Here is a 288,358-nt window from a genome sequence, read left to right as displayed (position 1 = left end):
CTCGATAGTGAAGACTGATGCAAGGTACATGTTCAATTCACCTGCCATCTCCTTGTTTCCATTATCAATTCTCCAGATTCACTTTATTTTGGAGCAACGCTCACTTTCTATTTTCAAAAATATTTATGGAAACCCCCAGTATGGTTATATACATATGGCTAGCTTTCACTCGCATACTAATTATCCTCTCTGTGTTAATCTTAAGTCACCATTTGTTGTTCCTTATATTCTGTCCAATCTTTTGACATTCCACCTGTCTTTGCTGGGTTATATATCTTGGTTTTAAGTTTGACATGTTTCCATCTCCTGGACTTTTTCTTACTCATTATAATGTATCTAGTCTGTGCCTTCTGACATATCGCCTTAAATATCTGCCACTACATCTCTTTGACCTATCACTGAATATAATTCGTGAATTCACTTTAGCCAATTCTGCTTTCATGGGGCAGCGCGGTAGCACAAGTGGCTAGCACCGTGGCTTCACAGCACCAGGGTCCCAGGTTCGATTTCCCGCTGGGTCACTGTCCGTGTGGAGTTTGCACATTCTCCCCGTGTCTACGTGCGTTTCGCCCGCACAACCCAAAGATGTGCAGGCCAGGTGGATTGGCCACGCTAAATTGCCCCTTAATTGGAAAAAATGAATTGGGTACTCTAAAGTTATTTTTAAAAAAGCCAACAAATCTCTGCTTTCCTGCCCTCACAAATGTCCTTATTTAAATTGAAAAAACATAGTATTTTACCCACTTCGCCCTCCCTCATAGTGAATGTGAATTTCAATCCTATAATGTTCACTGGTCCGGAGTGCTGCCTCTGCTATGAGATCATTAACTAACCCTATTTTGTTGCACAATAACAGGCCTGGTATAGCTTGCCCTTGGATCTTTTCCCCAGGACATTCAGACATAAATTGTCTGGAAAACATGATATGAGCTCCTCACCGAGACTATCTTTGTCAATTTGACTTTTCCAGTCAATATGTAGATTGGAATCTCCCATGAGTACCGTTGTGCATTGGCGAGTTTCGGAGCGTCATGCTTGATCGTTGAAACGGCATGATGCATCGCTGATTGTTTGACTGAACGTTTAAGGGAGGGTGTCAGTCAAAAACCTATCTTTTCTAGGACGGTGCCAATGTCATTTGAACTATTTAAGTTTATCCACGCAAATAAGTTGTGGAAAGGCCTTGGGATATGGGCTGGATTCTCAAAAAATGGGGCTATGTCCGGCGTAAAGACGCTGGCGTTCCACTCTTGACTTTCCTTCACAAAGTCAAGAGCGATTCTGCGACCCTTAGTGTCCAAAATTGCCCTTAATGTTGGGTGGGGTTACTGGGTTATGGGGATAGGGTGGAGGTGTTGACCTTCGGTAGGGTACTCTTTCCAAGAGCCGGTGCAGACACGACGGGCCGAATGGTCTCCTTCTGCACTCTAAATTCTATGATAATTCTACGCCCTGCATGGGGCCAGCAGGCCCCCCGTGGAGCTGCTCCTAGATCTGGCTGAGGAAATGGCTCTCGCACGTCTGGTCGGGTGTCAGCGCGTGTGCACGGCGGTGGCCTGCAGCCATGGTGGACTCGGACCGTGGACCGACATCGACAATGTAGCCCCCCCCCTCTGCGCGATGGCGCACGCCCGCGGATCGGAGCCGGCCAATCGCTGCCACCCAAGGTTCTCGACCGGCGATACATGGTTAGAACCACCCCGTCGGGAACTCGGCCAGTTTTTCCCAGAGGATTAACGGGGGTAGGCCCTGTTGTTGCCCCCCCAAGCCGCGCCCCGTGACCCGTGTGTGGGTGACTAGAAATGATCAGGGTGGCAGGATGAACCAGTGTTCATGAAATCAAAATGGCATCAAGCACATTAGGACAGCGCCATATCATCCGCCGTCCAACGCTTTGGGAGGTAGTGAGAAATGCAGACCTTCAAAAACTGCATCTGGTAGCATCGTGAGAAACAAGGTAGGCACTATTCCTATTTGATTCCAGAACCACTCCCCATAACACGACAGGAGTCACCCTGGCAGATCTTTGATGGGACAATGTCTGTGCCGCAAGCTATGATCGTTGTTTCCAGATTAGGCAGGGAAGGTGGAGTCGCAACAGGAAAATCCAATTAGAAGTCGCTATGCCGGAAGATCTGAGAGGGTGTTCCGGGCTGGGGGCACAATCTGTCTCCAGAATTTCAGAGATGGCGCCAGGAATGACATCTAAAAACAAACGTGGCCTGTATTCGACAAAGTTGAAATCCCAAGATAAAGTTCTAAAAGAGCACCTGGACCACCTCAGAGGGAGGGAGCCTGCCCCATTGAGAGTCCATCTCCGACCCCAAAGGGGTCCCTGGCACAGGGCTACCAGCAGTAGAGGATACTCTGCCGATCACCACCAATTGTTGGGACTTGGTTCAAAATGGAGGCCAAGGAATTGGGGGTTCCAGTTAGGGAGTTAGTCGGCAGTTAGCAGGGACGTACTTTTGAGGCAGCATAAGGCTCTGGTCAGGGCCCATTTGGAGTATTGTGAGCAGTTGTGTGCCCCGTATCTAAGGAAGGATGTGCTGGCCTTGGAAACGGTCCGGAGGATGTTCACAAGAATGATCCCTGGAATGAAGAGCTTGTGGTATGAGGAACGGTTGAGGACTCTGTGTCTGTATTCGTTGGGGTTTAGAGGGATGAACGGGAATCGGATTGAAACTTACAGGATACTGCGAGGCCTGGATAGAGTGGACGTGGAGAGGATGTTTCCACTTGTAGAAAAAACTAAAATCCGAGTGCACAGCCCCAGCCCTATGATTCTTTAAATCACAGATGAGGAGGAATTTCTTCAGCCAGTGGGTGGTGAATCTGTGAAACTCTTTGCCGCAGAAGGCTGTGGAGGCTAAATCACTGAGTGTCTTTAAGACAGAGATAGATAGGTTCTAGATTAATTCGGGGATCAGAGGTTATGGGAAGAAGGTAAGAGAATGGGCACGAGAAACATATCAGCCATGATTGAATGGCAGAGAAAGCTCAATGGGCCGAATGGACTAATCATGCTCCTCTGTTCCCTCGATTGCCAATACCGAAGCAGCACCACCATCGATAACCCTTACGTGCTCCCTGTGGAAGTGAAGATCGCCGATCCACTTCACCCCTTCCGATCCGACTCCATCTGCCACAGACTTGATGCCCAGTTTGAAGAGACTTGCGTTCCGTGAAAGCATTGATGATGGAACGGACTTGAGGGGGCGGGGGAAGTATGTCATCAAGACCACGAACGCCACAGGGATGATTGTCAGACATCCCCGTGGGATTTGTGGAATGCGAGTTCCCTTATTGAGCGGACGGATGCTTCCCCAATAGGAACTATTCTTCAGGAACTTCAGTCCTGAAGCCCAGGCCTGGAGTGGCATTCGAGCAAGACTCCCGTCTGGGGCTCAGGCATTGTGCACCATGGCTGTGCCTATTCTAGTTGTCTTAATAAGCTTGAGTTCGCACGAAGCTTGGCCTTGGCAGAGTTACCACACACTGCTATCTCTGTGAGAGAAGCCACAACATGTAGTGCTGGACGAAGTAATCGAGCTGGTGCTGGCCAGTGAGCAAGAGTCAGTGTGGGTAGTGTCGCCCAATATTCCCAATCCCAAATTGTTGCAGCACTTTACACTGGGAACCAGATCTAGGAAACAGCTTCAGGCCAGTCGCTGTTTTCAGAAATTGTAGACAGATTGAATGTAATTGTTCTATTCTCTGCTCCAATTGGATCTGCTGAATAAAGATGTCAAATTAGAGATATCTATGGTGTCATGTGAGAGTACCTTTAAGAAATGGGAGTTTATAAATGGGTGTGTATATAAGTATCTGTAATGAGAGCACCTATAATAAATGGGACCATCGCTGTCCAATATGGAAAACAGCTGCTGAAATAAGGTGCAAATCTAGGGGATTCTCCATCCCCCCAGCCACGGGTTTCTCAGCTGCGCGCCATTCGCTGGTGTTGGGAATTTCTGTTCCCGCCGCTTGTCAGTGGGATTTCCCATTGACGTCACCCCCACGCCACAGGGAATCCCGTGGGCGGGATGCACTGCCAGCGGGAAAGGAGAATCCCGACTGCCGGAGAATCCCAGCCAGCCGCTCGAGTCCATGTGGCCCTTCTGCAGAACTGAAAAGGGGAGAGTCACGTGAACAATTCTCCAATTGGAGAGGGAAGTGAAGCCGAATGGAAGGTCAGGGACGTTGCAGCTGAGGAGGGATTGAGAAAGAGGCCTTGGGAATTGGACACAAGGGGTGTTCCTGATGCCTTGAAGGACTGAAGAGTGTTAATAGTGGCACAATGGGAAGAGAGGAGAGTCTGGTACTGGGAGGGCAAAGGCCAGAACTCAGTGGGAGCAAAGCAGAACAACAAGGGACAGGTGGTCCAAGGGGGATGAGTGGAGTTTTGTTGGGGTAATCCAAAGGGACATCAAGACAAAGCACAAAGGTGTGTGTGGAGCGGGGGGGGGGGGTGGGGGGAGACACTCTCATGTTGTTCAATTCAAATGTTGAGTCCAGAAGATTGAATCGGAAGATGGTAAAATATGTCTAGGTCACTGCACTTAACTGAGAACTGCGATTAATGCAGTGCTACCTACTCTACAACATGACTACATATAGATGTTAAATAACATCCTGCCTGCTGTGCTCTTTTGGAGAGCAGTCTCTCTTGGTCAATTTCATTGATGAAATAGAGAGCGCAGAGGAAAGGAACAGGCTGTGAATTTCTCAAGCAAAATCAAACTAAAGTGGAAGTTATAATTTCGAGTCTAAAGAGAGGGGAGATAAACCTATATTCATCTAGCAGCCCAAGCACCATCTGTGAAAATTGCACCGCAGGGACTGCAGGGAGTGTTGGATGTTGGGAATAACATTGTCGTTCAAATGAATCATGTTCCCTTTCTGTTACTTTATTGAAGCTGTTTTATGATTTGTGCTTCTGTGGGCGCGGGCAGTCTCGATAGATTTTGACATCGATAGTGCGTCCTATTGTATTGTTAAGGAAATGTTGAATTCTGTGGAATGTTTATTGGGATTGGAGAATTTTGTGTGAATGAATGCAGGTGCAGCGTGTAGATTGTCCCTCGGGTCATTTCCTGATTGGAAACTCCAATGTTGGGAAAGTCATTGAGTGAAAGTTGTTTGACGTCACCTGTTTGTTCAGTGACTGTAAATAAGCCAAGCCAGCGTGGGACCCGATTTACTGACCTGTTACATTTCCTCTCCAATAAATAAAAGGACATTTTCGTAATGTGCCATATGGAGAATTGCTCCCGGCATCCAAACAGAACATCACATTCGGGATTCCTGGAAGACAGTGAAAAGAAAACATGTCTCTTGGGTTTCTGCTAAAACTCAAGATCTTATGGGCACTTTATGACATACAGAAGATTTACTATCCGATTTTAGCTGTGGTTGGTGTCCCTAGTAAGTTACCAGTCAGGGCCAGTTATCCAAGCACTTGAGTATTAAATATATATGGTATCTTATTGCACGGGCCTAGCTCGTTATTTTATCATTTTTCACCAGTTAAAATATTGGCAATTCAACTTGTACCCTTGTCTATAATATCCAGTTGGATGCACAGGCGCTGTAAACCAGGGGAAATATACGATTTTATCCTTGCTTCCTTCTTATCTGCTCTTTCCTCTCTTTCGTTCTCTCTGTTCTTCTTTCCTACATTCATTCTCACTTTCTGTCGATCTCACCCGCTTCCTTTCTATCTCTCTTTCTATTTGTGCTTTTTGTGTGCACTCGCTAGCGCCCCATGGACCAATAATAAGCATTTGTGTTTATTGGCAACAAATAAATATTGCTTCGCCGTTGGTGATAGTTGCTAATTGAGTGGAAACAATCTATTTGGAGATCAAGCTTATTTGAAACTGCAGTACAAGGCTTGTACGTGCACTGGTACATTATAATGTCAGATAATGTGATATATGCCCTGTAAATACTGAGCCAGAGAAACGGGATGAGAAGTTGTTACCCTTTTAGTCCACAGGTTGGAGTTGGCGAATTCCTTGCACGATTTCAGCACTTCCAGGCTTTCTGTTATAACTTCCTGAGGAACCGCTCGCTTTTTCTTTACGGATAGTAGGGAATTCTACGGTGGAACTGCAGCTTATGAAGATGTTTAGAATTCGGTACATTGTAGGTTTTAACTTCCATTAATTGGTTTAGTCATGACCTTTAAAGTTGCTTGCAGATGTTGAATGAGAACGTGAACTTTGAGATATTGTGCAGCAGTGCTTAATACCTTGATGAAATGGCCATCGTCAATCAGAAAATCAACTGGCTGACTCTCACAGTCGTTAAGCATCGTTTATGATCCATTTCAGTCACTCGCAAGATAATTTCACCTCCCAGCTCGGCACTTCAATGCACGTACGCCTCAACAACTAGTGCAGTGAAATTGAAACTCGGAATAGTCCCTCATTTTTATCTTTCTCCGGATTATATGTAATGTGATCAATGTCAATTCAGGAGGCGAATGGAAAAGTGGACATTTTCAGAGTGGCTGGGCTCTGACGGTGTGGAAGTGAAGTTATAACTATACCCTCTGTTCATTCGACCTAATTCAGTTTTCTCTCAAAGCAAGAATTAGTATGGAAGGGGGTACTGCACAGAATCACCAGAGTTACACCGTGGCTCAAATGATTAAATTGTGAAGACAGGTTCCATGCACGAGTGTTAAGTTCCCAACAATATTGAAAATGTAAATATTATCAGTTGTTTGAAATCAGTTGTTTGAATGCACATGAATTATTTCTTCTGCCAAACATACCTGAAGAATCAAAACTGCGGCTGCGTGGTGTTGGGGTTCAGGGAATCACTTCTTACAGCTAGAAGTTTGGACCCATCTGCCCTCATAATCCTTTAGCGACTAGGTGGATAGACAATTTAAAAAAGGGTATTTGATGAGCGTGACTTTTAAGGATGCAAAGCACCTAAATTGAGTTAAGTTACAAATCAGACAAATTCGATTTGATCATTGGAGAATTTCCAAGGTGTTGAAAGGCCAAACACTGCCCGTAAATAAATGGCTTTCCAAAATCCTGAGTGACTGCTTAGGTATTAATTCACAATTAATTTTCATGCTTTAACTCTGTTTCATTTGATTTTGTTGAATCAATTATTCGTTCATTCATTGCTGGTCACGGAATAAACTTCCTACCTAGAATGGTCTGTTTCCAAAAACAAAACTCAATTCAAACGCTTGGTACAAACTCAAACTCCCTATTTTTTCATCACTTACAGCTTAGTGGAATAAAATGTTCATATGCACATTCTACAATGTGTTCTTTTCATCATATATGATCATCTGATGTATGTTAAAATGCTCCCTATTTTCCCCTTGCTTACAGTTAATGCAGTGACGATTTTGATCCTGTCCCGGGGAAAATGTGGTCTCTCCAAATGTGTCACTGGATATCTGGTCGCCATGGCAGCGGCAGATTTACTGGTCATAATATTCGATCTGATACTGAGGCAGATTCCCATTGTTTATCGATCACAATTTGCTTTTCTGTTGTATGTCAGAGTGTGTAACATCCACGCCGTTCTGCTTTATGCTGTCACAGACTGTTCTGTCTGGTTTACTGTCGCTTTCACCTTTGATCGATGTGTAGCCATTTGCTGTCAGAAGCTAAAGACCAAATATTGCACTGAGAAAACAGCAGCTGTGGTTCTCGGGACAGTGACGCTCCTCAGCTGTTTGAAGAACATGTTCTGGTATTTTATGTGTACAAGTACATATTGGCTTTCAAACAGTCCCTGGTTTTGCCTGGTGAAGGTCTACATATCCCGTTCACTCACCTGGACCGTGGTTGAATTAGTGCATCATATCTTAAATCCTTTTATTCCATTTCTTTTAATTCTAATCTTCAATGCATTGACGGTAAGAAATATTTTAATGGCCAACAGAGCCCGCCGGAGGCTCAGGGGTCGGAGCAGTGGGGACAGTTCCAAGGACCCAGAACTGGGAAATAGACAGAAATCGATGATTGTGCTATTCATTATATCAGGCAATTTCATGTTGTTATGGGCGGTGTTTATGGTATGTTCTGTATGGAGACGATTGGATTACTTGGGATACCCAGTTTCTCTGCCCACACTTGTACCTGAAATCGGTTTCATGCTCCAACTCCTGAGCTGCTGCACCAGCACGTTTATCTACGCAGTTACTCAGAGCAAATTCAGAGCGGAATTGAGCAACGGAGTGAAATATCCAATCGTCATAATGATTAAACTAATTCGATGACAAGACTTCTTAATTTCTAAAATTAATGTGCATATAAGTAGTCCAGAGCAGGTTTAAGTAAAACAATTTGAAGGATAAAGAGATGGTTTGAGCATCGATTAGCATCTCACAAACTCAGAAGTGTTTTCCAAACTCAGAAATATTAAAAGGCAAAAGGAAGAACGTTCGAGCAAGCCATATTCTTTGCATGTTGAGGACTGGTTAGGTGCGAATGAGCATTTTGCAACTGTCTTTGATGAATAGGGCTTTTTTCAGATAAGGTTACAGAAAATGAAGCATGAGAGAAATTGAACAGGATGCTTCGAAAGTAAAAGTAAAATACTGCATGTACTGGAAAGCTGAAACAAAGGACGAAAGTACTGAGCAAACTCAACAAGCCTGGCAGCATCTGTGGAGGGAGACACAAAGTTTTCATTTTGCATCAAATATGACTCCTTTTTCGTCCGAAGGAGAGATCACCAAACGTTCAAATTCGTTTTTCTTCTCTCCAGAAATACAACAAGAGCTACTGAGCTTTTCCAGAAGTTTCTATTTTAGATAGTGTGCTTGGTACGTTTCAAATGCTCACCTATTCTTCAACGTTTCAATGTTTTGAGAGTTCTCGTCTCTCCCGCCCTTTCAGGCCGTGAGCTCCAGACTCCCTCGTCCTATGGGTGAAAAGGCTGTTCCTCGAATCCCCGTTTAACCTCGTGTTCATTACCTTAAATCTATGCCCATTGGTTACTAACCATCCACTACCCCATCCCCCACCTCCACACCCACTCAGCCTTCAAGGGCAGCACGGTAGCATAGTGGTTAGCACAGTTGCTTCACATCTCCATGGTCCCAGGTTGGATTCCCGGCTTGGGTCGCTGTCTGTGCCGAGTCTGCTCGTTCTCCCCATCTCTGTGTGCGTTTCCTCCGGCTTCTCCAGTTTCCTGCCATCGTCCAAAGATGTGCAGGTTAGGTGGGTTGGACATGTCAAATTGTCCTTCGTGTCCAAAAAAAAAGGTTGGATGGGGTTACTTGGTTACAGGGATAGATTGATGGTGTGGGCTTGGTTAGGGTGCTCTTTCCAAGGGTCGGTGCAGACTCAATGGGTCGAATGGTCTCCTTCTGCACTGTAAATTATATGAGATTCTATAAAATTTAAGCAATATCCTGGTGAATTTGCTCTGTACCCTCTCCTGTGCAATCACATTCTTTCTATAGTGCGGTCACCAGACCTGCACGCACTCCTCTAGTTGAGGCCGAACCAGCGTTCTGCACAGCTCCATCAAAACCTCCCTGCTCTTAAGTATAAAGGTTATCAATACAAAACTTCTGCCTTCTCTTTTTCTGAACGCGTTGGGTGGTTCTTGGATAGAATAGAACGTGAACCGTGAATCGGTGTTCACTTCGTTTCTGCATGGTGGCGTTCTCCATCCTATATCAACCGATTATCATGGCAGCAAGCATGGCAAAACAATGGAAACCTTTGCCACACCTCTGGTAAATATCAACGCTCACGCGTCACTTTTATCCATAAAAACCCGTGAGGCTTGCAAAGACCTAGTTGGTTATTTTCACTGGCATTGACTCCCAGAGCCTCTAAACAATAATATATAGGCTTTCTATCCATTCATCCATGCTAAGTGCAGACTCCCTGACACCATGTCTGACCTGGCCATCCCAATGTTAAATCAGATTGAACGTAACCAATCTAAACATTTTCACATCTGCCAGAACCATGGGTGCAGAATGAACGTACTGTGAGACATCCATGTCGCCATTGATCATCTCAAATTCTGCTCCTCGAAGCTGATTTGACAGAAATACATACTCAGTCCTTACTGAGTCAACATAAACGAAATAAAAGATGGTAACGGAAGCTCGAAACTTTATACTCAAGAATCTACATTTGTGAGTTGAACGTTTTTCAACACAAGGAGCATATTGCACGTATGGGAAACAATTGGAGTAGTCCTTGACTTTGGGGTATTGTTAAGGGGACACTTTAATTGCCAATTTCTCCTTACAAGTATTAAGTTACCGTTGAAGGATCACAATGTTTGCATGGTATCATTGCAACGTCAGTCTATTCAAGAATGTTTTCAGATTGGATGGTTCCTGATGTCTGTTTGAGGTGCATAGATATGCAATTCATTTTCTATGTGCAAAATATATTGAATTTCTGCACTTTCAAAGAGTTTCATGCTGTAAGTGTAACCTTTGGTTATTAGTTACTACTAAAGCTACCTGTCCACAATGCAACACACAGCGTGTTATCATTGTTTCAATAACTGAAACACTATTTAAAGAAGCGACGATTATTACAAATTATTTCTGGTAGCGTAATGGGTAGAGAAGAGAGCTAGCTCCCCCCATATCTGCGTGGTTTTCACCCTTTTGTTTTGGTACAATTTTTCGGCTCGGGAGGTGGTGGGGGTCTAAAACATTTTTAAAAAAAGAACCCAAAAGATGTGCAGGTTAGGTGGTTCGGCCACGCTAAATTGCCACTTAATTGGGAAAAACAAATCAGAGCACGAGCAATCCAGCAACTTGAGTACAATTGCTCCAAGTGTGGAACAGCCTCTCCATCAGGCTGAGTATGAAACTACCAGATAGTTGTAGAAACACACCTGGCACACGACTACACTTTTAGGAAGAACATTTTCCATACTTATCTGCTTTTTCTCAAATGTGACTTCAGCCAGGGAGAGTGTGCTTGAACTCTCCCTGCCCTCAACATTTGCATAGGAAGTTACTCAGTTGCTTCAAACCACTTTGAAAGGGTCCAATATACAATGTCACTGTCGCGACACCGTGTGAACTGCAGGAGTTCAATATTCCACCATATTTTTCAAGGGGAATTCTGTATCTCACGAATACTGGCCTTGCAAATGACTAACGTTACAGAGTGTCCTTTTGAGTGCATAGTCTTTGTATAAACCACCATCTTGCAATTGTTTTACTGGCATCACTTGAGGGTTCTGAGCATGTGAGAGCTTTGGGACGCCTTTTCAATCTACACAAAGTGACTTGTAAGCAAGACCAGTTTCATGCACCCCCTATGTTCATCGTTATTACTGTTATGATTAAAGTTTATTGACACAAAGAGGTTTCTTCTTTCAAAACAAGACATTCGACTCCCTTCTTTATGGCATCGGGTTACCACCACAACTAACAGGTCCTATGCACTAATCAAAATAAAATGCAACTAATGATGTTCTGCACCTGGTTACGGCAGTTTCGACTGAAGTATAGAGCGCACGAGGAACGGTGGGATCTCAGGCTCACAGTTAATGACTGAATTCATCAATTGCAAAGCATTCAGGGCTTTGTATTGTTGGGTTGGACATCTTGTACGGAGCACTGCCAAGGCAAAGGAATATATAATGACTGGAAGGCCCTTAGGGATACATAGGTTCAGAGGGACCTTGGGATGCATGTCCATCAATCCTTGAAGATATCACACAGGTGATGAAGTAAGTATACGGGATACGACAGTAATGTGGGGATTGTTTAAGGAGCACTTGTTGCGAGGAAGGAATGGTAAGGCGAAGGAGCTTTGGATGACAAGAGAAGTGGAGATTCTAGTCAAGAGGAAGAAGGAAGCTTATGGAAGGTTGAGGAAGCAAGCACCTGGCATGGCTCTAGAGGGTTACAAGGTAGCCAGGAAGCGAGAGCGAGAAGCGGGCATGGAAAAGCACTGGTTGGAAGGATTAGGGAAAGCTCCAAGGCATTCTACACTTACGTGAGAAATAAGAGGATGATCACAGTGAGAGTAGGGCCGATTAGGGATAGTGTAGGGAACTTGTGCCGAGAGTCTGAAGAGATGGGAGAGGCCCTAAATGAGTGTTTTGCTTCAGTATTCACTAGTGAGAGGGACCTTGTTTCTCATGAGAACAGCGTGAACCAGATTAATAGTCTCGAACAGGTTGATAGTAAGAAGGAGGATGTGCTGGAAATTTTGAAAAGCATCAGGATAGATAATTCCCCTGGGCCAGACAGGATGTAGCCAAGGTTACTACGGGAAGCGAGGGAGGAGATTGCTGCGCCGTTGGCGATGATCTTTGCGTCCTCACTCTCCATTGGAATAGTACCGGATAATTAGAGGGAGGCGAATGTTCTCTGTTCAAGAAAGAGAATGGAGAAATCCCTGGGAATTACAGATCAGTCAGTCTTACGTCTGTCATGAGCAAAATATTGGAAAGGATTCTGAGAGATAGAATTCATGATTATTTCAAAAACATAGTTTGATTTAAGATAGTCAGCATTGCTTTGTGAGGGGCAGCACATGCCTCACAAGCCTCATTGAATTCTTTGAGGATGTGGCGAGACACATTGATGAAGGTCGGGCAGTGGATGTGGTGGACATGGATTTCAGTAAGGCATTTGATAAGGTTCCCCATGGTAGGCTCATTCAGAAAGTCAGGAGGCATGGGGTACAGGGAAATTTGGCTGTCTGGATACAGAATTCGCTGGCAGAAAGAAGACAGCGAGTGGCAGTGGATGGAAATTATTGCGCATGGAGGTCGGTGACCTGTGGTGTCCCGCAGGGATCGGTTCTGGAACCTCTTCTCTTTGTGCTTTTTATAAATGACTTGGATGAGGAAGTGGAAGGGTGAGTTAGTAAGTTTGCCGATGACACGAAGGTTGGTGAAGTTGTACATCGTGTCGAGGGCTGCTGCAGGTTACAACAGGATATTGACAGGAAGCACACAACCAGCTGATCGGCCATGGGGGGGGGGGGGTGGTGACACACACACTGCTGATCCGCCATGGGGGGGGGGGGCACACACTCCCAGCTGACCGTCCGTGAGGGGAGTCACACACACCCAGCTGATCGACCATGGGGGGAGGCACCACCCTGCTTATCGAACATGGTGATCACGTTTTGGTGTGCGATGTGAGCGCGGTTCGCGCTCGGAGGCAGCGGTGCTGCCATGTCATAGAGAGTCATAGAGGTTTTAAAACAGGTAAGAGGCCAGTCTGCCCATGCCTGCCATCAACAACCTATGGATTCTAATCCGATTTAACCACGATTGGCCTGTAGTCTTGTGTGATTTGAGGTGCTCATCAAAATGCTTCTTAAGTATTGTTAAGGTCCTTCCTCTATCATCCTTTTTAGCAGTGGGTTCTAGATTACAACCACCCTTTGGGAGAAAACGTGTTCCCCTCACTGCTCCTCCAAACCTCCTCCCCAGTACCTCAAATCTATGCCCCATGTTAATTAATCCCACAGTCTAGGGGCAAAGTTCATTCCAATCTATACTATCTGCGCCACTCATACTTTTAAACACGTCAATCAGCTCCCCCCTCAGCCTACTCTGCTCCAAGGAAAACAACCCCGGCCTAACCAGCCTCTGTTCACGACTAAAACACTCCACCCCAGGCAGCACCCCGGTGAGTCTCTCTGCACTGTCTTCTGAAATCACTCCCTTCCCATAGTGGTGACCAGAACTGCACACAGCACTCCAGCTGTGGTCTAACCAGCAGTTTAGACAGCTCCATCATAACCTCCCTGCCCTTATATTATAAGCCCCGGTTAATAAAGGCGAGTGCACAGAACATAGAACAGTACAGCACAACACACGCCCTTCGGCCCACACCGTTGTTATCCTAATCTAAGATCAACCTAACCTACACCCCTTCAATTTACTGCTGTCCATGTGCCTGTCCAAGAGTCGCTTAAATGTCTCGAATGACTAACTCCACCACCTCCGTTGGCAGTGCATTCCACGCACCCACCACTCTGCGTGTAAAGAACCGATCTCTGACATCTACCCTATACCTTCCTCCAATCACCTGAAAATTATGTCTGCTCGTGACAGCCATTTCCGCCCTGGGGAAAAGTGTCTGGCTATCCACTCTATCCAATCTTCGCATCACCTTGTACACCTCTATCAAGTCACCTCTCTTCCTTCTTCATCCAGTGTAAAAAGCCTGAGCTCCCTCAACCTCTTTTCATAAGACATGCCCTCCAGTCCAGGCAGCATCTTGGTAAATTTCTCCTGCACCCTCTCCAAAGCATCCTTCCTATAATGAAGCGACTAGAACAGGACGCAATATTTCAAGTGTGGTCTAACCCGGATTTTATAAAGCTGCAGCAAAACCTCGCAGCTCTTAAACTCAATCCCCCTGTTAATGAAAGCCAACGCACCATACGCCTTCTAAACAACCCTATCAACCTGGGTGGCAACTTTGAGAGATCTATGTACGTGGACCCCAAGAGCCCTCTGTTCCTCCACACTTCCAAGAATCCTGCTTTTCACCCTGTATTCAGCATTTAAATTCGACCTTCCAAAATGAATCACTTCACATTTATCTGGGTTGCACTCCATCTGCCACTTCTCAGCCCAGCTCTGAATTCTGCAATGAACACACACACACACATTCACACATACTGCTAAACACAAATACATAGAGCCATGAACACACATACATATGTACTGATGAACACATGCATCCACAAATATACACCCATAAACACACATATGTACCCATGAACAAACACAAATATACCCATTAACACATACACACACATACACCTATGAACACACACATATAAACCCATGAACACACGCACATACAAATACTCATGAACTCACACATAGATACCCATCAACACAGACACATGCATATAGATGAACATGCATACAAATATATTCCCATGAATACACACAGATATGCCATGAACACACACATATCTATGAACACACACATATACCCATGCACACACATGTACCCATGAACACACACATATACCCATGAACACACACATATACCAATGAACACACATGTACTCCCATTAACACACAGATACATATTGACGAACACACGCACATATACACTTGTGAAAGCAAACACATATGCACATGAACACAGACACACACACACCACGAACACACATACCATTATGCACCATGAACACACACATGCACCCATGAACACACACATATAACAATGAACACACACATATACCCATGAACACACACATATACCCATGAACACACACATATACCCATGCACACACATGTACCCATGAACACACACATATACCCATGAACACACACATATACCCATGAACACACACATATAACCATGAACACACACATATACGCATGAACACACACATATACACATGGACACACACACATACCCATGAACACACACATATACCCATGAACACACACATATACCCATGAACATACACATATACCCATAAACACCCACATATACCCATGGACACACACATATACCCATGAACACACACATAAACCCATGAACACACACATGTACCCATGGACACACACATATACCCATGAACATAGAACATAGAACAATACAGCGCAGTACAGGCCCTTCGGCCCACGATGTTGCACCGGAACAAAAAGCCATCTAACCTACACTATACCATTATCATCCATATGTTTATCCAATAAACTTTTAAATGCCCTCAATGTTGGCGAGTTCACTACTGTAGCAGGTAGGGCATTCCACGGCCTCACTACTCTTTGAGTAAAGAACCTACCTCTGACTTCTGTCCTATATCTATTACCCCTCAGTTTAAAGTTATGTCCCCTCGTGCCAGCCATATCCATCCGCGGGAGAAGGCTCTCACTGTCCACCCTATCCAACCCCCTGATCATTTTGTATGCCTCTATTAAGTCTCCTCTTAACCTTCTTCTCGCCAACGAAAACAACCTCAAGTCCATCAGCCTTTCCTCATAAGATTTTCCCTCCATACCAGGCAACATCCAGGTAAATCTCCTCTGCACCCGCTCCAAAGCCTCCACGTCCTTCCTATAATGCGGTGACCAGAACTGTACGCAATACTCCAAATGCGGCCGTACCAGAGTTCTGTACAGCTGCAACATGACCTCCTGACTCCGGAACTCAATCCCTCTACCAATAAAGGCCAACACTCCATAGGCCTTCTTCACCACCCTATCAACCTGGGTGGTAACTTTCAGGGATCTATGTACATGGACACCTAGATCCCTCTGCTCATCCACACTTCCAAGAACTTTACCATTAGCCAAATATTCCGCATTCCTGTTATTCCTAACACACACATATACCCATGAACACACAACACTGTTCTATGCTCTATTATGGACGATAAGGGAATAGTGTAAATGGGCTTTCGAGTGGTTTCACAGGTCGGCGCAACATCGAGGGCTGAAGGGCCTGTACTGCACTGTAATGTTCTATGTTCTATACCCATAAACACACACATATACCCATGGAACCACACATATAAAGATGATCACACACTTGCATAGTGATGAACACACACAGATACCCAGTAACACACAAACACACATACATCCGTGAACACCTGTACACATATACCCATGAACACACAAACAGATATGGGCGACATGGCGGCACAGTGGTTAGCACTGCTGCCTCACAGCGCCAGGGACCCGGGATCAATTCCGGCCTCAGGTGACTGTCTGTGTGGAGTTTGCAAGTTCTCCCCATGTCTGCGTGGGTTTCCTCCGGGTGCTCCTGTTTCCTCCCACATGTGCACATTAGATGGATAGGCCGTGCTAAATTGCCCCTCAGTGTCCAAAGGATTTGGCGTTTTTGCGGGGGATGGGGCAGTAAACGGGCCTCAGTAGGTTGCACTTTCACAGGGTCGGCGCAGACTAGATGGACCGAATGGCCTCCTTCTGCACTGTAGGGATTCTATAAACACCCACACATACACCCATGCACACATTGAAATAGACGTTCTCTTACACGTTTCAAAGTGCAGAGTGCTCCCCATTACACCATGGAACCGACACCAGGCAACTGGAAGTCAGCAGCCGACCAGAGGCTGCTCTCCCCTTTTGAGCGAGACCTGACTGGCGGGCGTTTCACCTGTGGGTCACCACTGCTCAGACGAGGAGTTCAGGTTGAGAAAGCGGGGATAATCGCAGCTGGTACTGGAATTGAACCCACGTTCGCTAACCTCGCTTTGCATCATGGACCAGCTGTCCAGCCAGTTGAGCAATAGCTTGTGCAACATTACTGAGTTGCTTGTTGGAACCATTTCAAGCAGGCAGTTGAATTCCACCGACATTGCCTTGGGGTAAGAGCCACACACAAACCAGACTGGGTGAAGACGACATATTTAATTTTGTAAATAATATTACAGAACAAGTATAGATTTTTTTAACAACAGTCCGCTGCTTATACAGTCATTATAACCAGAGTTGTAGTTCAGCTGCATTGTTTCAACTGATGTAAATTGCCCAACAGCCAGCGACCATTTACACTTCCATCTCCAAATCTTCATTCCAGGTCAGCACGGGAGCACAAGTGGATAGCACTGTGGCTTCACAGCGCCAGCGTCCCAGGATCGATTCCCCGCTGGGTCACTGTCTGTGCGGAGTCTACACGTCCTCCCCGTGTGTGTGTGGGTTTCCTCCGGGTGCTCCGGTTTCCTCCGGGTGCTCCGGTTTCCTCCCACAGTCCAAAGACGTGCAGGTTACGTGGATTGGCCATGATAAACTGCCCTGAGTGACCAAGAAGGTTAGATGGGGTTATTGGGTTACGGGGATAGGGGGGTAGTGAGGGCTTAAGTGGGTTGGTGAAGAATCGATGGGCCGAATGGTCTCCTTCTGCACTGTGTGTTCTATGTTCTAATCCCATGGACTACGAATCGAGTAACATTACCAATCCATTCAATCCTATGGAAATTCGTTCAGGAGGCATTTCTAAGGCGTCAATTTGGACGCTTCTGAATGGGCAGGCGGTGGCCTAATCGTATTATCACTCGACTAATAATCTTCGGTTAATGCTCTGAGTGTCCTGTTCGAGTCCCACGCGGTGCTGATATAATCTGAATTAGTTTAAAAGTTGTCGGTGCAGCCGCAGTTTTGTTAAGGAGGGAATTCCAGGATTTTGAACTAGAGGCTGATAAGTCAGGATGGTGAGTGGCCTGGAGTGGAGGTTGCAGGTCGTGGTGTTCCCCATACCCATGCTGCCGTTGTCCTCCCAGTGGTAGATCCCCGCTGTGGAGAAGGCGCGTCGGTGTTCAAGCAGGTGAATGTACGCAATGCCAATCAAACGGGTTGCTTTGCCCTGGATGGTGTCGAACATCCCGAGTGTCGATGGAGCTGCACTCATCCAGGTAAGTGGTGAATATTCCATCAAATCCCTGGCAATCCAAGAATACAGGATGGATGAGGTTCCAGAAGTGAATTGCAGAGTTTACAGACCAGGTAATTGAAGGGCCCACTCACGAATTGAGGAGAAAGGAAAATCGGGGAAATTTGTGAACCTGATAGGTTATTTAAATGACATGGTGGTTGTACAGTCGATTTAAGGAGCTGGATTCCCATTCCTGATGTGTTTAATTAACTGAATTTCAATTCAAAGCTAATATGCTGTGTATTAGAACTCATAACTCCAGGTCGTTTAGCTCGTGTCCCAGACTACTAACCTACTGATACATGGTGCCAGCCTCTGAAACTTGTGCATGAGATGTTTTCAAGGAAAAATTGAGTAGCAATTGGAGCAACTGAAGACAGCAGGAAAGGTAGATAAGGTGGTTAAGAAGATATTAAGAAACATGCCTTTTTAGCCGATGCACCAATAGAAGGGTTATGCTGGAGATGTATAAAACGCTCCTTAGGCCATAGCTAGAGTAATGTTGCAGTTCTGGTCACCACACTATCGGAAGGATGGGATTGGATTTGAGAGAGTACAAAAGAGATACACCAGAATGTTGCCTAGACTGGAGCGTTTCAGCTATGAAGAGAGGCTGCTTAAGCTGGTGTTGTTTTCCTTGGGAGCAGAGAAGGATGAGGAGGGACCTTATTGAGCTGTACAAAATTCTGAGCGTCCTAGATAGGGTAGATAGAAAGGATTTCTCCTTAGAGGAGGGATCGATAACCTACGGGCATGGATTTAAGTTAAGGGGCAGGAGGTTTCGAGGGATGGGAGGAAACATTTTTTCAACCTGGGCGGAGTGGGAATCTGGAACGCACTGCCCAAACGGGTGGGTTAGGCGCAAACCCTCGCAACATTTAAAAAGTATTGAGATGAGCACCTGAAATGTCACCGCAAACAAGGCTACTCACCAAATGATGGACAATGGGATTGGAATAGATAGGTGCCTGCTGGCGGGCACGGACACGGTGGGCAGAAGGGTTTCTTTCTGTGCTGTAAAACTCTGAGTCATATGCAATATGTCGACATACAATGGCTTAGCGAGCGGATTGTTTGAGGACGCGGCCGCCAATGATGGAAGCAAGAAAATCCAGGATGCATAAGATGCCTCGCGGTGCAGGAGATGAGGGATGTCGGGAGATGAGTGGCCAGGGGAGATTAAAAAGCTAGGATGGCAACCTCAAAATCGAAGCGTTGTTAGCCAAGGCAATATTATGGGCTGATATTTGAACCACACTTGTTGCATCCATGTCGGGTTTTGAAAGGGCATTACTTGAATTGAGGATGAAAGAATGAAGTTGCCTTCATTTGGAACTGTTTGAAATATCACAATATGCATTAATGCCAAGGAGACATCACTAAATGTGTTTAGTGTTGCAATGTAGAAAACCACAGCAGTATATATGCATGACATTTCATGAACTCAAATAAGGTAAACTGATTTAGGAGAAGAAAATAGTGTGTTAGTCACGACACCAGGCGTGTGCCAGATCAGTGATGATGCAATGGAATTCTGGTACATTATGGACAAATAGTGGAATGTGGCCTTGGGTTGACTATGATTCATATCCGGGCTGTATCTGAATCTTTTCTTGCTGGGGTGTCATTGCGAAACATTGGGTCCTTCTTTGCTATCTACATCGGCCATTTCAAAACCCACTTGCTGAGGTTTGCAGTTCCACTGGTTCACACTGGCAAAGATTAAAACTGCTGCTGGGGCTCCATACAAAGATTGACCCGCATCTATGGGTCACGGCGGTCTGAGTGGCAATGTCGTAGAAGGAGCTGTATTCTCAGAGAATATTATTTAAGTATCTGAGGATTTGCCAACGTAACTGACCGCTGCCATTGACAGCGGGCATTCGAACTCCTTATCATAGAATGAAATAACACTTATTGATCAAACTGCCACGGATGGTTGGGCATTGGGTACCAACATTAAAACAATCTTTTAGCTATGTTCTGGGGCTGAGATGATTGGCTTCCAATAAACATAACTATCGCTCCCTGTGTTCGCTGCGATAGTGGGCAATTTCAATTACTCCCATATTAACTGGGATAGTATTAGTGTGTCAGGCAGAAAGGGGATTCAATTCATCCAGGATCATTTATCCAGCCAGTTCCTTGCATGCCCAAGAAAGATTTCTTGACTTTGAGGAAACCGAGATGGGCGGGTGGAAGGGTGGAAATAGCTACAGTATTGGTAAATCAGTGCCAAAGTCGCAGAGGGTGATAGTGTAGACCTCCAACAAACAAAACAACGATTCAGAACAATTAAATTGCCTTAAACAGGAGATTGGAGTTAAGAAATCCAAAGCTTCACGAATGCCCGGAAATTTAAAAGTATGGTTAAAGAAAAAGAAGGAAGCTATGAGAGAATGGGGCGGCAAAGTGGCCCAGTTGTTAGCACTGCTGCCTCACAGAGCCAGGGACACGTGTTCAATTCCGGCCCTGGGTTACTGCCTGTGGAGTTTGCACATTCTTTTCGTGGCACGTTGGTTTCCTCCTGGTGATCCGGTTTCCTCCCACAGTCCAAGGATGTGCATGTTTGTTGGATCGGCCATGCTAAACTCCCCCGTAGTGTTCAAAGATGTGCAGGTTAGGTGGAGTGGCCATGCTAAATTGCCCCTGGGTGGGGTTGCGGGGATAGGATGGGGGATTGGACCTGAGTGGGGTGCTCTGTCAGGGGGCCGGTGCATACCCGATGGGCCGGGTGGCTTCCTTTTGCACTGTAGGGATTCTATGTGAGATAGGGAGGACTGAATGCTTCAAAATACCTAGAGGGGTAGAGCAAGCGTTCGGGGTGACGTAAACAGGAAAATATTAGTAAAGTAAAGTGAACACATTGTTGGTATGTATCGTCAAGCAAAACTCAATGTTTATTTTTTAGTATAAATACATAAAGTGCAAAAGCATAGGTTAGAGAAAGAATAGGCCATGCAAAGGACCGTAAGGGTAATCTGGGTGGAGGTGGATCCAATCTTTGCGTGGTGCTCCAGGGACAGCTTCCTTCATTTGCAAAAAGGAGTGAAGACATAGACATATTGCAATCAAAGGGCAGAAATGTGAAATAGGTAATGGCATCCCCATTTGATTACAGGAAGCATTAAATGGCGTAGCGCGTGGACGCAATGTATTTTGGGTTGTATAAGGGGAGCAAAATAAGAAAGATCAAACGATCTGACTATCATTTTTCCAACGCTCTCTGTTTGCTTGTACAGTGCCAGACGTTTGGATGCCACCCAACCTTGTCCCGTTATCCACAAATGGAGGAATGGATAGATCCGGCGCGTACAAAACAGTCAGTTTAACTTCAATGATAGGCAAATTATTGGGCAAATGACAGGATAAATCCTGCTTTCCAAAATCAGATTAATAAAGGCAGTCATAATTAGTTAAGGGAACGTCCTGCCTGACTAATATGATTGAAGGAGGTAACAAGGCGAGGATTGTGCATTGATGCAGTCAAGGTGGTTTTCACAATGCTTTTGTCCAGCACCCAGTTGAAAAAAATGAAAATCGCTTATTGTCACAAGTAGGCTTCAAATGAAGTTACTGTGAAAAGCCCCTAGTCGCCACATTCCGGCGTCTGTTCGGGGAAGCTGTTACGGGAATTGAATCGTGCTGCTGACCTGCCTTCGGTCTGCTTTCAAAGCCAGCGATTTAGCCCTCTGCTAAACAGCCCCAGGTGGGAGATTGATCAAGAAAGCAAAAGTCCAGGGAATCCAGGGCAAAGTGGTGAATTGGATCCAGAATTGGCGGGGAGGAGGGACACAGAGAGCAAAGCAGGTTTTCGTGACCGGAAGGCCGGTTCCAATTGGATTCTGCAGTGATCAGTGCATTTCTTCCTTGCTTCTTTTTGGTGCATGACAATGACTTGGTCTTGAATGTAAGGGATATTATATTAATAGGACTGAAACAACACACTGCAAAAACTAGCACCTGCTTGATAATGAAGAAAAGAGCTGAAAACCCAGAATAGAATTCAGTCCAGAGAAGTGTGAGATAACGCACAACAAGATGTATAACAAGACCAGTGAATGAGCAATAAAGGTAGGGTAACAAGACATGGAGACGAACAGAGGAACGTTGGAATTCATTTCCACGGATTCCTGACGATGGCAAAACAAGATAGACAATGTGGCCAAAAAAGCATTCAGGATGCCAGCCATTTCCATTGGAGGCATAGAGCAGAAAACAAAGAACAAAAGAACAAAGAAACGTACAGAACAGGAACAGGCCCTTCGGCCCTCCAAGCCTGCACCGACCATGCTGCCTGTCTAACCTAAAGCCTGCTACACTTTCTGGGTCCATACCCCTCTATTCACATCCTATTCATGTATTTGTCAAGACGCCCCTTAAACGGCACTATCGTACCTGCTTCCATCATCTCCTTGGGCAGTGAGTTGCAGACATCCACTACCCTCTGTGTAAAAAACGCACACCTCCTCTAAACTTTGCCCCTCGCACCTTAAACCTATGTCCCCGAGTAATTGAATCTCCCACTCTGGGGAAAAGCTTCTGACGATCCACTCTGTCCATGCCCCTCATAATTTTCAAGACTTCTATCTGGTCGCCCCACAACCTCCATCGTTCCAGTGAGAACAAACCGAGTTTATCCAACCTTTCCTCATAGCTCATGTCCTCCATACTAGTCACAGCCCTCCATTCAGAAACGCATCCTTCCACTGCCACCCTCTGTCTTCTATGACTGAGTAAGCTCTGTATCCATCTTGCCACCTGACCTCTGATCCCGCGCAAATTCACCTTTTGTACAAGTCTGCCATGGGGGACTTTGTTGAAGCCTTACTGAAGTCCATGTAGACAACATCCACTGCCCTACCTTCATCAATCATCTTCGTCACTTCCTCAAAAAACTCGATCAAGGTAATTCCAAATGACCTCCCCTTCACAAAACCATTCTGCCTCTCGCTAATACGCCCAATTATTTCCAAATGGGAGTAAATCCTGTCTCAAAGAATCTTCTCCAATCATTTCCCAACCATCGATGTAGGGCTCACCGGCCTATACTTTCCTGGATTATTCTTGCTACCCTTCATAAAGAAAGGAATAACATTAACTATTCTCTACTCTTCTAGGAGCTCACCTGTCGCCAATGAGGATACAAAGATTTGTTGATCATATAATTTACAGTGCAGATGAAGGCCATTCGGCCCATCGAGTCTGCACCGGCCCTTGGAAAGAGCACCCTACGTAAGCCCACACCCACACCCTATCCCCACACCTCCACCCTCTCCCCGTAACCCCTCCTTAACTTTTTGGGGCACTTAAGGGCAATTTAGCAGAGCCAATCCATCTAACCCTGCACATCTTTGGATGTGGCAGGAACCTGGAGCACCCTGTGGACACCCTGAGGAATGTACAGACTCCACACAGACAGTCACCCAAGCCGGGAATCGAACCTGGGACCCTGGCGCTGTGAAGTGCTTACCACTATGCCACCGTGCTGCCCATTTCTGTCAAGGCCCCGGCAATTTTTCCTTTGCCTCCATCAGTACACTGTTATAGATTCCATCTGGCCCTGGTCACCGATCTACCTTAATGTTTTTCAAGACGCCCACACCTCCTCCGTTTTGATTTCAATGTGACCCAAACTTTCTACACACCCTTTCCCAGACTCATCCTGCAACAAGTCCTTCTCTTATTGAATGGGGTTGGCGCATTTATTTAAAGCAAAGCAAAACCTAGATTTGAATGTGCAAATTACCAGAAGTCCAGATAGAGTGGATAAGAATGTCCTATAGCCCCTAGTTGAGGGCCCGCAAACCGGTAGTAAAATATCGACTCAGAGGTAGAGGGTTTTGAGATGATTGGAAGGGCAATTCTTTAACCAAGAGGGTTGTGTCGATCCGGAATGTATTACCACAAAGTGGGGTAAGGCAGGGAACCTCAATCCATTTCTACAGTACTTAGATCTGAACTTGAGATGGAGAAACTTACAAGGCTGTTTGCAAGTGCTGGACGGTAGGAAGAGTCAGGGTGGCTGCTCCTCGATTTGCAAAAGCTCGATGAATTGATTGACCTCCAAGAATGATGATTCCACCATTCTGCATTCCTGCAATCGGAGAGTTTCTCAAAGGCTCCGAGTTAATTCCGCTTTTCTCAGCTTTGTTGATGGAACAGCTGCTGGCTTGTGGCTGTTTAGAGTGTTGCTGCTGTTGACACAGAAGGACTCATAGTTTGCAGTTTACAGTCGCCATATATGTTATAACTACATCTTATATTTCACGATGGCATTAACAGACATGGTGAAGCATGTTCTCAGTGTGAAGCTGGGACTTGATCGCCACAGTGGGCTAAGCAACTGGCTTGTAATGCAAAACAAGGCCAGCAACGCTGGTTGAATTCTCGTACCAGCCTCCCCGAACAGGAGCCGGCATGTGGCTTTTCACAGCAACTTCATTGAAGTCTACTTGTGATAATAAACTTTTATTATTATTTACTGCTGTCCATGTGCCTGTCCAAGAGTCGCTTAAATGTCCCTAATGACTCTGACTCCATCACCTCTGCTGGCAGTGCATTCCACGCACCCAACACTCTCTGTCTAAAGAACCTACCTCTGACATCTCCCCTATACCTTCCTCCAATCACCTTAAAATTAGGTGATTTTTCTGGGTTGTGGGCAGGTATTTCCACTGCTGTTCAACTACATGCTAAAACCACAAATGTAGAGAACGCGCTTAGCAGTTCAGTTGTTGCCAATACATGGCCAGAAGGTTCGGAAATATGGCATTAAAACATTCCGAGCGGACCAGATTGCAAAGTAATTCAGAAAAGATTAAGAAATAAAACAGCAAGACACAGAAGCACAGAATAATGTTAGAAAGCGTGATTTCTTATCATCTAACTAATTTGACCATCATGGAAAGGGGATATTTCACTCCATTCGCCAACTCTCCTCTGAATTTCCTCTGTGTCACTGCATAGATAAAAGTGTTTGTGCAGCAACTGAGAAGCTGCAGCATTAAGCCTATTTCCCGCACAAATGTGGGCAATGAAACGGAATATTCCAAGTAATCTAATCGTTTCAGTATCGAACAAACTGTAAACACCACCCACAGCAGTATGAAATTTCCCGATATAACAAACAACAAAATCATGGATTTCCTTCGGTTGCCCATCTCTGGGTCACTGGGAGCTTCCCCGTTGCTTCGGCGCTGGAGTCGCCTGCGGGCTCTGCTGCTCACCAATACCTGCCTGACCGTCAATGCATTGAGCAGTAGAATCAAAATAAATGGAATCAAAGGCGTTACAATGTAATGAATTAATTCAACTATGGCCCAGATCAGTGATAGGGATACACTGAGGGCCACGCGACAAAACCAAGAACTGTTCGAGAGCCAATATTCACTTGTATACATAAAATACCAGAAAATGTTCTTCAAAAGGCTCAACACTGTCACAATTCCGAGGACCATTGCGGCAATTCTTTCAGTGCAATATTTCGATTTTAGCTTCTGGCAAGAAATGGCTACATATCGATCAAAGGTGAAAGTGACCGTGAACCATACGGAACAGTCAGTGACAGCATAAAGCAGTATTGCGTGGATATTGCACAAAGGAATTGTTCGCACAAAGTTAAATTGTTCCCAATACACAATAGGAATTTGCCTCAATATCAGATCGACGATGACAACGAACAAATCCGCTGCTGCCATGGCCACCAGGTAGCAAGTAACGCATTTAGAGAGACCACACTTTCCCCGGCATAGAATGGCAATCGTTACCACGTTAACTGTAAATAAGAGCAAAATATGAAAATTAATCAGCTGACACACAACAGAAGTTTAAAGATCTGTCTGGGCATAGGAGTAGGTTGCATAACAGGGATATTTTAAAATATTAAGGTGTTGATGAATATCGTTGCACCTGATGCTCTTGTCCTTCGTGCTAGGGGAGGTCATGGATTGCACGGTGTTGTCGGAGGAGCCTTGGTGATTTGTTTCACTGAACTGTTGTAGCTGGTACATATTACTGCTACTGTGAATCAGATATGGAGGAGGGATGGTATGTTTATGTAAATGCATTTGGAGTTGCTGAAGTAGGCTAGGTTGCCCTTGGTATCGGTGGGCTTCTTTAGTACAGCTGGAGTCTCACGCAGTTAATAAATGAAGAGTATTCCAAAGGGCATCTATCATGACTTTGGATGATAGAAAGTGTTTTAGAAAGTCAGGAGGTGATGTTTTGTCTACTGTATACGTACTTTGCATGTTTCCTTGGCCGCAGAAAAATACTTTTCACTGTGCTTCAACACATGTGACAATAAATCATATCAAATCAAAATCAAATCAAATCAACTCGTAAAGATTCCACTGAAATATTGTTTAAACAGATTGTCAATTAACATGTTGTTTCTGGATGTTATCGTTCAAATAATATGCCATGCCTCTTTGTCCTCTTGCTCTGCTTAAGATAGTAAGAAGGTTTACAACACCAGGTTAAAGTCCAACAGGTTTGTTTCGATGTCACGAGCTTTCCGAGCGCTGCTCCTTCCTCAAGTGAACACCTGAGGAAGGTGCAGCGCTCCTAAAGCTGGTGACATCGAAACAAACCTGTTGGACTTTAACCTGGTGTTGTAAAATTTCTTACTGTGCTCACCCCAGTCCAACGCCGGCATCTCCACATCATCTGCTTAAGATGCAATAGTTTATCTATCCTAGGTTATTGAATAGGTATTTCATGCTCCAATGTTCTACTCCTGTTTTGGACAGAATATACATAAAGCCGCTGTATACCGGGAATGTACCGGGTGTCCAGCGGCCAATGAACATAGGAGCATATGTTGATTAGATAAACCAAAATAGGACATATATATTATCCTATATATCATATACCTATCCACCCATTCGAATTGTCTATCTCTATATAACTGCCCGTCCGTCGCTCCATTCATTCATCTGTCCATCCATTCATCCATCCATCCATCTGTCTGTCTATCTGTATCGATCTATGTCACTATCTATCAATTCAGCTGTCATTCTGCTCTGCCAGAAAGAAACGAAGAAAGAAAGAAAGAGAGAAAGAAAGAGCGACTGAAAATGCAAAAAAAGGATGAAAGCAAAGAGCGAGGGAGCAGTAAATAAATAAAGACAGAAAGAAGTTTTTGTATCGAACTGTGCTAACTGTTGTGATATGAGAAACATAATTAAAGAAAGAACATCACACGCAACCTAAAATAAGACGTATTGTTAATTTGAGATTATTGATCTAATTGCTGCAGGTTTTTACATACCCGGAACACCAACTGCAGCTAAGACGGGAAAGTAAATCTTCTGAATATCGGCAATTGCCCATAGAATCTTGAGCTTGGTCAAAAAACTGAGAGACATTATCCTCACTTCGATGAGAGTAGATGGTTCAAAATGTCTCCATGACGTTGCGAACGATTCTCACTGATACATTTACAAGATTTGTCCTAATTATAGGAGAGCGGATTCAACCAGTTGGAAAATCATATCCCAAGCTGCCTCAGCTTAATTGCAATCAGAAACCAAACAGAGAGAGAGAGAAAGAAAGAAAGAAACAAAGGAAGAAAGAAAGGAAGGAAGGAAGAAAGGAAGGAACGAGGCAAGGAAGGAGAAAACACAGGAAGATAGGAAGGAAGGAGGAAAGGAATGAAGAAAGGAATGAAGAAAGGAAGAAAGAAAGGAAGAAAGAAAGGAAGGAGAAAAGGAAGGAGAAAAGGAAGGAGAAAAGGAAGAAAGGGAGGAAGGAAGGAGAAAAGGAAGGAGAACAGGAAGGAAGAAAGGAAGAAAGAAAGGAAGAAAGAAAGGAAGAAAGAAAGAAAGGAAGGAAGGAATAAAGGAAGGAGAAAAGGAAGGAAGAAAGAAAGAAAGAAAAGAAGAAAGAAAGAAAAGAAGAAAGGAAGAAAGGAAGGAAGGAAGAAAGAAAGGAAGGAGAAAACGAATGAGAAAAGGAAGGAGGAAAGGAAGGAAGAAAGGAAGGAAGAAAGGAAGGAAGAAAGGAATGAAGAGAGAAAGGTAGAAAGAAAGGAAGAAAGAGAGGAAGAAAGAAAGGAACAAAGAAAGAAAGGAAGGAAGAAAGGAAGGAAGAAAGGAAGGAAGGAAGGAAGGAGAAAAGAAAGTAGAAAAGGAAGGAGAAAAGGAAGGAAGAAATGAAGAAAGAAAGGAAGGACGGAGAAAAGGAAGGAGAAAAGGATGGAAGAAAAAAAGAAAGCAGGAAAGGAAGAAAGGAAGGAGAAAAGGAAGGAAGGAAGAAAGGAAGAAAGAAAGAAAGGAAGAAAGAAAGGAAAGAGAAAAGGAAGGAAGAAAGGAAGGAAGGTAGAAAGGAAGGAAGAAAGGAAGGAAGAAAGGAAGAAATGAAGTAAGAATTAAAGGAAGGAAGAAAGGAAAGAAGGAAGAAAGAAAGAAAAGAAGGAAGGAAGAACCGAAGGAAGAAAGAAAGGAAGAAAGAAAGGAAGGAGAAAAGGAAGGAAGGTATAAAGGAAGGAAGGAAGGAAGAAGGGAAGGAAGGAAGAAGGGAAGGACGGAAGAAAGGAAGGACGGAAGGAAGGAAGGAAGGAAGAAAGGAAGGAAGGAAGAAGGGAAGGAAGAAAGGAAGGAAGAAAGGAAGGAAGGAAAGAAAGAAAGAAAGAAGGAAGGAAAGAAGGAAAGCAGGAAAAAAAGAAAGAAAGAAAGTTGCTTCTTGAATTTGTCCAGTGTACATTAAAATTCTATCGTTCGTTGAGACCTGCTCTGTATTTTCTCTTGTTTTGAATCGATGTTAATAACTTCCATACGAGTCATGTAAAAAACTGAACATCGCCCAAAACTGAAGGTTGTTCAACACGCCATGCTTGATGTGCAGGGCTTTTAAAAAAATATATATATTTTTTATTATAGTTTTGCAAAGTTTTTCATAATAAATAGTAATAACACAGCAAAATAGAGTGAAGATTAACATAGTGCAAAAAGAGGATATACAATAGCAATTGACTAGACGTGATCCCACGTGCCTCAGTCTTCCCACACCCTCCCAACGGAGCACTGACCCCCACTCCCCTACGGGTCGCTGCTGCTGCTGACGTTTTAATTTCCCAGAGAAGCCATCGGACGGTATTATTCCCCCGCTCAACAGCAGCAGCTCTGTACACTTGGCAAAATTATTTACACACATAAGTAGGCATCTGTTCGTGTTGTTGTCGTCCCTTGCTTCTTCCAGATGGAGTTCGCTGCCTTTGTCATCTCGTTCCGCTTCTGCGGCCCTCCCGTCTTCCCCGTTTTCTCTGTTCCTTTGGACGTTAAGTTTGTCAACGTTTTCCTGCCTCCCCCCTCCCTGGCTCTCCTCTATTGTTCCCTGTCTCTTCCCTCTACCCACCCCCCTCTCCCCGCTCCTGCCACCCCCCCCCCCCCACCCCGTGGCTCGCCTTTCCTTCCTCTTAGATTCAGCTGTTCCCCCCTCCCCCTCTCCCGGTCTATCTCTCCCTCTCATGCTTTGGCTACTCTCCCCTGTTTCTTGGCTACCTGGCTATTCTTCTGCTTGTTTGCTGGCCACCAACAGGTCTCGGAACAATTGGGCGACTGGCTCCCACGTTCTGTGGAAGCCCTCGTCTGACCCTCGGATGGCGAATTTGATTTTCTCCATTTGGAGAGATTCTGAGACGTCGGACAGCCAGTCCGCAGCTTTGGGTGGTGCTGCTGACCGCCAGCCGAACAGGATTCCACGGCGGGCGATCAGGGAGGCAAAGGCAAGGGCGTCCGCCCTCCTCCCCAGGAATAGATCTGACTGGTCTGAAACCGCGAAGACCACCACTTGAATGAAAAAATGAAAATCGCATATTGTCACAAGCAGGCTTCAATGAAGTTAATGTGAAAAGCCCCTAGTCGCCACATTGCGGCGCCTGTTCGGGGAGGCTGGTACGGGAATTGAACAGTGCTGCTGGTCTGCTTTAAAAGCCAGCGATTTAGCCCAGTGAGCTACACTTTCGGGCATGGCCCCACCCTGACCCCCACCACCTTGGACATTGCCTCGATTAAGGCTGTCCAGTACTCCACAAGCCTGGGGCAGGACCATAACATGTGGCCGTGGTTGGCTGGGCCTCCTTGGCACCGCTCACATCTGTCCTCCACCTCCGGGAAGAACCCACTCATACGGGTTCTTGTTAAGTGGGCTCTATGTACCACTTTTTGTCAGCCTTCCGCACGTGGACGTGGACTTGATCCTATGCAGTGCTTCGCTCCAGAGTCCCCACTCTATTTCGATCCACAGGACCACCTCCCCCTTCATTCTTGTTGCGTCCAGTATGGTGTCCGCCCTCTACCAGTCGGTCATACATGTCACTGCAGTTTCCTTTATCTAGTATGCTTGCGTCCAGTAACTCTTCCAGTAATGTCTGTCGTGGTGGTTGTGGGTATGTCTCTGTCTCCTTTCGTAAGGAATATTTTTAACCTGCAGGTACCTTAGCTCGTTCCCCCTGGCTAGCTGGAATTTCTCTGTCAGTTCGCCCAGTGTTGCGATCCTGCCGTCCGTGTATAGGTCCCTGACTGCCAGTGTCCTTCTGTCCTGTCCCCACCTTTTGAAGGTGGCGTCAGTCAGCGCTGACGTGAACCTACGGTTGTGCCAGATGGGAGCTTTACCCGACATTCTGGTCAATCCAAATCGTTGCCGTAGTTGCCTGGAGCTGTGAAGCAATTGTGCTATCCACAATGCTACCGTGCTGCCCACGTGTATCCCTTTCCAGTCATGGGCTAGTTGGATTCCCTAATAGCGGAATTTGAGTCGGGCTTGTTTAAGCGGCAGTCCCGTTAGGGCTGCCCCACCTACTTGTGGGTGTACCGGGAAGATCTCGCTTTTGCTCATGTTGAGTTTGTAGCCCGAGAAGGCGCCAAACTCTTTCAGGAGCGCGATGATTCCGTCCCTGCTGCTCGGTGGATCCGAAATGTGGAGGAGCAGTTCATCTGCATAGAGTGAGACTCTGTGCACTCTGCCTCCCCTTCAGATCCCCCTCCTGCTTTCTGCTGCTCTGAGCGTGATTGCGAGTGGTTCGATCGCTAGCGCGAACAGCAGCGGAGACAGTGGGCATCCTTGTCTGGTGCCCCTGTGCAGCTGGAATTATCGGGAGTTGGTATTGTTGGTCCGTACGCTCGAAATGGGGGCGTTGTATAGGAGCTTTACCCAGGAGGTGAACCCTGTTCCAAGCCCGAACCGCTCCAGTACCTCCAAGAGGTATTTCCATTCAAATCTGTCGAAGGCCTTTTCTGCATCTAGGGAGACGATAACCTCTGGTGTTCTCTTCCTGGAGGGGGTCATTATCACGTTCAGCGGGCGCCTGATGTTCGAGGTAAGCTGCCTACCTTTGACAAAGATTGATGAGCAGGGATGATGAGTAAATCGAGTCGAGACTGTAATTTTTCAATTTCAGTTTCAACAATATTAAGCATGTGGTCGTTGATTGAACACAAATTGTCCACATGCACTCCAATCCATTTTTGGAAGCATTCTGAAATTCCGCGTGCAATTTTAACATAACGTGGGCGTTTTCTTGCCTAACTGCTAGGTTGTTCCCACAAGTGAAAGACAGACCTAGATCGTTCCTCGGCGAGAAAAGACAACTTTGTGCGTGTGGGGTTATGGGTGAAGAATGGAGATTGGCACCAAGTGAATTGCTGATTTGGGGGCCGATGCAGAGAAGTTGAGTCGTCTGGATTCCTTCTGCCCTTTAAATATTCAGTCAAATCCCTTATGTATTATTCTCTGTTGCATTGCACCGAGGCACAACTTCAAGATCCCGGTAAATCGCTATTTTAATGACAATCATGAAATTCAAACTTAGAAAGCACTTCCTTTGTATCAGCTTCACAGTGATGGGAGACACTTAATAGCCAGACAAAAATCTAAAATTAATCAATGTGAGGAATTGACATGATTTGATAGAAATAAATTCATGATTTTGGAGGTAATTATGATACTGTGGACGCATGAAGCGCCAAAAAGGTTGGCTCACACACCTCAAGATATTAAAAGGGGCGTCTGAGCAATATTTAGATAATCTTGTAATAATATATCTCGGTTTGGAAACTGCAGATTGTACAGGATTATTGATACAGCCATTTTATCATTTAGGAAACATAGAAGTCGTAATTAGTATGCTGTAGGCTCAACAGTCCAAGATATGTCGTGGAGAAGTTAATATAGTTTGTTTTAAAGGGCAGAGTAACTGAGGTCTTGGGTAATCAAATGAGCCACTTGGAGAGAGTTGGATGCGATGTACATTTTCCTCCCGCTTTCACACCTCTCTTTCTGGTGCCTGTTGACGGTCCATTCTTAGCCCCTTACAAATCCTCGCCCAAGCATAGGCTTTAACGTGCACCCTGGCAGCTCTCGGCCACAACACATTACGACGTGTCTCAACTCCTCCACTGTTGGTGATTATCAGGTGAAGTATCTGATATGCAACATTGTCTGAGCATAACTGCCCTTCTATTGCATTTTGGGATGATTGAGTCAATTGTCTTTATGCCCCATTCTGAACTTCATTCCATACAATCCATAGAATCCAAAGAATACGTCCAGTGCATAAAGAGGCCATTCGGCCCATCGAGTCTCCACCAATCCCCTGAAAGAGCAACCTACCTGGGCCCAATACCCACCGGAAACCCCGCCCAACCTCGGGACATTTAGGGACAATTTAGAATGGCCAATCCACCGATCTGACTCTATTCCTTTCCCAAGTAATGACCTGGCACTTAACCAGAATATTCACAACCTTCGAATCAGATTTTACCCCAAACTCAGTTTTAATCATGATTAGGAACACTGGATCACAGAAGCAGAAGTAGGCCATTCGTCCCCTCGAGACTGCACCGCTATTTAAATACATTATGGTCGATTTTCTTTTTCAACGCCATACACCCACACAATCCTGTTAGCCCTCAATGTCGTTGATCTCTATAAGTCTCTATTAGGGGTTGATTTAGTACAGGGCGAAAGAGCTGGCCTTTGAAGCAGACCACGGCAGGCCAGCTGCACGGTTCAATTCCCGTACCAGCATCCCCGAACAGGCACCGGAATGTGGCGACTAGGGGCTTTCACAGTAACTTCATTTGAAGCCTACTTGTGACAATAAGCGATTGACGTGGCTGGTATAGCACACTGGGCTAAATCGCTGGCTTTTAAAGCAAACCAAGCAGGCCAGCAGCGCGGTTCAAATCCCGTCCCAGCCTCTGCTTTGACATGCTCAGTGACTGACCTTCTGCAGCTTTCCTGGGGGAGCGCATTCCAAAGATTCACCAGTATCTGACGGAAGAAATTCCTCCTCATCTCGGTGCTAAATGGCTTGCCCCTTATCCTGTAACTATGCCCCCCCCCCCCCACAGGGCTTGGCGTCCCACCCCAACAATCTACCCCCTCGAGCTCTTTATGCATTCGGACACTTCAAAAATATCTCCTCTCGTTCTTCAAAACGTTAAGGAATACAGGTGCAATCTGTCATGTGGGAGTACCTTTAAGAAATGGGTGTTGAGAAATGTACCTTTAAGAAATGGGTGTTTATCAGTGATGTCAGAGTGTGGGTGGAGCTGGGCTGCCTGTCAGCTTTTTACTTTCGTTTTAGGCTGTTTGCTGCAGGGTGTGTTTTAGTTTCGTTTTCCGTGTTGGAGCTGAAGCCAGACAGAGCGGGTGTACTGTTGATCTCTCTGCCATGAAAAGACTATCTCTTGACCATTTGGTGAATTCAGAATTATAAATGTTCTCAGTAGTGAATGTCAACCTCATGTGCTTCTGTTAAAAGGTGTTCCTTTTGTCTTCTGGGTGTTGTTTGGAACGTTATTAAGGATTACTTAGTGTTGTATTCTTTGGGCGTTGTATTTGAATTGATGGTAGCTAAGATGTTCACTGTATGTTTTAAAAAGTTTAACTTGAGTTCATAGGATAAACATTGTTTTAATTTAAAAGTATTGTAAAGCTCTGTTTGCACCATACATGTGGAGTGGGCCGTGTGCTCCCCATAACCACAATCTATTAAAAGTCGTAGGTCAGGTGAACTCCATGATACACTTTGGGGTTCTCTAAACCCTGGGCCATAACAAATCTGACATAGCTTTCCTCTATAAAAGGGCTAAATGTGAATGTAATTAACCATAGGCCTAGATGGCAAAAGGCTGCTTTCCCCTTTAAGGGGGAGAAGTAACTTTTCATAGATTATCATAGAATTCACAGTGCAGAAGGAGGCTTTTCGGCCAATCGAGTCTGCACCTGATGATCACCATACCTTAGATTGTCAATAACATAATACTATTGTCAATAACATCAAACCGCCAGGTGCCACTCCTTATTCAGCTCACCTGCTGGTGAAACAGTCATCAACTCTTTACCCGCAGACTGGATTGTTTCAGTGCGCCTCCTGGTTAGGGCCTCACATTCTACCTTTCGTGACTCTGAGGCTATCAAGAATTGTGCAGTCCATTCCATTACAAGCAGCCCGCCTTGTACATTCTTTGTCCCAGATCGGCTCCTTGTCAAGAAATTCTTTTTGTCGCTCTTAATTTCCAATCTTTCCATTGTTCGGCCTCTCTCTCTTCAATAATCACAAGTGTTGAATAGAGTATGGCGGCAAACTGGTTAAGACAACTCCCGCCAGTTCTTGTTGAAACACTTGACACATACGAGATTCTACTGTCGTGTGACCAACGTCTTCATATTCGAGGACCACCTTGGAATGTAAAATCACCTCAGCTTCTGTTTTCCATCGCCAATCTTTCCATTTTGTTTTACTCCACCATCAATCGCGAGTGTAAATAATTCGTAGATTTCTTTGTCATTAAGGTTACCCTTCCCTCAGGTTTTATTCTGTTATCTTTCAAATCTGCCATTATCATACATCTTCAAAAATTAATTAACATTTCATCCCTCTGTCCTTGTAAATTCTCACAGCAACTGTACCCCCGCCACCCACCAATTTCCTCTCCGACGTCAATGGACCTTTCTGTACCTCTGAAATTCGTGCTAATTGTCCTGGAGTTGCGTGTTTGAATATCTGCAAACTGGGATCCATCTGACACGGTAACACAATAGCTCTCCTTTTTTATCAAAGTCACAAATGTCACCATTTCTGATTGTGACAGCAGTAATCTATCCAATCCCTCCATTCTCGGCCTATCCATAGCCTATGACTCAACGGGTGACCCCTTATTTTTAAGTAGTGACCCCCAGTTCTAGATTGTCCCACAAGTGGAAACACCCTCTCCCCATCCACCCTATCATGACCCCGCGGGGTCTTAGAAGTTGCAATCAAGTCCTTTAACATCCAACAGATACAAGCCTGGTCTGCCCAACCTTTTCTCATTAGGCAACCCAGGTATCAGTCCGGGAAGGCTTCTCTTAACTGCTTCCAACGCATTTACATCCTTCCTTGAATAAACTGATCGATATTGTACATGATATCCAGATGTGGCTTCACTGTGCTCTGTATAACTAGAGCATAATCTCCCTACTTTTGTGTTCAATTCGCCTCGCAATAAAAGATAACACTACATTAGCTTTCCAAATTTCCTTCTGTATCTTTTGTGATTCATGCACTAAGATACCACTGCATCTCAGAGCTCTGTAATCTTTCACCGTTTAGATAATATGCTTCATCATACCAATATGGCCATTTTCATTGAACTGCATTTGCCAAATCTTTGCCCACTGACTTAATCTATCTATAACTAGTTGGAGCCGTCTTATGCCTTCTTCACAACTCATGTATCTTTGTGTCATCAACAAATTTGGTAACCATCCCATCCATCCCTTCTTCGAATTCTTTTCTATAAGTTGTAAAAGGTGGAGGTCCCAGCCCTGGTCACTGTGGCTGACCACCCGTTTGATCTTTCCAACCTAAAAAAGACCCATTAAGTCTACTCTCTGCTTCCGGTTGGGCACCCAATCTTCGATCAGTTCTAATCTGTTACCCCCTTTATCATGAGCTTTAATTCTCCACAATATTCCTTGATGTGGCATTTTCTCAAAGTACTTCTGGAAATCTAAGTCCAGAGAGTCCACCGGTTCCCCTTGATCCCGTTGCTTCCTCAAGTAACTAAAATAAGTTGGATATGCAGGATTTCATCAAACCATGCTGAACCTGCCTGATTACCCTGAACGTCTGGTAGATCTGCTTTAATAATACCTCCTAACATTTTCCCTGTGACAGATGTTAAGCTAACTGGCTGGTAATTTCCCACTTTGTCTTCCCCCCCTTTTTCAATATTGGAGCTCCATTTGCAATCTTCCAAGCTGATGGAACATTTCCAGAAAATAGATAGATTTGGGAAATTTAAACCAATGACCACTTACATCACCAGCCATTTGTTACAAGACCCCATGATGAATTCCATCGGGACCCGATCATTTGACAATCTGCAGTTCCAGAAATATCACCCCATCAGCCTCACTTGTCTGGTGATTGTACTTTTACTGCGTTCCACCGTTGCTTCCATTTCCTGATTTGTAACTGCTTCCGCTGTGCTGCTTATATCCTCTATAGTGAAGACTGATGCAAGGCACCTGTTCAATTCACCTGCCATCTCCTTGTTTCCATTATCAGTTCTCCAGATTCACCTGATTTTGGAGCAACGCTCACTTTCTATTTTCAAAGATATTTATGGAAACTCCCAGTATGGTTGTATACTTATGGCGAGCTTTCACTCGCACACTAATTATCCTCTCTGTGTTAATCTTAAGTCACCATTTGTTGTTCCTTATATTCTGTCCAATCTTTTGACATTCCACCTGCCTTTGCTGGGTTATATATCTTTGCTTTAAGTTTGACACTATCTTCAACCTTATAGCTGATCACGGATGGTGTTTCCATCCCCTGGTCTTTTTCTTACTCATTATAATGTATCTAGCCTGTGCCATCTGACATATCGCCTTCAATATCTGCCGCTACATCTCTTTGACCTATCACTGAATATAATTGGCAATTCACTTTTGCCAATTCTGCTTTCATGAGGCAACACGGTAGCACAAGTTGTTCGCACCGTGGCTTCACAGCACAGGGTCCCAAGTTCGATTCCCCGTTGGGTCACTGTCTGAGTGAGTCTGCACGTTCTCCCCGTGTCTGCATGGGTTTTCTCCGGGTGCTCCGGTTTCATCCCACAGTCCAAAGATGTGCAGGTTAGGTGGATTGGCCATGCTAAATTGCCCTGAGTGTCCAAAAAATGGCGAGAAAGGGTGATTGGGTTACGGGGATAGGGTGAAAGTGAGGGCTTAAATGGGTCTGTGCAGACTCGATGGCCCGAATGGCCTCCTTCTGCACTGTATGTTCTATGTGCTGCCTCACGGCGCAGAGGTCCCAGGTTCGATCCCGGCTCTGGGTCACTGTCCGTGTGGAGTTTGCACATTCTCCCCGTGTCTGCGTGGGTTTCGCCCCCACAACCCAAAGATGTGCAGGCTAGGTGGATTGGCCACGCTAAATTGCCCCTTAATTGGAAAAATGAATTGGGTACTCTAAAGTTATTTTTTTAAAAGCCAAAAAATCTCTGCTTTCCTGCCCTCACACATGTCCTCATTTAAATTGAAAAAAAACATAGTCTTTTACCCACTTCTCCCTCCCTCACAGTGAATGTGAATTTCAATCCTATAATGTTCACTGGTCCGGAGTGCTGCCTCTGCTATGAGATCATTAACTAACCCTATTTTGTTGCACAATAACAGGCCTGGTATAGCTTGCCCTTGGATCTTTTCCCCAGGACATTCTGCTCTCAGAAATTGTCTAGAAAACATGATATGAGCTCCTCACCGAGACTATCTTTGTCAATTTGAATTTTCCAGTCAATATGTAGATTGGAATCTCCAGGAGTACCGTTGTGCATTGGCGAGTTTCGGCACGTCATGCTTGATCGTTGAAACGGCATGTTGCATCACTGATTGTGAGAGTGAACGTTTACGGGAGGGTGTCAGTCAGAAAGTCTGCCTTTTCCAGGACGGTGCCAATGTCATTGGAACTGTTTAAGTTTATCCAGGCAAATAAATGGTGGAAAGGCTTTGGGATATGGGCTGGATTCTCCAAAAATGGGGCTATGTCCGGCGTAAAGACGCTGGCCTTTCACTCTTGACTTACCTTCACAAAGTCAAGAGCGATTCTGCGACCCTTAGTGTCCAAAAGTGGCCTTAATGTTGGGTGGGGTTACTGGGTTATGGGGATAGGGTGGAGGTGTTGACCTTGGGTAGGGTGCTCTTTCCAAGGGCCGGTGCAGACACGACGGGCCGAATGGCCTCCTTCTGCACTGTAAATTCTATGATAATTCTATGCCCTGCATGGCGCCAGCAGGCCCCCCGGGGAGCTGCTCCTAGATCTGGCTGAGGAAATGGCTCTCGCACGTCTGGTCGGGTGTCAGCGCGTGTGCACGGCGGTGGCCTGAAGCCGTGGTGGTCTCAGACCGCGGATCGACATCGACGATGTAGCCCCCCCCCCCCCCCGCCCCGCTCCGCGCGATGGCGCACGCCCGCGGATCGGAGCCGGCCAATCGCTGACACACAAAGTTCTCGACCGGCGATACATGGTTCGAACCACGCCGTCAGGAACTCTGCCAGTTTTGCACAGAGGATCAACGGGGGTGGCTCTGTTATTGCCTCCCCACCCCAAGCCGCGCCCCGTGACCCGTGTGTGGGTGATTAGAAATGATCAGGGTGGCAAGATGAACCAGTGTTCATGAAATCAAAATGGCATCAAGCACATTAGGACAGCGCCATATCATCCGCCGTCCAACGCTTTGGGAGGTAGTGAGAAATGCAGACCTTCAAAAACTGCATCTGGTAGCATCGTGAGAAACAAGGTAGGCACTATTCCTATTTGATTCCAGAACGACTCCCCATAACATGACAGGAGTCACCCTGGCAGATCTTTGATGGGACAATGTCTGTGCACCAAGCTATGATCGTTGTTTCCAGATTAGGCAGGGAAGGTGGAGTCGCAACAGGAAAATCCAATTAGAAGTCGCTATGCCGGAGGATCTGAGAGGGTGTTCCGGGCTGGGGGCACAATCTGTCTCCAGAATTTCAGAGATGGCGCCAGGAATGACATCAAAAAACAAACGTGGCCTGTATTCGACAAAGTTGAAATCCGAAGACAAAGTTCTAAAAGAGCACCTGGATCACCTCAGAGGGGGGGGGGGGGAGCCTGCTCCATTGAGAGTCCATCTCCGACCCCAAAGGGGTCCCTGGCACACGGCTACCAGCAGTAGAGGATCCTATGCCGATCTCCACCAATTGTTAGGACTTGGTTCAAAATGAAGGCCAAGGAATTGGGGGTTCCAGTTAGGGAGTTCGTCGGCAGTTAGGAATAAAAATGCAATGAATGCAGTAATGTCGAGAGGGTGAGAGCACAAAAGCAGGGACGTACGTCTGAGGCAGCATAAGGCTCTGGTCAGGGCCCATTTGAAGTATTGTGAGCAATTGTGTGCCCCGTATCTAAGGAAGGATGTGCTGGCCTTGGAAACGGTCCGGAGGATGTTCACATAAATGATCCCTGGAATGAAGAGCTTGTGGCATGAGGAACGGTTGAGGACTCTGGGTCTGTACTCGTTAGAGTTTAGAGGGATGAGCGGGCATCGTATTGAAACTTATGGTATACTGCGAGGCCTGGATAGACGTGGAGAGGATGTTTCCACTTGTAGGAAAAACTAAAATCCGAGGGCACAGCCCCAGCTCTATGATTCTTTAAAACACAGATGAGGAGGAATTTCTTCAGCCAGTGGGTGGTGAATCTGTGGAACTCTTTGCCGCAGAAGACTGTGGAGGTCAAATCACTGAGTGTCTTTCAGACAGAGATAGATAGGTTCTGGATTAATTCGGGGATCAGAGGTTATGGGGAGAAGGTAGGAGAATGGGCATGAGAAACATATCAGCCATGATTGAATGGCGGAGAAAGCTCAATGGGCCGAATGGCCTAATCATGCTCCTGTGTTCCCTCGATTGCCATAACCGAAGCAGCACCACCATCGATAACCCTTACGTGCTCCCTGTGGAAGTGAAGATCGCCGATCCACTTCACCCCTTCCATTCCGACTCCGTCTGCCACAGACTTGATGCCCAGTTTGAAGAGACTTCCGTTCCGTGAAAGCATTGATGATGGAACGGACTTGAGGGGGCGGGGGAAGTATGTCATAAAGACCACGAACGCCACAGGGATGATTGTCAGACATCCCCGTGGGATTTGTGGAATGCGAGTTCCCTTATTGAGCGGACGGATGCTTCCCCAATAGGAACTATTCTTCAGGAACTTCAGTCCTGAAGCCCAGGCCTGGAGTGGCATTCGAGCAAGACTCCCGTCTGGGGCTCAGGCATTGTGCACCATGGCTGTGCCTATTCTAGTTGTCTTAATAAGCTTGAGTTTGCACGAAGCTTGGCCTTGGCAGAGTTACCACACACTGCTATCTCTGTGAGAGAAGCCACAACATGTAGTGCTGGACGAAGTAATCGAGCTGGTGCTGGCCAGTGAGCAAGAGTCAGTGTGGGTAGTGTAGCCCAATATTCCCAATCCCAAATTGTTGCAGCACTTTACACTGGGAACCAGATCTAGGAAACAGCTTCAGGCCAGTCGCTGTTTTCAGAAATTGTAGACAGATTGAATGTAATTGTTCTATTCTCTGCTCCAATTGGATCTGCTGAATAAAGATGTCAAATTAGAGATATCTATGGTGTCATGTGAGAGTACCTTTAAGAAATGGGAGTTTATAAATGGGTGTGTATATAAGTATCTGTAATGAGAGCACCTATAATAAATGGGACCATCGCTGTCCAATATGGAAAACAGCTGCTGAAATAAGGTGCAAATCTAGGGGATTCTCCATCCCCCCAGCCACGGGTTTCTCAGCTGCGCGCCATTCGCTGGTGTTGGGAATTTCTGTTCCCGCCGCTTGTCAGTGGGATTTCCCATTGACGTCACCCCCACGCCACAGGGAATCCCGTGGGCGGGATGCACTGCCAGCGGGAAAGGAGAATCCCGACTGCCGGAGAATCCCAGCCAGCCGCTCGAGTCCATGTGGCCCTTCTGCAGAACTGAAAAGGGGAGAGTCACGTGAAGAATTCTCCAATTGGAGAGGGAAGTGAAGCCGAATGGAAGGTCAGGGACGTTGCAGCTGAGGAGGGATTGAGAAAGAGCCCATGGGCATTGGACACAAGGGGTGTTCCTGATGCCTTGAAGGACTGAAGAGTGTTAATAGTGGCACAATGGGAAGAGAGGAGAGTCTGGTACTGGGAGGGCAAAGGCCAGAACTCAGTGGGAGCAAAGCAGAACAACAAGGGACAGGTGGTCCAAGGGGGATGAGTGGAGTTTTGTTGGGGTAATCCAAAGGGACATCAAGACAAAGCACAAAGGTGTGTGTGGAGCGGGGGGGGGGGAGGGGGGAGACACTCTCATGTTGTTCAATTCAAATGTTGAGTCCAGAAGATTGAATCGGAAGATGGTAAAATATGTCTAGGTCACTGCACTTAACTGAGAACTGCGATTAATGCAATGCTACCTACTCTACAACATGACTACATATAGATGTTAAATAACATCCTGCCTGCTGTGCTCTTTTGGAGAGCAGTCTCTCTTGGTCAATTTAATTGATGAAATAGAGAGCGCAGAGGAAAGGAACAGGCTGTGAATTTCTCAAGCAAAATCAAACTAAAGTGGAAGTTATAATTTCGAGTCTAAAGAGAGGGGAGATAAACCTATATTCATCTAGCAGCCCAAGCACCATCTGTGAAAATTGCACCGCAGGGACTGCAGGGAGTGTTGGATGTTGGGAATAACATTGTCGTTCAAATGAATCATGTTCCCTTTCTGTTACTTTATTGAAGCTGTTTTATGATTTGTGCTTCTGTGGGCGCGGGCAGTCTCGATAGATTTTGACATCGATAGTGCGTCCTCTTGTATTGTTAAGGAAATGTTGAATTCTGTGGAATGTTTATTGGGATTGGAGAATTTTGTGTGAATGAATGCAGGTGCAGCGTGTAGATTGTCCCTCGGGTCATTTCCTGATTGGAAACTCCAATGTTGGGAAAGTCATTGAGTGAAAGTTGTTTGACGTCACCTGTTTGTTCAGTGACTGTAAATAAGCCAAGCCAGCGTGGGACCCGATTTACTGACCTGTTACATTTCCTCTCCAATAAATAAAAGGACATTTTCGTAATGTGCCATATGGAGAATTGCTCCCGGCATCCAAACAGAACATCACATTCGGGATTCCTGGAAGACAGTGAAAAGAAAACATGTCTCTTGGGTTTCTGCTAAAACTCAAGATCTTATGGGCACTTTATGACATACAGAAGATTTACTATCCGATTTTAGCTGTGGTTGGTGTCCCTAGTAAGTTACCAGTCAGGGCCAGTTATCCAAGCACTTGAGTATTAAATATATATGGTATCTTATTGCACGGGCCTAGCTCGTTATTTTATCATTTTTCACCAGTTAAAATATTGGCAATTCAACTTGTACCCTTGTCTATAATATCCAGTTGGATGCACAGGCGCTGTAAACCAGGGGAAATATACGATTTTATCCTTGCTTCCTTCTTATCTGCTCTTTCCTCTCTTTCGTTCTCTCTGTTCTTCTTTCCTACATTCATTCTCACTTTCTGTCGATCTCACCCGCTTCCTTTCTATCTCTCTTTCTATTTGTGCTTTTTGTGTGCACTCGCTAGCGCCCCATGGACCAATAATAAGCATTTGTGTTTATTGGCAACAAATAAATATTGCTTCGCCGTTGGTGATAGTTGCTAATTGAGTGGAAACAATCTATTTGGAGATCAAGCTTATTTGAAACTGCAGTACAAGGCTTGTACGTGCACTGGTACATTATAATGTCAGATAATGTGATATATGCCCTGTAAATACTGAGCCAGAGAAACGGGATGAGAAGTTGTTACCCTTTTAGTCCACAGGTTGGAGTTGGCGAATTCCTTGCACGATTTCAGCACTTCCAGGCTTTCTGTTATAACTTCCTGAGGAACCGCTCGCTTTTTCTTTACGGATAGTAGGGAATTCTACGGTGGAACTGCAGCTTATGAAGATGTTTAGAATTCGGTACATTGTAGGTTTTAACTTCCATTAATTGGTTTAGTCATGACCTTTAAAGTTGCTTGCAGATGTTGAATGAGAACGTGAACTTTGAGATATTGTGCAGCAGTGCTTAATACCTTGATGAAATGGCCATCGTCAATCAGAAAATCAACTGGCTGACTCTCACAGTCGTTAAGCATCGTTTATGATCCATTTCAGTCACTCGCAAGATAATTTCACCTCCCAGCTCGGCACTTCAATGCACGTACGCCTCAACAACTAGTGCAGTGAAATTGAAACTCGGAATAGTCCCTCATTTTTATCTTTCTCCGGATTATATGTAATGTGATCAATGTCAATTCAGGAGGCGAATGGAAAAGTGGACATTTTCAGAGTGGCTGGGCTCTGACGGTGTGGAAGTGAAGTTATAACTATACCCTCTGTTCATTCGACCTAATTCAGTTTTCTCTCAAAGCAAGAATTAGTATGGAAGGGGGTACTGCACAGAATCACCAGAGTTACACCGTGGCTCAAATGATTAAATTGTGAAGACAGGTTCCATGCACGAGTGTTAAGTTCCCAACAATATTGAAAATGTAAATATTATCAGTTGTTTGAAATCAGTTGTTTGAATGCACATGAATTATTTCTTCTGCCAAACATACCTGAAGAATCAAAACTGCGGCTGCGTGGTGTTGGGGTTCAGGGAATCACTTCTTACAGCTAGAAGTTTGGACCCATCTGCCCTCATAATCCTTTAGCGACTAGGTGGATAGACAATTTAAAAAAGGGTATTTGATGAGCGTGACTTTTAAGGATGCAAAGCACCTAAATTGAGTTAAGTTACAAATCAGACAAATTCGATTTGATCATTGGAGAATTTCCAAGGTGTTGAAAGGCCAAACACTGCCCGTAAATAAATGGCTTTCCAAAATCCTGAGTGACTGCTTAGGTATTAATTCACAATTAATTTTCATGCTTTAACTCTGTTTCATTTGATTTTGTTGAATCAATTATTCGTTCATTCATTGCTGGTCACGGAATAAACTTCCTACCTAGAATGGTCTGTTTCCAAAAACAAAACTCAATTCAAACGCTTGGTACAAACTCAAACTCCCTATTTTTTCATCACTTACAGCTTAGTGGAATAAGATGTTCATATGCACATTCTACAATGTGTTCTTTTCATCATATCTGATCATCTGATGTATGATAAAATCCTCCCTATTTTCCCCTTGCTTACAGTTAATGCAGTGACGATTTTGATCCTGTCCCGGGGAAAATGTGGTCTCTCCAAATGTGTCACTGGATATCTGGTCGCCATGGCAGCGGCAGATTTACTGGTCATAATATTCGATCTGATACTGAGGCAGATTCCCATTGTTTATCGATCACAATTTGCTTTTCTGTTGTATGTCAGAGTGTGTAACATCCACGCCGTTCTGCTTTATGCTGTCACAGACTGTTCTGTCTGGTTTACTGTCGCTTTCACCTTTGATCGATGTGTAGCCATTTGCTGTCAGAAGCTAAAGACCAAATATTGCACTGAGAAAACAGCAGCTGTGGTTCTCGGGACAGTGACGCTCCTCAGCTGTTTGAAGAACATGTTCTGGTATTTTATGTATACAAGTACATATTGGCTTTCAAACAGTCCCTGGTTTTGCCTGGTGAAGGTCTACATATCCCGTTCACTCACCTGGACCGTGGTTGAATTAGTGCCATCATATCTTAAATCCTTTTATTCCATTTCTTTTAATTCTAATCTTCAATGCATTGACGGTAAGAAATATTTTAATGGCCAACAGAGCCCGCCGGAGGCTCAGGGGTCGGAGCAGTGGGGACAGTTCCAAGGACCCAGAACTGGGAAATAGACAGAAATCGATGATTGTGCTATTCATTATATCAGGCAATTTCATGTTGTTATGGGCCGTGTTTATGGTATGTTCTGTATGGAGACGATTGGATTACTTGGGATACCCAGTTTCTCTGCCCACACTTGTACCTGAAATCGGTTTCATGCTCCAACTCCTGAGCTGCTGCACCAGCACGTTTATCTACGCAGTTACTCAGAGCAAATTCAGAGCGGAATTGAGCAACGGAGTGAAATATCCAATCGTCATAATGATTAAACTAATTCGATGACAAGACTTCCTAATTTCTAAAATTAATGTGCATATAAGTAGTCCAGAGCAGGTTTAAGTAAAACAATTTGAAGGATAAAGAGATGGTTTGAGCATCGATTAGCATCTCACAAACTCAGAAGTGTTTTCCAAACTCAGAAATATTAAAAGGCAAAAGGAAGAACGTTCGAGCAAGCCATATTCTTTGCATGTTGAGGACTGGTTAGGTGCGAATGAGCATTTTGCAACTGTCTTTGATGAATAGGGCTTTTTTCAGATAAGGTTACAGAAAATGAAGCATGAGAGAAATTGAACAGGATGCTTCGAAAGTAAAAGTAAAATACTGCATGTACTGGAAAGCTGAAACAAAGGACGAAAGTACTGAGCAAACTCAACAAGCCTGGCAGCATCTGTGGAGGGAGACACAAAGTTTTCATTTTGCATCAAATATGACTCCTTTTTCGTCCGAAGGAGAGATCACCAAACGTTCAAATTCGTTTTTCTTCTCTCCAGAAATACAACAAGAGCTACTGAGCTTTTCCAGAAGTTTCTATTTTAGATAGTGTGCTTGGTACGTTTCAAATGCTCACCTATTCTTCAACGTTTCAATGTTTTGAGAGTTCTCGTCTCTCCCGCCCTTTCAGGCCGTGAGCTCCAGACTCCCTCGTCCTATGGGTGAAAAGGCTGTTCCTCGAATCCCCGTTTAACCTCGTGTTCATTACCTTAAATCTATGCCCATTGGTTACTAACCATCCACTACCCCATCCCCCACCTCCACACCCACTCAGCCTTCAAGGGCAGCACGGTAGCATAGTGGTTAGCACAGTTGCTTCACATCTCCATGGTCCCAGGTTGGATTCCCGGCTTGGGTCGCTGTCTGTGCCGAGTCTGCTCGTTCTCCCCATCTCTGTGTGCGTTTCCTCCGGCTTCTCCAGTTTCCTGCCATCGTCCAAAGATGTGCAGGTTAGGTGGGTTGGACATGTCAAATTGTCCTTCGTGTCCAAAAAAAAAGGTTGGATGGGGTTACTTGGTTACAGGGATAGATTGATGGTGTGGGCTTGGTTAGGGTGCTCTTTCCAAGGGTCGGTGCAGACTCAATGGGTCGAATGGTCTCCTTCTGCACTGTAAATTATATGAGATTCTATAAAATTTAAGCAATATCCTGGTGAATTTGCTCTGTACCCTCTCCTGTGCAATCACATTCTTTCTATAGTGCGGTCACCAGACCTGCACGCACTCCTCTAGTTGAGGCCGAACCAGCGTTCTGCACAGCTCCATCAAAACCTCCCTGCTCTTAAGTATAAAGGTTATCAATACAAAACTTCTGCCTTCTCTTTTTCTGAACGCGTTGGGTGGTTCTTGGATAGAATAGAACGTGAACCGTGAATCGGTGTTCACTTCGTTTCTGCATGGTGGCGTTCTCCATCCTATATCAACCGATTATCATGGCAGCAAGCATGGCAAAACAATGGAAACCTTTGCCACACCTCTGGTAAATATCAACGCTCACGCGTCACTTTTATCCATAAAAACCCGTGAGGCTTGCAAAGACCTAGTTGGTTATTTTCACTGGCATTGACTCCCAGAGCCTCTAAACAATAATATATAGGCTTTCTATCCATTCATCCATGCTAAGTGCAGACTCCCTGACACCATGTCTGACCTGGCCATCCCAATGTTAAATCAGATTGAACGTAACCAATCTAAACATTTTCACATCTGCCAGAACCATGGGTGCAGAATGAACGTACTGTGAGACATCCATGTCGCCATTGATCATCTCAAATTCTGCTCCTCGAAGCTGATTTGACAGAAATACATACTCAGTCCTTACTGAGTCAACATAAACGAAATAAAAGATGGTAACGGAAGCTCGAAACTTTATACTCAAGAATCTACATTTGTGAGTTGAACGTTTTTCAACACAAGGAGCATATTGCACGTATGGGAAACAATTGGAGTAGTCCTTGACTTTGGGGTATTGTTAAGGGGACACTTTAATTGCCAATTTCTCCTTACAAGTATTAAGTTACCGTTGAAGGATCACAATGTTTGCATGGTATCATTGCAACGTCAGTCTATTCAAGAATGTTTTCAGATTGGATGGTTCCTGATGTCTGTTTGAGGTGCATAGATATGCAATTCATTTTCTATGTGCAAAATATATTGAATTTCTGCACTTTCAAAGAGTTTCATGCTGTAAGTGTAACCTTTGGTTATTAGTTACTACTAAAGCTACCTGTCCACAATGCAACACACAGCGTGTTATCATTGTTTCAATAACTGAAACACTATTTAAAGAAGCGACGATTATTACAAATTATTTCTGGTAGCGTAATGGGTAGAGAAGAGAGCTAGCTCCCCCCATATCTGCGTGGTTTTCACCCTTTTGTTTTGGTACAATTTTTCGGCTCGGGAGGTGGTGGGGGTCTAAAACATTTTTAAAAAAAGAACCCAAAAGATGTGCAGGTTAGGTGGTTCGGCCACGCTAAATTGCCACTTAATTGGGAAAAACAAATCAGAGCACGAGCAATCCAGCAACTTGAGTACAATTGCTCCAAGTGTGGAACAGCCTCTCCATCAGGCTGAGTATGAAACTACCAGATAGTTGTAGAAACACACCTGGCACACGACTACACTTTTAGGAAGAACATTTTCCATACTTATCTGCTTTTTCTCAAATGTGACTTCAGCCAGGGAGAGTGTGCTTGAACTCTCCCTGCCCTCAACATTTGCATAGGAAGTTACTCAGTTGCTTCAAACCACTTTGAAAGGGTCCAATATACAATGTCACTGTCGCGACACCGTGTGAACTGCAGGAGTTCAATATTCCACCATATTTTTCAAGGGGAATTCTGTATCTCACGAATACTGGCCTTGCAAATGACTAACGTTACAGAGTGTCCTTTTGAGTGCATAGTCTTTGTATAAACCACCATCTTGCAATTGTTTTACTGGCATCACTTGAGGGTTCTGAGCATGTGAGAGCTTTGGGACGCCTTTTCAATCTGCACAAAGTGACTTGTAAGCAAGACCTGTTTCATGCACCCCCTATGTTCATCGTTATTACTGTTATGATTAAAGTTTATTGACACAAAGAGGTTTCTTCTTTCAAAACAAGACATTCGACTCCCTTCTTTATGGCATCGGGTTACCACCACAACTAACAGGTCCTATGCACTAATCAAAATAAAATGCAACTAATGATGTTCTGCACCTGGTTACGGCAGTTTCGACTGAAGTATAGAGCGCACGAGGAACGGTGGGATCTCACGCTCACAGTTAATGACTGAATTCATCAATTGCAAAGCACTCAGGGCTTTGTATTGTTGGGTTGGACATCTTGTACGGAGCACTGCCAAGGCAAAGGAATATATAATGACTGGAAGGCCCTTAGGGATACATAGGTTCAGAGGGACCTTGGGATGCATGTCCATCAATCCTTGAAGATATCACACAGGTGATGAAGTAAGTATACGGGATACGACAGTAATGTGGGGATTGTTTAAGGAGCACTTGCTGCGAGGAAGGAATGGTAAGGCGAAAGAGCCTTGGATGACAAGAGAAGTGGAGCTTCTTGTCAAGAGGAAGAAGGAAGCTTATGGAAGGTTGAGGAAGCAAGCACCTGGCATGGCTCTAGAGCGTTACAAGGTAGCCAGGAAGGGAGAGCGAGAAGCGGGCATGGAAAAGCACTGGTTGGAAGGATTAGGGAAAGCTCCAAGGCATTCTACACTTACGTGAGAAATAAGAGGATGATCACAGTGAGAGTAGGGCCGATCAGGGATCGTGTAGGGAACTTGTGCCGAGAGTCTGAAGAGATGGGAGAGGCCCTAAATGAGTGTTTTGCTTCAGTATTCACTAGTGAGAGGGACCTTGTTTCTCATGAGAACAGCGTGAACCAGATTAATAGTCTCGAACAGGTTGATAGTAAGAAGGAGGATGTGCTGGAAATTTTGAAAAGCATCAGGATAGATAATTCCCCTAGGCCAGACAGGATGTAGCCAAGGTTACTACGGGAAGCGAGGGAGGAGATTGCTGCGCCGTTGGCGATGATCTTTGCGTCCTCACTCTCCATTGGAATAGTACCGGATAATTAGAGGGAGGCGAATGTTCTCTGTTCAAGAAAGAGAATGGAGAAATCCCTGGGAATTACAGATCAGTCAGTCTTACGTCTGTCATGAGCAAAATATTGGAAAGGATTCTGAGAGATAGAATTCATGATTATTTCAAAAACATAGTTTGATTTAAGATAGTCAGCATTGCTTTGTGAGGGGCAGCACATGCCTCACAAGCCTCATTGAATTCTTTGAGGATGTGGCGAGACACATTGATGAAGGTCGGGCAGTGGATGTGGTGGACATGGATTTCAGTAAGGCATTTGATAAGGTTCCCCATGGTAGGCTCATTCAGAAAGTCAGGAGGCATGGGGTACAGGGAAATTTGGCTGTCTGGATACAGAATTCGCTGGCAGAAAGAAGACAGCGAGTGGCAGTGGATGGAAATTATTGCGCATGGAGGTCGGTGACCTGTGGTGTCCCGCAGGGATCGGTTCTGGAACCTCTGCTCTTTGTGCTTTTTATAAATGACTTGGATGAGGAAGTGGAAGGGTGAGTTAGTAAGTTTGCCGATGACACGAAGGTTGGTGAAGTTGTACATCGTGTCGAGGGCTGCTGCAGGTTACAACAGGATATTGACAGGAAGCACACAACCAGCTGATCGGCCATGGGGGGGGGGGGGGTGGTGACACACACACTGCTGATCCGCCATGGGGGGGGGGGGGCACACACTCCCAGCTGACCGTCCGTGAGGGGAGTCACACACACCCAGCTGATCGACCATGGGGGGAGGCACACCCTGCTTATCGAACATGGTGATCACGTTTTGGTGTGCGATGTGAGCGCGGTTCGCGCTCGGAGGCAGCGGTGCTGCCATGTCATAGAGAGTCATAGAGGTTTTAAGACAGGAAAGAGGCCAGTCTGCCCATGCCTGCCATCAACAACCTATGGATTCTAATCCGATTTAACCACGATTGGCCTGTAGTCTTGTGTGATTTGAGGTGCTCATCAAAATGCTTCTTAAGTATTGTTAAGGTCCTTCCTCTATCATCCTTTTTAGCAGTGGTTTCTAGATTACAACCACCCTTTGGGAGAAAACGTGTTCCCCTCACTGCTCCTCCAAACCTCCTCCCCAGTACCTCAAATCTATGCCCCATGTTAATTAATCCCACAGTCTAGGGGCAAAGTTCATTCCAATCTATACTATCTGCGCCACTCATACCTTTAAACCCGTCAATCAGCTCCCCCCTCAGCCTTCTCTGCTCCAAGGAAAACAACCCCGGCCTAACCAGCCTCTGTTCACGGCTAAAACACTCCACCCCAGGCAGCACCCCGGTGAGTCTCTCTGCACTGTCTTCTGAAATCACTCCCTTCCCATAGTGGTGACCAGAACTGCACACAGCACTCCAGCTGTGGTCTAACCAGCAGTTTAGACAGCTCCATCATAACCTCCCTGCCCTTATATTATAAGCCCCGGTTAATAAAGGCGAGTGCACAGAACATAGAACAGTACAGCACAACACACGCCCTTCGGCCCACACCGTTGTTATCCTAATCTAAGATCAACCTAACCTACACCCCTTCAATTCACTGCTGTCCATGTGCCTGTCCAAGAGTCGCTTAAATGTCTCGAATGACTAACTCCACCACCTCCGTTGGCAGTGCATTCCACGCACCCACCACTCTGCGTGTAAAGAACCGACCTCTGACATCTACCCTATACCTTCCTCCAATCACCTTAAAATTATGGCTCCTCGTGACAGCCATTTCCGCCCTGGGGAAAAGTGTCTGGCTATCCACTCTATCCAATCTTCGCATCACCTTGTACACCTCTATCAAGTCACCTCTCTTCCTTCTTCATCCAGTGTAAAAAGCCTGAGCTCCCTCAACCTCTTTTCATAAGACATGCCCTCCAGTCCAGGCAGCATCTTGGTAAATTTCTCCTGCACCCTCTCCAAAGCATCCTTCCTATAATGAGGCGACCAGAACAGGACGCAATATTCCAATTGTGGTCTAACCAGGGTTTTATAAAGCTGCAGCAAAACCTCGCAGCTCTTGAACTCAATCCCCCTGTTAATGAAAGCCAACGCACCATAGGCCTTCTAAACAACCCTATCAACCTGGGTGGCAACTTTGAGAGATCTATGTACGTGGACCCCAAGAGCCCTCTGTTCCTCCACACTTCCAAGAATCCTGCTTTTCACCCTGTATTCAGCATTTAAATTCGACCTTCCAAAATGAATCACTTCACATTTATCTGGGTTGCACTCCATCTGCCACTTCTCAGCCCAGCTCTGAATTCTGCAATGAACACACACACACATTCACGCATACTGCTAAACACAAATACATAGACCCATGAACACACATACATATGTACTGATGAACACATGCATCCACAAATATACACCCATAAACACACATATGTACCCATGAACAAACACAAAGATACCCATTAACATATACACACACATACACCTATGAACACACACATATAAACCCATGAACACACGCACATACAAATACTCATGAACTCACACATAGATACCCATCAACACAGACACAAACATATAGATGAACATGCATACAAATATATTCCCATGAATACACACAGATATGCCATGAACACACACATATCTATGAACACACACATATACCCATGCACACACATGTACCCATGAACACACACATATACCCATAAACACACACATATACCAATGAACACACACGTACTCCCATTAACACACAGATACATATTGACGAACACACGCACATATACACTTGTGAAAGCAAACACATATGCACATGAACACAGACACACACACACCACGAACACACACACCATTATGCACCATGAACACACACATGTACCCATGAACACACACATATAACAATGAACACACACATATACCCATGAACACACACATATACCCATGAACACACACATATACCCATGCACACACATGTACCCATGAACACACACATATACCCATGAACACACACATATACCCATGAACACACACATATAACCATGAACACACACATATACCCATGAACACACACATATACACATGGACACACACATATACCCATGAACACACACATATACCCATGAACACACACATATACCCATGAACATACACATATACCCATAAACACCCACATATACCCATGGACACACACATATACCCATGAACACACACATAAACCCATGAACACACACATGTACCCATGGACACACACATATACCCATGAACATAGAACATAGAACAATACAGCGCAGTACAGGCCCTTAGGCCCACGATGTTGCACCGAAACAAAAAGCCATCTAACCTACACTATACCATTATCATCCATATGTTTATCCAATAAACTTTTAAATGCCCTCAATGTTGGCGAGTTCACTACTGTAGCAGGTAGGGCATTCCACGGCCTCACTACTCTTTGCGTAAAGAACCTACCTCTGACCTCTGTCCTATATCTATTACCCCTCAGTTTAAAGTTATGTCCCCTCGTGCCAGCCATATCCATCCGCGGGAGAAGGCTCTCACTGTCCACCCTATCCAACCCCCTGATCATTTTGTATGCCTCTATTAAGTCTCCTCTTAATCTTCTTCTCGCCAACGAAAACAACCTCAAGTCCATCAGCCTTTCCTCATAAGATTTTCCCTCCATACCAGGCAACATCCAGGTAAATCTCCTCTGCACCCGCTCCAAAGCCTCCACGTCCTTCCTATAATGCGGTGACCAGAACTGTACGCAATACTCCAAATGCGGCCGTACCAGAGTTCTGTACAGCTGCAACATGACCTCCTGACTCCGGAACTCAATCCCTCTACCAATAAAGGCCAACACTCCATAGGCCTTCTTCACCACCCTATCAACCTGGGTGGTAACTTTCAGGGATCTATGTACATGGACACCTAGATCCCTCTGCTCATCCACACTTCCAAGAACTTTACCATTAGCCAAATATTCCGCATTCCTGTTATTCCTAACACACACATATACCCATGAACACACAACACTGTTCTATGCTCTATTATGGACGATAAGGGAATAGTGTAAATGGGCTTTAGAGTGGTTTCACAGGTCGGCGCAACATCGAGGGCTGAAGGGCCTGTACTGCACTGTAATGTTCTATGTTCTATACCCATAAACACACACATATACCCATGGAACCACACATATAAAGATGATCACACACTTGCATAGTGATGAACACACACAGATACCCAGTAACACACAAACACACATACATCCGTGAACACCTGTACACATATACCCATGAACACACAAACAGATATGGGCGACATGGCGGCACAGTGGTTAGCACTGCTGCCTCACAGCGCCAGGGACCCGGGATCAATTCCGGCCTCAGGTGACTGTCTGTGTGGAGTTTGCAAATTCTCCCCATGTCTGCGTGGGTTTCCTCCGGGTGCTCCTGTTTCCTCCCACATGTGCACATTAGATGGATTGGCCGTGCTAAATTGCCCCTCAGTGTCCAAAGGATTTGGCGTTTTTGCGGGGGATGGGGCAGTAAACGGGCCTGAGTAGGTTGCACTTTCACAGGGTCGGCGCAGTCTAGATGGACCGAATGGCCTCCTTCTGCACTGTAGGGATTCTATAAACACCCACACATACACCCATGCACACATTGAAATAGACGTTCTCTTACACGTTTCAAAGTGCAGAGTGCTCCCCATTACACCATGGAACCGACACCAGGCAACTGGAAGTCAGCAGCCTACCAGAGGCTGCTCTCCCCTTTTGAGCGAGAGCTGACTGGCGGGCGTTTAACCTGTGGGTCACCACTGCTCAGACGAGGAGGTCAGGTTGAGAAAGCGGGGATAATCGCAGCTGGTACTGGAATTGAACCCACGTTGGCTAACCTCGCTTTGCATCATGGACCAGCTGTCCAGCCAGTTGAGCAACATCTTGTGCAACATTACAGAGTTGCTTGTTGGAACCATTTCAAGCAGGCAGTTGAATTCCAATAGACATTGCCTTGGGGTAGGAGCCACACACAAGCCAGACTGGGTGAAGACGACATATTTAATTTTCTAAATAATATTACAGAACAAGTATAGTTTTTTTTAACAACAGTCCACTGCTTATACAGTCATTATAACCAGAGTTCTAGATCAGCTACATTGTTTCAACTGATGTAAATTCCCCAACAGCCAGCGACCATTTACACTTCCATCTCCAATTCTTCATTGCAGGGCAGCACGGGAGCACAAGTGGTTAGCACTGTGGCTTCACAGCGCCAGCGTCCCAGGTTCGATTCCCCGCTGGGTCACTGTCTGTGCGGAGTCTACACGTTTCCTCCGGGTCCTCCGGTTTCCTCCCACAGTCTAAAGACGTGCAGGTTATGTGGATTGGACATGATATATTGCCCTGAGTGACCAAGAAGGTTAGATGGGGTTATTGGGTTACGGGGATTGGGGGGAAGTGAAGGCTTAAGTGGGTTGGTGAAATCTCGATGGGCCGAGTGGCCTCCTTCTGCACTGTGTGCTCTATGTTCTTACCCCATGGATTACGAATCGAGTGACATTACCAATCCTTTGCAATCCTATAGAAATTCGTTCACGAGGCATTTCTAAGGAGTCAATATGGACGCTTCTGAATGGGCAGGCGATGGCCTAATCGTATTATCACTCGACTAATAATCTGCGGTCAATGCTTTGAGTGTCCTGTTCGAGTCCCGCGTGGTGATGATATAATCTGAATAAGTTTAAAAGGAGTCGGTTCAGCCGCAGCTTTGTTCAGGAGGGACTTCCAGGATTTTGAACCAGCGGCAGAGGGAACGGCTGATAAATGGTTAAGTCAGGATGGTGAGTGGCCTGGAGTGGAGGTTGCAGGTCGTGGTGTTCCCCATACCCATGCTGCCGTTGTCCTCCCAGTGGTAGAGGCCCGTTGTGGAGAAGGCGCGTCGGTGTTCAAGCAGGTGAATGTACGCAATGCCAATCAAATGGGTTGCTTTGCCCTGGATGGTGTCGAACTTCCCGAGTGTCGATGGAGCTGCACTCATCCAGGTAAGTGGTGAATATTCCATCAAATCCCTGGCAATCCAAGAATACAGGATAGATGAGGTTCCAGAAGTGAATTGCAGAGTTTACAGACCATGTAATTGAAGGGCCCACTCACGAATTGAGGAGAAAGGAAAATCGGGGAAATCTATGAACCTGATAGGTTATTTAAATGACATGATGGTTGTACAGTCGAATTAAGGAGCTGGATTCCATTCCTGATGTGTTTAATTAACTGAATTTCAATTCAAAGCTAATAGTCTGTGTATTAGAACTCATAACTCCGGTCGTTTAGCTCGTGTCCCAGACTACTAACCTACTGATACATGGTGCCAGCCTCTGAAACTTGTGCATGAGATGTTTTCAAGGAAAAATTGAGTAGCAATTGGAGCAACTGAAGACAGCAGGAAAGGTAGATAAGGTGGTTAAGAAGATATTAAGAAACATGCCTTTTTAGCCGATGCACAGAATAGAAGGGCAGGGCGGTTATGCTGGAGCTGTATAAAACGCTCCTTAGGCCATAGCTAGAGTAATGTTGCAGTTCTGGTCACCACACTATCGGAAGGATGGGATTGGATTTGAGAGGGTACAGGAGAGATACACCAGAATGTTGCCTAGACTGGAGCGTTTCAGCTATGAAGAGGGGCTGCTTAAGCTGGTGTTGTTTTCCTTGGGAGCAGAGAAGGATGAGGAGGGACCTTATTGAGCTGTACAAAATTCTGAGCGTCCTAGATAGGGTAGATAGAAAGGATTTCTCCTTAGAGGAGGGATCGATAACCTACGGGCATGGATTTAAGTTAAGGGACAGGAGGTTTCGAGGGATGGGAGGGAACATTTTTTCAACCTGGGCGGAGTAGGAATCTGGAATGCACTGCCCAAACGGGTGGGTTAGGCGCAAACCCTCGCAACATTCAAAAAGTATTGAGATGAGCACCTGAAATGTCACCGCAAAAAGGCTACTCACCAAATGATGGACAATGGGATTGGAATAGAGAGGTGCCTGCTGGCGGGCGCGGACACGATGGGCCGAAGGGTTTCTTTCTGTGCTGTAAAACTCTGAGTCATATGCAATATGTCGACATACAATGGCTTAGCGAGCGGATTGTTTGAGGACGCGGCCGCCAATGATGGAAGCAAGAAAATCCAGGATGCATAAGATGCCTCGCGGTGCAGGAGATGAGGGATGTCGGGAGATGAGTGGCCAGGGGAGATTAAAAAGCTAGGATGGCAACCTCAAAAGCGAAGCGTTGTTAGCCAAGGCAATATTATGGGCTGATATTTGAACCACACTTGTTGCATCCATGTAGGGTTTTGAAAGGGCATTACTTGAATTGAGGATGAAAGAATGAAGTTGCCTTCATTTGGAACTGTTTGAAATATCACAATATGCATTAATGCCAAGGAGACATCACTAAATGTGTTTAGTGTTGTAATGTAGAAAACCACAGCAGTATATATGCATGACATTTCATGAACTCAAATAAGGTAAACTGATTTAGGAGAAGAAAATAATGTGTTAGTCACGACACCAGGCGTGTGCCAGATCAGTGATGATGCAATGGAATTCTGGTACATTATGGACAAATAGTGGAATGTGGCCTTGGGTTGACTATGATTCATATCCGGGCTGTATCTGAATCATTTCTTGCTGGGGTGTCATTGTGAAACATTGGGTCCTTCTTTGCTATCTACATCGGCCATTTCAAAACCCAATTGCTGAGGTTTGCAGTTGCACTGGTTCACACTGGCAAAGATTAAAACTGCTGCTGGGGCTCCATCCAAAGATTGACCCGATCTATGGGTCACGGCGGTCTGAGTGGCAATGTCGTAGAAGGAGCTGTATTCCCAGAGAATATTATTTAAGTATCTGAGGATTTGCCAACGTAACTGACCACTGCCATTGACAGCGGGCATTCGAACTCCTTATCATAGAATGAAATAACACTTATTGATCAAACTGCCAAGGATGGTTGGGCATTGGGTAGCAACATTAAAACAATCTTGTTGCTATGTTCTGGGCCTGAGATGATTGGCTTCCAATAAACATAACTATCGCTCCCTGTGTTCGCTGCGATAGTGGGCAATTTTAATTACTCCCATATTAACTGGGATAGTATTCGTGTGTTAGGCAGAAAGGGGATTCAATTCATCCAGGATTATTTTTCCAGCCAGTTCCTTGCACGCCCAAGAAAGATTTCTTGACTTTGAGGAAACGGAGATGGGCGGGTGGAAGGGTGGAAATAGCTACAGCATTGGTAAATCAGTGGCAAAGTCGCAGAGGGTGATAGTGTAGACCTCCAACAAACAAAACAACGGTTCAGAACAATTAAATTGCCTTAAAAAGAGGAGGTTGGAGTTAAGAAATCCAAAGCTTCACGAATGCCCGGAAATTTAAAAGTATGGTTAAAGAAAAAGAAGGAAGCTATGAGCGAATGGGGCGGCAAAGTGGCCCAGTTGTTAGCACTGCTGCCTCACAGAGCCAGGGACACGGGTTCAATTCCGGCCCTGGGTGACTGCCTGTGGAGTTTGCACATTCTTTTCGTGGCTGCGCGGGTGTCCTGTGGGTGATCCGGTTTCCTCCCACAGTCCAAAGATGTGCAGGTTAGGTGGAGTGGCCATGCTAAATTGCCCCTGGGTGGGGTTGCGGGGATAGGGTGGGGGATTGGACCTGGGTGGGGTGCTCTGTCAGGGGGCCGGTGCATACCCGATGGGCCGGGTGGCTTCCTTTTGCACTACAGGGATTCTATGTGAGATAGGGAGGACTGAACGCTTCAAAATACCTAGAGGGGGTGAGCAAGAGTTGGGGGTGAAATTATGAGGAAAATATTAGGAAAATAAAGTGAATATATTATTGGTATGTATCGTCAAGCAAAACGCAATGTTAATTTTTTAATATAAATACATAAAGTGCAAAAGCATAGGTTAAAGAAAGAATAGGACATGCAGACAGTAGGTGGAGGTGGATCCAATCTTTGCGTGGTGCTCAATGGATAGCTTCCCCCATTTGCAAAAAGGACTGAAGACATACATATATTGTAATCAAAGGGCAGAAATGTGGAATAAGTAATGGCATCACCATTTGATTACAGGAAGCATTAAATAGCGTAGCACGTGGACGCAATGTATTTTGGGTTGTATAAGGGAAGCAAAATAAGAAATAGCAAACGATCTGACTATCATTTTTCCAACGCTCTCTGCTTGCTTGTACAGTGGCAGACGTTTGGATGCCACCTAACCTTGTCCCGTTATCCACAAATGGAGGAAAGGATAGATCCAGCGAATACAAACCAGTCAGTTTAACTTCAATGATAGGCAAATTATTGGGCGAATGACAGGATAAATCCTGCTTTCCAAAAACAGATTAATAAAGGCAGTCATCATTAGTTAAGGGAACGTCCTGCCTGACTAATATGATCGAAGGAGGTAACAAGGCGAGGATTGTGCATTTGATGCAGACAAGGTGGATTTTCGCAATGCTTTTGACCAGCACCCAGTTGAAAAAAATGAAAGACGCTTATTGTCACAAGTAGGCTTCAAATGAAGTTACAGTGAAAAGCCGCTAGTCGCCACATTCCGGCGCCTGTTCGGGGAGGCTGTTACGGGAATTGAACCGTGCTGCTGGCCTGCCTTGGGTGTGCTTTCAAAGCCAGCGATTTAGCCCTGTGCTGAACAGCCCCAGGTGGGATGTTGATCAAGGAAGCAAAAGGCCAGGGAATCCATGGCAAAGTGGTGAATTGGATCCAGAATTGGCGGGGAGGCGGGACACAGAGAGCAAAGCAGGTTTTCGTGACCGGAAGGCCGGTTCCAATTGGATTCTGCAGTGATCAGTGCATTTCTTCCTTGCTTTTTTTTGGTGCATGACAATGACTTGGTCTTGAATGTAAGGGATATTATATTAATAGGACTGAAACAAAACACTGCAAAAACTAGCACCTGCTTGATAATGAAGAAAAGAGCTGAAAACCCATAATAGAATTCAGTCCAGAGATGTGTGAGATAACGCACAACAAGATGTATCACAAGACCAGTGAATGAGCAATAAAGGTAGGGTAACAAGACATGGAGCTGAACAGATGAACGTTGGAATTAGTTGCCACGGACTCCTGACGATGGCAAAACAAGATCGACAATGTGGCCAAAAAAGCATTCAGGATGCCAGCCATTTCCATTGGAGGCAAAGAGCATAAAACAAAGAACAAAAGAACAAAGAAAAGTACAGAACAGGAACAGGCCCTTCGGCCCTCCAAGCCTGCACCGACCATGCTGTCCGTCTAACCTAAAGCCTGCTACACTTTCTGGGTCCATACCCCTCTATTCCCATCCTATTCATTTATTTGTCAAGACGCCCCTTAAACGGCACTATCGTACCTGCTTCCATCATCTCCTTGGGCAGTGAGTTGCAGACATCCACTACCCTCTGTGTAAAAAACGCACACCTACTCTAAACTTTGCCCCACGCACCTTAAACATATCTCCCCGAGTAATTGAATCTCCCACTCTGGGGAAAAGCTTCTGACGATCCACTCTGTCCATGCCCCTCATAATTTTCAAGAATTCAATCGGGTTGCCCCTCAACCTCCATCGTTCCAGTGAGAACAAACCGAGTTTATCCAACCTCTCCTCATAGCTCATGCCCTCCATACTAGTCACAGTCCTCCATTCAGAAACGCATCCTTCCACTGCCACCCTCTGTCTTCTATGACTGAGTAAGCTCTGTATCCATCTTGCCACCTGACCTCTGATCCCGCGCAACTTCACCTTTTGTACAAGCCTGCCATGGGGGACTTTGTCAAAAGCCTTACTGAAGTCCATGTAGACAACATCCACTGCCCTACCTTCATCAATCATCTTCGTCACTTCCTCAAAAAACTCGATCAAGGTAATTCGACACGACCTCCCCTTCACAAAACCATGCTGCCTCTCGCTAATACGCCCACTTATTTCCAAATGGGAGTAAATCCTTTCTCAAAGAATCTTCTCCAATCATTTCCCAACCATCGATGTAGGGCTCACCGGCCTATACTTTCCTGGATTATCCTTGCTACCCTTCTTCAAGAAAGGAATATCATTAGCTATTCTCCACTCTTCTAGGACCTCACCTGTCGCCAATGAGGATACAAAGATTTGTTGATCATATAATTTCCAGTGCAGATGAAGGCCATTCGGCCCATCGAGTCTGCACCGACCCTTGGAAAGAGCACCCTACGTAAGCCCACACCCACACCCTATCCCCACTCCTCCACCCTCTCCCCGTAACTCCTCCTTACCTTTTTGGGACACTTAAGGGCAATTTAGCATAGCCAGTCCATCTCACCCTGCACATCTTTGGATGTGGGAGGAAACTGGAGCACCCTGAGGAAACCCTGAGGAATATGCAGACTCCGCACAGACAGTCACCCAAGCCGGGAATCGAACCTGGGACCCTGGCGCTGTGAATTGCTAACCACTATGCCACCGTGCTGCCCATTTCTGTCAAGGCCCCGGCAATTTCTTCCTTTGCCTCCATCAGTATACTGTTATAGATTCCATCTGGCCCTGGGGACCTATCTACCTTAATGTTTTTCAAGACGCTCACACCTCCTCCGTTTTGATCTCAATGTGACCCAGACTTTCTACACACCCTTCCCCAGACTCATCCTGCAACAAGTCCTTCTCTTATTGAATGGGGTTGGCGCATTTATTTAAAGCAAAGCAAAAATTAGATATGAATGTGCAAATTACCAGAAGCCCAGATAGAGTGGATAGGAATGTCCTACATCCCCTAGTTGAGGGGCCCGCAAACAGGCAATACAATATCGACTCAGAGGTAGAGGGTTTTGAGATGATTGGAAGGACACTTCTTTAACCAAGAGGGTAGTGTCGATCCGGAATGTATTACCGCAAAGTGGGGTAAGGCAGGGAACCTCAGTCCATTTCAACAGTACTTAGATCTGAACTTGAGATGGGAAACTTACAAGGCTGTGGACAAGTGCTGGACGGTAGGAAGAGTCAGGGTGGCTGCTCCTTGATTTGCAAAAGCTCGATGAATTGAATGACCTCCAAGAATGATGATTCCACCATTCTGCATTCCTGCAATCGGAGAGTTTCTCAACGGCTCCAATTTAATTCCGCTTTTCTCAGCTTTGTTGATGGAACAGCTGCTGGCTTTTTTTTTTAGAAAATACAGCACAGAACAGGCCCTTCGGCCCACGATGTTGTGCCGAACCTTTGTCCTAGATTAATCATAGATTATCATTGAATTTACAGTGCAGAAGGAGGCCATTCGGCCCTTTGAGTCTGCACCAGCTCTTGGAAAGAGCACCCTACCCAAACTCAACACCTCCACCCAACACCAAGGGCAATTTGGACATTAAGGGCAATTTATCATTGGCCAATTCACCTAACCCGCACATCTTTGGACTGTGGGAGGAAACCGGAGCACCCGGAGGAAACCCACGCAGACACGGGGAGGACGTGCAGACTCCGCACAGACAATGACCCAAGCCGGAATCGAACCTGGGACCATGGATCTGTGAAGCAATTGTGCTATTCACAATGCTACCGTGCTGCCCTTAAGAACAAATAAATCTACACTATATCATTTTACCGTAATCCATGTAGCTATCCAACAGCTGCTTGAAGGTCCCTAATGTTTCCGACTCAACTACTTCCACAGGCAGTGCATTCCATGCCCCCACTACTCTCAGGGTAAAGAACCTACCTCTGATATCCCTCCTATATCTTCCACCTTTCACCTTAAATTTATGTCCCCTTGTAATGGTGTGTTCCACCTGGGGAAAAAGTCTCTGACTGTCTACTCTATCTATTCCCCTGATCATCTTATAAACCTCTATCAAGTCGCCCCTCATCCTTCTCCGCTCTAATGAGAAAAGGCCTAGCACCCTCAACCTTTCCTCGTAAGACCTACTCTCCATTCCAGGCAACATCCTGGTAAATCTTCTTTGCACCTTTTCCAGAGCTTCCACATCCTTCCTAAACTGAGGCGACCAGAACTGTACACAGTACTCCAAATGTGGCCTTACAGTGATGTGGCTGTTGACACAGAAGGACTCATAGTTTGCAGTTTGCAGTCGCCATATATGTTATAATCATAGAATTTAGATCATAGAATTTACAGTGCAGAAGGAGGCCATTCGACCCATCGAGTCTGCACCGGCTCTTGGAAAGAGCACCCTACCCAAGGTCAACACCTCCACCCTATCCCCATAACCCATAAACCAATAACCCCACCCAACACTAACGGCAATTTTGGACATGAAGGGTAATTTATCATGGCCAATCCACCTAACCTGCACATCTTTTGCCTGTGGGAGGAAACCGGAGCACCCGGAGGAAATCCACGCACACACGGGGAGGCTGTGCAGACTCCGCACAGACAGTGACCCAAGCCGGAATCGAACCTGGGACCCTGGAGCTGTGAAGCAATTGTGCTATCCACAATGCTACCGTGCTGCCCTTTCACTGCATATTATATTTTACGATGGCATTAACATACACGATGAAGCATGTTCTCAGTGTGAAGATGGGACTTGATCGCCTCAGTGGGCTAAGCAACTGGCTTGTAATGCAAAACAAGGTCAGCAACGCTGGTTCAATTCTCGTACCAGCCTCCCCGACCAGGCGCCGGAATGTGGCTTTTCACAGTAACTTCATTGAAGCCTACTTGTGACAATAAGGTTTTATTATTATTTACTGCTGTTCATGTGCCTGCCCAAGAGTCGCTTCAATGACCCTAATGACTCTGACTCCACCACCTCCGCTGGCAGTGCATTCCACGCACCCACCACTCTCTGTGTAAAGAACCTCCCTCTGACATCTCCCCTATACCTTCCTCCAATCACCTTAAAATTAGGTGATTTTTCTAGGTTGTGGAGAGGAATTTCCACTGCTGTTCAACTACATGCGAAAACTACAAATGTAGAGAACGCGCTTAGCAGTTCAGTTGTTGCCAATACATGGCCAGAAGGTTCAGAAATATGGCATTAAAACATTCCGAGCGGACCAGATTGCAAAGTAATTCAGAAAAGATTAAGAAATAAAACAGCAAGACACAGAAGCACCGAATAATGTTAGAAAACGTGATTTCTTATCATCTAACTGATTTGACCATCATGGAAAGGGGATATTTCACTCCATTCGCCACCTCTCCTCTGAATTTCCTCTGTGTCACTGCATAGATAAAAGTGTTTGTGCAGCAACTGAGAAGCTGCAGCATTAAGCCTATTTCCCGCACAAATGTGGGCAATGGAACGGAATAGTGCAAGTAATCTAATCGTTTCAGTATCGAACAAACTGTAAACACCACCCACAGCAGTATGAAATTTCCCGATATAACAAACAACAAAATCATGGATTTCCTTCGGCTGCCCATCTCTGGGTCACTGGAAGCTTCCCCGTTGCTTCGGCGCTGGAGTCGCCTGCGGGCTCTGCTGCTCACCAATACATGCCTGACCGTCAATACATTGAGCAGTAGAATCAAAATAAATGGAATCAAAGGCGTTACAATGTAATGAATTAATTCAACTATGGCCCAGATCAGTGACTGGGATACACTGAGGCCCACGTGACAAAATCAAGAACTGTTCGAGAGCCAATATTTCCTTGTATACATGAAATACCAGGAAATGTTCTTCAAAAGGCTCAACACTGTCACAATTCCGAGGACCATTGCGGCAATTCTTTCAGTGCAATATTTCGGTTTTAGCTTCTGGCAAGAAATGGCGACAAATCGATCAAAGGTGAAAGTGACCGTGCACCATACGGAACAGTCAGTGACAGCATAAAGCAGTACAGCGTGGATATTGCACAAAGGAATTGTTCGCACAAAGTTAAATTGTTCCCGATAAACAATAGGAATGTGCCTCAATATCAGATCGACGATGACAACGAACAAATCCGCTGCTGCCATGGCCACCAGGTAGCAAGTAACGCATTTAGAGAGACCACACTTTCCCCGGCATAGAATGGCAATCGTTACCACGTTAACTGTAAATAAGAGCAAAATATGAAAATTATTCAGCTGACACACAACAGAAGTTTAAAGATCTGTCTGTGCAAAGGAGTAGGTTGCATAACAGGGATATTTTAAAATATTAAGGTGTTGATGAATATCGTTGCACCTGATACTGTCCATCGAGCTAGGGGTGGTCATGGATTGCACGGTGATGTCGGAGGAGCCTTGGTGATTTGTTTCACTGAACTGTTGTAGATGGTGCATATTACTGCTACTGTGAATCAGATATGGAGGAGGGTTGGTATGTTTATGTAAATGCTTTGGAGTTGCTGAAGTAGGCTAGCTTGCCCTTGGTATCGTCGGGCCTCTTTAGTACAGCTGGAGTCTCACGCAGTTAATAAATGAAGAGTATTCCAAAGGGCATCTACCATGACTTTGGATGATAGAAAGTGTTTTAGAAAGTCAGGAGGTGATGTTTTGTCTACTGTATACGTACTTTGTATGTTTCCTTGGCCACATAAAAATACTTTTCACTGTGCTTCAGCACATGTGACAATAAAGTTTCGGTTGGGGCGATGGATAGTTACAAGGTAGCGAGGAAGGATCTAAAGAGAGAGCTAAGACGAGCAAGGAGGGGACATGAGAAGTATTTGGCAGGAAGGATCAAGGAAAACCCAAAAGCTTTCTATAGGTATGTCAGGAATAAGCGAATGACTAGGGAAAGAGTAGGACCAGTCAAGGACAGGGATGGGAAATTGTGTGTGGAGTCTGAAGAGATAGGCGAGATACTAAATGAATATTTTTCGTCAGTATTCACTCAGGAAAAAGATAATGTTGTGGAGGAGAATGCTGAGCCCCAGACTAATAGAATATATGGCATTGAGGTACATAGGGAAGAGGTGTTGGCAATTCTGGACAGGGTGAAAATAGATAAGTCCCCGGGACCTGATGGGATTTATCCTAGGATTCTATGGGAGGCCAGGGAAGAGATTGCTGGACCTTTGGCTTTGATTTTTATGTCATCATTGGCTACAGGAATAGTGCCAGAGGACTGGAGGACAGCAAATGTGGTCCCTTTGTTCAAAAAGGGGAGCAGAGACAACCCCGGCAACTATAGACCGGTGAGCCTCACGTCTGTAGTGGGTAAAGTCTTGGAGGGGATTATAAGGGACAAGATTTATAATCATCTAGATAGGAATAATATGATCAGGGATAGTCAGCATGGCTTTGTGAAGGGTAGGTCATGCCTCACAAACCTTATTGAGTTCTTTGAGAAGGTGACTGAACAGGTAGACGAGGGTAGAGCAGTTGATGTGGTGTATATGGATTTCAGCAAAGCGTTCGATAAGGTTCCCCATGGTAGGCTATTGCAAAAAATACGGAGGCTGGGGATTGAGGGTGATTTAGAGATGTGGATCAGAAATGGGCTAGCTGAAAGAAGACAGAGGGTGGTGGTTGATGGGAAATGTTCAGAATGGAGTACAGTCACAAGTGGAGTACCACAAGGATCTGTTCTGGGGCCGTTGCTGTTTGTCATTTTTATCAATGACCTAGAGGAAGGCGCAGAAGGGTGGGTGAGTAAATTTGCAGACGATACTAAAGTCGGTGGTGTTGTCGATAGTGTGGAAGGATGTAGCAGGTTACAGAGGGATATAGATAAGCTGCAGAGCTGGGCTGAGAGGTGGCAAATGGAGTTTAATGTAGAGAAGTGTGAGGTGATTCACTTTGGAAGGAATAACAGGAATGCGGAATATTTGGCTAATGGTAAAGTTCTTGAAAGTGTGGAGGAGCAGAGGGATCTAGGTGTCCATGTACATAGATCCCTGAAAGTTGCCACCCAGGTTGATAGGGTTGTGAAGAAGGCCTATGGAGTGTTGGCCTTTATTTGTAGAGGGATTGAGTTCCGGAGTCGGGAGGTCATGTTGCAGCTGTACAGAACTCTGGTCCGGCCGCATTTGGAGTATTGCGTACAGTTCTGGTCACCGCATTATAGGAAGGACGTGGAGGCTTTGGAGCGGGTGCAGAGGAGATTTACCAGGATGTTGCCTGGTATGGAGGGAAAGTCTTATGAGGAAAGGCTGATGGACTTGAGGTTGTTTTCGTTGGAGAGAAGAAGGTTAAGAGGAGACTTAATAGAGGCATACAAAATGATCAGGGGGTTGGATAGGGTGGACAGTGAGAGCCTTCTCCCGCGGATGGATATGGCTGGCACGAGGGGACATAACTTTAAACTGAGGGGTAATAGATATAGGACAGAGGTCAGAGGTAGGTTCTTTACGCAAAGAGTAGTGAGGCCGTGGAATGCCCTACCTGCTACAGTAGTGAACTCGCCAACATTGAGGGCATTTAAAAGTTTATTGGATAAACATATGGATGATAATGGCATAGTGTAGGTTAGATGGCTTTTGTTTCGGTGCAACATCGTGGGCCGAAGGGCCTGTACTGCGCTGTATTGTTCTATGTTCTATGTTCTATGTTCTAAATCAAATCAAATCAAAATCAAATCAAATCAACTCGTAAAGTTTCCACTGAAATATTGTTTAAACAGATTGTCAATTAACATGTTGTTTCTGGATGTTATCGTTCAAAGAATATGCCATGCCTCTTTGTCCTCTTGCTCTGCTTAAGATGCAATAGTTTATCATGTCCTAGGTTATTGAATAGATATTTCATGCTCCAATGTTCTACTCCTGTTTTGAACAGAATATACATAAAGCCGCTGTATACCGGGAATGTAACGGGTGTCCAGCGGCCAATGAACATAGGAGCATATGTTCATTAGATAAACCAAAATAGGACATATGTATTATCCTATATATCATATACCTATCCACCCATCCGAATTGTCTATCTCTATATAACTGCCCGTCCGTCGCTCCATTCATTCATCTGTTCATCCATCTGTCTGTCTATCTGTATCGATCTATGTCACTATCTATCAATTCAGCTGTCATTCTGCTCTGCCAGAAATAAACGAAGAAAGAAAGAAAGAGAGAAAGAAAGAGCGACTGAAAATGCAAAAAATGGATGAAAGCAAAGAGCGAGGGAGCAGTAAATAAATAAAGACAGAAAGAGGTTTGTGTATCGAACTGTGCTAACTGTTGTGATATGAGAAACATAATTAAAGAAAGAACATCACACGCAACCTAAAATAAGACGTATTGTTAATTTGAGATTATTGATCTAATTGCTGCAGGTTTTTACATACCCGGAACACCAACTGCAGCTAAGACGGGAAAGTAAATCTTCTGAATATCGGCAATTGCCCATAGAATCTTGAGCTTGGTCAAAAAACTGAGAGACATTATCCTCACTTCGATGAGAGTAGATGGTTCAAAATGTCTCCATGACGTTGCGAACGATTCTCACTGATACATTTACAAGATTTGTCCTAATTATAGGAGAGCGGATTCAACCAGTTGGAAAATCATATCCCAAGCTGCCTCGGCTTAATTGCAATCAGAAACCAAACAGAGAGAGAGAGAGAAAGAAAGAAAGAAAGGAAGGAAGAAAGAAAGGAAGGAACGAGAAAAGGAAGGAGAAAAGGAAGGATGAAAGAAAGGAAGGAAAAAAGGAATGAAGAAAGGAATAAAGAAAGGAAGGAGAAAAGGAAGGAGAAAAGGAAGGAGAAAAGGAAGAAAGGAGAAAAGGAAGGAGAAAAGGAAGGAGAAAAGGAAGGAAGAAAGGAGGAAGAAAGGAAGAAAGAAAGGAAGGAAGAGAGAAAGGAAGAAAGAAAGGAAGAAAGAGAGGAAGAAAGATAGGAACAAAGAAATAAAGAAAGCAAGGAAGAAAGGAAGGTAGAAAGGAAGGAGAAAAGGAAGGAGAAAAGGAAGGAGAAAAGGAAGGAGAAAGGGAAGGAAGAAAGGAAGGAAGGAAAGAAGGAAGGAAATAAAGAATGAAAGAAGGAAGAAAGAAAGAAGGAACAAAGGAAAGAAAGAAGGAAGGAAAGAATGAAAGAAAGAAGGAAGGAAAGAAGGGAAGCAGGAAAAAAAGAAAGAAAGAAAGTTGCTTCTTGAATTTGTACAGTGTATATTAAAATTCTATCGTTCGTTGAGACCTGCTCTGTATTTTCTCTTGTTTTGTATCGATGTTTATAACTTCCATACGAGTCATGTAAAAAACTTGAACATCGCCCAAAACTGAAGGTTGTTCAACATGCCATTCCTGATGTGCATGTCTTTAAAAAAAATAAAATATTTTTTTATTATAGTTTTGCAAACCTTTTCAGAATAAATAGTAATAACACAGCAAAATAGAGTGAACATTAACATAGTGCAAAAAGAGAATATACAATAGCAATTGACTAGACGTGATCCCACGTGCCTCAGTCTTCCCATACCCTCCCAATGGAGCACTGACCCCCCCACTCCCCAATGGGTCGCTGCTGCTGCTGACATTTTAATTTTCCCTGAGAAGCCATTGGACGGTATTATGCCCCCACTCAACAGCAGCAGCTCTGTACACTTGGCAAAATTATTTACACACATAAGTAGGCATCTGTTCGTGGTGTTGTCGTCCCTTGCTTCTTCCAGCCGGAGTTCGCTGCCGTTGTCATCTAATTCCGCTTCTGCGCACTTCCGTCTTCCCCGTTTTCTCTGTTCCTTTGGACGTTAAGTTTGTTAACGTTTTCCTGCCCCCCCCCCCCTCCCTGGCTCTCCTCTATTGTTCCCTATCTCTTCCCTCTACCCCCCCCCCCCCCCGCGGCTCGCCTTTCCTTCCTCTTAGATTCAGCTGTTCCCCCCTCCCCCTCTCCCGGTTTATCTCTCCCTCTCACGCTTTGGCTACCCTCCCCTGTTTCTTGGCTACCTGGCTATTCTTCTGCTTGTTTGTTGGCCACCAACAGGTCTCGGAACAATTGGGTGAATGGCTCCCACGTTCTGTGGAAGCCGTCGTCTGACCCTCGGATGGCGAATTTGATTTTCTCCATTTGGAAAGATTCTGAGAGGTCGGACAGCCAGTCCGCAGCTTTGGGTGGTGCTGCTGACCGCCAGCCGAACAGGATTCCACGGCGGGCGATCAGGGAGGCAAAGGCAAGGGCGTCCGCCCTCCTCACCAGGAATAGATCTGGCTCGTCTGAAACCCAGAAGACCACCACTTGAATGAAAATCGCTTATTTTCACGAGTAGGCTTCAATGAAGTTACTGTGAAAAACCCCTAGTCGCCACATTACGGCGCCTGTTCGGGGAGGCTCGTACGGGAATTGAACAGTGCTGCTGGCCTGCCTTGGTCTGCTTTAAAAGCCAGCGATTTAGCCCAGTGAGCTAAACTTTCGTGCATGGCTCCACTCTCGCCCCCACCACCTTGAACATTGCCTCGAAGAAGGCTGTCCAATACTCCACAAGCCTGGGGCAGTACCATAACATGTGGCCGTGGTTGGCTGGGCCTCCTTGGCACCGCTCACATCTGTCCTCCACCTCCGGGAAGAACCTACTCATACGGGTTCTTGTTAAGTGTGCTCTATGTACCACTTTTAGTTGCGTCAGGCTGAGCCTTGCGCACGTGGACGTGTACTTGATCTAATGCAGTGCTTCGCTCCACAGTCCCCACTCTATTTCGATCCCCAGGTCCACCTCCCACTTCATTCTTGTTGCGTCCAGTATGGTGTCGGCCCTCTACCAGTCGGTCATACATGTCACTGCAGTTTCCTTTATCTAGTATGCTTGCGTCCAGTAACTCTTCCAGTAATGTCTGTCGTGGTGGTTGTGGGTATGTCTCTGTCTCCTTTCATCAGGAAATTTTGTAGCTGCAAGTACCTTAGCTCGTTCCCCCTGGCTAGCTGGAATTTCTCTGTCAGTTCGCCCAGTGTTGCGATCCTGCCGTCCGTGTATAGGTCCCTGACTGCCAGTGTCCTTCTGTCCTGTCCCCACCTTTTGAAGGTGGCGTCAGTCAGCGCTGGCGTGAACCTACGGTTGTTGCAGATGGGAGCTTTACCCGACATTCTGGTCAGGCCAAATTGTTGCCGTAGTTGGTTCCAGGACTGGAGTGTGGCTATTACCACCAGGCTGCTGGAGTGTTTTTTGGGTGGGGTTGGGCGCGTCACCATGCCGAGGGCCCGGAGGGAGATCCCCATGCAAGAGGCCAGTTCCGCGCGCACCCACTCAGCTTCTGGCTGCTTGATCCATCCCCTTATCCGCTCAGCCGTCGCCGCCCAGTGGTAAAGTTGTAGGTTTGGGAGGGCAAGCCACCCCCCCACCCCGGATTTTGTTTTTTATAACACCTTATTTGGGATCTTGGCATTCTTCCCCCCCCCCCACCCCATACGAACGCCATGACTAGTTTGTCTAGTGCTTTGAAAAAGGCCTTGGGGATGTAGATCGGGATGGATCTGAATAGGAAGAGGTACCTGGGCAGCACATTCATTTTGATCGTCTGGACTCTCCCCATGAGGGAGAGTGAGAGTGTGTTCCATCTTTGCATGTCCTTTTTTATTTCCTCTGTCAGACTGGTCAGATTCCATTTGTGTATCTCTTTCCAGTCATGGGCTATTTGGATCCCCAGGTAGTGGAATTTGAGTCGGGCTTGTTTAAACATCAGTCCCGTTAGGGCTGCCCCACCTACTTGTGGGTGTACCGGGAAGATCTCGCTTTTGCTCATGTTGAGTTTGTAGCCCGAGAAGGCGCCAAACTCTTTCAGGAGTGCGATGATTCCGTCCATGCTGCTCTGTGGATCCGAAATGTAGAGGAGCAAGTCATCTGCATAGAGTGAGACTCTGTGCTCTCTGCCTCCCCTTCGGATCCCCCTCCAGCATTCTGCTGCTCTGAGCGTGATTGCTAGTGGTTCGATCGCCAGAGCGAACAGCAGCGGAGACAGTGGGCATCCTTGTCTCGTGCCCCTGTGCAGCTGGAAGTATCGGGAGTTGGCATTGTTGGTCCGTACGCTCGCAATGGGGGCGTTGTTTCAGAGCTTTACCGAGGAGGTGAAACCTGTTCCAAGCCCGAACCGCTGCAGTACATCTATGAGATATTTCCATTCGACTCTCTCGAAGGCCTTTTCTGCACCTAGGGAGTCGATATATCTGGTGTTCTCTTCCTGGAGGGGGTCATTATCACGTTCAGCAGGCGCTTGATGTTCGAGGTAAGCTGCCTACCTTTGACAAAGATTGATGTGCAGGGATGATGAGTAAATCCAGTCGAGACTGTAATTTTCCAATTTCAGTTTCAACAATATTAAGCAAGTGGTCGTTGATTGAACACAAATTGTCCACATGCACTCCAATCCAGTTTAGGAAGCATTCTGAAATTCCGCGTGCAATTTTAACATAACGTGGGCGTTTTCTTGCCTAACTGCGAGGTTGTTCCCACAAGTGAAAGACAGACCTAGATCGTTCCTCGGCGAGAAAAGACAACTTTGTGCGTGTGGGGTTATGGGTGAAGAATGGAGATTGGCACCAAGTGAATTGCTGATTTGGGGGCCGATGCAGAGAAGTTGAGTCGACTGGATTCCTTCTGCCCTTTAAACATTCAGTCAAATCCCTTATGTATTATTCTCTGTTGCATTGCACCGAGGCACAACTTCAAGATCCCGGTAAATCGATATTTTTATGACAATCATGAAATTCAAACTTAGAAAGCACTTCCTTTGTATCAGCTTCACAGTGATGGGAGACACTTAATAGCCAGACAAAAATCTAAAATTAATCAAGGTGAGGAATTGACAAGATTTGACAGAAATAAATTCATGATTTTGGAGGAAGTTATAATACTGTGGACGCATGAAGCGCCAAAAAGGTTGGCTCACACGCCTCAAGATATTAAAAGGGGCGTGTGAGCAATATTTAGATAATCTTGTAATAGTATATCTCGATTTGAAAACTGCAGATCGTACAGGATTATTGATAAAGCCATTTTATCATTTAGGAAACATAGACGTCGTAATTAGTAAGTTATAGGCTCAACTGTCCAATATATGTCGTGGAGAAGTTCATATAGTTTGTTTTAAAGGGCAGAGTAACTGAGGTCTTGGGTAATCAAATGAGCCACTTGGAGAGAGTTGGATGCGATGTACATTTTCCTCCCGCTTTCACACCTCTCTTTCTGGCGCCTGCTGACGGTCCTTTCTTAGCCCCTTACAAATCCTCGCCCAAGCATCGGCTTTAACGTGCACCCTGGCAACTCTCGGCCACATTACGACGTGTCTCAACTCCTCCACTGTTGGTGATTATCAGGTGAAGTATCTGATATGCAAAATTGTGTGAGCATAACTGCCCTTCTATTGCATTTTGGGATGATTGAGTCAATTGTCTTCATGCCCCATTCTGAACTTCATTCCATAGAATCCAAAGAATACATCCAGTGCATAAAGAGGCCATTCGGCCCATCGAGTCTCCACCAATCCCCTGAAAGAGCAACCTACCTGGGCCCAATACCCACCGGAAACCCCGCCCAACCTCGGGACATTTAGGGGCAATTTAGAATGGCCAATCCACCGATCTGACTCTATTCCTTTCCCACGTAATGACCTGGCACTTAACCAGAATATTCACAGCCTTCGAATCATATTTTACCCCAAACTCAGTTTTAATCATGATTAGGAACACTGGAACACAGAAGCAGAAGTAGGCCATTCGTCCCCTCGAGACTGCACCGCTAGGGTGATCACTTGAGGAAATTAATGGGGGGTCACAATACGCTCAGATTTAGGGTAGTTATGGAAAAAGTTAAAGATAGATGTGGGGTAAAAGATCTGAATTGGGTAAAACTATTTAAAAAAGAATAAACTTTGTTATTAATGAGCTAAAATGGACTGGAAATAGCTACAGTATGGTAAATCAGTGCCAAAGTCGCAGAGGGTGATAGTGTAGCCCGGGGGCTGAGATGGTTGACCTCCAACAAACAGAACAACATAGAACATAGAACAGTACAGCACAGAACTGGCCCTTCGGCCCTCGATGTTGTGCCGAGCATTGGCCGAAACCAAGATCAAGCTATCCCACTCCCTGTCATTCTGGTGTGCTCCATGTGCTTATTCAATAACCAATTAGTCTGGTGAATCTTCGCTGGACACCCTCAAAAGCAAGAATGTCCTTCCTCAAGCTAGGAGGCCAAGCTGCACACAATACTCAAGGTGTGGCCTTTTCTCACCGCCTGCTGTACCAGCATGCCAACCTTCAGTGAGTGTTCCACCATGGCACCCAAGTCTCGCTGTACATCCCCTTTTCCTAAACTGCCACCATTCAGATAATCTGCCTTCCTGTTGTTGCCACCAAAGTGGATAAGCTCACATTGACCCACATAATATTGCATTTGCCAAGTATTTGCCCACTTAGCCAACCTGTCCAAGGCGCCCTGCAGCCTCAATGCATCCTCCTCACATCCACCCAGCTTAGTGTCGTCTGCAAAGTTGGGAGATATTGCATGCAATTCAGTTGTCCAAATCATTAATGTATATTGTAAACAGCTGGGGTGGGGCACAACTCTCGATTCCCCTCCCACTTTACTGAAAAGTATGAGGCATGTGTTTCGGAAGGTGCGATCTCTGAAGGAATTGCAGCCAGCAGGACTTGCTGTCGTTCCAATTTATCTCTGGTTAAAACAACAATTAAGTCAACAGAAAAATGTGACATGACAGTATTAACTGTACCACAGGTTGATCTTTGCATCACAGTAACGTCTCCTCCAATGCTACACAACAGGCAATGAGCTCCTTAACCTGGACTCAGTCGCCAAAATGAATAATGTGTACCATACCGAAATAGGAATTTATAGCACAAGTCACCAGTCGGTTCAGGACAATTAAATTGCCTGAAACTGAGGAGGTTGGAGTTAAGAAATCCAAAGCTTCACGAGTGCCCGGAAATTTAAAAGTATGGTTAAAGAAAAAGAAGGAAGCTATGAGCGAATGGGGCGGCAAAGTGGCCCAGTTGTTAGCACAGCTGCCTCACAGAGCCAATGACACGGGTTCAATTCCGGCCCTGGGTGACTGCCTGTGGAGTTTGTACATTATTTTCGTGGCTGCGTGGGTGTCCTCCGGGTGTACTGGTTTCCTCCCACAGTCCAAAGATGTGCACGTTTGGTGGATCAGCCATGCTAATCTCCCCCTTAGTGTTCAAAGATGTGCAGGTTAGGTAGAGTGGCCATGCTAAATTGCCCCTGGGTGGGGTTGCGGGGATAGGGTGGGGGATTGGACCTGGGTGGGGTGCTCTGTCAGGGGGCCGGTGCATACCCGATGGGCCGGGTGGCTTCCTTTTGCACTACAGGGATTCTATGTGAGATAGGGAGGACTGAATGCTTCACAAAACCTAGGGGTAGAGCAAGCGTTTGGGGTGACGTAAAGAGGAACATATTAGGAAAATAAAGTGAACATATTATTGGTATGTGTCGTCAAGCAACACTCAATGTTTATTTTTTAAATATAAATACATAAAGAGCAAAAGCATAGGTTAGAGAAAGAATAGGCCATGCAAACAGTAAGGGTAATCTGGGTGGAGGTGGATCCAATCTTTGCGTGGTGCTCAATGGATAGCTTCCCCCATTTGCAAAAAGGAGTGAAGACATAGACATATTGCAATCAAAGGGCAGAAATGTGAAATAGGTAATGGCATCCCCATTTGATTACAGGAAGCATTAAATGGCGTAGCTCGTGGACGCAATGTATTTTGGGTTGTATAAGGGGAGCAGAATAAGAAAGATCAAACGATCTGACTATCACTTTTCCAACGCTCTCTGGTTGCTTGTACAGTGCCAGACGTTTGGATGCCACCTAACCTTGTCCCGTTATCCACACATGGAGGAATGGATAGATCCGGCGAGTACAAAACAGTCAGTTTAACTTCAATGATAGGCAAATTATTGGGCAAATGACAGGACAAATCCTGCTTTCCAAAATCAGATTATTAAAGGCAGTCATCATTAGTTAAGGGAACGTCCTGCCTGACTAATATGATTGAAGGAGGTAACAAGGCGAAGATTGTGCATTGATGCAGTCAAGGTGGTTATCGCAATGCTTTCGTCCAGCACCCAGTTGAAAAAAATGAAAATCGCTTATTGTCACAAGTAGGCTTCAAATGAAGTTACTGTGAAAGGCCCCTAGTCGCCACATTCCGGCGCCTGTTCGGGGAAGCTGTTACGGGAATTCAATCGTGCTGCTGACCTGCCTTAGGTCTGCTTTCAAAGCCAGCGATATAGCCCTCTGCTAAACAGCCCCAGGTGGGAGATTGATCAAGAAAGCAAAAGGCCAGGGAATCCATGGCAAAGTGGTGAATTGGATCCAGAATTGGCGGGGAGGCGGGACACAGAGGGCAAAGCAGGTTTTCGTGACCGGAAGGCCGGATCCAATTGGATTCTGCAGTGATCAGTGCATTTCTTCCTTGCTTTTTTTTTTGGTGCATGACAATGACTTGGTCTTGAATGTAAGGGATATTATATTAATAGGACTGAAACAACACACTGCAAAAACTAGCACCTGCTTGATAATGAAGAAAAGAGCTGAAAACCCAGAATAGAATTCAGTCCAGAGAAGTGTGAGAGAACGCACAACAAGATGTATAACAAGACCAGTGAATGAGCAATAAAGGTAGGGTAACAAGACATGGAGAGGAACAGAGGAACGTTGGAATTAATTGCAACGGATTCCTGACGATGGCAAAACAAGATCGACAACGTGGCTAAAAAAAGCATTCAGGATGCCAGTCATTTCAATTGGAGGCATAGAGCAGCAAACAAAGAACAAAAGAACAAAGAAACGTACAGAACAGGAACAGGCCCTTCGGACTTCCAAGTCTGCACCGACCATGCTGCCCGTCTAACCTAAAGCCTGCTACACTTCCGTGGTCCATATCCCTCTATTCACATCCTATTCATGTATTTGTCAAGACGCCCCTTAAACGGCACTATCGTACCTGCTTCCATCATCTCCTTGGGCAGTGAGTTGCAGACATCCACTACCCTCTGTGTAAAAAACGCACACCTCCTCTAACCTTTGCCCCTCGCACCTTAAACATATGTCCCAGAGTAATTGAATCTCCCACACTTGGGAAAAGCTTCTGACGATCCACTCTGTCCATGCCCCTCATAATTTTCAAGACTTCTATCGGGTCGCCCCTCAACCTCCATCGTTCCTGTGAGAACAAACCGAGTTTATCCAACCTCTCCTCATAGCTCATGCCCTCCACACCAGTCACAGCCCTCCATTCAGAAACGCATCCTTCCACTGCCACCCTCTGCCTTCTATGACTGAGTAAGCGCTGTATCCATCTTGCCACCGGACCTCTGATCCCGCGCAACTTCACCTTTTGTACAAGTCTGGCCATGAGGGACTTTGTCAAAGGCCTTACTGAAGTCCATGTAGACAACATCCACTGCCCTACCTTCATCAATCATCTTCGTCACTTCCTCAAAAAACTCGATCAAGGTAATTCGCACGACCTCCCCTTCACAAAACCATGCTGCCTCTCGCTAATACGGCCACTTATTTCCAAATGGGAGTAAATCCTGTCTCAAAGAATCTTCTCCAATCATTTCCCAACCATCGATGTAGGGCTCACCGGCCTATACTTTCCTGGATTATTCTTGATGCCCTTCATAAAGAAAGGAATAACATTAGCTATTCTCCACTCTTCTAGGACCTCACTTGTCGCCAATGAGGATACAAAGATTTGTTGATCATATAATTTACAGTTCAGATGAAGGCCATTCCGCCGATCGAGTCTGCACCGACCCTTGGAAAGAGCACCCTACGTAAGCCCACACCCACACCCTATCCCCACACCTCCACCCTATCCCCGTAACCCCACCGTACCTTTTTGGGGCACTTGAGGGCAATTTAGCATAGCCAGTCCATCTAATCCTGCACATCTTTGGATGTGGGAGGAAACTGGAGCACCCTGAGGAAACCCTGAGGAATGTTCAGACTCCGCACAGACAGTCACCCAAGCCGGTAATCGAACCTGGGACCCTGGCGCTGTGAACTGCTAACCACTATGCCACTGTTGTCCATTTCTGTCAAGGCCCCGGCAATTTCTTTCTTTCCTTCCATCAGTATACTGGGATAGGTTCCATCTGGCCCAGGGAACCTATCTACCTTAATGTTTTTCAAGACACCCACACCTCCTCCGTTTTGATCTCAATGTGACCCAGACTTTCTACACACCCTCTCCCAGACTCATCCTGCAACAAGTCCTTCTCTTATTGAATGGGGTTGGCGCATTTATTTAAAGCAAAGCAAAACCTAGATTTGAATGTGCAAATTACCAGAAGTCCAGATAGAGTGGATAGGAACGTCCTATAGCCCCTAGTTGAGGGGCCCGCAAACCGGCAATACAATATCGACTCAGAGGTAGAGGGTTTTGAGATGCTTGGAAGGACAATTCTTTAACCAAGAGGGTAGTGTCGATCCGGAATGTATTACCGCAAAGTGGGGTTAGGCAGGGAACCTCAATCCATTTCAACAGCACTTATATCTGAACTTGAGATGGAGAAACGTACAAGGCTGTGGACAAGTGCTGGACGGTAGGAAGAGTCAGGGTGGCTGCTCCTTGATTTGCAAAAGCTCGATGAATTGAATGACCTCCAAGAATGATGATTCCACCATTCTGCATTCCTGCAATCGGAGAGTTTCTCAAAGGCTCCGAGTTAAGTCAGCTTTCCTCAGCTTTGTTGATGGAACAGCTGCTGGCTTGTGGCTGTTTACAGTGTTGCTGCTGTTGACACAGAAGGACTCATAGTTTGCAGTCGCCTTATATGTTATAACTGCATATTATATTTCACGATGACATTAACAGGCATGATGAAGCATAGTCTCAGAGTGAAGATGGGACTTGATCGCCACAGTGGACTAAGCAACTGGCTTGTAATGCAAAACAAGGCCAGCAACGCTGGTTCAATTCTCGTACCAGCCTCCACAAACAAGCGCCGGAATTTGGCTTTTCACAGTAACTTCATTGAAGCCTACTTGTGACAATAAGCTTTTATTATTATTTACTACTGTTCATGTGCCTGTCCAAGAGTCGCTTAAATGTCCCTAATGACACTGACTCCACCACCTCTGCTGGCAGTGCATTCCACGCACCCAACACTCTCTGTCTAAAGAACCTACCTCTGACATCTCCCCTATACCTTCCTCCAATCACCTTAATATTAGGTGATTTTTCTGGGTTGTGGAGAGGAATTTCCACTGCTGTTCAACTACATGCGAAAACCACAAATGTAGAGATCGCGCTTAGCAGTTCAGTTGTTGCCAATACATGGCCAGAATGTTTGGAAATATGGCATTAAAACATTCCGAGCGGACCAGATTGCAAAGTAACTCGGAAAAGATTAAGAAATAAAACAGCAAGACACAGAATCACCGAATAATGTTAGAAAACGTGATTTCTTATCATCTAACTAATTTGACCATCATGGAAAGAGGATATTTCACTCCATTCGCCACCTCTCCTCTGAATTTCCTCTGTGTCACTGCATAGATAAAGGTGTTTGTGCAGCAACTGAGAAGCTGCAGCATTAAGCCTATTTCCCGCACAAATGTGGGCAATGGAACGGAATAGTGCAAGTAATCTAATCGTTTCAGTATCGAACAAACTGTAAACACCACCCACAGCAGTATGAAATTTCCCGATATAACAAACAACAAAATCATGGATTTCCTTCGGTTGCCCATCTCTGGGTCACTGGGAGCTTCCCCGTTGCTTCGGCGCTGGAGTCGCCTGCGGGCTCTGCTGCTCACCAATACCTGCCTGACCGTCAATGCATTGAGCAGTAGAATCAAAATAAATGGAATCAAAGGCGTTACAATATAATGAATTAATTCTAAAATGGCCCAGGTCAGTGAGAGGGATACACTGAGGGCCACGCGACAAAACCAAGAACTGTTCGAGAGCCAATATTTACTTGTATACATAAAATACCAGGAAAGGTTCTTCAAAAGGCTCAACACTGTCACAATTCCGAGGACCATTGCGGCAATTCTTTCAGTGCAATATTTCGATTTTAGCTTCTGGCAAGAAATGGCGACAAATCGATCAAAGGTGAAAGTGACCGTGAACCATACGGAACAGTCAGTGACAGCATAAAGCAGTACAGCGTGGATATTGCACAAAGGAATTGATCGCACAAAGTTAAATTGTTCCCAATGCACAATAGGAATTTGCCTCAATATCAGATCGACGATGGCAACGAACAAATCCGCTGCTGCCATGGCCACCAGGTAGCAAGTAACGCATTTAGAGAGACCACACTTTCCCCGGCATAGAATGGCAATCGTTACCACGTTAACTGTAAATAAGAGCAAAATATGAAAATTAACCAGCTGACACACAACAGAAGTTTAAAGATCTGTCTGGGCAAAGGCGTAGGTTGCATAACAGGGATATTTTAAAATATTAAGGTGTTGATGAATATCGTTGCATCTGATGCTCTTGTCTTTCGAGCTAGGGGAGGTAATGGATTGCACGGTGTTGTCGGAGGAGCCTTGGTGATTTGTTTCACTGAACTGTTGTAGCTGGTACATATTACTGTTACTGTGAATCAGATATGGAGGAGGGTTGGTATGTTTATGTAAATACATTTGGAGTTGCTGAAGTAGGCTAGGTTGCCCTTGATATTGTTGGGCTTCTTTAGTTTAGCTGGAGTCTCACGCATTTAATAAATGAAGAGTATTCCAAAGGGCATCTATCATGCCTTTGGATGATAGAAAGTGTTTTAGAAAGTCAGGAGGTGATGTTTTGTCTACTGTATACGTACTTTGCATGTTTCCTTGGCCGCAGAAAAATACTTTTCACTGTGCTTCAGCACATGTGACAATAAATCAAATCAAATCAAAATCAAATCAAATCAACTCTTAAGTTTCCACTGAAATATTGTTTAAACAGATTGTCAATTAACATGTTGTTTCTGGATGTTATCGTTCAAAGAATATGCCATGCCTCTTTGTCCTCTTGCTCTGCTAAAGATGCAATAGTTTATCATGTCCTAGGTCATTGAATAGGTATTTCATGCTGCAATGTTCTACTCCTGTTTTGAACAGAATATACATAAAGCCGCTGTAAGTCTTCTGTGTACCGTGTCCAGCGGCCAATGAACATAGGAGCATATGTTGATTAGATAAACCAAAATAAGACATATATATTATCCTATATATCATATACCTATCCACCCATCCGAATTGTCTATCTCTACATAACTGCCCACCCGTCGCTCTATTCATTCATCTGTCCACCCATTCATCCATCCATCCATCTGTCTGTCTATCTGTATCGATCTATGTCACTATCTATCAATTCAGCTGTCATTCTGCTCTGCCAGAAAGAAACGAAGAAAGAAAGAAAGAGTGAAAGAAAGAGCGACTGAAAATGCAAAAACAGGATGAAAGAAAAGAGTGAGGGAGCAGTAAATAAATAAAGACAGAAAGAAGTTTTTGTATCGAACTGTGCTAACTGTTGTGATATGAGAAACATAATTAAAGAAAGAACTTCACACGCAACCTAAAATAAGACGTATTGTTAATTTGAGATTATTGATCTAATTGCTGCAGGTTTTTACATACCCGGAACACCAACTGCAGCTAAGACGGGAAAGTAAATCTTCTGAATATCGGCAATTGCCCATAGAATCTTGAGCTTGGTCAAAAAACTGAGAGACATTATCCTCACTTCGATGAGAGTAGATGGTTCAAAATGTCTCCATGACGTTGCGAACGATTCTCACTGATACATTTACAAGATTTGTCCTAATTATAGGAGAGCGGATTCAACCAGTTGGAAAATCATATCCCAAGCTGCCTCGGCTTAATTGCAATCAGAAACCAAACAGAGAGAGAGCGAGAGAAAGAAAGAAAGAAAGAAAGAAAGGAAGAAAGAAAGAAAGGAAGGAAGAAAGGAAGGAACGAGAAAAGGAAGGAGAAAAGGAAGGAGAAAAGGAATGAAGAAAGGAATAAAGAAAGGAAGAAAGACAGGAAGAAAGAAAGGAAGGAGAAAAGGAAGGAGAAAAGGAAGGAGAAAAGGAAGGAAGGAAGGAGAAAAGGAAGGAAGAATGAAAGGAAGAAAGAAAGGAAGGAGAAAAGGAAGGAGAAAAGGAAGGAGTAAAGGAATGAAGAAAGGAATAAAGAAAGGAAGAAAGACAGGAAGAAAGAAAGGAAGGAGAAAAGGAAGGAGAAAAGGAAGGAGAAAAGGAAGGAAGGAAGGAGAAAAGGAAGGAAGAATGAAAGGAAGAAAGAAAGGAAGGAGAAAAGGAAGGAGAAAAGGAAGGAGTAAAGGAAGGAAGGAAGGAGAAAAGGAAGGAAGAATGAAAGGATGAAAGAAAGGAAGAAAGAAAGGAAGAAAGAAAGGAAGGAGAAAAGAATGCCAAGATCCCAAAGAAGGTGTTACAAAAAACAAAATCCGGGGGTAGGGGCGGGGGCGGGGGGGGGGCTTGCCCTCCCAAACTTACAACTTTACCACTGGGCGGCGACGGATGAGTGAATAAGGGGATGGATCAAGCAGCCAGAAGCTGAGTGGGTGCGCGCGGAACTGGCCTCTTGCATGGGGATCTCCCCCCCGGGCCCTCGGCACGGTGACGCTCCCATCCCCACCCAAAAAACACTCCAGCAGCCTGGTGGTAATAGCCACACTCCAGTCCTGGAACCAACTACGGCAACAATTTGGATTGACCAGAATGTCGGGTAAAGCTCCCATCTGCAACAACCGTAGGTTCACGCCAGCGCTGACTGACGCCACCTTCAAAAGGTGGGGACAGGACAGAAGGACACTGGCAGTCAGGGACCTATACACGGACGGCAGGATCGCAACACTGGGTGAACTGACAGAGAAATTCCAGCTAGCCAGGGGGAACGAGCTAAGGTACTTGCAGCTAAAAAAATTCCTTACGAAAGGAGACAGAGACATACCCACAACCACCACGACAGACATTACTGGAAGAGTTACTGGACGCAAGCATACGAGATAAAGGAAACTGCAGTGACATGTATGACCGACTGGTAGAGGGCCGATACCATACTGGACGCAACAAGAATGAAGTGGGAGGAGGTCCTGGGGATCGAAATAGAGTGGGGACTGTGGAGCGAAGCACTGCATAGGGTCAAGTCCACGTCCACGTGCGCAAGGCTCAGCCTGACGCAACTAAAAGTGGTACATAGAGCACACTTAACAAGAACCCGTATGAGTAGGTTCTTCCCGGAGGTGGAGGACAGATGTGAGCGGTGCCAAGGAGGCCCAGGCAACCACGGCCACATGTTCTGGTCCGGCCCCAGGCTTGTGGAGTACTGGACAGCCTTCTTCAAGGCAATGTCCAAGGTGGTGGGGGTGGGGGTGGAGCCATGCCCGAAAGTTTAGCTCACTGGCCTAAATCGCTGGCTTTTAAAGCAGACCAAGGCAGGCCAGCAGCACTGTTCAATTCCCGTACCAGCCTCCCCGAACAGGCGCCGGAATGTGGCGACTAGGGGCTTTTCACAGTAACTTCATTTGAAGCCTACTGGTGACAATAAGCGATTGAAGGGGCTGGTTTAGCTCGCTGGCTTTTAAAGCAGACCAAGCAGGCCAGCAGCACGGTTCAGTTCCCGGACCAACCTCCCCGAGCAGGCGCCGGAATGTGGCGACTAGGGGCTTTTCACAGTAACTTCATTGAAGCCCTCTTGTGACAATAAGCGATTTTCATTTCATTTTCATTTCAAGTCTATTGCCCTCTGCTTTGACATTCTCAGTGACTGACCTTCTGCAGCTGTCTGGGGTAGAGCATTCCAAAGATTCACCAGCATCTGACGGAAGAAATTCCTCCTCATCTCGGTGCTAAATGGCTTGCCCCTCATTCTGCAACTGTGCCCTCCAAATTTGGCGTCCCACCCCAACAATCTACCCCCTCGAGCTCTTTATGAATTCGGACACTTCGAACAGATCTCCTCTCATTCTTCAAAACGTTAAGGAATACAGGTGAATCTGTCATGCGAAAGTACCTTCAAGAAATGGGTGTTGAGAAATGTACCTGTAAGAAATAGGTGTTTATCAGTGATGTCAGAGTGTGGGTGGAGCTGGGCTGTCTGTCAGATTTTTACTTTCGTTTTAGGCTGTTTGCTGCAGGGTGTGTTTTAGTTTCGTTTTCCGTGTTGGAGCTGAAGCCAGACAGAGCAGCTGTACTGTTGATCTCTCTGCCATGAAAAGACTATCTCTTGATCATTTGGTGAATTCAGAATTATAAATGTTCTCAGTAGTGAATGTCAACCTCATGTGCTTCTGTTAAAAGGTGTTCCTTTTGTCTTCTGGATGTTGTTTGGGAAGTTATTAAGGATTACATAGTGTTGTATTCTTTGGGCGTTGTATTTGAATTGACACAAACAAAACAAAGAACAAAGAAATGTACAGCACAGGAACAGGCCCTTCGGCCCTCCAAGCCCGTGCCGACCATGCTGCCCGACTAAACTACAATCTTCTACACTTCCTGGGTCCGTATCCTTCTATTCCCATCCTATTCATATATTTGTCAAGATGCCCCTTAAATGTCCCTATCGTCCCTGCTTCCACTACCTCCTCCGGTAGCGAGTTCCAGGCACCCACTACCCTCTGCGTAAAAAACTTGCCTCGTACATCTACTCTAAACCTTGCCCCTCTCACCTTAAACCTATGCCCCCTAGTAATTGACCCCTCTACCCTGGGGAAAAGCCTCTGACTATCCACTCTATCTATGCCCCTCATAATTTTGTCTACCTCTATTAGGTCTCCCCTCAACCTCCTTCGATCCAGTGAGAACAAACCGAGTTTATTCAACCGCTCCTCATAGCTAATGCCCTCCATACCAGGCAACATTCTGGTAAATCTCTTCTGCACCCTCTCTAAAGCCTCCACATCCTTCTGGCAGTGTGGCGACCAGAATTGAACACTATGCTCCAAGTGTGGCCTAACTAAGGTTCTATACAGCTGCAACATGACTTGCCAATTCTTATACTCAATGCCCCGGCCAATGAAGGCAAGCATGCCATATGCCTTCTTGACTCCCTTCTCCACCTGTGTTGCCCCTTTCAATGACCTGTGGACCTGTACTCCTAGATCTCTTTGACTTTCAATACTCTTAAGGGTTCTACCATTCACTGTATATTCCCTATCTGCATTAGACCTTCCAAAATGCATTACCTCACATTTGTCCGGATTAAACTCCATCTGCCATCTCTCCGCCCAAGTCTCCAGACAATCTAAATCCTGCTGTATCCTCCGACAGTCCTCATCGCTATCCGCAATTCCACCAACCTTTGTGTCGTCTGCAAACTTACTAATCAGACCAGTTACATTTTCCTCCAAATCATTTATATATACTACAAAGAGCAAAGGTTCCAGCACTGATCCCTGTGGAACACCACTGGTCACAGCCCTCCAATTAGAAAAGCATCCCTCCATTGCTACTCTCTGCCTTCTATGGCCTAGCCAGTTGCTAAGATGTTTACTGTATATTTTAAAAAGGTTAACTTGAGTTCATAGAATAAACACTGTTTTAATTTAAAAGCACTGTAAAGCTCTGTTTGCACCATACATGTAGCGTGGACCGTGTGCTCCCCATAACCACAATCTATTAAAAGTCGTAGGTCAGGTGAACTCCATGATACACTTTGGGGTTCTCTAAACCCTGGGCCATAACACATCTGACATAGCTTTCCTCTATAAAAGGGCTAAATGTGAATGTAATTCACCATAGGCCTAGATGGCAATAGGCTGCTTTCCCCTTTGAGGGGGAGAAGTAACTTTTCATAGATTATCGTAGAATCTACAGTGCAGAAGGAAGCTATTCGGCCCATCGAGTCTGCACCTGATAATCACCATACCTTATATTGTCAATAACATAATACTATTGTCAATAACATCAAACCGCCAGGTGCCACTCCTTATTCAGCTCACCTGCTGGTGAAACAGTCATCAACTCTTTACCCCCAGACTGGATTGTTTCAGTGCGCCTCCTGGTTAGGGCCTCACATTCTACCTTTCGTGACCCTGAGGCTATCAAGAATTGTGCAGTCCATTCCATTACAAGCAGCCCGCCTTGTGCATTCTTTGTCCCAGATCGGCTCCTTGTCAAGAAATTCTTTTTGTCGCTCTTAATTTCCAATCTTTCCATTGTTCGGCCTCTCTCTCTTCAACAATCACAAGTGTGAAAGAGAATATGGTGCCAAACTGGTTAAGACAACTCCCGCCAGTTCTTGTTGAAACACTTGACACATACGAGATTCTGCTGTCGTGTGACCAACGTCTTCATATTCTAGGACCACCTTGGAATGTAAAATCACCTCAGCTTCTGTTTTCCATCGCCAATCTTTCCATTTTCTTTTACTCCACCATCAATCGCGAGTGCAAAGACATCATGGATTTCTTTGCCATTAAGGTTACCCTTCCCCCAGGTTTTATTCTGTGATCTTTCAAATCTGCCATTATCACACATCTTCAAAATTTAATTAACATTTCATCCCTCTGTCCTTGTAAATTCTCACAGCAACTGTACCCCCGCCACACACCAATTTCCTCTCCGACGTCAATGGACCTTTCTGAACCTCTGAAATTCGTGCTAATTGTCCTGGAGTTGCGTGTTTGAATATCTGCAAACTGGGATCCATCTGACACGGTAACACAATAGCTCTCCTTTTTATCAAATTCACAAATGTCACCATTTCTAATTGTGACAGCAGTAAACTATCCAATCCCTCCATTCTCGGCCTATCCATAGCCTATGACTCAACGGGTGACCCCTTATTTTTAAGTAGTGACCCCCAGTTCTAGATTCTCCCACAAGTGGAAACATCCTCTCCCCATCCACCCTATCATGACCCTGCGGGGTCTTAGAAGTTGCAACCAAGTCCTTTAACATCCAACAGATACAAGCCTGGTCTGCCCAACCTTTTCTCATTAGGCAACCCAGGTATCAGTCCGGGAAGGCTTCTCTTAACTGCTTCCAACGCATTTACATCCTTCCTTGAATAAACTGATCGATATTGTACATGATGTCCAGATGTGGCTTCACTGTGCTCTGTATAACTAGCGCATAATCTCCCTACTTTTGGGTTCAATTCCCCTCGCAATAAATGATAACACTACATTAGCTTTCCAAATTTCCTTCTGTACCTTTTGTGATTCATGCACTAAGATACCACTGCATCTCAGAGCTCTGGAATCTTTCACCGTTTAGATAATATGCTTCATCATACCAATATGGCCATTTTCATTCAACTGCATTTGCCAAACCTTTGCCCACTGACTTAATCTACCTATAACTATTTGGAGCCTTCTTATGCCTTCTTCACAACTCATGTATCTTTGTGTCATCAACAAATTTGGTAACCATCCCACCCGTCCCTTCATCGAATTCTTTTATATAAGTTGTAAAAGGTGGAGGTCGCAGCCCTGGTCACTGTGGCTGACCACCCGTTTGATCTATCCAACCTAAAAAGACCCATTAAGTCTACTCTCTGCTTCCGGTTGGGCACCCAATCTTCGATCAGTTCTAATCTGTTACCCGCTTTATCATGAGCTTTAATTCTCCACAATATTCCTTGATGTGGCATTTTCTCAAAGTACTTCTGGAAATCTAAGTCCAGAGCGTCCACCGGTTCCCCTTGATCCCGTTGCTTCCTCAAGTAACTAAAATAAGTTGGATATGCACGATTTCATCAAACCATGTTGAACCTGCCTGATTACCCTGAACGTCTGGTATATCTCCTTAAATAATACCTCTTAACATTTCCCCTGTGACAGATGTTAAGCTAACTGGCTGGTAATTTCCCACTTTGTCTTCCCCCCCCCCCCCCCGCCCCTTTTTCAATATTGGAGCTCCATTTGCAATATTCCAAGCCGATGGAACATTTTCAGAAAATATATAGATTTGGGAAATTTAAACCAATGACCACTTACGTCACCAGCCATTTGTTTCAAGACCCCAGGATGAATTCCATCGGGACCCGATCATTTGACAATCTGCAGTTCCAGAAATATCACCCCATCAGCCTCACTTGCCTGGTGATTGTACTCTTCCTGCGTTCCTCCGTTGCTTCCATTTCCTGATTTGTAACTGCTTCTGCTGTGCTGCTTATATCCTCGATAGTGAAGACTGATGCAAGGTACCTGTTCAATTCACCTGCCATCTCCTTGTTTCCATTATCAATTCTCCAGATTCACTTTATTTTGGAGCAACGCTCACTTTCTATTTTCAAAAATATTTATGGAAACCCCCAGTATGGTTATATACATATGGCTAGCTTTCACTCGCATACTAATTATCCTCTCTGTGTTAATCTTAAGTCACCATTTGTTGTTCCTTATATTCTGTCCAATCTTTTGACATTCCACCTGTCTTTGCTGGGTTATATATCTTTGTTTTAAGTTTGACATGTTTCCATCTCCTGGACTTTTTCTTACTCATTATAATGTATCTAGTCTGTGCCTTCTGACATATCGCCTTAAATATCTGCCACTACATCTCTTTGACCTATCACTGAATATAATTCGTGAATTCACTTTAGCCAATTCTGCTTTCATGGGGCAGCGCGGTAGCACAAGTGGCTAGCACCGTGGCTTCACAGCACCAGGGTCCCAGGTTCGATTCCCCGCTGGGTCACTGTCCGTGTGGAGTTTGCACATTTTCCCCGTGTCTACATGGGTTTCGCCCGCACAACCCAAAGATGTGCAGGCTAGGTGGATTGGCCACGCTAAATTGCCCCTTAATTGGAAAAAATGAATTGGGTACTCTAAAGTTATTTTTAAAAAAGCCAACAAATCTCTGCTTTCCTGCCCTCACAAATGTCCTTATTTAAATTGAAAAAACATAGTATTTTACCCACTTCGCCCTCCCTCATAGTGAATGTGAATTTCAATCCTATAATGTTCACTGGTCCGGAGTGCTGCCTCTGCTATGAGATCATTAACTAACCCTATTTTGTTGCACAATAAAGGCCTGGTATAGCTTGCCCTTGGATCTTTTCGCCAGGACATTCTGCTCGCATAAATTGTCTGGAAAACATGATATGAGCTCCTCACCGAGACTATCTTTGTCAATTTGAGTTTTCCAGTCAATATGTAGATTGGAATCTCCCATGAGTACCGTTGTGCATTGGCGAGTTTCGGAGCGTCATGCTTGATCGTTGAAACGGCATGATGCATCGCTGATTGTTTGACTGAACGTTTAAGGGAGGGTGTCAGTCAAAAACCTATCTTTTCTAGGACGGTGCCAGTGTCATTTGAACTATTTAAGTTTATCCACGCAAATAAATTGTGGAAAGGCCTTGGGATATGGGCTGGATTCTCAAAAAATGGGGCTATGTCCGGCGTAAAGACGCTGGCGTTTCACTCTTGACTTTCCTTCACAAAGTCAAGAGCGATTCTGCGACCCTTAGTGTCCAAAATTGCCCTTAATGTTGGGTGGGGTTACTGGGTTATGGGGATAGGGTGGAGGTGTTGACCTTCGGTAGGGTACTCTTTCCAAGAGCCGGTGCAGACTCGACGGGCCGAAAGGTCTCCTTCTGCACTCTAAATTCTATGATAATTCTATGCCCTGCATGGGGCCAGCAGGCCCCCCGTGGAGCTGCTCCTAGATCTGGCTGAGGAAATGGCTCTCGCACGTCTGGTCGGGTGTCAGCGCGTGTGCACGGTGGTGGCCTGCAGCCATGGTGGACTCGGACCGTGGACCGACAGCGACAATGTAGCCCCCCCCACTCTGCGCGATGGCGCACGCCCGCGGATCTGAGCCGGCCAATCGCTGCCACCCAAGGTTCTCGACCGGCGATACATGGTTAGAACCACCCCGTCGGGAACTCGGCCAGTTTTTCCCAGAGGATTAACGGGGGTAGGCCCTGTTGTTGCCCCCCCAAGCCGCGCCCCGTGACCCGTGTGTGGGTGATTAGAAATGATCAGGGTGGCAGGATGCACCAGTGTTCATGAAATCAAAATGGCATCAAGCACATGAGGACAGCGCCATATCATCCGCCGTCCAACGCTTTGGGAGGTAGTGAGAAATACCAAGCACGATAGCCTTGTGGATAGCACAATTGCTTCACAGCTCCAGGGTCCCAGGTTCGATTCCGGCTTGGGTCACTGTCTGTGCGGAGTCTGCACATCCTCCCCGTGTGTGCGTGGGTTTCCTCCGGGTGCTCCGGTTTCCTCCCACAGTCCAAAGATGTGCAGGTTAGGTGGATTGGCCATGATAAATTGCCCTTAGTGTCCAAAATTGCCAGTAGTGTTGGGTGGGGTTGCTGGGTTATGGGGATAGGGTAGAGGTGTGGACCTCGGATAGGGTGCTCTTTCCAAGAGCCGGTGCAGACTCGATGGGCTGAATGGCCTCCTTCTGCACTGTAAATTCTATGAAATGCAGACCTTCAAAAACTGCATCTGGTAGCATCGTGAGAAACAAGGTAGGCACTATTCCTATTTGATTCCAGAACCACTCCCCATAACATGACAGGAGTCACCCTGGCAGATCTTTGATGGGACAATGTCTGTGCCCCAAGCTATGATCGTTGTTTCCAGATTAGGCAGGGAAGGTGGAGTCGCAACAGGAAAATCCAATTAGAAGTCGCTATGCCGTAAGATCTGAGAGGGTGTTCCGGGCTGGTGGCACAATCTGTCTCCAGAATTTCAGAGATGGCGCCAGAAGTGACATCAAAAAAGAAACGTGGCCTGTATTCGACAAAGTTGAAATCCCAAGACAAAGTTCTAAAAGAGCACCTGGATCACCTCAGAGGGAGGGAGCCTGCCCCATTGAGAGTCTCTCTCCGACCCCAAAGGGGTCCCTGGCACAGGGCTACCAGTAGTAGAGGATACTCTGCCGGTCTCCACCAATTGTTGGGACTTGGATCAAAATGGAGGTCAAGGAATTGGGGGTTCCAGTTAGGGAGTCCATAAGACCATAAGACATAGGAGCGGAAGTAAGGCCATTCGGCCCATCGAGTCCACTCCAACATTCAATCATGGCTGATTTCAACTCCATTTCTCCGCTCTCTCTCCATAGCCCTTAATTCCTTGAGAAATCAAGAATTTATCAACTTCTGACTTAAAGACACTCAACGTCCCGGCCTCCACCGCTCTCTGTGGCAATGAATTCCACAGACCCACCACTCGCTGGCTGAAGAAATTTCTCCTCATCTCTGTTCTAAAGTGACTCCTTTTTATTCTAAGGCTGTGCCCCCGGGTCCTAGTGTCCCCTGCTAATGGAAACAACTTCCCTCCATCCACCCTATCTAAGCCATTCATTATCTTGTAAGTTTCTATTAGATCTCCCCTCAACCTCCTAAACTCCAATGAATATAATCCCAGGATCCTCAGACGTTCATCGTATGTTAGGCCTACCATTCCTGGGATCATCCGTGTGAATCTCCGCTGGACACGCTCCAGTGCCAGTATGTCCTTCCTGAGGCGTGGGGCCCAAAATTGCTCACAGTATTCTAAATGGGGCCTAACTAATGCTTCATAAAGCTTCAGAAGTACATCCCTGCTTTTATATTCCAAGCCTCTTGAGATGAATGACAACATTGCATTTGCTTTCTTATTTACGGACTCAACCTGCAAGTTTACCTTTAGAGAAACCTGGACTAGGACTCCCAAGTCCCTTTGCACTTCAGCATTATGAATTTTGTCACCGTTTAGAAAATAGTCCATGCCTCTATTCTTTTTTCCAAAGTGCAAGACCTCGCACTTGCCCACGTTGAATTTCATCAGCCATTTCTTGGACCACTCTCCTAAACGGTCTAAATCTTTCTGCAGCCTCCCGACCTCCTCCATACTACCTGCCCCTCCACCTATATTTGTATCATCGGCAAACCTAGCCAGAATACCCCTAGTCCCGTCATCTAGATCGTTAATATATAAAGAGAACAACTGTGGCCCCAACACTGAACCCTGCGGGACACTACTCGTCACCAGTTGCCATTCCGAAAAAGAACCTTTTATCCCAACTCTCTGCCTTCTGCCTGACAGCCAATCGTCAATCCATGTTAGTACCTTGCCTCGAATACCATGGACCCTTATTTTACTCAGCAGTCTCCCGTGAGGCACCTTATCAAAGGCCTTTTGGAAGTCGAGATAGATAACATCCATTGGCTCTCCTTGGTCTAACCTATTTGTTATGTCTTCAAAGAACTCTAACAGGTTTGTCAGGCACGACCTCCTCTGACTAAATCCATGCTGACTTGTCCTAATCCGACCCTGCACTTCCAAGAATTTAGAAATCTCATCCTTAACAATGGATTCTAGAATCTTGCCAACAACCGAGGTTAGGCTACTTGGCCTAAAATTTTCCATCTTTTTGCTTGTTCCCTTCTTGGACAGGGGGGTTACAACAGCGATTTTCCAATCCTCTGGGACTTTCCCTGACTCCAGTGACTTTTGAAAGATCATAACTAACGCCTCCACTATTTCTTCAGCTATCTCCTTTAGAACTCTAGGGTGTAGCCCATCTGGGCCGGGGGATTTATCAATTTTTAGACCTCTAGTTTCTCTAGCACTTTCTCCTTTGTGATGGTTACCATATTCAACTCTGCCCCCTGACTCTCCGGAATTGTTGGGATATTACTCATGTCTTCTACTGTGAAGACTGACGCAAAGTACTTATTCAGTTCCTCAGCTATTTCCTTGTCTCCCCTCACAAAATTACCAGCGTCATTTTGGAGCGGCCCAATGTCAACTTTTGCCTCCCGTTTGTTTTTAATGTATTTAAAGAAACTTTTACTATCATCCCTAATGTTACTGGCTAGCCTACCTTCAAATTTGATCCTCTCTTTCCTTATTTCTCTCTTTGTTATCCTCTGTTTTTTTTTGTAGTCTTCCCAATCTTCTGACTTCCCACTACTCTTTGCCACATTATAGGCTTTCTCTTTTATGCATTCCCTAACTTCCTTTGTCAGCCATGGCTGTCTAATTCCCCCCACTGATAACCTTTCTTTTCTTTGGGATGAACCTCTGTACTGTGTCCTCAATTACTCCCAGAAACTTCTGCCATTGCTGTTCTACTGTCTTTCCCACTAGGCTTTGCTCCCAGTTGATTCTCGTCAGTTCCTCCCTCATGCCCCTGTAGTTCCCTTTATTTAACTGATACACCTTTACATCTGATTCTACCATCTTTCTTTCAAATTGGAGATTGAATTCGACCATATTATGATCACTGCCTCCTAAGTGCTCCCTTACTTTAAGATCTTTAATCAAGTCTGGCTCATTGCAGAACACTAAGTCCAGAATGGCCTGTCCCCTCGTGGCCTCCATCACAAGCTGTTCCAAAAAGCCTTCCTGTAAACATTCAATGAATTCCCTTTCCTTGGGTCCACTGGCAGCATTATTTACCCAGTCCACCTGCATATTGAAGTCCCCCATGATCACTGTGACCTTGCCTTTCTGACATGCACTTTCTATTTCGTGGTGCATTTTGTGCCCCCGGTCCTGACCACTGTTAGGAGGCCTGTACCTAACTCCCATTATGGTTTTTTTGCCTTTGTGGTTCCTCACTCTACCCACACAGACTCCACATCATCCGACCCTATGTCGTTTAGTGCTATTGATTTAATTTCATTCCGAATTAACAAGGCAACCCCGCCCCCTCTGCCCACCTCTCTGTCTTTTCGATAGGTTGTGAATCCCTGGATGTTTAAATGCCAGTCCTGAACCCCCTGCAACCATGTCACTGTGATGCCTACCACATCATACCTGCCAGTCACAATTTGTGCCACAAGCTCATCTACCTTGTTCCGTACACTGCGCGCATTTAAATATAGCACCTTTAATTCTCTATTGACCGTCCCTTTTTGTTTTCTTAGTGTGGTGGACCTTGGTTTACTGAGCCTTTCCATACACTGTGTCATATTTTGTGGGATGGGGACAATCGTAACCACTCTTGAGTTTTGTCTGTTCGTGGTTTTTTGTATTCCTCAGCAGCTACGCTCCCCGCTGATTACTTCACCTCTTGGTTCCCTGACTCCCCCCCCCCCCCCGCCCCGCCAATCTTTAGTTTAAAGTCCTATTGACCACCCTATTTACTCTTTTCGCCAGAACACTGGTCCCAGCTCGGTTCAGATGGAGACCATCCCGACGGTATAGGTTCCCCCCTGTCCCAAAACTGATGCCAGTGTCCCATGAAAAGGAATCCCTCATTCCCACACCACTTTCAGCCACGTGTTAACTTCCCTTATTCTTGCCTCCCTATGCCAATTTGCACGTGGCTCGGGCAGTAATCCGGAGATTATGACCCTTGAGGACCTGTTTTTTAATTTGAATCCTAGCTCTTTATAATCTCTAAACAGGTCCTCTTTCCTAGACTTGCCTATGTTGTTGGTACCGACATGGACCACAACAACTGGATCCTCCCCAGTCAGTCGGCAGTCAGGAATAAAAATGCAATGAATGCAGTAATGTCGAGAGGGTGAGAGCACAAAAGCAGGGACGTACTTCTGAGGCTGTAAAAGGCTCTGGTCAGGGCCCATTTGGAGTATTGTGACCAGTTTTGGGTCCCGTATCAAAGGAAGGATGTGCTGGCCTTTGAAACGGTCCAGAGGATGTTCACAAAGAATGATCCCTGGAATGAAGAGCTTGTCCAATGAGGAACGGTTGAGGACTCTGGGTCTGTACTCGTTGGGATTTAGACGGATGAGCGAGAATCGTATTGAAACTTACAGGATACTGCGAGGCCTGGATAGAGTGGACGTGACGAATGTGATATAAAATAGTTACTTTAGAGATATTAGTTACTGTAATGTAAACATAGGCCGGTCTGATTCTGTTAGTTCACAGACAAAGGATTTCAGGACGCATGGCAAAGCAAGGGGCAGGGGTGTCCAGATAAGGAGGAGAAAAGGATGCTGGGTAATAGGGGGCCAGAGGAAGGGATGAGAAGTGAGCCAATCAGGATGTATGGCCACGTCAGCAGGGGTATAGGATGACCAATGGGAATCGTGTATGTGAAACTTGATGCCATTTGAATGTATTTGCAGAAATCTCTTTGTCTCTTTCTTCATTCGTTTTCCAAGGGTCGAGGAGACTAGTTCTGTGTCCTGTGCCTGTGTGGAATGAATCAGACTTGCAAGTCAAATAAAATAACTAATGCTGTACCTGCAAATCCATCTCGACTTTTATTGAGGCCACACTGACGGGTAAAGAAATTTATATTTGTCAGACGTGGAGAGGATGTTTCCACTTGTAGGAAAAACTAAAGTCCGAGGGCATAGCCCCAGCCCTATGATTCTTTAAATCACAGATGAGGAGGAATTTCTTCAGCCAGTGGGTGGTGAATCTGTGGAACACTTTGCCGCAGAAGTCTGTGGAGGCGAAATCACTGAGTGTCTTTAAGACAGAGATAGATAGGTTCTGGATTAATTCGGGGATCAGAGGTTATGGGGAGAAGGTAGGAGAATGGGCATGAGAAAAATATCAGCCATGATTGAATGGCAGAGAAAGCTCAATGGGCCGAATGGCCTAATCATGCTCCTCTGTTCCCTCGATTGGCAATACAGAAGCAGCACCACCATCGATAACCCTTACGAACTCCCTGTGGAAGTGAAGATCGCCGATCCACTTCACCCCTTCCGGTCCGACTTCGTCTGCCACAGACTTGATGCCCAGTTTGAAGAGACTTCCTTTCCGTGAAAGCATTGATGATGGAACGGACTTGAGGGGGCGGGGGAAGTATGTCATAAAGTCCACGAACGCCACAGGGATGATTGTCAGACATCCCCGTGGGATTTGTGGAATGCGAGTTCCCTTTTTGAGCGGACGGATGCTTCCCCAATAGGAACTATTCTTCAGGAACTTCAGTCCTGAAGCCCAGGCCTGGAGTGGCATTCGAGCAAGACCCCCGTCTGGGGCTCAGGCATTGTGCACCATGGCTGTGCCTATTCTAGTTGTCTTAATAAGCTTGAGTTTGCACGAAGCTTGGCCTTGGCAGAGTGGAGTTTTGTTGGGGTAATCCAAAGGAACATCAAGACAAAGCACAAAGGTGTGTGTGTGGAGCGGGAGGGGGGACACACTGATGTTGTTCAATTCAAATGTTGAGTCCAGAAGATTCAATCGGAAGATGATAAAATATGTCTAGATCACTGCATTCAACTGAGAACTGCGATTAATGCAATGCTGCCTACTCTACAACATGACTACATATAGATGTTAAATAACATACTGCCTGCTGTGTTCTTTTGGAGAGCAGTTTCTCTTGGTCAATTTCATTGATGCAATAGGGAGCGCAGAGGAAAGGAACAGGCTGTGAATTTCTCAAGCAAAATCAAACTAAAGTGGAAGTTATCATTTCGAATCTAAAGAGAGGGGAGATAAACCTATATTCATCTAGCAGCCCAAGCACCATCTGTGAAAATTGCTCCGCAGGGACTGCAGGGAGTGTTGGATGTTGGGAATAACATTGTCGTTCAAATGAATCATGTTCCCTTTCTGTTACTTAATTGAAGTTGTTTTATGATTTGTGCTTCTGTGGGCGCGGGCAGTCTCGACAGATTTTGACATCGATAGTGCGTCCTCTTGTATTGTTAAGGAAATGTTGAATTCTGTGGAATGTTTATTGGGATTGGAGAACTTTGTGTGAATGAATGCAGGTGCAGCGTGTAGATTGTCCCTCGGGTCAATTCCTGATTGGAAACTCAAATGTTGGGAAAGTCATTGAGTGAAAGTTGTTTGACGTCACCTGTTTGTTCAGTGACTGTAAATAAGCCAAGCCAGCGTGGGACCCGATTTACTGACCTGTTAAATTTCCTCTCCAATAAATAAAAGGACATTTTCGTCATGTGCCATATGGAGAATTGCTCCCGGCATCCAAACAGAACATCACATTCCGGATTCCTGGAAGACAGTGAAAAGAAAACATGTCTCTTGGGTTTCTGCTAAAACTCAAGATCTTATGGGCACTTTATGACATACAGAAGATTTACTATCCGATTTTAGCTGTGGTTGGTGTCCCTGGTAAGTTACCAGTCAGGGCCAGTTATCCAAGCACTTGAGTATTAAATATATATGGTATCTTATTGCACGGGCCTAGCTCGTTATTTTATCATTTTTCACCAGTTAAAATATTGGCAATTCAACTTGTATCCTTGTCTATAATATCCCGTTGGATGCACAGGCGCTGTAAACCAGGGGAAATATACGATTTTATCCTTGCTTCCTTCTTATCTGCTCTTTCCTCTCTTTCGTTCTCTCTGTTCTTCTTTCCTACATTCATTCTCACTTTCTGTCGATCTCACCCGCTTTCTTTCTATCTCTCTTTCTATTTTTGCTTTTTGTGTGCACTCGCTAGCGCCCCATGGACCAATAAGAAGCATTTGTGTTTATTGGCAACAAATAAATATTGCTTCGCCGTTGGTGATAGTTGCTAATTGAGTGGAAACAATCTATTTGCAGATCAAGTTTATTTGAAACTGCAGTACAAGGCTTGTACGTGCACTGGTACATTATAATGTCAGATAATGTGATATATGCCCTGTAAATACTGAGCCAGAGAAACGGGATGAGAAGTTGTTACCCTTTTAGTCCGCAGTTTAGAGTTGGCGAATTCCTTGCACGATTTCAGCACTTCCAGGCTTTCTGTTATAACTTCCTGAGGAACCGCTCGCTTTTTCTTTACGGATAGTAGGGAATTCTACGGTGGAACTGCAGCTTATGAAGATGTTTAGAATTCGGTACATTGTAGGTTTTAACTTCCATTAATTGGTTTAGTCATGACCTTTAAAATTGCTTGCAGATGTTGAATGAGAACGTGAACTTTGAGATATTGTGCAGCAGTGCTTAATACCTTGATGAAATGGCCATCGTCAATCAGAAAAGCAACTGGCTGACTATCACAGTCTTTAAGCATCGTTAATGATCCAATTCGGTCTCTCGCAAGATAATTTCACCTCCCAGCTCGGCACTTCAATGCACGTACGCCTCAACAACTAGTGCAGTGAAATTGAAACTCGGAATAGTCCCTCATTTTTATCTTTCCCCGGATTATAGGTAAATGTGATGAATGTCAATTCAGGAGGCGAATGGAAAAGTGGACATTTTCACAGTGGCTGGGCTATGACGGGGTGGAAGGGACGTTATAACTACACCCTCTGTTCATTCGACCTAATTCAGTTTTCGCTCAAAGCAAGAATTAGTATGGAAGGGGAACTGCACAGAATCATCAGAATTACTCCGTGGCTCAAATGATTAAATTGTGAAGACAGGTTTCATGCACGAGTGTTAAGTTCCCAACAATATTGAAGATGTAAATATTATCAGTTGTTTGAAATCAGTTGTTTGAATGCACATGAATTATTTCTTCTGCCAAACATACCTGAATCAAAACTGCGGCTGCGTGGTTTAGGGGTTCAGGGAATCACTTCTTACAGCTATAAGTTTGGACCCAACTGCCCTCATAATCCTTTAGCGACTTGGTGGATAGACAATTTAAAAAAGGGTATTTGATGAGCGTGACTTTTAAGGATGCAAAGCACCTAAATTCAGTTAAGTTACAAATCAGACAATTTCGATTTGATCATTGGAGAATTTCCAAGGTGTTGAAAGGCCAAACACTGCCCGTAAATAAATGGCTTTCCAAAATCCTGAGTGACTGCTTAGGTATTAATTCACAATTAATTGTCATGCTTTAACTCTGTTTCATTTGATTTTGTTGAATCAATTATTCGTTCATTCATTGCTGGTCACGGAATAAACTTCCTACCTAGAATGGTCTGTTTCCAAAAACAAAACTCAATTCAAACGCTGGGTACAAACTCAAACTCCCTATTTTTTCATCACTTACAGCTTAGTGGAATAAGATGTTCATATGCACATTCTACAATGTGTTCTTTTCATCATATCTGATCATCTGATGTATGATAAAATGCTCCTTATTTTCCCCTTGCTTACAGTTAATGCAGTGACGATTTTGATCCTGTCCCGGGGAAAATGTGGTCTCTCCAAATGTGTCACTGGATATCTGGTCGTCATGGCAGCGGCAGATTTACTGGTCATAATATTCGATCTGATACTGAGGCAGATTCCCATTGTTTATCGATCACAATTTGCTTTTCTGTTGTATGTCAGAGTGTGTAACATCCACGCCGTTCTGCTTTATGCTGTCACAGACTGTTCTGTCTGGTTTACTGTCGCTTTCACCTTTGATCGATGTGTAGCCATTTGCTGTCAGAAGCTAAAGACCAAATATTGCACTGAGAAAACAGCAGCTGTGGTTCTCGGGACAGTGACGCTCCTCAGCTGTTTGAAGAACATGTTCTGGTATTTTATGTGTACAAGTACATATTGGCTTTCAAACAGTCCCTGGTTTTGCCTGGTGAAGGTCTACATATCCCGTTCACTCACCTGGACCGTGGTTGAATTAGTGCATCATATCTTAAATCCTTTTATTCCATTTCTTTTAATTCTAATCTTCAATGCATTGACGGTAAGAAATATTTTAATGGCCAACAGAGCCCGCCGGAGCAGTGGGGACAGTTCCAAGGACCCAGAACTGGGAAATAGACAGAAATCGATGATTGTGCTATTCATTATATCAGGCAATTTCATGTTGTTATGGGCGGTGTTTATGGTATGTTCTGTATGGAGACGATTGGATTACTTGGGATACCCAGTTTCTCTGCCCACACTTGTACCTGAAATCGGTTTCATGCTCCAACTCCTGAGCTGCTGCACCAGCACGTTTATCTACGCAGTTACTCAGAGCAAATTCAGAGCGGAATTGAGCAACGGAGTGAAATATCCAATCGTCATAATGATTAAACTAATTCGATGACAAGACTTCCTAATTTCTAAAATTAATGTGCATATAAGAAGTCCAGAGCAGGTTTAAGTAAAACAATTTGAAGGATAAAGAGATGGTTTGAGCATCGATTAGCATCTCACAAACTCAGAAGTGTTTTCCAAACTCAGAAATATTAAAAGGCAAAAGGAAGAACGTTCGAGCAAGCCATATTCTTTGTATGTTGAGGACTGGTTAGGTGCGAATGAGCATTTTGCAACTGTCTTTGATGAATAGGGCTTTTTTCAGATAAGGTTACAGAAAATGAAGCATGAGAGAAATTGAACAGGATGCTTCGAAAGTAAAAGTAAAATACTGCATGTACTGGAAAGTTGAAACAAAGGACGAAAGTACTGAGCAAACTCAACAAGCCTGGCAGCATCTGTGGAGGGAGACACAAAGTTTTCATTTTGCATCAAATATGACTCCTTTTTCGTCCGAAGGAGAGATCACCAAACGTTCAAATTCGTTTTTCTTCTCTCCAGAAATACAACAAGAGCTACTGAGCTTTTCCAGAAGTTTCTATTTTAGATAGTGTGCTTGGTACGTTTCAAATGCTCACCTATTCTTCAACGTTTCAATGTTTTGAGAGTTCTCGTCTCTCCCGCCCTTTCAGGCCGTGAGCTCCAGACTCCCTCGTCCTATGGGTGAAAAGGCTGTTCCTCGAATCCCCGTTTAACCTCGTGTCCATTACCTTAAATCTATGCCCATTGGTTACTAACCATCCACTACCCCATCCCCCACCTCCACACCCACTCAGCCTTCAAGGGCAGCACGGTAGCATAGTGGTTAGCACAGTTGCTTCACATCTCCATGGTCCCAGGTTGGATTCCCGGCTTGGGTCGCTGTCTGTGCCGAATCTGCACGTTCTCCCCATCTCTGTGTGCGTTTCCTCCGGCTTCTCCAGTTTCCTGCCATCGTCCAAAGATGTGCAGGTTAGGTGGGTTGGACATGTCAAATTGTCCTTCGTGTCCAAAAAAAAAGGTTGGATGGGGTTACTTAGTTACAGGGATAGATTGATGGTGTGGGCTTGGTTAGGGTGCTCTTTCCAAGGGTCGGTGCAGACTCAATGGGTCGAATGGTCTCCTTCTGCACTGTAAATTATATGAGATTCTATGAAATTTAAGCAATATCCTGGTGAATTTGCTCTGTACCCTGTCCTGTGCAATCACATTCTTTCTATAGTGCAGTCACCAGACCTGCACGCACTCCTCTAGTTGAGGCCTAACCAGCGTTCTGCACAGCTCCATCAAAACCTCCCTGCTCTTAAGTATAAAGGTTATCAATACAAAACTTCTGCCTTCTCTTTTTCTGAACGCGTTGAGTGGTTCTTGGATAGAATAGAAAGTGAACCGTGAATCGGTGTTCACTTCGTTTCTGCATGGTGGCGTTCTCCATCCTATATCAACTGATTATCATGGCAGCAAGCATGGCAAAACAATGGAAACCTTTGCCACACCTCTGGTAAATATCAACGCTCACGCGTCACTTTTATCCATAAAAACCCGTGAGGCTTGCAAAGACCTAGTTGGTTATTTTCACTGGCATTGACTCCCAGAGCCTCTAAACAATAATATATAGGCTTTCTATCCATTCATTCATGCTAAGTGCAGACTCCCTGACACCATGTCTGACCTGGCCATCCCAATGTTAAATCAGATTGAACGTAACCAATCTAAACATTTTCACATCTGCCAGAACCATGGGTGCAGAATGAACGTACTGTGAGACATCCATGTCGCCATTGATCATCTCAAATTCTGCTCCTCGAAGCTGATTTGACAGAAATACATACTCAGTCCTTACTGAGTCAACAGAAACGAAATAAAAGATGGTAACGGAAGCTCGAAACTTTATACTCAAGAATCTACATTTGTGAGTTGAACGTGTTTCAACACAAGGAGCATATTGCACGTATGGGAAACAATTGGAGTAGTCCTTAACTTTGGGGTATTGTTAAGGGGACACTTTAATTGCCAATTTCTCCTTACAAGTATTAAGTTACCGTTGAAGGATCACAATGTTTGCATGGTATCATTGCAACGTCAGTCTATTCAAGAATGTTTTCAGATTGGATGGTTCCTGATGTCTGTTTGAGGTGCATAGATATGCAATTCATTTTCTATGTGCAAAATATATTGAATTTCTGCACTTTCAAAGAGTTTCATGCTGTAAGTGTAACCTTTGGTTATTAGTTACTACTAAAGCTACCTGTCCACAATGCAACACACAGCGTGTTATCATTGTTTCAATAACTGGCACACTATTTAAAGAAGCTACGATAATGACAAATTATTTCTGGTAGCGTAATGGGTAGAGAAGAGAGCTAGCTCCCCCCATATCTGCGTGGGTTTCACCCTTTTGTTTTGGTACAATTTTTCGGCTGGGGAGGTGGTGGGGGTCTAAAACATTTAAAAAAAAAGAACCCAAAAGATGTGCAGGTTAGGTGGTTTGGCCACGCTAAATTGCCACTTAATTGGGAAAAACAAATCAGAGCACGAGCAATCCAGCAACTTGAGTACAATTGCTCCAAGTGTGGAACAGCCTCTCCATCAGGCTGAGTATGAAACTACCAGATAGTTGTAGAAACACACCTGGCACACGACTACACTTTTAGGAAGAACATTTTCCATACTTATCTGCTTTTTCTCAAATGTGACTTCAGCCAGGGAGAGTGTGCTTGAACTCTCCCTGCCCGCAACATTTGCATAGGAAGTTACTCAGTTGCTTCAAACCACTTTGAAAGGGTCCAATATACAATGTCACTGTCGCGACACCGTGTGAACTGCAGGAGTTCAATATTCCACCATATTTTTCAAGGAGAATTCTGTATCTCACGAATACTGGCCTTGCAAATGACTAACGTTACAGAGTGTCCTTTTGAGTGCATAGTCTTTGTATAAACCACCATCTTGCAATTGTTTTACTGGCATCACTTGAGGGTTCTGAGCATGTGCGAGCTTTGGGACGCCTTTTCAATCTGCACAAAGTGACTTGTAAGCAAGACCTGTTTCATGCACCCCCTATGTTCATCGTTATTACTGTTATGATTAAAGTTTATTGACACAAAGAGGTTTCTTCTTTCAAAACAAGACATTCGACTCCCTTCTTTATGGCATCGGGTTACCACCACAACTAACAGGTCCTATGCACTAATCAAAATAAAATGCAACTAATGATGTTCTGCACCTGGTTACGGCAGTTTCGACTGAAGTATAGAGCGCACGAGGAACGGTGGGATCTCAGGCTCACAGTTAATGACTGAATTCATCAATTGCAAAGCATTCAGGGCTTTGTATTGTTGGGTTGGACATCTTGTACGGAGCACTGCCAAGGCAAAGGAATATATAATGACTGGAAGGCCCTTAGGGATACATAGGTTCAGAGGGACCTTGGGATGCATGTCCATCAATCCTTGAAGATATCACACAGGTGATGAAGTAAGTATACGGGATACGACAGTAATGTGGGGATTGTTTAAGGAGCACTTGTTGCGAGGAAGGAATGGTAAGGCGAAGGAGCTTTGGATGACAAGAGAAGTGGAGATTCTAGTCAAGAGGAAGAAGGAAGCTTATGGAAGGTTGAGGAAGCAAGCACCTGGCATGGCTCTAGAGTGTTACAAGGTAGCCAGGAAGCGAGAGCGAGAAGCGGGCATGGAAAAGCACTGGTTGGAAGGATTAGGGAAAGCTCCAAGGCATTCTACACTTACGTGAGAAATAAGAGGATGATCACAGTGAGAGTAGGGCCGATCAGGGATAGTGTAGGGAACTTGTGCCGAGAGTCTGAAGAGATGGGAGAGGCCCTAAATGAGTGTTTTGCTTCAGTATTCACTAGTGAGAGGGACCTTGTTTCTCATGAGAACAGCGTGAACCAGATTAATAGTCTCGAACAGGTTGATAGTAAGAAGGAGGATGTGCTGGAAATTTTGAAAAGCATCATGATAGATAATTGCCCTGGGCCAGACAGGATGTAGCCAAGGTTACTACGGGAAGCGAGGGAGGAGATTGCTGCGCCGTTGGCGATGATCTTTGCGTCCTCACTCTCCATTGGAATAGTACCGGATAATTAGAGGGAGGCGAATGTTCTCTGTTCAAGAAAGAGAATGGAGAAATCCCTGGGAATTACAGATCAGTCAGTCTTACGTCTGTCGTGAGCAAAATATTGGAAAGGATTCTGAGAGATAGAATTCATGATTATTTCAAAAACATAGTTTGATTTAAGATAGTCAGCATTGCTTTGTGAGGGGCAGCACATGCCTCACAAGCCTCATTGAATTCTGTGAGGATGTGGCGAGACACATTGATGAAGGTCGGGCAGTGGATGTGGTGGACATGGATTTCAGTAAGGCATTTGATAAGGTTCCCCATGGTAGGCTCATTCAGAAAGTCAGGAGGCATGGGGTACAGGGAAATTTGGCTGTCTGGATACAGAATTCGCTGGCAGAAAGAAGACAGCGAGTGGCAGTGGATGGAAATTATTGCGCATGGAGGTCGGTGACCTGTGGTGTCCCGCAGGGATCGGTTCTGGAACCTCTGCTCTTTGTGCTTTTTACAAATGACTTGGATGAGGAAGTGGAAGGGTGAGTTAGTAAGTTTGCCGATGACACGAAGGTTGGTGAAGTTGTACATCGTGTCGAGGGCTGCTGCAGGTTACAACAGGATATTGACAGGAAGCACACAACCAGCTGATCGGCCATGGGGGGGGGGTGGGTGGTGACACACACACTGCTGATCCGCCATGGGGGGGGGGCACACACTCCCAGCTGACCGTCCGTGAGGGGAGTCACACACACCCAGCTGATCGACCATGGGGGGAGGCACCACCCTGCTTATCGAACATGGTGATCACGTTTTGGTGTGCGATGTGAGCGCGGTTCGCGCTCGGAGGCAGCGATGCTGCCATGTCATAGAGAGTCATAGAGGTTTTAAAACAGGTAAGAGGCCAGTCTGCCCATGCCTGCCATCAACAACCTATGGATTCTAATCCGATTTAACCACGATTGGCCTGTAGTCTTGTGTGATTTGAGGTGCTCATCAAAATGCTTCTTAAGTATTGTTAAGGTCCTTCCTCTATCATCCTTTTTAGCAGTGGGTTCTAGATTACAACCACCCTTTGGGAGAAAACGTGTTCCCCTCACTGCTCCTCCAAACCTCCTCCCCAGTACCTCAAATCTATGCCCCATGTTAATTAATCCCACAGTCTAGGGGCAAAGTTCATTCCAATCTATACTATCTGCGCCACTCATACTTTTAAACACGTCAAACTGCTCCCCCCTCAGCCTTCTCTGCTCCAAGGAAAACAACCCCGGCCTAACCAGCCTCTGTTCACGGCTAAAACACTCCACCCCAGGCAGCACCCCGGTGAATCTCTCTGCACTGTCTTCTGAAATCACTCCCTTCCCATAGTGGTGACCAGAACTGCACACAGCACTCTAGCTGTGGTCTAACCAGCAGTTTAGACAGCTCCATCATAACCTCCCTGCCCTTATATTATAAGCCCCGGTTAATAAAGGCGAGTCCACAGAACATAGAACAGTACAGCACAACACACGCCCTTCGGCCCACACCGTTGTTATCCTAATCTAAGATCAACCTAACCTACACCCTTTCAATTCACTGCTGTCCATGTGCCTGTCCAAGAGTCGCTTAAATGTCTCGAATGACTAACTCCACCACCTCCGCTGGCAGTGCATTCCACGCACCCACCACTCTGCGTGTAAAGAACCGACCTCTGACATCTACCCTATACCTTCCTCCAATCACCTGAAAATTATGTCTCCTCGTGACAGCCATTTCCGCCCTGGGGAAAAGTCTCTGGCTATCCACTCTATCCAATCTTCGCATCACCTTGTACACCTCTATCAAGTCACCTCCCTTCCTTCTTCATCCAGTGTAAAAAGCCTGAGCTCCCTCAACCTCTCTTCATAAGACATGCCCTCCAGTCCAGGCAGCATCTTGGTAAATTTCTCCTGCACCCTCTCCAAAGCATCCTTCATATAATGAAGCGACTAGAACAGGACGCAATATTCCAAGTGTGGTCTAACCCGGATTTTATAAAGCTGCAGCAAAACCTCGCAGCTCTTGAACTCAATCCCCCTGTTAATGAAAGCCAACGCACCATAGGCCTTCTAAACAACCCTATCAACCTGGGTGGCAACTTTGAGAGATCTATGTACGTGGACCCCAAGAGCCCTCTGTTCCTCCACACATCCAAGAATCCTGCTTTTCACCCTGTATTCAGCATTTAAATTCGACCTTCCAAAATGAATCACTTCACATTTATCTGGGTTGCACTCCATCTGCCACTTCTCAGCCCAGCTCTGAATTCTGCAATGAACACACACACACATTCACACATACTGCTAAACACAAATACATAGACCCATGAACACACATACATATGTACTGATGAACACATGCATCCACAAATATACACCCATAAACACACATATGTACCCATGAACAAACACAAAGATACCCATTAACATATACACACACATACACCTATGAACACACACATATAAACCCATGAACACACGCACATACAAATACTCATGAACTCACACATAGATACCCATCAACACAGACACATGCATATAGATGAACATGCATACAAATATATTCCCATGAATACACACAGATATGCCATGAACACACATATATCTATGAACACACACATATACCCATGCACACACATGTACCCATGAACACACACATATACCCATGAACACACACATATACCAATGAACACACATGTACTCCCATTAACACACAGATACATATTGACGAACACACGCACATATACACTTGTGAAAGCAAACACTTATGCACATGAACACAGACACACACACACCACGAACACACGTACCATTATGCACCAAGAACACACACATGTACCCATGAACACACACATATAACAATGAACACACACATATACCCATGAACACACACATATACCCATGAACACACACATATACCCATGCACACACATGTACCCATGAACACACACATATACCCATGAACACACACATATACCCATGAACACACACATATAACCATGAACACACACATATACCCATGAACACACACATATACACATGGACACACACATATACCCATGAACACACACATATACCCATGAACACACACATATACCCATGAACATACACATATACCCATAAACACCCACATATACCCATGGACACACACATATACCCATGAACACACACATAAACCCATGAACACACACATGTACCCATGGACACACACATATACCCATGAACATAGAACATAGAACAATACAGCGCAGTACAGGCCCTTCGGCCCACGATGTTGCACCGAAACAAAAAGCCATCTAACCTACACTATACCATTATCATCCATATGTTTATCCAATAAACTTTTAAATGCCCTCAATGTTGGCGAGTTCACTACTGTAGCAGGTAGGGCATTCCACGGCCTCACTACTCTTTGCGTAAAGAACCTACCTCTGACCTCTGTCCTATATCTATTACCCCTCAGTTTAAAGTTATGTCCCCTCGTGCCAGCCATATCCATCCGCGGGAGAAGGCTCTCACTGTCCACCCTATCCAACCCCCTGATCATTTTGCATGCCTCTATTAAGTCTCCTCTTAACCTTCTTCTCGCCAACGAAAACAACCTCAAGTCCATCAGCCTTCCCTCATAAGATTTTCCCTCCATACGAGGCAACATCCAGGTAAATCTCCTCTGCACCCGCTCCAAAGCCTCCACGTCCTTCCTATAATGCGGTGACCAGAACTGTACGCAATACTCCAAATGCGGCCGTACCAGAGTTCTGTACAGCTGCAACATGACCTCCTGACTCCGGAACTCAATCCCTCTACCAATAAAGGCCAACACTCCATAGGCCTTCTTCACCACCCTATCAACCTGGGTGGTAACTTTCAGGGATCTATGTACATGGACACCTAGATCCCTCTGCTCATCCACACTTCCAAGAACTTTACCATTAGCCAAATATTCCGCATTCCTGTTATTCCTAACACACACATATACCCATGAACACACAACACTGTTCTATGCTCTATTATGGACGATAAGGGAATAGTGTAAATGGGCTTTAGAGTGGTTTCACAGGTCGGCGCAACATCGAGGGCTGGAGGGCCTGTACTGCACTGTAATGTTCTATGTTCTATACCCATAAACACACACATATACCCATGGAACCACACATATAAAGATGATCACACACTTGCATAGTGATGAACACACACAGATACCCAGTAACACACAAACACACATACATCCGTGAACACTTGTACACATATACCCATGAACACAGAAACAGATATGGGCGACATGGCGGCACAGTGGTTAGCACTGCTGCCTCACAGCGCCAGGGACCCGGGATCAATTCCGGCCTCAGGTGACTGTCTGTGTGGAGTTTGCAAGTTCTCCCCATGTCTGCGTGGGTTTCCTCCGGGTGCTCCTGTTTCCTCCCACATGTGCACATTAGATGGATTGGCCGTGCTAAATTGCCCCTCAGTGTCCAAAGGATTTGGCGTTTTTGCGGGGGATGGGGCAGTAAACGGGCCTCAGTAGGTTGCACTTTCACAGGGTCGGCGCAGTCTAGATGGACCGAATGGCCTCCTTCTGCACTGTAGGGATTCTATAAACACCCACACATACACCCATGCACACATTCAAATAGACGTTCTCTTACACGTTTCAAAGTGCAGAGTGCTCCCCATCACACCATGGAACCGACACCAGGCAACTGGAAGTCAGCAGAGTACCAGAGGCTGCTCTCCCCTTTTGAGCGAGAGCTGACTGGCGGGCGTTTAACCTGTGGGTCACCACTGCTCAGACGAGGAGGTCAGGTTGAGAAAGCGGGGATAATCGTAGCTGGTACTGGAATTGAACCCACGTTGGCTACCCTCGCTTTGCATCATGGACCAGCTGTCCAGCCAGTTGAGCAATATCTTGTGCAACATTACAGAGTTGCTTGTTGGAACCATTTCAAGCAGGCAGTTGAATTCCACCGACATTGCCTTGGGGTAAGAGCCACACACAAACCAGACTGGGTGAAGACGACATATTTAATTTTCTAAATAATATTACAGAACAAGTATAGTTTTTTTTAACAACAGTCCGCTGCTTATACAGTCATTATAACCAGAGTTGTAGTTCAGCTGCATTGTTTCAACTGATGTAAATTCCCCAACAACCAGCGACCATTTACACTTCCATCTCCAAATCTTCATTCCAGGGCAGCACGGGAGCACAAGTGGATAGCACTGTGGCTTCACAGTGCCAGCGTCCCAGGTTCGATTCCCCGCTGGGTCTCTGTCTGTGCGGAGTCTACACGTCCTCCCCGTGTGTGCGTGGGTTTCCTCCGGGTCCTCCGGTTTCCTCCCACAGTCCAAAGACGTGCAGGTTATGTGGACTGGCCATGATAAATTGCCCTGAGTGACCAAAAGGTTAGATGGGGTTATTGGGTTACGGGGATAGGGGGGAAGTGAGGGCTTAAGACTCTTCGGTGAAGAGTCGATGGGCCGAATGGCCTCCTTCTGCACTGTGTGTTCTATGTTCTAACCCCATGGACTACGAATCGAGTAACATTACCAATCCTATGGAAATCAGTTCAGGAGGCATTTCTAAGGAGTCAATTTGGACGCTTCTGAATGGGCAGGCGATGGCCTAATCGTATTATCACTCGACTAATAATCTTCGGTTAATGCCCTGAGTGTCCTGTTCGAGTTCCACGCGGTGCTGATATAATCTGAATTAGTTTAAAAGTTGTCGGTGCAGCTGCAGTTTTGTTAAGGAGGGAATTCCAGGATTTTGAACCAGAGGCTGATAAATGGTTAAGTCAGGATGGTGAGTGGCCTGGAGTGGAGGTTGCAGGTCGTGGTGTTCCCCATACCCATGCTGCCGTTGTCCTCCCAGTGGTAGAGGCCCGCTGTGGAGAAGGCACGTCGGTGTTCCAGCAGGTGAATGTACGCGATGCCAATCAAACGGGTTGCTTTGCCCTGGATGGTGTCGAACATCCCGAGTGTTGATGGAGCTGCACTCATCCAGGTAAGTGGTGAATATTCCATCAAATCCCTGGCAATCCAAGAATACAGGATAGATGAGGTTCCAGAAGTGAATCGCAGAGCTTACAGACCAGGTAATTGAAGGGCCCATTCACGAATTGAGGAGAAAGGAAAATCGGGGAAATTTATGAACCTGATAGGTTCTTTAAATGACATGATGGTTGTACAGTCGATTTAAGGAGCTGGATTCCCATTCCTGATGTGTTTAATTAACTGAATTTCAATTCAAAGCTAATATGCTGTGTATTAGAACTCATAACTCCAGGTCATTTAGCTCGTGTCCCAGACTACTAACCTACTGATACGCGGTGCCATACTCTGAAACTTGTGCATGAGATGTTTTCAAGGAAAAATTGATTAGCAATTGGAGCAGCTGAAGACAGCAGGAAAGGTAGATAAGGTGGTGAAGAAGATATTAAGAAACATGCCTTTTTAGCCGATGCACAGAATAGAAGGGCAGGGCGGTTATGCTGGAGCTGTATAAAACGCTCCTTAGGCCATAGCTAGAGTAATGTTGCAGTTCCGGTCACCACACTTGGAAGGATGGGATTGGATTTGAGAGGGTACAGGAGAGATACACCAGAATGTTGCCTAGTCTGGAGCGTTTCAGCTATGAAGAGAGGCTGCTTAAGCTGGTGTTGTTTTCCTTGGGAGCAGAGAAGGATGAGGAGGGACCTTATTGAGCTGTACAAAATTCTGAGCGTCCTAGATAGGGTAGATAGAAAGGATTTCTCCTTAGCGGAGGGATCGATAACCTATGAGCACTTGGAATGTCACCGCAAACAAGGCTACTCACCAAATGATGGACAATGGGATTGGAATAGATAGGTGCCTGCTGGCGGGCACGGACACGATGGGCCGAAGGGTTTCTTTCTGTGCTTTAAAACTCTGAGTCATATGCAATTTGTCGACATACAATGGCTTAGCGAGCGGATTGTTTGAGGACGCAGCCGCCAATGATGGAACCAAGAAAATCCAGGATGCATAAGATGCCTCGCGGTGCAGGAGATGAGGGATGTCGGGAGACTTGTGGCCAGGAGAGATTAAAAAGCTAGGATGGCAACCTCAAAATCGAGGCGTTGTCAGCCAAGGCAATATTATGGGCTGATATTTGAACCACACTTGTTGCACCCATGTCGGGTTTTGAAAGGGCATTACTTGAATTGATGATGAAAGAATGTAGTTGCCTTCATTTGGAACTGTTTCAAATATCACAATATGCATTGATGCCAAGGAGACATCACTAAATGTGTTTAGTGTTGCAATGTAGAAAACCACAGCAGTATATATGCATGACATTTCATGAACTCAATTGAGGTAAACTGATTTACGAGAAGAAAATAATGTGTTAGTCACGACACCAGGCGTGTACCAGATCAGTGATGATGGAATGGAATTCTGGTACATTGTGGACAAATAGTGGAATGTGGCCTTGGGTTGACTATGATTCATATCCGGGCTGTATCTGAATCATTTCTTGCTGGGGTGTCATTGTGAAACATTGGGTCCTTCTTTGCTATCTACATCAGCCATTTCAAAACCCACTTGCTGAGGTTTGCAGTTGCACTGGTTCACACTGGCAAAGATTAAAAGTGCTGCTGGGGCTCCATACAAAGATTGACCCGCATCTATGGGTCACGGCGGTCTTAGTGGCAATGTCGTAGAAGGAGCTGTATTCTCAGAGAATATTATTTAAGTATCTGAAGATTTGCCAACGTAACTGACCACTGCCATTGCCAGCGGGCATTCCAATTCCTTATCTTAGAATGAAATAACACTCATTGATCAAACTGCCAAGGATGGTTGGGCATTGGGTAGCAACATTAAAAGAATCTTGTAGCTATGTTCTGGGGCTGAGATGATTGGCTTCCAATAAACATAACTATCGCTCCCTGTGTTCGCTGCGATAGTGGGCAATTTCAATTACTCCCATATTAACTGGGATAGTATTCGTGTGTAAGGCAGAAAGGGGATTTAATTCATCCAGGATCATTTATCCAGCCAGTTCCTTGCACGCCCAAGGAAGATTTCTTGACTTTGAGGAAACGGAGATGGGCGGGTGGAAGGGTGATCACTTAAGGAAATTAATGGGGGGTCAGAATACGGTCGGATTTAGGGTAGTTATGGAAAAAGTTAAAGATAGATGAGGGGTAAAAGATCTGAATTGGGTAAAACTATTTAAAAAAGAATAAACTATGTTATTAATTAGCTAAAATGGACTGGAAATAGCTACAGTATGGTAAATCAGTGCCAAAGTCGCAGAGGGTGATAGTGTAGACCTCCAACAAACAAAACAACGGTTCAGAACAATTAAATTGCCTTAAACAGAGGAGGTTGGAGTTAATAAATCCAAAGCTTCACGAGTGCCTGGAAATTTAAAAGTATGGTTAAAGAAAAAGAAGGAAGCTATGAGCGAATGGGGCGGCAAAGTGGCCCAGTTGTTTGCACTGCTGCCTCACAGAGCCAGGGACACGTGTTCAATTACGGCCCTGGGTGACAGCCTGTGGAGTTTGCACATTCTTTTCGTGCCTGCGTGGGTGTCCTGTGGGTGATCCGGTTTCCTCCCACAGTCCAAAGATGTGCAGTTTAGGTGGAGTGGCCATGCTAAATTGCCCCTGGGTGGGGTTGCGGGGATAGGGTGGGGGATTGGGCCTGGGTGGGGCGCACTGTCAGGGGGCCGGTGCATACCCGATGGGCCGGGTGGCTTCCTTTTGCACTATAGGGATTCTATGTGAGATAGGGAGGACTGAATGCTTCAAAATACCTAGAGGGGTAGAGCAAGCGTTGGGGGTGAAGTAAAGAGGAAAATATGAGGAAAATAAAGTGAACATATTATTGGTATGTATCAACAAGCAAAACGCAATGTTAATTTTTTAATATAAATACATAAAGTGCAAAAGCATAGGTTAAAGAAAGAATAGGACATGCAGACAGTAAGTGTAATCTGGGTGGAGGTGGATCCAATCTTTGCGTGGTGCTCAATGGATAGCTGCCCCCATTTGCAAAAAGGACTGAAGACATACATATATTGTAATCAAAGGGCAGAAATGTGGAATAGGTAATGGCATCACCATTTGATTACAGGAAGCATTAAATAGCGTAGCACGTGGACGCAATGTATTTTGGGTTGTATAAGGGGAGCAAAATAAGAAATAGCAAACGATCTGACTATCATTTTTCCAACGCTCTCTGCTTGCTTGTACAGTGCCAGACGTTTGGATGCCACCTAACCTTGTCCCGTTATCCACAAATGGAGGAATGGATAGATCCAGCGAGTACAAACCAGTCAGTTTAACTTCAATGAGAGGCAAATTATTGGGCAAATGACAAGATAAATCCTGCTTTCCAAAAACAGATTAATTAAGGCAGTCATCATTAGTTAAGGGAACGTCCTGCCTGACTAATATGATTGAAGGAGGTAACAAGGCGAGGATTGTGCATTTGATGCAGACAAGGTGGATTTTCGCAATGCTTTTGACCAGCACCCAGTTGAAAAAAATGAAAGTCGCTTATTGTCACAAGTAGGCTTCAAATGAAGTTACAGTGAAAAGCCGCTAGTCGCCACATTCTGGCGCCTGTTCGGGGAGGCTGTTACGGGAATTGAACCTTGCTGCTGGCCTGCTTTGGGTGTGCTCTCAAAGCCAGCGATTTAGCCCTGTGCTAAACAGCCCCAGGTGGGATGTTGATCAAGGAAGCAAAAGGCCAGGGAATCCATGGCAAAGTGGTGAATTGGATCCAGAATTGGCGGGGAGGCGGGACACAGAGGGCAAAGCAGGTTTTTGTGACCGGAAGGCCGGTTCCAATTGGATTCTGCAGTGATCAGTGCATTTCTTCCTTGCTTTTTTTTGGTGCATGACAATGACTTGGTCTTGAATGTAAGGGATTTTATATTAATAGGACTGAAACAACACACTGCAAAAACTAGCACCTGTTTGATAATGAAGAAAAGAGCTGAAAACCCAGAACAGAATTCAGTCCAGAGATGTGCGAGATAACGCACAACAAGATGTATCACAAGACCAGTGAACGAGCAATAAAGGTAGGGTAACAAGACATGGAGATGAACAGAGGAACGTTGGAATTAGTTGCCCCGGACTCCTGACGATGGCAAAACAAGATAGACAGTGTGGCCAAAAAAGCATTCAGGATGCCAGCCATTTCCATTGGAGGCATAGAGCATAAAACAAAGAACAAAAGAACAAAGAAAAGTACAGAACAGGAACAGGCCCTTCGGCCCTCCAAGCCTGCACCAACCATGCTGTCCGTCTAACCTAAAGCCTGCTACACTTTCTGGGTCCATACCCCTCTATTCCCATCCTATTCATGTATTTGTCAAGACGCCCCTTAAACGGCACTATCGTACCTGCTTCCATCATCTCCTTGGGCAGTGAGTTGCAGACATCCACTACCCTCTGTGTAAAAAACGCACACCTCCTCTAAACTTTGCCCCTCGCACCTTAAACATATCTCCCCGAGTAATTGAATCTCCCACTCTGGGGAAAAGCTTCTGGCGATCCACTCTGTCCATGCCCCTCATAATTTTCAAGAATTCAATCGGGTTGCCCCTCAACCTCCATCGTTCCAGTGAGATCAAACCGAGTTTATCCAACCTCTCCTCATAGCTCATGCCCTCCATACTAGTCACAGCCCTCCATTCAGAAACGCATCCTTCCACTGTCACCCTCTGTCTTCTATGACTGAGTAATCTCTGTGTCCGTCTTGCCACCTGACCTCTGATCCCGCGCAACTTCACCTTTTGTACAAGCCTGCCATAGGGGACTTTGTCAAAAGCCTTACTGAAGTCCATGTAGACAACATCCACTGCCCTACCTTCATCAATCATCTTCGTCACTTCCTCAAAAAACTCGATCAAGGTAATTCGACACGACCTCCCCTTCACAAAACCATGCTGCCTCTCGCTAATACGCCCACTTATTTCCAAATGGGAGTAAATCTTTTCTCAAAGAATCTTCTCCAATCATTTCCCAACCATCGATGTAGGGCTCACCGGCCTATACTTTCCTGGATTATCCTTGCTACCCTTCTTCAAGAAAGGAATATCATTAGCTATTCTCCACTCTTCTAGGACCTCACCTCTCGCCAATGAGGATGCAAAGATTTGTTGATCATATAATTTCCAGTGCAGATGAAGGCCATTCGGCCCATCGAGTCTGCACCAACTCTTGGAAAGAGCACCCTACGTAAGCTCACACCCACACCCTATCCCCACTCCTCCACCCTCTCCCCGTAACTCCTCCTTACCTTTTTGGGACACTTAAGGGCAATTTAGCATAGCCAGTCCATCTCACCCTGCACATCTTTGGATGTGGGAGGAAACTGGAGCACCCTGAGGAAACCCTGAGGAATATGCAGACTCCGCACAGACAGTCACCCAAGCCGGGAATCGAACCTGGGACCCTGGCGCTGTGAATTGCTAACCACTATGCCACCGTGCTGCCCATTTCTGTCAAGGCCCCGGCAATTTCTTCCTTTCCCTCCATCAGTATACTGTTGTAGATTCCATCTGGCCCTGGGGACCTATCTACCTTAATGTTTTTCAAGACGCTCACACCTCCTCCGTTTTGATCTCAATGTGACCCAGACTTTCTACACACCCTTCCCCAGACTCATCCTGCAACAAGTCTTTCTCTTATTGAATGGGGTTGGCGCATTTATTTAAAGCAAAGCAAAAATTAGATATGAATGTGCAAATTACCAGAAGCCCAGATAGAGTGGATAGGAATGTCCTACAGCCCCTAGTTGAGGGGCCCGCAAACCGGCAAGACAATATCGAATCAGAGGTAGAGGGATTTGAGATGATTGGAAGGACACTTCTTTAACCAAGAGGGTAGTGTCGATCCGGAATGTATTACCGCAAAGTGGGGTAAGGCAGGGAACCTCAGTCCATTTCAACAGTACTTAGATCTGAACTTGAGATGGAGAAACTTACAAGGCTGTGGACAAGTGCTGGACGGTAGGAAGAGTCAGGGTGGCTGCTCTTTGATTTGCAAAAGCTCGATGACCTCCAAGAATGATGATTCCACCATTCTGCATTCCTGCAATCGGAGAGTTTCTCAACGGCTCCAATTTAATTCCGCTTTTCTCAGCTTTGTTGATGGAACAGCTGCTGGCTTGTGGCCGTTTACAGTGTTGCTGCTGTTGACACAGAAGGGCTCATAGTTTGCAGTTTGCAATCGCCATATATGTTATAAAGTCCAAAGATGTGCAGGTTAGGTGGATTGGCCATGATAAATTGCCCTTGTTTCCAAAATTGCCCTTAGTGTTGGGTGGGGTTGCTGGGTTGTGGGGATAGGGTGGAGGTGTTGATCTTGGGTAGGGTGCTCTTTCCAAGAGCCGGTGCGGACTCGATGGGCCGAATGGCCTCCTTCTGCACTGTAAATTCTATGATAATCTATGATAATCATAGAATTTAGATCATAGAATTTACAGTGCAGAAGGAGGCTATTCGACCCATCGAGTCTGCACCGGCTCTTGGAAAGAGCACCCTACCCAAGGTCAACACCTCCACCCTATCCCCATAACCCATAACCCAATAACCCCACCCAACACTAACGGCAATTTTGGACATGAAGGGTAATTTATCATGGCCAATCCACCTAACCTGCACATCGTTCGACTGTGCGAGGAAACCGGAGCACCCGGAGGAAACCCACGCACACACGGGGAGGACGTGCAGACTGCGCACAGACAGTGACCCAAGCCGGAATCGAATCTGGGACCCTGGAGCTGTGAAGCAATTGTGCTAACCACAATGCTACCGTGCTGCCCTTTCACTGCATGTTGTATTTTACGATGGCATTAACATACACGATGAAGCATGTTCTCAGTGTGAAGATGGGACTTGATCGCCACAGTGGGCTAAGCAACTGGCTTGTAATGCAAAACAAGGCCAGCAACGCTGGTTCAATTCTCGTACCAGCCTCCCCGAACAGTCGCGGGAATGTGGCTTTTCACAGTAAGTTCATTTAAGCCTACTTGTGACAATAAGCTTTTATTATTATTTACTGCTGTTCATGTGCCTGTCCAAGAGTCGCTTAAATGTCCCTAATGGCTCTGACTCCACCACCTTTGCTGGCAGTGCATTCCACGCACCCAACACTCTCTGTCTCAAGAACCTACCTCTGACATCTCCCCTATACCTTCCTCCAACCACCTTAAAATTAGGTGATTTTTCTGGGTTGTGGAGAGGTATTTCCACTGCTGTTCAATTACATGCTAAAACCACAAATGTAGAGAACGCGCTTAGCAGTTCAGTTGTTGCCAATACATGGCCAGAAGGTCCAGAAAAATAGCATTTAAACATTCCGAGTGGACCAGATTGCAAAGTAATTCAGAAAAGATTAAGAAATAAAACAGCAAGACACAGAAGCACCGAATAATGTTAGAACGCGTGATTTCTTATCATCTAACTAATTTGACCATCATGGAAAGGGGATATTTCACTCCATTCGCCAACTCTCTTCTGAATTTCCTCTGTGTCACTGCATAGATAAAAGTGTTTGTGCAGCAACTGAGAAGCTGCAGCATTAAGCCTATTTCCCGCACAAATGTGGGCAATGAAACGGAATATTCCAAGTAATCTAATCGTTTCAGTATCAAACAAACTGTAAACACCACCCACAGCAGTATGAAATTTCCCGATATAACAAACAACAAAATCATGGATTTCCTTCGGTTGCCCATCTCTGGGTCACTGGGAGCTTCCCCGTTGCTTCGGCGCTGGAGTCGCCTGCGGGCTCTGCTGCTCACCAATACGTGCCTGACCGTCAATACATTAAGCAGTAGAATCAAAATAAATGGAATCAAAGGCGTTACAATGTAATGAATTAATTCAACTATGGCCCAGATCAGTGAGTGGGATACACTGAGGCCCACGCTACAAAACCAAGAACTGTTCGAGAGCCAATATTTCCATGTATACATAAAATACCAGGAAATGTTCTTCAAAAGGCTCAACACTGTCACAATTCCGAGGACCATTGCGGCAATTCTTTCAGTGCAATATTTCGATTTTAGCTTCTGGCAAGAAATGGCGACAAATCGATCAAAGGTGAAAGTGACCGTGAACCATACGGAACAGTCAGTGACAGCATAAAGCAGTACAGCGTGGATATTGCACAAAGGAATTGTTCGCACAAAGTTAAATTGTTCCCAATAAACAATAGGAATGTGCCTCAATATCAGATCGACGATGACAACGAACAAATCCGCTGCTGCCATGGCCACCAGGTAGCAAGTAACGCATTTAGAGAGACCACACTTTCCCCGGCATAGAATGGCAATCGTTACCACGTTAACTGTAAATAAGAGCAACATATGAAAATTATTCAGCTGACACACAACAGAAGTTTAAAGATCTGTCTGTGCAAAGGAGTAGGTTGCATAATAGGGGTATTTTAAAATATTAAGGTGCTGATGAATATCGTTGCACCTGATACTGTCCTTCGTGCTAGGGGAGGTCATGGATTGCACGGTGTTGTCGGAGGAGCCTTGGTGATTTGTTTCACTGAACTGTTGTAGCTGGTGCATATTACTGCTACTGTGAATCAGATATGGAGGAGGGATGGCATGTTTATGTAAATGCATTTGGAGTTGCTGAAGTAGGCTAGGTTGCCCTTGGTATCGTCGGGCTTCTTTAGTACAGCTGGAGTCTCACGCAGTTAATAAATGAAGAGTGTTCCAAAGGGCATCTACCATGACTTTGGATGATAGAAAGTGTTTTAGAAAGTCAGGAGGTGATGTTTTGTCTACTGTATACGTACTTTGTATGTTTCCTTGGCCACATAAAAATACTTTTCACTGTGCTTCAGCACATGTGACAATAAATCAAATCAAATCAAAATCAAATCAAATCAACTCGTAAAGTTTCCACTGAAATATTGTTGAAACAGATTGTCAATTAACATGTTGTTTCTGGATGTTATCGTTCAAAGAATATGCCATGCCTCTTTGTCCTCTTGCTCTGCTTAAGATGCAATAGTTTATCATGTCCTAGGTTATTGAATAGGTATTTCATGCTCCAATGTTCTACTCCTGTTTTGAACAGAATATACATAAAGCCGCTGTAAGTCTTCTGTGTACCGGGTGTCCAGCGGCCAATGAACATAAGGAGCATATGTTCATTAGATAAACCAAAATAGGACATATGTATTATCCTATATATCATATACCTATCCACCCATCCGAATTGTCTATCTCTATATAACTGCCCGTCCGTCGCTCCATTCATTCATCTGTTGATCCATCTGTCTGTCTATCTGTATCGATCTATGTCACTATCTATCAATTCAGCTGTCATTCTGCTCTCCCAGAAAGAAACGAAGAAAGAAAGAAAGAGCGAAAGAAAGAGCGACTGAAAATTCAAAAAAAGGATGAAAGCAAAGAGCGAGGGAGCAGTAAATAAATAAAGACAGAAAGAAGTTTGTGTATCGAACTGTGCTAACTGTTGTGATATGAGAAACATAATTAAAGAAAGAACTTCACACGCAACCTAAAATAAGACGTATTGTTAATTTGAGATTATTGATCTAATTGCTGCAGGTTTTTACATACCCGGAACACCAACTGCAGCTAAGACGGGAAAGTAAATCTTCTGAATATCGGCAATTGCCCATAGAATCTTGAGCTTGGTCAAAAAACTGAGAGACATTATCCTCACTTCGATGAGAGTAGATGGTTCAAAATGTCTCCATGACGTTGCGAACGATTCTCACTGATACATTTACAAGATTTGTCCTAATTATAGGAGAGCGGATTCAACCAGTTGGAAAATCATATCCCAAGCTGCCTCGGCTTAATTGCAATCAGAAACCAAACAGAGAGAGAGAGAGAGAAAGAAAGAAAGAAAGGAAGAAAGAAAGGAAGAAAGAAAGGAAGGAACGAGAAAAGGAAGGAGAAAAGGAAGGATGAAAGGAAGGAAGGAAAAAAGGAATGAAGAAAGGAATAAAGAAAGGAAGGAGAAAAGGAAGGAGAAAAGGAAGAAATGAGAAAAGGAAGGAGAAAAGGAAGGAGAAAAGGAAGGAAGAAAGGAAGGAAGAAAGGAAGAAAGAAAGGAAGGTCGAGAGAAAGGAAGAAAGAAAGGAAGAAAGAGAGGAAGATAGATAGGAACAAAGATATAAAGAAAGCAAGGAAGAAAGGAAGGTAGAAAGGAAGGAGAAAAGGAAGGAGAAAAGGAAGGAGAAAAGGAAGGAGAAAGGGAAGGAAGAAAGGAAGAAAGGAAGGAAGGAAAGAAGGAAGGAAATAAAGAATGAAAGAAGGAAGAAAGAAAGAAGGAACGAAGGAAAGAAAGAAGGAAGGAAAGAATGAAAGAAAGAAGGAAGGAAAGAAGGGAAGCCGGAAAAAAAGAAAGAAGGAAAGAAAGAAAGAAAGTTGCTTCTTGAATTTGTACAGTGTATATTAAAATTCTATCGTTCGCTGAGACCTGCTCTGTATTTTCTCTTGTTTTGTATCGATGTTTATAACTTCCATACGAATCATGTAAAAAACTTGAACATCGCCCAAAACTGAAGGTTGTTCAACACGCCATTCCTGATGTGCATGGCTTTAAAAAAAATAAAATATTTTTTTATTATAGTTTTGCAAACCTTTTCAGAATAAATAGTAATAACACAGCAAAATAGAGTGAACATTAACATAGTGCAAAAAGAGAATATACAATAGCAATTGACTAGACGTAACCCCACGCACCTCAGTCTTCCCACACCCTCCCAACGGAGCACTCACCCCCACTCCCCTATGGGTCGCTGCTGCTGCTGACATTTTAATTTTCCCTGAGAAGCCATTGGACGGTATTATGCCCCCACTCAACAGCAGCAGCTCTGTACACTTGGCAAAATTATTTACACACATAAGTAGGCATTTATTCGTGGTGTTGTCGTCCCTTGCTTCTTCCAGCCGGAGGTCGCTGCCGTTGTCATCTAATTCCGCTTCTGCGCACTTCCGTCTTCCCTGTTTTCTCTGTTCCTTTGGACGTTAAGTATGTTAACGTTTTCCTGCCTCCCCCCCTCCCTGGCTCTCCTCTATTGTTCCCTGTCTCTTCCCTCTACCCAACCCCCCTCTCCCCTGGCTCGCCTTTCCTTCCTCTTAGATTCAGCTGTTCCCCCCTCCCCCTCTCCCGGTCTATCTCTCCCTCTCACGCTTTGGCTACCCTCCCCTGTTTCTTGGCTACCTGGCTATTCTTCTGCTTGTTTGCTGGCCACCAACAGGTCTCGGAACAATTGGGTGAATGGCTCCCACGTTCTGTGGAAGCCGTCGTCTGACCCTCGGATGGCGAATTTGATTTTCTCCATTTGGAGAGATTCTGAGAGGCCGGACAGCCAGTTGCACGGCGGGCGATCAGGGAGGCAAAGGCAAGGGCGTCCGCCCTCCTCCCCAGGATTAGATCTGGCTGGTCTGAAACGCCGAAGACCACCACTTGAATAAAAATCGCTTATTGTCACGAGTAGGCTTCAATGAAGTTACTGTGAAAAGCCCCTAGTCGACACATTACGGCGCCTGTTCGGGGAGGCTGGTACGGGAATTGAACAGTGCTGCTGGTCTGCCTTGGTCTGCTTTAAAAGCCAGCGATTTAGCCCAGTGAGCTAAACTTTCGGGCATGGCTCCACTCTCACCCCACCACCTTGGACATTGCCTCGACGAAGGCTGTCCAGTACTCCACAAGCCTGGGGCAGGACCATAACATGTGGCCGTGGTTGGCTGGGCCTCCTTGGCACCGCTCACATCTGTCCTCCACCTCCGGGAAGAACCTACTCATACGGGTTCTTGTTAAGTGTGCTCTATGTACCACTTTTAGTTGCGTCAGGCTGAGCCTTGCGCACGTGGACGTGGACATGATCCTATGCAGTGCTTCGCTCCAGAGTCCCCACTCTATTTCGATCCTCAGGTCCACCTCCCACTTCATTCTTTTTCCGTCCAGTATGGTGTCGGCCCTCTACCAGTCGGTCATACATGTCACTGCAGTTTCCTTTATCTAGTATGCTTGCGTCCAGTAACTCTTCCAGTAATGTCTGTCGTGGTGGTTGTGGGTATGTCTCTGTCTCCTTTCGTAAGGAATATTTTGTAGCTGCAAGTACCTTAGCTCGTTGCCCCTGGCTAGCTGGAATTTCTCTGTCAGTTCGCCCAGTGTTGCGATCCTGCCGTCCGTGTATAGGTCCCTGACTGCCAGTGTCCTTCTGTCCTGTCCCCACCTTTTGAAGGTGGCGTCAGTCAGCGCTGGCGTGAACCTACGGTTGTTGCAGATGGGAGCTTTACCCGACATTCTGGTCAGGCCAAATTGTTGCCGTAGTTGGTTCCAGGACTGGAGTGTGGCTATTACCACCAGGCTGCTGGAGTGTTTTTTGGGTGGGGTTGGGAGCGTCACCGTGCCGAGGGCCCGGAGGGAGATCCCCATGCAAGAGGCCAGTTCCGCGCGCACCCACTCAGCTTCTGGCTGCTTGATCCATCCCCTTATTCACTCAGCCGTCGCCGCCCAGTGGTAAAGTTGTAGGTTTGGGAGGGCAAGCCACCCCCCCACACCCGGATTTTGTTTTTTATAACACCTTCTTTGGGATCTTGGCATTCTTCCCCCCCCCCCCCCCCCACCCCCATACGAACGCCATGACTAGTTTGTCTAGTGCTTTGAAAACGGCCTTGGGGATGTAGATCGGGATGGATCTGAATAGGAAGAGGTACCTGGGCAGCACATTCATTTTGATCGTCTGGACTCTCCACATGAGGGAGAGTGAGAGTGTGTTCCATCTTTGCAGGTCCTTTTTTATTTCCTCTGTCAGACTGGTCAGATTCCATTTGTGTATCTCTTTCCAGTCATGGGCTATTTGGATTCCTAGGTAGTGGAATTTGAGTCGGGCTTGTTTAAACATCAGTCCCGTTAGGGCTGCCCCACCTACTTGTGGGTGTACCGGGAAGATCTCGCTTTTGCTCATGTTGAGTTTGTAGCCCGAGAAGGCGCCAAACTCTTTCAGGAGCGCGATGATTCCGTCCCTGCTGCTCGGTGGATCCGAAATGTGGAGGAGCAGTTGATCTGCATAGAGTGAGACTCTGTGCTCTCTGCCTCCCCTTCGGATCCCCCTCCAGCATTCTGCTGCTCTGAGCGTGATTGCTAGTGGTTCGATCGCCAGAGCGAACAGCAGCGGAGACAGTGGGCATCCTTGTCTCGTGCCCCTGTGCAGCTGGAAGTATCGGGAGTTGGCATTGTTGGTCCGTACGCTCGCAATGGGGGCGTTGTTTCAGAGCTTTACCGAGGAGGTGAACCCTGTTCCAAGCCCGAACCGCTCCAGTACCTCTATAAGGTATTTCCATTCGACTCTCGCGAAGGCCTTTTCTGCACCTAGGGAGACGATCTCTCTGCTGTTCTCTTCCTGGAGGGGGTCATTATCACGTTCAGCAGGCGCTTGATGTTCGAGGTAAGCTGCCTACCTTTGACAAAGATTCATGTGCAGGGATAATGAGTAAATCCAGTCGAGACTGTAATTTTCCAATTTCAGTTTCAACAATATTAAGCAAGTGGTCGTTGATTGAACACAAATTGTCCACATGCACTCCAATCCATTTTTGGAAGCATTCTGAAATTCCGCGTGCAATTTTAACATAACGTGGGCGTTTTCTTCCTAACTGCGAGGTTGTTCCCACAAGTGAAAGACAGACCTAGATCGTTCCTCGGCGAGAAAAGACAACTTTGTGCGTGTGGGGTTATGGGTGAAGAATGGAGATTGGCACCAAGTGAATTGCTGATTTGGGGGCCGATGCAGAGAAGTTGAGTCGACTGGATTCCTTCTGCCCTTTAAACATTCAGTCAAATCCCTTATGTATTATTCTCTGTTGCATTGCACCGAGGCACAACTTCAAGATCCCGTTTAAATCGATATTTTAATGACAATCATGAAATTCAAACTTAGAAAGCACTTCCTTTGTATCAGCTTCACAGTGATGTGAGACACTTAATAGCCAGACAAAAATCTAAAATTAATCAAGGTGAGGAATTGACAAGATTTGACAGAAATAAATTCATGATTTTGGAGGAAGTTATAATACTGTGGACGCATGAAGCGCCAAAAAGGTTGGCTCACACGCCTCAAGATATTAAAAGGGGCGTGTGAGCAATATTTAGATAATCTTGTAATAGTATATCTCGATTTGGAAACTGCAGATCGTACAGGATTATTGATAAAGCCATTTTATCATTTAGGAAACATAGACGTCGTAATTAGTAAGTTATAGGCTCAACAGTCCAATATATGTCGTGGAGAAGTTAATATAGTTTGTTTTAAAGGGCAGAGTAACTGAGGTCTTGGGTAATCAAATGAGCCACTTGGAGAGAGTTGGATGCGATGTACATTTTCCTCCCGTTTTCACACTTCTCTTTCTGGTGCCTGCTGACGGTCTATTCTTAGCCCCTTACAAATCCTCGCCCAAGCATAGGCTTTAACGTGCACCCTGGCCACTCTCGGCCACATTACGACGTGTCTCAACTCCTCCACTGTTGGTGATTATCAGGTGAAGTATCTGATATGCAAAATTGCCGAGCATTGGCCGAAACCAAGATCAAGCTATCCCACTCCCTGTCATTCTGTTGTGCTCCATGTGCTTATTCAATAACCAATTAGTCTGGTGAATCTTCGCTGGACACCCTCAAAAGCAAGAATGTCCTTCCTCAAGCTAGGAGGCCAAGCTGCACACAATACTCAAGGTGTGGCCTTTCCTCACCGCCTGCTGTACCAGCATGCCAACCTTCAGCGAGTGTTCCACCATGGCACCCAAGTCTCGCTGTACATCCCCTTTTCCTAAACTGCCACCATTCAGATAATCTGCCTTCCTGTTGTTGCCACCAAAGTGGATAAGCTCACATTGACCCACATAATATTGCATTTGCCAAGTATTTGCCCACTTAGCCAGCCTGTCCAAGGCGCCCTGCAGCCTCAATGCATCCTCCTCACATCCACCCAGCTTAGTGTCGTCTGCAAAGTTGGGAGATATTGCATGCAATTCCGTTGTCCAAATCATTAATGTATATTGTAAACAGCTGGGGTGGGGCACAACTCTCGATTCCCCTCCCACTTTACTGAAAAGTATGAGGCATGTGTTTCGGAAGGTGCGATCTCTGAAGGAATTGCAGCCAGCAGGACTTGCTGTCGTTCCAATTTATCTCTGGTTAAAACAACAATTAAGTCAACAGAAAAATGTGACATGACAGTATTAACTGTGCCACAGGTTGTTCTTTGCATCATAGTAACGTCTCCTCCAATGCTACACAACAGGCAATGAGCTCCTTAACCTGGACTCAGTCGCCAAAATGAATAATGTGTACCATACCGAAATAGGAATTTATAGCACAAGTCACCAGTCGGTTCAGAACAATTAAATTGCCTGAAACTGAGGAGGTTGGAGTTAAGAAATCCAAAGCTTCACGAGTGCCAGGAAATTTAAAAGTATGGTTAAAGAAAAAGAAGGAAGCTATGAGCGAATGGGGCGGCAAAGTGGCCCAGTTGTTAGCACTGCTGCCTCACAGAGCCAATGACACGGGTTCAATTCCGGCCCTGGGTGACTGCCTGTGGAGTTTGCACATTATTTTCGTGGCTGCGTGGGTGTCCTCCGGGTGCACTGGTTTCCTCCCACAGTCCAAAGATGTGCACGTTTGGTGGATCAGCCATGCTAATCTCCCCCTTAGTGTTCAAAGATGTGCAGGTTAGGTAGAGTGGCCATGCTAAATTGCCCCTGGGTGGGATTGCGGGGATAGGGTGGGGGATTGGACCTGGGTGGGGTGCTCTGTCAGGGGGCCGGTGCATACCTGATGGGCCGGGTGGCTTCCTTTTGCACTACAGGGATGCTATGTGAGATAGGGAGGACTGAATGCTTCAGAAAACCTTGAGGGGTAGAGCAAGCGTTCGGGGTGACGTAAAGAGGAACATATTAGGAAAATAAAGTGAACATATTATTGGTATGTATCGTCAAGCAAAACTCAATGTTTATTTTTTAAATATAAATACATAAAGTGCAAAAGCATAGGTTAGAGAAAGAATAGGTCATGCAAACAGTAAGGGTAATCTGGGTGGAGGTGGATCCAATCTTTGCGTGGTGCTCAATGGATAGCTTCCCCCATTTGCAAAAAGGAGTGAAGACATAGACATATTGCAATCAAAGGGCAGAAATGTGAAATAGGTAATGGCATCCCCATTTGATTACAGGAAGCATTAAATGGCGAAGCGCGTGGACGCAATGTATTTTGGGTTGTATAAGGGGAGCAGAATAAGAAAGATCAAACGATCTGACTGTCATTTTTCCAACGCTCTCTGGTTGCTTGTACAGTGCCAGACGTTTGGATGCCACCTAACCTTGTCCCGTTATCCACAAATGGAGGAATGGATAGATCCGGCGCGTAGAAAACAGTCAGTTTAACTTCAATGATAGGCAAATTATTGGGCAAATGACAGGATAAATCCTGCTTTCCAAAATCAGATTAATAAAGGCAGTCATCATTAGTTAAGGGAACGTCCTGCCTGACTAATATGATTGAAGGAGGTAACAAGGCGAGGATTGTGCATTGATGCAGTCAAGGTGGTTTTCGCAATGCTTTTGTCCAGCACCCAGTTGAAAAAAATGAAAATCGCTTATTGTCACAAGTAGGCTTCAAATGAAGTTACTGTGAAAAGCCCCTAGTCGCCACATTCCGGCGTCTGTTCGGGGAAGCTGTTACGGGAATTGAATCGTGCTGCTGACCTGCCTTAGGTCTGCTTTCAAAGCCAGCGATTTAGCCCTCTGCTCAATAGCCCCAGGTGGGAGATTGATCAAGAAAGCAAAAGACCAGGGAATCCAGGGCAAAGTGGTGAATTGGATCCAGAATTGGCGGGGAGGCGGGACACAGAGGGCAAAGCAGGTTTTCGTGACCGGAAGGCCGGATCCAATTGGATTCTGCAGTGATCAGTGCATTTCTTCCTTGCTTTTTTTTGGTGCATGACAATGACTTGGTCTTGAATGTAAGGGATATTATATTAATAGGACTGAAACAACACACTGCAAAAACTAGCACCTGCTTGATAATGAAGAAAAGAGCTGAAAACCCAGAATAGAATTCAGTCCAGAGAAGTGTGAGATAACGCACAACAAGATGTATAACAAGACCAGTGAATGAGCAATAAAGGTAGGGTAACAAGACATGGAGAGGAACAGAGGAACGTTGGAATTCAGTGCCACGGATTCCTGACGATGGCAAAACAAGATAGACAATGTGGCCAAAAAAGCATTCAGGATGCCAGTCATTTCCATTGGAGGCATAGAGCAGAAAACAAAGAACAAAGAAAAGTACAGAACAGGAACAGGCCCTTCGGCCCTCCAAGTCTGCACCGACCATGCTGCCTGTCTAACCTAAAGCCTGCTACACTTCCGGGGTCCATATCCCTCTATTCACATCCTATTCATGTATTTGTCAAGGCGCCCCTTAAACGGCACTATCGTACCTGCTTCCATCATTTCCTTGTGCAGTGAGTTGCAGACATCCACTACCCTCTGTGTAAAAAACGCACACCTCCTCAAAACTTTGCCCCTCGCACCTTAAACATATGTCCCCGAGTAATTGAATCTCCCACACTTGGGAAAAGCTACTGACGATCCACTCTGTCCATGCCCCTCATAATTTTCAAGACTTCTTGTCGCCCCTAAACCTCCATCGTTCCAGTGAGAACAAATCGAGTTTATCCAAGCTCTCTTATAGCTCATGCCCTCCATACTAGTCACAGCCCTCCATTCAGTAACGCATCCTTCCACTGCCACCCTCTGTCTTCTATGACTGAGTAAGCTCTGTATCCATCTTGCCACCTGACCTCTGATCCCGCGCAAATTCACCTTTTGTACACGCCTGGCCATGGGGGACTTTGTTGAAGCCTTACTGAAGTCCATGTAGACAACATCCACTGCCCTACCTTCATCAATCATCTTCGTCACTTCCTCAAAAAACTCGATCAAGGTAATTCCAAATGACCTCCCCTTCACAAAACCATTCTGCCTCTCGCTAATACGCCCAATTATTTCCAAATGGGAGTAAATCCTGTCTCAAAGAATCTTCTCCAATCATTTCCCAACCATCGATGTAGGGCTCACCGGCCTATACTTTCCTGGATTATTCTTGCTACCCTTCATAAAGAAAGGAATAACATTAACTATTCTCTACTCTTCTAGGGGCTCACCTGTCGCCAATGAGGATACAAAGATTTGTTGATCATATAATTTACAGTGCAGATGAAGGCCATTCGGCCCATCGAGTCTGCACCGGCCCTTGGAAAGAGCACCCTACGTAAGCCCACACCCACACCCTATCCCCACACCTCCACCCTCTCCCCGTAACCCCTCCTTAACTTTTTGGGGCACTTAAGGGCAATTTAGCAGAGCCAATCCATCTAACCCTGCACATCTTTGGATGTGGCAGGAAACTGGAGCACCCTGTGGACACCCTGAGGAATGTGCAGACTCCACACAGACAGTCACCCAAGCCGGGAATCGAACCTGGGACCCTGGCGCTGTGAAGTGCTTACCACTATGCCACCGTGCTGCCCATTTCTGTCAAGGCCCCGGCAATTTCTTCCTTTGCCTCCATCAGTACACTGTTATAGATTCCATCTGGCCCTGGGCACCTATCTACCTTAATGTTTTTCAAGACGCCCACACCTCCTCCGTTTTGATTCCAACGTGACCCAAACTTTCTACACACCCTTTCCCAGACTCATCCTGCAACAAGTCCTTCTCTTATTGAATGGGGTTGGCGCATTTATTTAAAGCAAAGCAAAACCTAGATTTGAATGTGCAAATTACCAGAAGTCCAGATAGAGTGGATAAGAATGTCCTATAGCCCCTAGTTGAGGGCCCGCAAACCGGTAGTACAATATCGACTCAGAGGTAGAGGGTTTTGAGATGATTGGAAGGACAATTCTTTAACCAAGAGGGTAGTGTCGATCCGGAATGTATTACCACAAAGTGGGGTAAGGCAGGGAACCTCAATCCATTTCTACAGTACTTAGATCTGAACTTGAGATGGAGAAACTTACAAGGCTGTTTGCAAGTGCTGGACGGTAGGAAGAGTCAGGGTGGCTGCTCCTCGATTTGCAAAAGCTCGATGAATTGATTGACCTCCAAGAATGATGATTCCACCATTCTGCATTCCTGCAATCGGAGAGTTTCTCAAAGGCTCCGAGTTAATTCCGCTTTTCTCAGCTTTGTTGATGGAACAGCTGCTGGCTTGTGGCTGTTTAGAGTGTTGCTGCTGTTGACACAGAAGGACTCATAGTTTGCAGTTTACAGTCGCCATATATGTTATAACTACATCTTATATTTCACGATGGCATTAACAGACATGGTGAAGCATGTTCTCAGTGTGAAGATGGGACTTGATCGCCACAGTGGGCTCAGCAACTGGCTTGTAATGCAAAACAAGGCCAGCAACGCTGGTTCAATTCTCGTACCAGCCTCCCCGAACAGGCGCCGGCATGTGGCTTTTCACAGCAACTTCATTGAAGCCTACTTGTGACAATAAGCTTTTATTATTATTTACTGCTGTCCATGTGCCTGTCCAAGAGTCGCTTAAATGTCCCTAATGACTCTGACTCCACCACCTCTGCTGGCAGTGCATTCCACGCACCCAACACTCTCTGTCCAAAGAACCTACCTCTGACATGTCCCCTATACCTTCCTCCAATCACCTTAAAATTAGGTGATTTTTCTGGGTTGTGGGCAGGAATTTCCACTGCTGTTCAACTACATGCTAAAACCACAAATGTAGAGAACGCGCTTAGCAGTTCAGTTGTTGCCAATACATGGCTAGAAGGTTCGGAAATATGGCATTAAAACATTCCGAGCGGACCAGATTGCAAAGTAATTCAGAAAAGATTAAGAAATAAAACAGCAAGACACAGAAGCACCGAATAATGTTAGAAAACGTGATTTCTTATCATCTAACTAATTTGACCATCATGGAAAGGGGATATTTCACTCCATTCGCCACCTCTCCTCTGAATTTCCTCTGTGTCACTGCATAGATAAAAGTGTTTGTGCAGCAACTGAGAAGCTGCAGCATTAAGCCTATTTCCCGCACAAATGTGGGCAATGAAACGGAATATTCCAAGTAATCTAATCGTTTCAGTATCGAACAAACTGTAAACACCACCCACAGCACAATGAAATTTCCCGATATAACAAACAACAAAATCATGGATTTCCTTCGGTTGCCCATCTCTGGGTCACTGGGAGCTTCCCCGTTGCTTCGGCGCTGGAGTCGCCTGCGGGCTCTGCTGCTCACCAATACGTGCCTGACCGTCAATGCATTGAGCAGTAGAATCAAAATAAATGGAATCAAAGGCGTTACAATGTAATGAATTAATTCAACTATGGCCCAGATCAGTGAATGGGATACACTGAGGGCCACGCGACAAAACCAAGAACTGTTCGAGAGCCAATATTCACTTGTATACATAAAATACCAGAAAATGTTCTTCAAAAGGCTCAACACTGTCACAATTCCGATGACCATTGCGGCAATTCTTTCAGTGCAATATTTCGATTTTAGCTTCTGGCAAGAAATGGCTACATATCGATCAAAGGTGAAAGTGACCGTGAACCATACGGAACAGTCAGTGACAGCATAAAGCAGTATTGCGTGGATATTGCACAAAGGAATTGTTCGCACAAAGTTAAATTGTTCCCAATACACAATAGGAATTTGCCTCAATATCAGATCGACGATGACAACGAACAAATCCGCTGCTGCCATGGCCACCAGGTAGCAAGTAACGCATTTAGAGAGACCACACTTTCCCCGGCATAGAATGGCAATCGTTACCACGTTAACTGTAAATAAGAGCAAAATATGAAAATTATTCAGCTGACACACAACAGAAGTTTAAACATCTGTCTGTGCAAAGGAGTAGGTTGCATAACAGGGGTATTTTAAAATATTAAGGGGTTGATGAATATCGTTGCAGCTGATACTCTTGTCCTTCGTGCTAGGGGAGGTCATGGATTGCACGGTGTTGTCGGAGGAGCCTTGGTGATTTGTTTCACTGAACTGTTGTAGATGGTACATATTACTGCTACTGTGAATCAGATATGGAGGAGGGATGGTATGTTTATGTAAATGCATTTGGAGTTGCTGAAGTAGGCTAGGTTGCCCTTGGTTTCGGTGGGCTTCTTTAGCACAGCTGGAGTCTCACGCATTTAATAAATGAAGAGTATTCCAAAGGGCATCTATCGTGACTTTGGATGATAGAAAGTGTTTTAGAAAGTCAGGAGGTGATGTTTTGTCTACTGTATACGTACTTTGCATGTTTCCTTGGCCACAGAAAAATACTTTTCACTGTGCTTCAGCACATGTGACAATAAATCATATCAAATCAAAATCAAATCAAATCAACTCGTAAAGATTCCACTGAAATATTGTTTAAACAGATTGTCAATTAACATGTTGTTTCTGGATGTTATCGTTCAAATAATATGCCATGCCTCTTTGTCCTCTTGCTCTGCTTAAGATAGTAAGAAGTTTTACAACACCACGTTAAAGTCCAACAGGTTTGTTTCGATGTCACGAGCTTTCCGAGCGCTGCTCCTTCCTCAAGTGAACACCTGAGGAAGGAGCAGCGCTCCTAAAGCTGGTGACATCGAAACAAACCTGTTGGACTTTAACCTGGTGTTGTAAAATTTCTTACTGTGCTCACCCCAGTCCAACGCCGGCATCTCCACATCATCTGCTTAAGATGCAATAGTTTATCCTAGGTTATTGAATAGGTATTTCATGCTCCAATGTTCTACTCCTGTTATGGACAGAATATACATAAATCCGCTGTATACCGGGAATGTACCGGGTGTCCAGCGGCCAATGAACATAGGAGCATATGTTGATTAGATAAACCAAAATAGGACATATATATTATCCTATATATCATATACCTATCCACCCATTCGAATTGTCTATCTCTATATAACTGCCCGTCCGTCGCTCCATTCATTCATCTGTCCATCCATCCATCCATCTGTCTGTCTATCTGTATCGATCTATGTCACTATCTATCAATTCAGCTGTCATTCTGCTCTGCCAGAAAGAAACGAAGAAAGAAAGAAAGAGAGAAAGAAAGAGCGACTGAAAATGCAAAAAAAAGATGAAAGCAAAGAGCGAGGGAGCAGTAAATAAATAAAGACAGAAAGAAGTTTGTGTATCGAACTGTGCTAACTGTTGTGATATGAGAAACATAATTAAAGAAAGAACATCACACACAACCTAAAATAAGACATATTGTTAATTTGAGATTATTGATCTAATTGCTGCAGGTTTTTACATACCCGGAACACCAACTGCAGCTAAGACGGGAAAGTAAATCTTCTGAATATCGGCAATTGCCCATAGAATCTTGAGCTTGGTCAAAAAACTGAGAGACATTATCCTCACTTCGATGAGAGTAGATGGTTCAAAATGTCTCCATGACGTTGCGAACGATTCTCACTGATACATTTACAAGATTTGTCCTAATTATAGGAGAGCGGATTCAACCAGTTGGAAAATCATATCCCAAGCTGCCTCGGCTTAATTGCACTCAGAAACCAAACAGAGAGAGAGAGAAAGAAAGAAAGAAACAAAGGAAGAAAGAAAGGAAGGAAGGAAGAAAGGAAGGAACGAGGCAAGGAAGGAGAAAAGGCAGGAAGAAAGGAAGGAAGGAGGAAAGGAATGAAGAAAGGAATGAAGAAATGAAGAAAGAAAGGAAGAAAGAAAGGAAGAAAGAAAGGAAGAAAGAAAGGAAGGAGAAAAGGAAGGAGAAAAGGAAGAAAGGGAGGAAGGAAGGAGAAAAGGAAGGAGAACAGGAAGGAAGAAAGGAAGAAAGAAAGGAAGAAAGAAAGAAAGGAAGGAATCAAGGAAGGAGAAAAGGAAGGAAGAAAGAAAGAAAGAAAAGAAGAAAGAAAGAAAAGAAGAAAGGAAGAAAGGAAGGAAGAAAGAAAGGAAGGAGAAAACGAATGAGAAAAGGAAGGAGGAAAGGAAGGAAGAAAGGAAGGAAGAAAGGAAGGAAGAAAGGAATGAAGAGAGAAAGGTAGAAAGAAAGGAAGAAAGAGAGGAAGAAAGAAAGTAACAAAGAAAGAAAGGAAGGAAGAAAGGAAGGACGAAAGGAAGGAAGGAAGGAAGGAGAAAAGGAAGTAGAAATGGAAGGAGAAAAGGAAGGAAGAAATGAAGAAAGAAAGGAAGGAAGGAGAAAAGGAAGGAGAAAAGGATGGAAGAAAAAAAGAAAGCAGGAGAGGAAGAAAGGAAGGAGAAAAGGAAGGAAGGAAGAAAGAAAGGAAGAAAGAAAGGAAGAAAGAAAGGAAAGAGAAAAGGAAGGAAGAAAGGAAAGAAGATAGAAAGGAAGGAAGAAAGGAAGGAAGAAAGGAAGAAATGAAGTAAGAATTAAAGGAAGGAAGAAAGGAAAGAAGGAAGACAGAAAGAAAGGAAGGAAGGAAGAACCGAAGGAAGAAAGAAAGGAAGAAAGAAAGGAAGGAGAAAAGGAAGGAAGGTATAAAGGAAGGAAGGAAGGAAGAAGGGAAGGAAGGAAGAAGGGAAGGACGGAAGAAAGGAAGGACGGAAGGAAGGAAGGAAGGAAGGAAGAAAGAAAGGAAGGAAGGAAGAAGGGAAGGAAGAAAGGAAGGAAAGAAAGAAAGAAAGAAGGAAGGAAAAAAGGAAAGCAGGAAAAAAAGAAAGAAAGAAAGTTGCTTCTTGAATTTGTCCAGTGTATATTAACATTCTATCGTTCGTTGAGACCTGCTCTGTATTTTCTCTTGTTTTGAATCGATGTTAATAACTTCCATACGAGTCATGTAAAAAACTGAACATCGCCCAAAACTGAAGGTTGTGCAACACGCCATGCTTGATGTGCAGGGCTTTTAAAAAAAAATATATTTTTTTTATTATAGTTTTGCAAAATTTTTCATAATAAATAGTAATAACACAGCAAAATAGAGTGAACATTAACATAGTGCAAAAAGAGAATATACAATAGCAATTGACTAGACGTGATCCCACGTGCCTCAGTCTTCCCACACCCTCCCAACGGAGCACTGACCCCCAATCCCCTACGGGTCGCTGCTGCTGCTGACGTTTTAATTTCCCAGAGAAGCCATCGGACGGTATTATTCCCCCGCTCAACAGCAGCAGCTCTGTACACTTGGCAAAATTATTTACACACATAAGTAGGCATCTGTTCGTGTTGTTGTCGTCCCTTGCTTCTTCCAGCCGGAGTTCGCTGCCGTTGTCATCTCGTTCCGCTTCTGCGGCCCTCCCGTCTTCCCCGTTTTTCTCTGTTCCTCTGGACGTTAAGTTTGTCAACGTTTTCCTGCCTCCCCCTCCCTGGCTCTCCTCTATTGTTCCCTGTCTCTTCCCTCTACCCACCCCCCTCTCCCCGCTTCTGCCACCCCCCCCCCCACCCCGTGGCTCGCCTTTCCTTCCTCTTAGATTCAGCTGTCCCCCCCCTCCCGCTCTCCCGGCCTATCTCTCCCTCTCATGCTTTGGCTACTCTCCCCTGTTTCTTGGCTACCTGGCTGTTCTTCTGCTTGTTTGTTGGCCATCAACAGGTCTCGGAACAATTGGGTGAATGACTCCCACGTTCTGTGGAATCGTCGCCTGACACTCGGATGGCGAATTTGCTTTTCTCCATTTGGAGAGATTCTGAGAGGCCGGACAGCCAGTCCGCAGCTTTGGGTGGTGCTGCTAACCGCCAGCCGAACAGGATTCCACGGCGGGCGATCAGGGAGGCAAAGGCAAGGGCTTCCGCCCTCCTCCCCAGGAATGGATCTGGCTGGTCTGAAACCCCGAAGACCACCACTTGAATGAAAAAATGAAAATCGCATATTGTCACAAGCAGGCTTCAATGAAGTTAATGTGAAAAGCCCCTAGTCGCCACATTGTGGCGCCTGTTCGGGGAGGCTGGTACGGGAATTGAACAGTGCTGCTGGTCTGCTTTAAAAGCCAGTGATTTAGCCCAGTGAGCTACACTTTCGGGCATGGCCCCACCCTCACCCCCACCACCTTGGACATTGCCTCGAAGAAGGCTGTCCAGTACTCCACAAGCCTGGGGCAGGACCATAACATGTGGCCGTGGTTGGCTGGGCCTCCTTGGCACCGCTCACATCTGTCCTCCACCTCCGGGAAGAACCTACTCATACGGGTTCTTGTTAAGTGGGCTCTATGTACCACTTTTAGTTGCGTCAGGCTGAGCATTGCGCACGTGGACGTGGAGTTGACCCTATGCAGTGCTTCGCTCCAGAGTCCCCACTCTATTTCGATCCACAGGACCTCCTCCCACTTCATTCTTGTTGCGTCCAGTATGGTGTCGGCCCTCTACCAGTCGGTCATACATGTCACTGCAGTTTCCTTTACCTAGTATGCTTGCGTCCAGTAACTCTCCCAGTAATGTCTGTCGTGGTGGTTGTGGGTATGTCTCTGTCTCCTTTCGTAAGGAATTTTTTAGCTGCAAGTACCTTAGCTCGTTCCCCCTGGCTAGCTGGAATTTCTCTGTCAGTTCGCCCAGTGTTGCGATCCTGCCATCCGTGTATAGGTCCCTGACTGCCAGTGTCCTTCTGTCCTGTCCCCACCTTTTGAAGGTGGCGTCAGTCAGCGCTGGCGTGAACCTACGGTTGTGCCAGATGGGAGCTTTACCCGACATTCTGGTCAATCCAAATTGTTGCCGTAGTTGCCTGGAGCTGTGAAGCAATTGTGCTATCCACAATGCTACCGTGCTGCCCACGTGTATCCCTTTCCAGTCATGGGCTAGTTGGATCCCCAGGTAGTGGAATTTGAGTCGGGCTTGTTTAAACATCAGTCCCGTTAGGGCTGCCCCACCTACTTGTGGGTGTACCGGGAAGATCTCGCTTTTGCTCATGTTGAGTTTGTAGCCCGAGAAGGCGCCAAACTCTTTCAGGAGCGCGATGATTCCGTCCCTGCTGCTCGGTGGATCCGAAATGTGGAGGAGCAGTTGATCTGCATAGAGTGAGACTCTGTGCTCTCTGCCTCCCCTTCGGATCCCCCTCCAGCTTTCTGCTGCTCTGAGCGTGATTGCTAGTGGTTCGATCGCTAGAGCGAACAGCAGCGGGGACAGTGGGCATCCTTGTCTGGTGCCCCTGTGCAGCTGGAATTATCGGGAGTTGGTATTGTTGGTCCGTACGCTCGAAATGGGGGCGTTGTATAGGAGCTTTACCCAGGAGGTGAACCCTGTTCCAAGCCCGAACCGCTCCAGTACCTCTATGAGATATTTCCATTCGAATCTGTCGAAGGCCTTTTCTGCATCTAGGGAGACGAAAACCTCTGGTGTTCTCTTCCTGGAGGGGGTCATTATCACGTTCAGCAGGCGCCTGGTGTTCGAGGTAAGCTATCTACCTTTGACAAAGATTGATGAGCAGGGATGATGAGTAAATCGAGTCGAGACTGTAATTTTTAAATTTCAGTTTCAACAATATTAAGCATGTGGTCGTTGATTGAACACAAATTGTCCACATGCACTCCAATCCAGTTTAGGAAGCATTCTGAAATTCCGCGTGCAATTTTAACATAACGTGGGCGTTTTCTTGCCTAACTGCGAGGTTGTTCCCACAAGTGAAAGACAGACCTAGATCGTTCCTCGGCGAGAAAAGACAACTTTGTGCGTGTGCGGTTATGGGTGAAGAATGGAGATTGGCACCAAGTGAATTGCTGATTTGGGGGCCGATGCAGAGAAGTTGAGTCGACTGGATTCCTTCTGCCCTTTAAATATTCAGTCAAATCCCTTTTGTATTATTCTCTGTTGCATTGCACCGAGGCACAACTTCAAGATCCCGGTAAATCGATATTTTAATGACAATCATGAAATTCAAACTTAGAAAGCACTTCCTTTGTATCAGCTTCACAGTGATGGGAGACACTTAATAGCCAGACAAAAATCTAAAATTAATCAAGGTGAGGAATTGACATGATTTGATAGAAATAAATTCATGATTTTGGAGGAAATTATGATACTGTGGACGCATGAAGCGCCAAAAAGGTTGGCTCACACACCTCAAGATATTAAAAGGCGAATCTGAGCAATATTTAGATAATTTTTTTAAAATATATCTCGGTTTGGAAACTGCAGATTGTACAGGATTATTGATACAGCCATTTTATCATTTAGGAAACATAGAAGTCGTAATTAGTATGCTGTAGGCTCAACAGTCCAAGATATGTCGTGGAGAAGTTAATATAGTTTGTTTTAAAGGACAGAGTAACTGAGGTCTTGGGTAATCAAATGAGCCACTTGGAGAGAGTTGGATGCGATGTACATTTTCCTCCCGCTTTCACACCTCTCTTTCTGGTGCCTGTTGACGGTCCATTCTTAGCCCCTTACAAATCCTCGCCCAAGCATAGGCTTTAACGTGCACCCTGGCAGCTCTCGGCCACAACACATTACGACGTGTCTCAACTCCTCCACTGTTGGTGATTATCAGGTGAAGTATCTGATATGCAACATTGTCTGAGCATAACTGCCCTTCTATTGCATTTTGGGATGATTGAGTCAATTGTCTTTATGCCCCATTCTGAACTTCATTCCATACAATCCATAGAATCCAAAGAATACGTCCAGTGCATAAAGAGGCCATTCGGCCCATCGAGTCTCCACCAATCCCCTGAAAGAGAAACCTACCTGGGCCCAATACCCACCGGAAACCCCGCCCAACCTCGGGACATTTAGGGACAATTTAGAATGGCCAATCCACCGATCTGACTCTATTCCTTTCCCAAGTAATGACCTGGCACTTAACCAGAATATTCACAACCTTCGAATCATATTTTACCCCAAACTCAGTTTTAATCATGATTAGGAACACTGGATCACAGAAGCAGAAGTAGGCCATTCGTCCCCTCGAGACTGCACCGCTATTTAAATACATTATGGTCGATTTTCTTTTTCAACGCCATACACCCACACAATCCTGTTAGCCCTCAATGTCGTTGATCTCTATAAGTCTCTATTAGGGGTTGATTTAGTACAGGGCTAAAGAGCTGGCCTTTGAAGCAGACCACGGCAGGCCAGCTGCACGGTTCAATTCCCGTACCAGCCTCCCCGAACAGGCACCGGAATGTGGCGACTAGGGGCTTTCACAGTAACTTCATTTGAAGCCTACTTGTGACAATAAGCGATTGACGGGGCTGGTATAGCACACTGGGCTAAATCGCTGGCTTTTAAAGCAGGCCAAGCAGGCCAGCAGCGCGGTTCAATTCCCGTACCAGCCTCTGCTTTGACATGCTCAGTGACTGACCTTCTGCAGCTTTCTGGTGGAGCGCATTCCAAAGATTCACCAGTATCTGACGGAAGAAATTCCTCCTCATCTCGGTGCTAAATGGCTTGCCCCTTATCCTGTAACTATGCCCCCCCCCCCACCCCCACAGGGCTTGGCGTCCCACCCCAACAATCTACCCCCTCGAGCTCTTTATGAATTCGGACACTTCAAAAAGATCTCCTCTCATTCTTCAAAACGTTAAGGAATACAGGTGAATCTGTCATGTGGGAGTACCTTTAAGAAATGGGTGTTGAGAAATGTACCTTTAAGAAATGGGTGTTTATCAGTGATGTCAGAGTGTGGGTGGAGCTGGGCTGCCTGTCAGCTTTTTACTTTCGTTTCAGGCTGTTTGCTGCAGGGTGTGTTTTAGTTTCGTTTTCCGTGTTGGAGCTGAAGCCAGACAGAGCAGCTGTACTGTTGATCTCTCTGCCATGAAAAGACTATCTCTTGACCATTTGGTGAATTCAGAATTATAAATGTTCTCAGTAGTGAATGTCAACCTCATGTGCTTCTGTTAAAAGGTGTTCCTTTTGTCTTCTGGGTGTTGTTTGGAACGTTATTAAGCATTACTTAGTGTTGTATTCTTTGGGCGTTGTATTTGAATTGATGGTAGCTAAGATGTTCACTGTATGTTTTAAAAAGTTTAACTTGAGTTCATAGAATAAACATTGTTTTAATTTAAAAGTACTGTAAAGCTCTGTTTGCACCATACATGTGGAGTGGACCGTGTGCTCCCCATAACCACAATCTATTAAAAGTCGTAGGTCAGGTGAACTCCATGATACACTTTGGGGTTCTCTAAACCCTGGGCCATAACAAATCTGACATAGCTTTCCTCGATAAAAGGGCTAAATGTGAATGTAATTCACCATAGGCCTAGATGGCAAAAGGCTGTTTTCCCCTTTAAGGGGGAGAAGTAACTTTTCATAGATTATCATAGAATTCACAGTGCAGAAGGAGGCTATTCGGCCAATCGAGTCTGCACCTGATGATCACCATACCTTAGATTGTCAATAACATAATACTATTGTCAATAACATCAAACCGCCAGGTGCCACTCCTTATTCAGCTCACCTGCTGGTGAAACAGTCATCAACTCTTTACCCCCAGACTGGATTGTTTCAGTGCGCCTCCTTGTTAGGGCCTCACATTCTACCTTTCGTGACCCTGAGGTTATCAAGATTTGTGCAGTCCATTCTATTACAAGCAGCCAGCCTTGTACATTCTTTGTCCCAGATCGGCTCCTTGTCAAGAAATTCTTTTTGTCGCTCTTAATTTCCAATCTTTCCATTGTTCGGCCTTTCTCTCTTCAACAATCACAAGTGTTAAAGAGAATATGGTGGCAAACTGGTTAAGACAACTCCCGCCAGTACTTGTTGAAACACTTGACACATACGAGATTCTGCTGTCGTGTGACCAACGTCTTCATATTCTAGGGCCACCTTGGAATGTAAAATCACCCCAGCTTCTGTTTTCCATCGCCAATCTTTCAATCTTCTTTTCCTCCACCATCAATCGCGAGTGTAAAGACATCATAGATTTCTTTGTCATTAAGGTTACCCTTCCCTCAGGTTTTATTCTGTTATCTTTCAAATCTACCATTATCACACATCTTCAAAATTTAATTAATATTTCATCCCTGTCTCCTTGTAAATTCTCACAGCAACTGTACCCCCGCCACCCACCAATTTCCTCCCCGACGTCAATGGACCTTTCTGTACCTCTGAAATTCGTGCTAATTGTCCTGGAGTTGCGTGTTTGAATATCTGCAAACTGGGATCGATCTGACACGGTAACACAATAGCTCTCCTTTTTATCAAAGTCACAAATGTCACCATTTCTGATTGTGACAGCAGTAAACTATCCAATCCCTCCATTCTCGGCCTATCCATAGCCTATGACTCAGCGGGTGACCCCTTATTTTTCAGTAGTGACCCCTAGTTCTGGACTCTCCCACACGTGGAAACATCCTCTCCCCATCCACCCTATCATGACCCCACGGGATCGTAGAAGTTTCAATCAAGTCCTTTAACATCCAACAGATACAAGCCTGGTCTGTCCAACCTTTACTCATTAGGCAACCCAGGTATCAGTCCGGGAAGGCTTCTCTTAACTGCTTCCAACGTATTTACATCCTTCCTTGAATAAACTGATCAATATTGTACATGATATCCAGATGTGGCTTCACTGTGCTCTGTATAACTAGCGCATAATCTCCCTACTTTTGTGTTCAATTCCCCTCGCGATAAATGATAACACCACATTAGCTTTCCAAATTTTCTTCTGTACCTTTTGTGATTAATGCACTAAGATACCACTGCATCTCAGAGTTCTGGAATCTTTCACCGTTTAGATAATATGCTTCATCATACCAATATGGCCATTTTCATTGAACTGCATTTGCCAAATCTTTGCCCACTGACCTAATCTATCTATAACTATTTGGAGCCGTCTTATGTCTTCTTCACATCTCATGTATCTTTGTGTCATCAACAAATTTGGTAACCATCCCATCCACCACTTCATCGAATTCTTTTATATAAATTGTAAAAAGTGGAGGTCCCAGCCCTGGTCACTGTGGCTGACCACCCGTTTGATCTTTCCAACCTAAAAAAGACCCATTAAGTCTACTCTCTGCTTCCGGTTCGGCACCCAATGTTCGATCAGTTCTAATCTGTTAGCCTCTTTATAATGAGCTTTACTTTTCCACAATATTCCTTGATGTGGCATTTTCTCAAAGTACTTCTGGAAATCTAAGTCCAGAGCGTCCACCGGTTCCCCTTGATCCCGTTGCTTCCTCAAGTAACTAAAATAAGTTGGATATGCACGATTTCGTCAAACCATGTTGAACCTGCCTGATTACCCTGAACGTCCGGTATATCTCCTTTAATAATACCTCCTAACATTGTCCCTGTGACAGGTGTTAAGCTGACTGGCTGGTAATTTCCCACTTTGTCTTCCCCCCCCCCCCCCCGCCCCTTTTTCAATATTGGAGCTCCATTTGCAATCTTCCAAGCTGATGGAACATTTCCAGAAAATAGATAGATTTGGGAAATTTAAACCCATGACCACTTACATCACCAGCCATTTGTTTCAAGACCCCAGGATGAATTCCATCGGGAACCGATCATTTGACAATCTGCAGTTCCAGAAATATCACCCCATCAACCTCACTTGCCTGGTGATTGTACTGAATATAATTCGCGAATTCACTTCAGCCAATTCTGCTTTCATGAGGCAACACGGTAGCACAAGTGGCTAGCACCGTGGTTTAACAGCACCAGGGTCCCATGTTCGATTCCCCACTGGGACACTGTCTGCGTGGAGTCTGCACGTTCTCCCCCGTGTGTGCGTGGGTTTCCTCCGGGTGCTCCACTTTCCTCCCACAGTCCAAAGATGTGCAGGTTAGGTGGATTGGCCATGCTAAATTGCCCTGACTGTCCAAAAAAAAGGTTAGATGGGTTATTGGGTTACGGGGATAGGGTGAAAGTGAGGGCTTAAATGGGTCGGTGCAGACTCGATGGCCCGAATGGCCTCCTTCTGCACTGTATGTTCAATGTGCTGCCTCATGGCACAGAGGTCCCAGGTTCGATGCCAGCTCTGGGTAACTGTCTGTGTGGAGTTTGCACTTTCTCCCCGTGTCTGCGTGGGTTTCGCCCCCACAACCCAAAGATGTGCAGGCTAGGTGGATTGCCCCTTTATTGGAAAAAATGAAATAGAGAGCGCAGAGGAAAGGAACAGGCTGTGAATTTCTCAAGCAAAATCAAACTAAAGTGGAAGTTATAATTTCGAATCTAAAGAGAGGGGAGATAAACCTATATTCATCTAGCAGTCCAAGCACCATCTGTGAAAATTGCACCGCAGGGACTGCAGGGAGTGTTGGATGTTGGGAATAACATTGTCGTTCAAATGAATCATGTTCCCTTTCTGTTACTTAATTGAAGTTATTTTATGATTTGTGCTTCTGTGGGCGCGGGCAGTCTCGACAGATTTTGACATCGATAGTGCGTCCTCTTGTATTGTTAAGGAAATGTTGAATTCTGTGGAATGTTTATTGGGATTGGAGAACTTTGTGTGAATGAATGCAGGTGCAGCGTGTAGATTGTCCCTCGGGTCATTTCCTGATTGGAAACTCAAATATTGGGAAAGTCATTGAGAGAAAGTTGTTTGACGTCACCTGTTTGTTCAGTGACTGTAAATAAGCCAAGCCAGCGTGGGACCCGATTTACTGACCTGTTAAATTTCCTCTCCAATAAATAAAAGGACATTTTCGTAATGTGCCAGATGGAGAATTGCTCCCGGCATCCAAACACAACATCACATTCCGGATTCCTGGAAGACAGTGAAAAGAAAACATGTCTCTTGGGTTTCTGCTAAAACTCAAGATCTTATGGGCACTTTATGACATACAGAAGATTTACTATCCGATTTTAGCTGTGGTTGGTGTGCCTGGTAAGTTACCAGTCAGGGCCAGTTATCCAAGCACTTGAGTATTAAGTATATATGGTATCTTATTGCACGGGCCTAGATCGTTATTTTATCATTTTTCACCAGTTAAAATCTTAGCAATTCAACTTGTATCCTTGTCTATAATATCCAGTTGGATGCACAGGCGCTGTAAACCATGGGAAATATACGATTTTATCCTTCTTATCTGTTCTTTCCTCTCTTTCGTTCTCTCTGTTCTTCTTTCCTACATTCATTCTCACTTTCTGTCGATCTCACCCGCTTTCTTTCTATCTCTCTTTCTATTTTTGCTTTTTGTGTGCACTCGCTAGCGCCCCATGGACCAATAATAAGCATTCGTGTTTATTGGCAACAAATAAATATTGCTTCGCCGTTGGTGATCGTTGCTAATTGAGTGGAAACAATCTATTTGGATATCAAGCTTATTTGGAACTGCAGTACGAGGCTTGTCACTGGTACATTATAATGTCAGATAATGTGATATATTCCCTGTAAATACTGAGCCAGAGAAACGGGATGAGAAGTTGTTACTCTTTTAGTCCGCAGTTTAGAGTTGGCGAATTCCTTGCACGATTTCAGCACTTCCAGACTTTCTGTTGAAACTTCCTCAGGAACCGCTCGCTTTTTCTTTATGGATAGTAGGGAATTCTACGGTGGAACTGCAACTTATGATGATGATTAGAATTCGGTACATTGTAGGTTTTAACTTCCATTAATTGGTTTAGTCATGACCTTTAAAGTTGCTTGCAGATGTTGAATGAGAACGTGAACTTTGAGATATTGTGCAGCAGTGCTTAATATCTTGATAAAATGGCCATCGTCAATCAGAAAATCAACTGGCTGACTCTCACAGTCGTTCAGCATCGTTTATGATCCATTTCGGTCTCTCGGAAGATAATTTCACCTCCCAGCTCGGCACTTCAATGCACGTACGCCTCAACAACTAGTGCAGTGAAATTGAAACTCGGAATAGTCCCTCATTTTTATCATTCCCCGGATTATATGTAAATGTGATCAATGTCAATTCAGGAGGCGAATGGAAAAGTGGACATTTTCAGAGTGGCTGGGCTCTGACGGTGTGGAAGTGAAGTTATAACTACACCCTCTGTTCATTCGACCTAATTCAGCTTTCTCTCAAAGCAAGAATTAGTATGGAAGGGGTACTGCACAGAATCACCAGAATTACACCGTGGCTCAAATGATTAAATTGTGAAGACACGTTTCATGCACGAGTGTTAAGATCCCATCAATATTGAAGATGTAAATATTATCAGTTGTTTGAAATCAGTTGTTTGAATGCACATGAATTATTTCTTCTGCCAAACATACCTGAATCAAAACTGCGGCTGCGTGGTTTAGGGGTTCAGGGAATCACTTCTTACAGCTAGAAGTTTGGACCCATCTGCCCTCATAATCCTTTAGCGACTAGGTGGATAGACAATTTAAAAAAGGGTATTTGATGAGCGTGACTTTTAAGGATGCAAGGCACCTAAATTCAGTTAAGTTACAAATCAGACAAATTCTATTTGATCATTGGAGAATTTCCAAGGTGTTGAAAGGCCAAACACTGCCCGTAAATAAATGGCTTTCCAAAATCCTGAGTGACTGCTTAGGTATTAATTCACATTAATTTTCATGCTTTAACTCTGTTTCATTTGATTTTGTTGAATCAATTATTCGTTCATTCATTGCTGGTCACGGAATAAACTTCCTACCTAGAATGGTCTGTTTCCAAAAACAAAACTCAATTCTAACGCTGGGTACAAACTCAAGCTCCCTATTTTTTCATCACTTACAGCTTAGTGGAATAAAATGTTCATATGCACATTCTACAATGTGTTCTTTTCATCATATATGATCATCTGATGTATGTTAAAATGCTCCCTATTTTCCCCTTGCTTACAGTTAATGCAGTGACGATTTTGATCCTGTCCCGGGGAAAATGTGGTCTCTCCAAATGTGTCACTGGATATCTGGTCGCCATGGCAGCGGCAGATTTACTGGTCATAATATTCGATCTGATACTGAGGCAGATTCCCATTGTTTATCGATCACAATTTGCTTTTCTGTTGTATGTCAGAGTGTGTAACATCCACGCCGTTCTGCTTTATGCTGTCACAGACTGTTCTGTCTGGTTTACTGTCGCTTTCACCTTTGATCGATGTGTAGCCATTTGCTGTCAGAAGCTAAAGACCAAATATTGCACTGAGAAAACAGCAGCTGTGGTTCTTGGGACAGTGACGCTCCTCAGCTGTTTGAAGAACATGTTCTGGTATTTTATGTATACAAGTACATATTGGCTTTCAAACAGTCCCTGGTTTTGCCTCGTGAAGGTCTACATATCCCGTTCACTCACCTGGACCGTGGTTGAATTACTGCATCATATCTTAAATCCTTTTATTCCATTTCTTTTGATTCTAATCTTCAATGCATTGACGGTAAGAAATATTTTAATGGCCAACCGAGCCCGTCGGAGGCTCAGGGGTCGGAGCAGTGGGGACAGTTCCAAGGACCCAGAATTGGGAAATAGACAGAAATCGATGATTGTGCTATTCATTATATCAGGCAATTTCATGTTGTTATGGGCGGTGTTTATGGTATGTTCTGTATGGAGACGATTGGATTACTTGGGGTACCCAGTTTCTCTGCCCACATTTGTACCTGAAATCGGTTTCATGCTCCAACCCCTGAGCTGCTGCACCAACACTTTTACCTACGCAGTTACTCAGAGCAAATTCAGAGCGGAATTGAGCAACGGAGTGAAATATCCAATCGTCAGAATGATTAAACTAATTCGATGACAAGGCTTCCTAATTTCTAAAATTAATGTGCATATAAGAAGCCCAGAGCAGGTTTAAGTAAAACAATTTGAAGGATAAAGAGATGGTTTGAGCATCGATTAGCATCTCACAAACTCAGAAGTGTTTTCCAAACTCAGAAATATTAAAAGGCAAAAGGAGAACGTTCGAGCAAGCCATATTCTTTGGATGTTGAGGACTGGTTAGGTGCGAATGAGCATTTTGCAACTGTCTTTGATGAGACGGGTTTTTTTCAGCTACCGTTACAGAAAATGAAGCATGAGAGAAATTGAACAGAATGCTTCGAAAGTAAAAGTAAAATACTGCATGTACTGGAAAGCTGAAATAAAAGACGAAAGTACTGAGCAAACTCAACAGGCCTGGCAGCATCTGTGGAGAGAGAAGCAAAGTTTTCATTTTGCATCAAATATGACTCCTTTTTCGTCCGAAGGAGAGAACTCCAAACGTTCAAATTCGTTTTTTACTCTCCAGAAATGCAACAAGAGCTATTGAGCTTTTCCAGAAGTTTCTATTTTAGATAGTGTGCTTGGTACGTTTCAAATTCTCACCTATTCTTCAACGTTTCAATGTTTTGAGAGTTCTCGTACCTCCCACCCTTTCAGGCCTGGAGCTCCAGACTCCCTCGTCCTATGGGTGAAAACGCTGTTCCTCGAATCCCCTTTAACCTCGTATTCATTACCTTAAATCTATGCCCATTGGTTACTAACCATCCACTACCCCATCCCCCACCTCCACACCCACTCAGCCTTCAAGGGCAGCACGGTAGTATAGTGGTTAGCACAGTTGCTTCACAGCTCCAGTGTCCCAGGTTGGATTTCCGGCTTGGTTCGCTGTCTATGCGGAGTCTGCACGTCCTCCCTGTGTCTGTGTGGGTTTCCTCCGGCTGCTCCCATCGTCCAATGATGTGCAGGTTAGGTGGGTTGGACACACTAATTGCCGTTAGTGTCCAAAAAAAAAGGTTGGATGGGGTTACTTGGTTACGGGGATAGAGTGATGGTGTGGGCTTGGGTAGGGTGCTCTTTCTAAGGGTAGGTGCAGACTCAATGGGCCGAATGGTCTCCTTCTGCACTGTAAATTATATGAGAGTCTATGAAATTTAAGCAATATCCTGGTGAATTTGCTCTGTACCCTCTCCTGTGCAATCACATTCTTCCTATAGTATGGTGACCAGACCTGCACGCACTCCTCTAGTTGAGGCCTAACCAGCGTTCTGCACAGCTCCATCATAACCTCCGTGCTCTGAAATATACTGTTCTCAATACAAAACCTCTGCCTTCTCTTTTTCTGAACGCGTTGAGTGGTTCTTGGATAGAATAGAACGTGAACCGTGAATCGGTGTTCACTTCGTTTCTGCATGGTGGCGTTCTCCATCCTAAATCAACTGATTATCATGGCAGCAAGCATGGAAAAATAATGCAAATCTTTGCCACACCTCTGGTAAATATCAACACTCATGCGACACTTTTATCCACAAAAACCCGTGAGACCTGCAAAGACCTTGTCGGTTATTTTCACTGGCATCGACTCCCAGAGCCTCTAAACAATAATACATAGGCTTTCTATCCATTCATTCATGCTAATTGCAGTCTCCCTGACACCATGTCTGACCTGGCCAGCCCAATGTTAAATCAGATTCAACGGAACCAATCTAAACATTTTCAGATCTGCCAGAACCATGGGTGCAGAATGAACGTACAGCGAGACATCCCTGTCGCCATTGATCATCTCAAATTCTGCTCCTCGAAGCTGATTTGACAGAAATACATACTCAGTCCTTACTGAGTCAACAGAAACGAAATAAAAGATGGTAACGGAAGCTCGAATCTTTATACGCAAGAATCTACATTTGTGTGTTGGACGTGTTTCAACACAAGGCGCATACTGCACGTGTGGGAAACAGTTGGAGTAGTCCTTGACTTTGGAGTATTGTTAAGGGAACACTTTAATTGCCAATTTCTCCTTGCAAGTATTAAGTTACGGTTGAAGGATCACAATGTTTGCGTGGTATCATTGCAACGTCAATCTATTCAAGATTGTTTGCAGATTGGATTGTCCCTGATGTCTGTATGAGGTGCATAGATATGCAATTCATTTTCTATGAGCAGAATATATTGAATTTCTGCACTTTCAAAGAGTTGCATGCTTTAAGTGTAACCTTTGGTTATTAGTTACAACGAAAGCGACCTGTCCACAATGCAACACACAGCGTGTTATCATTGTTTCAATAACTGGCACACTATTTAAAGAAGCTACGATTATTACAAATTATTTCTGGTAGCCTAATGGGAATAATAGAGGGCAGCTCCCCCCGTATCTGCGTGGGGTTTACCCTTTTGTTTGAGAACAATTTTTGGGCTGGGGAGGAGGTGGGGTGCTAAAAAAAAAAGAACCCAAAAGATGTGCAGGTTAGGTGGTTTGGCCACGCTAAATTGCCACTTAATTGGGAAAAACAAATCAGAGCGCGAGCAATCCAGCAACTTGAGTACAATTGCTCCAAGTGTGGAACAGCCTCTCCATCAGGCTGAGTATGAAATTACCAGGTAGTTGTAGAAACACACCTGGCACACGACTACACTTTTAGGAAGAACATTTTCCATTTTATCTGCTTTTTTTCAAATGTGACTTAGAACATAGAACATAGAACATAGAACAATACAGCGCAGTACAGGCCCTTCGGCCCACGATGTTGCACCGAAACAAAAGCCATCTAACCTACACTATACCATTATCATCCATATGTTTATACAATAAACTTTTAAATGCCCTCAATGTTGGCGAGTTCACTACTGTAGCAGGTAGGGCATTCCACGGCCTCACTACTCTTTGCGTAAAGAACCTACCCCTGACCTCTGTCCTATATCTATTACCCCTCAGTTTAAGGCTATGACCCCTCGTGCTAGCCATTTCCATCCGCGGGAGAAGGCTCTCACTGTCCACCCTATCTATCCCTCTGATCATTTTGTATGCCTCTATTAAGTCTCCTCTTAACCTTCTTCTCTCTAACGAAAACAACCTCAAGTCCATCAGCCTTTCCTCATAAGATTTTCCCTCCATACCAGGCAACATCCTGGTAAATCTCCTCTGCACCCGTTCCAAAGCCTCCACGTCCTTCCTATAATGCGGTGACCAGAACTGTACGCAATACTCCAAATGCGGCCGTACCAGAGTTCTGTACAGCTGCAACATGACCTCCTGACTCCGGAACTCAATCCCTCTACCAATAAAGGCCAACACTCCATAGGCCTTCTTCACCACCCTATCAACCTGGGTGGCAACTTTCAGGGATCTATGTACATGGACACCTAGATCCCTCTGCTCATCCACACTTTCAAGAACTTTTCCATTAGCCAAATATTCCACATTCCTGTTTTTCCTTCCAAAGTGAATCACCTCACACTTCTCTACATTAAACTCCATTTCCCACCTCTCAGCCCAGCACTGCAGCTTATCTATATCCCTCTGTAACCTGCTACTTCCTTCCACACTATCGACAACACCACCGACTTTAGTATCGTCTGCAAATTTACTCACCCACCCTTCTGCGCCTTCCTCTAGGTCATTGATAAAAATGACAAACAGCAACGGCCCCAGAACAGATCCTTGTGGTACTCCACTTGTGACAGAACTCCATTCTGAACATTTCCCATCAACCACCACCCTCTGTCTTCTTTCAGCTAGCCAATTTCTGATCCACATCTCAAAATCACCCACAATCCCCAGCCTCCGTATTTTCTGCAATAGCCTACCGTGGGGAACCTTATCAAACGCTTTGCTGAAATCCATATACACCACATCAACTGCTCTACCCTCGTCTACCTGTTCAGTCACCTTCTCAAAGAACTCGATAAGGTTTGTGAGGCATGACCTACCCTTCACAAAGCCATGCTGACTATCCCTGATCATATTATTCCTATCTAGATGATTATAAATCTTGTCTCTTATAATCCCCTCCAAGACTTTACCCACTACAGACGTGAGGCTCACCGGTCTATAGTTGCCGGGGTTGTCCCTGCTCCACTTTTTGAACAAAGGGACCACATTTGCTATCCTCCAGTCCTCTGGCACTATTCCTGTATCTAATGATGACATAAAAATCAAAGCCAATGGGCCAGCAATCTCTTCCCTGGCCTCCCAGAGAATCCTAGGATAAATCCCATCAGGTCCCGGGGACTTATCTATTTTCAGCCTGTCCAGAATTGCCAACACCTCTTCCCTACGTACCTCAATGCCATCTAATCTATTTACCTGGAGCTCAGCATTCTCCTCCACAACATTATCTTTTTCCTGAGTGAATACTGACCAAAAATATTCATTTAGTATCTTCAACCAGGGAAAGTGTGTTTGAACTCTCCCTGTCCTCAACATTTGCATAGAAAGTTACTCAGTTGCTTCAAACTACTTTGAAAGGGTCCAATATACAATGTCATTGTCGCAACACCATGTGAACTGCAGGAGTTCAATATTCCACCATATTTTTCAAGGGGAATTCTGGATCTCACGAATGCTGGCCTTGCAAATGACTAACGTTACAGAGTGTCCTTTTGAGGGCATCGCCTTTGTATAAACCACCATCTTGCAATTGTTTTGCTGGCATCACTTGAGGGTTCTGAGCATGTGCGAGCTTTGGGCCGCCTTTTCAATCTGCACAAAGTGACTTGTAAGCAAAACCTGTTGCATACATCCGCTATGTTCATCGTTATTACTGTTATGATTAAAATTTATTGACACAAAGAGGTTCCTTCTTTCAAAACAAGACATTCGACTCCCTTCTTTATGGCATCGAGTTACCACAACTAACATGTCCTATGCACTAATAAAAATAAAATGCAACTAATGATGTTCTGCATCTGGTGAAGGCAGTTTCGACTGAAGTATAGAGCGCACGAGGAACGGTGGGATCTCAGGCTCACAGTTCATGACTCAATTCATCAATTGCAAAGCATTCAGGGCTTTGTATTGTTGGGTTGAACATCTTGTACGGAGCACTGCCAAGGCAAAGGAATATATAATGACTGGAAGGCCCTTAGGAATACAGAGTTTCAGAGGGACCTTGGGATGCATGCCCATCAATCCTTGAAGATATCAGGGCAGGTGATGAAGGAAGTATACGGGATACGACAGTAATGTGGGGGTTGTTTAAGGAGCACTTGCTGCGAGGATGGAGCGGTAAGGCGAAGGAGCTTTGGATGACAAGAGAAGTGGAGCTTCCAGTCAAGAGGAAGAAGGAAGCTTATGGAAGGTTGAGGAAGCAAGCACCTGGCATGCCTCTAGAGGGTTACAAGGTAGCCAGGAAGGGAAAGCGAGAAGCCGGCATGGAAAAGCCCTGGTTGGAAGAATTAGGGAAAGCCCCAAGGCGTTCTACACTTACGTGAGAAATAAGACGATGATCAGAGTGAGAGTAGGGCCGATCAGGGATAGTGGAGGGAACTTGTGCCGAGAGTCTGAAGAGATGGGAGAGGCCCTAAATGAATGTTTTGCTTCAGTATTCACGAGAGAGAGGGACCTTGTTTCTCATGAGAACAGCGTGAACCAAGTTAATAGACTCGAACAGGTTGATCGTAAGAAGGAGGATGTGCTGGAAATTTTGAAAAGCATCAGGATAGATAATTCCCCTGGGCCAGACAGGATGTAGTCAAGGTTACTACGGGAAGCGAGGGAGGAGATTGCTGCGCCGTTGGCGATGATCTTTGCATCCTCACTCTCCATTGGAATAGTGCCGGATAATTAGAGGGAGGCGAATGTTCTCTGTTCAAGAAAGAGAATGGCGAAATCCCTGGGAATTACAGATCAGTCAGTCTTACGTCTGTGGTGAGCAAAATATTGGAAAGGATTCCGAGAGATAGGATTCATGATTATTTCAGAAAACATAGTTTGATTTAAGATAGTCAGCATTACTTTGTGAGGGGCAGCACATGCCGCACAAGCCTCATTGAATTCTGTGAGGATGTGACGAGACACATTGATGAAGGTCGGGCAGTGGATGTGGTGGACATGGATTTCAGTAAGGCATTTGATAAGGTTCCCCCTGGTAGGCTCATTCAGAAAGTCAGGGGGATAGGGTACTGGGAAATTTACTGTCTGGATACAGAATTCACTGGCAGAAAGAAGACAGCGAGTGGCAGTGGATGGAAATTATTGCGCATGGAGGTCAGTGACCTGTGGTGTCCCACAGGGATCGGTTCTGGAACCTCTGCTCTTTGCGCTTTTTATAAATGACTTGGATGAGTAAGTGGAAGGGTGAGTTAGTAAGTTTGCCGATGACACGAAGGTTGGGTGAGTTGTACATCGTGTCGAGGGCTGTTGCAGGTTACAACAGGACATTGACAGGAAGCACACACCCAGCTGATCGGCCATGGGGGGGGGGGGGGCGGTGACACACACACCCAGCTGATCGGCCATGTGGGGAGGCACACCCGCTCAGCTGATCGGCCATCGGGGAGGCACACACCCTGCTGATCGGCCATGAGGGATCGGGGGGAGGCAAACACACCCTGCTGATCGGCCGTGAGGAGAGTCACACACACTCAGCAGATCGACCATGGGGGAGGCACCATCCTGCTTATCGACCGTGGTGATCACGTTTTGGTGTGCGATTTGAGCGCGGTTCGCGCTCGGAGGCAGCGGTGCTGCCATGTCATAGAGAGTCATAGAGGTTTTAAGACAGGAAAGAGGCCAGTCTGCCCATGCCTGCTATCAATAACCTATGGATTCTAATCCGATTTAACCACGATTGGCCTGTAGTCTTGTGTGATTTGAGGTGCTCAAAAATGCTTCTTAAATATTGTTAAGGTCCTTCCTCTATCATCTTTTATAGCTGTGGGTTCTAGTTTACAACCACCCTTTGGGAGAAAACGTTTTTCCCTCACTTAACCTCCTCCCCAGTACCTCAAATCTATGCCCCATGTTTATTAATCCCACAGTCTCGGGGCAAAGTTGATTCCGATCTATACTATCTGTGACACTCAGACTTTTAAACACGTCAATCAGGTCCCCCCTCAGCCTTCTCTGCTCCAAGGAAAACAACCCCGACCTAACCAGCCTCTGTTCACGGCTGAAACACTCCGCCCCAGGCAGCACCCCTGTGAATCTCTCTGCACTGTCTTCTGAAATCACTTCCTTCCCATAGTGGTGACCAGAACTGCACACAGCACTCCAGCTGTGGTCTAACCAGCAGTTTAGACAGCTCCATCATAACCTCCCTGCCCTTATATTATAAGCCCCGGTTAATAAAGGCGAGTACACAGAACATAGAACAGTACAGCACAATACACGCCCTTCGGCCCACAATGTTGTGCCGACCATTTACCCTAATCGAAGATCAACCTAACCTACACCCCATCAATTTACTGCTGTCCATGTGCCTGTCCAAGTGTCTCTTAAATATCCCTAATGGCTCTGACTCCACCACCCCCGCTGGCAGTGCATTCCACACACCCACCACTCTGCGTGTGAAGAACCGACCTCTGACATCTACCCTATACCTTTCTCCAATCACCTTAAAATTAAGTCTCCTCGTGACAGCCATTTCCGCCCTGGGGAAAGGTGTCTGGCCATCCACTCTATCCAATCTTCTCATCACCTTGTACACCTCTATCAAGTCACCTCTCTTCCTTCTTCACCCAGTGAGTAAAGCCCAAGCTCCCTCAACCTCTCTTCATAAGACATGCCCTCCAGTCCAGGCAGCATCCTGGTAAATCTCCTCTGCACCCTCTCCAAAGCATCCACATCCTTACTATAAGGAGGCAACCAGAACAGGACGCAATATTCCAATTGTAGTCTAACCAGGGTTTTATAAAGCTGCAGCAAAACCTCGCAGCTCTTAAACTCAATCCCGCTGTTAATGTAAGCCAACGCACCATACGCCTTCTAAACAACCCTATCAACCTGGGTGGCAAACTTTGAGAGATCTATGTACGTAGACCCCAAGAGCCCTCTGTTCCTCCACACTTCCAAGAATCCTGCTTTTCACCCTGTATACAGCATTTAAATTCGACCTTCCAAAATGAATGACTTCACATTTATCTGTGTTGCAGTCCATCTGCCACTTCTCAGCCCAGCTCTGAATTCTGCAATGAACACATACACAGTTACCCATCAACACACACATTCACACATACTGCGAAACACAAATACATAGAACCATGAACACACATACATATGTACTGATGAACACATGCATCCACAAGTATACACCCATAAACACACATATGTACCCATGAACAAACACAAAGATACCCATTAACATATACACGCACATACACCTATGAACACACACATATAATCCCATGAACACACGCACACACAAATACCCATGAACTCACACATAGATACCCATCAACACACACAAATGCACATAGATGAACATGCATGCAAATATATTCCCATGAGTACACACAGATATGCCATGAACACACATACACACATATCTATGAACACACATATACCAATGAACACACACATGTACTCCCGTTAACACACAGATACATATTGATGAACACACGCACATATACACTTGTGAAAGCACACACATATGCACATGAACACAGACACACACATACCACGAACCCACAGACAATTATGCACCATGAACACACACATATACCCATGAACACACACATACATTCATGAACACACACATATACCCATGAACACACACATATACCCATGATCACATACATATACCCAAGAACACACACATATACCCATGAACACACACATATACCCATGAACACACACATATACCCATGAACACACACATATACCCATGAACACACACATATACCCATGAACACATACATATACCCATGGACACACACATATACCCATGAACACACACAAATACCCATGAACACACAACATTGTTCTATGTTCAATTATGGACGAAAAGGAATAGTGTAAATGGGCTTTAGAGTGGTTTCACAGGTCGGCGCAACATCGAGGGCCGAAGAGCCTGAACTGCTCTGTAATGTTCTATGTTCTATGACTGTTTGAGGACGCGGCCGCCAATGATGGAACCAAGAAAATCCAGGATGCATAAGGTGCCTCGCAGTGCAGCAGATGAGGGATGTAGGAAGACGAGTGGCCAGGGGAGATTGAAAAGCTAGGATGGCAACCTCAAAACCGAGGCGATGTCAGCCAAGGCAATATTATGTGTTGATATTTGAACCACACTTGTTGCATCTATGTAGGGTTTTGAAAGGGCATTACTTTAATTGATGATGAAAGAATGAAGTTGCCTTCATTTGGAACTGTTTGAAATATCACAATATGCATTGATGCCAAGGAGACATCACTAAATGTGTTTAGTGTTGCAATGTAGAAAACCACAGCAGTATATATGCATGACATTTCATGAACTCAATTGAGGTAAACTGATTTAGGAGAAGAAAATAATGTGTTAGTCACGACACCAGGCGTGTGCCAGATCAGTGATGATGCAATGGAATTCTGGTACATTATGGACAAATAGTGGAATGTGGCCTTGGGTTGACTATGATTCATATCCGGGCTGTATCTGAATCATTTCTTGCTGGGGTGTCATTGTGAAACATTGGGTCCTTCTTTGCTATCTACATCGGCCATTTCAAAACCCACTTGCTGAGGTTTGCAGTTGCACTGGTTCACACTGGCAAAGATTAAAACTGCTGCTGGGGCTCCATCCAAAGATTGACCCGCATCTATGGGTCACGGCGGTCTGAGTGGCAATGTCGTAGAAGGAGCTGTATTCTCAGAGAATATTATTTAAGTATCTGAGGATTTGCCAACGTAACTGACCACTGCCATTGACAGCGGGCATTCGAACTCCTTATCATAGAATGAAATAACACTTATTGATCAAACTGCCAAGGATGGTTGGGCATTGGGTAGCAACATTAAAACAATCTTGTTGCTATGTTCTGGGGCTGAGATGATTGGCTTCCAATAAACATAACTATCGCTCCCTCTGTTCGCTGCGATAGTGGGCAATTTCAATTACTCCCATATTAACTGGGGTAGTATTCGTGTGTTCGGCAGAAAGGGGATTGAATTCATCCAGGATCATTTTTCCAGCCAGTTCCTTGCCCAAGAAAGATTTCTTGACTTTGAGGAAACGGAGATGGGCGGGTGGAAGGGTGTAAATAGGTACAGTATTGGTAAATCAGTGCCAAAGTCGCAGAGGGTGATAGTGTAGACCTCCAACAAACAAAACAACGGTTCGGAACAATTAAATTGCCTTAAACAGAGGAGGTTGGAGTTAAGAAATCCAAAGCTTCACGAGTGCCCGGAAATTTAAAAGTATGGTTAAAGAAAAAGAAGAAAGCTATGAGCGAATGGGGCGGCAAAGTGGCCCAGTTGTTAGCACTGCTGCCTCACAGAGCCAATGACACGGGTTCAATTCCGGCCCTGGGTGACTGCCTGTGGAGTTTGCACATTATTTTCGTGGCTGCGTGGGTGTCCTCCGGGTGCACTGGTTTCCTCCCACAGTCCAAAGATGTGCACGTTTTGTGGATCAGCCATGCTAATCTCCCCCTTAGTGTTCAAAGATGTGCAGGTTAGGTGGAGTGGCCATTCTAAATTGCCCCTGGGATAGGGTGGGGGATTGGACCTGGGTGGTGTGCTCTGTCAGGAGGATGGTGCATACCCGATGGGCCGGGTGGCTTCCTTTTGCAGTACAGGGATTCTATGTGAGATAGGGAGGACTGAATGCTTCAGAAAACCTAGAGGGGGTGAGCAAGCGTTGGGGGTGAAATTCTGAGGAAAATGTTAGGAAAATAAAGTGAACATATTATTGGTATGTATCGTCAAGCAACACGCATTGTTTATTTTTTAATTTAAATACATAAAGTGCAAAAGCATAGGTTAAAGAAAGAATAGGACATGCAGACAGTAAGGGTAATCTGGGTGGAGGTGGATCCAATCTTTGCGTGGTACTGAACGGATAGCTTCCTTCATTTCCAAAAAGGAGTGAAGACATAGACATATTGCAATCAAAGGGCAGAAATGTGAAATAGGTAATGGCATCCCCATTTGATTACAGGAAGCATTAAATGGCGTAGTGCGAGGACGCAATGTATTTTGGGTTGTATAAGGGGAGCAAAATAAGAAATAGCAAACGATCTGACTATCATTTTTCCAACGCTCTCTGGTTGCTTGTACAGTGCCAGACGTTTGGATGCCACCTAATCTTGTCCCGTTATCCACAAATGGAGGAAAGGATAGATCCGGCGAGTACAAAACAGTCAGTTTAACTTCAATGATAGGCCAATTATTGGGCAAATGACAGGATAAATCCTGCTTTGCAAAAGCAGATTAATAAAGGCAATCATCATTAGTTAAGGGAACGTCCTGCCTGAGTAATATGATTGAAGAAGGTAACAAGGTGAGGAATGTGCATTTGATGCAGTCAAGGTGGATTTTCGCAATGCTTTTGACCCGCACCCAGTTGAAAAAAACGAAAATCGATTATTGTCACAAGTAGGCTTCAAATGAAGTTACGGTGAAAAGCCCCTAGTCGCCACATTCCGGCGCCTGTTCGGGAGGCTGGTACGGGAATTGAACCGTGCTGCTGGCCTGCCTTGGTTGGCTTTCAAAGCCAGCGATTTATCCCTGTGCTTAACAGCCCCAGTTGGGCGATTGATCAAGAAAGCAAAAGGCCAGGGAATCCATGGCAAAGTGGTGAATTGGATCCAGAATTGGCGGGGGGGGGGGGGGGGGGGGGGGGACGGGGCGGGGGGGGGGGGGGGGGGGGGGGACACAGAGAGCAAAGCAGGTTTTCGTGACCGGAAGGCCGGATCCAATTGGATTCTGCAGTGATCAGTGCATTTCTTCCTTGCTTCTTTTTGGTGCATGACAATGACTTGGTCCAGAATGTAAGGGATATTATATTAATAGGACTGAAACAACACACTGCAAAAACTAGCACCTGCTTGATAATGAAGAAAAGAACTGAAAACCCAGAATAGAATTCAGTCCAGAGAAGTGTGAGATAACGCACAACAAGATGTATAACAAGACCAGTGAATGAGCAATAAAGGTAGGGTAACAAGACATGGAGACGAACAGAGGAACGTTGGAATTAATTGCAACGGATTCCTGACGATGGCAAAACAAGATCGACAAAGTGGCTAAAAAAAGCATTCAGGATGCCAGCCATTTCCATTGGAGGCATAGAGCAGAAAACAAAGAACAAAAGAACAAAGAAAAGTACAGAACAGGAACAGGCCCTTCGAACTTCCAAGCCTGCACAGACCATGCTGCCCGTCTAACCTAAAGCCTGCTACACTTCCGTGGTCCATATCCCTCTATTCACATCCTATTCATGTATTTGTCAAGACGCCCCTTAAACGGCACTATCGTACCTGCTTCCATCATCTCCTTGGGCAGTGAGTTGCAGACATCCACTACCCTCTGTGTAAAAAGCGCTCACCTCCTCTAACCTTTGCCCCTCGCACCTTAAACATATGTCCCAGAGTAATTGAATCTCCCACTCTGGGGAAAAGCTTCTGGCGATCCACTCTGTCCATGCCCCTCATAATTTTCAAGACTTCTATCGGGTCGCCCCTCAACCTCCATCGTTCCTGTGAGAACAAACCGAGTATTCCAACCTCTCCTCATAGCTCATGCCCTCCACACCAGTCACAGCCCTCCATTCAGAAACGCATCCTTCCACTGCCACCCTCTGCCTTCTATGACTGAGTAAGCTCTGTATCCATCTTGCCACCGGACCTCTGATCCCGCGTAACTTCACCTTTTGTACAAGTCTGGCCATGAGGGACTTTGTCAAAGGCCTTACTGAAGTCCATGTAGACAACATCCACTGCCCTACCTTCATCAATCATCTTCGTCACTTCCTCAAAAAACTCGATCAAGGTAATTCGCACGACCTCCCCTTCACAAAACCATGCTGCCTCTCGCTAATACGGCCACTTATTTCCAAATAAGGGCAAATCCTGTCTCAAAGAGTCTTCTCCAATCATTTCCCAACCATCGATGTAGGGCTCACCGGCCTATACAATCCTGGATTATTCTTGATACCCTTCATAAAGAAAGGAATAACATTAGCTATTCTCCATTCTTCTAGGACCTCACTTGTCGCCAATGAGGATACAAAGATTTGTTGATCATATAATTTACAGTTCAGATGAAGGCCATTCCGCCGATCGAGTCTGCACCGACCCTTGGAAAGAGCACCCTACGTAAGCCCACACCCACACCCTATCCCCACACCTCCACCCTCTCCCCGTAACCCCACCGTACCTTTTCGGGGCACTTGAGGGCAATTTAGCATAGCCAGTCCATCTAACCCTGCACATCTTTGGATGTGGGAGGAAACTGGAGCACCCTGAGGAAACCCTGAGGAATGTTCAGACTCCGCACAGACAGTCACCCAAGCCGGTAATCGAACCTGGGACCCTGGCGCTGTGAACTGCTAACCACTATGCCACCGTGTTGTCCATTTCTGTCAAGGCCCCGGCAATTTCTTCCTTTCCTTCCATCAGTACACTGTTATAGATTCTATCTGGCCCTGGGCACCTATCTACCTTAATGTTTTTCAAGACACCCACACCTCCTCCGTTTTGATCTCAATGTGACCCAGACTTTCTACACACCCTCCCCCAGACTCATCCTGCAACAAGTCCTTCTCTTATTGAATGGGGTTGGCGCATTTATTTAAAGCAAAGCAAAACCTAGATTTGAATGTGCAAATTACCAGAAGTCCAGATAGAGTGGATAGGAACGTCCTATAGCCCCTAGTTGAGGGGCCCGCAAAGCGGCAAACAATATCGACTCAGAGGTAGAGGGTTTTGAGATGCTTGGAAGGACAATTCTTTAACCAAGAGGGTAGTGTCGATCCGGAATGTATTACCGCAAAGTGGGGTTAGGCAGGGAACCTCAGTCCATTTCAACAGCACTTATATCTGAACTTGAGATGGAGAAACGTACAAGGCTGTGGACAAGTGCTGGACGGTAGGAAGAGTCAGGGTCGCTGCTCCTTGATTTGCAAAAGCTCGATGAATTGAATGACCTCCAAGAATGATGATTCCACCATTCTGCATTCCTGCAATCGGAGAGTTTCTCAAAGGCTCCGAGTTAAGTCAGCTTTTCTCAGCTTTGTTGATGGAACAGCTGCTGGCTTGTCGCTGTTTACAGTGTTGCTGCTGTTGACACAGAAGGACTCATAGTTTGCAGTTTGCAGTCGCCATATATGCTATAACTGCATATTATATTTCACGATGGCATTAACAGACATGGTGAAGCATAGTCTCAGAGTGAAGATGGGACTTGATCGCCACAGTGGACTAAGCAACTGGCTTGTAATGCAAAACAAGGCCAGCAACGCTGGTTCAATTCTCGTACCAGCCTCCACGAACAAGCGCCGGAATTTGGCTTTTCACAGTAACTTCATTGAAGCCTACTTGTGACAATAAGCTTTTATTATTATTTACTACTGTTCATGTGCCTGTCCAAGAGTCGCTTAAATGTCCCTAATGACACTGACTCCACCACCTCTGCTGTCAGTGCATTCCACGCACCCAACACTCTCTGTGTAAAGAACCTACCTCTGACATCTCCCCTATACCTTCCTCCAATCACCTTAATATTAGGTGATTTTTCTGGGTTGTGGAGAGGAATTTCCACTGCTGTTCAACTACATGCGAAAACCACAAATGTAGAGATCGCGCTTAGCAGTTCAGTTGTTGCCAATACATGGCCAGAAGGTTTGGAAATATGGCATTAAAACATTCCGAGCGGACCAGATTGCAAAGTAACTCGGAAAAGATTAAGAAATAAAACAGCAAGACACAGAAGCACCGAATAATGTTAGAAAACGTGATTTCTTATCATCTAACTAATTTGACCATCATGGAAAGAGGATATTTCACTCCATTCGCCACCTCTCCTCTGAATTTCCTCTGTGTCACTGCATAGATAAAAGTGTTTGTGCAGCAACTGAGAAGCTGCAGCATTAAGCCTATTTCCCGCACAAATGTGGGCAATGGAACGGAATAGTGCAAGTAATCTAATCGTTTCAGTATCGAACAAACTGTAAACACCACCCACAGCAGTATGAAATTTCCCGATATAACAAACAACAAAATCATGGATTTCCTTCGGTTGCCCATCTCTGGGTCACTGGGAGCTTCCCCGTTGCTTCGGCGCTGGAGTCGCCTGCGGGCTCTGCTGCTCACCAATACGTGCCTGACCGTCAATGCATTGAGCAGTAGAATCAAAATAAATGGAATCAAAGGCGTTACAATATAATGAATTAATTCTAAAATGGCCCAGGTCAGTGATAGGGATACACTGAGGGCCACGCGACAAAACCAAGAACTGTTCGAGAGCCAATATTTACTTGTATACATAAAATACCAGGAAAGGTTCTTCAAAAGGCTCAACACAGTCACAATTCCGAGGACCATTGCGGCAATTCTTTCAGTGCAATATTTCGATTTTAGCTTCTGGCAAGAAATGGCGACAAATCGATCAAAGGTGAAAGTGACCGTGAACCATACGGAACAGTCAGTGACAGCATAAAGCAGTACAGCGTGGATATTGCACAAAGGAATTGATCGCACAAAGTTAAATTGTTCCCAATGCACAATAGGAATTTGCCTCAATATCAGATCGACGATGGCAACGAACAAATCCGCTGCTGCCATGGCCACCAGGTAGCAAGTAACGCATTTAGAGAGACCACACTTTCCCCGGCATAGAATGGCAATCGTTACCACGTTAACTGTAAATAAGAGCAAAATATGAAAATTAATCAGCTGACACACAACAGAAGTTTAAAGATCTGTCTGGACATAGGAGTAGGTTGCATAACAGGGATATTTTAAAATATTAAGGTGTTGATGAATATCGTTGCATCTGATGCTCTTGTCTTTCGAGCTAGGGGAGGTCATGGATTGCACGGTGTTGTCGGAGGAGCCTTGGTGATTTGTTTCACTGAACTGTTGTAGCTGGTACATATTACTGCTACTGTGAATCAGATATGGAGGAGGGATGGTATGTTTATGTAAATGCATTTGGAGTTGCTGAAGTAGGCTAGGTTGCCCTTGATATTGTTGGGCTTCTTTAGTTCAGCTGGAGTCTCACGCAGTTAATAAATGAAGAGTATTCCAAAGGGCATCTATCATGACTTTGGATGATAGAAAGTGTTTTAGAAAGTCAGGAGGTGATGTTTTGTCTACTGTATACGTACTTTGCATGTTTCCTTGGCCGCAGAAAAATACTTTTCACTGTGCTTCAGCACATGTGACAATAAATCATATCAAATCAAAATCAAATCAAATCAACTCGTAAAGATTCCACTGAAATATTGTTTAAACAGATTGTCAATTAACATGTTGTTTCTGGATGTTATCGTTCAAATAATATGCCATGCCTCTTTGTCCTCTTGCTCTGCTTAAGATAGTAAGAAGTTTTACAACACCAGGTTAAAGTCCAACAGGTTTGTTTCGATGTCACGAGCTTTCCGAGCGCTGCTCCTTCCTCAAGTGAACACCTGAGGAAGGAGCAGCGCTCCTAAAGCTGGTGACATCGAAACAAACCTGTTGGACTTTAACCTGGTGTTGTAAAATTTCTTACTGTGCTCACCCCAGTCCAACGCCGGCATCTCCACATCACCTGCTTAAGATGCAATAGTTTATCCTAGGTTATTGAATAGGTATTTCATGCTCCAATGTTCTACTCCTGTTTTGGACAGAATATACATAAAGCCGCTGGAAACCGGGAATGTACCGGGTGTCCAGCGGCCAATGAACATAGGAGCAAATGTTGATGAGATAAACCAAAATAGGACATATATATTATCCTATATATCATATACCTATCCACCCATTCGAATTGTCTATCTCTATATAACTGCCCGTCCGTCGCTCCATTCATTCATCTGTCCATCCATCCATCCATCTGTCTGTCTATCTGTATCGATCTATGTCACTATCTATCAATTCAGCTGTCATTCTGCTCTGCCAGAAAGAAACGAAGAAAGAAAGAAAGAGAGAAAGAAAGAGCGACTGAAAATGCAAAAAAAGGATGAAAGCAAAGAGCGAGGGAGCAGTAAATAAATAAAGACAGAAAGAAGTTTTTGTATCGAACTGTGTTAACTGTTGTGATGTGAGAAACATAATTAAAGAAAGAACATCACACGCAACCTAAAATAAGACGTATTGTTAATTTGAGATTATTGATCTAATTGCTGCAGGTTTTTACATACCCGGAACACCAACTGCAGCTAAGACGGGAAAGTAAATCTTCTGAATATCGGCAATTGCCCATAGAATCTTGAGCTTGGTCAAAAAACTGAGAGACATTATCCTCACTTCGATGAGAGTAGATGGTTCAAAATGTCTCCATGACGTTGCTAACGATTCTCACTGATACATTTCCAAGATTTGTCCTAATTATAGGAGAGCGGATTCAACCAGTTGGAAAATCATATCCCAAGCTGCCTCGGCTTAATTGCAATCAGAAACCAAACAGAGAGAGAGAGAAAGAAAGGAAGAAAGAAAGAAAGGAAGAAAGAAAGGAAGGAAGGAAGAAAGGAAGGAACGAGACAAGGAAGGAGAAAAGGCAGGAAGAAAGGAAGGAAGGAGGAAAGGAATGAAGAAAGGAATGAAGAAAGGAAGAAAGAAAGGAAGAAAGAAAGGAAGAAAGAAAGGAAGGAGAAAAGGAAGGAGAAAAGGAAGGAGAAAAGGAAGAAAGGGAGGAAGGAAGGAGAAAAGGAAGGAGAACAGGAAGGAAGAAAGGAAGAAAGAAAGGAAGAAAGAAAGGAAGGAAGGAGCAAAGGAAGGAGAAAAGGAAGGAAGAATGAAAGAAAGAAAAGAAGAAAGAAAGAAAAGAAGAAAGGAAGAAAGGAAGGAAGGAAGAAAGAAAGGAAGGAGAAAACGAATGAGAAAAGGAAGGAGGAAAGGAAGGAAGAAAGGAAGGAAGAAAGGAAGGAAGAAAGGAAGGAAGAAAGAAATGAAGAGAGAAAGGTAGAAAGAAAGGAAGAAAGAGAGGAAGAAAGAGAGGAAGAAAGAAAGGAACAAAAAAAGAAAGAAAGGAAGGAAGAAAGGAAGGAAGAAAGGAAGGAAGGAAGGAGAAAAGGAAGTAGAAAAGGAAGGAGAAAAGGTAGGAAGAAATGAAGAAAGAAAGGAAGGAAGGAGAAAAGGAAGGAGAAAAGGGTGGAAGAAAAAACAAAGCAGGAAAGGAAGAAAGAAAGGAAGGAGAAAAGGAAAGAATGAAGAAAGAAAGGAAGGAGAAAAGGAAGGAAGAAAGGAAGGAAGGTAGAAAGGATTGAAGAAAGGAAGTAAGAAAGGAAGAAAGGAAGTAAGAATTAAAGGAAGGAAGGAAGAACGGGAGGAAGAAAGAAAGGAAGAAAGAAAGGAAGGAGAAAAGGAAGGTATAAATGAAGGAAGGAAGGTAGAAGGGAAGGAAGGAAGAAGGGAAGGACGGAAGAAAGGAAGGACGGAAGAAAGGAAGGAAGAAAGGAAGGAAGAAAGGAAGGAAGGAAAGAAAGAAAGAAAGAAGGAAGGAAAGAAGGAAAGAAGGAAAGCAGGAAAAAAAGAAAGAAAGAAAGTTGCTTCTTGAATTTGTCCAGTGTATATTAACATTCTATCGTTCGTTGAGACCTGCTCTGTATTTTCTCTTGTTTTGAATCGATGTTAATAACTTCCATACGAGTCATGTAAAAAACTGAACATCGCCCAAAACTGAAGGTTGTTCAACACGCCATGCTTGATGTGCAGGGCTTTTAAAAAAATATATATTTTTTAATATAGTTTTGCAAAGTTTTTCATAATAAATAGTAATATTACAGCAAAATACAGTGAACATTAACATAGTGCAAAAAGAGAATATACAATAGCAATTGACTAGACGTGACCCCAAGCGCCTCAGTCTTCCCACACACTCCCAACGGAGCACTGACCCCCAATCCCCTACGGGTCGCTGCTGCTGCTGACGTTTTAATTTCCCAGAGAAGCCATCGGACGGTATTATGCCCCCCCGCTCAACAGCTGCAGCTCTGTACACTTGGAAAAATTATTTACACACATAAGTGGGCATCTGTTCGTGTTGTTGTCGTCCCTTGCTTTTTCCAGATGGAGTTCGCTGCCGTTGTCATCTCGGTCCGCTTCTGCGGCCCTCCCGTCTTCCCCATTTTCTCTGTTCCTTTGGACGTTAAGTTTGTCAACGTTTTCCTGCCTCCCCCCTCCCTGGCTCTCCTCTATTCTTCTCTGTCTCTTCCCTCTACCCACCCCCCACCCCATGGCTCGCCTTTCCTTCCTCTTCGATTCAGCTGTTTCCGCCCCCCCCCCCCACCCCCCCCTGCTGTCCCGGCCTATCTCTCCCTCTCATGCTTTGGCTACTCTCCCCTTTTTCTTGGCTACCTGGCTATTCTTCTGCTTGTTTGTTGGCCACCAACAGGTCCAGGAACAATTGGGTGAATGACTCCCACGTTCTGTGGAATCGTCGCCTGACACTCGGATAACGAATTTGATTTTCTCCATTTGGAGAGATTCTGAGAGGTCGGACAGCCAGTCCGCAGCTTTGGGTGGTGCTGCTGACCGCCAGCCGAACAGGATTCCACGGCGGGCGATCAGGGAGGCAAAGGCAAGGGCGTCCGCCCTCCTCCCCAGGAATGGATCTGGCTGGTCTGAAACCCCGAAGACCACCACTTGAATGAAAAAATGAAAATCGCTTCTTGTCACAAGTAGGCTTCAATGCAGTTAATGTGAAAAGCCCCTAGTCGCCACATTCAGGCGCCTGTTCGGGGAGGCTGGTACAGGAATTGAACAGTGCTGCTGGTCTGCTTTAAAAGCCAGCGATTAAGCCCAGTGAGCTACACTTTCGGGCATGGCTCCACCCTCACCCCCACCACCTTGGACATTGCCTCGAAGAAGGCTGTCCAGTACTCCACAAGCTTGGGGCAGGACCATAACATGTGGCCGTGGTTGGCTGGGCCTCCTTGGCACCGTTCACATCTGTCCTCCACCTCCGGGAAGAACCTACTCATACGGGTTCTTGTTAAGTGGGCTCTATGTACCACTTTAAGTTGCGTCAGGCTGAGCCTTGCGCACGTGGACGTGGAGTTGACCCGATGCAGTGCTTCGCTCCAGAGTCCCCACCCTATTTCGATTCCCTGGTCCTCCTCCCACTTCATTCTTGTTGTGTCCATTATGGTGTCGGCCCTCTACCAGTCGGTCAAACATGTCACTACAGTTTCCTTTATCTAGTACGCATGCGTCCAGTAACTCTTCCAGTCGTGTCTGTCGTGGTGGTTGTGGGTATGTCTCTGTCTCCTTTCCTAAGGAATTTTTTAGCTGCAGGTACCTTAGCTCGTTCCCCCTGGATAGCTGGAATTTCTCTGTCAGTTCGCCCAGTGTTGTGATCCTGCCGTCCGTGTATAGGTCCCTGACTGCCAGTGTCCTTCTGTCCTGTCCCCACCTTTTGAAGGTGGCGTCATTCAGCGCTGGCGTGAACCTACGGTTGTGCCAGATGGGAGCTTTACTCGACATTCTGGTCAGGCCAAATTGTTGCCGTAGTTGGTTCCAGGACTGGAGTGTGGCAATTACCACCAGGCTGCTGGAGTGTTTTTTGGGTGGGGTTGGGAGCGCCACCGTGGTGAGGGCCCAGAGGGAGGTCCCCATGCAAGACACCTCTTCCGCGCGCACCCACTCATCTTCTGGCTCCTTGATCCATCCCCTTATTCGCTCGGCCGTCGTCGACCAGTGGTAAAGTTGTAGGTTTGGAAGGCCAAGCACCCCCCCGGATTATGTTTTTTGTAAGACCTTCTTTGGGATCCTAGAATTCCCCCCCCCCCCCCCCCCCCACACACGAACGCTATGATTAGTTTGCCTAGTGCTTTGAAAAAGGCCTTGGGGATGTAGATCGGGATGGATCTGAATAGGAAGAGGTACCTGGGCAGCACATTCATTTTGATCGTCTGGACTCTCCCCGCGAGGGAGAGTGAGAGTGTGTTCCATCTTTGCAGGTCCTTTTTTATTTCCTCTGTCAGACTGGTCAGGTTCCATTTGTGTATCCCTTTCCAGTCATGGGCTATTTGGATCCCCTCATAGCGGAATTTGAGCCGGGCTTGTTTAAGCGGCAGTCCCGTTAGGGCTGCCCCACCTACTTGTGGGTGTACCGGGAAGATCTCGCTTTTGCTCAGGTTGAGGTTGTAGCCCGGAAAGGCGCCAAACTCTTTCAGGAGCGTGATGATTCCGTCCCTGCTGCTCTGTCGATCCGAAATGTGGAGGAGCAGTTCATCTGCATAGAGTGGGACTCTGTGCTCTCTGCCTCCCCTTCGGATCCCCCTCCAGCTTTCTGCTGCTCTGAGCGTGATTGCTAGTGGTTCGATCGCTAGCGCGAACAGCAGCGGAGACAGTGGGCATCCTTGTCTGGTGCCCCTGTGCAGCTGGAATTATCGGGAGTTGGTATTTTTGGTCCGTACGCTCGAAATGGGGGCGTTGTATAGGAGCTTTACCCAGGAGGTGAACCCTGTTCCAAGCCCGAACTGCTCCAGTACCTCCAAGAGGTATTTCCATTCGAATCTGTCGAAGGCCTTTTCTGCATCTAGGGAGACGATAACCTCTGGTGTTCTCTTCCTGGAGGGGGTCATTATCACGTTCAGCAGGCGCCTGATGTTCGAGGTAAGCTGTCTACCTTTGACAAAGATTGATGTGCAGGGATGATGAGTAAATCGAGTCGAGACTGTAATTTTCCAATTTCAGTTTCAACAATATTAAGCATGTGGTCGTTGATTGAACACAAATTGTCCACATGCACTCGAATCCATTTTTGGAAGCATTCTGAAATTCCGCGTGCAATTTTAACATAACATGGGCGTTTTCTTCCCTAACTGCGAGGTTGTTCCCACAAGTGAAAGACAGACCTAGATCGGTCCTCGGCGAGAAAAGACAACTTTGTGCGTGTGCGGTTATGGGTGAAGAATGGAGATTGGCACCAAGTGAATTGCTCATTTGGGGGCCGATGCAGAGAAGTTGAGTCGACTGGATTCCTTCTGCCCTTTAAACATTCAGTCAAATCCCTTATGTATTATTCTCTGTTGCATTGCACCGAGGCACAACTTCAAGATCCTGTTTAAATCGATATTTTAATGACAAACATGAAATTCAAACTTAGAAAGCACTTCCTTTGTATCATCTTCACAGTGATGGGAGACACTTAATAGCCAGACAAAAATCTAAAATTAATCAAGGTGAGGAATTGACAAGATTTGATAGAAATAAATTCATGATTTTGGAGGAAATTCTGATACTGTGGACGCATGAAGCGCCAAAAAGGTTGGCTCACACACCTCAAGATATTAAAAGGGGCGTCTGAGCAATATTTAGATAATCTTGTAATAACATATCTCGGTTTGGAAACTGCAGATTGTACAGGATTATTGATACAGCCATTTTATCATTTAGGAAACATAGAAGTCGTAATTAGTATGCTGTAGGCTCAACAGCCCAATATATGTCGTGGAGAAGTTAATATAGTTTGTTTTAAAGGGCAGAGTAACTGAGGTCTTGGGTAATCAAATGAGCCACTTGGAGAGAGTTGGATGCGATGTACATTTTCCTCCCGCTTTCACACCTCTCTTTCTGGTGCCTGCTGACGGTCCATTCTTAGCCCCTTACTAATGCTCGCCCAAGCAGCGGCTTGAACGTGCACCCTGGCAACTCTCGGACACATTACGACGTGTCTCAACTCCTCCACTGTTGGTGATTATCAGGTGAAGTATCTGATATGCAACATTGGATGAGCATAACTGCCCTTCTATTGCATTTTGAGATGATGAGTCAATTGTCTTCATGCCCCATTCTGAACTTCATTACATTGAATCCATAGAATCCAAAGAATACATCCAGTGCATAAAGAGGCCATTCGGCTCATCGAGTGCCACTAATCCCCTGAAAGAGCAACCTACCTGGGCCCAATACCCACCGGAAACCCCGCCCAACCTCTGGACATTTAGGGGCAATTTAGAATGGCCAATCCACCGATCTGACTCTATTCCTTGCCAGGCGCCGGAATCTGGTGACTTGGGGCTTTTCACAGTAAATTCATTTGAAGCCTACTTGTGACAATAAGCGATTGAAGGGGCTGGTTTAGCACGCTGGGCTAAATCGCTGGCTTTTAAAGCAGATCAAGCAGGCCAGCAGCACGGTTCAAATCCCGTACCAGCCTCCCTGATCAGGCGCCGGAATGTGGCGACTAGGGGCTTTTCACAGTAACTTCATTGAAACCCACTTGTGACAATAAGCGATTTTCATTTCATTTTCATTTCAAGTCTATTGCCCTCTGCTTTGACATTCTCAGTGACTGACCTTCTGCAGCTGTCTGGGGTAGAGCATTCCAAAGATTCACCAGCATCTGACGGAAGAAATTCCGAATCATCTCGGTGCTAAATGGCTTGCCCCTCATTCTGCTACTGTGCCCCCCCCCCACCCCAGATTTTGGCATCCCACCACAACAATCTACCCCCTCGAGCTCTTTATGAATTCGGACACTTCAGGAAGATCTCCTCTCATTCTTCAAAACGTTAAGGAATACAGGTGCAATCTGTCATGCGAGAGAACCTTCAAGAAATGGGTGTTGAGAAATGTACCTTTAAGAAATGGGTGTTTATCAGTGATGTCAGAGTGTGGGTGGCGCTGAGCTGGCTGTCCACTTTTTACTTTCGTTTTAGGCTGTTTGCTGCAGGGTGTGTTTTAGTTTCGTTTTCGGTGTTGGAGCTGAACCAGACAGAGCAGGTGCACTGTTGATCTCTCTGCCATGAAAAGACTATCTCTTGACCATTTGGTGAATTCAGAATTATAAATGTTCTCAGTAGTGAAAGTCAACCTCATGTGCTTCTGTTAAAAGGTGTTCCTTTTGTCTTCTGGGTGTTGTTTGGGACGTTATTAAGGATTACTTAGTGTTGTATTCTTTGGGCGTTGTATTTGAATTGATGGTAGCTAAGATGTTCACTGTATGTTTTAAAAAGTTTAACTTGAGTTCATAGAATAAACATTGTTTTAATTTAAAAGTACTGTAAAGCTCTGTTTGCACCATACATGTGGAGTGGACCGTGTGCTCCCCATAACCACAATCTATTAAAAGTCGTAGGTCAGGTGAACTCCATGATACACTTTGGGGTTCTCTAAACCCTGGGCCATAACAAATCTGACATAGCTTTCCTCTATAAAAGGGCTAAATGTGAATGTAATTCACCATAGGCCTAGATGGCAAAAGGCTCCCCCTTTCAGGGGGAGAAGTAACTTTTCATAGATTATCATAGAATTCACAGTGCAGAAGGAGGCTATTCTGCCCATCGAGTCTGCACCTGATGATCACCATACCTTAGATTGTCAATAACATAATACTATTGTCAATAACATCAAACCGCCAGGTGCCACTCCTTATTCAGCTCACCTGCTGGTGAAACAGTCATCAACTCTTTACCCCCAGACTGGATTGTTTCAGTGCGCCTCCTGGTTAGGGCCTCACATTCTACCTTTCGTGACCCTGAGGTTATCAAGAATTGTGCAGTCCATTCTATTACAAGCAGCCAGCCTTGTACATTCTTTGTCCCAGATCGGCTCCTTGTCAAGAAATTCTTTTTGTCGCTCTTAATTTCCAATCTTTCCATTGTGCGGCCTCTCTCTCTTCAACAATCACAAGTGTGAAAGAGAATATGGTGGCAAACTGGTTAAGACAACTCCCGCCAGTACTTGTTGAAACACTTGACACATACGAGATTCTGCTGTCGTGTGACCAACGTCTTCATATTCTAGGACCACCTTGGAATGTAAAATCACCTCAGCTTCTGTTTTCCATCGCCAATCTTTCAATCTTCTTTTCCTCCACCATCAATCGCGAGTGTAAAGACATCATAGATTTCTTTGTCATTAAGGTTACCCTTCCCTCAGGTTTTATTCTGTTATCTTTCAAATCTGCCATTATCACACATCTTCAAAAATTAATTAACATTTCATCCCTCTGTCCTTGTAAATTCTCACAGCAACTGTGCCCCCGCCACCCACCAATTTCCTCTCCGACGTCAATGGACCTTTCTGTACCTCTGAAATTCGTGCTAATTGTCCTGGAGTTGCGTGTTTGAATATCTGCAAACTGGGATCCATCTGACACGGTAACACAATAGCTCTCCTTTTTATCAAAGTCACAAATGTCACCATTTCTGATTGTGACAGCAGTAAACTATCCAATCCCTCCATTCTCGGCCTATCCATAGCCTATGACTCAACGGGTGACCCCTTATTTTTAGGTAGTGACCCCTAGTTCTGGATTCTCCCACACGTGGAAACATCCTCTCCCCATCCACCCTATCATGACCCCGCGGGATCGTAGACGTTTCAATCAAGTCCTTTAACATCCAACAGATACAAGCGTGGTCTGTCCAACCTTTTTTCATTAGGCAACCCAGGTATCAGTCCGGGAAGGCTTCTCTTAACTGCTTCCAACGTATTTACATCCTTCCTTGAATAAACTGATCGATATTTTACATGATATCCAGATGTGGCTTCACTGTGCTCTGTATAACTAGCGCATAATCTCCCTACTTTTGTGTTCAATTCCCCTCGCAATAAATGATAACACCACATTAGTTTCCAAATGTTCTTCTGTACCTTTTGTGATTAATGCACTAAGATACCACTGCATCTCAGAGTTCTGGAATCTTTCACCGTTTAGATAATATGCTTCATCATACCAATATGGCCATTTTCATTGAATTGCATTTGCCAAATCTTTGCCCACTGACCTAATCTCTCTATAACTATTTGGAGCCGTCTTATGCCTTCTTCATTACTCATGTATCTTTGTGTCATCAACAAATTTGGTAACCATCCCATCCATCCCTTCATCGAATTCTTTTATATAAATTGTAAAAAGTGGAGGTCCCAGCCCTGGTCACTGTGGCTGACCACCCGTTTGATCTTTCCAACCGAAAAAAGACCCATTACGTCTATTCTCTGCTTCCGGTTCGGCACCCAATCTTCGATCAGTTCTAATCTGTTACCCTCTTTATAATGAGCTTTACTTTTCCACAATATTCCTTGATGTGGCATTTTCTCCAAGTACTTCTGGAAATCTAAGTCCAGAGGGTCCACCGGTTCCCCTTGATCCCGTTGCTTCCTCAAGTAACTAAAATAAGTTGGATATGCACGATTTCGTCAAACCATGTTGAACCTGCCTGATTACCCTGAACGTCCGGTATATCTCCTTTAATAATACCTCCTAACATTGTCCCTGTGACAGGTGTTAAGCTGACTGGCTGGTAATTTCCCACTTTGTCTCCCCCCCCCCGCCCCTTTTTCAATATTGGAGCTCCATTTGCAATCTTCCAAGCTGATGGAACATTTCCAGAAAATAGATAGATTTGGGAAATTTAAACCAATGACCACTTACATCACCAGCCATTTGTTTCAAGACCCCAGGATGAATTCCATCGGGAACCGATCATTTGACAATCTGCAGTTCCAGAAATATCACCCCATCAACCTCACTTGCCTGGTGATTGTACTTTTGCTGCGTTCCTCCATTGCTTCCATTTCCTGATTTGTAACTGCTTCTGCTGTGCTGCTTATATCCTCTATAGTGAAGACTGATGCAAGGTACCTGTTCAATTCACCTGCCATCTCCTTGTTACAATAAACAATTCTCCAGATTCACCTTATTTTGGAGCAACGGTAACTTTCTATTTTCAAAGATATTTATGGAAACTCCCAGTATGGTTACATACTTATGGCTAGCTTTCACTCACACACTAATTATCCTCTCTGTGTTAATCTTAAGTCTCCATTTGTTATTCCTTATATTCGGTCCAATCTTTTGACATTCCACCTGTCTTGGCTGGGTTATATATCTTTGATTTAAGTTTGGCATGTTTCCATCTCCTGGACTTTTTCTTACTCATTATAATGTATCTAGTCTGTGCCTTCTGACATATCGCCTTAAATATCTGCCGCTACATCTCTTCGACCTATCACTGAATATAATTCGCGAATTCACTTTAGCCAATTCTGCTTTCATGGGGCAGCGCGGTAGCACAAGTGGCTAGCACCGTGGCTTCACAGCACCAGGGTCCCAGGTTCGATTCCCCACTGGGTCACTGTCTGTGTGGAGTCTGCACGTTCTCCCCGAGTCTGCGTGGGTTTCCTTCGGGTGCTCCGGTTTCCTCCCACAGTCCAAAGATGTGCAGGTTAGGTGGTTTGGCCATGCCCTGAGTGTCCAAAAAAAAGGCGAGGAGGGGTTATTGGGTTACGGGGATAGGGTGAAAGTGAGGGCTTAAATGGGTCGGTGCAGACTCGATGACCCGAATGGCCTCCTTCTGCACTGTATGTTCAATGTGCTGCCTCACGGCGCAGAGGTCCCAGGCTCGATCCCGGCTCTGGGTCACTGTCCGTGTGGAGTTTGCACATTCTCCCCGTGTCTGCGTGCGTTTCGCCCACACAACCCAAATATGTGCAGGTTATGTGGATTGGCCATGCTAAATTGCCCCTTAATTGGAAAAAATGAATTGGTTACTCTAAATTTATTTTTTAAATCACCGAAAAATCTCTGCTTTCCTGCCCTCACAAATGTCCTTATTTAAATTGAAAAAACATAGTATTTTACCCACTTCTCCCTCGCTCAAAGTGAATGTGAATTTCAATCCTATAATGTTCACTGTTCCGGAGTGTTGCCTCTGCTATGAGATCATTAACTAACCCTATTTTGTTGCACAATAACAGGCCTGGTATAGCTTGCCCTTGGATCTTTTCCCCAGGACATTCTGTTCCAGTCAATATGTAGATTGGAATCTCCCATGAGTATCGTTGTGCATCGGCGAGTTTCGGCACGTCATGTTTGATCGTTGAAACGGCATGTTGCATGGCTGATTGTGTGAGTGAACGTTTAAGGGAGGGTGTCAGTCATGAAGCCTGCCTTTTCCAGGACGGTGCCAATGTCATTGGAACTGTTTAAGTTTATCCAGGCAAATAAGTGGTGGAAAGGCTTTGGGATATGGGCTGGATTCTCCAAAAATGTGGCTATGTCCGGCGTAAAGACGCTGGCGTTTCACTCTTGACTTTCCTTCACAAAGTCAAGAGCGATTCTGCGACCCTTAGTGTCCAAAATTGCCCTTAATGTTGGGTGGGGTTACTGGGTTATGGGGATAGGGTGGAGGTGTTGACCTTGGGTAGGGTGCTCTTTCCAAGAGCCGGTGCAGACTCGACGGGCTGAATGGCCTCCTTCTGCACTGTAAATTCTATGATAATTCTATGCCCTGCATGGGGCCAGCAGGCCCCCCAGGGAGCTGCTCCTAGATCTGGCTGAGGAAATGGCTCTCGCACATCTGGTCGTGTGTCAGCGCGTGTGCACGGCGGTGGCCTGCAGCAATGGTAGACTCGGACCGCGGACCGACATCGACAATGTAGCCCCCCATCCCCTCCGCGCGAGGGCGCCCGCCCGCGGATCCGAGCCGGCCAATCGCTGCCACCCAAGGTTCTCAACCGGCGATACATGGTTCGAGCCACGCCGCCGGGAACTCGGCCAGTTTGGTCCAGAGGATCAACAGGTGGAGGTTCTGTTATTGGCCCCCCAAGCCGCGCCCCGAGACCCGTGTGTGAGTGATTAGGAATGATCATGGTGGCAGGATGAACCAGTGTTCATGAAATCAAAATGGCATCAAGCACATTAGGACAGCGCCATATCATCCGCCGTCCAACGCTTTGGGAGGTAGTGAGAAATGCAGACCTTCAAAAACTGCATCTGGTAGCATCAAGAGAAACAAGGTAGGCACTATTCCTATTTGATTCCAGAACCACTCCCCATTACATGACAGGAGTCACCCTGTCAGATCTTTGATGGGACAATGTCTGTGCCCCAAGCTATGATTGTTGTTTCCAGATTAGGCAGGGAAGGTGGAGTTGCAACAGGAAAATCCAATTAGAAGTCGCTATGCCGTAAGATCTGAGAGGGTGTTCCGGGCTGGTGGCACAATCTGTCTCCAGAATTTCAGAGATGGCGCCAGGAGTGACATCAAAAAACAAACGTGGCCTGTATTCGACAAAGTTGAAATCCCAAGACAAAGTTCTAAAAGAGGACCTGGGTCACCTCAGAGGGAGGGAGCCTGCCCCATTGAGAGTCCATCTCCGACCCCAAAGGGGTCCCTGGCACACGGCTACCAGCAGTAGAGGATCCTCTGCCGATCTCCACCAATTGTCAGGACTTGGTTCAAAATGGAGGCCAAGGAATTGGGGGTTCCAGTTCGGGAGTTAGTCGGCAGTTAGGAATAAAAATGCAATGAATGCAGTAATGTCGAGAGGGTTAGAGCACCAAAGCAGGGACGTACTTCTGAGGCTGCATAAGGCTCTGGTCAGGGCCCATTTGGAGTATTGTGAGCAGTTGTGTGCCCCGTATCTAAGGAAGGATGTGCTGGCATTGGAAAGGGTCCGGAGGATATTCACAAGAATGATCCCTGGAATGAAGAGCTTGTGGTATGAGGAACGGTTGAGGACTCTGGTTCTGTATTCGTTGGGGTTTAGAGGGATGAGCGGGAATCGGATTGAAACTTACAGGATACCGCAAGGCCTGGATAGAGTGGACGTGGAGAGGATGTTTCCACTTTTAGGAAAAGCTAAAATCCGAGGGCACAGCCCCAGCCCTATGATTCTTTAAAACACAGATGAGGAGGAATTTCTTCAGCCAGTGGGAGGTGAATCTGTGGAACTCTTTGCCGCAGAAGACTGTGGAGGTAAAATCACTGAGTGTCTTTAAGACAGAGATAGATAGGTTCTGGATTAATTCGGGGATCAGAGGTTATGGGGAGAAGGTAGGAGAATGGGCATGAGAAACATATCAGCCATGATTGAATGGCGGAGAAAGCTCAATGGGCCGAATGGCCTAATCATGCTCCTGTGTTCCCTCGATTGCCATAACCGAAGCAGCACCACCATCGATAACTCTTACGTGCTCCCTGTGGAAGTGAAGATCGCCGATCCACTTCACCCCTTCCGATCCGACTCCGTCTGCCACAGACTTGATGCCCAGTTTGAAGGGACTTGCGCTCCGTGAAAGCATTGATGATGGGACGGACTTGAGGGGGCGGGGGAAGTATGTCATAAAGACCACGAACGCCACAGGGATGATTGTCAGACATCCCCGTGGGATTTGTGGAATGCGAGTTCCCTTATTGAGCGGACGGATGCTTCCCCAATAGGAACTATTCTTCAGGAACTTCAGTCCTGAAGCCCAGGCGTGGAGTGGGATTCGAGCAAGGCCCCTGTCTGGGACTCAGGCATTGTGCACCATGGCTGTGCCTATTCTAGTTGTCTTAATAAGCTTGAGTCTGCACGAAGCTTGGCCTTGGCAGAGTTACCTCACACTGCTATCTCTGTGAGGGAAGCCACAACATGTAGTGCTGGACAAAGTTATCGAGCTGGTGCTGGCCAGTAAGCAAGAGTCAGTGTGGGTAGTGTAGCTGGATATTCCCAATCCCAAATTGTTGCAGCACTTTACAATGGGAACCAGATCAAGGAAACAACTTTAGGCCAGTCGCTGTTTTCAGAAATTGTAGACAGATTGAATTTAATTGTTCTATTCCCTGCTCCAATTGGATCTGCTGAATTAAGATGTCAAATTAGGGATATCTATGGTGACATGTGAGAGTACCTTTAAGAAATGGGTGTTTATAAATTGGTGTGTATATAAATATCTGTAGTGAGAGTACCTTTAAGAAATGGGTGTTTATAAATGGGTGTGTATATAAATATCTGTAATGAGAGTACCTTTCAGAAATGGGTGTTTACTACTGCAGTGACGTCAGAGAGTGGGTGGAGCTGGGCTGTCTGTCAGCTTTTTACTTTCGCTTTAGGCTGGCACATAACAATGGGGATAAAGAAACGATTCTCAAGGCCAATGAAACCAATGCATCAGCAGAGTGTGGAAAGGGAACTTTGGCTGCTCAGGGAGATAGTTCGGTAAACAGATTGCAATAAGTGAGGAGGCAGAGAAAGCAGTCTGCTCAAAATATGCAACCAGACAGTGATTAGAAATTCGATAAAAACGAGTGCCCTTTGTTGAGACCATCGCTGTCCAATATGGAAAACAGCTGCGGGAATGAGGGGGAGATCTAGGGGATTCTCCGTCCCCCCCAGCCACGGGTTTCTCAGCTGCGCGCCATTCGCTGGTGTAGGGAATTTCTCTTCCCGCCGCTTGTCAGTGGGATTTCGCATTGAAGTCACCCCCACGCCACAGGGAATCCCGTGGGCGGGATGCACTGGCAGCGGGAAAGGAGAATCCCGACTGCCGGAGAATCCCAGCCAGCCGCTCGAGTCCATGTGGCCCTTCTGCAGAACTGAAAAGGGGAGAGTCACGTGAAGAATTCTCTAATTGGAGAGGGAAGTGAGGCCGAATGGAAGGTCAGGGATGTTGGAGCTGAGGAGGGATTGAGACAGAGCCCATGGGCATTGGACAAATGGGGTGTTCCTGATGCCTTGAAGGACTATCGAGTGTTAATAGTGGCACAATGGGAAGAGAGTAGAGTCTGGTACTGGGGGAGCAAAGGCCAGAGCTCAGTGGGAGCAAAGCAGAACAACAAGGGACTGGTGGTCCAAGGGGGATGAGTGGAGTTTTGTTGGGGTAATCCAAAGGGACATCAAGACAAAGCACAAAGGTGTGTGTGGAGCGGGGGGGGGGGGGGGGGGGGGAGACACTCTCATGTTGTTCAATTCAAATGTTGAGTCCAGAAGATTGAATCGGAAGATGGTAAAATATGCCAAGGTCACTGCACTTAACTGAGAACTGCGATTAATGCAATGCTGCCTACTCTACAACATGACTACATATAGATGTTAAATAACATCCTGCCTGCTGTGCTCTTTTGGAGAGCAGTTTCTCTTGGTCAATTTCATTGATGAAATAGAGAGCGCAGAGGAAAGGAACAGGCTGTGAATTTCTCAAGCAAAATCAAAATAAAGTGGAAGTTATCATTTCGAGTCTAAAGAGAGGGGCGATAAACCTATATTCATCTAGCAGCCCAAGCACCATCTGTGAAAATAGCACCGCAGGGACTGCAGGGAGTGTTGGATGTTGGGAATAACATTGTCGTTCAAATGAATCATGTTCCCTTTCTGTTACTTTATTGAAGCTGTTTTATGATTTGTGCTTCTGTGGGCGCGGGCAGTCTCGATAGATTTTGACATCGATAGTGCGTCCTCTTGTATTGTTAAGGAAATGTTGAATTCTGTGGAATGTTTATTAGGATTGGAGAATTTTGTGTGAATGAATGCAGGTGCAGCGTGTAGATTGTCCCTCGGGTCATTTCCTGATTGGAAACTCAAATGTTGGGAAAGTCATTGAGTGAAAGTTGTTTGACGTCACCTGTTTGTTCAGTGACTGCAAATAATCCAAGCCAGCGTGGGACCCGATTTACTGACCTGCTAAATTTCCCCTCCAATAAATAAAAGGACATTTTTATAATATGCCAAATGGAGAATTGCTCCCGGCATCCAAACAGAACATCACATTTCGGACTCCTGGAAGACAGTGAAAAGAAAACATGTCTCTTGGGTTTCTGCTAACACTCAAGATCTTATGGGCACTTTATGACACACAGAAGATTTACTATCCGATTTTAGCTGTGGTTGGTGTCCCTGGTAAGTTACCAGTCAGGGCCAGTTATTCAAGCACTTGAGTATGAAAACATACGGCATCTTATTGCACGGGCCTAGCTCGTTATTTTATCATTTTTCACCAATTAAAATATTGGCAATTCAACTTGTATCCTTGTCTATAATATCCAGTTGGATGCACAGGCGCTGTAAACCATGGGATATAGACGATTTTTTCCTTGCTCCCTTCTTATCTGCTCTTTCGTTCTCTCTGTCCTTCTTTCCTCCATTCATTCTCACTTTCTGTCGATCTCACCCGCTTTCTTTCTATCTCTATTTCTATATTTGCTTTTTGTGTGCACTCGCTAGAGCCCCATGGACCAATAATAAGCATTCGTGTTTATTGGCAACAAATAAATATTGCTTCGCCGTTGGTGATAGTTGCTAATTGAGTGGAAACAATCTCTTTGGATATCAAGCTGATTTGAAACTGCAGTACGAGGCTTGTCACTGGTACATTATAATGTAATATATTCCCTGTAAATACTGAGCCAGAGAAACGGGATGAGAAGTTGTTACTCTTTTAGTCCGCAGGTTAGAGTTGGCGAATTCCTTGCACGATTTCAGCACTTCCAGACTTTCAGTTATACCTTCCTCAGGAACCGCTCGCGTTTTCTTTACGGATAGTAGGGAATTCTACGGTTGAACTGCAGCTTATGAAGATGTTTAGAATTCGGTACATTGTAGGTTTTAACTTCCATTAATTGGTTTAGTCATGACCTTTAAAGTTGCTTGCAGCTGTTCAACGAGAACGTGAACTTTGATATATTGTGCAGCAGTGCTTAATACCTTGATGAAATGGCCATCGTCAATCAGAAAATCAACTGGCTGACTATCACAGTTTTTCGCATCGTTAATGATCCAATTCGGTCTCTCGCAAGATAATTTCACCTCCTCAGCTCGGCACTTCAATGCACGTACGCCTCAACAACTAGTGCAGTGAAATTGAAACTCGGAATAGTCCCTCATTTTTATCTTTCCCCGGATTATATGTAAATGTGATCAATGTCAATTCAGGAGGCGAATGGAAAAGTGGACATTTTCAGAGTGGCTGGGCTCTGACGGTGTGGAAGGGAAGTTATAACTACACACTCTGTTCATTCGACCTAATTCAGCTTTCGCTCAAAGCAAGAAGTAGAATGGAAGGGGGTACGGCACAGAATCACCAGAATTACACCATGGCTCAAATGATTAAATTGTGAAGACAGGTTTCATGCACGAGTGTTAAGTTCCCATCAATATTGAAGATGTAAATATTATCAGTTGTTTGAAATCAGTTGTTTGAATGCACATGAATTATTTCTTCTGCCAAACATACCTGAATCAAAACTGCGGCTGCGTGGTTTAGGGGGTTCAGGGAATCACTTGTTACAGCTAGAAGTTTGGACCCATCTGCCCTCATAATCCTTTAGCGACTAGGTGGATAGACAATTTAAAAAAGGGTATTTGATGAGCGTGACTTTTAAGGATGCAAAGCACCTAAATTGAGTTAAGTTACAAATCAGACAAATTCGATTTGATAATTGGAGAATTTCCAAGGTGTTGAATGGCCAAACACTGCCCGTAAATAAATGGCTTTCCAAAATCCTGAGTGACTGCTTAGGTATTAATTCACAATTAATTTTCATGCTTTAACTCTGTTTCATTTGATTTTGTTGAACCAATTATTCCTTCATTCATTGCTGGTCACGGAATAAACTTCCTACCTAGAATGGTCTGTTTCCAAAAACAAAACTCAATTCAAACGCTGGGTACAAACTCAAGCTCCCTATTTTTTCATCACTTACAGCTTAGTGGAATAAAATGTTCACATGCACATTCTACAATGTGTTCTTTTCATCATATATGATCATCTGATGTATGTTAAAATGGTCCCTATTTTCCTCTTGCTTCCAGTGAATGCAGTGACGATTTTGATCCTGTCCCGGGGAAAATGTGGTCTCTCCAAATGTGTCACTGGATATCTAGTCGCCATGGCAGCGGCAGATTTACTGGTCATAATATTCGATCTGATACTAAGGCAGATTCCCATTGTTTATCGATCACAATTTGCTTTTCTGTTGTATGTCAGAGTGTGTAACATCCACGCCGTTCTGCTTTATGCTGTCACAGACTGTTCTGTCTGGTTTACTGTCGCTTTCACCTTTGATCGATGTGTAGCCATTTGCTGTCAGAAGCTAAAGACCAAATATTGCACTGAGAAAACAGCAGCTGTGGTTCTCGGGACAGTGACGCTCCTCAGCTGTTTGAAGAACATGTTCTGGTATTTTATGTATACAAGTACATATTGGCTTTCAAACAGTCCCTGGTTTTGCCTGGTGAAGGTCTACATATCCCGTTCACTCACCTGGACCGTGGTTGAATTACTGCATCATATCTTAAATCCTTTTATTCCATTTCTTTTGATTCTAATCTTCAATGCGTTGACGGGAAGAAATATTTTAATGGCCAACCGAGCCCGTCGGAGGCTCAGGGGCCGGAGCAGTGGGGACAGTTCCAAGGACCCAGAACTGGGAAATAGACAGAAATCGATGATTTTGCTATTCATTGTACCAGGCAATTTCATGTTGTTATGGGCGGTGTTTATGGTATGTTCTGTATGGAGACGATTGGATTACTTGGGGTACCCAGTTTCTCTGCCCACATTTGTACCTGAAATCGGTTTCATGCTCCAACTCCTGAGCTGCTGCACCAACACGTTTATCTACGCAGTTACTCAGAGCAAATTCAGAGCGGAATTGAGCAACGGAGTGAAATATCCAATCGTCATAATGATTAAACTAATTCGATGACAAGACTTCCTAATTTCTAAAATTAATGTGCATATAAGAAGCCCTGAGCAGGTTTAAGTAAAACAATTTGAAGGATAAAGAGATGGTTTGAGCATCGATTCGCATCTCACAAACTCAGAAGTGTTTTCCAAACTCAGAAATATTAAAAGGCAAAAGGAAGAACGTTCGAGCAAGCCATATTCTTTGGATGTTGAGGACTGGTTAGGTGCGAATGAGCATTTTGCAACTGTCTTTGATGAATAGGGGTTTTTTCAGCTACCGTTACAGAAAATGAAGCATGAGAGAAATTGAACAGAATGCATCGAAAGTAAAAGTATTCTTCAACGTTTCAATGTTTTGAGAGTTCTCGTACCTCCCACCCTTTCAGGCCGTGAGCTCCAGACTCCCTCGTCCTATGGGTGAAAAGGCTGTTCCTCGAATCCCCGTTGAACCTCGTGTTCATTACCTTAAATCTATGCCCATTGGTTACTAACCATCCACTACCCCATCCCTCACCTCCACACCCACTCAGCCTTCAAGGGCAGCACGGTAGTATAGTGGTTAGCACAGTTGATTCACAGCTCCAGTGTCACAGGTTGGATTTCCGGCTTGGGTCGCTGTCTGTCCGGAGTCTGCACGTCCTCCCTGTGTCTGTGTGGGTTTTCTCCGGCTGCTCCCATCGTCCAATGATGTGCAGGTTAGGTGGGTTGGACACACTAATTGCCCTTAGTGTCCAAAAAAAAAGGTTGGATTACGGGGATTACTTGGTTACGGGGATAGAGTGATGGTGTGGGCTTGGGTTGGGTGCTCTTTCCAAGGGTAGGTGCAGACTCAATGGGCCGAATGGTCTCCTTCTGCACTGTAAATTATATGAGAGTCTATGAAATTTAAGCAATATCCTGGTGAATTTGCTCTGTACCCTCTCCTGTGCAATCACATTCTTCCGATAGTATGGTGACCAGACCTGCACGCACTCCTCTAGTTGAGGCCTAACCAGCGTTCGGCATAGCTCCATCATAACCTCCCTGCTCTGAAATATAAAGGCTATCAATACAAAACCTCTGCCTTCTCTTTTTCTGAACGCGTTGAGTGGTTCTTGGATAGAATAGAACGTGAACCGTGAATCGGTGTTCACTTCGTTTCTGCATGGTGGCGTTCTCCATCCTAAATCAACTGATTATCATGGCCGCAAGCATGGCAAAATAATGCAAATCTTTGCCACACCTCTGGTAAATATCACCACTCATGCGACACTTTTATCCACAAAATCCCGTGAGACCTGCAAAGACCTTGTGGGTTATTTTCACTGGCATCGACTCCCAGAGCCTCTAAACAATAATAAATAGGCTTTCTATCCATTCATTCATGCTAATTGCAGTCTCCCTGACACCATGTCTGCCCTGACCATCCCAATGTTAACTCAGATTCAACGTAACCAATCTAAACATTTTCACATCTGCCAGAACCATGGGTGCAGAATGAACGTACAGTGAGACATCCATGTCGCCATTGATCATCTCAAATTCTGCTCCTCGAAGCTGATTTGACAGAAATACATACTCAGTCCTTACTGTGTCAACAGAAACGAAGTCAAAGATGGTAACGGAAGCTCGAAACTTTATACTCAAGAATCTACATTTGTGTGTTGGACGTGTTTCAACACAAGGTGCATACTGCACGTGTGGGAAACAGTTGGAGTAGTCCTTGACTTTGGAGTATTGTTAAGGGGACACTTTAATTGCCAATTTCTCCTTGCAAGTATTAAGTTACGGTTGAAGGATCACAATGTTTGCATGGTATCATTGCAACGTCAATCTATTCAAGATTGTTCGCAGATTGGATTGTCCCTGATGTCTGTATGAGGTGCATAGATATGCAATTCATTTTCTATGATCAAAATATATTGAATTTATGCACTTTGAAAGAGTTGCATGCTTTAAGTGTAACCTTTGGTTATTAGTTACAACGAAAGCTACCTGTCCACAATGCAACACACAGCGTGTTATCATTGTTTCAATAACTGGCACACTATTTAAAGAAGCTACAATTATTACAAATTATTTCTGGTAGCCTAATGGGGATAATAGAGGGCTAGCTCCCCCCGTATCTGCGTGGGGTTTACCCTTTTATTTTGGAACAATTTTTGGGCTGGGGAGGTGGTGGGGTGCTAAAAAAAAAGAACCCAAAAGATGTGCAGGTTAGGTGGTTCTGCCACGCGAAATTGCCCCTTAATTGGGAAAAACAAATCAGAGCGCGAGCAATCCAGCAACTTGAGTACAATTGCTCCAAGTGTGGAACAGCCTCTCCATCAGGCTGAGTATGAAACTACCAGATAGTTGTAGAAACACACCTGGCACACGACCACACTTTTAGGAAGAACATTTTCCATATTATCTGCTTTTTTTCAAATGTGACTTCAGCCAGGGAAAGTGTGTTTGAACTCTCCCTGTCCTCAACATTTGCATAGAAAGTTACTCAGTTGCTTCAAACTACTTTGAAAGGGTCCAATATACAATGTCACTGTCGCAACACCATGTGAACTGCAGGAGTTCAATATTCCACCATATTTTTCAAGGGGAATTCTTGATCTCACGAATACTGGCCTTGCAAATGACTAACGTTACAGAGTGTCCTTTTGATTGCATAGCCTTTGTATAAACCACCATCTTGCAATTGTTTTGCTGGCATCACTTGAGGGTTCTGAGCATGTGCGAGCTTTGGGCCGCCTTTTCAATCTGCACAAAGTGACTTGTAAGCAAGACCTGTTTCATACTTACACCACAGACGTAAGACTGACTGGTCCCCCTATGTTCATCGTTATTACTGTTATGATTAAAATTTATTGACACAAAGAGGTTCCTTCTTTCAAAACAAGACATTCGACTCCCTTCTTTATGGCATCGAGTTACCACAACTAACATGTCCTATGCACTAATAAAAATAAAATGCAACTAATGATGTTCTGCATCTGGTGACGGCAGTTTCGATTGAAGTATAGAGCGCATGAGGAATGGTGAGATCTCAGGCTCACAGTTAATGACTGAATTCATCAATTGCAAAGCATTCAGGGCTTTGTATTGTTGGGTTGGACATCTTGTACGGAGCACTGCCAAGGCAAAGGAATATATAATGACTGGAAGGCCCTTAGGAATACAGAGGTTCAGAGGGACCTTGGGATGCATGTCCATCAATCCTTGAAGATATCAGGGCAGGTGATGAAGGAAGTATACGGGATACGACAGTAATGTGGGGGTTGTTTAAGGAGCACTTGCTGCGAGGAAGGAATGGTAAGGCGAAAGAGCTTTGGATGACAAGAGAAGTGGAGCTTCTAGTCAAGAGGAAGAAGGAAGCTTATGGAAGGTTGAGGAAGCAAGCATCTGGCATGGCTCTAGAGGGTTACAAGGTAGCCAGGAAGGGAGAGCGAGAAGCGTGCGTGGAAAAGCCCTGGTTGGAATGATTAGGGAAAGCCCCAAGGCGTTCGACACTTACGTGAGAAATAAGAGGATGATCAGAGTGAGAGTAGGGCCGATCAGGGATAGTGGAGAGAACTTGTGCCGAGAGTCTGAAGAGAAAGGATAGGCGCTAAATGAATGTTTTGCTTCAGTATTCACCAGAGAGAGGGACCTTTTTTCTCATGAGAACAGCGTGAACCAGATTAATAGACTCGAACAGGTTGATATTAAGAAGGAGGATGCGTTGCAAATTTTGAAAAGCATCAGGATATGGAAGTCCCCTGGGCCAGACAGGATGTAGCCAAGGTTACTACGGGAAGCGAGGGAGGAGATTGCTGCGCCGTTGGCGATGATCTTTGCGTCCTCACTCTCCATTGGCATAGTACCGGATAATTAGAGGGAGTAGAATGTTCTCTGTTCAAGAAAGAGAATGGGGAAATCCCTGGGAATTACAGACCAGTCAGTCTTACGTCTGTGGTGAGCAAAATATTGGAAAGGATTCTGTGAGATAGGATTCATGATTCTTTCAAAAAACATATTTTGATTTAAGATAGTGAGCATTGCTTTGTGAGTGACAGGTCATGCCTCACAAGCCTTATTGAATTGTTTGAGGATGTGACGAGACACATTAATGAAGGTTGGGCAGTGGATGTGGTGTCCATGGATTTCAGTAAGGCATTTGATAGGTTCCCCATGGTAGGCTCATTCAGAAAGTCAGGGGCATGGGATACAGGGAAATTTGGCTGTCTGGATACAGAATTCGCTGGCAGAAAGAAGACAGCGAGTGGCAGTGGATGGAAATTATTCCGCTGGAGGTCGGTGACCAGTGGTGTCCCGCAGGGATCTGTTCTGGAACCTCTGCTCTTTGTGCTTTTTATTAATGACTTGGATGAGGAAGTGGAAGGGTGAGTTAGTAAGTTTGCCGATGACACGAAGGTTGGTGGAGTTGTACATCGTGTCGGGGGCTGTTGCAGTTTACAACAGGACATTGACAGGAAGCACACACCCAGCTGATCGGCCATTGGGGGGGCGGGGTGACACACACACCCAGCTGATCGTCCATGGGGGAGGCACGCCCACTCAGCTGATCGGCCATCGGGGAGGCACACACCCTACTGATCAGCCTTGGGGGGGGGGGGGGGGGGGAGGCACACACACCCAGCTGACCGACCGTGAGGAGAGTCACACACACCCAGCTGATCGACCATGGTGATCACGTTTTGGTGTGCGATTTGAGCACGGTTCGTGCTCGGAGGCAGCGATGCTGCCATGTCATAGAGAGTCATAGAGGTTTTAAGACAGTAAAGAGGCTATTCTGCCCATGCCTGCCATCAATAACCTATGGATTCTAATCCGATTTAACCACGATTGGCCTGTAGTCTTGTGTGATTTGAGGTGCTCATCAAAATGTTTCTTAAATATTGTTAAGGTCCTTCCTCTATCATCCTTTATAGCAGTGGGTTCTAGATTACAACCACCCTTTGGGAGAAAACGTTATTCCCTCACGAAACCTCCTCCCCAGTACCTCAAATCTATGCCCCATGTTTATTAATCCCACAGTCTAGGGGCAAAGTTGATTCCAATCTGTACTATCTGTGCCACTCACACTTTTAAACACGTCAATCAGGTCCCCCCTCAGCCTTCTCTGCTCCAAGGAAAACAACCCCGGCCTAACCAGCCTCTGTTCACGGCTGAAACACTCCGCCCCAGGCAGCACCCCGGTGAATCTCTCTGCACTGTCTTCTGAAATCACTTCCTTCCCATAGTGGTGACCAGACCATCAATTTGCTGCTGTCCATGTGCCTGTCCAAGAGTCGCTTAAATGTCCCTAATGGCTCTGACTCCACCACCCCCGCTGGCAGTGCATTCCACACACCCGCCACTCTCTGAGTAAAGAACCGACCTCTGACATCTACCCTATACCTTTCTCCAATCACCTTAAAATTAAGTCTCCTCGTGACAGCCATTTCTGCCCTGGGGAAAAGTGTCCGGCTATCCACTCTATCCAATCTTCTCATCACCTTGTACACCTCTATCAAGCCACCTCTCTTCCTTCATCGCTCCAGTGAGAAAAGCCTGAGCTCCCTCAACCTCTCTTCATAAGACATGCCCTCCAGTCCAGGCAGCATCTTGGTAAATTTCCCCTGCACCGTCTCCAAAGCGTCCCCATCCTTCCTATAATGAGGCGACCAGAACAGGATGCAATATTCCAAGTGTGGCCTAACCAGGGTTTTATAAAGCTGCAGCAAAACGTCGCGGCTCTTAAACTCAATCCCCCTGTTAATGAAAGCCAACGCACCATACGCCTTCTAAACAATCCTATCAACCTGCGTGGCAATTTTGAGAGATCTATGTACGTGGACCCCGAGAGCTCTCAGTTCCTCCACACTTCCAAGAATCCTGCTTTTCACCCTGTATTCAGCATTTAAATTAGACCTTCCAAAATGAATCACTTCACATTTATCTGGGTTGCACTCCATCTGCCACTTCTCAGCCCAGCTCTGAATTCTGCAATGAACACACACACACATTCACACATACTGCTAAATACAAATACATAGACGCAGGAACTGACATACATATGTACTGATGAACACATGCATCCACATATATACACCCATAAACACACATATGTACCCATGAACAAACACAAATATACCCATTAACACATACACACACATACACCTATGAACACACACATATAAACCCATGAACACACGCACACACAAATACCCATGAACTCACACATAGATACCCATCAACACAGACACATGCATTTCGATGAACATGTATACAAATATATTCCCATGAATACACACAGATATACCATGAACACACATACACACATATCTATGAACACACATATACCAATGAACACACACATGTACTCCCATTAACACACAGATACATATTGATGAACACACGCACATATACACTTGTGAAAGCACACACATATACACATGAACACAGACACATACATACCACGAACACACAGACAATTATGCACCATGAACACACACATATATCCATGAACACACACAAATGCCCATGAACACACACATATACCCATGAACACACACACATATACCCATGAACACACACATATACCCATGAACACACACATTTACCCATGAACACACACATATACCCATGAACACACACATATACCCATGAACACACACATATACCCAAGGACACACACATATACCCATGAAAACACACATATAGCCATGAACACACAACATTATTCTATGTTCTATTATGGACGATAAGGGAATAGGGTAAATGGGCTTTAGAGTGGTTTCACAGGTCAGCGCAACATCGAGGGCTGAAGGGCCTGTAGTGCGCTGTAATGTTCTATGTTCTATACCCATGAACACACACATATACCCATGGACACACACATATCAAGATGAACACACACTTTCATAATGATAAACACACACAGATACCCATTAACCCACAAACACACATACATCCGTGAACACCTGTACACACGCACTTACACCCTGAACACATGCACACATATACCCATGAACACACAAACAAATATGGGCGACACAGCGGCACAGTGGTAAGCACTGCTGCCTCACAGCGCCAGGGATCCGGGATCAATTCCGGCCTCAGGTGACTGTGTGTGTGGAGTTTGCACGTTCTCCCCATGTCTCCGTGGGTTTCCTCCGGGTGCTCCTGTTTCCTCCCACATGTGCACATTAGATGGATTGGCCGTGCTAAATTGCCCCTCAGTGTCCAAAGGATTTGGCGTTTTTGCGGGCGATGGGGCAGCAAACGGGCCTGAGTAGCATGCACTTTCACAGGGTCGGCGCAGACTAGATGGACTGAATGGCCTCCTTCTGCACCGTAGGGATTCTATAAACACCCACACATACACCCATGCACACATTCAAATAGACGTTCTCTTACACGTTTCAAAGTGGAGAGTGCTCCCCATTACACCATGGAACCGACACCAGGCAACTGGAAGTCAGCAGCCTACCAGAGGCTGCTCTCCCCTTTTGAGCGAGAGCTGACTGGCGGGCGTTTCACCTGTGGGTCACCACTGCTCAGACGAGGAGGTCAGGTTGAGAAAGCGGGGATAATCGCAGCTGGTACTGGAATTGAACCCACGTTGGCTAACCTCACTTTGCATCATGGGCCAGCTGTCCAGCCAGTTGAGCAATAGCTTGTGCAACATTACAGAGTTGCTTGTTGGAACCATTTCAAGAAGGCAGTTGAATTCCAATAGACATTGCCTTGGGATAGGAGCCACACACAAGCCAGACTGGCTGAAGACGACATATTTAATTTTCTAAATAATATTACAGAACAAGTATAGTTTTTTTTAACAACAGTCCACTGCTTATACAGTCATTATAACCAGAGTTCTAGTTCAGCTGCATTGTTTCAACTGATGTAAATTCCCCAACAGCCAGCGACCATTTACACTTCCATCTCCAAATCTTCATTGCAGGACAGCACGGGAGCACAAGTGGTTAGCACTGTGGCTTCACAGCGCCAGCGTCCCAGGATCGATTCCCCGCTGGGTCACTGTCTGTGCGGAGTCTACACGTCCTCCCCGTGTGTGTGTGGGTTTCCTCCGGGTGCTCCGGTTTCCTCCGGGTGCTCCGGTTTCCTCCCACAGTCCAAAGACGTGCAGGTTACGTGGATTGGCCATGATAAATTGCCCTGAGTGACCAAGAAGGTTAGATGGGGTTATTGGGTTACGGGGATAGGGGGGAAGTGAGGGCTTAAGTGGGTTGGTGAAGAATCGATGGGCCGAATGGCCTCCTTCTGCACTGTGTGTTCTATGTTCTAATCCCATGGACTACGAATCGAGTAACATTACCAATCCATTCAATCCTATGGAAATCAGTTCAGGAGGCATTTCTAAGGCGTCAATGTGGACGCTTCTGAATGGGCAGGCGATGGTCTAATCGTATTATCACTCGACTAATAATCTTCGGTTAATGCTCTGAGTGTCCTGTTCGAGTCCCATGCGGTGGTGATATAATCTGAATTAGTTTAAAAGGAGTCGGTGCAGCAGTTTTTTAAAGGATGGACTTCCAGGATTTTGAACCAGAGGCAGAGGGAACGGCTGATAAATGGTTAAGTCAGGATGGTGAGTGGCCTGGAGTGGAGGTTGCAGGTCGTGGTGTTCCCCATACCCATGCTGCCGTTGTCCTCCCAGTGGTAGAGGCCCGTTGTGGAGAAGGCGCGTCGGTGTTCCAGCAGGTGAATGTACGCGATGCCAATCAAACGGGTTGCTTTGCCCTGGATGGTGTCGAACATCCCGAGTGTTGATGGAGCTGCACTCATCCAGGTAAGTGGTGAATATTCCATCAAATCCCTGGCAATCCAAGAATACAGGATAGATGAGGTTCCAGAAGTGAATCGCAGAGTTTACAGACCAGGTAATTGAAGGGCCCACTCACGGAATGAGGAGAAAGGAAAATCGGGGAAATTTGTGAACCTGATAGGTTATTTAAATGACATGGTGGTTGTACAGTCGATTTAAGGAGCTGGATTCCCATTCCTGATGTGTTTAATTAACTGAATTTCAATTCAAAGCTAATATGCTGTGTATTAGAACTCATAACTCCAGGTCGTTTAGCTCGTGTCCCAGACTACTAACCTACTGATACGCGGTGCCAGCCTCTGAAACTTGTGCATGAGATGTTTTCAAGGAAAAATTGATTAGCAATTGGAGCAGCTGAAGACAGCAGGAAAGGTAGATAAGGTGGTGAAGAAGATATTAAGAAACATGCCTTTTTTTGCCGATGCACAGAATAGAAGGGCAGGGCGGTTATGCTGGTGCTGTATAAAACGCTCCTTAGGCCATAGCAAGAGTAATGTTGCAGTTCTGGTCACTACACTATCGGAAGGATGGGATTGGATTTGAGAGGGTACAGGAGAGATACACCAGAATGTTGCCTAGTCTGGAGCGTTTCAGCTATGAAGAGAGGCTGCTGAAGCTGGTGTTGTTTTCCTTGGGAGCAGAGAAGGATGAGGAGGGACCTTATTGAGCTGTACAAAATTCTGAGCGTCCTAGATAGGGTAGATAGAAAGGATTTCTCCTTAGCGGAGGGATCGATAACCTACGGCCATAGATTTAAGTTAAGTGGCAGGAGGTTTCGAGGGATGGGAGGGGTGGGAATCTGGAACGCACTGCCCAAACGGCTGGGTTAGGCGCAAACCCTCGCAACATTTAAAAAGTATTTAGATGAGCACTTGAAATGTCACCGCAAACAAGGTTACTCACCAAGTGATAAACAATGGGATTGGAATAGATAGGTGCCTGCTGGCGGGCGCGGACACGATGGGCTGAAGGGTTTCTTTCTGTGCTTTAAAACTCTGAGTCATATGCAATATGTCGACATACAATGGCTTAGCGAGCGGATTGTTTGAGGACGCAGCCGCCAATGATGGAAGCAAGAAAATCCAGGATGCATAAGATGCCTCGCGGTGCAGGAGATGAGGGATGTCGGGAGACTTGTGGCCAGGGGAGATTGCAAAGCTAGGATGGCAACCTCAAAACCGAGGCGTTGTCAGCCAAGGCAATATTATGGGCTGATATTTGAACCACACTTGTTGCACCCATGTCGGGTTTTGAAAGGGCATTACTTGAATTGAGGATTAAAGAATGTAGTTGCCTTCATTTGGAACTGTTTCAAATATCACAATATGCATTGATGCCAAGGAGACATCACTAAATGTGTTTAGTGTTATCATAGAATCATAGAATTTACAGTGCAGAAGGAGGCCATTCAGCCCATGGGGATGCACCGGCTCTTGGAAAGAGCACCCTACCCAAGGTCAACACCGCCACCCTATCCCCATAACCCAGTAACCCCATCCAACACTAAGGGCAATTTTGGACACTAAGGGCAATTTATCATGGCCAATCCACCGAACCCGCACATCTTTGGACAGTGGGAGGAAAGCGGAGCACCCGGAGGAAACCCACACACACACGGGGAGGATGTGCAGACTCCACACAGACAGTGACCCAAGCCGGAATCGAACCTGGGACCCAGGAGCTGTGAAGCAATTGTGCTATGCACAAGGCTACCGTGCTGTTGCAATGTAGATAACTACAGCAGTATATATGCATGACATTTCATGAACTCAATTGAGGTAAACTGATTTACGAGAAGAAAATAATGTGTTTGTCACGACACCAGGTGTGTGCCAGATCAGTGATGATGCAATAGAATTCTGGTACATTTTGGACAAATAGTGGAATGTGGCCTTGGGTTGACTATGATTCATATCCGGGCTGTATCTGAATCATTTCTTGCTGGGGTGTCATTGTGAAACATTGGGTCCTTCTTTGCTCTCTACATCGGCCATTTCAAAACCCACTTGCTGAGGTTTGCAGTTGCACTGGTTCACACTGGCAAAGATTAAAACTGCTGCTGGGCCTCCATCCAAAGATTGACCCGATCTATGGGTCACGGCGGTCTGAGTGGCAATGTCGTAGAAGGAGCTGTATTCCCAGAGAATATTTTTTAAGTATCTGAAGATTTGCCAACGTAACTGACCACTGCCATTGACAGCGGGCATTCCAACTCCTTATCTTAGAATGAAATAACACTCATTGATCAAACTGCCAAGGATGGTTGGGCATTGGGTAGCAACATTAAAAGAATCTTGTAGCTATGTTCTGGGGCTGAGATGATTGGCTTCCAATAAACATAACTATCGCTTCCTGTGTCCGCTGCGATAGTGGGCAAGTTCAATTACTCCCATATTAACTGGGATAGTATTCGTGTGTTAGGCAGAAAGGGGATTTAATTCATCCAGGATCATTTTTCCAGCCAGTTCCTTGCACGCCCAAGAAAGATTTCTTGACTTTGAGGAAACGGAGATGGGCGGGTGGAAGGGTGGAAATAGCTACAGTATTGGTAAATCAGTGCCAAAGTCGCAGAGGGTGATAGTGTAGACCTCCAACAAACAAAACAACGGTTCAGAACAATTAAATTGCCTTAAACAGAGGAGGTTGGAGTTAATAAATCCAAAGCTTCACGAGTGCCCGGAAATTTAAAAGTATGGTTAAAGAAAAAGAAGGAAGCTATGAGCGAATGGGGCGTCAAAGTGGCCCAGTTGTTAGCACTGCTGCCTCACAGTGCCAGGGACACGTGTTCAATTCCGGCCCTGGGTGACTGCCTGTGGAGTTTGCACATTCTTTTCGTGGCTGCGCGGGTGTCCTGCGGGTGATCCGGTTTCCTCCCACAGTCCAAAGATGTGCAGTTTAGGTGGAGTGGCCATGCTAAATTGCCCCTGGGTGGGGTTGCGGGGATAGGGTGGGGGATTGGGCCTGGGTGGGGCGCTCTGTCAGGGGGCCGGTGCATACCCGATGGGCCGGGTGGCTTCCTTTTGCACTGTAGGGATTCTATGTGAGATAGGGAGGACTGAATGCTTCAAAATACCTAGAGGGGTAGAGCAAGCGTTGGGGGTGAAGTAAAGAGGAAAATATGAGGAAAATAAAGTGAACATATTATTGGTATGTATCATCAAGCAAAACGCAATGTTAATTTTTTAATATAAATACATAAAGTGCAAAAGCATAGGTTAAAGAAAGAATAGGACATGCAGACAGTAGGTGGAGGTGGATCCAATCTTTGCGTGGTGCTCAATGGATAGCTGCCCCCATTTGCAAAAAGGACTGAAGACATACATATATTGTAATCAAAGGGCAGAAATGTGGAATAGGTAATGGCATCACCATTTGATTACAGGAAGCATTAAATAGCGTAGCACGTGGACGCAATGTATTTTGGGTTGTATAAGGGGAGCAAAATAAGAAATAGCAAACGATCTGACTATCATTTTTCCAACGCTCTCTGCTTGCTTGCACAGTGCCAGACGTTTGGATGCCACCTAACCTTGTCCCGTCATCCACAAATGGAGGAAAGGATAGATCCAGCGAGTACAAACCAGTCAGTTTAACTTCAATGATAGGCAAATTATTGGGCAAATGACAGGATAAATCCTGCTTTCCAAAAACAGATTAATTAAGGCAGTCATCATTAGTTAAGGGAACGTCCTGCCTGACTAATATGATTGAAGGAGGTAACAAGGCGAGGATTGTGCATTTGATGCAGACAAGGTGGATTTTCGCAATGCTTTTGACCAGCACCCAGTTGAAAAAAATGAAAGTCGCTTATTGTCACAAGTAGGCTTCCAATGAAGTTACAGTGAAAAGCTGCTAGTCGCCACATTCCGACGCCTGTTCGGGGAGGCTGTTACGGGAATTGAACCGTGCTGCTGGCCTGCTTTGGGTGTGCTTTCAAAGCCAGCGATTTAGCCCTGTGCTAAACAGCCCCAGGTGGGATGTTGATCAAGGAAGCAAAAGGCCAGGGAATCCATGGCAAAGTGGTGAATTGGATCCAGAATTGGCGGGGATGCGGGACACAGAGAGCAAGGCAGGTTTTTGTGACCGGAAGGCAGGTTCCAATTGGATTCTGCAGTGATCAGTGCATTTCTTCCTTGCTTTTTTTTGGTGCATGACAATGACTTGGTCTTGAATGTAAGGGATTTTATATTAATAGGACTGAAACAACACACTGCAAAAACTAGCACCTGTTTGATAATGAAGAAAAGAGCTGAAAACCCAGAACAGAATTCAGTCCAGAGATGTGTGAGATAACGCACAACAAGATGTATCACAAGACCAGTGAATGAGCAATAAAGGTAGGGTAACAAGACATGGAGATGAACAGAGGAACGTTGGAATTAGTTGCCACGGACTCCTGACGATGGCAAAACAAGATAGACAGTGTGGCCAAAAAAGCATTCAGGATGCCAGCCATTTCCATTGGAGGCATAGGGCATAAAACAAAGAACAAAAGAACAAAGAAAAGTACAGAACAGGAACAGGCCCTTCGGCCCTCCAAGCCTGCACCGACCATGCTGTCCGTCTAACCTAAAGCCTGCTACACTTTCTGGGTCCATACCCCTCTATTCCCATCCTATTCATGTATTTGTCAAGACGCCCCTTAAACGGCACTATCGTACCTGCTTCCATCATGTCCTTGGGCAGTGAGTTGCAGACATCCACTACCCTCTGTGTAAAAAACGCACACCTCCTCTAAACTTTGCCCCACGCATCTTAAACATATCTCCCCGAGTAATTGAATCTCCCACTCTGGGGAAAAGCTTCTGACGATCCACTCTGTCCATGCCCCTCATAATTTTCAAGAATTCAATCGGGTTGCCCCTCAACCTCCATCGTTCCAGTGAGAACAAACCGAGTTTATCCAACCTCTCCTCATAGCACATGCCCTCCATACTAGTCACAGTCCTCCATTCAGAAACGCATCCTTCCACTGTCACCCTCTGTCTTCTATGACTGAGTAAGCTCTGTATCCATCTTGCCACCTGACCTCTGATCCCGCGCAACTTCACCTTTTGTACAAGCCTGCCATGGGGGACTTTGTCAAAAGCCTTACTGAAGTCCATGTAGACAACATCCACTGCCCTACCTTCATCAATCATCTTCGTCACTTCCTCAAAAAACTCGATCAAGGTAATTCGACACGACCTCCCCTTCACAGAACCATGTTGCCTCTCGCTAATACGCCCACTTATTTCCAAATGGGAGTAAATCCTTTCTCAAAGAATCTTCTCCAATCATTTCCCAACCATCGATGTAGGGCTCACCGGCCTATACTTTCCTGGATTATCCTTGCTACCCTTCTTCAAGAAAGGAATATCATTAGCTATTCTCCACTCTTCTAGGACCTCACCTGTCGCCAATGAGGATACAAAGATTTGTTGATCATATAATTTCCAGTGCAGATGAAGGCCATTCGGCCCATCAAGTCTGCACCAACCCTTGGAAAGAGCACCCTACGTAAGCTCACACCCACACCCTATCCCCACTCCTCCACCCTCTCCCCGTAACTCCTCCTTACCTTTTTGGGACACTTAAGGGCAATTTAGCATAGCCAGTCCATCTCACCCTGCACATCTTTGGATGTGGGAGGAAACTGGAGCACCCTGAGGAAACCCTGAGGAATATGCAGACTCCGCACAGACAGTCATCCAAGCCGGGAATCGAACCTGGGACCTTGTCGCTGTGAATTGCTAACCACTATGCCACCGTGCTGCCCATTTCTGTCAAGGCCCCGGCAATTTCTTCCTTTGCCTCCATCAGTATACTGTTATTGATTCCATCTGGCCCTGGGCACCTATCTACCTTAATGTTTTTCAAGACGCCCACATCTCCTCCGTTTTGATCTCAATGTGACCCAGACTTTCTACACACCCTCCCCCAGACTCATCCTGCAACAAGTCCTTCTCTTATTGAATGGGGTTGGCGCATTTATTTAAAGCAAAGCAAAACCTAGATTTGAATGTACACAATTACCAGAAGTCCAGATAGAGTGGATATGAATGTCCCATAGCCCCTAGTTGAGGGGCCCGCAAACCGGCAATACAATATCGACTCAGAGGTAGAGGGTTTTGAGATGCTTGGAAGGACAATTCTTTCACCAAGAGGGTAGTGTCGATCCGGAATGTATTACCGCAAAGTGGGGTTAGGCAGGGAACCTCAGTCCATTTCAACAGCACTTATATCTGAACTTGAGATGGAGAAACGTACAAGGCTGTGGACAAGTGCTGGACGGTAGGAAGAGTCAGGGTGGCTGCTCCTTGATTTGCAAAAGCTCGATGACCTCCAAGAATGATGATTCCACCATTCTGCATTCCTGCAATCGGAGAGTTTCTCAAAGGCTCCGAGTTAAATCAGCTTTCCTCAGCTTTGTTGATGGAACAGCTGCTGGCTTGTGGCTGTTTACAGTGATGCTGCTGTTGACACAGAAGGACTCATAGTTTGCAGTTTGCAGTCGCCATATATGTTATAACTGCATATTATATTTCACGATGGCATTAACAGACATGATGAAGCATAGTCTCAGAGTGAACAGAGTGAAGATGGGACTTGATCGCCACAGTGGACTAAGCAACTGGCTTGTAATGCAAAACAAGGCCAGCAACGCTGGTTCAATTCTCGTACCAGCCTCCCCGACCAGGCGCCGGAATTTGGCTTTTCACAGTAACTTCATTGAAGCCTACTTGTGACAATAAGCTTTTATTATTATTTACTACTGTTCATGTGCCTGTCCAAGAGTCGCTTAAATGTCCCTAATGACACTGACTCCACCACCTCTGCTGGCAGTGCATTCCACGCACCCAACACTCTCTGTCTAAAGAACCTACCTCTGACATCTCCCCTATACCTTTCTCCAATCACCTTAATATTAGGTGATTTTTCTGGGTTGTGGAGAGGAATTTCCACTGCTGTTCAACTACATGCGAAAACCACAAATGTAGAGATCGCGCTTAGCAGTTCAGTTGTTGCCAATACATGGCCAGAAGGTTTGGAAATATGGCATTAAAACATTCCGAGCGGACCAGATTGCAAAGTAACTCGGAAAAGATTAAGAAATAAAACAGCAAGACACAGAAGCACCGAATAATGTTAGAAAACGTGATTTCTTATCATCTAACTAATTTGACCATCATGGAAAGAGGATATTTCACTCCATTCGCCACCTCTCCTCTGAATTTCCTCTGTGTCACTGCATAGATAAAGGTGTTTGTGCAGCAACTGAGAAGCTGCAGCATTAAGCCTATTTCCCGCACAAATGTGGGCAATGGAACGGAATAGTGCAAGTAATCTAATCGTTTCAGTATCGAACAAACTGTAAACACCACCCACAGCAGTATGAAATTTCCCGATATAACAAACAACAAAATCATGGATTTCCTTCGGTTGCCCATCTCTGGGTCACTGGGAGCTTCCCCGTTGCTTCGGCGCTGGAGTCGCCTGCGGGCTCTGCTGCTCACCAATACCTGCCTGACCGTCAATGCATTGAGCAGTAGAATCAAAATAAATGGAATCAAAGGCGTTACAATATAATGAATTAATTCTAAAATGGCCCAGGTCAGTGATAGGGATACACTGAGGGCCACGCGACAAAACCAAGAACTGTTCGAGAGCCAATATTTACTTGTATACATAAAATACCAGGAAAAGTTCTTCAAAAGGCTCAACAAGTCACAATTCCGAGGACCATTGCGGCAATTCTTTCAGTGCAATATTTCGATTTTAGCTTCTGGCAAGAAATGGCGACAAATCGATCAAAGGTGAAAGTGACCGTGAACCATACGGAACAGTCAGTGACAGCATAAAGCAGTACAGCGTGGATATTGCACAAAGGAATTGATCGCACAAAGTTAAATTGTTCCCAATGCACAATAGGAATTTGCCTCAATATCAGATCGACGATGGCAACGAACAAATCCGCTGCTGCCATGGCCACCAGGTAGCAAGTAACGCATTTAGAGAGACCACACTTTCCCCGGCATAGAATGGCAATCGTTACCACGTTAACTGTAAATAAGAGCAACATATGAAAATTATTCAGCTGACACACAACAGAAGTTTAAAGATCTGTCTGTGCAAAGGAGTAGGTTGCATAGCAGGGATATTTTAAAATATTAAGGTGTTGATGAATATCGTTGCATCTGATGCTCTTGCCCTTCGAGCTAGGGGAGGTCATGGATTGCACGGTGATGTCGGAGGAGCCTTGGTGATTTGTTTCACTGAACTGTTGTAGCTGGTACATATTACTGCTACTGTGAATCAGATATGGAGGAGGGTTGGTATGTTTATGTAAATGCATTTGGAGTTGCTGAAGTAGGCTAGGTTGCCCTTGATATTGTTGGGCTTCTTTAGTTCAGCTGGAGTCTCACGCATTTAATAAATGAAGAGTATTCCAAAGGGCATCTATCATGACTTTGGATGATAGAAAGTGTTTTAGAAAGTCAGGAGGTGATGTTTTGTCTACTGTATACGTACTTTGCATGTTTCCTTGGCCGCAGAAAAATACTTTTCACTGTGCTTCAGCACATGTGACAATAAATCATATCAAATCAAAATCAAATCAAATCAACTCGTAAAGATTCCACTGAAATATTGTTTAAACAGATTGTCAATTAACATGTTGTTTCTGGATGTTATCGTTCAAATAATATGCCATGCCTCTTTGTCCTCTTGCTCTGCTTAAGATAGTAAGACGTTTTACAACACCAGGTTAAAGTCCAACAGGTTTGTTTCGATGTCACGAGCTTTCCGAGCGCTGCTCCTTCCTCAAGTGAACACCTGAGGAAGGAGCAGCGCTCCTAACGCTGGTGACATCGAAACAAACCTGTTGGACTTTAACCTGGTGTTGTAAAATTTCTTACTGTGCTCACCCCAGTCCAACGCCGGCATCTCCACATCATCTGCTTAAGATGCAATAGTTTATCCTAGGTTATTGAATAGGTATTTCATGCTCCAATGTTCTACTCCTGTTTTGGACAGAATATACATAAAGCCGCTGTATACCGGGAATGTACCGGGTGTCCAGCGGCCAATGAACATAGGAGCATATGTTGATTAGATAAACCAAAATAGGACATATATATTATCCTATATATCATATACCTATCCACCCATTCGAATTGTCTATCTCTATATAACTGCCCGTCCGTCGCTCCATTCATTCGTCTGTCCATCCATCCATCCATCTGTCTGTCTATCTGTATCGATCTATGTCACTCTCTATCATTCTGCTCTGCCAGAAAGAAACGAAGAAAGAAAGAAAGAGCGACTGAAAATGCCAAAAAAGGATGAAAGCAAAGAGCGAGGGAGCAGTAAATAAATAAAGACAGAAAGAAGTTTGTGTATCGAACTGTGCTAACTGTTGTGATATGAGAAACATAATTAAAGAAAGAACATCACACACAACCTAAAATAAGACGTATTGTTAATTTGAGATTATTGATCTAATTGCTGCAGGTTTTTACATACCCAGAACACCAACTGCAGCTAAGACGGGAAAGTAAATCTTCTGAATATCGGCAATTGCCCATAGAATCTTGAGCTTGGTCAAAAAACTGAGAGACATTATCCTCACTTCGATGAGAGTAGATGGTTCAAAATGTCTCCATGACGTTGCGAACGATTCTCACTGATACATTTACAAGATTTGTCCTAATTATAGGGGAGTGGATTCAACCAGTTGGAAAATCATATCCCAAGCTGCCTCGGCTTAATTGCACTCAGAAACCAAACAGAGAGAGAGAGAAAGAAAGAAAGAAACAAAGGAAGAAAGAAAGGAAGGAAGGAAGAAAGGAAGGAACGAGGCAAGGAAGGAGAAAAGGCAGGAAGAAAGGAAGGAAGGAGGAAAGGAATGAAGAAAGGAATGAAGAAAGGAAGAAAGAAAGGAAGAAAGAAAGGAAGAAAGAAAGGAAGGAGAAAAGGAAGGAGAAAAGGAAGAAAGGGAGGAAGGAAGGAGAAAAGGAAGGAGAACAGGAAGGAAGAAAGGAAGAAAGAAAGGAAGAAAGAAAGGAAGAGAGAAAGAAAGGAAGGAAGGAATAAAGGAAGGAGAAAAGGAAGGAAGAAAGAAAGAAAGAAAAGACGAAAGAAAGAAAAGAAGAAAGGAAGAAAGGAAGGAACGAAGAAAGAAAGGAAGGAGAAAACGAATGAGAAAAGGAAGGAGGAAAGGAAGGAAGAAAGGAAGGAAGAAAGGAAGGAAGAAAGGAATGAAGAGAGAAAGGTAGAAAGAAAGGAAGAAAGAGAGGAAGAAAGAAAGGAACAAAGAAAGAAAGGAAGGAAGAAAGGAAGGAAGGAAGGAAGGAGAAAAGGAAGTAGAAAAGGAAGGAGAAAAGGAAGGAAGAAATGAAGAAAGAAAGGAAGGAAGGAGAAAAGGAAGGAGAAAAGGATGGAAGAAAAAAAGAAAGCAGGAAAGGAAGAAAGGAAGGAGAAAAGAAAGGAAGGAAGAAAGAAAGGAAGAAAGAAAGGAAGAAAGAAAGGAAAGAGAAAAGGAAGGAAGAAAGGAAGGAAGGTAGAAAGGAAGGAAGAAAGGAAGGAAGAAAGGAAGAAATGAAGTAAGAATTAAAGGAAGGAATAAAGGAAAGAAGGAAGAAAGAAAGGAAGGAAGGAAGGAAGGAAGAACCAAAGGAAGAAAGAAAGGAAGAAAGAAAGGAAGGAGAAAAGGAAGGAAGGTATAAAGGAAGGAAGGAAGGAAGAAGGGAAGGAAGGAAGAAGGGAAGGACGGAAGAAAGGAAGGACAGAAGGAAGGAAGGAAGGAAGGAAGAAAGGAAGGAAGGAAGAAGGGAAGGAAGAAAGGAAGGAAAGAAAGAAAGAAAGAAGGAAGGAAAAAAGGAAAGCAGGAAAAAAAGAAAGAAAGAAAGTTGCTTCTTGAATTTTTCCAGTGTATATTAACATTCTATCGTTCGTTGAGACCTGCTCTGTATTTTCTCTTGTTTTGAATCGATGTTAATAACTTCCATACGAGTCATGTAAAAAACTGAACATCGCCCAAAACTGAAGGTTGTTCAACACGCCATGCTTGATGTGCAGGGCTTTTAAAAAAATATATATATTTTTTATTATAGTTTTGCAAAGTTTTTCATAATAAATAGTAATAACACAGCAAAATAGAGTGAACATTAACATAGTGCAAAAAGAGAATATACAATAGCAATTGACTAGACGTGATCCCACGTGCCTCAGTCTTCCCACACCCTCCCAACGGAGCACTGACCCCCAATCCCCTACGGGTCGCTGCTGCTGCTGACGTTTTAATTTCCCAGAGAAGCCATCGGACGGTATTATTCCCCCGCTCAACAGCAGCAACTCTGTACACTTGGAAAAATTATTTACACACATAAGTAGGCATCTGTTCGTGTTGTTGTCGTCCCTTGCTTCTTCCAGCCGGAGTTCGCTGCCGTTGTCATCTCGTTCATCTCGTTCCGCTTCTGCGGCCCTCCCGTCTTCCCCGTTTTCTCTGTTCCTTTGGACGTTAAGTTTGTCAACGTTTTCCTGCCACCCCCTCCTTGGCTCTCCTCTATTGTTCCCTGTCTCTTCCCTCTACCCACCCCCCTCTCCCCGCTCCTGCCACCCCCCACCCCCCCCCCCCCACCCCGTGGCTCGTCTTTCCTTCCTCTTAGATTCAGCTGTCCCCCCCTTCCCGCTCTCCCGGCCTATCTCTCCCTCTCATGCTTTGGCTACTCTCCCCTGTTTCTTGGCTACCTGGCTGTTCTTCTGCTTGTTTGTTGGCCACCAACAGGTCTCGGAACAATTGGGTGAATGACTCCCACGTTCTGTGGAATCGTCGCCTGACACTCGGATGGCGAATTTGCTTTTCTCCATTTGGAGAGATTCTGAGAGGTCGGACAGCCAGTCCGCAGCTTTGGGTGGTGCTGCTGACCGCCAGCCGAACAGGATTCCACGGCGGGCGATCAGGGAGGCAAAGGCAAGGGCGTCCGCCCTCCTCCCCAGGAATGGATCTGGCTGGTCTGAAACCGCGAAGACCACCACTTGAATGAAAAAATGAAAATCGCATATTGTCACAAACAGGCTTCAATGAAGTTAATGTGAAAAGCCCCTAGTCGCCACATTGCGGCGCCTGTTCGGGGAGGCTGGTACGGGAATTGAACAGTGCTGCTGGTCTGCTTTAAAAGCCAGCGATTTAGCCCAGTGAGCTACACTTTCGGGCATGGCCCCACCCTCACCCCCACCACCTTGGACATTGCCTCGAAGAAGGCTGTCCAGTACTCCACAAGCCTGGGGCAGGACCATAACATGTGGCCGTGGTTGGCTGGGCCTCCTTGGCACCGCTCACATCTGTCCTCCACCTCCGGGAAGAAGCTACTCATACGGGTTCTTGTTAAGTGGGCTCTATGTACCACTTTTAGTTGCGTCAGGCTGAGCATTGCGCACGTGGACGTGGAGTTGACCCTATGCAGTGCTTCGCTCCAGAGTCCCCACTCTATTTCGATCCACAGGACCTCCTCCCACTTCATTCTTGTTGCGTCCAGTATGGTGTCGGCCCTCTACCAGTCGGTCATACATGTCACTGCAGTTTCCTTTACCTAGTATGCTTGCGTCCAGTAACTCTTCCAGTAATGTCTGTCGTGGTGGTTGTGGGTATGTCTCTGTCTCCTTTCGTAGGGAATTTTTTAGCTGCAAGTACCTTAGCTCGTTCCCCCTGGCTAGCTGGAATTTCTCTGTCAGTTCGCCCAGTGTTGCGATCCTGCCGTCCGTGTATAGGTCCCTGACTGCCAGTGTCCTTCTGTCCTGTCCCCACCTTTTGAAGGTGGCGTCAGTCAGCGCTGGCGTGAACCTACGGTTGTGCCAGATGGGAGCTTTACCCGACATTCTGGTCAATCCAAATTGTTGCCGTAGTTGCCTGGAGCTGTGAAGCAATTGTGCTATCCACAATGCTACCGTGCTGCCCACGTGTATCCCTTTCCAGTCATGGGCTAGTTGGATTCCCTAATAGCGGAATTTGAGTCGGGCTTGTTTAAGCGGCAGTCCCGTTAGGGCTGCCCCACCTACTTGTGGGTGTACCGGGAAGATCTCGCTTTTGCTCATGTTGAGTTTGTAGCCCGAGAAGGCGCCAAACTCTTTCAGGAGCGCGATGATTCCGTCCCTGCTGTTCGGTGGATCCGAAATGTGGGGGAGCAGTTCATCTGCATAGAGTGAGACTCTGTGCTCTCTGCCTCCCCTTCGGATCCCCCTCCTGCTTTCTGCTGCTCTGAGCGTGATTGCTAGTGGTTCGATCGCTAGCGCGAACAGCAGCGGAGACAGTGGGCATCCTTGTCTGGTGCCCCTGTGCAGCTGGAATTATCGGGAGTTGGTATTGTTGGTCCGTACGCTCGCAATGGGGGCGTTGTATCGGAGCTTTACCCAGGAGGTGAACCCTGTTCCAAGCCCGAACCGCTCCAGTACCTCTTTGAGGTATTTCCATTCGAATCTGTCGAAGGCCTTTTCTGCATCTAGGGAGACGATCACCTCTGGTGTTCTCTCCCTGGAGGGGGTCATTATCACGTTCAGCAGGTGCCTGATGTTCGGGGTAAGCTGTCTACCTTTGACAAAGATTGATGAGCAGGGATGATGAGTAAATCGAGTCGAGACTGTAATTTTTCAATTTCAGTTTCAACAATATTAAGCATGTGGTCGTTGATTGAACACAAATTGTCCACATGCACTCGAATCCATTTTTGGAAGCATTCTGAAATTCCGCGTGCAATTTTAACATAACGTGGGCGTTTTCTTGCCTAACTGCGAGGTTGTTCCCACAAGTGAAAGACAGACCTAGATCGGTCCTCGGCGAGAAAAGACAACTTTGTGCGTGTGGGGTTATGGGTGAAGAATGGAGATTGGCACCAAGTGAATTGCTCATTTGGGGGCCGATGCAGAGAAGTTGAGTCGACTGGATTCCTTCTGCCCTTTAAACATTCAGTCAAATCCCTTATGTATTATTCTCAGCTGCATTGCACCGAGGCACAACTTAAAGATCCCGGTAAATCGATATTTTAATGACAAACATGAAATTCAAACTTAGAAAGCACTTCCTTTGTATCAGCTTCACAGTGATGGGAGACACTTAATAGCCAGACAAAAATCTAAAATTAATCAACGTGAGGAATTGACAAGATTTGATAGAAATAAATTCATGATTTTGGAGGAAATTATGATACTGTGGACGCATGAAGCGCCAAAAAGGTTGGCTCACACACCTCAAGATATTAAAAGGGGCGTCTGAGCAATATTTAGATAATCTTGCAATAACATATCTCGGTTTGGAAACTGCAGATTGTACAGGATTATTGATACAGCCATTTTATCATTTAGGAAATATAGAAGTCGTAATTAGTAAGCTGTAGGCTCAACAGCCCAATATATGTCGTGGAGAAGTTAATATAGTTTGTTTTAAAGGGCAGAGTAACTGAGGTCTTGGGTAATCAAATGAGCCACTTGGAGTGAGTTGAATGCGATGTACATTTTCCTCCCGCTTTCACACCTCTCTTTCTGGTGCCTGCTGACGGTCCATTCTTAGCCCCTTACTAATGCTCGCCCAAGCAGCGGCTTTAACGTGCACCCTGGCAACTCTCGGACACATTACGACGTGTCTCAACTCCTCCACTGTTGGTGATTATCAGGTGAAGTATCTGATATGCAACATTGGATGAGCATAACTGCCCTTCTATTGCATTTTGAGATGATGAGTCAATTGTCTTCATGCCCCATTCTGAACTTCATTACATTGAATCCATAGAATCCAAAGAATATATCCAGTGCATAAAGAGGTCATTCGGCCCATCGAGTGCCACCAATCCCCTGAAAGAGCAACCTACCTGGGCCCAATACCCACCGGAAACCCCGCCCAACCTCTGGACATTTAGGGGCAATTTAGAATGGCCAATCCACCGATCTGACTCTATTCCTTGCCAGGCGCCGGAATGTGGTGACTTGGGGCTTTTCACAGTAAATTCATTTGAAGCCTACTTGTGACAATAAGCGATTGAAGGGGCTGGTTTAGCACGCTGGGCTAAATCGCTGGCTTTTAAAGCAGATCAAGCAGGCCAGCAGCACGGTTCAAATCCCGTACCAGCCTCCCTGAGCAGGCTCCGGAATGTGGCGACTAGCGGCTTTTCACAGTAACTTCATTGAAACCCACATGTGACAATAAGCGATTTTCATTTCATTTTCATTTCAAGTCTATTGCCCTCTGCTTTGACATGCTCAGTGACTGACCTTCTGCAGCTGTCTGGGGTAGAGCATTCCAAAGATTCACCAGCATCTGACGGAAGAAATTCCGAATCATCTCGGTGCTAAATGGCTTGCCCCTCATTCTGAAACTGTGCCCCCCCCACCCCAGATTTTGGCGTCCCACCACAACAATCTACCCCCTCGAGCTCTCTATGAATTCGGACACTTCAAAAAGATCTCCTCTCATTCTTCAAAACGTTAAGGAATACAGGTGCAATCTGTCATGCGAGAGAACCTTCAAGAAATGGGTGTTGAGAAATGTACCTTTACGAAATGGGTGTTTATCAGTGATGTCAGAGTGTGGGTGGCGCTGAGCTGTCTGTCCGCTTTTTACTTTCGTTTTAGGCTGTTTGCTGCAGGGTGTGTTTTAGTTTCGTTTTCGGTGTTGGAGCTGAACCAGACAGAGCAGCTGTACTGTTGATCTCTCTGCCATGAAAAGACTACCTCTTGACCATTTGGTGAATTCAGAATTATAAATGTTCTCAGTCGTGAATGTCAACCTCATGTGCTTCTGTTAAAAGGTGTTCCTTTTGTCTTCTGGGTGTTGTTTGGGACGTTTTTAAGGATTACTTAGTGTTGTATTCTTTGGGCGTTGTATTTGAATTGATGGTAGCTAAGATGTTCACTGTATGTTTTAAAAAGTTTAACTTGAGTTCATAGAATAAACATTGTTTTAATTTAAAAGTACTGTAAAGCTCTGTTTGCACCATACATGTGGAGTGGACCGTGTGCTCCCCATAACCACAATCTATTAAAAGTCGTAGGTCAGGTGAACTCCATGATACACTTTGGGGTTCTCTAAACCCTGGGCCATAACAAATCTGACATAGCTTTCCTCTATAAAAGGGCTAAATGTGAATGTAATTCACCATAGGCCTAGATGGCAAAAGGCTCCCCCTTTCAGGGGGAGAAGTAACTTTTCATAGATTATCATAGAATTCACAGTGCAGAAGGAGGCTATTCTGCCCATCGAGTCTGCACCTGATGATCATCATACCTTAGATTGTCAATAACATAATACTATTGTCAATAACATCAAACCGCCAGGTGCCACTCCTTATTCAGCTCACCTGCTGGTGAAACAGTCATCAACTCTTTACCCCCAGACTGGATTGTTTCAGTGCGCCTCCTGGTTAGGGCCTCACATTCTACCTTTCGTGACCCTGAGGTTATCAAGAATTGTGCAGTCCATTCTATTACAAGCAGCCAGCCTTGTACATTCTTTGTCCCAGATCGGCTCCTTGTCAAGAAATTATTTTTGTCGCTCTTAATTTCCAATCTTTCCATTGTTCTGCCTCTCTCTCTTCAACAATCACAAGTGTTAAAGAGAATATGGTGGCAAACTGGTTAAGACAACTCCCGCCAGTACTTGTTGAAACACTTGACACATACGAGATTCTGCTGTCGTGTGACCAACGTCTTCATATTCTAGGACCACCTTGGAATGTAAAATCACCTCAGCTTCTGTTTTCCATCGCCAATCTTTCAATCTTCTTTTCCTCCACCAACAATCGCGAGTGTAAAGACATCATAGATTTCTTTGTCATTAAGGTTACCCTTCCCTCAGGTTTTATTCTGTTATCTTTCAAATCTGCCATTATCACACATCTTCAAAAATTAATTAACATTTCATCCCTCTGTCCTTGTAAATTCTCACAGCATCTGTGCCACCGCCACCCACCAATTTCCTCTCCGACGTCAATGGACCTTTCTGTACCTCTGAAATTCATGCTAATTGTCCTGGAGTTGCGTGTTTGAATATCTGCAAACTGGGATCCATCTGACACGGTAACACAATAGCTCTCCTTTTTATCAAAGTCACAAATGTCACCATTTCTGATTGTGACAGCAGTAAACTATCCAATCCCTCCATTCTCGGCCTATCCATAGCCTATGACTCAGCGGGTGACCCCTTATTTTTAAGTAGTGACCCCTAGTTCTGGATTCTCCCACAAGTGGAAACACCCTCTCCCCATCCACCCTATCATGACCTCACGGGATCGTAGAAGTTTCAATCAAGTCCTTTAACATCCAACAGATACAAGCCTGGTCTGTCCAACCTTTACTCATTAGGCAACCCAGGTATCAGTCCGGGAAGGCTTCTCTTAACTGCTTCCAACGTATTTACATCCTTCCTTGAATAAACTGATCGATATTGTACATGATATCCAGATGTGGCTTCACTGTGCTCTGTATAACTAGCGCATAATCTCCCTACTTTTGTGTTCAATTCCCCTCGCAATAAATGATAACACCACATTAGCTTTCCAAATTTTCTTCTGTACCTTTTGTGATTCATGCACTAAGATACCACTGCATCGCAGAGTTCTGGAATCTTTCACCGTTTAGATAATATGCTTCATCATACCAATATGGCCATTTTCATTGAACTGCATTTGCCAAATCTTTGCCCACTGACCTAATCTATCTATAACTATTTGGAGCCGTCTTATGTCTTCTTCACATCTCATGTATCTTTGTGTCATCAACAAATTTGGTAACCATCCCATCCACCACTTCATCGAATTCTTTTAAATAATTGTAAAAAGTGGAGGTCCCAGCCCTGGTCACTGTGGCTGACCACCCGTTTGATCTTTCCAACCTAAAAAAGACCCATTAAGTCTACTCTCTGCTTCCGGTTCGGCACCCAATCTTCGATCAGTTCTAATCTGTTAGCCTCTTTATAATGAGCTTTACTTTTCCACAATATTCCTTGATGTGGCATTTTCTCAAAGTACTTCTGGAAATCTAAGTCCAGAGCGTCCACCGGTTCCCCTTGATCCCGTTGCTTCCTCAAGTAACTAAAATAAGTTGGATATGCACGATTTCGTCAAACCATGTTGAACCTGCCTGATTACCCTGAACGTCCGGTATATCTCCTTTAATAATACCTCCTAACATTGTCCCTGTGACAGGTGTTAAGCTGACTGGCTGGTAATTTCCCACTTTGTCTCCCCCCCCCCGCCCCTTTTTCAATATTGGAGCTCCATTTGCAATCTTCCAAGCTGATGGAACATTTCCAGAAAATAGATAGATTTGGGAAATTTAAACCAATGACCACTTACATCACCAGCCATTTGTTTCAAGACCCCAGGATGAATTCCATCGGGAACCGATCATTTGACAATCTGCAGTTCCAGAAATATCACCCCATCAACCTCACTTGCCTGGTGATTGTACTGAATATAATTCGCGAATTCACTTTAGCCAATTCTGCTTTCATGAGGCAACACGGTAGCACAAGTGGCTAGCACCGTGACTTAACAGCACCAGGGTCCCATGTTCGATTCCCCACTGGGGCACTGTCTGCGTGGAGTCTGCACGTTCTCCCCGTGTCTGCATGGGTTTCCTCCGGGTGCTCCACTTTCCTCCCACAGTCCAAAGGTGTGCAGGTTAGGTGGATTGGCCATGCTAAATTGCCCTGACTGTCCAAAAAAAAGGTTAGATGGGTTATTGGGTTACGGGGATAGGGTGAAAGTGAGGGCTTAAATGGGTCGGTGCAGACTCGATGGCCCGAATGGCCTCCTTCTGCACTGTATGTTCAATGTGCTGCCTCATGGCACAGAGGTCCCAGGTTCGATGCCAGCTCTGGGTCACTGTCCGTGTGGAGTTTGCACTTTCTCCCCGTGTCTGCGTGGGTTTCGCCCCCACAACCCAAAGATGTGCAGGCTAGGTGGATTGGCCCTTTATTGGAAAAAATGAAATAGAGAACGCAGAGGAAAGGAACAGGCTGTGAATTTCTCAAGCAAAATCAAACTAAAGTGGAAGTTATAATTTCGAATCTAAAGAGAGGGGAGATAAACCTATATTCATCTAGCAGTCCAAGCACCATCTGTGAAAATTGCACCGCAGGGACTGCAGGGAGTGTTGGATGTTGGGAATAACATTGTCGTTCAAATGAATCATGTTCCCTTTCTGTTACTTAATTGAAGTTATTTTATGATTTGTGCTTCTGTGGGCGCGGGCAGTCTCGATAGATTTTGACATCGATAGTGCGTCCTCTTGTATTGTTAAGGAAATGTTGAATTCTGTGGAATGTTTATTGGGATTGGAGAACTTTGTGTGAATGAATGCAGGTGCAGCGTGTAGATTGTCCCTCGGGTCATTTCCTGTTTGGAAACTCAAATGTTGGGAAAGTCATTGAGAGAAAGTTGTTTGACGTCACCTGTTTGTTCAGTGACTGTAAATAAGCCAAGCCAGCGTGGGACCCGATTTACTGACCTGTTACATTTCCTCTCCAATAAATAAAAGGACATTTTCGTAATGTGCCATATGGAGAATTGCTCCCGGCATCCAAACACAACATCACATTCCGGATTCCTGGAAGACAGTGAAAAGAAAACATGTCTCTTGGGTTTCTGCTAAAACTCAAGATCTTATGGGCACTTTATGACATACAGAAGATTTACTATCCGATTTTAGCTGTGGTTGGTGTCCCTGGTAAGTTACCAGTCAGGGCAAGTTATCCAAGCACTTGAGTATTAAGTATATATGGTATCTTATTGCACGGGCCTAGCTCGTTATTTTATCATTTTTCACCAGTTAAAATCTTAGCAATTCAACTTGTATCCTTGTCTGTAATATCCAGTTGGATGCACAGGCGCTGTAAACCAGGGGAAATATACGATTTTATCCTTGCTTCCTTCTTATCTGTTCTTTCCTCTCTTTCGTTCTCTCTGTTCTTCTTTCCTACATTCATTCTCACTTTCTGTCGATCTCACCCGCTTTCTTTCTATCTCTCTTTCTATTTTTGCTTTTTGTGTGCACTCGCTAGCGCCCCATGGACCAATAATAAGCATTCGTGTTTATTGGCAACAAATAAATATTGCTTCGCCGTTGGTGATGGTTGCAAATTGAGTGGAAACAATCTATTTGGATGTCAAGCTTATTTGAAACTGCAGTACGAGGCTTGTCACTGGTACATTATAATGTCAGATAATGTGATATATTCCCTGTAAATACTGAGCCAGAGAAACGGGATGAGAAGTTGTTACTCTTTTAGTCCGCAGGTTAGAGTTGGCTAGTTCTTTGCACGATTTCAGCACTTCCAGACTTTCTGTTATAACTTCCTAAGGAACCGCTGGCTTTTTCTTTATGGATAACAGGGAATTCTACGGTGGAACTGCAACTTATGATGATGATTAGAATTCGGTACATTGTAGGTTTTAACTTCCATTAATTGGTTTAGTCATGACCTTTAAAGTTGCTTGCAGACGTTGAATGAGAACGTGAACTTTGAGATATTGTGCAGCAGTGCTTAATACCTTGATAAAATGGCCATCGTCAATCAGAAAATCAACTGGCTGACTCTCACAGTCGTTCAGCATCGTTTATGATCCATTTCTGTCTCTCGCAAGATAATTTCACCTCCCAGCTCGGCACTTCAATGCACGTACGCCTCAACAACTAGTGCAGTGAAATTGAAACTCGGAATAGTCCCTCATTTTTATCTTTCCCCGGATTATATGTAAATGTGATCAATGTCAATTCAGGAGGCGAATGGAAAAGTGGACATTTTCAGAGTGGCTGGGCTCTGACGGTGTGGAAGTGAAGTTATAACTACACCCTCTGTTCATTCGACCTAATTCAGCTTTCTCTCAAAGCAAGAATTAGTATGGAAGGGGTACTGCACAGGATCACCAGAATTACACCGTGGCTCAAATGATTAAATTGTGAAGACATGTTTCATGCACGAGTGTTAAGATCCCATCAATATTGAAGATGTAAATATTATCAGTTGTTTGAAATCAGTTGTTTGAATGCACATGACTTATTTCTTCTGCCAAACATACCTGAATCAAAACTGCGGCTGCGTGGTTTAGGGGTTCAGGGAATCACTTCTTACAGCTAGAAGTTTGGACCCATCTGCTCTCATAATCCTTTAGCGACTAGGTGGATAGACAATTTAAAAAAGGGTATTTGATGAGCGTGACTTTTAAGGATGCAAGGCACCTAAATTCAGTTAAGTTACAAATCAGACAAATTCTATTTGATCATTGGAGAATTTCCAAGGTGTTGAAAGGCCAAACACTGCCCGTAAATAAATGGCTTTCCAAAATCCTGAGTGACTGCTTAGGTATTAATTCACATTAATTTTCATGCTTTAACTCTGTTTCATTTGATTTTGTTGAATCAATTATTCGTTCATTCATTGCTGGTCACGGAATAAACTTCCTACCTAGAATGGTCTGTTTCCAAAAACAAAACTCAATTCAAACGCTGGGTACAAACTCAAGCTGCCTATTTTTTCATCACTTACAGCTTAGTGGAATAAAATGTTCATATGCACATTCTACAATGTGTTCTTTTCATCATATATGATCACCTGATGTATGTTAAAATGCTCCCTATTTTCCCCTTGCTTACAGTTAATGCAGTGACGATTTTGATCCTGTCCCGGGGAAAATGTGGTCTCTCCAAATGTGTCACTGGATATCTGGTCGCCATGGCAGCGGCAGATTTACTGGTCATAATATTCGATCTGATACTGAGGCAGATTCCCATTGTTTATCGAGCACAATTTGCTTTTCTGTTGTATGTCAGAGTGTGTAACATCCACGCCGTTCTGCTTTATGCTGTCACAGACTGTTCTGTCTGGTTTACTGTCGCTTTCACCTTTGATCGATGTGTAGCCATTTGCTGTCAGAATCTAAAGACCAAATATTGCACTGAGAAAACAGCAGCTGTGGTTCTCGGGACAGTGACGCTCCTCAGCTGTTTGAAGAACATGTTCTGGTATTTTATGTATACAAGTACATATTGGCTTTCAAACAGTCCCTGGTTTTGCCTGGTGAAGGTCTACATATCCCGTTCACTCACCTGGACCGTGGTTGAATTACTGCATCATATCTTAAATCCTTTTATTCCATTTCTTTTGATTCTAATCTTCAATGCATTGACGGTAAGAAATATTTTAATGTCCAACCGAGCCCGTCGGAGGCTCAGGGGTCGGAGCAGTGGGGACAGTTCCAAGGACCCAGAACTGGGAAATAGACAGAAATCGATGATTGTGCTATTCATTATATCAGGCAATTTCATGTTGTTATGGGCGGTGTTTATGGTATGTTCTGTATGGAGACGATTGGATTACTTGGGATACCCAGTTTCTCTGCCCACATTTGTACCTGAAATCGGTTTCATGCTCCAACTCCTGAGCTGCTGCACCAACACTTTTATCTACGCAGTTACTCAGAGCAAATTCAGAGCGGAATTGAGCAACGGAGTGAAATATCCAATCGTCATAATGATTAAACTAATTCGATGACAAGACTTCCTAATTTCTAACATTAATGTGCATATAAGAAGACCAGAGCAGGTTTAAGTAAAACAATTTGAAGGATAAAGAGATGGTTTGAGCATCGATTAGCACCTCACAAACTCAGAAGTGTTTTCCAAACTCAGAAATATTAAAAGGCAAAAGGAAGAACGTTCGAGCAAGCCATAGTCTTTGGATGTTGAGGACTGGTTAGGTGCGAATGAGCATTTTGCAACTGTCTTTGATGAATAGGGTTTTTTTCAGCTACCGTTACAGAAAATGAAGCATGAGAGAAATTGAACAGAATGCTTCGAAAGTAAAAGTAAAATACTGCATTTACTGGAAAGCTGAAATAAAAGACGAAAGTACTGAGCAAACTCAACAGGCCTGGCAGCATCTGTGGAGAGAGACACAAAGTTTTCATTTTGCATAAAATATGGCTCCTTTTTCGTCCGAAGGAGAGACCTCCAAACATTCAAATTCGTTTTTTACTCTCCAGAAATGCAACAAGAGCTACGGAGCTTTTCCAGAAGTTTCTATTTTAGATAGTGTGCTTGGTACGTTTCAAATTCTCACCTATTCTTCAACGTTTAAATGTTTTGAGAGTTCTCGTACCTCCCACCCTTTCAGGCCGTGAGCTCCAGACTCCCTCGTCCTATGGGTGAAAAGGCTGTTCCTCGAATCCCCTTTAACCTCGTGTTCATTACCTTAAATCTATGCCCATTAGTTACTAACCATCCACTACCCCATCCCTCACCTCCACACCCACTCAGCCTTCAAGGGCAGCACGGTAGTATAGTGGTTAGCACAGTTGCTTCACAGCTCCAGTGTCCCAGGTTGGATTTCTGGCTTGGGTCGCTGTCTGTCCGGAGTCTGCACGTCCTCCCTGTGTCTGTGTGGGTTTTCTCCGGCTACTCCCATCGTCCAATGATGTGCAGGTTAGGTGGGTTGGACACACTAATTGCCCTTAGTGTCCAAAAAAAAAGGTTGGATTAGGGGGATTACTTGGTTACGGGGATAGAGTGATGGTGTGGGCTTGGGTAGGGTGCTCTTTCCAAGGGTAGGTGCAGACTCAATGGGCCGAATGGTCTCCTTCTGCACTGTAAATGATATGAGAGTCTATGAACTTTAAGCAATATCCTGGTGAATTTGTTCTGTACCCTCTCCTGTGCAATCACATTCTTCCTATAGTATGGTGACCAGACCTGCACGCACTCCTCTAGTTGAGGCCTAACCAGCGTTCGGCATAGCTCCATCATAACCTCCCTGCTCTGAAATATAAAGCTTATCAATACAAAACCTCTGCCTTCTCTTTTTCTGAACGCGTTGAGTGGTTCTTGGATAGAATAGAATGTGAACCGTGAATCGGTGTCCACTCCGTTCTCCATCCTACATCAACGGATTATCATGGCAGCAAGCATGGCAAAACAATGCAAACCTTTGCCACACCTCTGGTAAATATCAACGCTCACGCGACACTTTTATCCATAAAAACCCGTGAGACTTGCAAAGACCTTGTGGGTTATTTTCACTGGCATCGACTCCCAGAGCCTCTAAACAAAAATAAATAGGCTTTCTATCCATTCATTCATGCTAAGTGCAGACTCCCTGACACCATGTCTGACCTGGCCATCCCAATGTTAACTCAGATTGAACGTAACCAATCTAAACATTTTCACATCTGCCAGAACTATGGGTGCAGAATGAACGGACAGTGAGACATCCATGTCGCCATTGATCATCTCAAATTCTGCTCCTCGAAGCTGATTTGACAGAAATACATACTCAGTCCTTACTGAGTCAACAGAAACGAAATAAAAGATGGTAACGGAAGCTCGAAACTTTATACTCCAGAATCTACATTTGTGTGTTGGACGTGTTTCAACACAAGGCGCATACTGCACGTGTGGGAAACAGTTGGAGTAGTCCTTGACTTTGGAGGATTGTTAAGGGGACACTTTAATTGCCAATTTCTCCTTGCAAGTATTAAGTTACGGTTGAAGGATCACAATGTTTGCATGGTATCATTGCAACGTCAATCTATTCAAGATTGTTTGCAGATTGGAAGGTCCCTGATGCCTGTATGAGGTGCATAGATATGCAATTCATTTTCTATGAGCAAAATATATTGAATTTCTGCACTTTGAAAGAGTTGCATGCTTTAAGTGTAACCTTTGGTTATTAGTTATTACTAAAGCTACCTGTCCACAATGCAACACACAGCGCGTTATCATTGTTTCAATAACTGGCACACTATTTAAAGAACCTACGATTATTACAAATTATTTCTGGTAGCCTAATGGGGATAATAGAGGGCTAGCTCCCGCCATGTCTGCGTGGGTTTCACCCTTTTGTTTTGGTACAATTTCTGGGATGCGGAGGTGATGGTGGTGGTGGTGGGGGGGGGGGGGGGGGGGCTAAAAAAAAAAGAACCCAAAAGATGTGCAGGTTAGGTGGTTTGGCCACGCTAAATTGCCACTTAATTGGGAAAAACAAATCAGAGCGCGAGCAATCCAGCAACTTGAGTACAATTGCTCCTAGTGTGGAACAGAGGCTATCTCTCCATCAGGCTGAGTATGAAACTACCAGATAGTTGTAGAAACACACCTGGCACACGACCACACTTTTAGGAAGAACATTTTCCATATTATCTTCTTTTTTTCAAATATGACTTCAGCCAGGGAAAGTGTGTATGAACTCTCCCTGTCCTCAACATTTGCATAGAAAGTTACTCAGTTGTTTCAAACTACTTTGAAAGGGTCCAATATACAATGTCACTGTCGCAACACCATGTGAACTGCAGGAGTTCAATATTCCACCATATTTTTCAAGGGGAATTCTGGATCTCACGAATGCTGGCCTTGCAAATGACTGACGTTACAGAGTGTCCTTTTGAGGGCATCGCCTTTGTATAAACCGCCATCTTGCAATTGTTTTGCTGGCATCACTCGAGGGTTCTGAGCATGTGCGAGCATTGGGCCGCCTTTTCAATCTGCACAAAGTGACTTGTAAGCAAGACCTGTTTCATACACCCCCTATGTTCATCGTTATCACTGTTATGATTTAAATTTATTGACACAAAGAGGTTCCTTCTTTCAAAACAAGACATTCGACTCCCTTCTTTATGGCATCGAGTTACCACAACTAACATGTCCTACGCACTAACAAAAATAAAATGCAACTAATGATGTTCTGCATCTGGTGACGGCAGTTTCGACTGAAGTATAGAGCGCACGAGGGACGGTGGGATCTCAGGCTCACAGTTAATGACTGAATTAATCAATTGCAAATCATTCAGGGCTTTGTATTGTTGGGTTGGACATCTTGTACGGAGCACTGCCAAGGCAAAGGAATATATAATGACTGGTAGGCCCTTAGGAATACAGAGGTTCAGAGGGACCTTGGGATGCATATCCATCAATCCTTGAAGATATCAGACAGGTGAATGAAGGAAGTATACGGGATACGACAGTAATGTGGGGGTTGTTTAAGGAGCACTTGCTGCAAGGAAGGGATGGTAAGGCGAAGGAGCTTTGGATGACAAGAGAAGTGGAGCTTCTAGTCAAGAGGAAGAAGGAAGCTCATGGAAGGTTGAGGAAGCAAGCATCTGGCATGGCTCTAGAGGGTTACAAGGTAGCCAGGAAGGGAGAGCGAGAAGCGCGCATGGAAAAGCCCTGGTTGGAAGGATTAGGGAAAGCCCCAAGGCGCTCCACACTTACGTGAGAAATAAGAGGATGATCAGAGTGAGAGTAGGGCCGATCAGGGATAGTGGAGGGAACTTGTGCCGAGAGTCTGAAGAGATGGGAGAGGCCCTAAATCAATGTTTTGCTTCAGTATTCACTGGAGAGAGGGACCTTGTTTCTCATGAGAACAGCGTGAACCAAGTTAATAGACTCGAACAGGTTGATAGTAAGAAGGAGGATGTGCTGGAAATTTTGAAAAGCATCAGGATAGATAATTCCCCTGGGCCAGACAGGATGTAGCCAAGGTTACTACAGGAAGGGAGGGAGCAGATTGCTTCGCCGTTGGCGATGATCTTTGCGTCCACACTCTCCATTGGAATAATACCGGATAATTAGAGGGAGGCGAATGTTCTCTGTTCAAGAAAGAGAATGGCGAAATCCCTGGGAATTACAGATCAGTCAGTCTTACGTCTGTGGTGAGCAAAATATTGGAATGGATTCTGAGAGATAGGATTCATGATTATTTCAAAAAACATAGTTTGATTTCAGATAGTCAGCAATGCTTTGTGAGAGGCAGCACATGCCTCACAAGCCTCATTGAATTCTGTGAGGATGTGACGAGACACGTTGATGAAGGTCGGGCAGTGGATGCCGTGGACATGGATTTCAGTAAGGCATTTGATAAGGTTCCCCATGGTAGGCTCATTCAGAAAGTCAGGGGGCATGGGGTACAGGGAAATTTGGCTGTCTGGATACAGAATTCGCTGGCAGAAAGAAGACAGCGAGTGGCAGTGGATGGAAATTATTGCGCATGGAGGTCGGTGACCTGTGGTGTCCCGCAGGGATCGGTTCTGGAACCTCTGATCTTTGCGCTTTTGATAAATGACTTGGATGAGGAAGGTGAAGGGTGAGTTAGTAAGTTTGCCGATGACACGAAGGTTGGGTGAGTTGTACATCGTGTCGAGGGCTGTTGCAGGTTACAACAGGACATTGTCAGGAAGCACACACCCAGCTGATCGGCCATGGGGGGGGGGGGCGGTGACACACACACCCAGCTGATCGGCCATGTGGGGAGGCACACCCACTCAGCTGATCGGCCATCGGTGAGGCACAAACCCTGCTCATCGGCCATGGGGGGAGGCACCCACACCTAGCTGATCGGCCGTGAGGAGAGTCACACACACCCAGCAGATCGACCATGGGGGGAGGCACCACCCTGCTTATCGAACATGGTGATCACGTTTTAGTGTGCGATGTGAGCGCGGTTCGCGCTCGGAGGCAGCGGTGCTGCCATGTCATAGAGAGTCATAGAGGTTTTAAGACAGGAAAGAGGCCATTCTGCCCATGCCTGCCATCAATAACCTCTGGATTCTAATCCGATTTAACCACGATTGGCCTGTAGTCTTGTGTGATTTGAGATGCTCATCAAAATGCTTCTTAAATATTGTTAAGGTCCTCCCTCTATCATTCTCTATAGCAGTGGGTTCTAGATTACAACCATCCTTTGGGAGAAAACGTTTTTCCCTCACTAAACCTCCTCCCCAGTACCTCAAATCTATGCCCCATGTTTATTAATCCCACAGTCTAGGGGCAAAGTTGGTTCCGATCTATACTATCTGTGACACTCAGACTTTTAAACACGTCAATCAGGTCCCCCCTCAGCCTTCCCTGCTCCAAGGAAAACAACCCCGGCCTAACCAGCCTCTGTTCACGGCTGAAACACTCCACCCCAGGCAGCACCCCGGTGAATCTCTTTGCACTGTCTTCTGAAATCACTTCCTTCCCATAGTGCTGACCAGAATTGCACACAGCACGCCAGCTGTGGTCTAACCAGCAGTTTAGACAGCTCCATCATAACCTCCCTGCCCTTATATTATAAGCCCCGGTTAATAAAGGCGAGTACACAGAACATAGAACAGTACAGCACAATACACGCCCTTCGGCCCACAATGTTGTGCCGACCATTTATCCTAATCGAAGATCAACCTAACCTACACCCCATCAATTTACTGCTGTCCATGTGCCTGTCCAAGTGTCTCTTAAATATCCCTAATGGCTCTGACTCCACCACCCCCGCTGGCAGTGCATTCCACACACCCACCACTCTGCGTGTGAAGAACCGACCTCTGACATCTACCCTATACCTTTCTCCAATCACCTTAAAATTAAGTCTCCTCGTGACAGCCATTTCCGCCCTGGGGAAAGGTGTCTGGCTATCCACTCTATCCAATCTTCGCATCACCTTGTACACCTCTATCAAGTCACCTCTCTTCCTTCTTCACCCAGTGAGAAAAGCCCAAGCTCCCTCAACCTCTCTTCATAAGACATGCCCTCCAGTCCAGGCAGCAGGCTGGTAAATCTCCTCTGCACCCTCTCCAATGCGTCCACATCCTTACTATAATGAGGCGACCAGAACAGGACGCAATATTCCAATTGTGGTCTAACCAGGGTTTTATAAAGCTGCAGCAAAACCTCGCAGCTCTTAAACTCAATCCCCCTGTTAATGAAAGCCAACGCACCATACGCCTTCTAAAGAATCCTATCAATCTGGGTGGCAAACTTTGAGAGATCTATGTACGTAGACCCCAAGAGCCCTCTGTTCCTCCACACTTCCAAGAATCCTGCTTTTCACCCTGTATTCAGCATTTAAATTCGACCTTCCAAAATGAATCACTTCACATTTATCTGGGTTGCACTCCATCTGCCACTTCTCAGCCCAGCTCTGAATTCTGCAATGAACACATACACAGTTACCCATCAACACACACATTCACACATACTGCGAAACACAAATACATAGACCCATGAACACACATACATATGTACTGATGAACACATGCATCCACAAGTATACACCCGTAAACACACATATGTACCCATGAACAAACACAAAGATACCCATTAACATATACACGCACATACACCTATGAACACACACATATAATCCCATGAACACACGCACACACAAATACCCATGAACTCACACATAGATACATACCCATCAACACACACACATGCACATAGATGAACATGCATGCAAATATATTCCCATCAATACACACAGATGTGACATGAACACACATACACACATATCTATGAACACACATATACCAATGAACACACACATGTACTCCCAGTAACACACAGATACATATTGATGAACACACGCACATATACACTTGTGAAAGCACACACATACACATGAACACAGACACACACATACCACGAACCCACAGACAATTATGCACCATGAACACACACATATACCCATGAACACACACATATATCTATGAACACACACATATACCCATGAACACACGCATATACCCATGATCACATACACATATACCCATGATCACACACATATACCCATGGGCACACACATATACCCATGAACACACACATATACCCATGAACACACAACATTGTTCTATGTTCAATTATGGACGATAAGGGAATAGTGTAAATGGGCTTTAGAGTGGTTTCACAGGTCGGCGCAACATCGAGGGCCGAAGGGCCTGTACTGCGCTGTAATGTTCTATGTTCTATGACTGTTTGAGGACGCGGCCGCCAATGATGGAACCAAGAAAATCCAGGATGCATAAGGTGCCTCGCAGTGCAGCAGATGAGGGATGGAGAGAGACGAGTGGCCAGGGGAGATTGAAAAGCTAGGATGGCAACCTCAAAACCGAGGCGTTGTCAGCCAAGGCAATATTATGGGCTGATATTTGAACCACACTTGTTGCACCCATGTAGGGTTTTGAAAGGGCATTACTTGAATTGAGGATTAAAGAATGTAGTTGCCTTCATTTGCAACTGTTTGAAATATCACAATATGCATTGATGCCAAGGAGACATCACTAAATGTGTTTAGTGTTGCAATGTAGAAAACCACAGCAGTATATATGCATGACATTTCATGAACTCAAATAAGGTAAACTGATTTAGGAGAAGAAAATAATGTGTTAGTCACGACACAAGGCGTGTACCAGATCAGTGATGATGCAATGGAATTCTGGTACATTATGGACAAATAGTGGAATGTGGCCTTGGGTTGACTATTATTCATGTCCGGGCTGTATCTGAATCATTTCTTGCTGGGGTGTCATTGTGAAACATTGGGTCCTTCTTCGCTATCTACATCGGCCATTTCAAAACCCACTTGCTGAGGTTTGCAGTTGCACTGGTTCACACTGGCAAAGATTAAAAGTGCTGCTGGGGCTCCATCCAAAGATTGACCCGCATGTATGGGTCACGGCGGTCTGAGTGGCAATGTCGTAGAAGGAGCTGTATTCTCAGAGAATAATATTTAAGTATCTGAGGAATTACCAACGTAACTGACCGCTGCCATTGACAGCGGGCATACGAATTCCTTATCATAGAATGAAATAACACTTATTGATCAAACTGCCACGGATGGTTGGGCATTGGGTAGCAACATTAAAACAATCTTGTAGCTATGTTCTGGGGCTGAGATGATTGGCTTCCAATAAACATAACTATCGCTCCCTGTGTTCGCTGCGATAGTGGGCAATTTCAATTACTCCCATATTAACTGGGATAGTATTAGTGTGTTAGGCAGAAAGGGGATTCAATTCATCCAGGATCATTTTTCCAGCCATTTCCTTGCATGCCCAAGAAAGATTTCTTGACTTTGAGGAAACGGAGATGGGCGGGTGGAAGGGTGGAAATAGCTACAGTATTGGTAAATCAGTGCCAAAGTCTCAGAGGGTGATAGTGTAGACCTCCAACAAACAAAACAACGATTCAGAACAATTAAATTGCCTGAAACAGGAAGTTGGAGTTAAGAAATCCAAAGCTTCACAAGTGCCAATAAATTTAAAAGTATGGTTAAAGAAAAAGAAGGAAGCTATGAGCGAATGGGGCGGCAAAGTGGCCCAGTTGTTAGCACTGCTGCCTCACAGAGCCAGGGACACGGGTTCAATTCCGGCCCTGGGTGACTGCCTGTGGAGTTTGCACATTCTTTTCGTGGCACGTTGGTTTCCTCCGGGTGATCCGGTTTCCTCCCACAGTCCAAGGATGTGCACGTTTGGTGGATCGGCCATGCTAAACTCCCCCGTACTGTTCAAAGATGTGCAGGTTAGGTGGAGTGGCCATGCTAAATTGCCCCTGGGTGGGGTTGCGGGGATAGGGTGGGGGATTGGACCTGAGTGGGGTGCTCTGTCAGGGGGCCGGTGCATACCCGATGGGCCGGGTGGCATCCTTTTGCACTGTACGGATTCTATGTGAGATAGGGAGGACTGAATGCTTCAAAATACCTAGAGGGGTAGAGCAAGCGTTCGGGGTGACGTAAACAGGAAAATATTAGTAAAATAAAGTGAACATTTTATTGGTATGTATCGTCAAGCAAAACTCAATGTTTATTTTTTAGTATAAATACAGAAAGTGCAAAAGCATAGGTTAGAGAAAGAATAGGCCATGCAATGGACCGAAAGGGTAATCTGGGTGGAGGTGGATCCAATCTTTGCGTGGTGCTCCAGGGATAGCTTCCTTCATTTGCAAAAAGGAGTGAAGACATAGACATATTGCAATCAAAGGGCAGAAATGTGAAATAGGTAATGGCATCCCCATTTGATTACAGGAAGCATTAAATGGCGTAGCGCGTGGACGCAATGTATTTTGGGTTGTATAAGGGGAGCAAAATAAGAAAGATCAAACGATCTGACTATCATTTTTCCAGCGCTCTCTGGTTGCTTGTACAGTGCCAGACGTTTGGATGCCACCTAACCTTGTCCCGTTATCCACAAATGGAGGAAAGGATAGATCCGGCGCGTACAAAACAGTCAGTTTACCTTCAATGATAGGCAAATTATTGAGCAAATGACAGGATAAATCCTGCTTTCCAAAATCAGATTAATAAAGGCAGTCATCATTAGTTAAGGGAACGCCCTGCCTGACTAATGCGATTGAAGGAGGTAACAAGGCGAGGATTGTGCATTGATGCAGTCAAGGTGGTTTTCGCAATGCTTTTGTCCAGCACCCAGTTGAAAAAAATGAAAATCGCTTATTGTCACAAGTAGGCTTCAAATGAAGTTACAGTGAAAAGCCCCAAGTCGCCACATTCCGGCGCCTGTTCGGGGAGGCTGTTACGGGAATTGAATCGTGCTGCTGGCCTGCCTTAGGTCTGCTTTCAAAGCCAGCGATTTAGCCCTGTGCTAAACAGCCCCAGTTGGTAGATTGAGCAAGAAAGCAAAAGGCCAGGGAATCCATGGCAAAGTGGTGAATTGGATCCAGAATTGGCGGGGAGGCGGGACACAGAGAGCAAAGCAGGTTTTCGTGACCGGAAGGCCGGATCCAATTGGATTCTGCAGTGATCAGTGCATTTCTTCCTTGCTTTTTTTTGGTGCATGACAATGACTTGGTCTTGAATGTAAGGGATATTATATTAATAGGACTGAAACAACACATTGCAAAAACTAGCACCTGCTTGATAATGAAGAAAAGAGCTGAAAACCCAGAATAGAATTCAGTCCAGAGAAGTGTGAGATAACGCACAACAAGATGTATAACAAGACCAGTGAATGAGCAATAAAGGTAGGGTAACAAGACATGGAGAGGAACAGAGGAACGTTGGAATTCATTGCCACGGATTCCTGACGATGGCAAAACAAGATCGACAACGTGGCCAAAAAAGCATTCAGGATGCCAGCCATTTCCATTGGAGGCATAGAGCATAAAACAAAGAACAAAAGAACAAAGAAAAGTACAGAACAGGAACAGTCCCTTCGGCCCTCCAAGCCTGCACCGACCATGCTACCCGTCTAACCTAAAGCCTGCTACACTTCCGGGGTCCATATCCCTCTATTCACATCCTTTTCATGTATTTGTCAAGACGCCCCTTAAACGGCACTATCGTACCTGCTTCCATCATCTCCTTGGGCAGTGAGTTGCAAACATCCACTAATCTCTGTGTAAAAAACGCACACCTCCTCTAAACTTTGCCCCTCGCACCTTAAACCTATGTCCCCGAGTAATTGAATCTCCCACTCTGGGGAAAAGCTTCTGACGATCCACTCTGTCCATGCCCCTCATAATTTTCAAGACTTCTATCTGGTCGCCCCACAACCTCCATCGTTCCAGTGAGAACAAACCGAGTTTATCCAACCTTTCCTCATAGCTCATGCCCTCCATACTAGTCACAGCCCTCCATTCAGAAACGCATCCTTCCACTGCCACCCTCTGCCTTATATGACTGAGTAAGCTCTGTATCCATCTTGCCACCAGACCTCTGATCCCGCGCAAATTCACCTTTTGTACAAGTCTGGCCATGAGGGACTTTGTCAAAGGCCTTACTGAAGTGCATGTAGACAACATCCACTGCCCTACCTTCATCAATCATCTTCGTCACTTCCTCAAAAAACTCGATCAAGGTAATTCCAAATGACCTCCCCTTCACAAAACCATTCTGCCTCTCGCTAATACGCCCAATTATTTCCAAATGGGAGTAAATCCTGTCTCAAAGAATCTTCTCCAATCATTTCCCAACCATCGATGTAGGGCTCACCGGCCTATACTTTCCTGGATTATTCTTGCTACCCTTCATAAAGAAAGGAATAACATTAACTATTCTCTACTCTTCTAGGAGCTCACCTGTCGCCAATGAGGATACAAAGATTTGTTGATCATATAATTTACAGTGCAGATGAAGGCCATTCGGCCCATCAAGTCTGCAACGGCCCTTGGAAAGAGCACCCTACGTAAGCCCACACCCACACCCTATCCCCACACCTCCACCCTCTCACCCGTAACCCCTCCTTAACTTTTTGGGGCACTTAAGGGCAATTTAGCAGAGCCAATCCATCTAACCCTGCACATCTTTGGATGTGGCAGGAAACTGGAGCACCCTGTGGACACCCTGAGGAATGAGCAGACTCCACACAGACAGTCACCCAAGCCGGGAATCGAACCTGGGACCCTGGCGCTGTGAAGTGCTAACCACTATGCCACCGTGCTGCCCATTTCTGTCAAGGCCCCGGCAATTTCTTCCTTTGCCTCCATCAGTACACTGTTATAGATTCCATCTGGCCCTGAGCACCTATCTACCTTAATGTTTTTCAAGACGCCCACACCTCCTCCGTTTTGATTTCAATGTGACCCAAACTTTCTACACACCCTTTCCCAGACTCATCCTGCAACAAGTCCTTCTCTTATTGAATGGGGTTGGCGCATTTATTTAAAGCAAAGCAAAACCTAGATTTGAATGTGCAAATTACCAGAAGTCCAGATAGAGTGGATAAGAATGTCCTATAGCCCCTAGTTGAGGGCCCGCAAACCGGTAGTACAATATCGACTCAGAGGTAGAGGGTTTTGAGATGATTGGAAGGACAATTCTTTAACCAAGAGGGTAGTGTCGATCCGGAATGTATTACCACAAAGTGGGGTAAGGCAGGGAACCTCAATCCATTTCTACAGTACTTAGATCTGAACTTGAGATGGAGAAACTTACAAGGCTGTTTGCAAGTGCTGGACGGTAGGAAGAGTCAGGGTGGCTGCTCCTCGATTTGCAAAAGCTCGATGAATTGATTGACCTCCAAGAATGATGATTCCACCATTCTGCATTCCTGCAATCGGAGAGTTTCTCAACGGCTCCAATTTAATTCCGCTTTTCTCAGCTTTGTTGATGGAACAGCTGCTGGCTTGTGGCTGTTTAGAGTGTTGCTGCTCTTGACACAGAAGGACTCATAGTTTGCAGTTTACAGTCGCCATATATGTTATAACTACATCTTATATTTCACGATGGCATTAACAGACATGGTGAAGCATGTTCTCAGTGTGAAGATGGGACTTGACCGCCACAGTCGGCTATGCAACTGGCTTGTAATGCAAAACAAGGCCAGCAACGCTGGTTCAATTCTCGTACCAGCCTCCCCGAACAGGCGCCGGCATGTGGCTTTTCACAGCAACTTCATTGAAACCTACTTGTGACAATAAGCTTTTATTATTATTTACTGCTGTCCATGTGCCTGTCCAAGAGTCGCTTAAATGTCCCTAATGACTCTGACTCCACCACCTCTGCTGGCAGTGCATTCCACGCACCCAACACTCTCTGTCTGAAGAACCTACCTCTGACATGTCCCCTATACCTTCCGCCAATCACCTTAAAAATAGGTGATTTTTCTGGGTTGTGGAGAGGAATTTCCACTGCTGTTCAACTACATGCTAAAACCACAAATGTAGAGAACGCACTTATCAGTTCAGTTGTTGCCAATACATGGCCAGAAGGTTCGGAAATATGGCATTGAAACATTCCGAGGGGACCAGATTGCAAAGTAATTCAGAAAAGATTAAGAAATAAAACAGCAAGACACAGAAGCACCGAATAATGTTAGAAAGCGTGATTTCTTATCATCTAACTAATTTGACCATCATGGAAAGGGGATATTTCACTCCATTCGCCACCTCTCCTCTGAATTTCCTTTGTGTCACTGCATCGATAAAAGTGTTTGTGCAGCAACTGAGAAGCTGCAGCATTAAGCCTATTTCCCGCACAAATGTGGGCAATGAAACGGAATATTCCAAGTAATCTAATCGTTTCAGTATCGAACAAACTGTAAACACCACCCACAGCAGTATGAAATTTCCCGATATAACAAACAACAAAATCATGGATTTCCTTCGGTTGCCCATCTCTGGGTCACTGGGAGCTTTCCCGTTGCTTCGGCGCTGGAGTCGCCTGCGGGCTCTGCTGCTCACCAATACGTGCCTGACCGTCAATGCATTGAGCAGTAGAATCAAAATAAATGGAATCAAAGGCGTTACAATGTAATGAATTAATTCAACTATGGCCCAGATCAGTGAATGGGATACACTGAGGCCTACGCGACAAAACCAAGAACTGTTTGAGAGCCAATATTCACTTGTATACATAAAATACCAGAAAATGTTCTTCAAAAGGCTCAACACTGTCACAATTCCGAGGACCATTGCGGCAATTCTTTCAGTGCAATATTTCGATTTTAGCTTCTGGCAAGAAATGGCGACAAATCGATCAAAGGTGAAAGTGACCGTGAACCATACGGAACAGTCAGTGACAGCATAAAGCAGTATTGCGTGGATATTGCACAAAGGAATTGTTCGCACAAAGTTAAATTGTTCCCAATACACAATAGGAATTTGCCTCAATATCAGATCGACGATGACAACGAACAAATCCGCTGCTGCCATGGCCACCAGGTAGCAAGTAACGCATTTAGAGAGACCACACTTTCCCCGGCATAGAATGGCAATCGTTACCACGTTAACTGTAAATAAGAGCAAAATATGAAAATTATTCAGCTGACACACAACAGAAGTTTAAAGATCTGTCTGTGCAAAGGAGTAGGTTGCATAACAGGGGTATTTTAAAATATTAAGGTGTTGATGAATATCGTTGCACCTGGTGCTCTTGTCCTTCGTGCTAGGGGAGGTCATGGATTGCACGGTGTTGTCGGAGGAGCCTTGGTGATTTGTTTCACTGAACTGTTGTAGATGGTACATATTACTGCTACTGTGAATCAGATATGGAGGAGGGATGGTATGTTTATGTAAATGCATTTGGAGTTGCTGAAGTAGGCTAGGTTGCCCTTGGTATCGGTGGGCTTCTTTAGTACAGCTGGAGTCTCACGCATTTAATAAATGAAGAGTATTCCAAAGGGCATCTATCATGACTTTGGATGATAGAAAGTGTTTTAGAAAGTCAGGAGGTGATGTTTTGTCTACTGTATACGTACTTTGCATGTTTCCTTGGCCACAGAAAAATACTTTTCACTGTGCTTCAGCACATGTGACAATAAATCATATCAAATCAAAATCAAATCAAATCAACTCGTAAAGATTCCACTGAAATATTGTTTAAACAGATTGTCAATTAACATGTTGTTTCTGGATGTTATCGTTCAAATAATATGCCATGCCTCTTTGTCCTCTTGCTCTGCTTAAGATAGTAAGAAGTTTTACAACACCAGGTTAAAGTCCAACAGGTTTGTTTCGATGTCACGAGCTTTCCGAGCGCTGCTCCTTCCTCAAGTGAACACCTGAGGAAGGAGCAGCGCTCCTAAAGCTGGTGACATCGAAACAAACCTGTTGGACTTTAACCTGGTGTTGTAAAATTTCTTACTGTGCTCACCCCAGTCCAACGCCGGCATCTCCACATCATCTGCTTAAGATGCAATAGTTTATCCTAGGTTATTGAATAGGTATTTCATGCTCCAATGTTCTACTCCTGTTTTGGACAGAATATACATAAAGCCGCTGTATACCGGGAATGTACCGGGTGTCCAGCGGCCAATGAACATAGGAGCATATGTTGATTAGATAAACCAAAATAGGACATATATATTATCCTATATATCATATACCTATCCACCCATTCGAATTGTCTATCTTTATATAACTGCCCGTCCGTCGCTCCATTCATTCATCTGTCCATCCATCCATCCATCTGTCTGTCTATCTGTATCGATCTATGTCACTATCTATCAATTCAGCTTTCATTCTGCTCTGCCAGAAAGAAACGAAGAAAGAAAGAAAGAGAGAAAGAAAGAGCGACTGAAAATGCAAAAAAAGGATGAAAGCAAAGAGCGAGGGAGCAGTAAATAAATAAAGACAGAAAGAAGTTTTTGTATCGAACTGTGCTAACTGTTGTGATATGAGAAACATAATTAAAGAAAGAACATCACACGCAACCTAAAATAAGACGTATTGTTAATTTGAGATTATTGATCTAATTGCTGCAGGTTTTTACATACCCGGAACACCAACTGCAGCTAAGACGGGAAAGTAAATCTTCTGAATATCGGCAATTGCCCATAGAATCTTGAGCTTGGTCAAAAAACTGAGAGACATTATCCTCACTTCGATGAGAGTAGATGGTTCAAAATGTCTCCATGACGTTGCGAACGATTCTCACTGATACATTTACAAGATTTGTCCTAATTATAGGAGAGCGGATTCAACCAGTTGGAAAATCATATCCCAAGCTGCCTCGGCTTAATTGCAATCAGAAACCAAACAGAGAGAGAGAGAAAGAAAGGAAGAAAGAAAGAAAGGAATAAAGAAAGGAAGGAAGGAAGAAAGGAAGGAACGAGACAAGGAAGGAGAAAAGGCAGGAAGAAAGGAAGGAAGGAGGAAAGGAATGAAGAAAGGAATGAAGAAAGGAAGAAAGAAAGGAAGAAAGAATGGAAGAAAGAAAGGAAGGAGAAAAGGAAGGAGAAAAGGAAGGAGAAAAGGAAGGAAGAATGAAAGAAAGAAAAGAAGAAAGAAAGAAAAGAAGAAAGGAAGAAAGGAAGGAAGGAAGAAAGAAAGGAAGGAAGAAAGGAATGAAGAGAGAAAGGTAGAAAGAAAGGAAGAAAGAGAGGAAGAAAGAAAGGAACAAAGAAAGAAAGAAAGGAAGGAAGAAAGGAAGGAAGGAGAAAAAGAAGGAGAAAAGGATGGAAGAAAAAAAGAAAGCAGGAAAGGAAGAAAGAAAGGAAGGAGAAAAGGAAAGAAGGAAGAAAGAAAGGAAGGAGAAAAGGAAGGAAAAAAGGAAGGAAGGTAGAAAGGATTGAAGAAAGGAAGTAAGAATGGAAGAAAGGAAGTAAGAATTAAAGGAAGGAAGAAAGGAAGGAAGGAAGAACGGAAGGAAGAAAGAAAGGAAGAAAGAAAGGAAGGAGAAAAGGAAGGAAGGAAGGTATAAATGAAGGAAGGAAGGAAGAAGGGAAGGAAGGAAGAAGGGAAGGACGGAAGAAAGGAAGGACGGAAGAAAGGAAGGAGGGAAGAAAGGAAGGAAGAAAGGAAGGAAGGAAGAAGGGAAGGAAGAAAGGAAGGAAGAAAGGAAGGAAGGAAAGAAAGAAAGAAAGAAGGAAGGAAAGAAGGAAAGAAGGAAAGCAGGAAAAAAAGAAAGAAAGAAAGTTGCTTCTTGAATATTGTACAGTGTCTATTAACATTCTATCGTTCGTTGAGACCTGCTCTGTATTTTCTCTTGTTTTGAATCGATGTTAATAACTTCCATACGAGTCATGTAAAAAACTGAACATCGCCCAAAACTGAAGGTTGTTCAACACGCCATGCTTGATGTGCAGGGCTTTTAAAAAAATATATATATTTTAATATAGTTTTGCAAAGTTTTTCATAATAAATAGTAATAACACAGCAAAATAGAGTGAACATTAACATAGTGCAAAAAGAGAATATACAATAGCAATTGACTAGACGTGACCCCAAGCGCCTCAGTCTTCCCACACACTCCCAACGGAGCACTGACCCCCACTCCCCTGTGGGTCGCTGCTGCTGCTGAAATTTTAATTTCCCTGAGAAGCCATCGGACGGTATTATGCCCCCGCTCAACAGCAGCAGCTCTGTACACTTGGAAAAATTATTTACACACATAAGTAGGCATCTGTTCGTGTTGTTCTCGTCCCTTGCTTCTTCCAGATGGAGTTCGCTGCCGTTGTCATCTCGTTCCGCTTCTGCGCACTTCCGTCTTCCCCGTTTTCTCTCTTCCTTTGGACGTTAAGTTTGTCAACGTTTTCCTGCCTCCCCCCTCCCTGGCTCTCCTCTATTCTTCCCTGTCTCTTCCCTCTACCCACCCCCCACCCCGTGGCTCGCCTTTCCTTCCTCTTCGATTCAGCTGTTCCCCCCCCCCCCCCCCGCACCCCGTCCCCCGCTGTCCCGGCCTATCTCTCCCTCTCATGCTTTGGCTACTCTCCCCTGTTTCTTGGCTACCTGGCTATTCTTCTGCTTGTTTGTTGGCCACCAACAGGTCCAGGAACAATTGGGTGAATGACTCCCACGTTCTGTGGAATCGTCGCCTGATACTCGGATAACGAATTTGATTTTCTCCATTTGGAGAGATTCTGAGAGGTCGGACAGCCAGTCCGCAGCTTTGGGTGGTGCTGCTGACCGCCAGCCGAACAGGATTCCACGGCGGGCGATCAGGGAGGCAAAGGCAAGGGCGTCCGCCCTCCTCCCCAGGAATGGATCTGGCTGGTCTGAAACCCCGAAGACCACCACTTGAATGAAAAAATGAAAATCGCATATTGTCACAAGTAGGCTTCAATTAAGTTAATGTGAAAAGCCCCTAGTCGCCACATTCCGGCGCCTGTTCGGGGAGGCTGGTACGGGAATTGAACAGTGCTGCTGGTCTGCTTTAAAAGCCAGCGATTTAGCCCAGTGAGCTAAACTTACGGGCATGACTCCACCCTCCCCCCACCACCTTGGACATTGCCTCGAAGAAGGCTGTCCAGTACTCCACAAGCCTGGGGCAGGACCATAACATGTGGCCGTGGTTGGCTGGGCCTCCTTGGCACCGTTCACATCTGTCCTCCACCTCCGGGAAGAACCTACTCATACGGGTTCTTGTTAAGTGGGCTCTATGTACCACTTTAAGTTGCATCAGGCTGAGCCTTGCGCACGTGGACATGGAGTTGACCCTATGCAGTGCTTCGCTCCAGAGTCCCCACACTATTTCGATCCCCTGGTCCTCCTCCCACTTCATTCTTGTTGTGTCCAGTATGGTGTCGGCCCTCTACCAGTCGGTCAAACATGTCACTACAGTTTCCTTTATCTAGGATGCATGCGTCCAGTAACTCTTCCAGTAGTGTCTGTCGTGGTGGTTGTGGGTATGTCTCTGTCTCCTTTCCTAAGGAATTTTTTAGCTGCAGGTACCTTAGCTCGTTCCCCCTGGCTAGCTGGAATTTCTCTGTCAGTTGGCCCAGCGTTGTGATCCTGCCGTCCGTGTATAGGTCCCTGACTGCCAGTGTCCTTCTGTCCTGTCCCCACCTTTTGAAGGTGGCGTCATTCAGCGCTGGCGTGAACCTACGGTTGTGCCAGATGGGAGCTTTACCCGACATTCTGGTCAGGCCAAATTGTTGCCGTAGTTGGTTCCAGGACTGGAGTGTGGCAATTACCACCAGGCTGCTGGAGTGTTTTTTGGGTGGGGATGGGAGCGCCACCGTGGCAAGGGCCCAGAGGGAGGTCCCCATGCAAGACACCTCTTCCGCGCGCACCCACTCATCTTCTGGCTCCTTGATCCATCCCCTTATTCGCTCGGCCGTCGTCGCCCAGTGGTAAAGTTGTAGGTTTGGAAGGCCAAGCACCCCCCCGGATTATGTTTTTTGTAAGACCTTCTTTGGGATCCTAGCATTCCCCCCCCCCCCCCCCCCCCCCGCCCCCCCCCTCCCCCCCCCCCCACACACACACACGAACGCTATGATTAGTTTGCCTAGTGCTTTGAAAAAGGCCTTGGCGATGTAGATCGGGATGGATCTGAATAGGAAGAGGTACCTGGGCAGCACATTCATTTTGATCGTCTGGACTCTCCCCGCGAGGGAGAGTGAGAGTGTGTTCCATCTTTGCAGGTCCTTTTTTATATCCTCTGTCAGACTGGTCAGGTTCCATTTGTGTATCCCTTTCCAGTCATGGGCTATTTGGATCCCCTCATAGCGGAATTTGAGCCGGGCTTGTTTAAGCGGCAGTCCCGTTAGGGCTGCCCCACCTACTTGTGGGTGTACCGGGAAGATCTCGCTTTTGCTCAGGTTGAGGTTGTAGCCCGGAAAGGCGCCAAACTCTTTCAGGAGCGTGATAGAACATAGAACATAGAACAATACAGCGCAGTACAGGCCCTTCGGCCCACGATGTTGCACCGAAACAAAAGCCATTTAACCTACACTATACCATTATCATCCATATGTTTATCCAATAAACTTTTAAATGCCCTTAATGTTGGCGAGTTCACTACTGTAGCAGGTAGGGCATTCCACGGCCTCACTACTCTTTGCGTAAAGAACCTACCCCTGACCTCTGTCCTATATCTATTACCCCTCAGTTTAAGGCTATGTCCCCTCGTGCTAGCCATTTCCATCCGCGGGAGAAGGCTCTCACTGTCCACCCTATCTAACCCTCTGATCATTTTGTATGCCTCTATTAAGTCTCCTCTTAACCTTCTTCTCTCTAACGAAAACAACCTCAAGTCCATCAGCCTTTCCTCATAAGATTTTCCCTCCATACCAGGCAACATCCTGGTAAATCTCCTCTGCACCCGTTCCAAAGCCTCCACGTCCTTCCTACAATGCGGGGACCAGAACTGTACGTAATACTCCAAATGCGGCCGTACCAGAGTTCTGTACAGCTGCAACATGACCTCCTGACTCCGGAACTCAATCCCTCTACCAATAAAGGCCAACACTCCATAGGCCTTCTTCACCACCCTATCAACCTGGGTGGCAACTTTCAGGGATCTATGTACATGGACACCTAGATCCCTCTGCTCATCCACACTTTCAAGAACTTTTCCATTAGCCACATATTCCACATTCCTGTTTTTCTTTCCAAAGTGAATCACCTCACACTTCTCTACATTAAACTCCATTTGCCACCTCTCAGCCCAGCACTGCAGCTTATCTATATCCCTCTGTAACCTGCTACTTCCTTCCACACTATCGACAACACCACCGACTTTAGTATCGTCTGCAAATTTACTCACCCACCCTTCTGCGCCTTCCTCTAGGTCATTGATAAAAATGACAAACAGCAACGGCCCCAGAACAGATCCTTGTGGTACTCCACTTGTGACAGAACTCCATTCTGAACATTTCCCATCAACCACCACCCTCTGTCTTCTTTCAGCTAGCCAATTTCTGATCCACATCTCTAAATCACCCTCAATCCCCAGCCTCCGTATTTTCTGCAATAGCCTACCGTGGGGAACCTTATCAAACGCTTTGCTGAAATCCATATACACCACATCAACTGCTCTACCCTTGTCTACCTGTTCAGTCACCTTCTCAAAGAACTCGATAAGGTTTGTGAGGCATGACCTACCCTTCACAAAGCCATGCTGACTATCCCTGATCATATTATTCCTATCTAGATGATTATAAATCTTGTCTCTTATAATCCCCTCCAAGACTTTACCCACTACAGACGTGAGGCTCAACGGTCTATAGTTGCCGGGGTTGTCTCTGCTCCCCTTTTTGAACAAAGGGACCACATTTGCTATCCTCCAGTCCTCTGGCACTATTCCTGTATCCAATGATGACATAAAAATCAAAGCCAATGGTCCAGCAATCTCTTCCCTGGCCTCCCAGAGAATCCTAGGATAAATCCCATTAGGTCCCGGGGACTTATCTATTTTCAGCCTGTCCAGAATTGCCAACACCTCTTCCCTACTTACCTTAATGCCATCTAATCTATTTACCTGGAGCTCAGCATTCTCCTCCACAACCTTATCTTTTTCCTGAGTGAATACTGACGAAAAATATTCATTTAGTATCTCGCCTATCTCTTCAGACTCTACACACAATTTCCCATCCCTGTCCTTGACTGGTCCTACTCTGTCCCTAGTCATTCGCTTATTCCTGACATACCTATAGAAAGCTTTTGGGTTTTCCTTGATCGTTCCTGCCAAATACTTCTCATGTCCCCTCCTTGCTCGTCTTAGCTCTCTCTTTAGATCCTTCCTCGCTACCTTGTAACTATCCATCGCCCCAACTGAAACTTCACACCTCATCTTCACATAGGCCTCCTTCTTCCTCTTAACAAGAGATTCCACTTCTTTGGTAAACCACGGTTCCCTCGCTCGGCACCTTCCTCCCTGCCTGACCGGTACATACTTATCAAGAACACGCAGTAGCTGATCCTTGAACAAGCTCCACTTATCCAGTGTGTCCAAAACTTGCAGCCTACTTCTCCACCTTATCCCCCCGAAGTCACGTCTAATGGCATCATAATTTCCCTTCCCCCAGCTATAACTCTTGCCCTGCGGTGTATACTTATCCCTTTCCATCCTTAACGTAAACGTCACCGAATTGTGGTCACTGTCCCCAAAGTGCTCACCTACCTCCAAATCCAACACCTGGCCTGGTTCATTACCCAAAACCAAATCCAATGTGGCCTCGCCTCTTGTTGGCCTGTCAACAAACTGTGTCAGGAAACCCTCCTGCACACACTGAACAAAAAACGACCCATCTAATGTACTCGAACTATATGATTCCGTCCCTGCTGCTCTGTCGATCCGAAATGTGGAGGAGCAGTTGATCTGCATAGAGTGAGACTCTGTGCTCTCTGCCTCCCCTTCGGATCCCCCTCCAGCTTTCTGCTGCTCTGAGCGTGACTGCTAGTGGTTCGATCACTGTGCAGCTGGAATTATCGGGAGTTGGTATTGTTGCTCCGTACGCTCGCAAGGGGGGCGTTGTATAGGAGATTTACCCAGGAGGTGAACCGTGTTCCAAGCCCGAACCGCTCCAGTACCTCTATGAGGTATTTCCATTCGTCTCTGTCGAAGGCCTTTTCTGCATTAAGGGAGACGATCACCTCTGGTGTTCTCTCCCCGGGGGGGGGGGGGGGGGGTCAATATCACGTTCAGCAGGCGCCTGATGTTCGAGGTAAGCTGTCTACCTTTGACAAAGATTGATGAGCAGGGATGATGAGTAAATCGAGTCGAGACTGTAATTTTCCAATTTCAGTTTCAACAATATTAAGCATGTGGTCGTTGATTGAACACAAATTGTCCACATGCACTCGAATCCATTTTTGGAAGCATTCTGAAATTCCGCGTGCAATTTTAACATAACATCGGCGTTTTCTTGCCTAACTGCGAGGTTGTTCCCAGTGGTGTCGAACTTCCCGAGTGTCGATGGAGCTGCACTCATCCAGGTAAGTGGTGAATATTCCATCAAATCCCTGGCAATCAAAGAATACAGGATAGATGAGGTTCCAGAAGTGAATTGCAGAGTTTACAGACCAGGTAATTGAAGGGCCCACTCACGAAATGAGGAGAAAGGAAAATCGGGGAAATTTGTGAACCTGATAGGTTATTTAAATGACATGGTGGTTGTACAGTCGATTTACGGAGCTGGATGCCATACATGGTGCCATACTCTGAAACTTGTGCATGAGATGTTTTCAAGAAAAAATTGAGCAGCAATTGGAGCAACTGAAGACAGCGGGAAAGGTAGATAAGGTGGTGAAGAAGATATTAAGAAACATGCCTTTTTTAGCCGATGCACAGAATAGAAGGGCAGGGCGGTTATGCTGGAGCTGTATAAAACTCCATAAAAGGCCATAGCTAGAGTAATTTTGCAGTTCTGGTCACCACACTATCGGAAGGATGGGATTGGATTTGAGAGGGTACAGGAGAAATACACCAGGATTTTGCCTAGACTGGAGCGATTCAGCTATGAAGAGAGGCTGCTTAAGCTGGGGTTGTTTTCCTTGGGAGCATAGAAGGATGAGGAGGGACCTTATTGAGCTGTACAAAATTATGAGGGTCCTAGATAGGGTAGATGGAAAGGATTTCTCCTTAGCGGAGGGATCGATAACCTACGGGCATGGATTTAAGTTAAGGGGCAGGAGGTTTCGAGGGATGGGAGGAAACATTTTTTCAACCTGGGCGGGGTGGGAATCTGGAATGCACTGCCCAAACGGGTGGGTTAGGCGCAAATCCTCGCAACATTTAAAAAGTATTTAGATGAGCACTTGAAATGTCACCGCAAACAAGGGTACTCACCAAGTGATGGACAATGGGATTGGAATAGATAGGTGCCTGCTGGCGGGCGCGGACACGGTGGGCCGAAGGGTTTCTTTCTGTGCTGTAAAGGTTCAGTAAGGGCGCTCGAGAGTTACAAGTTAGCTAGGATGGTCCTAAAGAAAGACCTAAGAAGAGCCCAGAGGGGACATGAGAAGTCATTGGCAGGTAGGATCAAGGATAACCCTAAAGCTTTCTATAGATATGTCAGGTATCTAGATTAAAGGTGCTGCTGGGTCTCCATCCAAAGATTGACCCGCATCTATGGGTCACGGCGGTCTGAGTGGCAATGTCGTAGAAGGAGCTGTATTCCCAGAGAATATTATTTAAGTATCTGAGGATTTGCCAACGTAACTGACCACTGCCATTGACAGCGGGCATTCGAACTCCTTATCATAGAATGAAATAACACTTATTGATCATACTGCAAAGGATGGTTGGGCATTGGGTACCAACATTAAAACAATCTTGTAGCTATGTTGTGGGGCTGAGATGATTGGCTTCCAATAAACATAACTATCGCTCCCTGTGTTCGCTGCGATAGTGGGCAATTTCAATTACTCCCATATTAACTGGGATAGTATTCGTGTGTTAGGCAGAAAGGGGATCCAATTCATCCAGGATCATTTTTCCAGCCAGTTCCTTGCACGCCCAAGAAAGATTTCTTGACTTTGAGGAAACGGAGATGGGCGGGTGGAAGGGTAGAAACAGCTACAGTATTGGTAAATCAATGTCAAAGTCGCAGAGGGTGATAGTGTAGACCTCCAACAAAGAAAAAGAAGGAAGCTATGATCGAATGGGGCGGCAAGGTGGCCCAGTTGTTAGCACTGCTGCCTCACAGTGCCAGGGACACGGGTTCAATTCCGACCCTGGGTGACTGCCTGTGGAGTTTGCACATTCTTTTCGTGGCTGCGCGGGTGTCCTGCGGGTGCTCCGGTTTCCTCCCACAGTCCAAAGATGTGCAGGTTAGGTGGAGTGGACATGCTAAACTCCCCCGTAGTGTTCAAAGGTGTGCAGGTTAGGTAGAGTGGCCATACTAAATTTCCCCTGGGTGGGTTTGCGGGGATAGGGTGGGGGATTGGACCTGGGTGGGGTGCTCTGTCAGGGGCCGGTGCATACCCGATGGGCCAGGTGGCTTCCTTTTGCACTATAGGGATTCTATGTGAGATAGGGAGGACTGAATGCTTCAGAAAACCTAGAGGGGTAGAGTAAGCGTTGGGGGTGAAGTAAAGAGGAAAATATTAGGAAAATAAAGTGAACATATAATTGGTATGTATGGTCAAACAAAACTCAATGTTTATTTTTTAATATAAATACATAAAGTGCAAAAGCATAGGTTAAAGAAAGAATAGCACATGCAGACAGTAAGGGTAATCTGGGTGGAGGTGGATCCAATCTTTGCATGGTACTCAACGGATAGCTTTCCCAAATTGCAAAGAGGTGTGAAGACATGCACATATTACAATCAGAGGGCAGAAATGTGTAATAGGTAATGGCATCCCCATTTGATTACAGGAAGCATTAAATGGCGTAGCACGTGGAGGTAATGTATTTTGGGTTGTATAAGGGGAGCAAAATAAGAAATAGCAAACGATCTGACTATCATTTTTCCAACGCTCTCTGGTTGCTTGCACAGTGCCAGACGTTTGGATGCCACCTAACCTTGTCCCGTTATCCACAAATGGAGGAAAGGATAGATCCGGCGAGTACAAAACAGTCAGTTTACCTTCAATGATAGGCAAATTATTGGGCAAATGACAGGATAAATCCTGCATTCCAAAAACAGATTAATAAAGACAGTCATCATTAGTTAAGGGAACGTCCTGCTTGACTAATATGATTGAAGGAGGTAACAAGGCGAGGATTGTGCATTGATGCAGTCAAGGTGGATTTTCGCAATGCTTTTGACCAGCACTCAGTTGAAAAAAATGAAAATCGCTTATTGTCACAAGTAGTCTTCAAATGAAGTTACAGTGAGAAGCCCCTAATCGCCACATTCCGGCGCCTGTTCGGGGAGGCTGTTATGGAAATTGAACCGTGCTGCTGGCCTGCCTTGGCCTGCTTTCAAAGCCAGCGATTTAGCCCTGTGCTAAACAGCCCCAGTTGGGAGATTGATCAAGAAAGCAAAAGGCCAGGGAATCCATGGCAAAGTGGTGAATTGGATCCAGAATTGGCGGGGAGGCGGGACACAGAGGGCAAAGCAGGTTTTCGTGACCGGAAGGCCGGTTCCAATTGGATTCTGCAGTGATCAGTGCATTTGTTGTTGCTTATTTTTGGTGCATGACAATGACTTGGTCTTGAATGTAAGGGATATTATATTAATAGGACTGAAACAACACACTGCAAAAACTAGCACCTGCTTGATAATGAAGAAAAGAGCTGAAAACCCAGAATAGAATTCAGTCCAGAGATGTGTGAGATAACGCACAACAAGATGTATAACAAGACCAGTGAATGAGCAATTAAGGTAGGGTAACAAGACATGGAGAGGAACAGAGGAACGTTGGAATTCATTTCCATGGATACCTGACGATGGCAAAACAAGATAGACAATGTGGCCAAAAAAGCATTCAGGATGCCAGCCATTTCCTTTGGAGGCATAGAGCAGAAAACAAAGAACAAAAGAACAAAGAAAAGTACAGAACAGGAACAGGCCCTTCGGCCCTCCAAGCCTGCACCGACCAGCTGCCTGTCTAACCTAAAGCCTGCTACACTTCCACGGTCCATATCACTCTATTCACATCCGATTCATCTATTTGTCAAGACGCCCCTTATACGGCACTATTGTACTTGCTTCCATCATCTCCTTGGGCAGTGAGTTGCAGATATCCACGACCTTCTGTGTAAAAAACGCACACCTCCTCTAAACTTTGCCCCTCGCACCTTAAACTTATGTCCCCGAGTAATTGAATCTCCCACTCTGGGGAAAAGCTTCTGACGATCCACTCTGTCCATGCCCCTCATAATTTTCAAGAATTCTATCGGGTCGCCCCTCAACCTCCATCGTTCCAGTGAGAACAAACCGAGTTTATCCAAGCTCTCCTCATAGCTCATGTCCTCCATACTAGTCACAGCACTCCATTCAGAAACGCATCCTTTCACTGCCACCCTCTGTCTTCTATGACTGATTAAGCTCTGTATCCATCTTGCCACCTGACCTCTGATCCCGCGCAACTTCACCTTTTGTACAAGTCTGCCATGGGGAACGTTGTCAAAAGCCTTACTGAAGTCCATGTAGACAACATCCACTGCCCTACCTTCATCACTCATCTTCGTCACTTCCTCAAAAAACCCAATCAAGGTAATTCGACACGACCTCCTCTTCACAAAACCATGCTGCCTCTCGCTAATACGCCCACTTATTTCCAAATAGGAGTAAATCCTGTCTCAAAGAATCTTCTCCAATCATTTCCCAACCATCGATGTAGGGCTCACCGGCCTATACTTTCCTGGATTGTCCTTGCTACCCTTCTTAAAGAAGGGAATAACATTAGCTATTCTCCACTCTTCTAGGACCTCACTTGTCGCCAATGAGGATACAAAGATTTGTTGATCATATAATTTACAGTGCAGATGAAGGCCATTCGGCCCATCGAGTCTGCACCGGCCCTTGGAAAGAGCACCCTACATAAGCCCACACCCACACCCTATCCCCACACCTCCACCCTCTCCCCGTAACCCCTCCTTACCTTTTTGGGGCACTTGAGGGCAATTTAGCCGAGCCAATCCATCTAACCCTGCACATCTTTGGATGTGGGAGGAAACTGGAGCAGCCTGAGGAAACCCTGAGGAATATGCAGACTCCGCACAGACAGTCACCCAAGCCGGGAATCGAACCTGGGACCCTGGCGCTGTGAAGTGCTAACCACTATGCCACCGTGCTGCCCATTTCTGTCAAGGCCCCGGCAATTTCTTCCTTTGCCTCCATCAGTACACTGTTATAGATTCCATCTGGCCCTGGGGACTTATCTACCTTAATGTTTTTCAAGACACCCACACCTCCTCCATTTTGATCTCAATGTGACCCAGACTTTCTACACACCCTCCCCCAGACTCATCCTGCAACAAGTCCTTCTCTTATTGAATGGGGTTGGCGCATTTATTTAAAGCAAAGCAAAACCTAGATTTGAATGTGCCCAATTACCAGAAGCCCAGATAGAGTGTATAGGAATGTCCCATAGCACCTTGTTGAGGGGCCCGCAAACCGGCAATACAATATCGACTCAGAGGTAGAGGGTTTTGAGATGATTGGGAGGACAATTCTTTAACCAAGAGGGTAGTGTCGATCCGGAATGTATTACCGCAAAGTGGGATAAGGCAGGGAACCTCAGTCCATTTCAACAGTACTTAGATCTGAACTTGAGATGGAGAAACTTACAAGGCTGTGGACAAGTGCTGGACGGTAGGAAGAGTCAGGGTGGCTGCTCCTTGATTTGCAAAAGTTCATTGAATTGAATGACCTCCAAGAATGATGATTCCACCATTCCGCATTCCTGCAATCGGAGAGTTTCTCAACGGCTCCAATTTAATTCCGCTTTTCTCAGCTTTGTTGATGAACAGCTGCTGGCTTGTGGCTGTTTACAGTGTTGCTGCTGTTGACACAGAAGGACTCATAGTTTGCAGTTTGCAGTCGCCATCTCTGTTATAATCATAGAATTTAGATCATAGAAATTACAGTGCAGAAGGAGGCCATTCGACCCATCGAGTCTGCACCGGCTCTTGGAAAGAGCACCCTACCCAAGGTCAACACCTCCACCCTATCCCCATAACCCATAACCCTGTAACCCCACCCAACACTAAGGGTAATTTTGGACACGAAGGGTAATTTATCATGGCCAATCCACATAGCCTGCACATCTTTGGACTGTGGGAGGAAACCGGAGCACCCGGAGGAAACCCACGCACACACGGGGAGGATGTGAAGACTGCGCACAGACAGTGACCCAAGCCGGAATCGAACCTGGGACCCTGGAGCTGTGAAGCAATTGTGCTATCCACAATGCTACCGTGCTGCCCTTTCACTGCATGTTATATTTTACGATGGCATTAATAGACATGATGAAGCATGTTCTCAGTGTGAAGATGGGACTTGATCGCCACAGTGGGCTAAGCAACTGGCTTGTAATGCAAAACAAGGCCTGCAACGCTGGTTCAATTCTCGTACCAGCCTCCCCGAACAGTCTTGGAATGTGGCTTTTCACAGTAACTTCATTCAAGCCTACTTGTGACAATAAGCCTTTATTATTATTTACTGCTGTTCATGTGCCTGTCCAAGAGTCGCTTAAATGTCCCTAATGGCTCTGACTCCACCACCTTTGCTGGAAGTGCATTCCACGCACCCAACACTCTCTGTCTGAAGAACCTACCTCTGACATCTTCCCTATACCTTCCTCCAACCACCTTAAAATTAGGTGATTTTTCTGGGTTGTGGAGAGGTATTTCCACTGCTGTTCAATTACATGCTAAAACCACAAATGTAGAGAACGCGCTCAGCAGTTCAGTTGTTGCCAATACATGGCCAGAAGGTTCAGAAAAATAGCAGTGAACATTCCGAGTGGACCAGATTGCAAAGTAATTCAGAAAAGATTAAGAAATAAAACAGCAAGACACAGAAGCACCGAATAATGTTAGAAAGCGTGATTTCTTATCATCTAACTAATTTGACCATCATGGAAAGGGGATATTTCACTCCATTCGCCAACTCTCTTCTGAATTTCCTCTGTGTCACTGCATAGATAAAAGTGTTTGTGCAGCAACTGAGAAGCTGCAGCATTAAGCCTATTTCTCGCACAAATGTGGGCAATGAAACGGAATATTCCAAGTAATCTAATCGTTTCAGTATCAAACAAACTGTAAACACCACCCACAGCAGTATGAAATTTCCCGATATAACAAACAACAAAATCATGGATTTCCTTCGGTTGCCCATCTCTGGGTCACTGGGAGCTTCCCCGCTGCTTCGGCGCTGGAGTCGCCTGCGGGCTCTGCTGCTCACCAATACGTGCCTGACCGTCAATACATTGAGCAGTAGAATCAAAATAAATGGAATCAAAGGCGTTACAATGTAATGAATTAATTCAACTATGGCCCAGATCAGTGAGTGGGATACACTGAGGCCCACGCTACAAAACCAAGAACTGTTCGAGAGCCAATATTTCCATGTATACATAAAATACCAGGAAATGTTCTTCAAAAGGCTCAACACTGTCACAATTCCGAGGACCATTGCGGCAATTCTTTCAGTGCAATATTTCGATTTTAGCTTCTGGCAAGAAATGGCGACAAATCGATCAAAGGTGAAAGTGACCGTGAACCATACGGAACAGTCAGTGACAGCATAAAGCAGTACAGCATGGATATTGCACAAAGGAATTGTTCGCACAAAGTTAAATTGTTCCCGATAAACAATAGGAATGTGCCTCAATATCAGATCGACGATGACAACGAACAAATCCGCTGCTGCCATGGCCACCAGGTAGCAAGTAACGCATTTAGAGAGACCACACTTTCCCCGGCATAGAATGGCAATCGTTACCACGTTAACTGTAAATAAGAGCAAAATATGAAAATTATTCAGCTGACACACAACAGAAGTTTAAAGATCTGTCTGTGCAAAGGAGTAGGTTGCATAACAGGGATATTTTAAAATATTAAGGTGTTGATGAATATCGTTGCACCTGATACTGTCCTTCGAGCTAGGGGAGGTCATGGATTGCACGGTGATGTCGGAGGAGCTTTGGTGATTTGTTTCACTGAACTGTTGCAGATGGTGCATATTACTGCTACTGTGAATCAGATTTGGAGGAGGGATGGTATGTTTATGTAAATGCATTTGGAGTTGCTGAAGTAGGCTAGCTTGCCCTTGGTATTGTCGGGCTTCTTAAGTACAGCTGGAGTCTCACGCAGTTAATAAATGAAGAGTATTCCAAAGGGCATCTATCATGACTTTGGATGATAGAAAGTGTTTTAGAAAGTCAGGAGGTGATGTTTTGTCTACTGTATACGTACTTTGTATGTTTCCTTGGCCACATAAAAATACTTTTCACTGTGCTTCAGCACATGTGACAATAAATCAAATCAAATCAAAATCAAATCAAATCAACTCGTAAAGTTTCCACTGAAATATTGTTTAAACAGATTGTCAATTAACATGTTGTTTCTGGATGTTATCGTTCAAAGAATATGCCATGCCTCTTTGTCCTCTTGCTCTGCTTAAGATGCAATAGTTTATCATGTCCTAGGTTATTGAATAGGTATTTCATGCTCCAATGTTCTACTCCTGTTTTGAACAGAATATACATAAAGCCGCTGTAAGTCTTCTGTGTACCGGGTGTCCAGCGGCCAATGAACATAAGGAGCATATGTTCATTAGATAAACCAAAATAGGACATATGTATTATCCTATATATCATATACCTATTCACCCATCCGAATTGTCTATCTCTATATAACTGCCCGTCCATCGCTCCATTCATTCATCTGTCCATCCATCCATCCATCTGTCTGTCTATCTGTATCGATCTATGTCACTGTCTATCAATTCAGCTGTCATCCTGCTCTGCCAGAAAGAAACGAAGAAAGAAAGAAAGAGAGAAAGAAAGAGCGACTGAAAATGCAAAAAAAAGATGAAAGCAAAGAGCGAGGGAGCAGTAAATAAATAAAGACAGAAAGAGGTTTTTGTATCGAACTGTGCTAACTGTTGTGATATGAGAAACATAATTAAAGAAATAACTTCACACGCAACCTGAAATAAGACGTATTGTTAATTTGAGATTATTGATCTAATTGCTGCAGGTTTTTACATACCCGGAACACCAACTGCAGCTAAGACGGGAAAGTAAATCTTCTGAATATCGGCAATTGCCCATAGAATCTTGAGCTTGGTCAAAAAACTGAGAGACATTATCCTCACTTCGATGAGAGTAGATGGTTCAAAATGTCTGCATGACGTTGCGAACGATTCTCACTGAGAAATTTACAAGATTTGTCCTAATTATAGGAGAGCGGATTCAACCAGTTGGAAAATCATATCCCAAGCTGCCTCGGCTTAATTGCAATCAGAAACCAAACAGAGAGAGAGAGAGAGAAAGAAAGAAAGAAAGGAAGAAAGAAAGGAAGAAAGAAAGGAGGAACGAGAAAAGGAAGGAGAAAAGGAAGGATGAAAGGAAGGAAGGAAAAAAGGAATGAAGAAAGGAATAAAGAAAGGAAGGAGAAAAGGAAGGAGAAAAGGAAGAAATGAGAAAAGGAAGGAGAAAAGGAAGGAAGAAAGGAAGAGAGAAAGGAAGAAAGAAAGGAAGAAAGAGAGGAAGATAGATAGGAACAAAGAAATAAAGAAAGCAAGGAAGAAAGGAAGGTAGAAAGGAAGGAGAAAAGGAAGGAGAAAAGGAAGGAGAAAAGGAAGGAGAAAGCGAAGGAAGAAAGGAAGAAAGGAAGGAAGGAAAGAAGGAAGGAAATAAAGAATGAAAGAAGGAAGAAAGAAAGAAGGAACGAAGGAAAGAAAGAAGGAAGGAAAGAATGAAAGAAAGAAGGAAGGAAAGAAGGGAAGCAGGAAAAAAAGAAAGAAGGAAAGAAAGAAAGAAAGTTGCTTCTAGAATTTGTACAGTGTATATTAAAATTCTATCGTTCGTTTAGACCTGCTCTGTATTTTCTCTTGTTTTGTATCGATGTTTATAACTTCCATACGAGTCATGTAAAAAACTTGAACATCGCCCAAAACTGAAGGTTGTTCAACACGCCATTCCTGATGTGCATGGCTTTAAAAAAAATAAAATATTTTTTTATTATAGTTTTGCAAACCTTTTCATAATAAATAGTAATAACACAGCAAAATAGAGTGAACATTAACATAGTGCAAAAAGAGAATATACAATAGCAATTGACTAGACGTGATCCCACGCACCTCAGTCTTCCCACACCCTCCCAACGGAGCACTCACCCCCACTCCCCTATGGGTCGCTGCTGCTGCTGACATTTTAATTTTCCCTGAGAAGCCATTGGACGGTATTATGCCCCCGCTCAACAGCAGCAGCTCTGTACACTTGGAAAAATTATTTACACACATAAGTGGGCATCTGTTCGTGGTGTTGTCGTCCCTTGCTTCTTCCAGATGGAGTTCGCTGCCGTTGTCATCTAATTCCGCTTCTGCGGCCATCCCGTCTTCCCCGTTTTCTCTGTTCCTTTGGACGTTAAGTTTGTTAACGTTTTCCTGCCTCCCCCCTCCCTGGCTCTCCTCTATTGTTCCCTGTCTCTTCCCTCTACCCACCCCCCTCTCCCCGCTCCTGCCCCCCCCCTTCCCCGTGGCTCGCCTTTCCTTCCTCTTAGATTCAGCTGTTCCCCCCTCCCCCTCTCCCGGTTTATCTCTCCCTCTCACGCTTTGGCTACCCTCCCCTGTTTCTTGGCTACCTGGCTATTCTTCTGCTTGTTTGTTGGCCACCAACAGGTCACGGAACAATTGGGTGAATGACTCCCACGTTCTGTGGAAGCCGTCGTCCGACCCTCGGATGGCGAATTTGATTTTCTCCATTTGGAAAGATTCTGAGAGGTGGGGCGGCCAGTCCGCAGCTTTGGGTGGTGCTGCTGACCGCCAGCCGAACAGGATTCCACGGCGGGCGATCAGGGAGGCAAAGGCAAGGGCGTCCGCCGTCTTCCCCAGGAATGGATCTGGCTGGTCTGAAACCCCGAAGACCACCACTTGAATGAAAAAATGAAAATCGCATATTGTCACAAGTAGGCTTCAATGAAGTTAATGTGAAAAGCCACTAGTCGCCACATTCCGGCGCCTGTTCGGGGAGGCTGGTACGGGAATTGAACAGTGCTGCTGGCCTGCCTTGGTTTGCTTTAAAAGCCAGCGATTTAGCCCAGTGAGCTAAACTTTCGGGCATGACTCCACCCTCCCCCCCACCACCTTGGACATTGCCTCGAAGAAGGCTGTCCAGTACTCTACAAGCCTGGGGCAGGACCATAACGTGTGGCCGTGGTTGACTGGGCCTCCTTGGCACCGCTCACATCTGTCCTCCACCTCCGTGAAGAACCTACTCATACGGGTTCTTGTTAAGTGTGCTCTATGTACCACTTTTAGTTGCGTCAGGCTGAGCCTTGCGCACGTGGACGTGGACTTGATCCTATGCAGTGCTTCGCTCCAGAGTCCCCACTCTATTTCGATCCCCAGGTCCACCTCCCGCTTCATTCTTGTTGCGTCCAGTATGGTATCGGCCCTCTACCAGTCGGTCATACATGTCACTGCAGTTTCCTTTATCTAGTATGCTTGCGTCCAGTAACTCTTCCAGTAATGTCTGTCGTGGTGGTTGTGGGTATGTCTCTGTCTCCTTTCGTCAGGAAATTTTGTAGCTGCAAGTACTTTAGCTCGTTCCCCCTGGCTAGCTGGAATTTCTCTGTCAGTTCGCCCAATGTTGCGATCCTGCCGTCCGTGTATAGGTCCCTGACTGCCAGTGTCCTTCTGTCCTGTCCCCACCTTTTGAAGGTGGCGTCAGTCAGCGCTGGCGTGAACCTACGGTTGTTGCAGATGGGAGCTTTACCCGACATTCTGGTCAGGCCAAATTGTTGCCGTAGTTGGTTCCAGGACTGGAGTGTGGCTATTACCACCAGGCTGCTGGAGTGTTTTTTGGGTGGGGTTGGGAGCGTCACCGTGCCGAGGGCCCGGAGGGAGATCCCCATGCAAGAGGCCAGTTCCGCGCGCACCCACTCAGCTTCTGGCTGCTTGATCCATCCCCTTATTCGCTCAGCCATCGCCGCCCAGTGGTAACGTTGTAGGTTTGGGAGGGCAAGCCCCCCCCCCCCCCCCCCCGGATTTTGTTTTTTATAACACCTTCTTTGGGATCTTGGCATTCTTCCCCCCCCCCCCCCCCCACCCCCATACGAACGCCATGATTAGTTTGTCTAGTGCTTTGAAAATGGCCTTGGGGATGTAGATCGGGATGGATCTGAATAGGAAGAGGTACCTGGGCAGCACATTCATTTTGATCGTCTGGACTCTCCCCATGAGGGAGAGTGAGAGTGTGTTCCATCTTTGCAGGTCCTTTTTTATTTCCTCTGTCAGACTGGTCAGATTGCATTTGTGTATCCCTTTCCAGTCATGGGCTATTTGGATCCCCAGGTAGTGGAATTTGAGTCGGGCTTGTTTAAACATCAGTCCCGTTAGGGCTGCCCCACCTACTTGTGGGTGTACCGGGAAGATCTCGCTTTTGCTCATGTTGAGTTTGTAGCCCGAGAAGGCGCCAAACTCTTTCAGGAGCGCGATGATTCCGTCCATGCTGCTCGGTGGATCCGAAATGTGGAGGAGCAGTTCATCTGCATAGAGTGAGACTCTGTGCTCTCTGCCTCCCCTTCGGATCCCCCTCCAGCTTTCTGCTGCTCTGAGCGTGATTGCTAGTATTCGATCGCCAGAGCGAACAGCAGCGGAGACAGTGGGCATCCTTGTCTCGTGCCCCTGTGCAGCTGGAAGTATCGGGAGTTGGCATTGTTGGTCCGTACGCTTGCAATGGGGGCGTTGTTTCAGAGCTTTACCGAGGAGGTGAACCCTGTTCCAAGCCCGAACCGCTGCAGTACCTCTATGAGGTATTTCCATTTGACTCTCTCGAAGGCCTTTTCTGCACCTAGGGAGACGATATCTCTGGTGTTCTCTTCCTGGAGGGGGTCATTATCACGTTCAGCAGGCGCTTGATGTTCGAGGTAAGCTGCCTACCTTTGACAAAGATTGATGTGCAGGGATGATGAGTAAATCCAGTCGAGACTGTAATTTTCCAATTTCAGTTTCAACAATATTAAGCAAGTGGTCGTTGATTGAACACAAATTGTCCACATGCACTCCAATCCAGTTTAGGAAGCATTCTGAAATTCCACGTGCAATTTTAACATAACGTGGGCGTTTTCTTCCCTAACTGCGAGGTTGTTCCCACAAGTGAAAGACAGACCTAGATCGTTCCTCGGCGAGAAAAGACAACTTTGTGCGTGTGGGGTTATGGGTGAAGAATGGAGATTGGCACCAAGTGAATTGCTGATTTGGGGGCCGATGCAGAGAAGTTGAGTCGACTGGATTCCTTCTGCCCTTTAAACATTCAGTCAAATCCCTTATGTATTATTCTCTGTTGCATTGCCCCGAGGCACAACTTCAAGATCCCGGTAAATCGATATTTTAATGACAATCATGAAATTCAAACTTAGAAAGCACTTCCTTTGTATCAGCTTCACAGTGATGGGAGACACTTAATAGCCAGACAAAAATCTAAAATTAATCAAGGTGAGGAATTGACAAGATTTGACAGAAATAAATTCATGATTTTGGAGGAAGTTATAATACTGTGGACGCATGAAGCGCCAAAAAGGTTGGCTCACACGCCTCAAGATATTAAAAGGGGCGTGTGAGCAATGATAATCTTGTAATAGTATATCTCGATTTGAAAACTGCAGATCGTACAGGATTATTGATAAAGCCATTTTATCATTTAGGAAACATAGACGTCGTAATTAGTAAGTTATCGGCTCAACAGTCCAATATATGTCGTGGAGAAGTTAATATAGTTTGTTTTAAAGGGCAGAGTAACTGAGGTCTTGGGTAATCAAATGAGCCACTTGGAGAGAGTTCGATGCGATGTACATTTTCCTCCCGCTTTCACACCTCTCTTTCTGGTGCCTGCTGACGGTCCTTTCTTAGCCCCTTACAAATCCTCGCCCAAGCATAGGCTTTAACGTGCACCCTGGCAACTCTCGGCCACATTACGACGTGTCTCAACTCCTCCACTGTTGGTGATTATCAGGTGAAGTATCTGATATGCAAAATTGTCTGAGCATAACTGCCCTTCTATTGCATTTTGGGATGATTGAGTCAATTGTCTTCATGCCCTATTCTGAACTTCATTCCATAGAATCCAAAGAATACATCCAGTGCATAAAGAGGCCATTCGGCCCATCGAGTCTCCACCAATCCCCTGAAAGAGCAACCTACCTGGGCCCAATACCCACCGGAAACCCCGCCCAACCTCGGGACATTTAGGGGCAATTTAGAATGGCCAATCCACCGATCTGCCTCTATTCCTTTCCCACGTAATGACCTGGCACTTAACCAGAATATTCATAACCTTCGAATTATATTTTACCCCAAACTCAGTTTTAATCATGATTAGGAACACTGGGACACAGAGGCAGAAGTAGGCCATTCGTCCCCTCGAGACTGCACCGCGAGGGTGATCACTTGAGGAAATTAGTGGGCGGTCACAATACGCTCAGATTTAGGGTAGTTATGGAAAAAGTTAAAGATAGATGTGGGGTAAAAGATCTGAATTGGGTAAAACTATTTAAAAAAGAATAAACTATGTTATTGATTCGCTAAAATGGACTGGTAATAGCTACAGTATGGTAAATCAGTGCCAAAGTCGCAGAGGGTGATAGTGTAGCCCGAGGGCTGAGATGGTTGACCTCCAACAAACAGAACAACATAGAACATAGAACAGTACAGCACAGAACAGGCCCTTCGGCCCTCGATGTTGTGCCGATAATTGGCCGAAACCAAGATCAAGCTATCCCACTCGCTGTCATTCTGGTGTGCTCCATGTGCTTATTCAATAACCAATTAGTCTGGTGAATCTTCGCTGGACACCCTCAAAAGCAAGAATGTCCTTCCTCAGGCTAGGAGGCCAAGCTGCACACTATACTCAAGGTGTGGCCTTTCCTCACCGCCTGCTGTACCAGCATGCCAACCTTCAGTGAGTGTTCCACCATGGCACCCAAGTCTCGCTGTACATCCCCTTTTCCTAAACTGCCACCATTCAGATAATCTGCCTTCCTGTTGTTGCCACCAAAGTGGATAAGCTCACATTGACCCACATAATATTGCATTTGCCAAGTATTTGCCCACTTAGCCAGCCTGTCCAAGTCGCCCTGCAGCCTCAATGCATCCTCCTCACATCCACCCAGCTTAGTGTCGTCTGCAAAGTTGGGAGATATTGCATGCAATTCCGTTGTCCAAATCATTAATGTATATTGTAAACAGCTGGGGTGGGGCACAACTCTCGATTCCCCTCCCACTTTACTGAAAAGTATGAGGCATGTGTTTCGGAAGGTGCGATCTCTGAAGGAATTGCAGCCAGCAGGACTTGCTGTCGTTCCAATTTATCTCTGGTTAAAACAACAATTAAGTCAACAGAAAAATGTGACATGACAGTATTAACTGTGCCACAGGTTGATCTTTGCATCACAGTAACGTCTCCTCCAATGCTACACAACAGGCAATGAGCTCCTTAACCTGGACTCAGTCGCCAAAATGAATAATGTGTACCATACCGAAATAGGAATTTATAGCACAAGTCACCAGTCGGTTCAGAACAATTAAATTGCCTGAAACTGAGGAGGTTGGAGTTAAGAAATCCAAAGCTTCACGAGTGCCAGGAAATTTAAAAGTATGGTTAAAGAAAAAGAAGGAAGCGATGAGCGAATGGGGCGGCAAAGTGGCCCAGTTGTTAGCACAGCTGCCTCACAGAGCCAATGACACGGGTTCAATTCCGGCCCTGGGTGACTGCCTGTGGAGTTTGCACATTATTTTCGTGGCTGCGTGGGTGTCCTCCGGGTGCACTGGTTTCCTCCCACAGTCCAAAGATGTGCCCGTTTGGTGGATCAGCCATGCTAATCTCCCCCTTAGTGTTCAAAGATGTGCAGGTTAGGTAGAGTGGCCATGCTAAATTGCCCCTGGGTGGGATTGCGGGGATAGGGTGGGGGATTGGACCTGGGTGGGGTGCTCTGTCAGGGGGCCGGTGCACACCCGATGGGCCGGGTGGCTTCCTTTTGCACTACAGGGATTCGATGTGAGATAGGGAGGACTGAATGCTTCAGAAAACCTTGAGGGGTAGAGCAAGCGTTCGGGGTGACGTAAAGAGGAACATATTAGGAAAATAAAGTGAACATATTATTGGTATGTATCGTCAAGCAAAACTCAATGTTTATTTTTTAAATATAAATACATAAAGTGCAAAAGCATAGGTAAGAGAAAGAATAGGTCATGCAAACAGTAAGGGTAATCTGGGTGGAGGTGGATCCAATCTTTGCGTGGTGCTCAATGGATAGCTTCCCCCATTTGCAAAAAGGAGTGAAGACATAGACATATTGCAATCAAAGGGCAGAAATGTGAAATAGGTAATGCCATCCCCATTAGATTACAGGAAGCATTAAATGGCGTAGCGCGTGGACGCAATGTATTTTGGGTTGTATAAGGGGAGCAGAATAAGAAAGATCAAACGATCTGACTATCATTTTTCCAACGCTCTCTGGTTGCTTGTACAGTGCCAGACGTTTGGATGCCACCTAACCTTGTCCCGTTATCCACAAATGGAGGAATGGATAGATCCGGCGAGTACAAAACAGTCAGTTTAACTTCAATGATAGGCAAATTATTGGGCAAATGACAGGATAAATCCTGCTTTCCAAAATCAGATTAATAAAGGCAGTCATCATTAGTTAAGGGAACGTCCTGCCTGACTAATATGATTGAAGGAGGTAACAAGGCGAGGATTGTGCATTGATGCAGTCAAGGTGGTTTTCGCAATGCTTTTGTCCAGCACCCAGTTGAAAAAAATGAAAATCGCTTATTGTCACAAGTAGGCTTCAAATGAAGTTACTGTGAAAAGCCCCTAGTCGCCACATTCCGGCGCCTGTTCGGGGAAGCTGTTACGGGAATTGAATCGTGCTGCTGACCTGCCTTAGGTCTGCTTTCAAAGCCAGCGATTTAGCCCTCTGCTAAACAGCCCCTGGTGGGAGATTGATCAAGAAAGCAAAAGGCCAGGGAATCCATGGCAAAGTGGTGAATTGGATCCTGAATTGGCGGGGAGGCGGGACACAGAGGGCAAAGCAGGTTTTCGTGACCGGAAGGCCGGATCCAATTGGATTCTGCAGTGATCAGTGCAATTCTTCCTTGCTTTTTTTTGGTGCACGACAATGACTTGGTCTTGAATGTAAGGGATATTATATTAATAGGACTGAAACAACACACTGCAAAAACTAACACCTGCTTGATAATGAAGAAAAGAGCTGAAAACCCAGAATAGAATTCAGTCCAGAGAAGTGTGAGATAACGCACAACAAGATGTATAACAAGACCAGAGAATGAGCAATAAAGGTAGGGTAACAAGACATGGAGAGGAACAGAGGAACGTTGGAATTCATTGCCACGGTTTCCTGACGATGGCAAAACAAGATAGACAATGTGGCCAAAAAAGCATTCAGGATGCCAGTCATTTCCATTGGAGGCATAGAGCAGAAAACAAAGAACAAAAGAACAAAGAAACGTACAGAACAGGAACAGGCCCTTCGGCCCTCCAAGCCTGCACCGACCATGCTGCCTGTCTAACCTAAAGCCTGCTACACTTCCGGGGTCCATATCCCTCTATTCACAACCTATTCATGTATTTGTCAAGGCGTCCCTTAAACGGCACTATCGTACCTGCTTCCATCATTTCCTTGTGCAGTGAGTTGCAGACATCCACTACCCTCTGTGTAAAAAACGCACACCGCCTCTAAACTTTGCCCCTCGCACCTTAAACATATGTCCCCGAGTAATTGAATCTCCCACACTTGGGAAAAGCTTCTGACGATCCACTCTGTCCATGCCCCTCATAATTTTCAAGACTTCTATCGGGTCGCCCCACAACCTCCATCGTTCCAGTGAGAACAAATCGAGTTTATCCAAGCTCTCCTCATAGCTCATGCCCTCCATACTAGTCACAGTCCTCCATTCAGAAACGCATCCTTCCACTGCCACCCTCTGTCTTCTATGACTGAGTAAGCTCTGTATCCATCTTGCCACCTGACCTCTGATCCCGCGCAACTTCACCGTTTGTACACGCCTGGACATGGGGGACTTTGTCCAAAACCTTACTGAAGTCCATGTAGACAAAATCAACTGCCCTACCTTCATCAATCATCTTCGTCACTTCCTCAAAATACTCGATCAAGGTAATTCGACACGACCTCCCCTTCACAAAACTATGATGCCCCTCGCTAATACACCCACTTGTTTCCAAATGGGAGTAAATCTTGTCTCAAAGAATCTTCTCCAATCATTTCCCAAGCATCGATGTAGGGCTCACCGGCCTATACTTTCCTGGATTATCCTTGCTACCCTTCTTCAAGAAAGGAATATCATTAGCTATTCTCCACTCTTCTAGGACCTCACCTGTCGCCAATGAGGATACAAAGATTTGTTGATCATATAATTTCCAGTGCAGATGAAGGCCATTTGGCCCATCGAGTCTGCACTGACCCTTGGAAAGATCACCCTACGTAAGCACACACCCACACCCTATCCCCACTCCTCCACCCTCTCCCCGTAACTCCTCCTTACCTTTTTGGGACACTTAAGGGCAATTTAGCATAGCCAGTCCATCTAACCCTGCACATCTTTGGATGTGGGAGGAAACTGGAGCAGCCTGAGGAAACCCTGAGGAATATGCAGACTCCGCACAGACAGTCACCCAAGCCGGGAATCGAACCTGGGACCCTGGCGCTGTGAATTGCTAACCACTATGCCACCGTGCTGCCCATTTCTGTCAAGGCCCCGGCAATTTCTTCCTTTGCCTCCATCAGAAGACTGTTATAAATTCCATCTGGCCCTGGGGACCTATCTACCTTAATGTTTTTCAAGACACCCACACCTCCTCCATTTTGATCTCAATGTGACCCAGACTTTCTACACACCCTCCCCCAGACTCATCCTGCAACAAGTCCTTCTCTTATTGAATGGGGTTGGCGCATTTATTTAAAGCAAAGCAAAACCTAGATTTGAATGTGCCCAATTACCAGAAGACGAGATAGAGTGGATAGGAATGTCCCATAGCACCTTGTTGAGGGGCCCGCAAACCGGCAATACAATATCGACTCAGAGGTAGAGGGTTTTGAGATGATTGGAAGGACAATTCTTTAACCAAGAGGGAAGTGTCGATCTGGAATGTATTACCGCAAAGTGGGATAAGGCAGGGAACATCAGTCCATTTCAACAGTACTTAGATCTGAACTTGAGATGGAGAAACTTACAAGGCTGTTTGCAAGTGCTGGACGGTAGGAAGAGTCAGGGTGGCTGCTCCTTGATTTGCAAAAGCTCGATGAATTGAATGACATACCAAGAATGATAATTCCACAATTCTGCATTCCTGCAATCGGAGAGTTTCTCAACGGCTCCAATTTAATTCCGCTTTTCTCAGCTTTGTTGATGGAACAGCTGCTGGCTTGTGGCTGTTTACAGTGTTGCTGCTGTTGACACAGAAGGACTCATAGTTTGCAGTTTGCAGTCGCCATAAATGTTATAATCATAGAATTTAGATCATAGAATTTACAGTGCAGAAGGAGGCCATTCGACCCATCGAGTCTGCACCGGCTCTTGGAAAGAGCACCCTACCCAAGGTCAACACCTCCACCCGATCCCCATAACCCATAACCCAATAACCCCACCCAACACTAACGGCAATTTTGGACATGAAGGGTAATTTATCATGGCCAATCCACCTAACCTGCACATCTTTTGCCTGTGGGAGGAAACCGGAGCACCCGGAGGAAACCCACGCACACACGGGGAGGACGTGCAGACTGCGCACAGACAGTGACCCAAGCCGGAATCGAACCTGGGACCCTGGAGCTGTGAAGCAATTGTGCTATCCACAATGCTACCGTGCTGCCCTTTCACTGCATGTTATATTTTACGATGGCATTAACATACACGATGAGGCATGTTCTCAGTGTGAAGATGGGACTTGATCGCCTCAGTGGGCTCAGCAACTGGCTTGTAATGCAAAACAAGGCCAGCAACGCTGGTTCAATTCTCGTACCAGCCTCCCCGACCAGGCGCCGGAATTGGGCTTTTCACAGTAACTTCATTGAAGCCTACTTGTGACAATAAGCTTTTATTATTATTTACTGCTGTTCATGTGCCTGCCCAAGAGTCGCTTCAATGACCCTAATGGCTCTGACTCCACCACCTCCGCTGGCAGTGCATTCCACGCACCCACCACTCTCTGTCTAAAGAGCCTACCTCTGACATCTCCCCGAGACCTTCCTCCAATCACCTTAAAATTAGGTGATTTTTCTGGGTTGTCGCGAAGAATTTCCACTGCTGTTAAACTACAAGCTAAAACCACAAATGTAGAGAACGCGCTTAGCAGTTCAGTTGTTGCCAATACATGGCCAGAAGGTTCAGAAATATGGCATTAAAACATTCCGAGCGGACGAGATTGCAAAGTAATTCAGAAAAGATTAAGAAATAAAACAGCAAGACACAGAAGCACCGAATAATGTTAGAAAGCGTGATTTCTTATCATCTAACTAATTTGACCATCATGGAAAGGGGATATTTCACTCCATTCGCCACCTCTCCTCTGAATTTCCTCTGTGTCACTGCATAGATAAAAGTGTTTGTGCAGCAACTGAGAAGCTGCAGCATTAAGCCTATTTCCCGCACAAATGTGGGCAATGAAACGTAATATTCCAAGTAATCTAATCGTTTCAGTATCGAACAAACTGTAAACACCACCCACAGCAGTATGAAATTTCCTGATATAACAAACAACAAAATCATGGATTTCCTTCGGTTGCCCATCTCTGGGTCACTGGAAGCTTCCCCGTTGCTTCGGCGCTGGAGTCGCCTGCGGGCTCTGCTGCTCACCAATACGTGCCTGACTGTCAATACATTGAGCAGTAGAATCAAAATAAATGGAATCAAAGGCGTTACAATGTAATGAATTAATTCAACTATGGCCCAGATCAGTGACTGGGATACACTACTGCCCACGCGGCAAAACCAAGAACTGTTCGAGAGCAAATATTGCCTTGTATACATAAAATACCAGGAAATGTTCTTCAAAAGGCTCAACACTATCACAATTCCGAGGACCATTGCAGCAATTCTTTCAGTGCAATATTTCGGTTTTAGCTTCTGGCAAGAAATGGCGACAAATCGATCAAAGGTGAAAGTGACTGTGAACCATACGGAACAGTCAGTGACAGCATAAAGCAGTACAGCATGGCTATTGCACAAATGAATTGATCGCACAAAGTTAAATTGTTCCCGATAAACAATAGGAATGTGCCTCAGTATCAGATCGACGATGACAACGAACAAATCCGCTGCTGCCATGGCCACCAGGTAGCAAGTAACGCATTTAGAGAGACCACACTTTCCCCGGCATAGAATGGCAATCGTTACCACGTTAACTGTAAATAAGAGCAAAATATGAAAATTATTCAGCTGACACACAACAGAAGTTTAAAGATCTGTCTGTGCAAAGGAGTAGGTTGCATAACAGGGATATTTTAAAATATTAAGGTGTTGATGAATATCGTTGCACCTGATACTCTTGTCCTTCGAGCTAGGGGTGGTCATGGATTGCACGGTGATGTCGGAGGAGCCTTGGTGATTTGTTTCACTGAACTGTTGTAGCTGTTGCATATTACTGCTACTGTGAATCAGATATGGAGGAGGGATGGTATGTTTATGTAAATGCATTTGGAGTTGCTGAAGTAGGCTAGCTTGCCCTTGGTATCGTCGGGCTTCTTTAGTACAGCTGGAGTCTCACGCAGTTAATAAATGAAGAGTATTTCAAAGGGCATCTACCATGACTTTGGATGATAGAAAGTGTTTTAGAAAGTCAGGAGGTGATGTTTTGTCTACTGTATACGTACTTTGTATGTTTCCTTGGCCACATAAAAATACTTTTCACTGTGCTTCAGCACATGTGACAATAAATCAAATCAAATCAAAATCAAATCAAATCAACTCGTAAAGTTTCCACTGAAATATTGTTTAAACAGATTGTCAATTAACATGTTGTTTCTGGATGTTATCGTTCAAAGAATATGCCATGCCTCTTTGTCCTCTTGCTCTGCTTAAGATGCAATAGTTTATCATGTCCTAGGTTATTGAATAGGTATTTCATGCTCCAATGTTCTACTCCTGTTTTGAACAGAATATACATAAAGCCGCTGTACATCTTCTGTGCACCGTGTCCAGTGGCCAATGAACATAGGAGCATATGTTCATTAGATAAACCAAAATAAGACATATATATTATCCTATATATCATATACCTATCCACCCATCCGAATTGTCTATCTCTACATAACTGCCCGCCCGTCGCTCTATTCATTCATCTGTCCATCCATTCATCCATCCATCCATCTGTCTGTCTATCTGTATCGATCTATGTCACTATCTATCAATTCAGCTGTCATTCTGCTCTGCCAGAAAGAAACGAACAAAGAAAGAAAGAAAGAGTGAAAGAAAGAGCGACTGAAAATGCAAAAAAAGGATGAAAGAAAAGAGCGAGGGAGCAGAAAATAAATTAAGACAGAGAGAAGTTTTTGTATCGAACTGTGCTAACTGTTGTGATATGAGAAACATAATTAAAGAAAGAACTTCACACACAATCTAAAATAAGACGTATTGTTAATTTGAGATTATTGATCTAATTGCTGCAGGTTTTTACATACCCGGAACACCAACTGCAGCTAAGACGGGAAAGTAAATCTTCTGAATATCGGCAATTGCCCATAGAATCTTGAGCTTGGTCAAAAAACTGAGAGACATTATCCTCACTTCGATGAGAGTAGATGGTTCAAAATGTCTCCATGACGTTGCGAACGATTCTCACTGATACATTTACAAGATTTGTCCTAATTATAGGAGAGCGGATTCAACCAGTTGGAAAATCATATCCCAAGCTGCCTCGGCTTAATTGCAATCAGAAACCAAACAGAGAGAGAGAGAGAGAAAGAAAGATAGAAAGAAAGAAAGGAAGAAAGAAAGAAAGGAAGGAAGAAAGGAAGGAATGAGAAAAGGAAGGAGAAAAGGAAGGAGAAAAGGAATGAAGAAAGGAATAAAGAAAGGAAGAAAGACAGGAAGAAAGAAAGGAAGGAGAAAAGGAAGGAGAAAAGGAAGGAAGGAAGGAGAAAAAAAGGAAGAATGAAAGGAAGAAAGAAAGGAAGGAGAAAAGGAAGGAGAAAAGGAAGGAGTAAAGGAAGGAAGGAAGGAGAAAAGGAAGGAAGAATGAAAGGATGAAAGAAAGGAAGAAAGAAAGGAAGGAGAAAAGAATGCCAAGGTCCCAAAGAAGGTGTTACAAAAAACAAAATCCGGGGGTAGGGGCGGGGGCGGGGGGGGGGGGGGGGGGCTTGCCCTCCCAAACTTACAACTTTACCACTGGGCGGCGACGGATGAGCGAATAAGGGGATGGATCAAGCAGCCAGAAGCTGAGTGGGTGCGCGCAGAACTGGCCTCTTGCATTGGGATCTCCCCCCCGGGCCCTCGGCACAGTGGCGCTCCCATCCCCACCCAAAAAACACTCCAGCAGCCTGGTGGTAATAGCCACACTCCAGTCCTGGAACCAACTACGGCAACAATTTGGCCTGACCAGAATGTCGAGTAAAGCTCCCATCTGCAACAACCGAAGATTCACGCCAGCGCTGACTGACGCCACCTTCAAAAGGTGGGGACAGGACAGAAGGACACTGGCAGTCAGGGACCTATACACGGACGGCTGGATCGCAACACTGGGTGAACTGACAGAGAAATTCCAGCTAGCCAGGGGGAACGAGCTAAGGTACTTGCAGCTAAAACATTTCCTTACGAAAGGAGACAGAGACATACCCACAACCACCACGACAGACACTACTGGAAGAGTTACTGGACGCAAGCATACTAGATAAAGGAAACTGCAATGACATGCATGACCGACTGGTAGAGGGCCGATACCATACTTGACGCAACAAGAATGAAGTCGGAGGAGGTCCTGGGGATCGAAATAGAGTGGGGACTGTGGAGCGAAGCACTGCATAGGGTCAAGTCCACGTCCACGTGTGCAAGGCTCAGCCTGACGCAACTAAAAGTGGGACATAGAGCCCACTTAACAAGAACCCGTATGAGTAGGTTCTTCCCGGAGGTGGAGGACAGATGTGAGTGGTGCCAAGGAGGCTCAGGCAACCACGGCCACATGTTCTGGTCCGGCCCCAGGCTTGTGGAGTACTGGACAGCCTTCTTCGAGGCAATGTCCAAGGTGGTGGGGGTGGGGGTGGAGCCATGCCCGAAAGTTTAGCTCACTGGCCTAAATCGCTGGCTTTTAAAGCAGACCAAGGCAGGCCAGCAGCACTGTTCAATTCCCGTCCCAGCCTCCCCGAACAGGCGCCGGAATGTGGCGACTAGGGGCTTTTCACAGTAACTTCATTTGAAGCCTACTGGTGACAATAAGCGATTGAAGGGGCTGGTTGAGCACGCTGGGCTAAATCGCTCGCTTTTAAAGCTGACCAAGCAGGCCAGCAGCACGGTTCAGTTCCCGGACCAACCTCCCCGAGCAGGCGCCGGAATGTGGCGACTAGGGGCTTTTCACAGTAACTTCATTGAAGCCCTCTTGTGACAATAAGCGATTTTCATTTCATTTTCATTTCAAGTCTATTGCCCTCTGCTTTGACATGCTCAGTGACTGACCTTCTGCAGCTGTCTGGGGTAGAGCATTCCAAAGATTCACCAGCATCTGACGGAAGAAATTCCTCCTCATCTCGGTGCTCAATGGCTTGCCCCTCATTCTGCAACTGTGCCCTCCAAATTTGGCGTCCCACCCCAACAATCTACCCCCTCGAGCTCTTTATGAATTCGGACACTTCAAACAGATCTCCTCTCATTCTTCAAAACGTTAAGGAATACAGGTGAATCTGTCATGCGAAAGTACCTTCAAGAAATGGGTGTTGAGAAATAGGTGTTTATCAGTGATGTCAGAGTGTGGGTGGAGCTGGGCTGTCTGTCAGATTTTTACTTTCGTTTTAGGCTGTTTGCTGCAGGGTGTGTTTTAGTTTCGTTTTCCGTGTTGGAGCTGAAGCCAGACAGAGCAGCTGTACTGTTGATCTCTCTGCCATGAAAAGACTATCTCTTGATCATTTGGTGAATTCAGAATTATAAATGTTCTCAGTAGTGAATGTCAACCTCATGTGCTTCTGTTAAAAGGTGTTCCTTTTGTCTTCTGGATGTTGTTTGGGAAGTTATTAAGGATTACATAGTGTTGTATTCTTTGGGCGTTGTATTTGAATTGACACAAACAAAACAAAGAACAAAGAAATGTACAGCACAGGAACAGGCCCTTCGGCCCTCCAAGCCCGTGCCGACCATGCTGCCCGACTAAACTACAATCTTCTACACTTCCTGGGTCTGTATCCTTCTATTCCCATCCTATTCATATATTTGTCAAGATGCCCCTTAAATGTCCCTATCGTCCCTGCTTCCACTACCTCCTCCGGTAGCGAGTTCCAGGCACCCACTACCCTCTGCGTAAAAAACTTGCCTCGTACATCTACTCTAAACCTTGCCCCTCTCACCTTAAACCTATGCCCCCTAGTAATTGACCCCTCTACCCTGGGGAAAAGCCTCTGACTATCCACTCTGTCTATGCCCCCCATAATTTTGTCTACCTCTATTAGGTCTCCCCTCAACCTCCTTCGATCCAGTGAGAACAAACCGAGTTTATTCAACCGCTCCTCATAGCTAATGCCCTCCATACCAGGCAACATTCTGGTAAATCTCTTCTGCACCCTCTCTAAAGCCTCCACATCCTTCTGGCAGTGTGGCGACCAGAATTGAACACTATGCTCCAAGTGTGGCCTAACTAAGGTTCTATACAGCTGCAACATGACTTGCCAATTCTTATACTCAATGCCCCGGCCAATGAAGGCAAGCATGCCATATGCCTTCTTGACTACCTTCTCCACCTGTGTTGCCCCTTTCAATGACCTGTGGACCTGTACTCCTAGATCTCTTTGACTTTCAATACTCTTAAGGGTTCTACCATTCACTGTATATTCCCTACCTGCATTAGACCTTCCAAAATGCATTACCTCACATTTGTCCGGATTAAACTCCATCTGCCATCTCTCCGCCCAAGTCTCCAGACAATCTAAATCCTGCTGTATCCTCCGACAGTCCTCATCGCTATCCGCAATTCCACCAACCTTTGTGTCGTCTGCAAACTTACTAATCAGACCAGTTACATTTTCCTCCAAATCATTTATATATACTACAAAGAGCAAAGTCCCAGCACTGATCCCTGTGGAACACCACTGGTCACAGCCCTCCAATTAGAAAAGCATCCCTCCATTGCTACTCTCTGCCTTCTATGGCCTAGCCAGTTGCTAAGATGTTTACTGTATATTTTAAAAAGGTTAACTTGAGTTCATAGAATAAACATTGTCTTAATTTAAAAGCACTGTACAGCTCTGTTTGCACCATACATGTAGCGTGGACCGTGTGCTCCCCATAACCACAATCTATTAAAAGTCGTAGGTCAGGTGAACTCCATGATACACTTTGGGGTTCTCTAAACCCTGGGCCATAACACATCTGACATAGCTTTCCTCTATAAAAGGGCTAAATGTGAATGTAATTCACCATAGGCCTAGATGTCAATAGGCTGCTTTCCCCTTTGAGGGGGAGAAGTAACTTTCCATAGATTATCGTAGAATCTACAGTGCAGAAGGAAGCTATTCGGCCCATCGAGTCTGCACCTGATGATCACCATACCTTATATTGTCAATAACATAATACTATTGTCAATAACATCAAACGGCCAGTGCCACTCCTTATTCAGCTCACCTGCTGATGAAACAGTCATCAACTCTTTATTACCCGCAGACTGGATTGTTTCAGTGCGCCTCCTGGTTAGGGCCTCACATTCTACCTTTCGTGACCCTGAGGCTATCAAGAATTGTGCAGTCCATTCCATTACAAGCAGCCAGCCTTGTACATTCTTTGTCCCAGATCGGCTCCTTGTCAAGAAATTCTTTTTGTCGCTCTTAATTTCCAATCTTTCCATTGTTCGGCCTCTCTCTCTTCAACAATCACAAGTGTGAAAGAGAATATGGTGGCAAACTGGTTAAGACAACTTCCGCCAGTACTTGTTGAAACACTTGACACATACGAGATTCTGCTGTCGTGTGACCAACGTCTTCATATTCGAGGACCACCTTGGAATGTAAAATCACCTCAGCTTCTGTTTTCCATCGCCAATCTTTCCATTTTCTTTTACTCCACCATCAATCGCGAGTGCAAAGAAATCATGGATTTCTTTGTCATTAAGGTTACCCTTCCCCCAGGTTTTATTCTGTGATCTTTCAAATCTGCCATTATCACACATCTTCAAAATTTAATTAACATTTCATCCCTCTGTCCTTGTAAATTCTCACAGCAACTGTACCCCCGCCACACACCAATTTCCTCTCCGACGTCAATGGACCTTTCTGAACCTCTGAAATTCGTGCTAATTGTCCTGGAGTTGCGTGTTTGAATATCTGCAAACTGGGATCCATCTGACACGGTAACACAATAGCTCTCCTTTTTATCAAATTCACAAATGTCACCATTTCTGATTGTGACAGCAGTAATCTATCCAATCCCTCCATTCTCGGCCTATCCATAGCCTATGACTCAACGGGTGACCCCTTATTTTTAAGTAGTGACCCCCAGTTCTAGATTCTCCCACAAGTGGAAACATCCTCTCCCCATCCACCCTATCATGACCCTGCGGGGTCTTAGAAGTTGCAACCAAGTCCTTTAACATCCAACAGATACAAGCCATTAGGCAACCCAGGTATCAGTCCGGGAAGGCTTCTCTTAACTGCTTCCAACGCATTTACATCCTTCCTTGAATAAACTGATCGATATTGTACATGATGTCCAGATGTGGCTTCACTGTGCTCTGTATAACTAGCGCATAATCTCCCTACTTTTGGGTTCAATTCCCCTCGCAATAAATGATAACACTACATTAGCTTTCCAAATTTCCTTCTGTACCTTTTGTGATTCATGCACTAAGATACCACTGCATCGCAGAGCTCTGGAATCTTTCACGGTTTAGATAATGTGCTTCAACATACCAATATGGCCATTTTCATTGAACTGCATTTGCCAAACCTTTGCCCACTGACTTAATCTACCTATAACTATTTGGAGCCTTCTTATGCCTTCTTCACAACTCATGTATCTTTGTGTCATCAACAAATTTGGTAACCATCCCATCCGTCCCTTCATCGAATTATTTTATATAAGTTGTAAAAGGTGGAGGTCCCAGCCCTGGTCACTGTGGCTGGCCACCCGTTTGATCTTTCCAACCTAAAAAGACCCATTACGTCTATTCTCTGCTTCCGGTTCGGCACCCAATCTTCGATCAGTTCTAATCTGTTACCCTCTTTATAATGAGTTTTAATTCTCCACAATATTCCTTGATGTGGCATTTTCTCAAAGTACTTCTGGAAATCTAAGTCCAGAGCGTCCACCGGTTCCCCTTGATCCCGTTGCTGCCTCAAGTAACTAAAATAAGTTGGATATGCACGATTTCATCAAACCATGTTGAACCTGCCTGATCACCCTGAACGTCTGGTATATCTCCTTAAATAATACCTCTTAACATTTCCCCTGTGACAGATGTTAAGCTAACTGGCTGGTAATTTCCCACTTTGTCTTCCGCCCCCCCCCCCCCCCCCCGCCCATTTTTCAATATTGGAGCTCCATTTTCAATCTTCCAAGCTGATGGAACATTTTCAGAAAATATATAGATTTGGGAAATTTAAACCAATGACCACTTACATCACCTGCCATTTGTTTCAAGACCCCAGGATGAATTCCATCGGGACCCGATCATTTGTCAATCTGCAGTTCCAGAAATATCACCCCATCAGCCTCACTTGCCTGGTGATTGTACTCTTCCTGCGTTCCTCCGTTGCTTCCATTTCCCGATTTGTAACTGCTTCTGCTGTGCTGCTTATATCCTCGATAGTGAAGACTGATGCAAGGTACCTGTTCAATTCACCTGCCATCTCCTTGTTTCCATTATCAATTCTCCAGATTCACTTTATTTTGGAGCAACGCTCACTTTCTATTTTCAAAAATATTTATGGAAACTCCCAGTATGGTTATATACATATGGCTAACTTTCACTCGCATACTAATTATCCTCTCTGTGTTAATCTTAAGTCACCATTTGTTGTTCCTTATATTCTGTCCAATCTTTTGACATTCCACCTGTCTTTGCTGGGTTATATATCTTTGTTTTAAGTTTGACATGTTTCCATCTCCTGCACTTTTTCTTACTCATTATAATGTATCTTGTCTGTTCCTTCTGACATATCGCCTTAAATATCTGCCACTACATCTCTTTGACCTATCACTGAATATAATTCGTGAATTCACTTTCGCCAATTCTGCTTTCATGGGGCAGCGCGGTAGCACAAGTGGATAGCACCGTGGCTTCACAGCACCAGGGTCCCAGGTTCGATTCCCCGCTGGGTCACTGTCCGTGTGGAGTTTGCACATTTTCCCAGTGTCTACGTGGGTTTCGCCCGCACAACCCAAAGATGTGCAGGCCAGGTGGATTGGCCACGCTAAATTGCCCCTTAATTGGAAGAAATGAATTGGGTACTCTAAAGTTATTTTTTAAAAAGCCAACAAATCTCTGCTTTCCTGCCCTCACAAATGTCCTTATTTAAATTGAAAAAACATAGTCTTTTACCCACTTCGCCCTCCCTCATAGTGAATGTGAATTTCAATCCTATAATGTTCACTGGTCCGGAGTGTTGCCTCTGCCATGAGATCATTAACTAACCCTATTTTGTTGCACAATAACAGGCCTGGTATAGCTTGCCCTTGGATCTTTTCCCCAGGACATTCTGCTCTCATAAATTGTCTGGAAAACATGATATGAGCTCCTCACCGAGACTATCTTTGTCAATTTGACTTTTCCAGTCAATATGTAGATTGGAATCTCCCATGAATACCGTTGTGCATTGGCGAGTTTCGGAGCGTCATGCTTGATCGTTGAAACGGCATGATGCATCGCTGATTGTTTGACTGAACGTTTAAGGGAGGGTGTCAGTCAAAAACCTACCTTTTCCAGGATGGTGCCAATGTCATTTGAACTATTTAAGTTTATCCACGCAAATAAATTGTGGAAAGGCCTTGGGATATGGGCTGGATTCTCAAAAAATGGGGCTATGTCCGGCGTAAAGACGCTGGCGTTTCACTCTTGACTTTCCTTCACAAAGTCAAGAGCGATTCTGCGACCCTTAGTGTCCAAAATTGCCCTTAATGTTGGGTGGGGTTACTGGGTTATGGGGATAGGGTGGAGGTGTTGACCTTCGGTAGGGTACTCTTTCCAAGAGCCGGTGCAGACTCGACGGGCCGAATGGTCTCCTTCTGCACTCTAAATTCTATGATAATTCTATGCCCTGCATGGGGCCAGCAGGCTCCCCGGGGAGCTGCTCCTAGATCTGGCTGAGGAAATGGCTCTCGCACGTCTGGTCGGGTGTCAGCGCGTGTGCACGGCGGTGGCCTGCAGCCATGGTGGACTCGGACCGTGGACCGACATCGACAATGTAGCCCCCCCCCCCCTCTGCGCGATGGCGCACGCCCGCGAATCTGAGCCGGCCAATCGCTGCCACCCAAGGTTCTCGACCGGCGATACATGGTTGGAACCACGCCGTCGGGAACTCGGCCAGTTTTTCCCAGAGGATTAACGGGGGTAGGCCCTGTTGTTGTCCCCCCCAAGCCGCGCCCCGTGACCCGTGTGTGGGTGATTAGAAATGATCAGGGTGACAGGATGAACCAGTGTTCATGAAATCAAAATGGCATCAAGCACATTAGGACAGCGCCATATCATCCGCCGTCCAACGCTTTGGGAGGGAGTGAGAAATGCAGACCTTCAAAAACTGCATCTGGTAGCATCGTGAGAAACAAGGTAGGCACTATTCCGATTTGATTCCAGAACCACTCCCCATAACATGACAGGAGTCACCCTGGCAGATCTTTGATGGGACAATGTCTGTGCACCAAGCTATGATCGTTGTTTCCAGATTAGGCAGGGAAGGTGGAGTTGCAACAGGAAAATCCAATTAGAAGTCGCTATGCCGTAAGATCTGAGAGGGTGTTCCGGGCTGGGGGCACAATCTGTCTCCAGAATTACAGAGATGGCGCCAGGAATGACATCAAAAAACAAACGTGGCCTGTATTCGACAAAGTTGAAATCCCAAGACAAAGTTCTAAAAGAGCACCTGGATCACCTTGGAGGGGGGGGGGGGGGGAGCCTGCTCCATTGAGAGTCCATCTCCGACCCCAAAGGGGTCCCTGGCACAGGGCTACCAGCAGTAGAGGATCCTCTGCCGATCTCCACCAATTGTTGGGACTTGGTTCAAAATGGGGGCCAAGGAATTGGGGGTTCCAGTTAGGGAGTCCATAAGACCATAAGACATAGGAGCGGAAGTAAGGCCATGCGGCCCATCGAGTCCACTCCAACATTCAATCATGGCTGATTTCAACTCCATTTCCCCGCTCTCTCTCCATAGCCCTTAATTCCTTGAGAAATCAAGAATTTATCAACTTCTGACTTAAAGACACTCAACGTCCCGGCCTCCACCGCTCTCTGTGGCAATGAATTCCACAGACCCACCACTCGCTGGCTGAAGAAATTTCTCCTCATCTCTGTTCTAAAGTGACTCTCTTTTATTCTAAGGCTGTGCCCCCGGGTCCTAGTCTCCCCTGCTAATGGAAACAACTTCCCTCCATCCACCCTATCTAAGCCATTCATTATCTTGTAAGTTTCTATTAGATCTCCCCTCAACCTCCTAAACGCCAATGAATATAATCCCAGGATCCTCAGACGTTCATCGTATGTTAGGCCTACCATTCCTGGGATCATCCGTGTGAATCTCCGCTGGACCCGCTCCAGTGCCAGCATGTACTTCCTGAGGCGTGGGGCCCAAAATTGCTCACAGTATTCTAAATGGGGCCTAACTAATGCTTTATAAAGCTTCAGAAGTACATCCCTGCTTTTATATTCCAAGCCTCTTGAGATGAATGACAACATTGCATTTGCTTTCTTAATTACGGACTCAACCTGCAAGTTTACCTTTAGAGAAACCTGGACTAGGACTCCCAAGTCCCTTTGCACTTCAGCATTATGAATTTTGTCACCGTTTAGAAAATAGTCCATGCCTCTATTCTTTTTTCCAAAGTGCAAGACCTCGCACTTGCCCACGTTGAATTTCATCAGCCATTTCTTGGACCACTCTCCTAAACGGTCTAAATCTTTCTGCAGCCTCCCGACCTCCTCCATACTACCTGCCCCTCCACCTATCTTTGTATCATCGGCAAACCTAGCCAGAATACCCCTAGTCCCGTCATCTAGATCGTTAATATATAAAGAGAACAGCTGTGGCCCCAACACTGAACCCTGCGGGACACTACTCGTCACTAGTTGCCATTCCGAAAAAGAACCTTTTATCCCAACTCTCTGCCTTCTGCCTGACAGCCAATCGTCAATCCATGTTAGTACCTTGCCTCGAATACCATGGATCCTTATTTTACTCAGCAGTCTCCCGTGAGGCACCTTATCAAAGGCCTTTTGGAAGTCGAGATAGATAACATCCATTGGCTCTCCTTGGTCTAACCTATTTGTTATGTCTTCAAAGAACTCTAACAGGTTTGTCAGGCACGACCTCCCCTGACTAAATCCATGCTGACTTGTCCTAATCCGACCCTGCACTTCCAAGAATTTAGAAATCTCATCCTTAACAATGGATTCTAGAATCTTGCCAACAACCGAGGTTAGGCTACTTGGCCTACAATTTTCCATCTTTTTGCTTGTTCCCTTCTTGAACAGGGGGGTGACAACAGCGATTTTCCAATCCTCTGGGACTTTCCCTGACTCCAGTGACTTTTGAAAGATCATAACTAACGCATCCACTATTATCTTCAGCTACATCCTTTAGAACTCTAGGGTGTAGCCCATATGGGCCCGGGGATTTGTCAATTTTTAGACCTCTAGTTTCTCTAGCACTTTCTCCTTTGTGATGGCTACCATATTCAACTCTGCCCCCTGACTCTCCGGAATTGTTGGGATATTACTCATGTCTTCTACTGTGAAGACTGACGCAAAGTACTTATCCAGTTCCTCAGCTATTTCCTTGTCTCCCCTCACAAAATTACCAGCGTCATTTTGGAGCGGCCCAATGTCAACTTTTGCCTCCCGTTTGTTTTTAATGTATTTAAAGAAACTTTTACTATCATCCCTAATGTTACTGGCTAGCCTACCTTCAAATTTGATCCTCTCTTTCCTTATTTCTCTCTTTGTTATCCTCTGTTTTTTTTGTAGTCTTCCCAATCTTCTGACTTCCCACTACTCTTTGCCACATTATAGGCTTTCTCTTTTGCTTTTATGCATTCCCTAACTTCCTTTGTCAGCCATGGCTGTCGAATTCCCCCCACTGATAACCTTTCTTTTCTTTGGGATGAACCTCTGTACTGTGTCCTCAATTACTCCCAGAAACTTCTGCCATTGCTGTTCTACTGTCTTTCCCACTAGGCTTTGCTCCCAGTTGATTCTCGTCAGTTCCTCCCTCATGCCCCTGTAGTTCCCTTTATTTAACTGATACACCTTTACATCTGATTCTACCATCTTTCTTTCAAATTGGAGATTGAATTCGACCATATTATGATCACTGCCTCCTAAGTGCTCCCTTACTTTAAGATCTTTAATCAAGTCTGGCTCATTGCATAACACTAAGTCCAGAATGGCCTGTCCCCTCGTGGCCTCCATCACAAGCTGTTCCAAAAAGCCTTCCTGTAAACATTCAATGAATTCCCTTTCCTTGGGTCCACTGGCAGCATTATTTACCCAGTCCACCTGCATATTGAAGTCCCCCATGATCACTGTGACCTTGCCTTTCTGACATGCACTTTCTATTTCGTGGTGCATTTTGTGCCCCCGGTCCTGACCACTGTTAGGAGGCCTGTACCTAACTCCCATTATGGTTTTTTTGCCTTTGTGGTTCCTCATTCTACCCACACAGACTCCACATCATCCGACCCTATGTCGTTTAGTGCTATTGATTTAATTTCATTCCGAATTAACAAGGCAACCCCGCCCCCTCTGCCCACCTCTCTGTCTTTTCGATAGGTTGTGAATCCCTGGATGTTTAAATGCCAGTCCTGAACCCCCTGCAACCATGTCTCTGTGATGCCTACCACATCATACCTGCCAGTCACAATCTGTGCCACAAGCTCATCTACCTTGTTCCGTACACTGCGCGCATTTAAATATAGCACCTTTAATTCTCTATTGACCGTCCCTTTTTGTTTTCTTAGTGTGGTGGACCTTGGTTTACTGAGCCTTTCCATACACTGTGTCATATTTTGTGGGATGGGGACAATCGTAACCACTCTTGAGTTTTGTCTGTTCGTGGTTTTTTGTATTCCTCAGCAGCTACGCTCCCCGCTGATTACTTCACCTCTTGGTTCCCTGACTCCCCCCCGCCCCGCCAATCTTTAGTTTAAAGTCCTATTGACCACCCTATTTACTCTTTTCGCCAGAACACTGGTCCCAGCTCGGTTCAGATGGAGACCATCCCGACGGTATAGGTTCCCCCCTGTCCCAAAACTGATGCCAGTGTCCCATGAAAAGGAATCCCTCATTCCCACACCACTTTCAGCCACGTGTTAACTTCCCTTATTCTTGCCTCCCTGTGCCAATTTGCACGTGGCTCGGGCAGTAATCCGGAGATTATGACCCTTGAGGACCTGTTTTTTAATTTGAATCCTAGCTCTTTATAATCTCTAAACAGGTCCTCTTTCCTAGACTTGCCTATGTTGTTGGTACCGACATGGACCACAACAACTGGATCCTCCCCAGTCAGTCGGCAGTCAGGAATAAAAATGCAATGAATGCAGTAATGTCGAGAGGGTGAGAGCACAAAAGCAGGGACGTACTTCTGAGGCTGTAAAAGGCTCTGGTCAGGGCCCATTTGGAGTATTGTGACCAGTTTTGGGTCCCGTATCAAAGGAAGGATGTGCTGGCCTTTGAAACGGTCCAGAGGATGTTCACAAAGAATGATCCCTGGAATGAAGAGCTTGTCCAATGAGGAACGGTTTAGGACTCTGGGTCTGTACTCGTTGGGATTTAGACGGATGAGCGAGAATCGTATTGAAACTTACAGGATACTGCGAGGCCTGGATAGAGTGGACGTGACGAATGTGATATAAAATAGTTACTTTAGAGATATTAGTTACTGTAATGTAAACATAGGCCGGTCTGATTCTGTTAGTTCACAGACAAAGGATTTCAGGACGCATGGCAAAGCAAGGGGCAGGGGTGTCCAGATAAGGAGGAGAAAAGGATGCTGGGTAATAGGGGGCCAGAGGAAGGGATGAGAAGTGAGCCAATCAGGATGTATGGCCACGTCAGCAGGGGTATAGGATGACCTATGGGAATCGTGTATGTGAAACTTGATGCCATTTGAATGTATTTGCAGAAATCTCTTTGTCTCCTTCTTCATTCGTTTTCCAAGGGTCGAGGAGACTAGTTCTGTGGCCTGTGCCTGTGTGGAATGAATCAGACTTGCAAGTCAAATAAAATAACTAATGCTGTACCTGCAAATCCATCTCGACTTTTATTGAGGCCAGACTGACGGGTAAAGAAATTTATATTTGTCAGACGTGGAGAGGATGTTTCCACTTGTAGGAAAAACTAAAGTCCGAGGGCATAGCCCCAGCTCTATGATTCTTTAAATCACAGATGAGGAGGAATTTCTTCAGCCAGTGGGTGGTGAATCTGTGGAACACTTTGTCGCAGAAGTCTGTGGAGGCGAAATCACTGAGTGTCTTTAAGACAGAGATAGATAGGTTCTGGATTAATTCGGGGATCAGAGGTTATGGGGAGAAGGTAGGAGATGGGCATGAGAAAAATATCAGCCATGATTGAATGGCGGAGAAAGCTCAATGGGCCGAATGGCCTAATCATGCTCCTCTGTTCCCTCGATTGGCAATACAGAAGCAGCACCACCATCGATAACCCTTACGAACTCCCTGTGGAAGTGAAGATCGCCGATCCACTTCACCCCTTCCGATCCGACTTCGTCTGCCACAGACTTGATGCCCAGTTTAAAGAGACTTCCGTTCCGTGAACGCATTGATGATGGAACGAACTAGAGGGGGTGGGGCAAGCATGTCATAAAGTCCACGAACGCCACAGGGATGATTGTCAGACATCCCCGTGGGATTTGTGGAATGCGAGTTCCCTTTTTGAGCGGACGGATGCTTCCCCAATAGGAACTATTCTTCAGGAACTTCAGTCCTGAAGCCCAGGCATGGAGTGGCATTCGAGCAAGACCCCCGTCTGGGGCTCAGGCATTGTGCACCATGGCTGTGCCTATTCTAGTTGCCTTAATAAGCTTGAGTTTGCACGAAGCTTGGCCTTGGCAGAGTGGAGTTTTGTTGGGGTAATCCAAAGGAACATCAAGACAAAGCACAAAGGTGTGTGTGTGGAGCGGGAGGCGGGGGGGGGGGGGGGGGGGGGGTGGTGGAGGGGAGGGGGGACACACTGATGTTGTTCAATTCAAATGTTGAGTCCAGAAGATTCAATCGGAAGATGATAAAATTTGTCTCGATCACTGCACTCAACTGAGAACTGCGATTAATGCAATGCTGCCTACTCTACAACATGACTACATATAGATGTTAAATAACATCCTGCCTGCTGTGTTCCTTTGGAGAGCAGTTTCTCTTGGTCAATTTCATTGATGAAATAGAGAGCGCAGAGGAAAGGAACAGGCTGTGAATTTCTCAAGCAAAATCAAACTAAAGTGGAAGTTATAATTTCGAATCTAAAGAGAGGGGCGATAAACCTATATTCATCTAGCAGCCCAAGCACCATCTGTGAAAATTGCACCGCAGGGACTGCAGGGAGTGTTGGATGTTGGGAATAACATTGTCGTTCAAATGAATCATGTTACCTTTCTGTTACTTTATTGAAGTTGTTTTATGATTTGTGCTTCTGTGGGCGCGGGCAGTCTCGACAGATTTTGACATCGATAGTGCGTCCTCTTGTATTGTTCAGGAAATGTTGAATTCTGTGGAATGTTTATTGGGATTGGAGAACTTTGTGTGAATGAATGCAGGTGCAGCGTGTAGATTGTCCCTCGGGTCAATTCCTGATTGGAAACTCAAATGTTGGGAAAGTCATTGAGTGAAAGTTGTTTGACGTCACCTGTTTGTTCAGTGACTGTAAATAAGCCAAGCCAGCGTGGGACCCGATTTACTGACCTGTTACATTTCCTCTCCAATAAATAAAAGGACATTTTCGTAATGTGCCATATGGAGAATTGCTCCCGGCATCCAAACAGAACATCACATTCGGGATTCCTGGAAGACAGTGAAAAGAAAACATGTCTCTTGGGTTTCTGCTAAAACTCAAGATCTTATGGGCACTTTATGACATACAGAAGATTTACTATCCGATTTTAGCTGTGGTTGGTGTCCCTGGTAAGTTACCAGTCAGGGCCAGTTATCCAAGCACTTGAGTATTAAGTATATATGGTATCTTATTGCACGGGCCTAGATCGTTATTTTATCATTTTTCACCAGTTAAAATATTGGCAATTCAACTTGTATCCTTGTCTATAATATCCCGTTGGATGCACAGGCGCTGAAAACCATGGGAAATATACGATTTTACCTTGCTTCCTTCTTATCTGCTCTTTCCTCTCTTTCGTTCTCTCTGTTCTTCTTTCCTACATTCATTCTCACTTTCTGTCGATCTCACCCGCTTTCTTTCTATCTCTCTTTCTATTTTTGCTTTTTGTGTGCACTCGCTAGCGCCCCATGGACCAATAATAAGCATTTGTGTTAATTGGCAACAAATAAATATTGCTTCGCCGTTGGTGATAGTTGCTAATTGAGTGGAAACAATCTATTTGGATATCAAGCTTATTTGAAACTGCAGTACAAGGCTTGTCACTGGTACATTATAATGTCAGATAATGTGATATATGCCCTGTAAATACTGAGCCAGAGAAACGGGATGAGAAGTTGTTACCCTTTTAGTCCGCAGTTTAGAGTTGGCGAATTCCTTGCACGATTTCAGCACTTCCAGACTTTCTGTAATAACTTCCTGAGGAACCACTCGCTTTTTCTTTACGGATAGTCGGGAATTCTACGGTGGAACTGCAGTTTATGAAGATGTTTAGAATTCGGTACATTGTAGGTTTTAACTTCCATTAATTGGTTTAGTCATGACCTTTAAAGTTGCTTGCAGATGTTGAATGAGAACGTGAACTTTGAGATATTGTGCAGCAGTGCTTAATACCTTGATGAAATGGCCATCGTCAATCAGAAAATCAACTGGCTGACTATCACAGTCTTTAAGCATCGTTAATGATCCAATTCGGTCTCTCGCAAGATAATTTCACCTCCCAGCTCGGCACTTCAATGCACGTACGCCTCAACAACTAGTGCAGTGAAATTGAAACTCGGAATAGTCCCTCATTTTTATCTTTCCCCGGATTATAGGAAAATGTGATCAATGTCAATTCAGGAGGCGAATGGAAAAGTGGACATTTTCACAGTGGCTGGGCTATGACGGGGTGGAAGGGACGTTATAACTACACCCTCTGTTCATTCGACCTAATTCAGTTTTCGCTCAAAGCAAGAATTAGTATGGAAGGGGAACTGCACAGAATCACCAGAAAACACCGTGGCTCAAATGATTAAATTGTGAAGACAGGTTTCATGCACGAGTGTTAAGTTCCCAACAATATTGAAGATGTAAATATTATCAGTTGTTTGAAATCAGTTGTTTGAATGCACATGAATTATTTCTTCTGCCAAACATACCTGAATCAAAACTGCGGCTGCGTGGTTTAGGGGTTCAGGGAATCACTTCTTACAGCTAGAAGTTTGGACCCATCTGCCCTCATAATCCTTTAGCGACTAGGTGGATAGACAATTTAAAAAAGGGTATTTGATGAGCGTGACTTTTAAGGATGCAAAGCACCTAAATTCAGTTAAGTTACAAATCAGACAAATTCGATTTGATCATTGGAGAATTTCCAAGGTGTTGAAAGGCCAAACACTGCCCGTAAATAAATGGCTTTCCAAAATCCTGAGTGACTGCTTAGGTATTAATTCACAATTAATTTTCATGCTTTAACTCTGTTTCATTTGATTTTGTTGAATCAATTATTCGTTCATTCATTGCTGGTCACGGAATAAACTTCCTACCTAGAATGGTCTGTTTCCAAAAACAAAACTCAATTCAAACGCTGGGTACAAACGCAAGCTCCCTATTTTTTCATCACTTACAGCTTAGTGGAATAAAATGTTCACATGCACATTCTACAATGTGTTCTTTTCATCATATATGATCATCTGATGTATGTTAAAATGCTCCCTATTTTCCCCTTGCTTACAGTGAATGCAGTGACGATTTTGATCCTGTCCCGGGGAAAATGTGGTCTCTCCAAATGTGTCACTGGATATCTAGTCGCCATGGCAGCGGCAGATTTACTGGTCATAATATTCGATCTGATACTGAGGCAGATTCCCATTGTTTATCGATCACAATTTGCTTTTCTGTTGTATGTCAGAGTGTGTAACATCCACGCCGTTCTGCTTTATGCTGTCACAGACTGTTCTGTCTGGTTTACTGTCGCTTTCACCTTTGATCGATGTGTAGCCATTTGCTGTCAGAAGCTAAAGACCAAATATTGCACTGAGAAAACAGCAGCTGTGGTTCTCGGGACAGTGACGCTCCTCAGCTGTTTGAAGAACATGTTCTGGTATTTTATGTATACAAGTACATATTGGCTTTCAAACAGTCCCTGGTTTCGCCTGGTGAAGGTCTACATATCCCGTTCACTCACCTGGACCGTGGTTGAATTACTGCATCATATCTTAAATCCTTTTATTCCATTTCTTTTGATTCTAATCTTCAATGCGTTGACGGTAAGAAATATTTTAATGGCCAACCGAGCCCGTCGGAGGCTCAGGGGCCGGAGCAGTGGGGACAGTTCCAAGGACCCAGAACTGGGAAATAGACAGAAATCGATGATTTTGCTATTCATTATATCAGGCAATTTCATGTTGTTATGGGCGCTGTTTATGGTATGTTCTGTATGGAGACGATTGGATTACTTGGGGTACCCAGTTTCTCTGCCCACATTTGTACCTGAAATCGGTTTCATGCTCCAACTCCTGAGCTGCTGCACCAACACGTTTATCTACGCAGTTACTCAGAGCAAATTCAAAGCGGAATTGAGCAACGGAGTGAAATATCCAATCGTCATAATGATTAAACTAATTCGATGACAAGACTTCCTAATTTCTAAAATTAATGTGCATATAAGAAGCCCAGAGCAGGTTTAAGTAAAACAATTTGAAGGATAAAGAGATGGTTTGAGCATCGATTAGCATCTCACAAACTCAGAAGTGTTTTCCAAACTCAGAAATATTAAAAGGCAAAAGGAAGAACGTTCGAGCAAGCCATATTCTTTGGATGTTGAGGACTGGTTAGGTGCGAATGAGCATTTTGCAACTGTCTTTGATGAATAGGGTTTTTTTCAGCTACCGTTACAGAAAATGAAGCATGAGAGAAATTGAACAGAATGCTTCGAAAGTAAAAGTAAAATACTGCATGTACTGGAAAGCTGAAATAAAAGACGAAAGTACTGAGCAAACTCAACAGGCCTGGCAGCATCTGTGGAGAGAGACACAAAGTTTTCATTTTGCATCAAATATGACTCCTTTTTCGTCCGAAGGAGAGAACTCCAAACATTCAAATTCGTTTTTTACTCTCCGGAAATGCAACAAGAGCTACTGAGCTTTTCCAGAAGTTTCTATTTTAGATAGTGTGCTTGGTACGTTTCAAATTCTCACCTATTCTTCAACGTTTCAATGTTTTGAGAGTTCTCGTACCTCCCACCCTTTCAGGCCGTGAGCTCCAGACTCCCTCGTCCTATGGGTGAAAAGGCTGTTCCTCGAATCCCCTTTAACCTCGTGTTCATTACCTTAAATCTATGCCCATTGGTTACTAACCATCCACTACCCCATCCCTCACCTCCACACCCACTCAGCCTTCAAGGGCAGCACGGTAGTATAGTGGTTAGCACAGTTGATTCACAGCTCCAGTGTCACAGGTTTGATTTCCGGCTTGGGTCGCTGTCTGTCCGGAGTCTGCACGTCCTCCCTGTGTCTGTGTGGGTTTTCTCCGGCTGCTCCCATCGTCCAATGATGTGCAGGTTAGGTGGGTTGGACACACTAATTGCCCTTAGTGTCCAAAAAAAAAGGTTGGATTACGGGGATTACTTGGTTACGGGGATAGAGTGATGGTGTGGGCTTGGGTAGGGTGCTCTTTCCAAGGGTAGATGCAGACTCAATGGGCCGAATGGTCTCCTTCTGCACTGTAAATTATATGAGAGTCTATGAAATTTAAGCAATATCCTGGTGAATTTGCTCTGTACCCTCTCCTGTGCATACACATTCTTCCTATAGTATGGTGACCAGACCTGCACGGACTCCTCTAGTTGAGGCCGAACCAGCGTTCGGCATAGCTCCATCATAACCTCCCTGCTCTGAAATATAAAGGTTATCAATACAAAACCTCTGCCTTCTCTTTTTCTGAACGCGTTGAGTGGTTCTTGGATAGAATAGAACGTGAACCGTGAATCGGTGTTCACTTCGTTTCTGCATGGTGGCGTTCTCCATCCTAAATCAACTGATTATCATGGCCGCAAGCATGGCAAAATAATGCAAATCTTTGCCACACCTCTGGTAAATATCAACACTCATGCGACACTTTTATCCACAAAAACCCGTGAGACCTGCAAAGACCTTGTGGGTTATTTTCACTGGCATCGACTCCCAGAGCCTCTAAACAATAATAAATAGGCTTTCTATCCATTCATTCATGCTAATTGCAGTCTCACTGACACCATGTCTGACCTGGCCATCCCAATGTTAACTCAGATTCAACGTAACCAATCTAAACATTTTCACATCTGCCAGAAACATGGGTGCAGAATGAACGTACAGTGAGACATCCATGTCGCCATTGATCATCTCAAATTCTGCTCCTCGAAGCTGATTTGACAGAAATACATACTCAGTCCTTACTGAGTCAACAGAAACGAAATAAAAGATGGTAACGGAAGCTCGAAACTTTATACTCCAGAATCTACATTTGTGTGTTGGACGTGTTTCAACACAAGGCGCATACTGCACGTGTGGGAAACAGTTGGAGTAGTCCTTGACTTTGGAGTATTGTTAAGGGGACACTTTAATTGCCAATTTCTCCTTGCAAGTATTAAGTTACGGTTGAAGGATCACAATGTTTGCATGGTATCATTGCAACGTCAATCTATTCAAGATTGTTTGCAGATTGGATTGTCCCTGATGTCTGTATGAGGTGCATAGATATGCAATTCATTTTCTATGAGCAAAATATATTGAATTTCTGCACTTTCAAAGAGTTGCATGCTTTAAGTGTACCCTTTGGTTATTAGTTACTACTAAAGCTACCTGTCCACAATGCAACACACAGCGTGTCATCATTGTTTCAATAACTGGCACACTATTTAAAGATGCTACGATTATTACAAATTATTTCTGGTAGCCTAATGGGGATAATAGAGGGCAGCTCCCCCCGTATCTGCGTGGGGTTTACCTTTTTGTTTTAGAACAATTTTTGGGCTGGGGAGGTGGTGGGGTGCTAAAAAAAAAAGAACCCAAAAGATGTGCAGGTTAGGTGGTTTGGCCACGCTAAATTGCCACTTAAAGTGAGTTGTAAGGAAAACCTGTTTCATACACCCCCCATGTTCATCGTTATTACTGCTATGATTAAAATTTATTGACACAAAGAGGTTCCTTCTTTCAAAACAAGACATTCGACTCCCTTCTTTATGGCATCGAGTTACCACAACTAACATGTCCTATGCACTAATAAAAATAAAATGCAACTAATGATGTTCTGCATCTGGTGAAGGCAGTTTCGACTGAAGTATAGAGCGCACGAGGAACGGTGGGATCTCAGGCTCACAGTTAATGACTGAATTCATCAATTGCAAAGCATTCAGGGCTTTGTATTGTTGGGTTGGACATCTTGTACGGAGCACTGCCAAGGCAAAGGAATATATAATGACTGGAAGGCCCTTAGGAAAACAGGGGTTCAGAGGGACCTTGGGATGCATGTCCATCAATCCTTTAAGATATCAGGGCAGGTGATGAAGGAAGTATACGGGATACGACAGTAATGTGGGGGTTGTTTAAGGAGCACTTGCTGCGAGGAAGGAATGGTAAGGCGAAAGAGCTTTGGATGACAAGAGAAGTGGAGCTTCTAGTCAAGAGGAAGAAGGAAGCTTATGGAAGGTTGAGGAAGCAAGCATCTGGCATGGCTCTAGAGGGTTACAAGGTAGCCAGGAAGGGAGAGCGAGAAGCGGGCATGGAAAAGCCCTGGTTGGAATGATTAGGGAAAGCCCCAAGGCGTTCGACACTTACGTGAGAAATAAGAGGATGATCAGAGTGAGAGTAGGGCCGATCAGGGATAGTGGAGAGAACTTGTGCCGAGAGTCTGAAGAGAAAGGAGAGGCCCTAAATGAATGTTTTGCTTCAGTATTCACCAGAGAGAGGGACCTTGTTTCTCATGAGAACAGCGTGAACCAGATTAATAGACTCGAACAGGTTGATATTAAGAAGGAGGATGCGTTGGAAATTTTGAAAAGCATCAGGATATGGAAGTCCCCTGGGCCAGACAGGATGTAGCCAAGGTTACTACGGGAAGCGAGGGAGGAGATTGCTGCGCCGTTGGCGATGATCTTTGCGTCCTCACTCTCCATTGGAATAGTACCGGATAATTAGAGGGAGTAGAATGTTCTCTGTTCAATAAAGTGAATGGGGAATTCCCTGGGAATTACAGACCAGTCAGTCTTACGTCTGTGGTGAGCAAAATATTGGAAAGGATTCTGAGAGATAGGATTCATGATTCTTTCAAAAAACATAGTTTGATTTAAGATAGTGAGCATTGCTTTGTGAGTGACAGGTCATGCCTCACAAGCCTTATTGAATTCTTTGAGGATGTGACGAGACACATTAATGAAGGTTGGGCAGTGGATGTGGTGTACATGGATTTCAGTAAGGCATTTGATAGGTTCCCCATGGTAGGCTCATTCAGAAAGTCAGGGGCATGGGATACAGGGAAATTTGGCTGTCTGGATACAGAATTCGCTGGCAGAAAGAAGACAGCGAGTGGCAGTGGATGGAAATTATTCCGCTGGAGGTCGGTGACCTGTGGTGTCCCGCAGGGATCTGTTCTGGGACCTCTGCTCTTTGTGCTTTTTATTAATGACTTGGATGAGGAAGTGGAAGGGTGAGTTAGTGAGTTTGCCGATGACACGAAGGTTGGTGGAGTTGTACATCGTGTCGAGGGCTGTTGCAGGTTACAACAGGACATTGACAGAAAGCACACACCCAGCTGATCGGCCATGGGGGTGGGTGACACACACCCAGCTGATCGGGCATGGGGGAAGGCACACCCACTCAGCTGATCGGCCATCGGGCAGGCACACACCCTGCTGATCGGCCATGGGGGGGGGGGGGGAGGCACACACACACAGCTGATCGTGCGTGAGGAGAGTCACACACACCCAGCTGATCGACCATGGGGGGTGGGGAGGCACCACCCTGCTTATTGAACATGGTGATAACGTTTTGGTGTGCGATTTGAGCGCGGTTCGCGCTCGGAGGCAGCGATGCTGCCATGTCATAGAGCGTCATAGAGGTTTTAAGACAGTAAAGAGGCCATTCTGCCCATGCCTGCCATCAATAACCTATGGATTCTAATCCGATTTAACCACGATTGGCCTGTAGTCTTGTGTGATTTGAGGTGCTCATCAAAATGTTTCTTAAATATTGTTAAGGTCCTTCCTCTATCATCCTTTATAGCAGTGGGTTCTAGATTACAACCACCCTTTGGGAGAAAACGTTTTTCCCTCACGAAACTTCCTCCCCAGTACCTTAAATCAATGCCCCATGTTTATTAATCCCACAGTCTAGGGGCAAAGTTGATTCAAATCTATACTATCTGTGCCACTCACACTTTTAAACACGTCAATCAGGTCCCCCCTCAGCCTTCTCTGCTCCAAGGAAAACAACCCCGGCCTAACCAGCCTCTGTTCACGGCTGAAACACTCCGCCCCAGGCAGCACCCCGGTGAATCTCTCTGCACCGTCTTCTGAAATCACTTCCTTCCCATAGTGGTGACCAGACCATCAATTTGCTGCTGTCCATGTGCCTGTCCAAGAGTCGCTTAAATGTCCCTAATGGCTCTGACTCCACCACCCCCGCTGGCAGTGCATTCCACACACCCGCCACTCTCTGAGTAAAGAACCGACCTCTGACATCTACCCTATACCTTTCTCCAATCACCTTAAAATTAAGTCTCCTCGTGACAGCCATTTCTGCCCTGGGGAAAAGTGTCCGGCTATCCACTCTATCCAATCTTCTCATCACCTTGTACACCTCTATCAAGCCACCTCTCTTCCTTCATCGCTCCAGTGAGAAAAGCCTGAGCTCCCTCAACCTCTCTTCATAAGACATGCCCTCCAGTCCAGGCAGCATCTTGGTAAATTTCCCCTGCACCCTCTCCAAAGCGTCCCCATCCTTCCTATAATGAGGCGACCAGAACAGGACGCAATATTCCAAGTGTGGTCTAACCAGGGTTTTATAAAGCTGCAGCAAAACCTCGCGGCTCTTAAACTCAATCCCCCTGTTAATGAAAGCCAACGCACCATACGCCTTCTAAACAATCCTATCAACCTGCGTGGCAATTTTGAGAGATCTATGTACGTGGACCCCAAGAGCCCTCAGTTCCTCCACACTTCCAAGAATCCTGCTTTTCACCCTGTATTCAGCATTTAAATTAGACCTTCCAAAATGAATCACTTCACATTTATCTGGGTTGCACTCCATCTGCCACTTCTCAGCCCAGCTCTGAATTCTGCAATGAACACACACACACATTTACACATACTGCTAAATACAAATACATAGACCCAGGAACTGACATACATATGTACTGATGAACACATGCATCCACATATATACACCCATAAACACACATATGTACCCATGAACAAACACAAATATACCCATTAACACATACACACACATACACCTATGAACACACACATATAAACCCATGAACACACGCACACACAAATACCCATGAACTCACACATAGATACCCATCAACACAGACACATGCATTTCGATGAACATGTATACAAATATATTCCCATGAATACACACAGTTATGCCATGAACACACATACACACATATCTATGAACACACATATACCAATGAACACACACATGTGCTCCCATTAACACACAGATACATATTGATGAACACACGCACATATACACTTGTGAAAGCACACACATATACACATGAACACAGACACATACATACCACGAACACACAGACAATTATGCACCATGAACACACACATATATCCATGAACACACACATATACCCATGAACACACACAAATGCCCATGAACACACACATATACCCATGAACACACACATATACCCATGAACACACACATATACCCATGAACACACACATTTACCCCTGAACACACACATATACCCATGAACACACACATATACCCATGAACACACACATATACCCAAGGACACACACATATACCCATGAAAACACACATATAGCCATGAACACACAACATTATTCTATGTTCTATTATGGACGATAAGGGAATAGGGTAAATGGGCTTTAGAGTGGTTTCACAGGTCGGCGCAACATCGAGGGCTCAAGGGCCTGTACTGCGCTGTAATGTTCTATGTTCTATACCCATGAACACACACATATACCCATGGACACACACATATCAAGATGAACACACACTTTCATAATGATAAACACACACAGATACCCATTAACACACAAACACACATACATCCGTGAACACCTGTACACACGCACTTACACCCTGAACACATGCACACATATAGCCATGAACACACAAACAAATATGGGCGACACAGCGGCACAGTGGTAAGCACTGCTGCCTCACAGCGCCAGGGATCCGGGATCAATTCCGGCCTCAGGTGACTGTCTGTGTGGAGTTTGCACGTTCTCCCCATGTCTCCGTGGGTTTCCTCCGGGTGCTCCCGTTTCCTCCCACATGTGCACATTAGATGGATTGGCCGTGCTAAATTGCCCCTCAGTGTCCAAAGGATTTGGCGTTTTTGCGGGGGATGGGGCAGCAAACGGGCCTGAGTAGCATGCACTTTCACAGGGTCGGCGCAGACTAGATGGACTGAATGGCCTCCTTCTGCACCGTAGGGATTCTATAAACACCCACACATACACCCATGCACACATTCAAATAGACGTTCTCTTACACGTTTCAAAGTGCAGAGTGCTCCCCATTACACCATCGACCCGACACCAGGCAACTGGAAGTCAGCAGCCTACCAGAGGCTGCACTCCCCTTTTGAGCGAGAGCTGACTGGCGGGCGTTTAACCTGTGGGTCACCACTGCTCAGACGAGGAGGTCAGGTTGAGAAAGCGGGGATAATCGCAGCTGGTACTGGAATAGAACCCACGTAGGCTAACCTCGCTTTGCATCATGGGCCAGCTGTCCAGCCAGTTGAGCAATAGCTTGTGCAACATTACAGAGTTGCTTGTTGGAACCATTTCAAGAAGGCAGTTGAATTCCAATAGACATTGCCTTGGGGTAGGAGCCACACACAAGCCAGACTGGCTGAAGACGACATATTTAATTTTCTAAATAATATTACAGAACAAGTATAGTTTTTTTTAACAACAGTCCACTGCTTATACAGTCATTATAACCAGAGTTCTAGTTCAGCTGCATTGTTTCAACTGATGTAAATTCCCCAACAGCCAGCGACCATTTACACTTCCATCTCCAAATCTTCATTGCAGGGCAGCACGGGAGCACAAGTGGTTAGCACTGTGGCTTCACAGCGCCAGCGTCCCAGGATCGATTCCCCGCTGGGTCACTGTCTGTGCGGAGTCTACACGTCCTCCCCGTGTGTGTGTGGGTTTCCTCCGGGTGCTCCGGTTTCCTCCGGGTGCTCCGGTTTCCTCCCACAGTCCAAAGACGTGCAGGTTACGTGGATTGGCCATGATAAATTGCCCTGAGTGACCAAGAAGGTTAGATGGGGTTATTGGGTTACGGGGATAGGGGGGTAGTGAGGGCTTAAGTGGGTTGGTGAAGAATCGATGGGCCGAATGGCCTCCTTCTGCACTGTGTGTTCTATGTTCTAATCCCATGGACTACGAATCGAGTAACATTACCAATCCATTCAATCCTATGGAAATTCGTTCAGGAGGCATTTCTAAGGCGTCAATTTGGACGCTTCTGAATGGGCAGGCGATGGCCTAATCGTATTATCACTCGACTAATAATCTTCGGTTAATGCTCTGAGTGTCCTGTTCGAGTCCCACGCGGTGATGATATAATCTGAATTAGTTTAAAAGTTGTCGGTGCAGCCGCAGTTTTGTTAAGGAGGGAATTCCAGGATTTTGAACCAGAGGCTGATAAATGGTTCAGTCAGGATGGTGAGTGGCCTGGAGTGGAGGTTGCAGGTCGTGGTGTTCCCCATACCCATGCTGCCGTTGTCCTCCTAGTGGTAGAGGCCCGCTGTGGAGAAGGCGCGTCGGTGTTCAAGCAGGTGAATGTACGCAATGCCAATCAAACGGGTTGCTTTGCCCTGGATGGTGTCGAACATCCCGAGTGTTGATGGAGCTGCACTCATCCAGGTAAGTGGTGAATATTCCATCAAATCCCTGGCAATCCAAGAATACAGGATAGATGAGGTTCCAGAAGTGAATTGCAGAGTTTACAGACCAGGTAATTGAAGGGCCCACTCACGAATTGAGGAGAAAGGAAAATCGGGGAAATTTGTGAACCTGATAGGTTATTTAAATGACATGATGGTTGTATAGTCGATTTAAGGAGCTGGATTCCCATTCCTGATGTGTTTAATTAACTGAATTTCAATTCAAAGCTAATATGCTGTGTATTTGAACACATAACTCCAGGTCGTTTAGCTCGTGTCCCAGACTACTAACCTACTGATACGCGGTGCCAGCCTCTGAAACTTGTGCATGAGATGTTTTCAAGGAAAAATTGAGTAGCAATTGGAGCAACTGAAGACACCAGGAAAGGTAGATAAGGTGGTTAAGAAGATATTAAGAAACATGCCTTTTTAGCCGATGCACAGAATAGAAGGGCAGGGCGGTTATGCTGGAGCTGTATAAAACGCTCCTTAGGCCATAGCTAGAGTAATGTTGCAGTTCTGGTCACCACACTATCGGAAGGATGGGATTGGATTTGAGAGGGTACAGGAGAGATACACCAGAATGTTGCCTAGTCTGGAGCGTTTCAGCTATGAAGAGAGGCTGCTTAAGCTGGTGTTGTTTTCCTTGGGAGCAGAGAAGGATGAGGAGGGACCTTATTGAGCTGTACAAAATTCTGAGCGTCCTAGATAGGGAAGATAGAAAGGATTTCTCCTTAGCGGAGGGATCGATAACCTACGGCCATAGATTTAAGTTAAGTGGCAGGAGGTTTCGAGGGATGGGAGGAAACATTTTTTCAACCTGGGCGGGGTGGGAATCTGGAACGCACTGCCCAAACGGCTGGGTTAGGCGCAAACCCTCGCAACATTTAAAAAGTATTTAGATGAGCACTTGGAATGTCACCGCAAAGAAGGCTACTCACCAAATGATGGACAATGGGATTGGAATAGATAGGTGCCTGCTGGCGGGCACGGACACGATGGGCCGAAGGGTTTCTTTCTGCGCTGTAAAACTCTGAGTCATATGCAATATGTCGACATACAATGGCTTAGCGAGCGGATTGTTTGAGGACGCAGCCGCCAATGATGGAACCAAGAAAATCCAGGATGCATAAGATGCCTCGTGGTGCAGGAGATGAGGGATGTCGGGAGACTTGTGGCCAGGGGAGATTAAAAAGCTAGGATGGCAACCTCAAAATCGAAGCGTTGTCAGCCAAGGCAATATTATGGGCTGATATTTGAACCACACTTGTTGCACCCATGTCGGGTTTTGAAAGGGCATTACTTGAATTGAGGATGAAAGAATGTAGTTGCCTTCATTTGGAACTGTTTCAAATATCACAATATGCATTGATGCCAAGGAGACATCACTAAATGTGTTTAGTGTTGCAATGTAGAAAACCACAGCAGTATATATGCATGACATTTCATGAACTCAATTGAGGTAAACTGATTTAGGAGAAGAAAATAATGTGTTAGTCACGACACCAGGCGTGTGCCAGATCAGTGATGATGCAATGGAATTCTGGTACATTATGGACAAATAGTGGAATGTGGCCTTGGGTTGACTATGATTCATATCCGGGCTGTATCTGAATCATTTCTTGCTGGGGTGTCATTGTGAAACATTGGGTCCTTCTTTGCTATCTACATCGGCCATTTCAAAACCCACTTGCTGAGGTTTGCAGTTGCACTGGTTCACAAAGATTAAAACTGCTGCTGAGCCTCCATCCAAAGATTGACCCGCATCTATGGGTCACGGCGGTCTGAGTGGCAATGTCGTAGAAGGAGCTGTATTCTCAGAGAATATTATTTAAGTATCTGAAGATTTGCCAACGTAACTGACCACTGCCATTGCCAGCGGGCATTCCAATTCCTTATCTTAGAATGAAATAACACTCATTGATCAAACTGCCAAGGATGGTTGGGCATTGGGTAGCAACATTAAAAGAATCTTGTAGCTATGTTCTGGGGCTGAGATGATTGGCTTCCAATAAACATAACTATCGCTCCCTGTGTTCGCTGCGATAGTGGGCAATTTCAATTACTCCCATATTAACTGGGATAGTATTCGTGTTTAAGGCAGAAAGGGGATTTAATTCATCCAGGATCATTTTTCCAGCCATTTCCTTGCACGCCCAAGAAAGATTTCTTGACTTTGAGGAAACGGAGATGGGCGGGTGGAAGGGTGATCACTTAAGGAAATTAATGGGGGGTCACAATACGGTCGGATTTAGGGTAGTTATGGAAAAAGTTAAAGATAGATGAGGGGTAAAAGACCTGAAATGGGTAAAACTATTTAAAAAAGAATAAACTATGTTATTAATTAGCTAAAATGGACTGGAAATAGCTACAGTATGGTAAATCAGTGCCAAAGTGGCAAAGGGTGATAGTGTAGACCTCCAACAAACAAAACAACGGTTCAGAACAATTAAATTGCCTTAAACAGAGGAGGTTGGAGTTAATAAATCCAAAGCTTCACGAGTGCCCGGAAATTTAAAAGTATGGTTAAAGAAAAAGAAGGAAGCTATGAGTGAATGGGGCGGGAAAGTGGCCCAGTTGTTAGCACTGCTGTCTCACAGAGCCAGGGACACGTGTTCAATTACGGCCCTGGGTGACTGCCTGTGGAGTTTGCACATTCTTTTCCTGGCTGCGCGGGTGTCCTGCAAGTGATCCGGTTTCCTCCCACAGTCCAAAGATGTGCAGTTTAGGTGGAGTGGCCATGCTAAATTGCCCCTGGGTGGGGTTGCGGGGATAGGGTGGGGGATTGGGCCTGGGTGGGGCGCTCTGTCAGGGGGCCGGTGCATACCCGATGGGCCGGGTGGCTTCCTTTTGCACTATAGGGATTCTATGTGAGATAGGGAGGACTGAATGCTTCAAAATACCTAGAGGGGTAGAGCAAGTGTTGGGGGTGAAGTAAAGAGGAAAATATGAGGAAAATAAAGTGAACATATTATTGGTATGTATCATCAAGCAAAACGCAATGTTAATTTTTTAATATAAATACAGAAAGTGCAAAAGCATAGGTTAAAGAAAGAATAGGGCATGCAGACAGTAAGTGTAATCTGGGTGGAGGTGGATCCAATCTTTGCGTGGTGCTCAATGGATAGCTGCCCCCATTTGCAAAAAGGACTGAAGACATACATATATTGTAATCAAAGGGCAGAAATGTGGAATAGGTAATGGCATCACCATTTGATTACAGGAAGCATTAAATAGCGTAGCACGTGGACGCAATGTATTTTGGGTTGTATAAGGGGAGCAAAATAAGAAATAGCAAACGATCTGCCTATCATTTTTCCAACGCTCTCTGCTTGCTTGTACAGTGCCAGACGTTTGGATGCCACCTAACCTTGTCCCGTCATCCACAAATGGAGGAATGGATAGATCCAGCGAGTACAAACAAGTCAGTTTAACTTCAATGATAGGCAAATTATTTGGCAAATGACAGGATAAATCCTGCTTTCCAAAAACAGATTAATTAAGGCAGTCATCATTAGTTAAGGGAACGTCCTGCCTGACTAATATGATTGAAGGAGGTAACAAGGCGAGGATTGTGCATTTGATGCAGACAAGGTGGATTTTCGCAATGCTTTTGACCAGCACCCAGTTGAAAAAAATGAAAGTCGCTTATTGTCACAAGTAGGCTTCAAATGAAGTTACAGTGAAAAGCCGCTAGTCGCCACATTCCGACGCCTGTTCGGGGAGGCTGTTACGGGAATTGAACCGTGCTGCTGGCCTGCTTTGGGTGTGCTTTCAAAGCCAGCGATTTAGCCCTGTGCTAAACAGCCCCAGGTGGGATGTTGATCAAGGAAGCAAAAGGCCAGGGAATCCATGGCAAAGTGGTGAATTGGATCCAGAATTAGCGGGGATGCGGGACACAGAGAGCAAGGCAGGTTTTTGTGACCGGAAGGCCGGTTCCAATTGGATTCTGCAGTGATCAGTGCATTTCTTCCTTGCTTTTTTTTGGTGCATGACAATGACTTGGTCTTGAATGTAAGGGATTTTATATTAATAGGACTGAAACAACACACTGCAAAAACTAGCACCTGTTTGATAATGAAGAAAAGAGCTGAAAACCCAGAACAGAATTCAGTCCAGAGATGTGTGAGATAACGCACAACAAGATGTATCACAAGACCAGTGAATGAGCAATAAAGGTAGGGTAACAAGACATGGAGATGAACAGAGGAACGTTGGAATTAGTTGCCACGGACTCCTGACGATGGCAAAACAAGATAGACAGTGTGGCCAGAAAGCATTCAGGATGCCAGCCATTTCCATTGGAGGCAAAGAGCATAAAACAAAGAACAAAAGAACAAAGAAAAGTACAGAACAGGAACAGGCCCTTCGGCCCTCCAAGCCTGCACCGACCATGCTGTCCGTCTAACCTAAAGCCTGCTACACTTTCTGGGTCCATACCCCTCTATTCCCATCCTATTCATGTATTTGTCAAGACACCCCTTAAACGGCACTATCGTACCTGCTTCCATCATCTCCTTGGGCAGTGAGTTGCAGACATCCACTACCCTCTGTGTAAAAAACGCACACCTACTCTAAACTTTGCCCCTCGCACCTTAAACATATCTCCCCGAGTAATTGAATCTCCCACTCTGGGGAAAAGCTTCTGACGATCCACTCTGTCCATGCCCCTCATAATTTTCAAGAATTCAATCGGGTTGCCCCTCAACCTCCATCGTTCCAGTGAGAACAAACCGAGTTTATCCAACCTCTCCTCATAGCTCATGCCCTCCACACCAGTCACAGCCCTCCATTCAGAAACGCATCCTTCCACTGTCACCCTCTGTCTTCTATGACTGAGTAAACTCTGTATCCATCTTGCCACCTGACCTCTGATCCCGCGCAACTTCACCTTTTGTACAAGCCTGCCATGGGGGACTTTGTCAAAAGCCTTACTGAAGTCCATGTAGACAACATCCACTGCCCTACCTTCATCAATCATCTTCGTCACTTCCTCAAAAAACTCGATCAAGGTAATTCGACACGATTTCCCCTTCACAAATCCATGCTGCCTCTCGCTAATACGCCCACTTATTTCCAAATGGGAGTAAATCCTTTCTCAAAGAATCTTCTCCAATCATTTCCCAACCATCGATGTAGGGCTCACCGGCCTATACTTTCCTGGATTATCCTTGCTACCCTTCTTCAAGAAAGGAATATCATTAGCTATTCTCCACTCTTCTAGGACCTCACCTGTCGCCAATGAGGATACAAAGATTTGTTGATCATATAATTTCCAGTGCAGATGAAGGCCATTCGGCCCATCGAGTCTTCACCAACCCTTGGAAAGAGCACCCTACGTAAGCTCACACCCACACCCTATCCCCACTCCACCACCCTCTCCCCGTAACTCCTCCTTACCTTTTTGGGACACTTAAGGGCAATTTAGCATAGCCAGTCCATCTCACCCTGCACATCTTTGGATGTGGGAGGAAACGGGAGCACCCTGAAGAAACCCTGAGGAATATGCAGACTCCGCACAGACAGTCACCCAAGCCGGGAATCGAACCTGGGACCTTGTCTCTGTGAATTGCTAACCACTATGCCACCGTGCTGCCCATTTCTGTCAAGGCCCCGGCAATTTCTTCCTTTGCCTCCATCAGTATACTGTTATTGATTCCATCTGGCCCTGGGCACCTATCTACCTTCATGTTTTTCAAGACGCCCACATCTCCTCCGTTTTGATCTCAATGTGGCCCAGACATTCTACACACCCTCCCCCAGACTCATCCTGCAACAAGTCCTTCTCTTATTGAATGGGGTTGGCGCATTTATTTAAAGCAAAGCAAAACCTAGATTTGAATGTACACAATTACCAGAAGTCCAGATAGAGTGGATAGGAATGTCCCATAGCCCCTAGTTGAGGGGCCCGCAAACCGGCAATACAATATCGA

The sequence above is a fragment of the Scyliorhinus torazame genome, chromosome 31, assembly GCF_047496885.1.
Source record: "Scyliorhinus torazame isolate Kashiwa2021f chromosome 31, sScyTor2.1, whole genome shotgun sequence".
Classification (NCBI taxonomy): domain Eukaryota; kingdom Metazoa; phylum Chordata; class Chondrichthyes; order Carcharhiniformes; family Scyliorhinidae; genus Scyliorhinus; species Scyliorhinus torazame.
The sequence above is the reverse complement of the archived record's forward strand: the minus strand, read 5'-3'. Positions refer to the sequence as shown.